This window comes from Plecotus auritus (assembly GCF_963455305.1).
Source record: "Plecotus auritus genome assembly, chromosome: 3".
NCBI lineage: Eukaryota > Metazoa > Chordata > Mammalia > Chiroptera > Vespertilionidae > Plecotus > Plecotus auritus.
The window spans coordinates 162,307,860-162,564,926 of record NC_137772.1 but is presented as its reverse complement, the minus strand read 5'-3'; the positions used below and the strand labels follow the sequence as shown (position 1 = coordinate 162,564,926).

The 257,067-nt window shown below is 40.1% G+C and overlaps 1 protein-coding gene across 3 annotated transcripts; it reads left to right on the top strand.

Annotated features, from left to right (window-relative positions):
- Positions 1–32,021: 32,021 nt before the first annotated feature.
- Positions 32,022–238,188, top strand: MSRB3 (methionine sulfoxide reductase B3). 3 transcript variants are annotated; one of them, XM_080662719.1, is made up of 8 exons: positions 32,061–32,180; positions 64,370–64,437; positions 79,024–79,150; positions 104,437–104,545; positions 106,169–106,246; positions 141,714–141,742; positions 224,554–224,651; positions 235,040–238,174. In XM_080662719.1, exons 1-8 carry the CDS (start codon positions 32,090–32,092, stop codon positions 235,196–235,198), a joined length of 759 nt encoding a protein of 252 aa, XP_080518845.1. In that variant the 5' UTR covers positions 32,061–32,089; the 3' UTR covers positions 235,199–238,174. The 3 variants fall into 3 exon arrangements, with proteins under 3 accessions (XP_080518844.1, XP_080518843.1, XP_080518845.1); XM_080662718.1 differs by lacking the exon at positions 64,370–64,437 and having other exon boundaries at positions 32,022–32,180; positions 235,040–238,188; XM_080662717.1 differs by lacking the exons at positions 64,370–64,437; positions 79,024–79,150 and having other exon boundaries at positions 32,047–32,180.
- The last annotated feature ends 18,879 nt before the right edge of the window (positions 238,189–257,067 follow it).

Sequence of the window (257,067 nt, the reverse complement as noted above, 5' to 3'; positions counted from 1 at the left end):
AACCATCTATTCCTCAGCATTTTACTTTTCTTTATGAAAAATGTCTTTTTCTAAGAAGTGTTTGGATCAAAGTGGGGCAAGAATGTAAATCAGCTGCATTACTAAAGCACAGTTTAGTTTAGCTAGACATTTTTTAAAAAGCAAGACTTACTCAAAAAAAGAAGCCGTTCTTTTACACATTCTGGTTCATACTTCCCATCTCATCATAAACAAATGGTTAATGGGCTTTGAGTAGCAATGGTTTAGATTTTTTGATGGTTTAATCAAGTAAAAAGAAGACTTGGTCATTCAGTAAGTTGATAGATATTGCACTTTATATATCTTAGGGATGCAAATATGAAAAGACAAAATCACTCCTCAAAATGGTTACAGTCTAGAGCAGTGGTCGCCAACCTTTCGGACCTCACCGGACTGACCACCAGTGGTCCGTGGACTACTGGTTGGCGACTGCTGAGCTAAAGGCAGAACATTGGGCAGATAAGTTAAAATATAGTGTGGAAAATATAGTGAGAGATAAAAGAGCAGAAGAAATTCTGGGAGAACAGAGAGGTGTATATATATATATATATATATATATATATATATATATATATATATATATATATATATATATATATAATGTTGAAGCAACCAGCCAATTGGCTGGTAAGTATGACGCACACTGACCACCAGGGGGCAGACGCTCAACACAGGAGCTGCCCAACAACAACAACTCTCGCACTCTGGGACCCCTCCGGGGATGTTGGAGAGCCGGTTTTGGCCCAATCCCCGCAGGCCCTACAGGCCAGGCCAAGGGACCCCACCTGCCAGAGGGACCCAGGTCACTCTGCAGACACCCTTCGAGCCATGGCGCCGCCCCAGGTGTGGCTGGCTGAGGAGGTTGGTTCCAGGGTGTGTCCGGCCCATCTCGCCCAGTCCCACCCTGCCGGCCACCTTCTAATGAATTTCCTTTCAAAGTGCACCAATTCGTGCACTGGGCCACTAGTGATCTTAATAAATGGAGAAGACATCAGGGCAGATGAGGTAATAGCCATATTTTGATTTAGTTGAACTTTAAACTCTTCTTAATTAGTATAATACACTGATACGTCTTCTTTCCCTTGAGCTCTCAGGAGAGCTTTGATTCTTGTGATGAGCTCATAAAAGTTAATATATGAAACCTGAGTTACTACACAATCCCTCTTCATACTCATTGGTCTATGGGTCCCTGAATATCTTGTGAACTGAAGCCTGATATTGGACTTGGTTATACTTTCCTTGAATTCACTGTATGGATGACAGTTGTGATTTCCAAGTGAACAATGTTTTGATGTATTATGTGTCCAGAACATTTCCCTTAATCAGATTGACCTTGTGGTCTCCCTGCCTGCTCCTAGTAACAGCACTTCACTGTAGGTCACCTACATGGCTTCTTCGCCCTTTCTTCCTAGACTTATCTCAGCAAGTCACTTCTTCCAGATGACTCATAGGAGGATGCTAAATCAAGCAGAATTTTGGCAGCCATTCTTTTGGAAATGATGCTCAAGAACAGGTACTTAAGAACTGAAAATAGTTAGAAACCAGAAGTTGTGGTTTAAAGAAACTGAATATCTAGGATGCTTGTTTTCTTAGTCCAGCATGCATGACTACTGCCTTTAAGCTCCACTGGAGAATGTTTGACTAGAAATGCATCCTACACCTAAGAGCCTCTATGAGATAGACTCATTGTGTTGATTCTTAGATTTTAAAACCAGTAGAATCAGTGTACTTAGATTTACTTTTTCTTTCATGGGTGGAGACCTGCATATGCCCCTGAGATTGGAAAGGCAGCCATCTAGGCATAGAGAGTACATGAAAAAAAAAAAAAAGATTGATGAAAAGCAACCTAGTGCATTAAAAAACTACAAGCAGTTTTTATGATTGAAGGACCGAGAACAAGGCAATAAGACAGGAAAGGTAAGCAATGATCAGATCATCAAAGGCTTCATGGATCACATTATGAAGTTTGGATATTGGTTGTTAAAGTGAGTTTAGGTGAGGATTTGTTAGAATGAAAAATAGAGAAAGGATTTGAGTAGTTGGATATTGAGAGAGAGAGATTGATGTTCAATTTTCTACCAGAGAATAGATGATAAGTAACAAATTGGATGGGAAAGATGATAAATTGAATTTTTGGATATTTTGAGATTGGGATGCCTATGGAATATTCAGGGGGATGTTTCTAGCAGGTGATTTGATTTCTAATTTTGAGATATTTGAGAAAGATCTGAGCTAGAGACACAATTTGGGTGTTAAAAACCATGAAAGTGCATTATGCGAGCCAGAGAGAGTCCCTATAGAGGCAAAAATTTAAAAATCCCAATTCTGCCATATTTAGCTGTGTGGCCCTTAGGTGGGGGGTTAGGAATGGCGTGAAGTATTAAGGAAAATTTGAAACAAATTAGGAAGATGGAATTTGAAAAGGCCTTTTAATGAGGTGAAATTAAAGTGGAAATTTAATATACTTATCACATTTCTGGTTTGGGCAACTGGTTAAATGGTGGTGACATTTCCTAAATTATAGATTACTGGATTGGGGAGCCCGAGTCTGTCAGAGGACTTAGATAACATTTCCTAGAATTGCAGAAGTTAAACTAATCCTTCTAACTTTTCTTTTTTATTATAGGACATTGTTAGAGGAAAGGCAAGAGGGTACAGTCTTTGAGAATCTGTCCTTAACAAAAAAAAAAACAGAATTTTTACCTTAAATAATGTTTTAGCCTTGCTTATGATTCTGTGATACTGATTAGAAATTTTACTGGTTTGTGGAAAAATGAGATGTTGAGTAGATCTAGAAACCTGTGGCTGTCAAAAGAAGGAATAAATACAGAAGTTGGTCATTAAATAGGACTGTTTGTAAATTTTTTGCCATACACCCTAAAACCAGAAACTTGTTTGAAGCTGTGTGTTACATAGCTATTGAAACTAGTCAAGTGTTATAGGCCTGGAGACCTTTTTTTTTTTTCCCCCTCGGTGCAGGGCAACTTCATTTCTGCTTTGATTTGTTGTTAATTTAAAATTTCAACCTTTAAAGATTAGTCTTTTATATTTCTAAATGCTGCAGTACTTCATTTTACTATAAAAAAAAAAACTACAAATGTGTACATTTTCAGATTTTAGTGGCTCTTCCTACTGAATAAAAGCCAAACTTATGATTATATATTTATTTTTAGAGAGAGTAAGGGAAAGAGAGAAATATTGATCACTGTCTCCTGCATGCACCTAGACTGGGGATTGAACCCGCAACCTGGGTATGTGCCCTGACCAGGAATCGAATCTGCCACCTTTTGGTGTACTAGAAAACACTCGGAGCAAGTGAGCCACACCGGCCAGGGCAATCTGTGAAATTTTAGGGTTAACTTCAGTTACTGCAAAGAAGCCAGCTGGAATTTTACGGGGGTTGTTCTTAACTGTATATCAATATGCAACATGAGAAGCATTGCCATTTTAACAATATTAAGTGTTCTGATACATGAAAATACGATATATTTCCATTTATTTAACATCGTCTTTAATTTCAACAATGTTGGGTAGTTTTCAGAATGTAAATTCTCTATTTCATTTGTTAAATTTATTCCTAGGTATGTTCTTTTATATACTATCATAAGTGGACTTTTCAAATTGTATAGAATTGAGTTCTGCCTCCTTATCAGCTTATTAGTTCTAATAGGTTTTAGTGATTTTCTTGGAATTTTCTATATATAAGATCACATCATCTGCATACAGAAATAGTTTTTTTTTTAATAAATCTTTATTCAGATTATTACAATTATTTCTCCTTTTTCCCCCCATAGCTCCCCTCCACCCATTTCCCACCCCACCTTCTGCCCTTACCCCCCCCCCCACTGTCCTCATCCATAGGTGTATGATTTTTGTCCAGTCTCTTCATGAACCCCCCATACCCCTTTCCCCCTGAGAATTATCAGTCCACTCCCTTTCTATGCCCCTGATTCTATTATATTCACCAGATTATTCTGTTCCTCAGGTTTTTAATTCACTTGATTTTTAGGTTCACTTGTTGATAGATACGTATTTGTTTTTCATAATTTTTCTCTTTACTTTTTTCTTCTTCCTCTTCTTTAAGAATACCTTTCAGCATTTCATATAATACTGGTTTGGTGGTGATGAACTCCTTTAGCTTTTTCTTATCTGTGAAGCTCTTTATCTGCCCTTCAATTCTGAATGATAGCTTTGCTGGGTAAGTAATCTTGGTTGTAGGTTCTTGCTATTCATCACTTTGAAAATTTCTTGCCACTCCCGTCTGGCCTGCATAGTTTCTGTTGAGAAGTCAGTTGACAATCGTATGGGTGCTCCCTTGTAGGTAACTGTTTTTCTCTTGCTGCTTTTAATATTCTCTCTTTGTCTTTTGCTCTTGGCATTTTAATTATGATGTGTCTTGGTGTGGTCCTCTTTGGATTCCTTTTGTTTGGGGTTCTGTGGGCTTCCTGGACTTGTAAGTCTATTTCTTTCACCAGGTGGGGGAAGTTTTCGGTCATTATTTCTTCAAATAGGTTTTCAGTATCTTGCTCTCTCTCTTCTTCTGGCAACCCCATAATTTGGATGTTGGTACGCTTGAAGTTGTCCCAGAGTCTTCTTACATTATCTTCGACTTTTTGGATTTTTTTTTTTTTGCTTTTTGCTTTTTCGGTTGAGTGTTTTTTGCTTCTTTGTATTTCAATTCTTTGACTTGACTTTTGTGTTCCTCTTGTCTGTTTTTGGGTCTCTGTATAATATTTTTTATTTCAGTCAGTGTATGTTTAATTTCTAGTTGGTCCTTTTTCATATCTTCGAGGGTCTCGTTATATTTATCGGCCTTTTCTAGGATATTCTTAAAAAGCCTTATAACCATGGTTTTGAATTCTATATCCAGTCGTTTGTTTTCCTCCATTTCTTTCGTTTGTGATCTGTTTCTTTGACGCCGCATTTTCATTGCTTCCCTGAGTTGGTAAGGTAGATTTGTGTGCTAGGTTTCCAATATGGCCCAGTGGGTCTGCCTCCCCAGTTAACCTGAGGTGGACACTCTTGGTGCACCCCTTTGTGGACTGTGTGTACAGACTTGTTGTAATTAAGTCTTTATTGTTGTTGGTATCACTGGGAAGAATTGACCTCTGGGCCAGTTGGCTGTAAGGATCAGCTGTATCTATGCTGGGAGAAGTTCGGTGCTGGAGACAGCCTTATAGGATTAGACTTGCCAAATTGCAATAGCCTCTGTGCTCAGCTTGGATGGGGTGGAGTCTCAGTCTTGGCTTCCCGTCAGCCTTGCCCTTGCGCGCACGTGCGTGCCTTCAGACCTCTGCCTTCCCGGCTCCCGAGTCTCCGCCCGAGAGTCCAGACTCCCCCCACAAGAGCGTGGTTCCCCAGGGGCTCGCCTGGAACCGGGGTTCAGTGCAGTCAGAACTGGGGCCCAGTGCAGTCAGGAGCCTCTGACTCCCAATAGGGAAAGCCTGTGGGAACCTCCGCAGCCTTTGTGCGCACTGGTACGCGTGCGCCTTCAGTCCTCCGCCTTCCCCGGCTCCCGAGTCTCTGCCTGAGATTCCAGACTCCCCCCACAAGAGCGTGGGTCCCCAGGGGCTCGCCCGGAACTGGGGTTCAGTGCAGTCAGAACTGGGGTTCAGTGCGGTCGGGGGCTTCCTTCCCCCTTCCGCCAGAGAAAGTCAGCCAGGCTCTCAGCCGCCCTTCCTCTCTGCATGCACAAAGACCCTTTGCCGTACCTCCAATTCTCTGTGAGCTTTTCTCTTTCCTTCTAGTTGTAGAATTTTCACTCAGCCAGCCTTCCTGTGGTTCTGGATGGTGTCCGTTCTGTCTTTTAGTTGTAATTTTGAAATTGTTGTGCGAGGCAGCAGTTTAGGTGTTTACCTATGCCGCCATCTTGGTTTCCCAGAAATAGTTTTTCTTATTCCTATATTTCCCCCCCCTCCAAATTGCCCTCCAGTACAATATTGAATGGAAGTAGTGAGAGAGATCTTTGTCATGTTCTTGATCTTAGAGGAAAAGCATTGAGTCTTTCACTATTAAGTATGATGTTAACTATGGGTATGTTATACTGTAATTTTTATTTTCATTAATCTCAAAGTATTCTCTTATTTTTCTTTATCAAGTTGAAGTTCCCTTCTATATCTCATTTGTTGTTTTTATCATGAAGGAGTGTTGGAATTTGTCAAATGCATTTTCTATGTGTATTTAAATGATCATGTGATTTCCCCCTTCTTTATTCTGTTGGTAATGAGAATTGACTCTCAAATGCTAAAGCAATCTTGCATTCCTAGGATAAATCCCAGGTCATGATTATCCTATATAATAAAAAGCTAATGTGCAAGTCAACCGAACGGTGGAATGACCGGTCACTATGATGAGCACTGACCACCAGGGGGCAGATGCTCAATGCAGGAGCTGCCCCCTGGTGGTCAGTGCGCTCCCACAGGAGGAGCGCTGCTTAACCAGAAGCTGGGCTCAAGGCTGGCGAGCGCAGTGGCGGTGGCAGGAGCCTCTGCTGTCAGTTGGACATCCCCTGAGGGCTCTGGGACTGCGAGAAGGCGTAGGCCGGGCTTGAGGGCCCCCGCCCCTCCGAGTGCATGAGTTTTGTGCACCGGGCCCCTAGTAGTGTATAATTATTTTTATATGTCGCTCAATTTGATTCACTAGTATTTTGTTGAGGATTTTTGCATCTATATTCACAAGATATTTGAGCTGTAGTTTTCTTTTTTGTGTGAGATCTTTGTCTGGTTTTGGCATTACAGTAATACTGTTCTCAGAGTGATTTTGAAAGTGGTGTCCCCTTATTTTTTGGAAGAGTTAGTGAAGAACTGACAGTATTTTTAAAAAATACATTTTATTTTTACAGAGAGGAAGGGAAAGGGATAGAGAGCTAGAAACATCGATGAGAGAGAAACATCAATCAGCCGCCTCCTACACACCCCCCACTGGGAATGTCCCCTCAACCAAGGTACATGCCCTTGACCAGAATCGAACCCGGGACCCTTCAGTCCACAGGTCGATGCTCTATCCACTGAGCAAAACTGGTTATGACCTGATAGTATTTTTTAAATATTTGATAGAATTCACCATTGAAATCATCAGGTCTGGCCCTTGTAGGTAGTTTTTTGATTGCTAAACCAGTCTTTTCACTTGCTATAGGTCTAGTCAGATTTTCTATTTCTTCTTGGGTCGGTTTCAGTAGTTGGTGTTCTAGAAATTTTTACATTTCATCTGTTACCTAATTTGTTGGTATGTAATTAGTTATTCATAGTATTCCCTTATAATCTTTATTTCTGTAATGTTAATAATAATGTCCCCTCTTTCATTACCGATTTTAATTATTTGAATCTTCTTTTTTTTCTTGGTCAGTCTAGCTACAAATTTAGCCAATTTTGTTCATAAAGAATCAACTTTTGTCTTTGTTGATGTTATCTATTGTTTTTATATTCTCCCACATCATTAATTTACACATTAATCTATTATTTCCTTCTAAATACTTGTTTTGGTTCATTTTGTCCTTATTTTTCCAGTGTCTTCAGGTAAAAGCTTAGGTTATTGATTTGAGATATTTTTTTAAATATGGGCATTTATAGCTATAAATTCCTTAAGTACTATGTTAGCTGTATCTCATAAGTTTGGTATATTGTGTCTTCATTTTTATTCATCTCAAAGTATTCTAATACCTTTTGTGGGTTTGGGGTTTGTTTGATCCATTGCTTATTTAGAAGTTTGTTGTTTTATTTCCACATATTTGTGAATTCCCAACATTTCTTTTTGTAACTAATTTCAAATTTCATTCCATGTAGTTGGATAATATACTTTGTTTGATTTTAATTCTTTAACTTTTTGAAGCTTATTTTTTGGCCTAGCACATGGTCCTTCCTGAAGAATGTTCCATGTGAACTTGAGAAGAATATATACTCTGTTGTTAAACACTCTAGGTAACTAGGGATCCACAGTGTTCTTTGGACCACCACTGGATTTCACACTTGATTATATCTTTAATTTTCTGCTTTTGTTTTGTTTTTGGGCTCTAAGGATCTCCCTTAATTTATTACCAGATCAATAATTCACTTAAAAATGTTTTTCATGTTTAGTCCAGTATAAAATATATTTTATGTTGGGAAATTTATTCAGAATGTCTGGTTCCATCATATTGCTGGAAATAAGTTCTCTTACACTACTCTTATTGTCCCCATCTTCAAAAAGTACTCGTGCTCTTTAAAGAAAAGCATCCCTCTCTTAGGATTGGTGCTTGAGTGTTCAATAGGGATATTCTGTTTTAGATGGTGATTTAACAGGTACACTGACATTACCTTTGAATAAAACAAGAAATATATAAGACCACATGAAGTAATTTTCCTAAAAGAGATCAAACAAAGTAAATGGGATATATATAATTTTTCTTTAATAGACTGAATATAGCAGCCTAAATTAGTACGGAGGTTTAATGCCACTTCAGTAATGGTTCCAATAGATTTAAATTAATTTCCAGGAATTTTAAATGGATTTTTAGCTATCAATTGGAAGGATAAACAGGAAAGATAGTAAAATTTCTAAATTAAAACGATTAATAAGGAGTGTGATCCATCAGATATTAAAGCAAATAAATGTGTTAATACTATTTATAATTTAGGCAGACAATAAGTGTCTTAAACTGATAACTGATACCAGGACATCACTTAAGTATGATTAAATCAGGGACCAATTTTTTTTCCCCATGGTATTTTTATTGATTTCAGAGAAGAAGGGAGAGGGAAAGATAGACACATCAATGATGAGAGAGAACCATTGATTAGCTGCCTCCTGCATGCCCCCCACTGGGGATCCAGCTCACAGCCCAGGCATGTGCCCTTGACTGGAATTGAACCCAGGACCCTTCAGTCTGCAGGCCAACGCTCTACCCACTGAGCAAAACCAGCCAGGGCTAGCTTGAAATTTTTTGCTAAAATTAAAAAATGAAATAATTTTCTATATAACAAAGTTAACTTAGAAATATTTTAACTCAAATTTTTTTTTATTGATTTGAGAGAGAGACATTGATTTGCTGTTCCACTTATTTATGCATTCATTGGTTGATTCTTATATGTGCCCTGACTGGGGATCAAACCTGCAACCTTGGTGTATCTGGACAACACTAACTGAGTTCTCCAGCCAGGACCAGAGATAATTTTTTGACATTTTTTTCTTGGCCATCATTTGAAACATGAAATGATAATTTTCACTTGTTTGATCTTTGCTGCATAATCTAAACGTTTTATAAAAATATCCCAGATTCATCCATTTGTGATAGGGTCTCTAGTCAAATCACTCCTTTATCTACTTCTTATGTCATGGTCCTTTTGTCGTTGGCAACTTTCCTTTAATTGCTGACACATTCTATGGCTATACTTGTGATTTGAATAGTTCTCCATCTTTGTCAACTTTATAAAATCTTATTTCGCAAGATTTGCTAGTTCACTTTGTACTGGATTGTCATTGTGCTTGCAGTGTGTTTTTGAATGACAATCTGCAAGACACTAGCAAACACAGACATTAGCATAGATGGCACTGTGAAGCAGGGAAGGATTTTTGAGGAGGCACTGACTTTGTTATACTAGAGGCCTGGTGCATGAATTTGTGCATGGGTGGGCCAGCGATTGGGGTTGATCAGGACCATCTCACCCAGTCCCGATTGGCCAGACCCCAGCAGCAAGCTAACCTACCGGTCAGAGCATCATACCCCTGGTGGTCAGTGCACGTCATAGCGACCGGTCAGTCAACTGCTCGGTCGGACACTTAGTATATTAGGCTTTTATATATATAGATTGTAACTCATGTGGAATGCTTGGCATGCACTTTCCCTTCAGCCCCTGGTCTTGGAGACCTCATGTCCTTCCAAGGCTCTGCTCACCCTCTTCAGCTGCCACACAAGTAAACTGCATCCTGTGTGTGGAAACCCTTTGCAGGCTCCATGGGTGTGTCTTTACTTCGCTGCAGTTCCGATTACCCCAAAATAAGGAGAGACGCCCTCATTATCAGGTAACACCATCGTGGTAACACCCCTGCTCAGCCTACTACAGTCGTTTTAAATAGGCCATTGGTTGCCCTAGATCAGTGGTGGGCAAACTGCGGCTCGCGAGCCACGGTTTGCCGCTCTGTTGACTAAGGAGTTTGCCGACCACTGCCTTAGGGAAAAACACTTAAAAAACATTTTAGTAATGTACTAATGTCTTTAACCTGAAGTCAAAACTTCTGGGTAAGGGTAATGCCTTAGCAGTGGTCAGCAAACTCATTAATCAACAGAGCGGCAAACCGCGGCTCACGAGCCGCATGTGGCTCGTGAGCCGCAGTTTGCCGACCACTGCCCTAGATGGTTTATTGGCTCAGTGGATAGAGCCACGGCCTGTGCACTGAAGGGTCCTGGGTTCAATTCCGGTCAAGGCACATTCCTGGGTTGCGGGCTCCACACCCAGTAGGGGGCGTTCGGGAGGCAGCAGTCGATTCTCTCTCATTGATGTTTCTATCTCTCCCTCTGCCTTCCTCTCTGAAATCAATAAAAGTAAATTAACAAAAAATAAACAGGCCATGAATCAAATTTCACTGCTTTCCATCCATCCAGTCCCCTCACACCCTCTTTTGTCTTTGCGGCTCCCCCAAACTACCCCCGCCCACACACACACACACACACACACACACACACACACACACACACACACTGCTGGGGTCTGTAAAATGGGGTCAGGATTTCTGCTTCCGCATAGCCCTCCTTCCCTGCCCATCTCTGTTCCCAGTCCTGTGGGGTCTCTCCCTCCCTCCCCTCCATCTAACTTGGTGGGCCCTGCTCTGCCCCCTCCTCCTGCGACCTCCTGTCTGCAACCTCCACCTTTCTCCTCCAGGGGCAGAGCTCTCCAAAAGGCTGTGCAGGGCGGGACAGAGTGGGGCTGTGCAGGGTGAGCCCAGGTGGGGCCTCAGAGGAGAGCTGGGGTGACGGGTCACGGGGAGGAGGAGGGAGGGACGTGGAGCCTGTCCCTTGGGAGAGGCACCGGGCTTCTCGGCTGCCCCCACCCAGCAGCTTTTCTAGGCCCCTGAGCAGCTGTCGCCTTCCACCCCTCACTGCCTCCTGCTTCCTTTCAAGTTTTGGACTTGGTTTCTCTGACTCAGGCCCGCTCCCCTCTCTACTGAGTCCCTGGGAGCTCAAGGCCGCCCCTTGGCCTTGGGCAGGTGCACCTGGTCTGTCCCCCCATAATGGTGCTACCCACTCTCCTGGAGTAGTTAGTGAAACTTAAAAAATAAAAAGAAGCAGCTCTGAAGATTATAAATTGCGCACTGAGAATGCCACAGGCTGCTGAGGGCTGCGCAGTCCACAGCTCTCAGATCACACGTAGCAACCTCCTGTGCCACCCCGTCCCGCCTGGCTCCCGCCTCCGCCCGCCTCCCCCTGGGGCTCAGGCCAAACCCTGGGAGCTTCCTGATGGCTCTCACCTCACACTTCACTTTCCAGTCCAGCCCACCAGCCTCCGCAGCAAGCTAACCTATCGATGTAGAATCTGCCCCCTGGTGGTCAGTGTGCGTCATAGCAACTGGTCGAATGGCCGAACTCCCAGCGAGGGGACAATGTGCATATTAGGCTTTTATTATATAGGATACGTGTTTTATGCTCTGATTGATGATCCTAACAAGTGTCTAAAAATTTGCAGGGAAAGTTGGTCATTCACTAAAAGTTTTAAAAAGGAGAAAAAGTTAAAGACTTAATGTAACTGATACCAGGGCCTAAGAATCATACAACGCTGTCTCATTAGAAAAGGCACAGACCACCCTGGCTTGTAGTAACTTAGACTTTAACAACTGGATACCTCCATGCTGTGGGAGTCACTCAATTGCTTCCTACTTACTGGACTTGGAGATGATATCCTTCACAAAGATTTCATATGTCCGTCCCAATAGTACAGCAACTATTCAGTTGTTCTCTTGAAGTTCAATCCTGCCATGGCAAGCTCCAGGACAAAGGAGGCAGGAGAAGTTTCCTGATGCTTATTTTGTTCAGGGTTCTCTTTTTAGTTGATAATTAGAGTTGGGCTTCTCTGTCACTACCAGCATCTGAATTGCAGCACCCTAGTAACATCCAAGGAGAAGAGTTCCTATCAGAAGAACATAAGTAGTACAGCTATTCTGGAACAAAACTTCCCAACTGATGTGCCACAAATGGGTTTCAGATTTTTCAAGATATTTGCCTTTAGAGTGGCAGCAGGACTTGGAGTTACCTCTGGAAGGCTGCTTAAATAGCCTCCTCCATTTAACCAGTGCACTGTGCAATAATTATCCTTTTCTTTCAGTGCAATGAAGTAGAAAAAGAAAAATAAACGTTGAAGAGCACTTTTCTAAGCAATTAGCTAGAAACAATGAGAACAGGAATAATACTATGTGAACCTGGAGTCATTTGGTTTAGGGAAGAGAATAGCAGATTGTAGTGGAGAATGGGTGAGGGTGCAACTTAGACTTCTTTCCTGACTGAAATCACTCCAGTTCTGTTTTCATATTGAACTTGATATCATCAATATAATATCTGCATTAGTATCAGCCTCTGAAATTTTTACTTGTTAATAGTTCTCTACACATACCTAGATAAGTGCCAGGAGAAATAAAGAGTTGAGAAATAGTCATAAAATAATCAAAAGCAAAATCAGAGGAAAACATTTGATGTAGGGTTAAGCACAGAAACAAATCTTTTTTTAAGCTACATAGTTGGTTTACTAAAATAAAAACATCAGTACATCCAAAATTCTAAGAACAAAAGGCAAGGAAATGGTTAGCATATATGATTTGCAATAGTATTCTATGAATAAAAATTATTTTAACATATAAAGACTAACATCCCAACAGAAAAATAGTCACACAAGATGATCCAGAAAGAGCTACAAATGCCCAACAAATATATGAAACACCCAGCCACAGGAATAAATGCAAATTAATTAACAATTGAGAAAGTATTTTTCACATGAAATGTGATAGATTTTACTTAAGGGAAAATAGGCTTCCTACATAAAAGGTGGTAGTCTTGTAAAATGAGCATCTCTATAGTCAATGTGGCAATACATGGAAGTCTTAATCTTCCATACTCTGACCTTACGCTTTAATTTTTAGTTTATTCTGAAGAAATCAGATGACATGAAGCTATATGGAAATGATGTTTATTACAGCTTTATACTATGATAAAAAATTAGAAGCAATTAAAGTTTATAAAAATAATGATTATGGATTGTCTTATGATGAAATCACGGGCAATTGTTAAAATAATGTCTTTGAAGAATATTTAAGGTGTGGAAAATATTGTCTTTGTGCCGCTTAAATTTGCATATACATTATTTAAAATCTGTATTTCATCTAAGATGCTATTAGTTGGAAGAGGCACCATTTTCCGTGGCATGAAGAAAGAAAACAACAAAAATAATGCACAATGTGGATTCTGCTGAAAGACCTTAAAGCTACAATAGTCTTAGAGCCAGGGTAGGTGAGAACTAGGCTTGTCTCTGGAAGGGACAAGAAGAAACCAGTGGGTCCTCGTTCAGATCGTGGTTTCAATTCCTTCCACCAGCATGGTCCAAAAAGCTTCAAGCAGGGAATTTTAAGTATTCACAGTTGATAGTTCTCCCAGGTAGAAGCAAACATCAGTCCCCTAGCAGAAATGAACTTAATGCAGGTAGACAGAATTATTTTCCTTTGTAAGTTCAACAGTGATTTTTTAAGACACCATTGATTCTAAAATTAATTTCCATGTCAGAGTTTTTACTTTTAAGTAAAAAGCTGTGTGTTAAGAGTGAAACGAGCCCTGCTGGTGTGGCTCAGTGGTTGAGCATCAAACTATGAACCAAGAGGTCAGGGTTCTATTTCTAGTCAACATGCCTGGGTTGTGGGCTCAATCTCCAGTAAGGGATGTTTAGGAGCCAATCAGTGATTCTCATCATTGATGTTTCTTTTTTTTTAATCCTCACCCGAGGATATTTTTCCATTGATTTTTAGAGAGAGTGGAAGAGAGAGGGAAAGACAGAAAGAAATATCAGTGTGAGAGAAACACATTGATTGATTGCCTCCTGCATGAGCCCTGACCAGGCCCCAGGCCCAAGGAGGAGCCTACAACCAAGGTATGTGCCCTTGACCGGAATGGAACCCGGAACGCTTCAGTCCACAGGCCAACACTCTATCCACTGAACCAAACCAGCTAGGGTGTCATTGATGTTTCTATCTCTCTCCCTTTCTGAAATAAATAAATGAATGAATGAATGAATGAATAAATAACAAATAAAATAACATTTTTTAAAAAGAGTGAAATGAGTATAACATATACATCTGATTAGAGGGGACTATCCAAAATTTAGTAGTGTACTCCAATCTGTTGGGTTGCTATGTATTTTACAAAGTTTCTCCATGAGCATTTATTACATGTATTTAAGTGTTTAACTTAATTATGATTCCCATAATTGTCTTTACTCCATTTTCTTAATTTGATTACTATACTCTGCTAGTATATTTTGAGTCATTCCAACCCTTGGTAATAAAGCTCAGATATTTTAGAATTTTAGTAATTTCAGCACTTTGGGAAAGAGCCGTGATTATTTTGGTTTCAGATCTGTGGGTTACTGTTAGCAGGTGTATGAAGGTCTTCTTAAATACTGAGTCCCTGCATTGAGGGAGGAGGGGGAAAAAAGAAGAGTGGTTAAGATCACAGTCTCAGGAGCAAGAACCATACTTAAATTTTAACTCTGATACATGCTGGTGTGACCTTAGTTAACTTTGTTTAATAGTCTAAGACTCAGTTTCCTCATTTTTAAAACAATAATAATTGTGGAGTTGAAAATACAAAATAAAATAATGTGAAATGCATGTCACAAAATATTCCTATTACCATTTCTAAGTCTGGGTCTGTGTGACCAATTACTTGATAATGTGATTTGTTTACATTTCTTTGCTGTTCTTCATTGCATCTCCCTTAACAGCTCTCACATAGGAGAGACCTTTTAGAAGCTATGGTCTCTTCAGTGCTTCCTTTTTAAATGGCTCATTCCCCATTCTGCCAAACGGAAAAAGGGGTGCACTCCTGATTAGTAAAACCTTGATGCAGAAACCAAACAGGGAAATTTTATAGGCCAGTGTCACTGAACAAAGATGCAAAAATCCCACACAAACCAATATAAGAAGCAAACCAGATCCTGCAACACATAGGTAGGAATTACACATCATGACCAAGTTGGACTTATTCCAGGAATGCAGGATTACTTTGACATTAGAAAAACAACATAATTTGTCCCATTAATAAAATAAATATGATTCATCTCAAAAAGATGCAGTTAAACCATCTGATAAAATTCAACATCCATAAATCCTTTTATAAAAAAAGTAACACTTAGCAAACTAAGATTTGAAGGGAACTTTCTAAATTTGACAAAAGATATTTACCAAGGATCTAAAGTGAACATCATATTAATGGTGAATTCTCTGGTGTATTCCTATTGGGTATAGTTTTTAACACCCAGAAGTTTTGACATCTTTATTTCTAAAACTGATTATTGTTTTTCACTAGTAAGTCTTTGTTCTTTTGAACTAATATATTCTCCCTTTTTATTTGATTTTGAAACTCTATACCTTGTCTTTCGTCTCTCCTAAAGTATTCCTTTTATTGTTAGTTTTTCTCAACAATTGTGTCTAAAAATTCATCCTTTTTATGCTCATTGCTTCTACTTCAAAAAGGTGGAAATTTAAATGTAAATTTCTCTTTCTCAATGTGAACAACTGAGATTCAGATCCCAACTATGACTGTGTCTGTGAGAATGGTGTCAGCTGGCTGAAGTGAACTAGTTATGCTTCACCAATGGAAGACATTAAATCTTGAAAATGGTTGTCTGCAATCAGTCCTGTGTTATTAAAATGTTCCTTAATGTTTCCCTAAACATATAGGCTGGTCTAATCTTTTAACTGTAGGAGTCTTAGAAATTAATTTTATGTGATACATACCAGGTAACAATGAGGCTCTGTTGTGAGGTGTATTCCCCTGGAAAGTAACAGGAGACATAGAGATGAGTTGAGAAGCAGACAGTGAGCAAGAGAGACTTTATGTGAGCAGTCATGTGGGTTGTTGAATACTATTCTCACATTCAAAGAACTAGCCAATGAGCCTGCTGATTGGCCTCTCATTCTGTTATTCACCATTATGAATTATACATAATTTATTTAATTGTTTCACATTTAAAGAAATCATTTCCATATGTCACATTTAAGTAAAACCACATTTTCAAAAATTACAATGTATCATATTAAATGAAACAGCCTAATTATATAGAGTTACCATTTTTATTTTCCACAATGCTTTAGTAACATGGGAAAACCAAAATTGCTTTCCTTGGTTCTCCCCAAGGGCACCTGAATAATACTTAAAACACTACCTAGTTATAAAACAGAACCTTATTGTATATGGAGATTGTTGGAATAAATATTGCCTCATTTAATTGAAATGCTTAGCGAAGTATGCTATTTTCATTGTGTTCAGAAAAACGTACTATCAAAGTATATAATATTTTTAGTATTAGATCAGTACAGAAAATTTCTATTTACCTGGAATAATTTTTAAATGTCTTAATACATTTAATATTCCAGTTACCTATGAGTTCTAACCTGATTAAAAAATAACCAGATTTCAAAGAATTTAATAAAATATTCACAGTGCTAAAACTGTGGGGGAACTTAATTTAATCATTGATGACTCAGGAAGCAACTCAAAATCTTGGAGTGCTTCATTTTATAATGAATCTCACTTACTGTAGGGTAAAACTGAAAAATTCTAGTTATTTGAGTTCACTGGTTATTTGGATTATGAGTAAGCTTTTTATTTTGTAAAGGTCATGAAAACTGTGTCATAAATACTCTCATGTGTTTTTCCATAATCCTTTTCAACCCTGTTATGGGCATTCTAGAAAAGAAAGGTCAAAACTTACCTTTTTCAACTGGAAAGTAGACATAAAAATTACTCTGGTTACTCCAAACCAGTTACTCAAAGAATGATCACCTGCCTGAGAATCAATCATCTGAGGAACTTAGAGATGCAGGTTCCCCAGGCCTTCACCAGACCTGCTGAGTCACTGTTCCAAGCTCTCCAGGTAATTCTGATACTTACCCATTGCCAGGTGTCTTCTGGATCTGAGATATCAAGCTGGGGAGAATTATCAGAGTAGCACCAAAATAATTCCTCCCATGAATGTTGCTAACAGGAAAAAAGTGACAAAGATTGAAATGGGTGAGCTACTTCCCACAAAGTACAAACAGGAAATAATATGTTCTGCTGTCAGACCAAAGGAATTTTAGAGGCAAAGTTGGAAATAGTACAAAGCTATTTCATGCATGTTTCTAACATCCTTGCTTACTTAATGTGTAGACTTTCCAATGTATTTTTCTTTTTTTTTTTTTTTTTTTTTTTTTTTTTTTATATTGTAGCCTTTTTTTTATTTTTTTTTATTTTTTTTTTAAATAAATCTTTATTCAGATTATTACAATTATTTCTCCTTTTTTCCCCCATATTTCCCCTCCAGCCATTTCCCACCCCACCTTATGCCCTTACCTCCCCCCCACTGTCCTCATCCATAGGTGTATGATTTTTGTCCAATCTCTTCCTGAACCCCCCACACCCCTTTCCCCCTGAGAATTATCAGTCCACTCCCTTTCTATGCCCCTGATTCTATTGTATTCACCAGATTATTCTGTTCCTCAGGTTTTTAATTCACTTGATTTTTAGGTTCACTTGTTGATAGATATGTATTTGTTGTTCATAATTTTTATCTTTCCTTTTTTCTTCTTCCTCTTCTTTAAGAATACCTTTCAGCATTTCATATAATACTGGTTTGGTGGTGATGAACTCCTTTAGCTTTTTCTTGTCTGTGAAACTCTTTATCTGCCCTTCAATTCTGAATGATAGCTTTGCTGGGTAGAGTAATCTTGGTTGTAGGTTCTTGCTATTCATCACATTGAAAATTTCTTGCCACTCCCGTCTGGCCTGCATAGTTTCCGTTGAAAAGTCAGCTGACAGTCGTATGGGTGCTCCCCTGTAGGTAACTAACTGTTTTTCTCTTGCTGCTTTTAATATTCTCTCTTTGTCTTTTGCTCTTGGCATTTTAATTATGATGTGTCTTGGTGTAGTCCTCTTTGGATTCCTTTTGTTTGGGGTTCTGTGGGCTTCCTGGACTTGTAAGTCTATTTCTTTCACCAGGTGGGGGAAGTTTTCGGTCATTATTTCTTCAAATAGGTTTTCAGTATTTTGCTCTCTCTCTTCTTCTGGCACCCCCATAATTCTGATGTTGGTACGCTTGAAGTTGTCCCAGAGTCTTCTTACATTATCTTCAACTTTTTGGATTTTTTTTTTTGCTTTTTGCTTTTTCGGTTGAGTGTTTTTTGCTTCTTTGTATTTCAATTCTTTGACTTGATTTTTGTGTTCCTCTTGTCTGTTTTTGGGTCTCTGTATAATATTTTTTATTTCAGTCAGTGTATGTTTAATTTCTAGTTGGTCCTTTTTCATCTCTTCGAGGGTCTCGTTATATTTATCGGCCTTTTCTAGGATATTCTTAAAAAGCCTTATAACCGTGGTTTTGAATTCTATATCCAGTCGTTTGTTTTCCTCCATTTCTTTCGTTTGTGATCTGATTCTTAGACGCCGCATTTTCACTGCTTCCCTGAGTTGGTAGATTTGTGTGCTAGATTTCCAATTTGGCCCAGTGGGTCTGCCTCCCCAGTTAACCTGGGGTGGACACTCTTGGTGTACCCCTTTGTGGACTGTGTGTACAGCCTTGTTGTAATTAAGTCTTTATTGTTGTTGGTATCACTGGGAAGAATTGACCTCCAGGCCAGTTGGCTGTAAGGATCAGCTGTGTCTATGCTGGGAGAAGTCCGGTGCTGGAGACAGCCTTATAGGATTAGACTTGCCAAATTGCAATAGCCTCTGTGCTCTGCTTGGATGGGGTGGAGTCTCAGTCTTGGCTTCCCATCAGCCTTGCCCTTGCTAGCACGTGTGTGCCTTCAGTCCTCTGCCTTCCCGGCTCCCGATTCTCTGCCCGAGAGTCCAGACTCCCCCCACAAGAGCGTGGGTCTCCGGGGGCTCGCCTGGAACTGGGGTTCACTGCAGTCAGAACTGGGGCTCACTTCAGTCAGAACTGGTGTTCGGTGCCGTCAGGAGCCTCTCACTCCCTTCCGCTAGGGAAAGCCTGTGGCAGCCTCCCGCAGCCTTTGTGCGCACTGGCGCGAGCGGACTTTCAGTCTTCCGCCTTCCCCGGCTCCCGAGTCTCCGCCCGAGAGTCCAGACTCCCCCCACAAGAGCGTGGGTCCCCGGGGGCTCGCCTGGAACTGGGGTTCGCTGCAGTCAGAACTGGGGCTCACTTCAGTCAGAACTGGGGTTTTGTGCCGTCAGGAGCCTCTCACTCCCTTCCGCTAGGGAAAGCCTGTGGCAGCCTCCCGCAGCCTTTGTGCGCACTGGCGCGAGCGGACTTTCAGTCTTCCGCCTTCCCCGGCTCCCGAGTCTCCGCCCGAGAGTCCAGACTCCCCCCACAAGAGCGTGGGTCCCCGGGGGTTCGCCTGGAACCGGGGTTCACTGCAGTCAGAACTGGGGCTCACTTCAGTCAGAACTGGGGTTTTGTGCCGTCAGGAGCCTCTCACTCCCTTCCGCTAGGGAAAGCCTGTGGCAGCCTCCCGCAGCCTTTGTGCGCACTGGCGCGAGCGGACTTTCAGTCTTCCGCCTTCCCCGGCTCCCGAGTCTCCGCCCGAGAGTCCAGACTCCCCCCACAAGAGCGTGGGTCCCCGGGGGCTCGCCTGGAACTGGGGTTCGCTGCAGTCAGAACTGGGGCTCACTTCAGTCAGAACTGGGGTTTTGTGCCGTCAGGAGCCTCTCACTCCCTTCCGCTAGGGAAAGCCTGTGGCAGCCTCCCGCAGCCTTTGTGCGCACTGGCGCGAGCGGACTTTCAGTCTTCCGCCTTCCCCGGCTCCCGAGTCTCCGCCCGAGAGTCCAGACTCCCCCCACAAGAGCGTGGGTCCCCGGGGGTTCGCCTGGAACTGGGGTTCGCTGCAGTCAGAACTGGGGCTCACTTCAGTCAGAACTGGGGTTTTGTGCCGTCAGGAGCCTCTCACTCCCTTCCGCTAGGGAAAGCCTGTGGCAGCCTCCCGCAGCCTTTGTGCGCACTGGCGCGAGCGGACTTTCAGTCTTCCGCCTTCCCCGGCTCCCGAGTCTCCGCCCGAGAGTCCAGACTCCCCCCACAAGAGCGTGGGTCCCCGGGGGTTCGCCTGGAACCGGGGTTCACTGCAGTCAGAACTGGGGCTCACTTCAGTCAGAACTGGGGTTTTGTGCCGTCAGGAGCCTCTCACTCCCTTCCGCTAGGGAAAGCCTGTGGCAGCCTCCCGCAGCCTTTGTGCGCACTGGCGCGAGCGGACTTTCAGTCTTCCGCCTTCCCCGGCTCCCGAGTCTCCGCCCGAGAGTCCAGACTCCCCCCACAAGAGCGTGGGTCCCCGGGGGCTCGCCTGGAACTGGGGTTCGCTGCAGTCAGAACTGGGGCTCACTTCAGTCAGAACTGGGGTTTTGTGCCGTCAGGAGCCTCTCACTCCCTTCCGCTAGGGAAAGCCTGTGGCAGCCTCCCGCAGCCTTTGTGCGCACTGGCGCGAGCGGACTTTCAGTCTTCCGCCTTCCCCGGCTCCCGAGTCTCCGCCCGAGAGTCCAGACTCCCCCCACAAGAGCGTGGGTCCCCAGGGGCTCGCCCGGAATAGGTGTTCAGTGCAGTCAGAACTGGGGTTCAATGCGGTCGGGGGCTCCCTTCCCCCTTCCGCCAGAGAAAGCCAGCCAGGCACTCCGCCGCCCTTCCTCTCTGCGCGCACAAAGACCCTTTGCCGTACCTCCAATTCTCTGTGAGCTTTTCTCCTTCCTTCTAGTTGTAGAATTTTCACTCAGTCAGCTTTCCTGCGGTTCTGGATGGTGTCCGTTCTGTCTTTTAGTTGTAGTTTTGAAATTGTTGTGCGAGGCAGCAGTTTAGGTGTTTACCTATGCCGCCATCTTGGTTTCTCCCAATGTATTTTTCTTTATTGATGTGACATGAAGTTAGCTGAGCATTATCTGATTCATTTAGAAAATGTTTTTATTGTTTTAATGCTTTGCTTTTACTTCAAACACTATTGTAAATATCTCTTTAGATTTTATTTCCACTAAATAGCTTTGAGTTTTCAGAGCTTTGGTTGTGATATAGTGAACATACTTTCATTAATACGAGCCAATTTTATTTGTAGTTCTATTTATTTGTTACTGTTTTTACCCTTGGAGCAGAATAGAATGGTTTTTAGAAGGAACAATTTGATTTTTACTTCATTTATTTATGCCATATAGTTTTATTTGGCCTATTTGCTTTCTGTATGAGAGTTGAAACATATATAAATTTTTCTTAACCATCTCTGTCCTTCCCCTTCAGTCCCACCCTCTCTCTCTTTCCTTCCCCAGTTTAATGCCTCAGCCAACAGCATTGATTAAGCACTCATTTCACTATGGGGAGTCTCGCAAGGAGAATCTAGCTTCCTTTTCAAAGTTCTCTCTTACTGTTGAGTATTCAGTTAGTATCCAAGTCTTGCCAATTATTGCTCCTTATCTCTGCTACTTAAAAATCCACAATGCTCACTTTTGCCCAGGGGAAGCCTTCACTAAGCCACAGGCCAGTCATGAAAGTTGGCCTTACTTTCTCCCCCACCTGTCTTCTGCAACATGCGCCCCAGAGGCGTGGGCTGAGGGCCTTTTGTGGCACTGGCTTCACTGTGTGCTGTTCGTGGGTACTGTTGATCATCTGTGGTGAATCCTAGTCTGTCCCTGTTCCTACAAGAGGAGGAGGTTGAAACCAGGCTCCTTTCTCCTTGCTAGCTTGACTTTTCAACCTCCACAAAATGAGACATCAGGGCCTGGTGAAGGCATTAGCAGAACAGAGTTACAAAGTAGGAAAGAGGATTAAAGTTCTGCAGCTCTATTTTGGGTTTTCACTTGTATCACACAAGGGGTGATAAGACCTTAAAGGGTCCTAAGCTTTTAGATGGAGAGTCACCTTGTTGAATGCTCCTGCCTATCCTGCCTTCAGGTTTGTGTTACCACCTCAAATGGATTTCCTTCTTTGAATCTTTCTCCTGTCCCTACTCCTCCGCTGAAAGGGACCTCATTGTCCAAGGCTTTCCTCCTTCCCACCCGTACCATACACTATCCAATCAGGTAAGGCCACAGGCTTGGGCTGCACAGGGAAAAGTCTTCCCTACCCTGTCTCTCACAAATGCATGCACGTGTGTGTGCGTAAGTGGGGATGATGGATGAACTGACTGTGGGTCCTCCAATTCATATTTTTTATGGAATACTAGAGGCCTGATGCATGAAATTCGTGCAAGGGGCTTGGCCCTTGCGGCCACAGTGGCTTGCCTTGGCCCTCGCAGCCATGGCAGCTTGCCTTGGCCCTCGCAGCCCAGGCTTCGTCTGGAAGGTCGTTCGGCTGTCTGGTCCTAATTAGCATATTACACTTTCATTATTATAGACAAGAGGCCCGATGCATGAAATTCATGAAAGAGTAGGCCTTCTTTCCCCCGGCTGCCAGCACCAGCTTCCCTCTGGCACCCGGGACCCAGGCTTGCTTCCCTCCAGCCTCTGGTAGGCACCCAGGACCCGGGCTTCCCTCGCAGCCCCGGCTTCGTCCAGAAGGATGTCCAGAAGGATGTCCAGTCTAATTAGCATATTACGCTTTTATTATTATAGATTTTCTTCAGGGCAACCATAAGCTGGTGGTTCCTTTGCTGATTAAAAAATACATTAAGAGCACACATGCATGCACATGCATTCAAGTAGATTGTACTGGGTAATTCAAAATCCATATATTGAGAATAGAATACAGCCACAACCTCAGTAAGGCTCATTCTCTATCTGGAAAAGAAATGGGTCTGTAAAGAACTATTTGACATCTCTTTTGATCTTCTCTGGATCCACAAAAGAGCTGGACTAGCTCTGAGCGACTTCCTCTCTGTTTCACAGTGTTCACGCTGCACACACTTTTTGGGTTGTTTCAGAATCTGTCTCAGAGAAATATGGGACTGAGGGTAGAATAGTTTCTCTAGGGTTGCCAGATTTAGCAAACACAAATATAGGATGCCCAGTTAAACAGGAATCTTAGATAAACCATGAATAATGTTTTAGTGTAAGTATGCCCCATGCAATATTTAGAGTATGCTAAAAAATTATTTGGTGTTTATCTAGATTTCAAATTTATCTGGGAACCCTGCATTTTATCTCGCAACTCTATTCCTATCATACCTTCTTGTTCATCTCCAGTCTCACAGCCAGCACCTGAGACTAGGGGCTCTTATTACCTCAAGCCTTGGTAACTGCACCTGCTGGGTAGCCTTCCCAACACTCCTCTCCGTTTCTGATCTACCCTATAGCCTACTACACACTGAATTTGTCTAAAATGCTATTTTCATTAAGTTTCTCTTCCACACAAGTAATTATGGTAGCTCCTATTGCTCTCCAAAGTGATTTTCAATCAGTGTGCAATTGTATGTATGCCAGATTTTTACGTGTTTGTGTGTATATACATGCTCCTTGGAGGGCTTTTTTAAAAATCAAAATCTCAAAGAGATATCATCAAGATATGTTAACAACTGTGGCTCATATGAAGAAACAAAAGTGACCTTAGCTTGTTTGGCTCAGTGGATAGAGTGCAGGCTGAAGGGTCCCAGGTTTGATTCTGGTCAGGGGCACATGCCTGGGTTGTGTGCTTGATTCCCAGGAGGTGGCATGTAGGAGGCAGCCAATCAATGATTCTTTGCCATCATTGATGTTCCTACCTCTCTCCCTCTCCCTTCCTCTCTGAAATCAATAATAAAATATATATATTTTAAACAAAGAAACAAAAGTGGGTGAATTTAGAAAAATGCACCTCACCTCAATCATGATATTTGCTTTAGACACCAGCAGCTGGAAGGCCCTTTTATTATATCATTCGACTCCACCAACATTTTGCAGAATAGACAAGGCAGGTATTATTACTTTCATTTCAAAGATAAGGCAAGTAAATCCCAGAGATGTTAATTGTAAAGTCATAAACAAATGTCACATGGCATAGTTGGAGTTTGAATAGAAGAAACCTGCCAGTTACAAACTTCTTCACTTTATGACAGCCAGCTTTGAAAAATAGAAAATCAACATTTGTACAGCACTTCAAACAATAGTTCTTATACCACTTGGTCTCCATTTGAGCCTCACAAAGGTTCCTCTCCATCTCTAAGGAGATGTCCTCATTCCCATCTGTTTGGTGGACCTTGTCACTCGGCTGGCCTTTATACACCACCACTATTGGGTGTTTGACCATTTGATCCCTGGGGATGGCTTTTCAGTGTGGTCACAGTGGTAGAATATAACTGAATCCCAGTGCTGCTATTCCTCAGATATTTGGAGACTATCTTTTAAGGTAAGTTTCAGAGGCAATTTATAAGTCATAAAATAAAATTTTTATATTTTGTTTACTTCTTTAAAACCATAAAAGGGGGCCAGCTGGCATGGTTCAGTCATTGAGCATGAACTAGGAGGTCACGGTTTGATTCCCTGGTCAGGACACATGCCTGGGTTGCAGACTTGATCCCCAGTGCAGGAGGGGTATGCAGGAGGCAGCTGATCAATGATTCTCTCTCATCATTAATGTTTCTATCTCTCCCTCTCAGCTTCCTCTCTGAAATCAATAAACATATATATATTTTAAAAATCATAAAAAGGGTATAACTTCATGTGGTTATTCAACTATTCTGTTTTGGTTCTAAAATTGTTTGGTGTTTATTCATAAATCAAATGTATTCTCAAAACAAAACAAAAGCTTCATTTGCCTTTCAGGCTCCATACTTGCCAGATTTTCCTCCTACCTCTGGAGCCTCACCTTCTTAATGGCCTTTGCTGGCTTTTTTCATCAATCCATGGACTTATGATTTAAATCTCTCTCTTTTCTCTGCTGTCCAGACATCCCCCTATAAATGCACCTTCATATTGTCCAGATGAACAATATCTTGTGTGTCTAAAAGCCATTTCAAACTTAATGTTCAAAACTGAGCTGCTAGTACTACTATCCCACCACCAACTGCTGTCATCCCTGTCTCAGAAATGGCAATTCTGTAATGCTCAGATGAAAGAAAAACAAAACAAAAACAGAATAAAAAGCAGAGAGATATCCTTAACTTTTCTTTCATATCCTACAAATTTGATGTGTCAGCAAATACTGTGTCCCCTCCTTCCAATTTGATTACTTTTGTCCACCTTCACCTTTTCATCCCTACTCCAAATCACCATTATCTCTCACCTGGATTACTTCAGGAACCTCCTAAGTGGTCTCCCTTCTGTCTCTGCACTCCTTAGCAGAACAGCCAAAACTATTCTGTTAAAATTTAAGGCAGATCATGTCACTCTTCTACTTAAATCCCTATTATAGCTTCCCATGTCACAATAAAAGCCACAGTCTTTATAATGACCCATTACCAGGGGTGGGCAAACTTTTTGACTCGAGGGCCACAATGGGTTCTTAAACTGGACCGGAGGGCCGGAACAAAAGCATGGATGGAGTGTTTGTGTGAACTAATATAAATTCAAAGTAAAGGAGCGGAGGGGAGAGCAAGAGAACCGGATAGAATAGCCGGATCCGGCCCGCGGGCCGTAGTTTGCTCACGGCTGCATTAGACCCTACATGATGGTCTCTTGGGCCACATCTTCTCATGCTCCTCCCATCCCCCATCCCTGTACCCTTTTCTCCCCATCCCAGCCTCCGGTATGGTCCTACCCAGCAGACCTGCTTCTGCCATGGCTGTGGCCCTTTCTGTGGCTGTTCTTCCTCTCCCAGATACCAGCATGGCTTCCTTCTTTCTTTCGTGTCTTTAATGTTACTTCCCCAACACTTTAGCAACCTTCTCTGCCTTATTTCTTTTATTAGCAATTATTACTCTAACATACTAAATATTTTACTGATTTATTTATCATCTATTCAGCACATGGTAAGCATTCAGAAAATATTTGTAAGTGAATGAATGCAAAGATAATTTTCCTGTATTGAAGATTTTTTTAATTGCATTATATATTTTGATAGCAATTTTAAATTGGTTTTTACAAATGATTTGAATAATCATTCGTATATTGTATATCCTCCTAACATGGTTATTTTGAGGAAGTTAAAACTTAAATACATATTTGAAAACATAGTTACAATGAGTAACCTTGGATATAAATATAAAAAGTAGATTTGAAGAAAATATGTGTGGAAAGGATTACTAAATCTGAACACTTCCGTAAGAGGTGATTATGAATACAAATGTAGGGCTCTGAGCTGTGAAGAGAAACTATGAGTCATTTCAGACAAAGGAAATCATATCAGATAAGGCTTAAAGGCAAAGAGTGACTTTGTGGTGATTGAAAGTTGGTAAACAATGATAAAGTTAATATTAGCATGATATAGTTATTTAGTAAGGATTTACCCTTTGCTGGCATAGTGTTAAGTCTCCTGAGTGGCAGGCACTCTTATTTTTCCATTTTGCAGAGAAGAGCCGTTCAGTAATTTGACCATTGTTCTGCAAGCTTTCATGGTAGAGGCCGTGCTTGAACCTAGATCTGTCTGACGCAGAAGCAGAAGGCACTGACCACGTGAGCTGTATCTTACTTTGAGAGTTGGCTCTTCGGGTAGTTTATGGCAGAGGTGAAGTACTGAAGGGAATCCTGTAAGAAGGCACCATTTTGACAGCAGCACACTTTCCCAGCAGGCCCAGCACAGTCAGGGCTCCTCTGCTGGGTCAGATTGTAACTACTTGGGATGAACAACACATGAAGGAGCTGGTTTGCGGACAAGTTGTGTGTAGTAAAGTACACACCTTTAAACACTGGTCACATGCACACCATGGGGTGAGATACTCTCAATGTATAAGAAGCATGGAGGGATGCTGAGTGAAAGAGTAGAATCAAGTCTCCCATTACGCTTCCCATATGACTTAAAAAGTTCATTCTCACCCATCCCCCTCTGCTTTCTTCTTCTGTGTATGTAGTTGATTTTGCATATACCACTTTATGTGATGCAATCTTCCAAAAGCCAAACAGCTTTGCTAGTATAGAGAGGTTTATTTGATTCTCTATAATATTGAAAATCTTGTTAACTATGTATTACTTGTTGTAGTATATCCACAGCCGAAACTGGTAGAATCAGGCAGCCCATCCATCATTGGAATACATACTTCAAATCTCTCCAGAATTAATCAGCAAGAGTAATGGCTTCCACTGTGTAAAATAAAGTAAAATATATGCCATTTGAGATGCAGACAAACCATTTTACCTTGAACAGAAGGGCAAGGCTCACTTTAATTCAGTCTTCCATCTTTTTTAGGGGTCCTACTTAATGAAATGGTAGAGTCCTTGTGGTTTTTAATATATACTAGAGGCCCAGTGCACAAAATTCGTGCATGGGGGGCAGGGTCCCCTCAGCCCAGCCTCCACCCTCTCCAATCCGGACATCCCTCTCACAATCCTGGACCACTGGCTCCTAACTGCTCACCTGCCTGCCTGCCTAATCGCCCCTAACTGCCCCCCCTGCCAGCCTGATCACCCCTAACTGCCTCTGCCTGCTGGCCAGATCACCCCTAACTGCCTCTGCCTGCCGGCCTGATCACCCCCAACTGTCCTCCCTGCCAGCCTGGTCGCCCCACTCAGCCTGCTGCTCGGTCATTTGGTCGCCCCTCACTAATCCCCCTGCCGGCCTGGTCGCCCCACGCAGCCTGTTCGGTCGTCCGTTCGGTTGCGATGGTCACTTAGGCTTTTATATAGATATATATTTCTATTGATTTCAGAGAGGAAGGGAGTGGGAGAGATAGAAACATCAATGATGAGAGAATCATTGATTGCCTGCCTCTTGCATGCCTCGGATTGGGGATCGAGGCTGTAATCCCCGGCATGTGCCCTGACCAGGAATCAAAACATGACCTCCTGGTTCATAGGTCAACCACTGAGCCATGCCAGCTGGGCAAGTCTTTGTCATTTTAGTGCATTTGGTGATGGGGGGCTTAAAGGGTGTCATGGATCAGAATCTGAGAAAGGGAAAAAAAGATCTGAGAGAAAATGTCAGGCACCTCTCTTAGCCAGTCCCTCCTGTTCCTGAGAAAATAGTTCTCAGCACACTGAGGCACGGGACACACTCCCATCGGTATGAGACAGGCAGGGTGAGAGAGACAATATTCTGCTTCCCAGGATAGCAAAAGAGAATTTTGGGAGTTTGGATTGAGCATAGTTTCAAAAAATTTCTTCTGGAGAGCATGTGACATCCTCCTAGGAGGTAACTTCAATATTCTCCATTGATCATTACTGGTTTAGAAAATGGCACTTGATCCCTGGCCGGTGTGGCTCAGTTGGTTGGGCATCATCCCGTGCACCAAAAGACTGCTGGTTTGAATCCTGGTCAGGGCACATGCCCAGGTCGTAGGCTCCATCCCTAGTAGGCGACATACAGAAGGCAGCTGATCGATGTTCCGCTCTCACATCGATGTTTCTCTTTCTTTCTCCCTCTCCCTTCCTCTCTCTCTAAAAAATCAATAAAAATATTTAAAAAAAGAAAATGGCACTTGATAAGCAGTCATTGAATTTAAGTACTAACTTAGGGGTTTCTCACCATGACTGGGGCTTTTGAATAGTATCTAGTTCTAATAGGTCCATGCTCCTGCTTGCAGTTTTTGGCATCCAATCAAGATATTCCTTGGGGGCTGTGCATGGGGACTGTCCCAAAGCTTTGTGTAGTGGCTGAGGGATGTCGTTAAAGAATGGAGAACAGTGTGTTAGAGAGGTTACAGCTTGCATGCCTGTCAGGCTCACAGATGCCCTTTGAAAGAGGCTGCCCCTAGAAAGGTAGAACCACAGTCTGGGTTTCGTTTTTTTGTTTGTTTTGTTTTTGCATAGGCGACCACATTGTGTAACGTGTAAGTCTGTCATCCTAGCCACAGTTGAAGCAGGAGAGGTCACCTGGCTCAGAGGAGCCGATCGAGGATGCCCAGTGGCTTACGTCACTGTCTCATGTAAGAACTTTCCGAGGGACAAGGGTGATAGAATCAAGTGTTCACCTCTAGGGCTACAGAGAGAGAAATGGCAGCTGGCCGTGGGAGCAGAGGTGGGAGAAGCCATGGTTGTGGAACCGGAATTACTGCTGTGTTCTGATACATTTCACGAGCAGCTGGGCAGGAGTGTGCTGGGGCCGGTCCTACAGGCCTGAGAGCTGGTGGTGGGCACCTCTTCAGAGACTCAGGTTGGTGGGAGTATTGACACCACAGTAATTGTTTTTTTGTGTGACAATTCAGGTCTCCCTCCTCCAGATCTAGTTGTTAAGCAATTACTAGCACACCACTAGGTTGGGGAAGGGATGGTATATAGAAAGCAGGGAAAGATGTTACCTCCTCTGGGCCCTTTGTCTTAAAAACAGTGTTGAAGGTAATATGTTAGCATGATTGCTATTAAGATAATAAAAAAAGACACAATAGAAAACATTGTGAAATATATGATTTGAATATCAGTGGTTAAATTTACAAAACTCCCAGTAATGTGGTCAGAGGGTAGAGCCTTTCTAGTTCCTGGTATCTATCAAAGGCACGGGTCCCAACCCTCAGGACCACAAAAGATGACTTGACAAGCCGGTTAAGTCTCTGGTCTTATTTCCACATGTATTCTTTACCGCTATTGCTTGAGGTAACCTGAGTGCACACCACTTACTTAAAACCAAGGAATACAGTTTTTGAATGCTGCTTTCTTTTAAAGTTGTAGAGAAAATGGGACAGATTCGGATGGTAAGAGAGTCAAATTAATATGGACTTTGGAATGAGATGGGAAAACCAACAGCATTTCACCCCTTCCTGGTAGCACAATTTACTTATCTATGCCTCTGTCTCTGTACCTGTAAAATAGGTATAAAAAATAAGTCAGGGATATCTGTACGGCTTCAATAAAATACCAAGTGTAAAAGATTTAGCATAGTGCCTGGCACTTATTATTCGCCCAGTAACTTCAGTTCTTTTATCCTCTCTTTAATATACTTATTCAGGCCTTTAGAATAGCTGCTGGTATTGCTCCCTGTGAGGTCAGCAGAGTTGATCCAATTCATTAACTCTCCAATTGTATTAACATGAAGTAGGTTGCCATGAGATTGCATGCTTTATAATTTTACATTTTTGTACTTAAGGTCAACCAAATTATTTAAAATATAGCCATAATTATTACAATCATTTGAAGCGAGCTTTTCTTCACACGTAGGGAGCTCCTACTAGTCTATGTCAATCTACAAATGACCGTGCTCATTTTACTGTTGTTTTTAAATAAATAGTTACACTATGGACAAAGAACTATGCCAGGTGTTGTGGGGAAACTAAGAAAAACAGATGCTTATATAAAAAATAGTTAAATATACAAAAAAGAGGAAAGGGAGGTAATACTCAAGAGTTTCCTAAGTATCCCCTTCCAACTACCCAGCTTCTAGATACCTGAGTTAAATAATGATGGTCTGTGTCTTTTAAATCCCATATTTACCAGATTAGTTTATTGACTGTTAGTTGACTTGGGTCATCGGCCTTTAGTCCCATTGTTACTGCTAGTACATTAAGGGGAACTCTGTCCCCTTGCCAGGGCTGTGGTGTTTCTCAGTACCAGATGATTTAAGGGGAGCCACTTGCAAATGGACTGGTTTTTGGCATATGGGCCTTAATACTTTGCCAAAACTGAATTTGTTTTGAAATAAAATTTATAATTTTCAAATATATATAGCATTTTCAAACAGTGTGATGTACAAATTACCACTTTAGTTCATGTTAGAATAACCCACACTCTAAATCTGTTTGACATTTACCCCTTAAGTATTTTGCATCAATAAATCATTTCTGTAGCATCTTAAAATGTTCTTAAGTAATTACATAACATCCTACATCCCCAGGGCCTGTCCCATTAGTGTGAGTGAAATAAATAAATTACAGTAATTAAGACATAATTATGTTGTCTTGAAAAGCTAAGGGTCATTTGGACTTGATTCCTGGAGGAGTTATCAGTGCCAAAGAAAAGTCAGGGTACTACTGGCTTAGGCCTGTAATTACACATCTGGGACTGACATTTTGATCATGAGAGGTAGCACCTTTTGAATAAATTTCAACATTGTCCTTAAGACAAACTACAATAAGTACAGAACTAGTGTAAGGGAGATGAAGAGAGGTTGGAGGCAGAAAGAACAGCAGGTCTAAACATCAGCATTTAGGTAGTGTGAACAACTATTGTCCCTCAGCCTGCCTCAACTCCATATATGGTGTTCAAATATAAGTTTGGGAAGAGCCCCTTCGTAATTCTGGCTAAGAAAACACACACATACACCACACACATACACATACACACACACCCCACACCTGGTGCAGAAGGCCCCTCACCTGGAATGCAGGAGTGTGGTTTTAAGTATTATAATGCCTGCTTGTTGTCCCCTGGATGGCTCACCTGAGTGTGTGCGTAACTGGAAGTGTGGCTCCAGTCTCACCCTCCCACACTTTAAGGGAAGTATTTGCCAAATCTTTTACCCCTCACTACCATAGCTCACAACTGATTAGGGGCAGCGCAAGAGTCTCCTCAAACCCTTAAACATCTTCCCACTGGTCCCTGGCTCGCTGTCCGGCCTCCTGGTGGGGGCGCTTCTCTTTCCTAACCCTTCAGGGGTCTCAAGTGGGATCCGTGGGTGAGATGCTCGGCTCTGCACTTGGGCCCCCACGTTGTAAAGGGATGCCCCTGGCAGCGGGCTTCCCTCCCCAGGTCAGCCTTGGGCGGCTATGAAGGAGGAACGGGAGGAGGAGGTGGGAGCTGGCGGCCGCCAAGGCCGGGCAGCCGGCCCCGTCTGCGGCGGGCGCGCTCGCCGTCCTCCCTCGCTCGTCTCCTTTGCTCATATTTGGACTCGGCTGCCCGTGCCCAGGAATTTCCCGTCATGCCTCCCGCCGCCCCGTCCGTCGCCCGAAGCCGGGGAGGGAGGAAGGGAGGCTCGGACAGCGGCGGCGGCAGCGGCTCCCTACTCCTTCCATGAGCCCGCGGCGGACCCTCCCGCGCCCCCTCTCGCTCTGCCTCTGCGTCTGTCTGGCCGCGGCTTTGGCGCGAGGAGCCGTGCAGCCCGGTAAGTTGGGCTCCTCACCGCCACCCGCACCCCTTCCTCCCCGACCCTGCCAAGTTGAAGCGGGACCGCGACCCCAGCCCCTGCGAGCGCCGGCTGCGCCCCCTCAGCCTCCTGCGGGACGCCCTCTCCCTAGCCGCGGAGGGTCGCGGAGGGTAGCGCCCCCGCGGGCGGTGGGGGCGGCGGGAACGAGGTCAGGGCTGGCTTCGTCCCGCCGACGGGCGGCGCCTGGCCGCCGCGCTGACACCTTATCCCGTCCCGGAGCGAACCTGAGCCCGCAGGGGCTCTCGCCAGGCGCGGGGCCCGGGAGAGGGGCCGGCGGGGCAGCGGCCAAAGGCAGGGAGGGGACGCCGCCCGGCTCGCGGGGCGCGGGGCTCCCGGCGGGGCTCCCGGCGCCCCCTGCTCCGCGCAGGTCGGCCCCGCTGAGGTGGCGGCTCAGATAACGGGCCGGGCGCGTGCGAAGGTGCCAGCCAGGCCCGCGCTCCCGCCACGCATCGGGGAGGGGCGCGGGGCGCCGGGGGCGCGGGGGCAGCACCGGGACCCGCGGGCGGCAGGCGAGGAGGGGGCACCCACTGGCTGCCAGCCGCCCCTTCCGCGCCGGCGGCTCGGGCTCCGGCGGGCCCGGCTGGCACTTAATAGGCCAGGACCACACTGAATCCCGAGTTTGCCAGGTACTAGTTTTGTTTTGTTTTTGAGCGGAAAAAAAGCATTTAAGTCTGTGTTTTAAATTTTACCCTGCATTAACTATTTCAAGTGAAACTATAGGAACGAAAGGTGCCATTCCATTATTTGGTTTAGGACTATCGGCTACCAAGTTGGGCACTTTTGAATTCTTAGAACAATCTTTAAGAATAGTTTTCTTTAAATCATGTGGCAGATATCAGTGAGGAATTTTTTAATATACGATTATTATAAAAGTTAATTATTTGAAAGCACCAATACAGAGTTTAAGGTAAATGTGAAAGTGCATGAACTTTTCTATTTGTGATCAGTATCTAGTTATCAGAGCTCAGTTCTTAATTTTATCTGTCTTGAAGGAACAGAAATTGTAAATCCTCAGAGTTGAGATTCCTTAAGAAATTTTAGTTTTGTTTTGTTTTTGCCACCCGTAGACTAAACTGTTGAAAATAAGATATGGTTAACAAATAGGACTCATAAATTAGTTGAAAGATGATTCTTAAGCTTAGGTTCTATTCAGCACTCTTTGGCTATCTCTTCATATTTTTCCATTTGCAGCATTGTTGGCAAAATAGATTTTAAAAGTTAGTTTTTCCTATAAAAAGTCTTCAGAATTTATGTAATTTATAAATTGTCAATTTAGATTAATGGGAGATTTAAAAAATATGTAACTTTTATTAAATGTGCAATTTAAAAATATTAATTTAAGTAATATCAATTTCATATTTGTTTCTGGTTAATATTGTTTTTCAAAAAGACCTACTTTTTATGAATTCATATTTTAGGAGTAACTTCAATAGCACTTCTTGGGAAACACAACAAGTTCTAACCACATTTTATCAATGGTCTTCTAAAAACAATACTGTGCTGCACCATAAATAGTGGATTGTGCAGGGAATAGATGTATGTTTTTTTTTTCCCCTCAGTAATATGTTGACTTACCTAATACTGTTTACTGTAGTAAACAGCCCTTGAAGATAAAATCCATCATACTGTGGCCCCTTGCCATCAATTGTGAACATCAAGTTTATATTTAAATGATTTAAACATTTATTCTTTTAATTTTGGTCCCAGCTGACATATAAGTCTAATTTCTGGTGACTTTCATTAGGGCCTTATGTGCATGTCTCAAATTTTTTGTATTAAAACCAGAAATATTTCCCTGCCATTTAGAATTTTGTCACAGTGCCTAAACTGCCTGTCTGCCAAGGTTGCAAGCATATATCATTTAGGTTTAGAATCCACACTCATTATTTGGCTTTTAAAGGTGCTTGCTCTGATATCTTAACTAAAACGTTAACTCATTAGGTTAGAAGTCTTTACTCTTTTGCTAAAATCAAGTAACAAAATACCAAAAAATTATCCCAACAGTAGTTTTTATAGTTTTTTTTAAAACTCATTTATCCTTTTTTTTTAAATTGAAAATAAATTTTCAACTATTAAAGAGCAACTTTAGTAAATAAAGTTGAAATAATGAACCACATGCTTTTAGGTTCTATCATAATCTGGTCACAGTACCTTTGATGTTATCTCACCTTTGTTACTCATTATAGTTAGGGATTTAGTTGATGAATTTGGTTCTGATGTTTAACTTTCTTCTTGGTAAAATGATGAAGTTGGACATAGTTCCCAAGTTCCTTCTAACCTCAGGATCCTATAATATTGTTTTTGTTTATAGAATCCTGCAGAGCCACCCACTACATTGATTCAGACTTCTGATTGTCAGCTCTGACTTGCTATACATGTTAAACTGGTCTGCTTGTAGTCTGATGCGTGTTGGTCCAGTTTTAGGGGGCCCAGATCTGCCTCAGGAATGTCTTAATACCTGGCACATGCACACACACCTGGACAGAGTTCCATAATATTAAGCTTCTGTGAATGTCTTCCTGATACCAGAAAGTGCTAGTTACATCACAGGGTAAATGCCTAACAGCTCTTTGGGGATAGTTAAGCCCAGGCCCTAAGATGGTTTGGTATTCAATTTTGGAATTTGCATCTGGGTTAAGGATACCACTGGAGAGAACCCAAACCTTTCTATGATTGGGAGGACTGTGGCTTTTTTTTGTGTGAGCATTCCAGATGAAATACCCTATATGGAATTTAACCTTTTGATCATACCTCAGAGGAGACTGAATTGGACTTACCCATCTGTTTATTCAGAATTAAACTGGCTTTCAAGAGGAGGGTAATCAGATAGCTATTTATTTAATTTGCCAGCTGTTAGTTAGCATCTCTGTTTGCTGTAAAGATATCTCAAGGCTTTTACTTGAATATTCCTGTTTTCTCTTCCCTGGGCATAATGGGTTTTACTTTTAAAATGCTCAGCACAATCCTGGGTCTCTGTCCACATATTTGTCTCTGTAGCATACCGAAGTCATATTTATGACTCTTAAGGAAATACAAATAAAGAGAAAGAAAAGTATAGGAAAGGTAGACCACTAAGGAATCAATCACTTGACTTTATGGAGGGTTTTGGTTATTTCATTATTTAAGCTTCTGCTGCAAGTAACAGAAATGAACTTGAACTAGTTTTAGGAAAAAGAAAGAAAGGAATTTGATGGGAGCCAAATGCAGACAGACCTTATTAGGTACCAGGGACTGGAAAACTTGCAACTTTTCCAGTCTCTAGCCTTTGCCTTTCTTTGCTTTATTGTTCTCTATTTGCTGATCATTTTATGTCTGCTTTCTTGTATTCATGGTTGAATGTGACTTCTCAGAGGCTCCTGAGAATTTACAGAGAGGCTTAATCATTTAGCCTTGATGCTAAACGGAGAGAAAGAACCTAGCAGGCACAATTTGGGTCAAATGGTTAATCTAGATTTTTTCCTAAAGTCTCTTCTAATTCTAGAGTTCTTTATAGAATGCAGTATAAACATTTACATGGTTTATTTTACATTACTACCTTTTTTATTATGGGGTTATTAGTCCTTAAAATATATTTTTTCTTGATTGCAATGTGTGTGCACTGTAAAAGAGTGTGACCCTTTTGTGGGATCCTAGGATGTTAGATTGGTTCATTCATACTGTTAGACCAGCACTGAAGAGAAAGCCTGTGGGGAATAAAGTGAGTGTAGCACCACATCAAGAATTATGACAGAGCTTGGGATCCATCTGAGTTGTGAAAATACTGTTTAACAACTAATCCATCCTGCAGATAATCATCTGCATATTTTAAGAAATTCACTAGATTAAAATGCTAAGCTCAAAAGCTCTTAAAAGTAAGTTTATTAGATTTAGTCATGATGGTGGCATACTCACATTCTCCCACAAGCACATCAAAATTACAACTAAACTTCAGAACAACCATCATTCAGAACCACCTGACACCTCGCTAAATGGAAGTCCTACAACTAGGGACGAATAGCAGAAGCACATTGAGACTGGTAGGAGGGACAGAGATACAGAACAGGCTGGTCCCACACCCACGTATGGTGGATAAAAATCAGGAGGGATATCTTGGCTGAGGAGATCTCCACTGAGGAGTAAGGGGTCCCAACCTCACACCAGGCCCCCAGCCCAGGGTTCCAGGAAGAAAGTCTCCACAATTTCTGGCTGTAAATACCAGTAGGGATTGTGGCTGAGTGAGACAGAGTGCTTCTGGAGTCCCAGCTGTTCCTCTTAAAGGGTCCACAGTGGATTTACTTGGACTCACTTCCTCTGTGCTTTAGTGCTGAGGCAGAAACTTGAAAGGTACCAGGGACATCCAAGGAGGAACTGAATTGTATGGCATTGGGGCCAGGGCTGGAAGAGCAGCTTTCTCCTAGACAGAAGTGCTGGCAGAGACCATTGTTCCTTTGCTAAACCCTACGTCCATGGAGCCACAAGGCACCACATCTGAGTCTCCATCAACCTGGCTGTCACTGCTAGCCCTGCCCTGGTAATTCGCTGAGACCCCACCCCACCCAACTTGTGGGCACACCCAACCTATTTCCAGTGGCATTTTCATACAAATGGCCTGTGTTGGCTTATGCTTCCTTCACACTTTCCTAAAATCTCTCAAAACAAACAGCATCTAGCTTTGGCATGCCCCTTACCTCTTGCTACGTGGCCACAGGCCTGGCACTAGCAGCAACTGGGCTTGGTTCACAGCTTGGCCTCTCCTGGGCACCTCAAAGACTGGTGCAAGTAGCAGCCATCTGCAGATTGCTTTGTAGTTCATGCCCATAGGCTCCAGACAGAACAAAGTCTGCATTTGACCTTGGCCTGCTCCTCCCAGGAGGCTGAGCCATTGCACCCGGTGGACAGCTTCAGACCATGTTGAAGCACCACCCATCCACCTCCACAAGTGACACACTCAAGAGGCAGACTTAGGAGGCACCAAAGTAAGTCCTGCTCCATAGAGTGGTCCCCTGAATAGTTGATCCTCCATGGTGGTCAAAGCCAGTCTTTACAGATGATATGCCTGGGTGTAAAACCCTCCCATTGACATGCCAGCAGTAATCAAAGCTCAACTACAACAGGAGGGTGTACATAGCCCATATGGGGGATGGTGTGGGGGTTGACCAGGAGTGCCCAGCTCTGGTGAACAGGATGGCTATGCCACTGGACTCAACAGGACACCTACTACATTAGGCCACTCTACCAAGCCTGAGAGATGTAGCAGCTCTACTGATACATAGAGACAAACACAAGGAGGCAAAGAAAAATGCCCCAGATGCAGAGTTTAAAACAGTGGTTATTAGGATGCTCAATGAACTTAGTGAGAACTTCAACAGCAAAAAAGGATATGAAAACCATGAAAAAGAACCAGTCAGAAATGAAGGATACACTGAAACGAAGACTAATTTACAGGGAATCAACAGTAGAGTAGATGAAGCTGAGAATCAAACCAATAATTTAGAATATAAGGAAGCAAAAAACACCCAATCAGAATAGAGAGAGAAAAAAAAAATCCAAAAAAAAAAAAAAATGAGGATAGTGTAAGGAGCCTCTGGGATAACTTCAAATTTTACATCATGGGGGTATCAGAAGGAGAAGAGAGACAGCAAGAAATTGAAAACCTATTTGAAAAACTAATGTCAGAAAACTTCCCTAACCTGGTGAAGGAAATAGACATACAAATTTGGGAGGCACAGAGAGTTCCCAAAAAGATGAACCCAAAGAGGCCCACACCAAGACACATCATAATTAAAATGCAAAAAGGTTAAAAACAAAGAATCTTAAAAGCAGTAAGGGAAAAACTGTTACCTACAAGGGTACTCCCATAAGACTTCATTAGCTGATTTCTAAACAGAAACTTTGCAGAACAGAAGGGATTGGCAAGAAATATTCAACATGATGAAAAACAAGGACCTACAACCAAAATTACTCAACAAAGCTATCATTTAAAATTGAAGGACAGATAAAGAGTTTCCCAGAGAAGAAAAAGCTAAAGGAGTTCACCACCACCAAACCAGTATTACTTGAAATGTTAAAGAGTCTTCTTGAAGAAGAAGAATATGAACAATGAAATGGCAATAAATACATATTTATCAACAATTGAATCTAAAAAACAAAATAAATGAACAAGCAGAACAGAAACAGACTTATAGATACAGAGAACATTTTGATTGTTGCCAGATGGGAGGGATATTGGAGGGATGGGTGAAAAAGGTGAAGGGATTAAAAAGTACAAATTGGTAGTTACAGAATAGTCATAGGGATGTACAGCATAGTGAATATAGTAGATGATATTCTAATAACTATGATGGTGTCAAATGGGCAAGGGGTTTATTGGGATGATCACTTAGTAAGTTACATAATGTCTAATCATTGGGGTGTACACCTGAAACTAATATAATATTGTATGTCAACTGTAATTGAAAAATAAAAAATGAAAGGGGGTGGGGGAGGTAAAAGAGGGTATGGTGGGATAAATGGTGATGGAAGGAGAGTTGACTTGGGGTGGTGAACACACAAAACAATATAGAAATGTACTATAGAAATGTATTATGGAAATGTACACCTGAAACCTATATAATTTTATTAACCAATTTCACCCCAATAAATTCAATAAAAAATAAAAAATAAAATGTGATTTAAAAATCAGTAAATTCATTAAAACAAATTATGATAATCAGAGACATTCAAAATAGTTTAGAAATCAAGAGTTAATCATTTATTTTCATATTTCTCTCACATGTCTAGAATTTTCCATCTTTACCTTTCCTTTACAGTATTTCTGCTGCTTGGAATAATTTTCTGTCATAATCTGTTGAAGTCCTTAAGGCCTGGTCTCATGGTATTTTGTGAAACTTTATCGTTTAGAATCTGTCATTTCCTTGTGCTTCCAAGACATTTTGTGCCTTGATTGGAGCACTCTTTTACCATCTTGCATTGTAAAGTTTGTACTAGTACGTAGTCATCTTCTTCACTGTACTGTAAGTTCTATTAGATTGTTTCATCTAGAAGAATTCTGATAAGTTCTTAGTATCCATTGTCCCAGGTGTAATGATTCCAGTTTTTTCAAATGTTCTGAAGCTTTTATGATATCCTGCAATGTCACCACCTTCCTTTGACATTGGAGCTCAGTCACACTGCTCTCCTTTCTCAGTCCTTATCTATTTTCTAGATTTTACAGGCTTTCCATGAATATTCTAATATACTGTGTAAGGATTGAATAAATAGAATAATAGCATGTTTTCCTATAATCTGAGATGGCATGGGGAAGGAGAATATAGCAAATGCATGTGGAAGAAAATCTACTTTTGTTGAGCATTCAGTATTTACCAGATCATATAGAAAGGTAGGTATAGAAGAAAAAAATAGAGCATATATGAAGGGGAATACAAATGCCATAGATATCTATCTGGCTGTTAATTTTGTAGCCTGCTACGTTGCTGAATTCATTTATTAAATCTAATAGTTTTTTAATGAATTTTCTATGTGTAACCTGTTATCTGTGAAAAATGACAGTTTTACTTCCTTCTTTCCAATTTGGATGCCTTTTATTTTTTCTTCTTGTCTGATCACTATGGCTAGAACTTCCAGTACTATGTTGAATAAGAGTGGTGAAAGCAGACATCCCTGTCTTGTTCCTGTTCTTAGGAGAAATGTTTTTAGTTTTTGCCATTGCATATGCTGTTGGCTGTAGGTTTGTCATATATGGCCATTTTTATGTTGAGGTATGATCCCTCTATTTCCACTTTGCTGAGAGTTTTTATAAAAACAAGGATGTTGGATTTTGTCAAATGCTTTTTCTGCATCAATTGATATAATCATGTGATTTTGTCTTGCAATCGGTTTATGAGATGTATTACATTTATTGACTTGCGAATATTGTACTAACCTTGTATCCCTGAAATAAATCCCACTTGGTCATGGTGTATGATCTTTTTAATGTATTACTGGATCCTATTTGCTAATATTTTGTTGAGGATTTCAGCATCTATGTTTGTCAGGAGTATTGGCCTGTAATTCTCTTTCTTTGTAGTATCTCTCTGGTTTTGGATTTAGGGTAATGCTGGCCTCATAAAAAGAGGTTGGAAGTATTCATTCCTTTTGAATTTTTTGGAATAGTTTGAGGAGGATATGTGTTGGTTCTTCTTTTAATGTTTGGTAAGCTCTCCTGTGAAGCCATCTGGATCAGGGCTTTTGTATTTTTATACACCAATAATGAACTCTCAGAAAGAGAAACTAAAAAAACAATCCCATTTACCATAGCAACAAAAAAACTGAGATACATAGGAATAAACTTAACCAAGGAGGCAAAAGACTTGTACTTGGAAAACTACAGTACATTGAAAACGGAGCTAGAGGAAGATATAAACAAGTGGAAGAATATACAATATTCATGGATTGGTAGAAACAACATCATTAAAATATTCATACTATCTAAAGCAATCTACAGATTCACTGCAATCCATATTAAAATACCAACAGCATATTTCACAGATCTAGAAAAAAACACTACATACATTTATTTTTATTTTAAAAAATAATTTTATTGATTTAAAAGAGGAAGGGGGGGAGAGAGAGAGAGAAAGAGAGAGATAGAGAGATTGGTGATCAGAGAGAATCATTGGCTGCTTCCTGCATGCTCTACACTGGGGATCTAGTCTGCAACTGCAACCCAGGCACGTGCCCTGACTGGGAATCGAACCATGACCTCCTGGTTCATAGGTTGACACTCAACCACTGAGCCATGCCAGCTGGGCAAACACTACAAAAATGTATATGGAACCAAAAAAAGACCCCAAATAGCATTAGTAATCTTGAGAAAGAACAAAGTTGGAAGAATCACAATACCAGATATCAAGTTATACTACAAAGCCACTGTACTCAAAACAACCTGGCATTGGCACAAAAACAGGCATATTGATCAATGGAACAGAACAGAGACCCCGGAAATTGACCTAAGTCATAATGCTCAATTAATATTTGACAATGGATTAGTAAAGATGGTTTCTTTAGTAAACGGTGTTGGGAAAATTGGACAGGTACCTGCAAAAAAATGAAACTAGACCACCAACTTACACCATACATGAGAATAAACTCAAAATGGATAAAATGTAAGTCATGAAACCACAAAAATCTTAGAAGAAATCATAGGCAGCAAAATCTCAGACATCTCTCTTAGCAATATGTTTACTGATATATGTCCAAGGGCAATGGAAACTAAGGAGAAAATAAACAAATGTGATTACATCAAAATAAAAAGCATCTGCACAGCAAAAGAAACCATCAACAGAATGAAAAGAGAGCCCACTGCATGGGAGAACATATTTGCCAATGATACATCCAATAAGAGGTTAATTTCCAAAACATATAGGGAACTCATACAATTTAACAAAAGGAAGACAATCCAATTAAAAAATGGGCAAAGGACCTAAATAGACACTATTTAGGTGGGCATATAGAAGACCAAGAAATATATGCAAAATGCTCAAAGGTACTAATCATCTGAGAGATGCAAATTAAAACGACAATGAGATATCACTGCAAACCTGTCAGAATGGCTTTCATCAACAAATCAACACACAAGTGTTGAGGATGTGCAGAAAAGGGAACCTTAGTACACTGCTGGTAGGAATGCAGACTTGTGCAGCCACTGTGGGAAACAGAATGAAGTTTCCTAAAAAAAATTAAATATGGAACTCCTATTTGACCTAGTAATCTCACTTCCAGGAATATATCCTAAGAATCCCAAAACACCAATCAGAAAGAATATATTCTCCCCTATATTCATAGCAGCACAGTTTATAATAGCTAAGATTTGGAAACAACTGAAGTGTCCATCAATAGAAGAGTGGATACAAAAACTGTGGTACATTTACACAATGGAATACTAAGCAGATATCCTATATAATAAAAGGCTAATATGCAAATTGTCCCCTTGGGAGTTCAAGCATCCAGGAGTTTGACTGCTCGCTGTGATGTGCGCTGACCACCAGGGGGAGGCCCGGAACAAAGGAAGGCCCTGGCAGCTGGCAGCTGGCAAAAGGAAGGCCCTGATCAGCCCTGATCGCCGGCCAGGCCTAGGGACCCTACCCTTGCATGAATTTCGTGCACCGGGCCTCTAGTAAGAAAGAAAGAACTCTTACCATTTGCAACAGCATGATGTACCTGGAGAGTATTATGCTAAGCAAAATAAGTCAGTTAGAGAAAGATAAGTATCACATGATCTCACTCATTTGTGGAATCTAATGAACAAAATAAACTGATGAATAAAATAGAACCAGAGACATAGAAGCATGGAACAGACTGATGAATTTCAGAGGAAAGGCAAGGGTAGGAGTTAGGAGGGGAGTGATAAACCTCAGAACTTATATACATAATCCATGGACACAGACAACAGAGTGGTGAAGGCCTAGGAGGAGCAGGTATGCAGTGAAGGGTCAATGGGAAAAAACTCCACAAACAAACAAAAGGGACATCTGTAATACTTTCAACAATAAAGATAAATTTTATAAAAAGGAATAGCTATGCCTAATTCCACCTAACCATCTTAATACGTTATGATAATGAAACAATTGTATACACAAAACCTCTGATAATTAAAAAAAAAAAAGGAAGGGGAAATAGTGTGAAGACAAAGTATAAAGATGGAAAATTGGGTTTGGCCTAGAGACCAGTGGTTGGCAAACTCATTAGTCAACAGAACTGCAGTTTGTCGACCACTGGCCTAGACCATGAAAGACTTTTAATGTTTGGCTAGGAAATTTGGACTGGACCACCAAGTGAGTAAGCTATGAGGTTGGAATTTTTTTGGGTCCTTGAAATGTCATGATCAGAGTTGAATTATAGGCTATATTATCTAATTCATAGGATAAATTGAACTGGGAAAGAAACCAGTTCAATTCAACTCCCCCTGGTGGTCAGCGCACATCATAGCGAGCAAACTCCTGGATGCTCGAACTCCCAAGGGGACAATTTGCATATTAGCCTTTTATTATATAGGATATCTGCTTAGTATTCCATTGTGTAAATGTACCACAGTTTTTGTATCCACTCTTCTATTGATGGACACTTCAGTTGTTTCCAAATCTTAGCTATTATAAACTGTGCTGCTATGAATATAGGGGAGAATATATTCTTTCTGATTGGTGTTTTGGGATTCTTAGGATATATTCCTGGAAGTGAGATTACTAGGTCAAATAGGAGTTCCATATTTAATTTTTTTTAGGAAACTTCATTCTGTTTCCCACAGTGGCTGCACAAGTCTGCATTCCTACTAGCAGTGGACTAAGGTTCCCTTTTTTGCACATCCTCAACACTTGTTGTGTGTTGATTTGTTCCTAATTTCTTGGTCTGTGAATATGCTTTCTAGTCAGACCACCTTTGGGGGCCAGGAAGTGGATAGGTTGAAGGCAGAGGATGTTTACCTATGTGCAGAGCCTTTTTCAAAATTGCATACTCATGAGCATATTTGCATCCTTGTGTATATGTTCATGTTGCCAGGGAGTCAGTCTAGTTTGATGAAAAGAACATTGAAAGACTGGGTTTTCCTAGTCTTGTTCTTGCCTAAGGCCACATAAGCTCCTTGTTGCGTTTGCTTTAAGATTCTGTAATCTACAGGTTGTCTAAAAGATTTCAAATAGCTTTCATAATTTTTAATGGATACAAAATTATGTCTTGTTATGTTGGGTTGAGTTGTCTGTTTTGTGGAACTAAATATAAATGTTCTTGACTAAGATCTTATGTTTGAACTTTGTAGGCTAGTGTGCCCAGTAATTTGATCCATAAGCAAAGTTACATAACCCGTTTAAAGATTTAGTATTTATTTAGAAGATAGATTACAGTGTATTAGAAACATCATATTAAATATCCCATCAGAAGTAATGGATTACTAGGTATTATGTCAGTTGTTCTAAACGTACAGCTAAGAATTGCTTATTTAGGCTTGATGATATATCATTTGGGGAAAGTCCTTTTTTAACAGGGCACACTGCCACAGAATTTGCCTTTGACCATCTTAGAAATATATCTGACTCTTAAAATTAGTTAATTTGGTTTTATCATTAAAGAAGATTTTCTCCATTGAATTTTAAAGAAAAAAACTTGACTTAATTGATAGCTTAAAAACAGTATCTTCTCTCTTTTTTTAAAAGCATCTTCTCTTGTCTTTAAAATGTCTCAGTAAGTTTTTGCCCCTTTATTATAAAACTAGAGGCCTGTTGCAGGAAGATTCCTGCAAGAATAGGGCTTCCTCGGGCCTATTCCTGCAAGAATAGGGCTTCCTGCGGCCGTCTCCGCTGCCCTGCCTGCTTCCCTCCCTTCTCCGAGGCCCCGCCTGCTTCCCTCCCTTCTCTTCCGCCCCACTTGCTTTTCCGCAGCTTCACTCCCTTCTGCAGTGCTTGGCTTCCTTCTACACTGTCTTCAGTCTTTGCTCTGCGCCTGGATATGCAAATTAACCACCATCTTGGTTGGGCTAATTTGCATACTTGCTCCTGATTGGCTGATGGGCATGGCTTGTGGATGTAGTGGAGGTATGGTCAATTTGCATGTTTCTCTTTTATTAGATAGGATATTTTACACAAACAAAAAGAATATGTAGTATCTACATAAATAATAATTTTTTTAAAATATATTTTATTGATATTTTACAGAGAGGAAGGGAGAGGGATAGAGAGCTAGAAACATCGATGAGAGAGAAACATCGATTAGCTGCCTCCTGCACACCTTCCACTGGGGATGTGCCCGCAACCAAGGTACATGCCCTTGACCGGAATCGAACCCGGGACCCTTCAGTCGTCAGGCCGATGCTCTATCCACTGAGCCAAACCAGTTTCGGCCATAAATAATAATTTTTACAATCTGGGAACGCCCACCCAGCAGAAATGGAATATTGAAGCTGCCTGTGCGACCTTGACTGGCCACATATTTCCTCTGCTCTGAGGTACTCACTGTCACACATTTGTGATTATCACTTAAAATAAATGACAACTGATAAACTCTTGCTTTCCTTACAGTTTTATCATTGATATGTCTCTTCATACTTCATTGTTTAGTTTTGCATGTTATGGGACTCTATATAAATGGTATCATCTGCTTAAGTTTCATGACTTCTCCCTTCTCCTCCCTCCCTCTCCCCCTCCCCATGACATTATGTTCGTGTTATCCATACTGGTATATGTAACTTATTTTTAAAAGATTAGCATTTTAAAATTACATGTTTTTCTACTTTTAATGTGTTTCTGCTCTTTGCACATTTATCCATTAGGGTTCTTGTGTTTTCCTAAGGAGTCAAATATTTGTGTTTTCTCCCATTGCTTTTAAGTGTCATCATCCATATATCAAATAACAACAGTAATGATAGTGGTAATAATAATAGCAAATATTCCCAAACAGATCTTACTATGAGCCAGGCACTAGTCTAAGTTTTTGTTATTTACATATATTATATAATGCTCATGGCAACTTTATGAAGAAGGTACAGTAGAATCCTGATAACTCATATATTAAGTTTAGGGCCTGAGGTACAGTCATTCAATAATTTGTGTGACTATTATTTGAATGTAAGCAGTCTGGCTCCAGATTCCATGCTCTTAATCATTACACTATTCTAACTCATATGCAGCCTTTTCAATTATATTTTCTCCCTTTAACTTTTGAAGATATTAAATGTTTCTGTCACATTCAAAAGGAATGACCCTAGTGTGATGTTCAAATTAATTCTCCTGTATAACACCAATTGCTTCATGTCATGCCTCAGTTTAATTTGCTTCATGGTTAGACCGTGACTTTCTTATACAAGTCTCCCCGCCCCCCCAATTCTCCGGGATTTACTATTGCTTTTTATTTATAGCTAGAGACCCGGTGCACCATGGATTTGTGCACTGGTGGGGTCCCTCGGCGTAGCCAGTGGGGATCAGGCTGAAACCAGCAGTCCAACACTGCCTGCTGCTCTGCCTGCCTCTCCTGCTCATCCCTGCCCTGTGGCGCCTGCTGCTGCCACTTAGTAGGCTTGCTGCTGCTCTGCTGTGTCTCTGGGATGCAGTGGCCAGCTGTGAGCCCTGCGTCTGGCGCCGGTTGGTCAGCTGAGCAGTGCTCCCTCTGTGGGAGCGCACTGACCACCAGGGGGCAGCTCCTGTATTGAGCATCTGCCCCCAGGTGGTCAGTGCATGTCATAGTGACCTGTTGAATGGTCGAACGGTCGAATGGTCAAACCGTCACTTATGCTTTTATATATATAGACTAGAGGCCCGATGCACGAAATTCGTGCAAGGGCCTTGGCCCCAGCCCCCACCTGCCGCTGCTGTGGCCGGGGCCTCTGCCTTGGCTCCCGCCCACTGCGGCTTTGTCTGGAAGGAAGGACGTCTGGAAGGATGTCTGGTCTAATTAGCATATTACACTTTTATTATTATAGACTAGAGGCCCAATGCATGAAATTTTTGCAAGGGCCTTGGCACAGGCCCCTGCCTGCCGCCGCTGCGGCTGGGGGCCTCTGCCTTGGCCCCCACCCAGTGTGGCTTTGTCCGGAAGGAAGGACGTCTGGAAGGATGTCTGATCTAATTAGCATATTACACTTCTATTATTATAGATTAGAAGGGGAAACTATGCCTCTTCATTATCTTTTAAAAACTTTTTAGTTTTTTACTTTTGGTCCATGGTTTGGAATTGTTTCCATCAATTTCCTGTGATAATTTGGACCAGTTTCTTCATATTAAGAAAATGACATCCTCTTTTAAAAATATATTTGTGTGAACTTAAAAGAATCACTTAATCTTTTTGAGCCTTGGATTTCCCAACTAAGATGTATTTGCTTAGTATAATTATTTTATTAAGCAGACATATGTAATTGCTAATTAGAACTCCCTTTCAGTGTGAAATAACCAAAGGAGATCATGAGGGACAAAAATAAAAAGTTCTTGATAGTGGTTGGAAATACTGATTTTCCCCAACCCCTCAAAATTATAGAACAAAAAACTTTGGTATACAGAGATAAAATCTTTTTGTACCATAACTTCCTTATATGGCCTTGATTTTTTCCTAAATGGATTAATTTCCTAAAAGATGAATTTTGTATACATTCTGTGACTTTATGATGTCTTCAAGTTTTCCCACGCTCTTGGATAATCTCCCAATATCTCTTATTTAAACATACTCAAATTTCTCTCAACTTAAAAAAACACAAAAAGCCTATTCAACTTGCCATCCTCTGTAACCAAGTTATTTTACAACCTGCTGTCTCTCTTTATCTGTCATCCATCCAAAAATATGTATTTAGCTTGTGTTACATGTCAGGCACTAATTTATCTAATCCCTGGGGATGCAGTATGAACCAGAGAGATAAGAGACTTTCATTCAGTTTGGAAAGAGTGAGAAAAACATTTTGTGGTAGGAGCAAGAGGGAAAATGGTTAGGGAGGGTCAGATCATATAGGGTTTTAGACCAGTATGAGGAGTGGGATATTACTCTGTGTGATGGAAGCCCTTAGAGGATTTAGGCATGCAGTGTCAAGATTTAATTTGCATTTTAAAATAATCTGATCAACCAATGGACTTGTATGCATGCATATAAGCATAACCAATGGGCACAGACATTAGTGGGGTGAGGGCATGTGTTGGGGGGTGGGAGTGGCCGGGAGAAGTCAATGGAGGAAAAAGGAGACATATGTAATACTTTAAACAATAAAGAATTAAAAAATAAAATAAAATAAAACAATGCTTTCAAGATTTAAAAAAATAATCACTCTGGCCGCTGTTTGGAGATAATGGATTATAGGGTGTCAAATACCCTCTACAATCCATTTAGGGCTAGTTCAGTGGTTCTGGTAAGAGTTGATAATGGTTTGGATCACAGTGCTGGTAGCAAAATTGATAGATTGCTGATGGATAAGGTCTACAAACAAGAACCATCCACACTATTCTATTGAAACTGCTCTGATTGGAGCCACTAATGGTGTCAATATCATTAAACGCAAAGGACTCAATTTGGTCCCTATCTTTCTGACTTCAGGGCATTTAGTACATTGACCACTCACTCCTAGAAATAATTTTTTCTCTTGGTTTCTAACAGTTTTGTTAGATTTGTGATCTTAGGCAAATTAATTAAATTATCAGTGCTCCAATTTCTTCACTTGTAGATAGTATTGTTCCTACTGCATAGGTTGTTGTAATTATACATGAGATAATATGTAATTACATTAGCCTGTAACATCATCATCATCATCCCAGTCATCATTATCATCATTGTCATTCTGGGGCAAGATTTTCCTGGACCTCTCCCTTCTCTGGCCATTGCTCCTTCTTGCTAGTTCTTATATGCTAGTTCTTTCTTCTCCAGGTCAACTCTAAATGCTGATGTTCCTTAGGACTCTGACATTTTCTTGATTCATTTTACACATTTTATTAGTCTTATTTATTCCATAGCTTCAGTTATATCTGTATAAAATTACCCTAAATCTACCCAGAAACCCAGTTTTGTTTACTAAGGCACAATCCTCTATACCCACTTGCCCCTATATCATCTCCATTTGGATGGCTGAATCTTAGGTACCTTCAACATATCAAACATTGAACTTTTTTTTCAGCCCACGCTAAAGTCTCCCATCTTGTTCCCTAGTGTAGTAAATGATGTTACCATTTGTGCAGTTGTTTGAGCCATTTCCTACCTTTCAGTTACGGTAATCTTTTTAATTTGCATACCTGATCATGTTACTCTGCTTAGGTTATTTCCCTTTCTCTTTAGGATGAAGTTTCAAATTCATATACAAGATGAGGCAAAAGTATGATTACAGTTATTTGTATGGAAAAATAATACAATAATTTATGAATAATAATACAAGAATAAATTGTGTTTTGCATACTCACAACTGTAAACCTACTTTTGCCCCACCCTGTATATGTTCCAAGATTTGCTTCTGCCTACCTTGTTAGCCTACCCCCTCTACTCCTCACGCTGTCCAGCCACACTGCTCTTCTTTCATAACCTCCAATGGGCTATACTCACTCTAATCTCAGGGCCACTGCTGGTCTTTTTCTTTGTCTGGAATACTTCTCTAATTCTTAATCTGGGCAACACAGACATTTACTTAATTCTTAGTTTAAATGTTAAATACAACCTCCAGTCACATGTTCTTATGCTTCCCAAACTAGACTACTCGTGTTATATAAGATGTTTATTCCTTCTTTGTCTCTCTGTGATCTTTATTGCCCTTGTTAATAATAACTTTCTCTCTAATATGTATGATTCATGGTGGCAGGGACCATGGCATCTTGTTTCTCACTTCATTCCCAGCATCTATTTGTTAAATAGAGTAGGAGATGAATGCAGCAGAGGTTTGTCCGGTTTGGGGAATGAGAAGCCTTCTATGTGGTATGTGTTCTTCTTAATTTTTCAGAGTGATAAAGGGCAGAAGAGAAAAGTTTAGGTTTACTGTGGTTTTATTATTGGAGAAATTGGGATGTCATTTTCCCCACTGGATGCTGGGGGAGGTGGGATCCTTATGATATCTTGAGAAAAAGAATTTTCTGAGGCTCACACGAGAGGATGAGTGATTTTTATTTGTGTAGAATTACATCCCTGTGTTTCCAAAGTCCCATTCCAGTCATAGAAGAAGTGTAGCTGGGGTTTCAGTAGAGTTAAAAGCAAAGCCAGTGTCCAGAGTTTTCTTTCCATGTTGCAGCTGGGTCTAGTTCAGCATCAGGCTAGTTAACAGCCCATTAGTCCATTGTGTGTGGGGGTCTACCTGGCCATGGGCCACATGGGAGAATGCCCAGAAGCCAGGCGTGAGTCATGAGCCAAGTGTGCCGAGAGGACCAAGAGAGCAAGTTTCTTTGTTTACGGGATTTTTCTCACCCTTGCATTGGCCAGGTCCATTCTGGCCAATGACCTGTTCCCAGGTGTGACTGACAAAGTACCCTCCCTCCATCACCCAGACTTACTGCACATGCATCCATCCTCCTCCCTGTCCAGACCCTTCCCACAGTGATCTGCAGTTAAGGGACTGGTGGCTCTCTGGGGAGTGTAATGCTGCAGCTTTCTGGCAAAGCTGCCCAAATGACATGCCTAAATTGTTGGCCTCCCGCTTTGCTCTTTTCCTGTTGTTAGCTAGGTTAATAACAACAGTATGAGTTTAACTTTCAGATTCCAGTGGCCTCAGGGTAGAGAGGAGGGAAGCAGCATCAGAACTACTAGTACAGGTGGCTATTTCATGAGTGTTTTTTTAAATTTATTTATTGATTAAGGTATTACATATGTGTCCTTATTCCCCCATTACTCCCCAACCCCCATTCATGCCCTCACCCCACTGTTGTCTGTGTCCATTGATTAGGCTTATATGCATGCATATAAGTCCTTTGGCTGATCTCCCCCCCTTACCCCCACCGTCCCCTATCTTCCCTGAGGTTTGACGTTCTGACTGATGTTTCTCTGTCACTGGATCTGTTTTTGTTCATCAGTTTATGTTGTTCATTATATTCCACAAATGAGTGAGATCATGTGATATTTATCTTTCTCTGCCTGGCTTATTTCACTTAGCATAATGCTCTCCATCTCCATCCATGTTGTTGCAAATGGTAATAACTCCTTCTTTTTTACCGCAGTGTAGTATTCCATTGTGTAGATGTACCACAGTTTTTTAATCCCCTCATCTGCTGATGGGCACTTAGGCTGTTTCCAAATCTTAGCTATGGTGAATTGTGCCACTATGAATATAGGGGTGCATATATCCTTTCTGATTGGTGTTTCTAGTTTGTTGGGATATATTCCTAGAAGTAGGATCACTGGGTCAAATGGGAGTTCCATTTTTAGTTTTTTGAGGAAACTCCATACTCTTCTCCACAGTGGCTGCACCAGTCTGCATTCCCACCAGCAATGCACGAGGGTTCCTTTTTCTCCGCATCCTCGCCAACACTTGTCGTTTGTTGATTTGTTGATGATAGCCATTCTGACAGGTATGAGATGGTACCGCATTGTCGTTTTGAGTTGCATCTCTCTGATGATTAGTGACTTTGAGCAGGTTTTCATATGTCTCTCGGCCTTCCTTCTGTCTTCTTTCGGAAAGTATCTATTTAGGTCAGTTGCCCATTTTTTGATTGGGTTGTTTATCTTCTTTTTGTTAAGTTGTATGAGTTCCCTGTAAATGTTGGAGATTAAACCATTATTGTTGATATCATTGGAAAATATGTTCTCCCATGCAGTGGGCTTTCTTGTTGTTTTATTGATGGTTTCCTTTGCTGGGCAGAAGCTTTTCATTTTGATGTAGTCCCATTTGTTTATTTTCTCTTTAGTTTCCATTGCCCTAGGAGCAGTATCAGTGAAGAAATTGCTTTGGCATGTGTCAGAGATTTTTCTGCCTGTGGATTCCTCTAGTATTTTTATGGTTTACTGTCATATGTTTAAGTCCTTGATCCATTTTGAGTTAATTTTTGTGTATGGTGTAAGTTGGTGGTCTAGTTTCATTTTTTTGCATGTATCTGTCCAATTTTCCCAACACCATTTATTGAAGAGACTGTCTTGACTCCATTGTATATTCATGCCTCCTTTGTCAAATAGTAATTGAGCATAGTGATTTGGGTCAATTTCTGGGTTCTCTATTCTATTCCATTGATCTACATGTCTGTACTTGTGCCAGTACCAGGCAGGTTTGAGAACAGTGGCTTTGTAATACAGCTTGATATCTGGTATTGAGATCCCACCTACTTCGTTCTTCTTTCTCAGGATTGCTGTAGCTATTCGGGGTCTTTTATTATTCCAGATGAATTTTTGGAAAGTTCGTTCTAGGTCTGTGAAATATGCCGTTGGTATTTTAATGGGAAGTGCATTGAATTTATAGATTGCTTTGGGTAGTATGGACATTTTGATGATGTTGATTCTACCAATCCATGAACATGGTATGTTCTTCCATCTGTTTATGTCTTCCTCTATCTCTTTTTTCAGTGTCCTATAGTTTTCCGCGTATAGGTCTTTTACCTCCTTAGTTAAGTTTATTCCTAGGTATCTTAATTTTTTTGGTGCAATGGTAAATGGGATTGCCTTTTTAGTCTCTCTTTCTGTAAGTTCACTATTGGTGTATAGAAATGCCATAGATTTCTTGGCGTTAATTTTGTATCCTGCTACATTGCCAAATTCATTTATTAAGTCTAATAATTTTTTGATGGAGTCTTTAGGGTTTTCTATGTACAGTATCATGTCATCTGCAAATAAGGGCAGTTTTACTTCTTCTTTTCCAATTTGGATGCCTTTTATTTCTTCTTGTCTGATCGCAATGGCTAGTACTTCCAGCACTATGTCGAACAGGAGTGGTGAGAGTGGTCATCCCTGTCTTGTTCCTGTTCTTAGGGGAAATGGTTTTAGTTTTTGCCCATTGAGTATGATGTTGGCTGTAGGTTTGTCATATATGGCTTTTATTATGTTGAGGTATGATCCTTCTATTCCCACCTTGATGAGAGTTTTTGTCAAGAAATGGTGTAGGATTTTGTCAAATGCTTTTTCTGCATCAATTGATATGACTATGTGATTTTTATCTCTCAATTTGTTTATATGATGTATCACGTATGTTGATTTGCGAATATTGTACCATCCTTGCATCCCTGGGATAAATCCTACTTGGTCATGGTGTATGATCTTTCTGATATACTGCTGGATCCGATTTGCTGGAATTTTGTTGAGGATTTTGGCATCTATGTTCATGAGGGATATTGGCCTATAATTCTCTTTCATTGTGTTGTCTTTATCTGGTTTTGGTATTAGGGTGATGCTGGCTTCATGAAATGAGCTTGGAAGTGTTCCTTCCTCTTGAATTTTTTGGAATAGTCTGAGGAGGATAGGTTTTAGTTCTTCCTTGAATGTTTGGTGAAACTCTCCTGTGAAGCCATCTGGCCCCGGGCTTTTGTTTGCTGGAAGCTTTTTGATGACTACTTCACTTTCTTCCATAGTTATTGGCCTATTGAGATGTTTAGATTCTTCCTGATTGAGTTTTGGAAGGTTATATTTTTCTAGGAATATGTCCATTTCCTCCAGGTTGTCCTGTTTGTTGGAATAGAGTTGTTCATAGTATTTTTTAACAATCCTTTGTATTTCTGTGGGGTCTGTTGTTATTTCTCCTCTTTCATTTCTGATTTTGTTTATTTGGGTCCTCTCTCTTTGCTTCTTGCTGAGCCTGGCTAGAGGTTCATCAATCTTGTTTATCTTTTCAAAGAACCAGCTCTTGGTTTCATTGATCTTTTGTTTTGTTTTTTTGTCTCTATGTCATTCATTTCTGCTCTGATCTTTATTATTTCCTTCCTTCTTTCTGCTCACTGGGTTTTTCTTGTTGCTCTCTTACTAATTCTTTGAGTTGTTGAGTTAGATGATTTATTACCATTTTTTCTTGTTTTTTGAGGTAGGCCTGTAGAGCTATAAACTTCCCTCTCAGGACTGCTTTCATTGTGTCCCACAGATTTTGGATTGTTGTGTTTTTATTGTCATTAGTCTCCAGGATGTTTTTAATTTCTTTTTTGATCTCATTGATAACCCAATCATTGTTTAATAGCATGCTATTCAGCTTCCAAGTGTTTGAATTTTTTGAAATGTTTTTATTGTAGTTTATTTCTAATATTATGCCATTGTGGTCTGAGAATATGCTTGATATGATTTCAATCTTTTTGTATCTGGGGAGATTTTGCTTGTGACCCAATATGTGGTCTATTTTTGAAAATGTCCCATGTGCACTTGAGGAGAATGTATATTCCCTGGCTTTGGGGTGAAATTCTCTGAAGATGTCAATTTGGTCCATCTGATCCAGTGAGTCATTTAGAATTGCTGTTTCTTTTCTGATTTTTTTGTCTAGAGGATTTATCCAGTGATGTCAGTGGTGTATTAAAGTCTCCTACTATGATTGTATTGTTGTTGATCTCTCCCTTGATATCTTCCAGGAGTTTTTTTTATGTATTTGGGTGCTCCTGCATTGGGTGCATATATGTTTATTAGGGTTATATCCTCTTGTTGTATCGATCCCTTTATTATTATGAAGTGGCCTTCCCTATCTCTTGTTATGGCTTTTACTTTGAGGTCTATTTTGTCAGATATAAGTACAGCTACCCCAGATTATTTTTCATTTCCATTTGCCTGAAAGATGTTTTTCCATTCCTTCACTTTCAGTCTGTATGAGTCCCTTTTTCTGAGGTGGGTCTCTTGTAGACAGCATATATATGGGTTGTATTTTTTTTTTCCATTCAGCCACTCGATGTCTTTTGATTGGAGCATTTAGTCTGTTTACGTTTAAAGTTATTATTGAAAGGTACTTGTTTGTAGCCATTTTTATTTTTTGTGTATGTGTTCCTTCTTACCTTTTTATTTATTCTTTTTACACCAGTCCCTTTAGCATTTATTGCATTGCTGGCTTGGTAGTGATAAACTTCCTTAGAGTTTTTTTTTTTCTGTCTGTGAAGCTCCTTACTTCCTCTTCAATTTTGAATGATAGCCTTATTGGATAGAGTATTCTTGGATTCAGTCCCTTGGTTTGCATCACTTTGTAAATTCCCTTCCATTCTTTTCTGGCCTGATGTGTTTCTGTTGAGAAATCATTTGATAATCTAATAATCTAATGGGAGCTCCCTTGTATGTAACTTTCTGTCTCTCTCTTGCAGCCTTTAAGATTCTCTCTTTGTCCTGAATATTTGCCATCATAATTATGATGTGTCTTGGTGTGGGTCTTTTTGGGTTCATCCTGTTTGGGACTCTCTATGCTTATGTGAGTTTTTTTCTTCACCACATCAGGGAAGTTTTCTGACATTATTTCTTCAAATAGGTCTTCTAACCCTTGTGCCTCTTCCTGTTGTTCTGGCACCCCTATTATTTGTATGTTGCTTCTTTTCATGTTGTCCCATAGCTCCCTTAGGCTCTCCTCCTGTCTTTTAATTTTTTTCTCCAATTGCAATTCAGTTTGGCTGTGTTTTGCTTCCCTGTCTTCTAATTTGCTAATTCGGTCCTCTGCTTCTCCTAGTCTACTGTTGAAACTTTCCATGGTGTTTTTTGTTGCAACTATATCACTCTTCATTTCTTCTTGATTCTTACATAAGTTGTTGATTTTTTCACCCATTTCTTCTTGATTCTTACATAAGGTGTTGATTTTTTTCTCTATGAACCTGATTCTGAATTCTTTTTCTGACATATTGTATTCCTCTGTTTCACTTAGCTGCTTTTCTGGCGATTCCTCTTTTTCTTTCTTTTGGGCTTATCTTTGTCTACCCATTTTTGGTCTCACCGACTGATCTAGATGTCAAGCCATGCAGGGGCTGCTCCTTGGGTGGCGGTGGCTTCTCGGGCTGTGGTTGCTCCTCGGGCGGTCATGGTTGCAGCTGCTTCTCAGTTGGCAGCGGCTTCTCTGGTGAGTGCTGTTCACAGCAGTGGTGTCTCCTCTGGTTGGTGGGGAAGGCTGCTCGTATTGCTGCTGTTCCTTGGACTGGGGTGGCTTGAATATGAGGTTGCTCCTCCTCGGATGGGGACAGGTTGCTCATGTCCACTGCTCCTTGGACGGGGCCTGGCTGCTCCCGTGGCTGCTGCTCTTTGGACAGGGGCCAACTGCTTGCCTGCCTGCTATTTTTTAAAAAAATTTCATAAATCTTTACTGTTCAAACTATTACAATTGTTTCTCCCTCCCCCCCCCCCATAGCTCCCCTCCACCGGGTTCCCACCCCACTCTCTGCCCTTACCTCCCCACCACTGTCCTTATCCATAGGTGTACGATTTTTGTCCAGTCTCTTCCTGCACCCCCCATACCCATTTCCCCCTGAGAATTATCAGTCCACTCCCTTTCTATGCCCCTGATTCTATTATATTCACCAGTTTATTCTGTTCCTCAGGTTTTTAATTCACTTGATCTTTAGGTTCACTTGTTGATAGATATGTATTTGTCATTCATAATTTTTATCTTTACTTTTTTCTTCTTCCTCTTCTTAAAGCATACCTTTCAACATTTCATATAATACTGGTTTGGTGGTGATGAACTCCTTTAGCTTTTTCTTATCTGTGAAGCTCTTTATCTGACGTTCCATTCTGAATGATAGCTTTGCTGGGTAGAGTAATCTTGGTTGTAGGTTCTTGCTATTCACTTTGAATATTTCTTGCCACTCCCGTCTGGCCTGCATAGTTTCTGTTGAGAAATCAGCTGACAATCGTATGGGTGTTCCCTTGTAGGTAATTAACTGTTTTTCTCTTGCTGCTTTTAATATTCTCTCTTTGTGTTTTGCCCTTGGCATTTTAATTATGATGTGTCTTGGTGTGGTCCTCTTTGGATTCCTTTTGTTTGGGGTTCTGTGCGCTTCCTGGACTTGTAAGTCTATTTCTTTCACCAGGTGGGGGAAGTTTTCAGTCATTATTTCTTCAAATAGGTTTTCAGTATCTTGCTCTCTCTCTTCCTCTGGCACCCCCATAATTCTGATGTTGGTAAGCTTGAAGTTGTCCCAGAGGCTTCTTACACTATCTTCAATTTTTTGGATTCTTTTTTCTTTTTTTCCCGGTTGAGTGTTTTTTGCTTCTTTGTATTTCAGATCTTTGACTTGATTCTTGCATTTCTCTAGTCTGCTGTTGGGTCTCTGTATAGTATTTTTTTATTTCAGTCAGTCTATGTTTAATTCTTAGTTGGTCCTTTTTCATATCCTCGAGGGTCTTGTTGAATTTATCGGCCTTTTCTAGGATATTCTTGAAAAACCTTATAACCGTGGTTTTGAACTCTATATCCAGTCGTTTGTTTTCCTCCATTTCTTTCGTTTGTGATCTGTTTCTTTGTTCCGCATTTTTGCTGCTTCCCTGAGTTGGTGGGGTGGCTTTGTGTGCTAGATGTCCTATATGGGCCAGTGGGTTGGCCTCCCAGTTACCTGAGGTGGCCACTCTTGTTGCACCCCTTTGTAGACTGTGTGTACAGCCTTGTTGTAGTTAAGTCTTGATTGTTGTTGGTGTCACTGGGAGGAATTGACCTCCAGGCCAATTGGCTGTGAGGACCCGCTGTGTTTATAATGGAAGGACTGCTGCACTGGAGACACACTTAGGGGGCAGAACTTGCTTCAGTGGGGCTTTGGTGTTCACTGAGTCTGCCTCTTGAATGTGTCACTTATGGATGTGAGTAGTTGAAATCTGGTGTCGTCTCACACTGACTGCTAGATACACTAGCTTCTGGATCTCCAATGGGGTGGTGGTCAGCTACTGTCTGAGGCCACCCAGCAGGAGGTATAGCAAGAAATACAGTTTTCTCCTCTTTGCTTGGGGTTTGGAGGTTTTGGAGCTGTCTGACCAGAGCTGCAGTTTGTTTGGTTAAGCTGCAATAGGGCAGGCCATATATATGCAAAAGCTGCTGCATGGAGCTTGGGTGGGTTTGTAGATTGTGCAGGGCAGGATCTCAGGGAGTCACTAGGCTAGGGTGTGGCAAACAGTGATGGCTGCCAGTCAGCCATCTCTGGTTTCCGTGTTTTCAAGTCCCCACGTCTCACGCCCCAGCGCAGTAAACAATGAATGCTGGGCGCACCTCTGCAAGAAAGTCACCCTCACTTTCCACTCTGATGGCAGACAGTCCAGATTCTCCCCGTAGGAGTATGGGTCTCCAGCGTCTCCCCAGAAACTGGAGTTCAGAGTAATCTGGAGTTTGTCTCCCTTCGGGCTGAAAGAAGCAGCACACCGAGACACCCGCCGCCAGCCCGATTCGCGCGCCTCCATACTTCAGCTTTTCAGCACTTGTGCATGTCTCAATGCTCTTTTCTCTTTCCTTCTAGTTGTAGAACTTCCACTCAGCTAGCTTTCCCGTGGTTCTGGGTGGTAGACGTTTAGTCTTTTAGTTGTAGTTTTGAAATTGTTGTGCGAGCCAATAGTTTAGGTGTTTACCTATGCCGCCTTTTTTGTTTCTCCCTCTCTCTTGCTGCTTTTAATATTCTCTCTTTGTCTTTTGCTCTTGGCATTTTAATTATGATGTATCTTGGTGTGGTCCTCTTTGGATTCCTTTTGTTTGGGGTTCTGTACGCTTCCTGGACTTGTAAGTTTATTTCTTTCACCAGGTGGGGGAAGTTTTCAGTCATTATTTCTTCAAATAGGTTTTCAGTATCTTGCTCTCTCTCTTCTTCTGATGTTGGTACGCTTGAAGTTGTCCCAGAGGCTTCTAACACTATCTTCAACTTTTTGGATTCTTTTTTTTGCTTTTCCAGTTGAGTGTTTTTTTCTTCTTTGTATTTCAAATCTTTGACTTGATTCTTGCATTCCCCTAGTCTACTGTTGGGTCTCTGTATAATATTTTTTATTTCAGTCAGTGTATATTTAATTTCTAGTTGGTCCTTTTTCATATCCTTGAGGGTCTCACTAAATTTATCGGACTTTTCTAGGATATTCTTGAAAAACCTTGTAACCGTGGTTTTGAATTCTATATCCAGTCGTTTGTTTTCCTCCATTTCATTCGTGATCTGTTTCTTTGTCTCCGCATTTTTGTTGCTTCCCTGAGTTGGTAGGGTAGCTTTGTGTACTAGGTTTCCTATATGGCCCAGTGGGTCGGCCTCTCCAGTTAACCTGAGGTGGACACTCTTGGTGCACCCCTTTGTGGACTGTGTGTACAGAATTGTTGTAGTTAAGTCTTGATTGTTGTTGGTGTCACTGGGAGGAATTGACCTCCAAGCCAGTTGGCTGTGAGGATCAGTTCGGTGCTGGAGACAGCCTTATAGGATCAGACTTGCAAAATTGCTCCTTCTCATTGCACAGGTGCAAGCTGGGTGTGGGTGCTGCTCCTCGGACCAGTGCGGACTGCACAGAGCTTCTGCTCCTTGGACGTGGGCCGTCTGCTTATGTGGCTGCTGCTCCTCAGAAGGGGGTGGGCTACTCACACAGCTGCTGCTCCTCGGGTGTGGGCAGGCGGCTCGTGCATCTGTTGCTCCTCGGAAGGGGGTGGACTGTTCACACAGGTGCTGCTCCTCGGATGGGGGCAGGCAGTTTGTGCGGCTGCTGCTCTTCGGAAGGGGGTGGTCTATTCACACAGCTGCTGCTCCTCGGATGGGGGTGGGCTGCTTGCACAGCTACTGCTCCTTGGAAGGGGGCTGGATGCTCGTACAGCACAGCTGCTGCTCTTTGGACAGGTGCAGGGTGCAGGCTATGCTCAGCTGCTGCTCCTCAGAGGGGGGCCGGCTGCGTGGGGCTGCTGCTCCTCAGTCGTGGGTGGGCTGCTCAAGCAGCTGCTGCTCCTCGGATGGGGCTAGCTGCTCACATGGTTGCTGCTCCTCAGATGGGGGACCTGGCTGCTCACACAGCTGCAGCTCCTTGGACAGGGGCAGGCCACGTGAAGCTGCTGCTCTTAGGCCTGGGGTCGGTTGCTCACGGGGCTGCTGCTCCTTGGACAGGAGCGGGCTGCCTCTGTGTCTGCAGTTCATGTGGTTGCAGTGCCCCAGCTGCGTCTCTTTCGCCAATTCGGGCTGAATTCCACTCGTTTCAGCCGCTCACTCTGTTTGTTCCGGGACAAGGCTCAGGACATGTCCGTCTATTCTGCTGCCATTTTGTCTCTCCTCCTCATAAGTGTTTGTTGCCTTAGGGCAGTGGTTGGCAAACTCATTAGTCAACAGAGTGACAAACGGCAGCTCGTGAGCCGCATGTGGCTCGCCAGCCACAGTTTGCCGACCACTGCCTTAGGGCTGAAGTTTCTTTTCTTGGATCCCAGTGACAGCTAGTATTTCTAGGGGAGGGCCCCTAGTATTTTCCAGGTTTGCCTATTTTTTGAAAAGTCAGCCATGGCAGTGCTTCCCAAATCTTTGGTACACTAGGCATGAATATTGCCACACAACCCCTGGAGGTGTGGCTTCCGATATCAGAAATGCTTGCCACAGTTACCTGTTGGGTCCCATTATACCCTGTGCTAGTTACTAAGCTTCCCTTACCTGCTGTCTGGCCTTGGCTGCTTCTAATTAGAATCCTAGTGGGAATCTGCTAGATTCTCTTTCACTAACTTGCAGGAACAATGTTCACACATGAGATGAGTTGGGATTTGGCTCTTTTTTCAATACATCCTCTCTGCACTATATCTATGGAAGTTTTTCAGAGTGGGTCTCTTCATTTTTAGTTTCACCTGCTGCATATGTGATTATACCTACCTTTAATCCTTCACCAGTTTTAGGGACTGAGCTGCAACCCAGGCATATGCCCTGACCAGAAATCCAACCATGATGTTCTGGTTCATAGGTCAGTGCTCAACCACAGAGCCACACTGGCCAAGCAGTCTTAGGGATATTTTTTAAAAATATATATTTTTTATTGATTTAAGAGAGAAAGGGAGAGGGAGAGAAAAATAGAAACATCAATGATGAGAGAGAATCATTGATCAGCTGCCTCCTGCATGCCCCCTTCTGGGGATTGAGCCTGCAATCCTGGTGGGAATTGAATCCTGATCTCCTGATTCATAGGTCAGTGCTCAACCAGTGAGCCACACTGGCTGGGCAGTCTTAGGGATATTTTGATTCAAATGTTATTTGGCTAGAGCCTGTCCTAGAGTGTCTTTTTTTTTTTTTTTTTTTTTTGTGGGAGGGGAAGAATGTACCCATGCACATTTCCTGAGCTCTCCTGGTATCTGAGGGAATTACAGGCTGTTATATCACATGTTAACACTCCCTTGCAAAACAACATTTAATTGATAAGAGGAATGAATTTTTAAAAGCATAATTAGGAGGCTAGAAAATGCTTTTAGAATAACCTGAATGTAAATACTAGTGTAATTATGGAATGAAAAAAGTTGCTATCATTCTATATGGAAGAAGAACCAAGAAGCAATTTACTGACATTCAGATGACAAATTAGTGTCAGTCACAAGGTTACTACTGGGAATTCAATACCTACAATGCTGTAGATAATTCTAAAGGTCATGATGCAAAATTAGTTTTAAGTTCTAGAACAATTTTACTTTTGAGTGAGTGATATGGGCAGTTTAGTTCAATTGCAACAATATTTTATAACTCCTTTTGAGATGTTTAAATTAGAGTTGACCAAAAGTTTACTTTGTCACATTTCTGTTTTATTAGTACAGTTGCTTCATTCATACATAAGGTTCACTAACTCTCTATGATTAACTGAAATAGTTAGTTGCAAAACTTGAAATTTTTTTTATTTTGTTCAAAGATGATTTTTTTACAGTCACTAAAATATCATTGCTGATATAGAAAAGTTAATCTTAAATTGATCTTAGTTTTATCTGTTAGAATGTAGATTTTCAACTTTTTTTATTTCATGGCACACATAAACTACTTACTAAAATTCTGCAATCAAAAAAAAAAAGACATTTTTTTCTGATCTGACAAAAATTCATTCACACTGATGGCTATTGTTGTGTTGGCTCTTGTCCTGTTTTTATTTGACAATCTAAGGGAAAAGAGGTCAGTGCCCTTGACTAAATTGCATGTCAAGTACTGAATGTTTTAAAAATTCTTGTTGCACATCAGTGTGCCTGCCACGACACACTGGTTGAAAATCGCTGTGTTCGACAGTCACCTCATTATTACCCTTTTCAAAACGAAACTAAACGAAACCCTCCAACACATCCACACACACATGCAGTCCCTCTCTCTCTCTCATTCTTTACTTCTACCTCTACATGATATCTCAGACTTCCTCTTGCTTTTCCTTCTCAGTAAGGGAAGTAAAATTCACTGAACAGTCTACTAGTTACTTTCAAAAATATTATCTCAATTAATCGTTCCAAAACTTAATGAAGTGTAATGAACTATATTATGCAGATAAGGAAACTGATAATCAGAGAAAATAACTAATTAGCTCAAGATTTATCAACTGGAGTCAGAATTTGAACCCAGGTCTGACTCACATGCCTAGATACACTACAGGACTCTAGTCCTAGGGTGTGGACTTTAAGCACAGCGATGGGGCATACAGAGGGAGTGATATTTGAGTTCAGTCCTGTGAAAACATTTGTTGATTCACCTCTGTAAGAGGTGAATGTCACTGACTACTCTCAAGGAGTTTATAAGAGGCATGTATAACCCTAAAACCCCAGCATGTAATAATGGACATTGAAAGAGAAGTACCGAAGCAGGAAGTAGTATAGAGGAAGAACTGACTCATTTTCTAATGGAAGGGACATGGAGAAAGGTGAGGGGAATAGCTGTAAAGAAGTTTTCCACAGAGGATGATATTTAAACTGGGTCTTGAAGGTTAAGATGGAAGAGTTTATAAATATGGAATATATGGTGAGGTATGGTGAAGGTAAAAAAGGTGTGTTGGAAATGATAGGTAGTTGGCTGTTATCAGAAGAGAATATTTATTTAGTCAACAAGTACTTATTGAGTGCCTGCTAAGGGTCAGGCACTGTGTGAAGTACTAGAGATAAAGAATAAGAGAGTTCATGGAGCATACCAGGGAGTGTTGGGGACTGATGTTATACAAGTAGGAAAAGAAGCAAACCTGATGGGTCTTGCTGCCAAAATAGACAGGCTGCATTTTCTCTCGTAGCTGCTGGTGCACAGTGGAAGCACCGGAAGCAGGGCTCTGAGGTGGTAGAGCTGGTCCACAGCGCTCCTGCAGCAGTGTGGAGGGTGGCAAGAGGGGAGTCAGGGCAGGCAGGAAAACCAGTAAGAGCCCAGCACTGTATTCTAGATGAGAGAGGAAAAGGATATGTTAGAACAATATCTTGGAAATAAAATGGACAGCACTTAGTGTTGATTGGGTATGAGTGGTTAAAATAGAAAATGATTAAAGGGGACTCCCAGGTTTGAGGTTTAGTGGCTGGGTGGATGGGAGTATTTGGATATGATAAAGAGTTTGAGGTACACGTAAAATACTTCAAACTCTTTATCATATCCAAATACTCCCATCATTTCTTTTTAAGTCACTATTTAATCACCTAAAATTAGCAGAGAACACCACTGTAAGACAAAGTCAAAAGAATATTTTGCAAATAGTTTATTTCTTTCACATTATGATCTTATTCAGGGCTTCTCTTCCCTCCTAAGTTCAACATGGTATCAAAGGTTAGCTGAGAGAGGCCGTTAAGATTTACCTTTCAGTAGATTAGAAGGCGTCCGTTTTCATAAAACATCTCCTTTATCTGTTATATCAGGTACAAGACACAGTGCATACCATCATGAGAATTTTATTTCATAACTTTCTTGTGTAACAAAATACTGAACTTGGAGGGGAAAGATGCTAAAATTATGATACAAGAGCAAATATTTATTTGCTATTTCAGTGCTAAAATTTTTCTATTCCTAGAATGGTGGCAAAGTTCTTTTTTAAAAAATTTATTATTATTATCATTTATTTATTTATTTTTATTTTTCTTAATCCTCACCCGAGGATATCTTTCCATTGATTTTTAGAGAGAGTGGGAGGGAGAGGGAGATACAGAGAGAAACATTGATGACACATCTATTGGTTGCCTCCTGCATGCACCCCAAGGCCTGGGAACCAGCAACTGAAGTACGTGCCCTTGAATGGAATTGAACCCGAGACCTTCAGTCTGCAGGCCAATGCTCTGTCCACTGAGCCAAAGTGGTTAGGGCTAAAAATTTTATTATTTATTTTAGGTAGAGAGAGAGAGAGAGAGAGAGAAACATCGATTTGTTGTTCCACTTATTTATACATTCATTGGTTGATTCTTGTATGTACCATGACCAGAGATCGAACAAGCAACCTTGGCGTATTGGACAGTGCTCTAACCAACTGAGCTTCCCTGCCAGGGATCCACAAAGTTCTAATTTAAAATATTTATAACATTATATAAGGATACATATTTTTAGGGCTTATATTAAACTCATTAAAAGTAGTATTTTAGTGCTATAGATACTGTAGTTTATAGTTCAAAGCATAGAATTTAGTCAGCCTGCATTAGTGTTTATTTAGATGAAACAGTCTGTTGCGGCACTGCATCTTTTTTGCGTGTATAAGCTCTATTTTTTAAAAAAATATTGAGTGCTAGAGAGAGAGGAGGGAGAAGGAAAGAGAAAGAGAAAGAACGATTTGAAAGCAGAACATCAATCAGCTGCCTCCTGCACACCAGGGATCAAGCCCGCAACACAGGCATGTGCCTTGACCAGGGATTGAACCAGCAACCTTTTGGTGCACCGGACGATGCCCAACCAATGGAGTCACACCATCCAGGGCCATAAGCTTCATTTTAATAATAAACCTGCACAAGGTTCTTGATACAGGGGAACCTAAGAAGAAAAGCAGCAGTGTCCAATTTCACTCTTCCCCATCTCTGTCTCACTCCTCTGAAATGTTTTAAAAATCATTCTTCTGGTAGTTCCCTAATTTTAGTCCATATAGGTATAGCACTACTTTTTAGCTCATCAATTTCAGGTAACATCCAGTTATGAAAAATAAAGATTTGTCTGCTCTCTCTTCTCTGTTCTGTTTAGTGTTCTGTTGTTTTTTAATTGCCATGTTTATTTTTCTAACATTAAATAATAGAGTATTTGTTCATCAACTTTTGATAGGCTACATGCCAAGCTGTTGTGACAAAAAAAGATTTTAAGTAGAGTGACTTACATAAGTGGAAGTTCATTTGTCTCCCCCATAATAGCCAAAGATAGTTAATAGCCCAAGGTTGGATAGCTTTGCCTCATGACCTGTTAAATCTGCCTTCCTCATCAAGTAGCTTTCATCTCATGGTCCAGGTGTACTGCCATTTCCCAGGGGAAGAAGTCTAAAGCAAGTGACTCTCTTTAAAGGAGGTGACCTGAAAGATCACACATTGTATTGACTTACATTCCACTGGCCAAAACTGAGTATAATTTTCACAACACAACAAGGGAGGCTGAGAAATGTAGCTGTATTTTCAGCTAAAATTTCAGAAGTTTTTATTACTAAGACAAAGAAGGAAGAATGTATTCTAAAGGTTGACTAGAATTTTCTAATCTAGTTAGTATCTCTTTATATGATGAGGGTTCTCATACTTTTACCATTTCTTCTGCCTTTCTTTTTGGCCTTATTTATATTTTATTAGCTATATACATTTTTGTTTTAAATTATGAAATTACTAATGTTTACATTCTGTTCTGAGACCACAGCCACGTTTTTGTTTCTAAAAGTTTACACACACACACACACACACACACACACACACACACACTGTTTACTTATAGGTCAAAAAAGTGAACTATTACTACGGTTCCATCTACTTAGGTCCAGGGTCATGATATCTGGGCCACTGGAAAGGATACACATTTTTCTAGCATCATGACAAATGAATAGTTTTTAAAATAATATTTATAGATTGATTAAAAGCAAGGTATTTATTTCTAAGGTCTGCATCTGCATACTGACTTATTAGATCAATAAGAGAAGATGCAGTGAATGTGGTTAGTTTCCAGGGAGCTTTCAGTCACTTCAGGAAATGAGATCTTTGTATTCAGTCATTTTATTGTGATCAGGAGCTACTCAGTCAGTTTTACAGATGAGTGAAATCTTAGTTCTTGAACAGCTTGGACCAGTTTGTAAGCGCCAGTTGATGCAAGGCGAAGTAATTCTCTCCTAGCCCTTGATGTCTCAATATGAGAGGAGAACAATATCTTTGGGCCAAGGTTAGAATCTCTTTGAAATATTTAGGAATAGAAGGGATGACTAATGAGAGACTCTGGGCTCTTCAAGGTGGTCTCATTGTCTTGGGCAAAGGAGTTCTCATCATTTCAGACCCTGTTGTTTTCCCAAACAAGGACAGCAATGTGGGACACGAATTCCTGCCCTTGAGGAATTTATAATGAAGTAGAAGAGATTAAAATAGACATTAGTTCAAATCCAGCTCTGTCATCTACTATCCTCACATGACCTCAAACAAGCTATTTTATGAACCTTAGTTTTTGCTGGAACACACAATCCCCAAATCCCAATGGCTTAAAACACTGAAAATTTATTTCTTGCTTGCAATGCATGTTCATCATCTGTTAGATGGGAACTCCGCTCGATGTCTCCTTGCTCCAGGATCATGGTTAATGGAGCAGCCACCATCTAATTATAGAACATTGCTGGTCACTGTTGGAGCGGGAAAGGAAGACCTGGAGAGTCTCACATCAACAACTGAAGTACTCTGGCTCAGAAGTGACCCCCATTATCATTTCTGTTCACAACTTATTGCTCAGGACTAGTGACGTGGTCTCACTCAACCACAGGGGGCTGGCCAGGAAATACATTCTTGCCATGTGCCTGGAAAATGGAGAGCCAGAAATATTGGGAAAATAGTACTAAGAATACTATATATAGGAATGCCTAGCTCAGGGTTGATGTGAGGATTAAATAATATTATATACACACATACACAGTCACCTAGTGCAGGTGCTCAAAATTGACTATCATTAGCAATATCATAGTAAGATGTACATTTGGAAAATATTTGAATAACGATATTAATTGCCTTGTACATTAGAACATAAGTGTGCAAATGCAAGTCGATATATATTTGTTTAATAAATCTTTATTGTTCAGATTATTACAGTTGTTCCTCTTTTTCCCCCTATAGCTCCCCTCCACCTGGTTCCCACCACACTCCATGCCCTTACCCCCCCCCCACTGTCCTCATCCATAGGTTTAAGATTTTTGTCCAATCTCTTCCCATACCCCCAAACCCCTACCCCCCGAGAATTTTCAGTCTACTCCCTTTCTATGCCCATGATTCTATTATATTCACCAGTTTATTTTGTTCATCAGATTTTTTTTATTCACTTGATTTTTAGATTCACTTGTTGATAGATATGTGTTTGTTGTCACTTTGTTGATCATAATTTTTATCTTTACCTTTTTCTTCTTCTTCCTCTTCTTAAAGAATACCTTTCAGCATTTCATATAATACTGGTTTGGTGGTGATGAACTCCTTTAGCTTTTTCTTATCTGTGAAGCTCTTTATCTGCCCTTCAATTCTGAATGATAGCTTTGCTGGGTAGAGTAATCTTGATTGTAGGTTCTTGCTATTCATCACTTTGAATATTTGTTGCCACTCCCTTCTGGCCTGCATAGTTTCTGTTGAGAAATCAGCTGACAATCATATGGGTGCTCCCTTGTAGGTAATTAACTGTTTTTCTCTTGCTGCTTTTAATATTCTCTCTTTGTCTTTTGCCCTTGACATTTTAATTATGATGTGTCTTGGTGTGGTCCTCTTTGGATTCCTTTTGTTTGGGGTTCTCTGCACTTCCTGGACTTGTAAGTCTATTTCTTTCACCAGGTAGGGGAAGTTTTCTGTCATTATTTCTTCAAATATGTTTTCAGTATCTTGTTCTCTCTCTTCTTCTGGATGTTGGTAAGCTTGAAGTTGTCCCAGAGGCTCCTTGCACTATTTTCATATTTTTGGATTCTTTTTTCTTTTTGCTTTTCCGGTTGAGTATTTTTTGCTTCTTCGTATTTCAAATCTTTGACCTGATTCTTGGGATCCTCTAGTCTGCTGTTGGATCTCTGTATGTTATTCTTTATTTCAGTTAGTGTATGCTTAATTTCTGATTGGTCCTTTTTCCTATCCTTGAGGGTCTCACTAAATTTCTTGGAGGTTTCTAGGAGATTCTTGAGTAACCTTATAACCGTGGTTTTGAACTCTATATCCAGTAGTTTGCTTTCCTCCATTTCTGTCATTTGTGACCTGTTTCTTTGTCTCCGCATTTTGGCTACTTCCCTGTGTCGATAGAGTGGCCTTCTGTGCTGGGTGTCCTATAGGGCCCAGTGGCTCAGCCTCCCTAGTTACCTGAGGTGGACACTCTTGGTGCACCTCTTTGTGGGCTGTGTGCACAGTCTTGCTGTAGGTAAGCCTTGATTGCTGTTGGTATCACGGGGAGGAATTGACCTCCAGGCCAGTTGGCTGTGAGGACCAGTTGTGTCTACAATGGGAGAACTGCTGTGCTGGAGACACCCTTATGGGGCAGGACTTGCTTCAGTGGTGCTTTGGTGCTCACTGAGTCTGCCCCTTGAGTGTGTCACTTATGGATGTGAAGAGTTGTAATCTGGTATGGTCCCACTCTGACCACTGGGTACACTGGCTCTTGGATCTCCAAGGAGGTGCAAAGTTAGCCATAGCCTGAGGCCACCCAGCAGGAGCTACAGAGAGATGTGCAGATTCCTCCTCTTTGTTTGGGGTTTGGAAGTGCCCAGATGAGGCCCACTTGTGAAGCAATGCAGGCTGTTGCTGCAGGGCCTTATGCCTTCTTATGGAAGCTCTGGGGCTCTCTGACATAGGTGCAGTTTGACAGGTTTTAGGAGACAGGACAGGCCACTCATATGCAAAAGCCTCTGCGCACAGCTTGGGTGGGGTTGTAAATTGGATGGGGCAGAGTCTCAGGGAATCACCAGGGCAGAGCAAATAGCAATGGCTGCCAGTCAGCCCTGCCCCAAAGAGGTCCCCGGGTCTCTCTGTCCTGTGGTCCTGTGCAGGAACAATGATAGCTGCGAGCACCTCTGAGAGAAAGCCGTCCTCGTGTTCCATCCCGATGCCAGACAGTCCAGTTTCTCCCCATATGAGTCTGGGTCCCCAGAGTCTTGCCCGGAACTGGAGTTCAGAGAAATTGGAAGCTTGTATCTCCCTCCTGATTGAAAAAAACAACAGCACACCCAGTTGCCAGCCCGTTTCACACGCGCCTCTGTACCTCTGCACTTCTGCACCTCCGCACCTCCTACCAGTCTCAGAGCTCTTTTTTCTTTCCTTCTAGTTGTAGAACTTCCACTCAACCAGCTTTTCCGTGGTTCTGGATGATATTTGTTTTGTCTTGTAGTTGGAGTTTTGATGTGGTTGTGAGAGGCAGCAAGTACAGGTGTTTACCTATGCTGCCATCTTGGTTGTTCCCATAAGTCGATATTGTTATTACCCAGTAGAGATTAGAAGATACAGCATTAGAGCTTATTTCAATGTTAGAGTTAGATCTTTTATTTTTTAATATATATTTTTATTTATTTTTTTCTAAATATATTTTATTGATTTCAGAGAGGAAGGGAAAGAGAGAGAAAGATAGAAACATAAATGATGAGAGAGAATCACTGATCGACTGCCTCCTGCACACCCACACTGGGGATTGAGCCCACAACCCAGGCATGTGCCCCAACCTGGGATTGAACCATGACCTCCTGGTTCATAGGTTGACACTCAACCACTGAGCTATGCCAGCTAGCCAATATATATTTTTATTGATTTGAGAGAGAGAGGAAGGGAAAGGGAGAAAGAGATAGCAACATTGACTGGCTGTCTCTTGCATGCCCTCTACTGGGGATGTGCCCTGACCTGGAATTGAACTGGCAACTGCTTGGTGCCTAGGTCAATACTCAACCACTGAGCCACAACTGCCCGGCATAGAGCTAGATCTTTATAGTTATCTGTCAAGAAATGGTAGTTGAAGTTGTAAGAATAGGTGAGATCTGCAAGAAAGAGATTAAGTAGTGAGAAGTTCAGAGGATACCTAGGGGTAGCTCTGGAGCATAATCACAATTTGAAAATCAGAAGGAAGTATCACAAGAGATAGAGAAGCAATTTTTGGAAAAGGAGGAAGAAAGTGATAGCTTTTAGTATCATGGAAAAGTCAGGAAAAGGAAAAAACCAAGATGGCGGCATAGGTAAACACCTAAACTGCTGCCTCGCACAACAATTTCAAAACTACAACTAAAAGACAAAACAGACACCATCCAGAACCACAGGAAAGCTGGCTGAGTGGAAATTCTACAACTAGAAGGAAAGAGAAAAGCTCACGGAGACTCAGAGGAGCTGCAAAATGCTGAGGTACAGAGACGCGAGCGCATGGAGAGGATGGGTGGCTGAATGCCTGGCTGGCTTTCTCAAGCGGGAGGAAGACAGAAGCTCCTGACTGCACTGAACCCCAGTTCCGGGCGAGACCCTGGGGACCCAGACTCATACGGGGGAATCTGGGCTGTCAGGAAAAGAGAAAAGCACACGGAGACTCAGAGGAGCTGCGAAAGGTAGAGGTCTGGAGGCGTGTGCGCGAGCACGAGTGAAGAGGACTGGCTGCTGAGTGCGCCGCTGGCTTTCTCAAGTGGGAGGGAGACGGAAGCTCCCGACTGCGCTGAACTCCAGTTCCGGGCGAGAATCTGGGAACCAAGACCCATTTGGGGAGAAACTGGACTGTCTGGCAGCGGGCGAAACTCGAGGGCAGCTTTCTCTCAGAGGTGCTTGCAGCGATTACCGAGGGGCACTGAGACCCAGGGGCCTCATAGGCCAGGGCAGACGGGAAGCCAAGGCTGTCTGCTCTGCCCTGAGACTCCGCCCCATCCAAGCTGAGCACAGAGGCTTTTGCAATTTTGCAAGTCTTATCCCATAAGGGTGTCTCCAGCACAGAAGTTCTCCCATCGTAGACACAGCTGATCCTCACAGCCAATTGGCCTGGAGGTCAATTCCTCCCAGTGATACCAACAACAATCAAGGCTTAACTACAACAAGACTGTGCACACAGCCCACAAAGGGGTGCACCAAGAGTGTCCACCTCAGGTAACTGGAGAGGCTGAGTCACTGGGCCCTATAGGACACCTAGCACACAAAGCTACTCTACCAACTCAGAGAAGCAGCGAAAATGCAGAGACAAACAGATCACAAATGAAAGAAATGGAGGAAAACAAGCTACTGGATATAGAGTTCAAAACCACGGTTATAAGGTTTTTTAAGAATTTCCTAGAAAAGGCCGATAAATTTAGAGGATATGAAAAAGGACCAACTAGAAATTAAACATACACTGACTGAAATAAAAAATATTATACAGAGACCTAACAGCAGACTAGAGGACCACAAGAATCAAGTCAAAAATTTGAAATACAAAGAAGGAAAAAAACACTCAACCGGAAAAGCAAAAAGCAAAAAGAATCCCAAAATTTGAAGATAGTGTAAGGAGCCTCTGGGACAACTTCAAGCGTACCAACATCCGAATTATGGGGGTGCCAGAAGAAGAGAGAGAACAAGATACTGAAAACCTATTTGAAGAAATAATGACAGAAACTTCCCCTATCTGGTGAAAGAAATAGACTTACAAGTCCAGGAAGCGTACAGAACCCCAAACAAAAGGAATCCAAAGAGGACCACACCAAGACACATCATAATTAAAATGCCAAGAGCAAGACAAAGAGAAAATATTAAAAGCAGCAAGGGAAAAACAGTTAGTTACCTACAAGGGAGCACCCATACGATTGTCAGCTGATTGCTCAACAGAAACTATGCAGGCCAGAAGGGAGTGGCAACAAATATTCAAAGTGATGAATAGCAAGAACCTACAACCAAGATTACTCTACCCAGCAAAGCTATCATTCAGAATTGAAGGGCAGATAAAGAGCTTCACAAATAAGAAAAAGCTAATGGAGTTCATCATCATCAAACCAGTATTATATGAAATGCCGAAAGGTATTCTTTAAGAAGAGGAGGAAGAAGAAAAAGGTAAAGATAAAAATTATGAACAACAAATACATATCTATCAACAAGTGAATCTAAAAATCAAGTGAATTAAAAATCTGATGAACAGAATAAACTGGTGAATATAATAGAATCATGGGCATAGAAAGGGAGTGGACTGACAATTCTCAGGGGGAAAGGAGTGTGGGGGGTGTGGGAAGAGATTGGACAAAAATCTTAAACCTATGGATGAGGACAATGGGGGCGAGGTAAGGGCATGGAGTGTGGTGGGAACCGGGTGGAGGGGAGCTATGGGGGGAAAAAGGAGGAACAATTGTAATAATCTGAACAATAAAGATTTATTAAATTTAACAAAAAAATGTTAAAAGAAAGAAGTCAGGTGAAAAATGTTTTCAATAAGGAAAATCAACCATCCCATATAATAAAAGCATAATATGCAAATGACTGAACGGCGGAACGACTGCTCACTATGACGTGCACTGACCACCAGGGGGCAGATGCTCAGTATAGAAGCTGCCCCTTGGTGGTCAGTGTGCTCCCATAGGGGGAGCGCCACTCAGCCAGAAGCCGGGCACAGGGCTGGCAAGTGCAGAGACGGTGGCAGGAGCCTCTCCTGACTCCACTGCAGGCGGGCAGTAAGGAGCGAGGGATCCCTGACTGCAAGAGCCCTGGACTGGGAGAGGGATGTCTGACTGCTGGCTTAGGCCTGATCCCCCTAAGCCAGCAGGTGGACATCTCCCGAGGGGTCCCGGACTGCAAGAGGGCACAGGCTGGGCTGAGTACCCCTCCCACCCCAGTGCACGAATCTCATATACCGGGCCTCTAGTATAAACTATCTTCTGAGAGACATAGAGTTTCAGTTCTATCAAGTTTTGTGGGGACTATTAACAAATAATCAATAGGGGATGTTACTTAAGGAAGAAATAGTATTTTTTCACTAGTTATAGTGAAAAAGCAGCTATTTCTGCAAAATACATGTAAAGCGACATTACTTACCTACACACTATTCTAAAAATATGGAGCTGTTATCTCAAAATGGTTTGGGGAATTGGCTGAGGATTCTGAATAGCCAGGGTCCTGGTATTTCTTATAACAAATACAAAAAGATCTCTGCCTAACAAACAGGATGCCCAGTTCTACCTTATGGCCTATTGATTTCAACAAGTAAATGAGTGATCAGTTCATTCAACAAACATTAGTTGAGCATAACTGGTACCAGGCACTGTGCTGATAAGAACAAAAATGTTTTTATGGAACTTTACAGGAGACAATTAGAATAGTGGTTCCCAAATGCTGGCCCATCACGATGAAGTTTCTTCTTTAATAATGAAATGAGAAAAATAGCAACAATGAAAAATTTCCCCCATAAAACTAAATATATTCTATTCAAAAGAATGCTCTTTATCTATCATGGTGAAATTAACGTTTGGTGCTTTTTGTATTTATTTTGTCTTTACTTGACAAAATTCAAATTTATCAACTCTTTTTAAAAAAATTCATTTGTATTGTTGAAAATATCACGGATGTCACCCTTTTACCCCTGTTGACCCCCTCCTTCCCACTCCTCTCTCCCCTTTCCCAGGCCTTCACTGCTTTATTATCTGTGTTCATGGTTTTTGCATATAACCAAAGAACTTATATGTCAACTCTCTTTTGACCCCTGTAGTTTTGGGGGGGACATTTTATTAGCTGTGAAAAACCACTGATGTAGACATTCCTTTGTCATTTATTGGAAAGGGATTTGACCTTTAGGTTTGACCCTTTAAATCTACTAGTACAGTCAGCTCATTTATTCTGGAGCTAATTATCAACTTTGTGAGTTCTTTGGATTCCTTGTTTATACCATCCTTCTTTGGCATTTTATCATTCAATTGCAAGGAAAAAAGTAAAAGCGAATAAAAATAAACCCAAACCAAAAACTAACAAATTTTAAGCAAATTTTTGGATGTGAGATTTCTGGGAAGTGGGGGTGGGGGTGAGGTGGGGGGAGAAGAGATGGAGAAGAAGTAAAAAATTTTGATCAAAATAGGACATTTAAATTACCTTTGGGTCTCAAGTCAGAATGCATTTTCAACCTACCACCTTTATAGGAACTGCTGATTCCTATGAAGGAACCAGCTGGTTTTAATTCTAATTATTGCTTTTAAGAACCATTAACAGTTGAGATGACAGAGAGAACAGGGTGGGAAATGATAATCCTAAACCAGTGGTCGGCAAACTGCGGCTCGTGAGCCACATGCGGCTCGCTAGCTGCCGTTTGCCTCTCTGTTGACTGAGTTTGCTGACCCCTGTCCTAAACCATCAATTCCATAGAATCAGTCATTTACATAGTCATCTTTTTTCACTCAGTGAATGGTGCCAGGCACTGAGATGAAAAAGACACCGTCCCTGCACTTAAGACATTTATAATCTAGAAAAGAGAGGCAGAGATAGAAGCAAATCAGTGCTCTGAAAGGTGTTATAGGAGATATAACAGCATGCCTGGTGCCTCAGTGCGGACCATATTGGAGAGGTGGGAGGTGGGAGTGGTGACAGGAAGAGTGAGGATGTGGGATGAAGAAAGCCATGGAGGTGGAAGTAGGAAACAGTGGACCTATTTGGGTGAAATTCTGAGTACTAGTATATTGGTATGGGACTAGCATTGTGTGGAGTGGGGTGCGGTTATGGCAAGAGAAAGGCTGAATATTTAGAACTTTAGATACTTTGTTTTGGAATTTGGACTTTATCCAAAGAATTTACCAAAATGTGTTCTGTGGGATGGTGATAGGAAAAAAAGGGGTTTTCTATGGTCAAAACTATGTGAGAGGCACCAACTGAGACAAAGCAGGTGTATTCACTGCAAAGCCTCTCAGACCCTTTATAATGGGTAGCATTTCCACAGTTGTTTGACTACTTAACTTGCTTGAAAGGATATTTCCTGTTTCTCATAATATGGTTTGGGAGACCCTGCAATATGCAGTGGGGAATCATGAAAAACTTTTCAGCAGAGAATTGTAGACAGTTGTGTAATCTGATTCTATTCTTAACACATAGTGTGATATTGCTCATTAAAATTGTTCAACCAGTATTTTTTAACACCAGATATTTTCAGAATGATGTGCTAGATATTCTGGGAAATGAGAAAGATGCATAAGTTATGTGTCTGACAAAAACATGTTGATTATCTATAAATGTTTTTCATCTATTCAAGTATTTGAGTCAAAGGCAATACAAAAGTGAGGAAGTTGAGGATAAACTTGAGAATTAGAGATGTTCTTGGTGGCCCTTGCTTAGTGCTGATTTCTAGAGGGTGTTTAATGCTCATTCTTTCGCCAAATATTGTCACCACTCAGAAGCATGAGCTTCTTTTGCTTCTTTTAGGACGAGAATTGTGTCTGGCTAGGGACCTCACCCAGGCAGCTCAGGGAGTGCAGTGGGAAGAAAGCTAACAAATTGAAACTTTAATTTTATTTTTTTGGGGGTGACTGTTAACTTGGCCCTCAAAAGTACCATATCATCAACATATTGGAGCTTTGGTATATTCAAGTGAAGTCTTTAGAATATATCATAGGTGTATCCAAGGAGTTTGGAGAAAAAATTTAAAGGTGAAAGAGAAAGAGAAGTTGCATCTCGTGGAAACAGAAAGATCAAATCTAGAAATCTGAGTATGTCTCAAACTTTTTAATTAATTCCCTACTTTTTTCTCACTCAGTGCCAAGAGAAAGATTCTTCAAATAATCTTCTTTTTTTTTTCTTGAGTCTTACATTTTATTTTTTATTTTTATTTTTTTAAAAATAAATCTTTATTCAGATTATTACAATTGTTTCTCCTTTTCCCCCCATAGCTCCCCTCCACCCGGTTCCCACCCCACCTTCTGCCCTTACCTCCCCCCACACTGTCCTCATCCATAGATGTATGATTGTCCAGTCTCTTCCTGAACCCCCCATACCCCTTTCCCCCTGAGAATTATCAGTCCACTCCCTTTCTATGCCCCTGATTCTATTATATTCACCAGATTATTCTGTTCCTCAGGTTTTTAATTCCCTTGATTTTTAGGTTCACTTGTTGATAGATATGTATTTGTTGTTCATAATTTTTATCTTTACCTTTTTCTTCTTCCTATTCTTAAAGAATACCTTTCAGCATTTCATATAATACTGGTTTGGTGGTGATGAACTCCTTTAGCTTTTTCTTATCTGTGAAGCTCTTTATCTGCCCTTCAATTCTGAATGATAGCTTTGCTGGGTAGAGTAATCTTGGTTGTAGGTTCTTGCTATTCATCACATTGAACAAATAATCTTCTTGAATTAATTGAATCCTTAAAGTTTATTATCAGCCACATAATCTAATAGGTACACATAGAATCAGATTGTCTAGAGTGGGTTGGTACTATTTCAGGCTTTTAATCAGCAGTTGTGTAGTGATCAAGAGCACTAGCCCTCGAGCTAGCTGGTCTGGGTTCAAATCTATTAAAACATTCAGTCCAATTATCTAAGGGACCTGCTCTTTATTAGCTTAGCTGTAATATTTTAGGCAAATTACTTAACCTCCCTGTATCTCTGTTTCTTTATCTAAAAATGGGAAAAATGATAATAGGTATCTCATAAGGCCATGAGGATTAAAAGAGATAAACCTGTGAAGTGCTTAGAATAGTACCTGCCACATGCTATGGGTTTCATCAACTGTTATTTTTAGGATATCTCTATCCTAACTTTTTTTATTAGGATAATTCATTGTGGAAATCTATCAAAGAGTAGTTAGCTTTTTGGCCTAAATAGGATTCTGTCTTTGGAGAATGGCCTCCTAATTCTAAATAGGATTGGGTATAAATGGACTATTAGAAAATTTTAATTCTGTAATTTAAAAATATAGCCAATACTTATACACTTAATAATAATAGCTAACATTTGCTGAGCTTATACTATGTACCAAGAGTTGTTACAAGTCCTTTTTACCAATTAACTAATTTTAGAGTTGAGGCAACTGTCACATTTGAATCATTGAGATGGTAAGTGACTTGCCCAAGGTAATACAACTAGTTAGGGGCAGGACCAGGATTCAAATCGAGGCCATCTGACCCCATAACTCACACACATCCATTATGATAACCCATCTTTCATGTAAATGCATTCTGTATTTTAGATAGGTTTGCCAAAGTGTTTTATTTACTGTAAACATAAATTAAGTGCAAAACATTAGTGAAAAATGAATTTTGCTAAATCATTACAGCATAAGAAGATTTCTTTTTCTGTTGTAGAGATAAGTTACTCTTGGTGTCACATGTTAGAGCCATTTTAATTATGATTCTTTTGTTCTTTGTAAGATTATGAGTTTGATTTCACCAAGGCATACAGACACAAGCATCCATTCTTTAGAACAGTTTTTCACTTTACATCTCAGCTACATATTTTTGGAATAGTGTTTAAGTAATGTCACTTTGCATGCATTTTGCAAAATTAGCTGTTTTTTCGCTATAATTAGGGTTAAAACGTTAAAATAATTAGGGTTATATCAAATTCTATCCTATGAAATACATACTTTGTACGATTTGAAAATGCAGAACATTGAGAAAAATCACTCTTTTTTGTAGTCTTCAGTGTAGAAAGACTACACTTCGTAAAAGTTACCCATCATTTCTGTTGCTCTACTTTATTGGCGCTAATGTAGCACTTTCTGGGTTTGCTTTTAAAGAAAACTGGGCAAAACTAATTTGCCACTAGATGGAGCCCTGGCTATTTGGGTAAAAATAAATGCAACAGAGTGGGAACATTAAATCACGCAGTCATATCATGCTCGAGGGCCCCGGGTATAGGAGGCCCTCAGCTTTTAATTGTAGAATGCATCTTTGTTCTTTGCCTGACCTGCAGAGTGACATCACTCCCTTTCTTCCTGTGCGCTGGCTTTGACACAAGCCAGATGGCCGCAGTCATCGGTAGGCGCACAGGCTGCCTGGTACAGCAGTTGATGAAGCAGAATAGGAAGACGTTTTATGATCAGCTGCGGGAGCACAATGAGGCCGTGGCTTTGCTAAGTAATTACATTTACCGTGCACACTTTATTCCTCACAGAGAAGGTCACAAGGAAAAAATACATTTTTATTTATAGTGTTGTGAGGTATAGACCTTTGATCTTTTATTAGTCAGTAGTCTGCTCCAAAGGAATGCTCTCTTTTCCCTGCTCTGCAATCACTCGTGGAAATGGCATGTTTATTTACGTTTAATGGTTCTTTCAGGCTGTGCATTATGATACTTACCTTCCCGCTTCCTCCCTTTTGTCTCCAGTTAGTCACACAAAAAATGTTTTAGTTTTGTAGTGAGTTTAGTTTGGAGAAGTCAGAGTTCAGGCATGTTAATACAAGCAGATTTCTGTCAGATATACTCCAGAGTGATTTGGTTAAATATATTACTGTTTATTATGTGTTTGTTCTTCAAGGAGGTCAGAAGAGACCAGGAACAGACTTTTGTTTTTGGGGGCTGAGGGTCAGGAAATGAACTAGACATTAATTTTATATCCATTTTTGAACATGTAGTGGTTAAGGTCACTTATAATGCCAATTTTAAAGAAAATATTAGAAGTTAATATTAATATATTATTTTCCATCTGCACTTGAAGTTAATCTTTACCAACAGAAAGATTGTACAAAACTTTAAAGAAAATACTGACTGCACTTTTCTCTAAAGTTCATTACTCACACATTTTTGAGATTCTTCCACAAGACTCATTTCTAAAAACTTTAAAAAATATCTTTGCCATTTTTAAGACTAGTTTGTGAATATTATTCACAGAATTAACATAGAAATTATAAACTATAAAATCAAATGAAAAATTCATCTTCGCTATGTTTTGTTCAAGCTTAACACTGTTTCTAAAGTGAAGTTCTGAGTGGTCCCTAGGTTATTTGGCTCTCTATTAATAAAAAATGAAACTCTAATAAAAGAAATCTCTTAATCTTACAATATTTTATAGTCTTCTCCAGGGAGGGCGATTTGCAAATATTGCTGGAAGAAAGTAGTGTGGTGTAAGGAAAGAACATGGCTTTGCAGTACATGTTACAGGGTTTTCTAATCCTTTTCACTGGTTATTTGCTTTGTGCCCTTGGACCTCTGAGCCTCGGTTTCCTCACATATTTATTGGGGGATAAAACCTACCTCCTAGGTTTACTGCAAGAATGAAATGGTACAATGTGTTTATTAGGCCCCAGACAGTTCCTGTCACATGGTACAAATTTAGTAAATGCTAATTCCTTTAAACTGTTTTAAAGTTCGTCTCTTTTCTGAACGGCTTGCAAAATGTGTTCACAGATTACACTGTTATTCTTGTATATATTTTATTCATAAAATATAAATAATCCTGGGTTGAAAGTAAGCTCACCATTTGAAAAATAGGCGTTTGAAATTTATTAGCTCTGTGTATGTGTGTTCAGTTCCAGATAAAACCGTAACCATCAATTGTACAATGGATGCGTTTACCATTTGTGATGTTTTAATTTTTTTCTTTTTTCTCCTACTCAGCTCTTGCCTCTGTTCTTTGGCTCTCGTTTTGTTGGTGAAGATATCACAGTGATGTCTGCATTCAACCTGCTGCATTTGGTGACAAAGAGCCAGCCAGTGGCCCTCCGAGCCTGTGGGCTTCCCTCAGGTCATTGCTTCTTGTACTCTACCTAGTGAGGGCACTGGGCGGGCCAGTGGGTGTTTCTGCTGCAGGAAATGATACACCATAATGATTTGCTAAATTTCGTTTTCTTTTACCTAGGCCCTAATTTGAAGACGGAAATTGGTTATAAATCACCACTCTACTTTAAGTAACATTCATTTCCACAATCCTTACAACCCTTGGAAACATTGTGCAGTTTTCTAGCTCATTATATAATTGTCACTAATATTTCATGATATCTTCTTGTTCTTTAATGCACACTACACATCTGAAAATCATAATGCTGTTCATAAGAGGCTGGCAGTCTTGATAAGAAACTGCCCCAAATCACACAAAATAAGACATTCATCTTGTGAAAGGATAATGAAATACTTTTTATTCCACATGTGGCCATTCCTTTAGGAAGTAAAAAAAAATTAAAATGAACAACTTTAGTATAATAAAGTTAGTTAGTTAAAAAGAAAAAATGTTCTACTGAACAAATGACCAAATCAACAGAACTAATGTAGCATGTTTCAACTGGTTTTTAAATTAGAACCACCACACTTAAAAAAAATGTGATTTTATGCACTTAAACAAATGCAGCATGAAAGTCCAAAATTTCATTATATGCCTGTATAAAATAAGTTTAATACTTTAATTTATTTAAAAAATCACAATGGTCAGATATGTCTGTGAATATTGTCATTATTATTTATATTTTCTATTAACATACATATCTCGATTACTATTTGTATAGAGAATGCCAATTCATTAATAGTCACAGTTGAATATTAACTGTGAGTGCCAGGCATTGTGTGAAGCAGTGAGGGTATCATGATAAACAAGATCAAGCCGGTTGCTTTAATCAGTACAAAATGGAGCTGGAGCTGTGTTAGGACCATTGAACCACATGGTGCTAAGAACAGACCAAAGGTATTTATACCTGGGAAGTTAGGGGAGTCCAGACAAGGCTGGTCCTAGCTCTTTGCTTTGGAAAGGAGAGAAGTTCTCTGAAGTTTAAGGAGGACTTCATGGAGGATATAATGTTTGAGCTGAATCTCAATCTATGAGCAACAATCAGCCATGTGTCCAAAGAGGAGGAAGGACATTTCTAATATATGGAGTAGCATGGGCAAAACATCCGAAAAAGCCAGGTATGTTCGGAGAAATGTAGGTTATTTATTATGGCTAGCTTGGGTGGGTGAGGCAAGTAGAAGAGATGAGGAAAAAAGATAGCCAACCAGGAAGTGCCTTATATGAAGTTTTAAGGAATTTAAATCTCAGGGAAGGGGTGAAGGGGAAATGACATGACTTCATTTGCATTTTATGATTACTGATTTAGCAGGGTGGAAGGTCAGTGCAGATTCCAGATGTTTCTATAAGAAGGCAGGAATGGCAACTTGATTAGAAAGGAAGATAGAGCATTTGTCTTAAAGCTATATTAGAATAGTAAACATCTGTTTAAAAAAATAGATTTTATGTCTATTTGTGGTGACATGAGAGGCTAATGAAGCTCAGTGCACAGGGCCCCCAGTCACTCTTCTCATCTCTTTGCCTCCCCGACCCAGCTGTGGCCCTGCACTGCCACCATGGATTATATTGGGGGAGTCTGAGGCTGGAGGGACTCAGGAAGTGCTGAGAGCCTTCACAGTGGTCATTACAGTAGGTTGGGAAAGAAGAAGGATGGATTAGGGAGAGATTCAGGTTGTAGAACTGACAAGGTTTACCTGTTGAATTGTATGTGTTTGAGGGAGAACACTAATCAATGTAGTCCCTGTGCCATGTGGAACTTTTCATAACTATATATTACCCATAACAGTTGGAGTCTGAAAGTTATTTAATTTATACATGTTTCCCACTGGGAAAAAAACCCCAACATGTGAGAGCACCAGCGTAACTCTAGTAACATGAGTTTGCTATACACAGTGGAGGCTAAGTATTTACAGAAACAGTTTATTAATTAACGGGGTATTCCTGGGGATATGACAATCATGACATTAAAGTACTTCATAATGAAATTCTTTGAGATATAAGTGTCCTTTTAAATGTTGATATCAAAATGATTCAAAGATAAAGTCAACAAAGCCGATAATTCTTAAGAAGTAACCATAATAATACAGTGCTTAAGCACACACAGTCTGTATTTGAAATCTGGCTTTGCCACTTAACTAGCTGTTTGCCTTGGCTTCCTCATTGTATTATTATCGGAATAGTAATAATAGTACTCACCTGGCCGGTTAGGCTTAGTAGATAGAGTGTCGGTCCTGGGTTTGATTCCGATCAAGGGCACATGCCTGGGATGCATGCTCAATTCCAGTAGGGGGCATGCAGGAGGCAGCCAATCAATGATTCTCATAATTGATGTTTCTATCTCTGTCTCCCTTTCACTTCCTCTCCGAAATCAATAAAAACGTATTAAAAAAGGATAAATAGTACTCACCTGAAAGGCTGCTGCAAGAATGAATAGATTATAATGAGAAAACTGCTTAGAACAGTGGCTGGCATAGAGCAAGCACCATATAGAAATGTTCACTAAGTTTACTATACATATCTATAGATATATGCATGTATCTATATATCTACCTACATATATTGTAATTTTCTAGTACAATAGACTTTTAAAAACATTTAAGTTTGCCCCATATTTCACTTAACTATTTTTATTTTAATATAAAATAAAATGTACTTTATGTTTGAGAAACAACCATCTCAATATATCTTGATTTCTTTATTTTTCTTATATATCCTGCTGAGCCAGAATTCAAGTCCTATCAGTATAGAACGTATTTCTTTGGAAGCCCAGAAAAAGTCTCTGTCTTTCTGGCTTGGAAACCCATTTTAATTTGATAAATGAATTGGCTAGAATAGTATTCAATAATTCCTTAGACATTCACACTTTTTAAAGTGTTATGAAAGCCAGTCTTTCATTATTTGCATAATAATGAATATTAACAAATTCTTTATCACCCATTTCTCAAACAGAATTTTACTTGTAGAAATATAGAAATGTTGAAGAAATTAACTTCAATAGTAATAAACTATTTAAATTTTGAAAAATAAAAATGTAATCCAAGTGGGAATTCTAGTCTTTATTACTTTGTACAAGTAAGGAGGGAAGAGGTCAAAATTGGAGATATAGGAAATTAAGGTGAAAGTTTGAAGTCTTGCTTTAATTTATTGTTCCCTGGTCAAAACCCATTACAACAAAAGTCTCTGTAAATCAAAAAGATTTCTGCTCCCTAGCCAGTACCCTACTAATTTCAGGTATTATTCAATATGAAATAATTCCAGAACTAAAAAATAATTGGAACATGCTCTTAAAGTTGATTATAACCGGATTGACCTGTATGAAGGCCATATCCCAGAAGAGTGATCTATCATTTTTCAGCTTTGACTTCCTTTACTTCTTATTTTTAAGTAAAGCATAATTTTAATTTAGAGCTTATTAAGTGCATCTGAGTTATGGTTTGCTCATGTTTGTAATTAAAGGTAATTTTTCTCTTTCGGAATTTCTTCTTAATTTACTAACAGTTTCTTTTATATATTAAAAAGAGCACTGGAATAGGAGTCAGAAAACTCTAACCACAGCTCTGTAATTAACTTCCCATGACCTTGAATATATCAGTAAACCTTTCCAGATCTTAGTCTCTTTATCTTTAAAATGAGAAATTCGAATTACATCATCTCTGAAATTTTGTGATTTTTCCCCCATTTGTTTTTACTTTAGCTTTTAAACAAATCTTAAAACAGCCCTGATCAATGGCTGGGAATTTACAGAACTGTCTGATAGATAGTGGTGGGAGGACAGGAATATCTTCCATGTTTGAGCATTGGAATTCTTTCCTCCAGATCAAGAGTGAGGCAGTTATTTGAGGAGGGATTAAGAGGCACAATTTTATACATAGTTTCAATGCTTGATAAAAATTAAATCTAATTGTAGCTTAGACTGGATAGCATGTTAGTTTTAAGCCAAGTGAGAGTATTTGTCTAAATAGTACTCATTACAGTGATAAATTATATTCTTCTCTAACATTGTACACATAATATGTCGTTGTTACTCTTACTAGATTTTAGTGGCAGTTTGTTCTAATGTAGAAATTAGAAGTCTTAAAGAGAAATATTTCCAAATGGTGTTTGTAAGTAATCTATATATCTCTATATATAAAAGCCTAAGAGACCGTTATGACTGAACGACCAATCGCTATGATGCACACTGACCACCAGGGGGCAGATACTCAATGCAGGAGCTGCCCCCTGGTGGTCAGTGCACTCCCACAGCGGGAGCACTGCTCAGCCAGAAGGCCAGGCTTGTGAGGATCTGAAACCCGTAGTCCAACATCCCCTGAGGGGTCCCGGATTGCGAGAGGGCACAGGCCAGGCTGAGGGACCCCACCAGTGCACGAATCTGTGCCCTGGGCCTCTAGTAGAATATAATCCATATAACTAGAAGTCTCTATGAGTCAGGGACTTGTGGCTCCAGAGCTTAGCACAGTGCCTGGCACTTACTAAATATTTGTTAAATGAATGAATAAATGTTTGGAAAGTCTGCATGGAGGTGAAGTGACAGCTATAACGCCAATACAAATTTATTTGAGATGCTTTCATATGGGAAAATTAAAAGTAAAGCTGATAGTTTGTCTTTTGAGTGAAAAACAATTTCTCTTTTCTCACTTATGGTGGATATCTTAGATATGAATCACATTGTAGCTAAGCAGATAACAACACAAATTCAGTGTATATTATCCAGACTTGCTTTTACTTTTTCTCTCAAACAGTTTGAGTTTTGGTGGTAAATAAACTGAGGAAGGGAATAAGTGCATATTATACTTATAATAAGAATTAAGAATTCTGGCTTTTATGAGCACTTCTATCTGGAATAAACTAATATTGTTTGTTGTGCTCTAAATTCTCCATTTGTAAAGAGGAAATGCATTTAAAGACATAGATACCAAAACAACATCCATAAATAAGTCCTTACTTATTATTGTAGTTTGAGCTGGCAATAGTTCATTGATGGTATCTGATGTTACATTTACCTTTTTTAAAAAAAAAAAAAAAATTGAAGTCACCAGTGTGCTGTTTACCTATTGAATAATTGGCTTTCTGTTTTAGTTTTTTAAAACCCTTTTTGGGTCATGAAAAGATAAACCATCTCCATGTTTACTTGATAAAGTTATGACTCTCCTCATCCAAAAAATACATATGTGTATTTGCACACAATTTTTCATATAATTTCAAGGTTTTTTGTTAGATATTCTGAACTCTTAAGAGAGGGCTATTTGACCAAGGGTTCAAAACCTGTGTTCTAAAAGATACACACGAAACCAATATAAAAATTGATCAGAACACAGTATTTCTGATTTCTTTATTGATATCCCCAATGGAATTCTCTCCCACCTGTTTAGGTTAATGCCCTCTGTTCTGCAGTTTCACCATTCCCACATGTTCATCTTACCTAACTCATTTGATTACATTTAAGAAACTTTAGAGTAAAAAAAAATTTTTTAAAAAAAGACAAATAGTTGGTTAAAAATAAGACATACAAATTTCAACTCACATAATTCACAAAATAATTTGCAATTAATTGATTATTGAATAGTATCCACTTTTTCCAGTAGATGGCACTAGTTTTACATTCTTTCACAGCATATAATGCTACACAGCACATAGGTGCATTGTGACAACCTAAACAAAAGTATGTAAAGAATAAACAGTTAAGAACATATGGATTTATAAACCACAGATTTTTCTGCTTATCTTATGTTCAAACTATTTGTGGAATATAAAACCTTTTTCCATTTTCAATAGGATTCCAACTTCCTTATGCTTGGACATCTCATTGAAATTGTCTATCATGTGTAGACTTTCTATAAACTAAAACAAGTTTTTATAAATTAACTTATCTTGTATCCAAATAGCTGATTTAACAATAATTTATAGTTTTATATGCAGCTACATTTTCTTCAGCAGACCACCCAAGAATTAAAGAAAATTTCACATTTTGTTTTGCTATGTTTTGAATTTTTATAGAATCTTGAAAATATTAGTTTAACATGTTGACTGTTAGCATGAACCGTTTTTTGCATGAATTAAAATATTTTTGGAAACTAAGAAAGTTTATATTTAAAATAGTGATCAATTAGTACTCTGGTGTAGCTATATTTTTTCTAAAATAAAATGTTTTAGTACCTCTATGATATAACGTTTAAGTTAATGTGGAAAAGTTGCTAAACAGCATCTAATCACTACATGTGTTTTAAAAATTATTTGTGCACAAGGCTAAATATTATAGAACACTGCATCTGTATGAATAAGGTGTTGGGCATATGGTTGTTAAATGTAGATTTTGTCAATATTTTGTTAAATATGAAATAAATTTTTAATATTATATAGTAATTATAAAAAATATAGCAAAACCTAGTAGCAACAGAGATAAAATGGGCATGTACAAAAACTAAAACAAATTTTAGTTTTGTTTGAGAAATTCACTAATTAATAATGATTGGAAAGAATATAAAAAATATGAGTTCTAAAAACATGGTAATTTTACAGGCTTAAATTATGTAGACAGTATGGGTTGTGGGGAATTATACAGGTAGAGTTATTAGATGTATATTTATCTAAACACATGTTCACAATATTATTACCTAACAGATTATAGAAGGATTTATTAAAACGAGACTGAGCCACCTTTGACTCTCAACAAACACGTGTTTAATGAAAGAATGAGGCATGAACGACAATTCACAAAGACTCACTAGTAGAAAAGCTAGTTACTTGATAAATTTTCATTATCAGTCTTTTCTAGTTTATAGCTTCATTCTAAACATTTTATTTAGAGATTATATTTTCCATGGCTGCTTTTGCTAGATACATTTTAATTTAAAATGTTTTAAATAAATTTTACTGAGATGCAATTGCAAATTGTCTCTACTTTTTGTGCCTTTGCATTTAAAAGCAACCATTTATTTGAAAATTTAAAATACCCATCTCATTTATTTCAAATCCCTATTTTTTCCCCTTTTCTAAAATATTTAGGATATTTGCACTAGTATTAGTCACATAAAATGCATGTTATAAGAAGTATACCATGAAATGACAAAGGTGTCAGTTATTTAGGTGGTTTGTAAGAGTTATACCTTTATAGAATTTAAATTTACTCAATGACTACTATGATAAGCATTTCCTTCAACACTATACTATTTATTATGTTCAGTCACATAATTGCAAAGAAGGGAATGCTAATTTAAATCATTAGATTATTTGAATTTTAAGCAAACAAAGAAAATTCAAAATTCTGTAGCTGTAGGTTTTAAGATTTTATTTTGTTGCAGAAATGCATGTTAGCTCATAGAATGATAAAGCTCGTTATGTTATATTCCATTTTGATTAATATTTTAATATATCTTGTGCAAATTTTAGATAACATAAGTTTCAGAGCTTGCCATTATATTATTAGTATTGGTGAAGAAACTGATTGGAAAGCTTAATTTGCATTTAGTGGTTTGTTTTTATCACCAGCCTGTTTAATTTTTTATTCCTATTCTTCATCTTATTAAACACTAGAGGCCCAGAGCATGAAATTTGTGCACGGGGAGGGGGATGTCCCTCAGCCCAACCTGCACCCTCTCTAATCTGGGACCCATTGAGGGATCAGGCCTAAACGGGCAGTCGGACATCCCTCTCACAATCCAGGACTGCTGGCTCCCAACTGCTTGCCTGCCTGCCTTCCTGATTGCTTCTAACTGCTTCTTCCTGCCAGCCTGATCACCCGCTAACCACTCCCCTGCCAGCCTGATTGATGCCTAACTGCTCCCCTGCCAGCTCGATTGCCCCTAACTGCCCTCCCCAGCAGGCCTGGTCACCCCTAACTGCCCTCCCCTGCAGGCCTGGTCACCTCCAACTGCCCTCCCCTGTAGGCCTGGTCCTCCCTAATTGCTCTCCCCTGCAGGCCTACCCCTGGTCCTCCCGCCAACTGTCCTTCCCTGCAGGCCCGGTTGCCCCCAACTTCCCTCCTCTGCAGGCCTGGTCACCCCTAACTGCCCTCCCCTGCAGGCCTGGTCACCCCTAACTGCCCTCCCCTGCAGGCCTGGTCATCTCCAACTGCCCTCCCCTGCAGCCCTGGTCCCCCCTAATTGCTCTCCCCTGCAGGCCTGGGTCCCCGCCAACTGCCCTTCCCTGCAGGCCTGGTAGCCCCCAACTTCCCTCCTCTGCTGGCCTGATCGCCCACAACTGCCCTCCCTTGCAGGCCTGGTCCCTCCCAACTGCCCTTCCCTGCTGGCCATCTTGTGGCAGCCATCTTGTGTCCACATGGGGTCAATCATCTTTGACCACATGGGGGCAGCAATCTTGTGTGTTGGAGTGATGGCCAATTTGCATATTACTCTTTTATTAGATAGGATTCTTGTTAAAATTTTCACAATTAGATATTAACATCAGGTGTCAACATTATCTGATGTTTCCTAGAAATCTATTTTGTGCAACTCTTATCTCTGGCTTTAAGGAAGAATAACTAGAAAAAAAAATTTTAAAATATGGGGTGCATATTAAATAAGTCTGGGAAAGGTTATGGGTTTGATCAGCCAAAGTCTTTTCCTAAGATAGGGAAACCCTTGCTTGTTGCAAAGGGAGCTCTAGAAAGGCAGACTGTTTATTTGGGTCTATTTAGCTTACTGTTCAATCTCAGCAGCTAGAATTGTGTTTGTTACATAATAGGTGTTCAAGAAATATTTGTTGAATGAATCAATGGGTTTGAATAAATAGCATCATCATATGTATCAAAATAATGCCATATTGTAAATAATGTGGTCTCTGTTTTTAAGGAATCTATATTTTGGTGAGAAAGGTGGCCACTTTGGGTCCAAGTTTTGTTATATATAAGATGAAGTAAGTTATATCCTTGATGGTGTTATGAATCTATATAAACACTTCCTCTTTTGCTGTACTGTGGAGGGAGGAGTAGAAGAAGTGAGAAGCATTGTGCTGCTTTCTGCCCAGAGTGGCAAAATGGCTTGTTGGATAGGATTTGAAACAACAGTTCTTCTGAAGGATATTGAAGGAATGTGTAGATGTAATTAGCAGGAGGTGGTAGGGGTGGGGGATGGCAGCATGGGGGTGGGAATGGAATGTGGGCACATTGGTCAGTAAAAGATTGGCATGTTAAAGCACAACAAAGCATGGGTTCAAGAGAGAAATGTAATGAATGAATAACTTAAAAGAGGAAAGCTGCAGACAAGAGAACCTGGCTCTCATTAACCAGGTGTGTGACCATGGCAAGTAACTTCTTTGGGCCTTGATTTCCTCATATGGGATTTGGAGCATTTGAGATCTTGCACCCCAGTATATATTGTCAGTTTGGCTCAAATAAACTCTTATTGTTTTAAAAAAAGACTTAGTTCTACAAATACCCTGTAAATCAGACTCCATTATCAACCTGAGATACTCTGCATGTTGCCAGATTTTATAAATTCTAAGATGCATCTCTTTTATATTTTATCATCTTGGTAATCAGGATGTAGCTTTAAAAATTATTGTGATAAGAAAGCATTGTGTTATAGTTTGATTGGCATCTCTTTTTTTTTTAAACTTTTCTAATGGAGCATAAAATAATGGTGCATCAAAATACCACATTTTTCATACTGCACATCAGCATAAGAAGTCTTCATTAAGAAGCCCATGTAAGCAATGCGATTTCCCTAATTTGGTTTGACTATGGAAACTTTCTCTTCCTCCCCTCCCCCCAGGAGGAACAACCTGAGCATTTATTTTCAGAGCCAGTATACATTTTGGGGAATGCTAGAGTAGGTAATCTCATAGTCTTAAATCCAGAGAGTTAATGGAATGTTAGACATAAAAGATTTGAATGTGGAACTCTAGAGAGATAATAAAAGATTCAGAGTAGTAAAAGAGGAAAAAAATTTAATCCATCATTCTTTTTATAATTTCACTGATTTATTAAACAAATACTGTTGTTGTAGTTTTTAAACTAACTTCTAAGAAACAAAAGGCAAACACATTATTTAGAAAATATCTTTCAGGAAGAAAATTTAAATAGCTATAATTAAAATGGAGAGTTGAATAAATATTTAAATACAACTTATAGTTGTTTAGTGCTTCCTCTAGCCCAGGCACATTATGAGGTGCAAGGCATGCAAAGATGACAAAAATATATATGTGCACTGTCCTGCAAGGAGATATTGAATAATTCAAGAAAATCTGAATTCATTTTCTTTAATTATCTGGATGATAAAATTCTTGACTTTTTTTTCTCTTTAGAATCTACCAGATTTTTCTGGAATGTAGAGACTCAGATTTAGCTGCTTTATTGAATAGCAATTGCAGACTTGTTTTTTACTCATTGTGCTTAATTAATTCAGATTTTAAATTTGTTTTTGACAACAGTGTAATTTTAGAAATTTACAAAGCTGAGCTCTTAGACAATATAAATTTTACTTTTTCCTAATGAATACTTACGTTATCTATATTAGTAATAGAGGGATATGCAAATTGTCCGGGACGCCATCACAGAAACAGTAATGGCCAAACAGCAGGCTGCTTGGGGCGACAAGGCTGGCAGGGGAGGTTAGTGAGGAACAACCAAACGATTGAACAGCAGGCTGCGTGGGGCGACCAGGTCAGCAGGGGGGACTGTTGGGGGCAACCAGGCTGGCAGGGGGACAGTTGGGGGTGAACAGGCCAGCAGGGGAGGGCAGTTGGGTGTGACCAGGCCTGTAGGGGAGGGCAATTGGGTGTGACCAGGCCTGTGGGGGAGGGCAGTTAGGGGCAACCAGGCATGCAGGGGAGGGCAGCTGGGGGTGACTAGGCCTGTGGGGGAGGACAGTTGGAGGGGACCATGCCTGCAGGGGAGGGCAGTTAGGGGTGACCAGGCCAGCAGGGGAGGGCAGTTAGAGGCAACCAGGCCAGCAGGGGAGGGCAGTTGGGGGCAAGCAGGCCGGCAGGGGAGGGCAGTTGGGGGTGATCGGGCAGGCAGGGGAACAGTTAGGCGTCATTTAGGCCGGCAGGGGAGCAGTTAGGGGCAATCAGGCAGGCAGGCAGGCAAGAGGTTAGGAGCCAGCAGTCCCGGATTGTGAGAGGGATGTCTGACTTCCTGTTTAGGCCCAATCCCTGTGGGCCTAAACAGGCAGCCGAACATCCCCCAAGGGGTCCCAGATTGGAGAGGGTGCAGGCCAGGCTGAGGGACACCTCCTCCCATGCACGAATTTCATGCACCAGGCCTCTAGTATTTAAATAAAATTCTGCATAATAATCTAAGAGAGGGCTTCTTTCCTTCCTTTCTAGGGGTGGTTACCTCTCATCTCCCTTGCAGTCTGTGTTCCCAAGGGGGCAGGGGAGAATGGGAAAGAAAGCTATTTTTTGCAAGTCTTTTTGATTACATGTGAAATGTAGAATGGAAATGAGCCTGTCTGTTTTTAATTTTTTTTTCTGTATGGGCTATGATGTTCTAGTGAAGACCCATACTGGAAAAAAAAATTAAAAACAGGGAACTCCAACTTTGTCAGACGTTTCACATGCAATCAGATAGACTTAGAGTTAAATGACTTTCTCTTTCACTACTGTCATTTGATGATGGAAGTGCCTTTAAAAATTCTCTTTTTACTCAAATGCCTTGCAAGACAGAAAATGTTTTTTTGGATCAAGACGTGTTTTAAATATTTTCCTAAACTCTAGGTTTTATGGTCTACAGTAATATAAAAACCTTTGCTCTTGATATTGGCATTATGTTTTAAATAGTTGATATGTACTCTTTAGTTATTTTTGATACTTAAAGAATGCTGATAGAATGACTACTGCATATAAATTAAAACTTTGTTGCACACAAGTCCTAGTAAAAGACAGAAATGTAAAATGTGGTTTCTATCTTAAAGAGTCATTCAGGTGAATATTTCATCAGGATGAACATAGTGATGGGGAAAATAAGACATTTTTGGGGGGCTAGCAATCTGAATCTGTGCCAGTAACCTAATGTACATTCTTGATAGCCTATAATTAAGTCACTGCCCCTTTCTCCACAATTTGGTCTTGCAAGACCAGTTTACCTAAATACATTTTACAGAGGCCATAAACTATGAACAATACACAAACCCCGGAGGGGGTTATCATTGCTGGCGCCAGGCCAGGCTTTTAGGTGTGGTCTCACGGCCCCCATCCGAACACATGGGGCTTTTTTCAAAGCCCGCAAAAGGTCCGGAAGTCCCATCCATATTTGGGGGACAAAGAAACCAAAGGATATAAAGGGAGAGCTTCCTCCATATTGGTTTGCTCTGGATTTGGAGAGAAACAGTCTCCCCTGGGTCACTGTACTAGTACATATGAAACATCTGAAAATATATGGGTTTTTCCTTTATCTCCAAATACTCCTGTGTATTTTTCGGTCGCCTGGTAAATTCTGTAACATAAAAATGGTTTCCCTGACCGAGAACACACAGCCGAAGTTGCTCCCTTGAGGCACTGCTGTGCGAGAGCAGTCAGGTGGACCCACTCAACTGAGCCCCTTATGACGGGAAGGCGCGCTCCAGTGATTTACTGGGTTCCAGTCCTCATCGGACTTGGGTGACCGGGGCCCCTGCTAACACTCCAGTGGACTCCAAGGAGGACAGCAAAGCCCCTTCTGGAACCAGACATCTGACTGGTGAGTTTTCCTTCTGGGGACCAGTCTGAGTTCAGGCCTGCCTTTAGGGGCAGAAGAAGTAGATGATCACTACTTAGACAATTTATTTGCCTCAGTTCAGGACTTTCCGTGGGTGGAAGTCAAAACTCGGACTGACTGGTGTGTGAATATGAGTGTTAGAGCCTGCGTGAAGCGAAAACTACCTTGTGTTGTCCTGTGTCTCTATTAACTGGGAGGGATTACACGGTTTAACTGCAAACATGGTAAGTAGTTCCTCTAAACCTGCTGCCTTAGAATGTATGCTAAAGAATTTTAAGAAGGGCTCGAACCGCTGCCTGCAATGCAGATGTCTCTCAGAGAAATCAGGGGCCCCCAGCTTACGGCGGAGGATGGGAAACATGAGAGTGTTTGTTGATGTTTTGTGTCTCTTTGTTGTTTAATTTGTTTAAAGATGGGGCAAGTCCCGCCTTGGGGGAAGCCCAGTTGTGTGTGGTGAGGCTGAACACGTGGCAGAGATTGCAGGATGTCCAAGCAGCTGCCAAGAATCCTTATTCTTGGGGATCATCTTGCTCTTTCTGTCACAGTAAGGACTTCAATATTCAGCAAAGCAAAGAAGAAGGGCCTTCTGAATTTACCAAGACTAAAATATCAAATGAGAAAGTACTCTGGGCCAGACCCTGAGGACCTGTTGGGCCAAAAAATATTATAAATTACATTTTGTCACCAATAGTTGGCCTGACATCTCAAGAAAATGCTAACATAATGTTCATAATTTTAGATCAAGTGGCCTAGGGAAGGGCTGGCCTAGAGGGCCAACAACAGAAGCCACAGCAGTAACCTTAGATGTTATCTCTAAGGAAGAATGTAGCAGTTTAAATCCAAGAGGCAGCAGGGGTGGGCAAACTTTTTGACTCTAGGGCCACAATGGGTTCTTAAATTGGACCGGAGGGCCGGAACAAAAGCATGGATGGAGTGTTTGTGTGAACTAATATAAATTCAAAGTAAAGGAGTGGAGGGGAGAGCAAGAGAACCGGATAGAACAGTCAGATCCGGCCCGCGGGCCGTAGTTTGCCCACGGCTGGGCTAGGGCCTGCTCCCTCTTTGTCTAGCCTCATATGCCTATACATAATTTTCCAAGGTCTTTGTTAACTTAATGACTTTGGAGCATTGCTGGGTTAAATGATAAATATCTAAATATTTTTAAAAAACCGAAACATTAATTGCTAGACACATTTTAATTTGCCTGCTCTTAGTTTTTATTATAGAAGATCTCTTGTACTTTGTTGAAGGTATATTTTCTTGCAAGTAAGAGTGTGTTTAAAGTGTGTTCATAAATGTTAATCTAAGAAATGCTGGCTGTTTACTTTTTGGTATTCACTGAAAAATTAAGGTTTCTGACAGTGAAGAATTCTAATACATTTTAGGGAAAAGGTCTGTACAAGTTGCTGATGGTATGACAGAAAATAAGAGTAGAAATACTTAATGGAAGGTCTAACGCATGGTTATGCATTTTTGAAGGACATAGAAAGAAGGTTTGAAGGCTAATTTGAAAGTGTGAAATTTGTGAAGGTTGTGTATGTGATGAGAAGGAAAAGAGAAAGGTTGAAAGAAAGAAATGAGTTCTAAAGTTAACTATGTGCAAGAATTGTAAAAAGGTCATAAAATCTCAGGGAAGTTTAAACAAAGGCTAGACTACTACCCTTATCTCCCCTGCCAAGGACAGAGTAAATGGTTAATACAGAAAGGGAGGGCAGGACAAGGTTGCTGAATACTTAAGCAAAACCAGAATATTCAGCTGCGGAATTTTAAGACAGGAGCATTCATAATGCCTCAGACAGCCACCAGCCTGCTCTTCAGATTGGCTGGGGGTGGGGTGGCATCTGTACTTCAAGGGTCAAATGTATGAGTATGCTTACTTTACTTTTTCAATAAAGGTGCATACTTTAATTACTTAACAAGTTAACTTTTCACAATATAATCAAGGTCTCATATAAACTCATTCATATGAGAAGCCAATATTTTATGAGGAGTTGGTTCTAACAAAGTCCAAAGTAAAATTTGCATTCATATGCAAATAAGCACTAGCCAAAAAGAAGGCTGTTTAAAAGTAAATTTAAGATTACTAAAAAGGAGAAATATTAAAATCTCTTCTGCTACTATGTACAAAGTAAACTAAAAATTATTATGCAAGCATTAAATCTCACCATTAATGAGACACCATAATTAAAAAGAAAGTTACTTTTACTTGAAATGTATGCATTGCAGTATTGGCCAGCATGTCTCTCTCCTATCTGTTTTTCTGAAAGGCAACCAAGTTGGTTCTGTTTAAAAGAAAGTAAAAATCTTTAATATAGTGATTTATGGTAAGCCCACAGGAAAAGCAGACTTTAGCAATGCTTACCCAATTAGAAAAGAAAATCCCTAAATGGGGCTTAAAGATTGCTCTGAAAAAAAACACAGAGGGAAATACCCTTCAAATATCTAGGAACTGTAATTAAAAAATCAATGTATTAGTCCTCAGAAGGTAGAAATACAAAAAGATTGCCTTAAGACCTTAAATGACTTTTAGAAATTATTAGAGAACATTAATTAAGACCTTATCTAAAAATCTCTATGGGAAAAATGACGTTTATTCAGTATACTCAGGGAATCCTAAGGAATCTTTTATTAAGTGTATGCAAAGACCTACCGAATAATTTTCTAATTTTGTGGCTCACCTCATTCAAGCAGTGAGCCTGCAAATATAGCATAAAACAGCAGTTTGCAACCATCTAGAAAACTCTGTCTTCCCTAAACCAAGGACACTTAAGAGTCAATGATTTGTATTTTGCCTCCCTAAACAGAGGGTAAATAGCTTATGCTAAAGTACTCAGGGAGACTGATGGGAGAAATCCAGTTAGTGTCATTTGTTGTCCACACCCAAGGACAAATGAAGCCTTATTTCAGTCAGTTCTTTTCTAGTAAAATAATTATGTTATATTAATCAGGTATTTAATAAAAAAGACCATCTTTTAATCATAGGAACTGAAGTTTGCTGGTCTATGTTCCTGTCTAATACACTTTAATATTTAATCTTTTGGTAAATCAACTTTGACAATCCTTCAAGGGTTTGGATTAAAAAAAAACACACGCAAAAAACACACAACATTTTCTCTTGATCTAGAATTGGCTTGAGATCATCCCAATAGGCTCTGAAATGCCTCAAATGTTTGTTTTCTCTCTCCTGAAGGAAAATTTTATACTGAAGGTACATAGGAACCTTTGTCAAATACAGTTATAACTAATGGTTATTGGTTATAATATTATAGAATGTTAGGTTTTACAGAAAGGACAACATTCCATGTCATCTGCATTATAATGAAATCCATAACCATGTCATTTTAAATTTCTTCTTGTCATTTGGAGACAGTAACTGTTTTGTTATAATGCATTTGGAAAAATATTACTCTGAAGAGTCCATGGAAAGGACTGGCAAGGAAAACCAGAAGATATTAAAGCAAGTTAGTGTATTTTTCTCCTTCTGAAATTCGGCAATTCTTAATGAATGAATCATGGCAATGCATTCCTGTGCATAAATTCAATAAGACCCATTTTCAGTGGTGGTTTTATTGACCAAAAACTTTGACTGTCAGGTTTTAAAGAGTCCTGTCTGGACTTTGAAGACTTGAAGCCAATAAGAGTGCCTTGGAGAAAGCCTGGTAAATTCTGTAACAGTAGCAGCAAAGCTTTCCATTGTCTCCTCTCAAGAAAATCACGCAGCCTCACAAAGGAGAACTTACTATTAAGTGGTAGAATTTTGAGTCATTAATAGGCTTTAGATGTCATGGGAAATATAATTACTCCCATTGATTTATAGTGAGAAAATGTTTGCACATTTACCTCTTAATTTTAAAACTGCCTTATTTACCACCTCCCCAATTTCTCCTCTAAAACAAATCCGAATATACATTTTATCCTGGCTCATTTTTTGCTTTGTTCAGTTAACGGATAGATACCACTTACATGAAAGACGCTGCATTCCTTTCATTAGGATAAGGTACTTCCCACCTTGACACTACACATCTGATCACACTGCATCTCTCAGCTAGTCTAGATGGAATTTTGTTCCCTGTTTGAATTTCCTCTGGCCCTCTGACCCTGTAGATGCTGTTTCTGCAAATTGAGTTTTCCATATCCCAATTATTACTAGACAGAGTCAGGCTAGGTGGGCAGAGTTTAAGAGTGTTAATGTCTTCTTTGCTAACTCTCTCTACACTAAATTTTGCAAGTACTTTTGCTATAAGACTGCACATTGTATCGGTTGTTTCTTTTCTTCCTGCTAGAGTATGTACTCTTTTAGGGCAAGGACCTTGGCTTGTTTTTTCAACTTTTCAGTGCTCATCACAGATCTTGATTGATTGTCAATGTCCAATAAATAGTTGTAGAAAGTATTAGTTAATATTAGGCTCAACCGTTTATATCTTCAAAGAATTAATAACCTGGGAAAATAAAACAGAAATAACCAAAGACGTTTGAGGATAATTTCAAAATGCTACATTAGCCTGTGTAAATGGTACCTTGCAGAGTAAATACTTTAATAGCGAGGGTCTACAGAGGAAAGGTGTGAACAGTATAGGGGTGAATTTATCAGGTTATTTAGTTAGAAGGAAAACTTGCTTGAAAATATTTCTCAGTTTATCTATTCAAACCTTCAGTATGGAAACCAGAAGACCAATGCTGTCATTCATCTATGCACCACAAAAACATAGGATCTTGTTTAATTCAAGAAGTTTAATATGGTGGGTTGCCTTGATCTATAATAATAAAAGTGTAATATGCTAATTATACAACACGTCCTTCTGGACGACCTTCCGATGACCTTCTGGGTGAAGCTGGGGCAAGTAGGAAAGCCCGGGTCCTGGGTGCCTGCTGGTGGCCAGAGGGAGGCCCTGGTCCCAAATGCCAGAGGGAAGCCAGTGCCAGCAGCCGGGGGAAGGAAGGCCTACTCTTGCACGAATTTTGTGCATCAGGCCTCTAGTTTGCTTATAATATCCAATGATGTTAATTAGAACTCTATACATGCATCAGTGGAATATTACTGAAACTGATCTGTAGAACTGTTTTAGGTGAAATAATAGAAAAATGGCAAAAAGACATTAAATGTGATTATTACTATGACAAAGATTTGATTTTTCTCACATATAGAAAAGAAAAATACTGTAAAAAGAAAATTGTTTTCTGACGACTAAGACTTGGAGTTTTATTTTCTTTGTGTTATCTTTTGAACTTGGAGGACAGATGAAACTAAACTGAATCTGTAGGTGAAAATTAAGAAGGTTTTTAAAAAGTGGAAGCTAAGTTTAGGTACTAATTTTATGCTCTCTTCAGTTATACATGTTCCCTGCCATCACCTACAAGATTACTCTGAAGGGGAGAGTTATTGAAGTAATTCAGAAGGGTGAATGCATTGTTTGGCCAAAGGATTTTGCTCTTTAGGCCCATCAAAAATTCAACACAGCCCAGCAGGTGTGGCTCAGTAGTTGAGCATCGACCCAGGAACCAAGAGGAGGTTACCGGTTTGGTTTGATTCCCGGTCAGGGCACATACCAGGGTTGTGGGCTCAATCCCCAGTAGGGGATGTGCAGGAGACAGCCGATCGATGATGTTTCTCATTGATGCTTCTATCTCTCTATTCCTCTCCCTTCCTCTCTGAAAATCAATAAAAACATATTAAAAAAAATTCAACACGTGAAAAACATCTATTGAGTATCTTCTTACACATGACTTCAGATTGGGAACGATGATCTAGAATGAAAGAGAGTAGACTAGCAGAGCCTGCACTCTGGCTTCGAAGTTCAGCCGGACAGATACTCTCTGAGGGCTATTTTGAGTATAGCGCTTTGCTGAAAGAATATTCACTGAGATTTCTCTTGGAAGTAAAAATGGTAATACGAGACACTGTTTGTAGTAAGATATGTAATTGTAAATTTCCTGGTTTAAACACATATTCTTTGCATATTTAAATTGTCTATTATTCATTCAGATTCAGGTTTTAGCACTTGTATTGCAGTTACCTGTCTCTACCACTGGAGTATGAACTTCTTGGCATATTGATCTCTTGCATTGGCCATTTCTGACGTGTGTTCAGAAAGCACTTCCTTCAGATATCAGCACAGCCAACTTCCTCTCTTGCTTCAGGCTTTGCTCAAATGCCACCTGCTCAGTGAGACCCACCTTGACCACTCTACTTAAGACCACAGCTCTTACTTTTAGCACTTAGTCCTCTGTGCTCTACTTAGTTTTGCTTTTCCCCTTCATATACTTATCACCCACCTTCTAACAGGCTATATAATTTACTTATTTTTCATTATGTTTTGCTGTCTACCTTTACTCCTGCTGCCTCTATGGGAGCTTTATGAAAGTAGGATCTTAATTTTGTTCACGGATATATTCTAAGTACTTAGAATAATGCCAGCATATAGTACAGCCGTGGGCAAACTACGGCCCGCGGGCCGGATCTGGTCCGTTCGGCTGTTCTATCGGGCCCGCGGAGCCGAAAGAGCGGAGGGTTCTCTTGCTCTCCCCTCCGCTCCTTCACCAGCAGCAGTGTTAACATGGCAACGTCGGGAAACAAGGCCGCAGCTCCTTCTTCTGAGTGGGCGGATTTATATCCGCCCATTCAGTAGAAGGAACAACCTCTCAATCTTCCAGAGGCTCCTTGTAATGCCCGAGGACGCGTCCCCTGACATCACCCTGGGAATGCGTAGACACGTTATCGTGGTGATGTAGGGAGACACGCCCCTGGAGAGCACAGTATCAGAGCCTTTCTGAGGTAAGATTAAGAGCTCTACTCAAACACAATTTTTTCCTGTTCCCACATTCTGTACATCACAATGACTTGTTAATAAAACAACAAAGACTTTCAGCTTTTAGGGCTTGTATCCACTGCAGTTTTTTTTTCCCACTGCGGATGCGCGCAGCAGGGAAAAAGACACACAGAGGACATGTCACACTAGCCATGCTGCGGCTGCATTTTTTTTGCTGATATGGATGCGGTATCAGTAACGCTACTGTGGCCACTAACCGCATGTGTTAGTGGCAAAACAAATGCATTTTGCGCTGCGTTTGCTTCTCCCCCTTGCGCCTGTAAAAATGCGTGCTACAGGGCATTTGTGTTAACATGCACCACTGCACATTAGCATCAACGCTGGTGTTAAAATGTTTGAAATGAATAAAACTATTGAAATAAAAAAAAAAAGACCGTACCCTTTTATGTAATGATGTTTACTTTGAATTTATATTAGTTCACACAAACACTCCATCCATGCTTTTGTTCCGGCCCTCCGGTCCAGTTTAAGAACCCATTGTGGCCCTCGAGTCAAAAAGTTTGCCCACCCCTGATATAGTAGGTGCTCAATAAATAATTATTGAATGAATGAATGAGTATATTTTACTTAGTACAGTGCCTGACATTCTGTAAACACTCAATGTTTTTATAACTAAAATAAAAAAGTAAGAAAAAATGTTGGATCAGTGGTCTTCAAGGTAAACCCTGCAACCCTAGTTTCATGGAAACCTAAGCACAGTAAGCAAGTATCATGACATTTTAGATTATATGCTAATCTTAGGAGTGTTTTCCCTACATAGGTCTACACTGAGAAAAGAATCAGAACTGGTTATGCTTCTACAAGCATAGAGCTTTTCTCTCCTGTGCTTTGCATTTTTAAAAAGCCTTTATTGAATCACTGGCATGTAAAACAAACAAACAAACAAACTCAAAAAATGGTTTATGGAATATTATTTTACATGATACCTCAAAAATGGACTAGATATGGCTTTATAAGTGCCCACTTATTTAGAAATTCCTAACATTGCATATATGGAATAAAATTTTGTTCAGATTCCCAATCTGACAAATTAATAACTGGCTGAAATTTATTTGTTAAAATGAAAGTGCATTATTTTAAAATATAGTAGTAGTAAGATTTTTCAACATGAATTTTACCGTTTTAATCTAGTAAACTTAAAACAAGATAATCTTATTATCTACTATTCACTTATTTTGGGAAAATATTTAATAGTTTCATTTTTTTTCTGATCCTAAAGCAAAATTAAAGTTATGGAATCTTTAGGTTTTGTTTTGATTTTTCACACTGAAATATAAGATTTATGACTTTAAAGTGCTTTAAGATTGAGGTAACAGTTCTGATTTACTTCTTAACAAGAAGTTAAAAAGCCTTTCAACATTTTATAGACTTTGTGAGAATCCCGTTTGAACCTTGTCACTGACCCTGTGCTGAAGGAATGAACACGGAAAACAGACGTTAGCTAATAGACAAATGTATCTATTTTTTTCTGGATGTACTGTACTGTGGTGATTATAACTTTTCTTCCTTATTATCTTAAGTTGTCAGTAATAGTTTTTAAGCTGAAAGTTATTGCATAATTAAAGAAGTAAATTGCAACAGAAAATACAATGACCATGGGCTTTGCAGTCAGACAGCCCTGGGCTTGAGCAGATATACCTACTATTTGCTTTTTGTCTTTAGAAACCTCAGTTTCTGTGTCTGTAAAATAGGCATGACATCTGCCTCCTAGAATTATTGAGAGGATTAAATGTGTTCACGTAAAAGTGCCTAGAAATGTGCCTGACACATAGTAGGTACTGTTTCAGTTATCTTCTTTCAATTCCTATTTTAAACATTTTCAATGATAACTTGAGCAAAATACTGTTCTGAGGGAATTAGTATAGAAAACTAATTACTAGTAAACTATTGCAGCACACTGAAATACCTGACCTGGCTCCCTTTTAAAATACAGTTTTCACTGCGGGATTTACTATAATCAGAATGATAACTCAGTGTTGCGTTTGTTCAGTGTTTACTAAGCAGACCTGTGAGGGTGGGAATACAAAGTCAGAGACTGCCTTGCTACAGTCACGTGACTGGGAAGTAGGCCTAGCCAGAACATGGACTCTTGCTGTAAGTTAATTACTCCTTAGAGCAAATGCTTCCATTTGGATCTTCAAGACAATATTGCCTTTGAGGCAACAACATGGAATAAGCCTTAATATAAAAAGAGGCTTTGGGCACATTTCAGTAAATAAATGCCCTTAGTTTGGGTCCACGATGGATCTTATCTATTCCACAGTTACTCTGTAGAGAATGGTATTGTGATTAGATATCAAAGTGGCAGTATTGCCCCCTCAAATATACTTTGTGTTACATGTATACACACACACTTCTATCTTCAAAGTACTCTATTAAACATTTAAATAAAGGGAAAAATCTTTTCATAACATATTTCTAAGCCAATTTAGAGGTCATTGAGCAGATGTCACATAATACTAATGTTAAATTACCCTGTGTAATAAGAAAATTATAGTACCTAAGTGAAGATAATAAAGGGAAACCATCAAATGAATTATTCTAGAATTTCAAAATGAAACGATTTCTTTAAAATTATCAGTGGCACCACATGACTTTAGGAAAGTGAGTCTGATAGGAAGAAGGAAATCAGAGATAAAAGCGAAGGCTTTCTTTGTTTATACAGAGTGGGACAAAAGTAGGTTTACAGTTATTTGTATGGGAAATAACACAATAATGAATAAATAATCCAAGAATAAACTCTGTTTCATGTACCCACAACTGTAAACCTACTTTTGCTCTGACCTGTATATGCCAATTTTTGGTTGTGATGCTAAAGAACTAATGTAATAGTATAGCTTTCAGTTGTCCTGGAAGTATTTTATTGTTAAGCCATGTGACAAGAAATTTATTAAAATCTGACTAACTTCTCACTGAGTTGTTTCATATAAAATCACAATAGTTGTTTCTAGTTTACATATACTTCCTTTTGCTATTAGGTACATTTTCACAGCCTAATTATTTTGAGAACATAGTATGACCAAAGAATAAAAATGTACAAAGTTGACAACTTTAAATAAGCACTAGCCTTTCTTAAAGAACAAACCTCACTTACAGTTAGGAAACAATATTTATATTTAAGGTTGAAAAGCCAGGATGTAGGAAAATTTTGCTAATTTGGAAGATGACCTTTAAGGGCACCAAAACCAAATAATTTGTAGGCTATGACATAGGGCACATTCCTACAAAATTTGTGTGAATTCTGCTTTAGTGGTTCTTGAAAGACAAACAAAGAAAGCTGGAATGAAATCTCTATCCCCCTCCCAAATAAGACGAAGACTAACAAAAGGTACAGCAGTACTCTTTCAAAGCTCGCTGTTAAAACGAGGTCTCTGCAGCACAGTTAATGAGATGGTTCATAGTGGAAAATAATCTGTTTTTAACAATGTTTAGATCAAAAGTAATTTCTAATCTATGAGCTAAAGTCTCTTCAATACCCTTCATTCACTAGTAAAGCTTTTATGTTTGCATTATTTACTTCAATCAGATGTTTTCAATTTCACCTTTTCTCCTTCTACAAACACTTGACATGGTTCATCAATACTGACCAACAGTTTTATTCTTCAGAAAAGAGAGATTTTTTAGAGAGGGGAATGAAAAAGAGAGAAACATTTTTGCCTAAACGATTTGCAAGCATCTGTGCTTTAAGCTACTTTTTATGAACACTCCTTCGTAAATGACTCAAGGTAAAAAAGCAGAAAAGCATCCAATGTTAGGAAATTGCAATCCAATACCATGTAATTTAAACCTGCAGTTGCTTCTCTTGTACTAAATGACATACAGATGGGTAGCTTAGTTCTCTCAACTTTGGGAACACAATTGGTCTTTTTGTATGAATGAACATATATTAGCAAAAATACTTTGGACAGAATTGTTTAATTCTAATTGTACAGATTTTAACTATCCATGCCATTGGGAATAATAATTTCAACCAAGATATTTTGTTGTGTTAAATTTGCAATTAATTATTTTTTGGAACAAAATCAACAAAGATACAACCCTTACCAAAAACAAAGAAATAAAAACAAAAAGATAATGTCTAAGAAGTCTATAGTGAATTGAACAGAAAGGGGCCTATCACAGTCAATTGCTTATTTAATTTAAGAAAGAGCAGGTCTGTATTCAAGCTGTGGAGAGGTCTGTTCTGACAGGACAAACATTTCTCAGGGAAACATTTCTATCTACGCCTTGGAACGTATTAACAGTGTAAGTAGTAGGTGTTTGGATGAAGCCTAGTTAATATGGGGGGTGGGCCCAGTGAGAGGAGAGACCATCTCGCCATTAATGATAGGCCAGCTCTTCCTAAGGATCTTTCCAGGCCAGGGCAGGGCCAATGCGCTGTGTGTAAGGTCAGGAAAGGCGCTGTTTGACACCCCCCCGGCCTGCTCCAAGGTGCACCTTTTCCTTTGCCTCTGGTTTGCTCTTTTCCTGCCTCCATATTTTCTCCTAGAGAACCAATCCCTCTGCCTTGGTGGCTCTGAGTCTGGAAGCTGATATCTTCCTTCCATCCCACCATCAGGGTAACTGGTTAGTTTTTTCCTAATTTCAGGGAACTCACATACTGTGAACATTAGGCGCCTTAAAAGTAAAAGAAGTATAAAGCATTTCTACACCCAAATCATATGTCTTTATATTTCAAAAGACGTTGAGTTTAATATTCAGGAAACTAAGCAAGCCTTCTTTTAGTAATTTCAAAACATGACAAGAAATGTTGGCAGGTAAGGCCATCTGTGAGCCTCCTTCCCCCTGTGATGGATGGCAAAGAAAAGCACTTTTACTGCAGCCAGGAAGGTTGCCTTGTCCTGGAGTTATATTTCTTTTCACTCGTTTGTGCAGGTAAAATAAAATACTACATACAAACAGGTGTTGTCTGAACATTTTACTGCAGTCTATATAGATTGAAATAAAAGCTGCCATTGTTATTAGAATCACATTAAAATTATTTCACCCTTCAAATACACTTAATCAGTGAAGTGTTCCTAGATATACTTTGCAAAAAGAAAATGTAGGTCTCTAAATAAAATTGCATTCACGATTCCTCTTCTCTTTGGCCTTCCTCCTCCCTATTTTTTATCACCCTCTCTTTGGAACTTCGTGCGTCTGCATTAGTGTAAATGTCTTCTCCTGGGGTCTATGAAAAGTTTCTTGCTGCCTGTTTAACGTGGTAAGATACAGTCTTTAAAAAGACATTTGTTTTTGAGAACTCTAGAGAACCTAGTGAAGTATCTAACAGAATCATAGAGAACAACAATTCCTAGTCATGAAAAATGTATTTTTTTTAAAAATAAGATGGTATTTAAATCACCCAGAATGTAAATTGAATGATGAAGCTGCTCTCTACTAAAACCTAACATTATTGAATGGAGAATTATTGTGTAATAATATGCCCATCATCTTATATATACAGTGTAAATAGAATTATACTTTTCAAATTTTCTATTTGAAAAAAAGAATTTCAAGGTATTGGGAGGCAGAATGGATGTACTCCCATCTTGTGAGTGTTCAGTGAGTTTTTACTGTCATGTTGCAGTTGATACAGCACCTTGTCAGTGCTCCAGTGCAACCACCTGAATATTGAGAAACTTTTTTTGTTGTTTTAGAGAAATAATCAGCTGCAGTTCAGGTAAATTGGTGCGTTAGGGACTGATCTGGTCATTGACAAGTGACTGCAGAAGCTGTGCTGTGGCGACCAGCCAAAGCAATTATTTAGGATTCAAGCTAAAAAGCCTCCTCCTCCATATCCTTTCTTTTTCCAGGGTCATGTAGGGATAAAAAGAACTGTAAGGTGGTCTTTTCCCAGCAGGAACTGAGGAAGCGGCTGACACCCCTGCAGTATTATGTCACCCAGGAGAAAGGGACCGAAAGGTAAGGTGAAATGTAAGAAAAAGCCATTAAGCGAAAGCTAGTTTTCTTCGCTCCTCTCTACCCCCCTCTCTGCCTTTGAATCCTCTTTCTTGACATTTAAAGGATTCTACACTTATTTGCTAAAGACTACAAATTAGGATCCTTGAAAAGGTTTGAAAATGGTATTGTTTAGGTTAAGACTAAGTTTTATTTATTCTTTCCCCCATTTAATGAACACTCTATCTTATGTAAAGTCACAAGGCTTTTATTAAGGGCCTGTTTTTAGTTTACTACAAAATGTGTGGAAGTAATAGCGATTTAGGTACATTTTTTGGGAAGACATCACAGTAAGCAAAACCATGAGGGACATGGCGCTATGCCAGAATGCTGAAATTTTGAAGGTGGCCATTGTAAGTATAGACGTTTTGGCTGCAAAAAGAAGGTAGCATAATTTAGTTCCTTTCTACCCCACTCCAATTTCTTTTTGAAGCACATGTGGAGAAAGTATTTATTGGCTCATTTGTGGTTGGAATGTCAAAAATTTTCAATAACTGCCCTCACATGGCTTTGGTCCTTGGAAGTTCGCCCTAAATCCTGAAAAAAGAGTTTGTTCACTTCCAAGACTCTGTTTAGTGAATAAAGTCTCTCTCAGCTGATTCCAGCTCAAAGGTAACTTGCCAAGATCCAACCATTTTGTTGTCTAATTTATACCATGGAGCTTGGCATAAGGCCGTAACTTACCTCTGATCCGAATTTATTAATTATGTAACTTCTTGTTTTCATTCATGAGCTGAAAGAGCTCTTTACCACACATGGGGTTCTTGTTAATAGGCAACACTCTCTTCCTGTCACAGTGGATACTGTTGACCGAATTTACCAAGTGTTGAATCCCTGACGAAGTCCACCCTCACTACACAATGAGTTAGCGGGGGACTTCAGTCCCAGCCCAGGAGGACTTCTACCCGTCCTGTTGTGTACATGACTAGCAAAATGATTTAATGCACACAAACAACTAGAGATTAGGTCATTCTTAAAAATTCTGTTTATAAAAAAAATTGGACCTCATAAAGAGGGTGAAAGGATAATAAAAACAAGCTGCAGAGCACATAGACTTTTTGTTGGGCTAGCACAGCTGATTTGTATTAGCTGAATGACCTCCTAGCCTTTAAGATTGTTAACTTAGAAAAATATTCCCTTAAAGCTGCAATATTCCTTTTCAAACCAAAAATCAAGACTCCTTCCACTTGAAGTCTTTGGATCTTTCTGCATTTTCTGGTGTATACTCTTGGACACTGCAGAGTAGCAGAAATCTTATGTAATAATGTTGTCTTTTTTTCTGCAAATCTGAACTAGGCTTTTTTTTTTTTTTTAAATAGGATTTTTTTCCCTAAGCATTACGTAACTACACGGCTTAATTTTTTTATTTAACCTAGACTAGTTTGGAGTAGTTATATGCACATTTTATTACATAGATTTGAAATATATTAGTAATGTTCAGATTTCCATATGTTTGGTCTGTTCTCATTATAGGACAAAAAGCCCTTGAAAGATTTATTAGAGAAATATATTTTAAGTAAATACATTCTGTAAGAAATAATGCTAACTTTACTTAATTTTTAAAATGCTCTGTTTGTTGTTTATCAGTGCCTTTGAAGGAGAATATAATCATCACAAAGATCCTGGAATATATAAATGTGTTGTCTGTGGAACTCCATTGTTCAAGTAAGTATGGTACAAACCTTTGGCTATGGGCACATCACAGATGGCAACAAACTAGTTAGTGCTTTTTCATATTAGAGTATTTATATTACTAGATTTTCATATTTCTGTTTCCCTCCCACAAAATAAAAGTAATTGTTGATTTTGCACTATTTGTATTTTTCAAATACCCAACATTAGCTTGTTCGTTGTAGTAAACATGGTGCTTAGCAGAGCTATAAAAGATTTTGGCAAGCATAAGAATATTTCTGTATTTATTGAATTTTTCTATCAAGTAATGGCCCTACATTTATTTATTGGACCATAATGAAAGTTCTTCATGTGTATCCTTCAGCTGGAATAATATCCACAAAGTTGATTATTCATATTTCTTCAATGAAGGGCAATACCTGTATTGAAAGTAACATGGGAATTATAGGATACTTGTACATATATAAACAAATTGCATAATATGAGTTTAACAGTTTTTTGCATTGATCCAAAATCTTTATTTTAAAGATCTCAATAGTTTACTATAAAATAGGCAGTGCATAGACTTTTCCACAACATAGTTAATTCAGACAGTGTATTCTGGAGATTATGAATTTTATTCAAGAAAGGAAAATTCTTACCAAAAATGTATTTATCTAGGAGGAGAAAATCCTAGAAGCCCTGTGCTTCCTGTGGGATGCTGATTTGGGGTAATAAAAAGGCAGAAACCTTAATTGAGAGTAAATGTCATGTATTTAAGACAGAATAAACAAATTTTTTAGGGGAAATGAACAAACAAGAATCTAATATGTGTAGCATGTAAAACATAATATTTCTCCATAAATGTTTACCTTTTAAAGCACTAATATTTACAGATTTTTTTTTAGAAATAACAGGAAACAGTAGTTTCTTTGAAAAAAATTTTTTCAAAGTTTCAAACCCTTCTTAGCTTGCATAAACATTTTGCACATTAGTATTGGTTGAGAATCTGTTCTGATTTCTTAAGTATTTATTCTTCATATTGAAAACCCAGCCCTTCAAATTGTCACCCATTTTCTATCAGAAAACATACATCCTTGTATTTCAACACCTCTAGTGTGTGTCATAATAGTTGTTATAACACTTAAGATAGTTGCTGAGCCATGTTAAACTTGTTAATATCCCAAAAGGTAAAAATTGGCCACATCCCCTTTGCTTTTTGTTTACGATTCTCCACCTCTTTAAATCATGTGATTCAATAAAGTAACGAATCTGAGGAAAACTTGCTGTTTTAAATAAAAAGCAGAAGCACTGTGAATGAAGGATTTAACCCATGTGAAATTTTGAATCACAAAAAACGAAAAGGAAGACCCTTATCCAAACATAGGTACTGGCGGGGGTTAGGAAGTTTCACATTTGATGGGCTAGTGCCTCTGTTTCCTTTAGCATTCTTGGAAGGAAAGCTTTGATTTTTCTAAGTTTTTATGGAATATGGTTTCATCTTGTTATTCTACTTTAAAAACATTGTCCTTATTTGGTTTCCTGTCCATTTTAGGGGGGAAATATACCTGTGTTAGCTTCTACTGTAGAATGGTAGTTTATTGATTTAGTATTAATATCTTCCTACCAGAGAACTTTCCAGGGACCACAGGGCATGGACAGTTTTGAGGGAACCAATTTTCTGGTCCTCAGGCTCTGTATGTACACTCTTCTGAAACTGGTGTGTCTGAGAGAGTCTGTGGTTGGCCACTTCTTCCTTCCTATCTCCTTGATCATAATCAGCCTTCTCCCACTTCACAAAAGGTCTTTTACTGTGATTTATTGTCCCAGGGTAAAATATCTAAGGCATAAAGCATTAATTCTGAACAGCATTAATTCTGAAGGAGAGACCCATGAAAGCAAGGCAAAAAAATATTGAAAAATACTGAACTGGTAAAAAATTATTGAAATATTATTTCGTCTTGGCAAGGCTCAATCTTCCCGCCTGCTTGTCTGCTCATTTATCTCTCCATCTGTTGTCTGTCTGTCCATTTCCTATTAGTTTACTTAAGTGAGATGGTTGTTGTGAGAATATGTATCAGCATATTTATATACTTATTCAGATAGAAAAAAATGAAAGTCTTTTCTTGGGATAGATCATAAGTCTGATTTGGTTGATAGCTATGACAGATAGGACTGCCTTAGCAAATTAGGTTATATGGTGGCCTTCTCTATTCATTATATATAGCTTTAAGATTTTGTTTTTTAAATATGTTTTTATTGATTTCAGAGAGGAAGGGAGGAGAGAGAGATAGAAACATCAATGATGAGAGAGAATCATTGATTGTCTGACTCCTGCATTCTCCCTACTGGGGATCGAGCCCGCAATCTGGGTATGTACCCTGACCGGGAATTGAACTGTGACCTCCTCGTTCATAGATTGATGCCTAACCACTGAGTGACACTGGCTTGGCAGCTCTAAATTTTTGAAAAAAATATTTTAAGCATGTAATTTATATATAGAACACCAGAAAATTCATCTTTTTCAATTATTTAAAGTTTTGATAAGATATTTTAGTTGTTACTTTAAAATATAAGAGGAAGTGTGTATCAATCAGTACCAGTCTGGATACAGAAACCACACAGTAATCTGAACAGGAAGATTTACTATAAGGAATTATTACCTATAACAGAGGATTGTGATAATGAGGGATTGTCTAGTAAGAAGTAAATAGGAATTTTAAAGAATACAGAAATAGCAATTAGAAGAAGAACTGCCCTAGGACTGATATACAGCCCAAGAAAATGTTTCCCCTGCAACCTCCACCTCCCATCTTCCTCTCCCTGAGGCTGAGATCATTGGAGAGGGCGTGGCTGTAGCTCACTAAATAGCAGAGAACTCACTGTAGTGTCATAATAATGCAACTTTCCAGAAATCTGCCTTTTGGAATTTGCTGGAAATCAACCCTCTAAGGCAGCAATTTTCAACCCTTATCATTAGTTTTTGGCACACATAAACTAATTACTAAAATTCTGCAGCATACCAAAAAATAATATATTTTTTAATTATCTGTTTATGGGCCTGTTTGCCCACTAATATATTTTTTGGTAACCTGACAAAAATAGGTATAACTTTGATTCATTCACATTGGATGGCTGTTATTGTTAGCTATTGTCATTTTCTTATTTGACACTAGAGGCCCAATGCATGAAATTTGTGTAAGAGTGGGCCTTCCTTCCCCTGGCTGCTGGCACCAGCTTCCCTCTGGTACCCTGAACCCGGGCTTCACCTGCAGCCCCGGCTTTGTCTGGAAGGTTGTCTGGAAGGACATCCAGTTTAATTAGCATATTACACTTTTATTATTATAGATTCTAAGGGAAAAGAGGTCAGTGCCCCTGACTAAATAGTCAGGTATTACATGTTTTAAAAATTCTTGTAGCACATTGGTTGAAAATCACTGGTCCAGTGAATCAATGGCATCGCTATTGGATACCCTCGTCAGATAATTGATTTTGTACTTTGAACACAGATTGTAGGAAACAATTGAGTGATGTGTGTGTGAAAACATGTAGAGTTTTGTTAGCAGGGAGTGAAGGAAGAAAATTAGGCAGAAAAGACTAAATAGCAGAACAATATGAGAAATAACAGTGGGAGGGAAACAGGAAATAAGAAGAAAGAAAAGTGCTGAATTTGAAAATGCCTAATCATTAGCAATATGAAAAGGTTATTTTCCCAACTGCCGTTTCCATTATTCACACAGTGTGTGTGTGTGCATTCACATATTTGTATAATCCTCTTCATTTACTTGACTGATATATATATATATATAATACTTCCTTATAAAAAAGGCCGTTCAATTATTCTTATTTCATTTTCATACTTTGCCCTAAGTACATTCCCACTTAACAATATACTGCTTTCTTACTGTTTTCCAAGTACAAGAACCTTATTCACAGACTGCTTCTAAACCTAATGTGTAATTTATTCCATGGTTCACATTTTCTTCACATTCACAAATTCTGCCAGGCTAGTTTGTTTCTCATAAAGTACTACTGACTTTCAGTTAGTAAATTAACTGACAGAAGTAAGAATGTTCTCTCTTCTGGTTATTTGAACTTCTAAAATGTCATAAAATGAATTTATTGCACATCAGATAAACCAGAGAAGGCACTGGTGAAATAATTTAATTCAAAAAGTATATATGACCACTTATATTTTTCTTTGGCTGACACTTTGCCAGGTGTTATAAAACAACCTATGAACTCTTTTCCCCTTAATGTACTTATAGTTTTGTTGGAGTGATAAGAAAACACATAAACAGTTATGAATGTGGAAAGATAATGTTAGTGTCTACCCAAATGTGCCTGTTTGAAGAAATGCTTTCATGTATCATAGGAGGGCATGTGATTGCATCAAAGCAGGGCCAGGTGTCATGAAGGACCTGAGACCAGAGTTCATCAGGCAGAGAGAAGGGTTTCGTTTTTCCCAGGTAGGGGATGCCTGATAGAGCATGCCATATGAGAAGAGGAATTGGAGATAGGATCAGAAGTGGATTTTTAAAGTAAATAGTTAGGAGACTGGTCCAGTAGGAGTAGGGAGGTGAGCTATGTTGGGAGTATGGGAGATATGGCTGGATTGCTAAAGGGAACCTATTAAGGAATCCCTTGGATACCAGAGGAGACATTTCAGTTCTTACTTGAAATATTTTAAGCCTTGGCATCTTTCCCCCCAGGAAGCCCTACCTGAGCTTTCCAGGGTGAACTTTGTTGTCCCTCATTCTGCTCCCATAGTTCCTTGTACGCACTTCTGTCTTTGTGCATACAAGGAACTCCCTCCCTTCCACTCTCTGACTTTGTGTTATAATTCCACGACTGGTGTTGTAATTATCTGTTTATGGGCCTGTTTGCCCACTAATAAGTGAACTCCATAATGCAAGGACGTATCTTAGCCATGCTTGTCTCCACTCCCTGGCATGTCATAATCACTAAATATTTGTTTGAGCAGATGCATGTCTGAATATTGTCAGACAGATTGTGGAGATATTTTTGAATAAGACAATAGCATGATGAAAATGGAAAGTAAGCCATAACAGTGTACAAGACTATTTCTGTGGGTGAAAAGAGAAGCAAATAGGGGTGTAACAGCCTCAATAGGAACTTTTTTCTTTGTTAGCTGATAAACCGTAATATTATTCAATATTGTCCATGTGTAATTAGCTCCTGATAACTTTAAGACTTTGAAGAACCACATAGGATAGTTTTATTCTGTATACATTTACTTGCCAAACCTTGCACTGAATTAATGGCTCATTTTATATAGGTTCACTAATAATGATGATAATAATAATAATCCTATATAATAAAAGGCTAATATGTAATTCGACCGAACGGCGGAATGACTGGTCACTGTGATGAATACTGACCACCAGGGGTCAGACGCTCAATGCAGGAGCTGCCCCCTGGTGGTTAATGCGCTCCCACAGGGAGAGTGCTGCTCAGGTAGAAGCTGGGCTCGTGGCTGACGAGTGCAGTGGGGTGGCAGGAGCCTCTCCCGCCTTCGTGGCAGCGCTAAGGATGTCCGACTGCCGGCTGGAGACGGCCTAAGCCAGCCGTGGGCAAACTACGGCCCGCGGGCTGTTCTATCCGGCCCGCGGAGCCGAAAGAGCGGAGGGTTCTCTTGCTCTCCCCTCCGCTCCTTTACTTTGAATTTATATTAGTTCACACAAACACTCCATCCATGCTTTTGTTCCGGCCCTCCGGTCCAGTTTAAGAACGCATTGTGGCCCTCGAGTCAAAAAGTTTGCCCACCCCTGGAAGCCATCAGTCAGACAACCCCTGAAGGCTCCTGGACTGTGAGAGGGCGCAGGCGGGGTTGAGGGACCCCCTTAAGTGCACACATTTCGTACACTGGGCCTCTAGTAACAATAATAATAATAATGCAAGCGCTAACACTTACATAGCACTTACCAGATGCTAGGCATGGTTCTAAGTGCTTTATATATATTAAGTCTTTTAATCTTCACAACGACACATTTTATAGATGAAGAAATTGAGAGAGGATAAGTACCATGTGAAGATCACATGCCAGTATACAAATGGATATAGAATACTGTAGTAACACTCAGCCTTTAGAAAAGATGAAAGCTAAAGAATCTTAGGAAAATAAAGTTTTAATATTTTGCTTTGGTCATTCTAGTCTGGTTATTTTGCTCAGCACAAAGGGGACAAATGGAACACCCACACTCAATTCCTTAAAAAAATCTGAGTTTGTCATAGTACTTAAGTGGAAAATTGAAGACCATTCTAATATAGGAAGGGCTGAACCAGAAGTAAACAGATCCCTCATGGCAGATGATCCAGAAGGACTCAGCTTCTGGCTGGTTGTTATCCTTAGGGAAGCTCCTTGGAATCCTGACGGGAAGGAAGGAGCCAATGTAAGAAAGCTGTTAGGCCTTTTAACATCTGTGAGGTAGGGCAGCAGCTGGATTCATGGGCAGGATTCTAGTTTTTGAAACTAATGATTATTTTATTTTCACTTACTATCTTCTCATTACATTTTCTCAAGTACCTGTATTCCAAATTTTTACCACTTATTTTGTTGTTATTAATCCTCACTTAAAAAATATTTTTCCACTGATTTTTAGAAAGACTGGAAGGGAGGGAGAAAGACAGTGAGAAATATCAATGTGAGAGAGACACATTGATTGGTTGCCTCCTGCATGCGCTCTGACCAGGGCTGGGAATTAAGCCTGCAACATGCTCTTGACTGGAATCGAACCCAAGACCCTTCAGTCCATGGGCTGATGCTCTATCCACTGAGCCAAACCAGCCAGGGCCCAAATTTTTACCACTGAAAAAATTATATTTTTCTGAGAAGATTGAGGCCAACTGACATTAGCTATCTTAAATGTCTTTCCTCCTGTCTTAATTTTTTTTTTTTTGTATCTTAATTTTCATCAAACTATCAGCACACCCATGTACGGGCTGAAAGCAACTGGTGGAAACAGTTTAATATTAGCCCAGATGTGTGACCTCAGATTCATCACCTATAAGATGGGGAAAATAAAACCAATCAGGTGTAAGAACTAAATGCAGAAAAATTCCTAGTATATGGTAGGTATTCTACAAATGTTAAATTCAAGTGGCCTGACTAAGTTTTAGGAACATGTCATACTATCACAACAGCCTAAGAAATTCCTTATAATGTGAGAAAGTGCAGGCTTTATTAGAGAGAGACTGTCTGTTAATAGTATATATTAGTGTGATGAGTCACTACCCCAGCTGTGTTGCTACATTTCAGATGGAACTCTGCTGCAAAACTATTCACACATGCTACATTTCACATGAGCCTCCTGTGCAATTTTATTCTAGGCTACTAGAAAATTTAAGCCATTTTTCAACTCTTTAAGAACATAAGCCCTTTCACTGAAGAAATTCCAGTTCAATGCCACACACAATTTACTCAACTGTGCTATTCAGTGTATGTTACTCCATTTACCACAAAAGGAGACTTTCAACATAATCTTTTCCCCTTCTGATATAATGGTGTGTGTGTGTGTGTGTGTGTGTGTGTGTGTGTGTGTGTGTGTGTATGCACGTGTGTGTTGGGGAGGGCAAAGGGAGAAATGTAAAAGCACGGAAGGGATAGTGGAGTGGGGCAAGAGAGAGAGTTTTCTATTTTTACTCCATTCAAATCCCATTTTTCAACCCTTTTAAACACTATCCCTATGATATTTACTATAAACCATCCCAGTCACTATGGAATTCTACTAGGGAGAGTAATATGAACTTAATTCCAAGCTTTCTTTTTATGGAACTCTAGTTGGAAATTACTCATAATTCCAGCAAATGTTTCTTAATCTTTAACAAAATGCATTTAACTTGAATGTAAAAGATTTGAATTGCCATTCACCTCATTCTAAATTCTTTAACAAAGTAAGCTTTCCAGTACAATGAAAACATTCTGTAATGAACTATATTTCTGAGTAGTGGCTTAAACTTTTGTTATATCTAAATATCTCATATATTATTTTGAAGAGAATATAAAATGGACTTCTCTCATCCCTTGACCCTTCCTGTCTTGTCCCTGCATATAGTGATTTACAGGAAAAGTATCTGTAACAGAGGGAGTTACTTTTCTGTATTCATTTCATCTGTAAGGTCAGGGCAAGACCACAGCTAGATTGAAAGAAAAGCACTTCCTGGAGTCACTGGCAAAGATAAGGAGCAAAAAATATTGCGAATGCCTGATTCGTCAAACTACCAGGAATATAAAGCTTAAATAGCATAAAAACATAGCATAAAATAAAGGGAAGAACAACTCCATTTTAAGAAGTCAGAAAACTATGGCAAGGCATGATTCAAAGTTTAACAATATGAAAAAATTATTATAACTTCATTATTCTATTAAAAAGTTATATATACATAGAAAAATCAAAGCAATACTTATACATAAAATTTCTGGATAGCTGAAAGTGTGGGCATGAGTGTGTGTGTGTATGAGTGTATATTTTGGGGGAAGAAAAATGAGGGAAAGATAATCTTGCCTTATATTATCTAAATCACAATTCTATTTCTTCAGTTAATTTTCCAAAAGTACACAGAAATAGCTTATATTCTTCTTAGTGAATTAGGATGGATAGTTGGAATAAGCTGGGAAACATCATAGGCAAAAGTTTTATTTAAAATTCATGTAAATTTATCTTGTTCGTGTAATCAGAAAATTCACAAATCAGAAAATTCATGAATATTTATTTCACTTCACAGACTTTGAAACAACTTAAAGCTAGTTTATAAAAAAAAACAATGTAACTTTTAGCAATTACTTCTGAAGCAATCCACAAAGCTGTTATTCTTGTAAGTAAATAATTATTTTTTTAAAATGTGATCTCTTATTCAATAAGAATTGCATAAATTTTCATTCAGTGTATCTTATACATGGGTAAGTGATCCATCACATACCATTACAGAGGAAAGTGGGGAAGCCATCCAGAGGACCAAGTGGAAGCACAGTGCTGGGAAGTGCCAGCATGCACTTGCTGCTTAACCAGAGCAAGTTACTTACACCTCCCATCTCATTGTTCTCATCTGTGAAATGGTGAGAATAATGACAGCTCCTTCTAACTCATAGAACTACAGCTGTATCACGTGAAATAATGACATAAACATGCTCTAAAAGATACAAAGGGGCAGCTGATCAATGATTCTCTCTCATCACTGATGTTTCTATCTCTCTCTCTTCCTCTCTGAAATCAATAAATATATGTTTATTTTTTTAAAAAGATATGAAGGTATAATATGATGTGAGATTTGTAAAAACTGCAGCTTTAAATACATTTATATGGTAAAGCATAAATAACATGAAAATCTAAAGTTCTCAAAATTAATGTTGACTCCAACATTACCATGTGTTTTATAATATATTGTGTGACTCAGTGATCTCTCATCCAAAATACTTTCAGTTTCTGATGAATAATTTTAAAAAATTGAATCTGGATTCTAAATTTCCCAAATAATGTAACTTAGATTAGTAACTGAGAGTTTTAATACATTAGTTATTTGCAAGTCTATAAACCTCTTGAGAGAACAGTCATGTCTTAAGATTTTTGTAAGCTCCATCTGCAGTGGCACAGGACTTTCCATATTCTTGGTACTTAACTATCCTATATAATAAAGAGGTAGTATGCAAATTGACCATCACATCCTCACAAGATGGCTGCCTATGATCAGGCTGGCAGGGGGGTTAGTGAGGGACGACCAAACAACTGAACAAGCAGGCTGCGTGGGGCGACCAGGCTGAGGGGAGAGGATCATGAGGGGCGACCAGGCTGGCAAGGGGGACAGTTAGGGGCGACCAGGGAGGCAGGCAGGTTAGGAGCCAGCAGTCCAGGATTGTGAGAGGGATGTCCTGGTTTGGAGAGGGTGCAGGCTGGGCTGAGGGGACCCCCCCATGCACGAATTTCATGCACCAGACCTCTAGTCTGTTAAATAAATGCTTTAATTATAGTATGTCAAAAATAACAAACAGCAGTTTACATGATTCAAGTTGATATTAGAATGGTGGAAGTATAAATAGATATTCTCAACTGGAGGTGATTTTGCCTACCAGGGGGAATTTGAAAATATTTGAGGAGTTATTACCCTCAATTATTATCCTCTACCACACTTCCCAAAGTTTTCTGTAGACTACTCATGGAACTTACTTTCATTGGATGCTTACTTCAACAACAGCATAGCTTGCACTAAAGGTGTACCTATCCCAATTAAGGGAGAGATGAAAATATCTATGGCTGGGACCTTTTACATGGAAATATTGAAAAGAGCAAAAAGTGACAAAAATAAGGTCAGCTACCCAAAGCTGTATCAGAAGCAAAGTTCATAGTCACATATTTTTATTATTATATATAAGAGTGATTTAAAATACCTGAACTAAGTATGCAACTCAAAATGCTAGAAACATAACAATAAAATAAACTGGGATAAAATGCCCACCTTTTCTCTGCAGGCATTTGCCAATTCTAGGCATGGGAAGAGAGGGAAAGATTCCAGACATTCTGAAGCAGAGCTACCAGCAGACCAGAATTTCTCAATCTCAACACAGTTGACATTTGGGCTGGATAATTCTTTGTTGTAGAGGGATCCTATACATTGTAGGATATTTAGTAGCATCTCTAACTTCTACCCACTAGAAGTCAGTGGTTCCTGCCCTCCCCACCACAATTTGTGCAAAAGTTTATTCATATATTTTCAAATACCCCCTGGGGGGCAAAATCACCTCCAGTTCAGAACAACTGATCTAGATAATCAACATAACAATTAATCAAGGTCTGATTTGTAGTGTTTTTTATTTCTGTGGTGCAAATACTTCCATCATGGACCATATCAAGCTACAAATGTGTCATCACTGAATGTGAAGCTTGGAAAAGACGTGTAGTAATACCATTGTATAGTATTGCCATCTATAATAATAAAAGCATACTATGCTAATTAGGCCGGACGTCTTTCCGGACGACCTTCTGGACGAAGCCGGGGCTGTGAGGGCCAAAGCAAGCCGCCGTGGCTGTGAGGGCCAAGCCCCTTGCATGAATTTCATGCATCAGGCCTCTAGTAATACCATACAACAGATGTGAATAGCATAGACAACAGTTAAATTTAAGTTTAAAAATCTACTAGTGGTGAGCTTTGAGTATTACCTTTTAAAATATACCATTTAATTGTAAGTTTGTGTAATTCATCTTTAATAATGTCTATGTTTAGCAGCTGGCTCTCAAAAATCCTAATCTTTTAATAATAATCTCTCTTGAGCATCAGCACACCAACGTAATGGGGCAAACCAAGGGTAGACCAAGTTTATAAAAAACTGCAACTCAACCTCAAGTTAGTTCAGTCCCTGATTAAAGTAATCTTCCCCTTCTCCTCCCCACTCTAGTTGACTGTCAGAAGATAGCATGAACCCTCTGTTCATCCAGAGTTAATTTTTCATGCAAAATACCTGGCATTTATAAAAAATTACCAGGCACACCAAAGTAAAGGGCCAAGGAAAATAATTGACAAAAGAAACAGATCTATAGATGGCCCACATATCCAGGTATTTAAGTCATCAGACATGGATTTAAAAATAATTGTGATTAATATATTCAAGAAAATAGATGACAGGTTGGAGAATTTCACCAGAGAACCAGAATCTATTGTAAAGAATAAAATAGTTCTGGGGCTGAAAAAAGCAATAACTGAAATACAAACATAAGAGATTAATTCAACAGCATGTTGGGCATAGAAGACAGGATTAGCAAATAGAAAAACAGGTCAGTAGAGAATATCTAGACTAAAGCTAAGAAAGCTGAAAAGAGAAAAGTTGTTGAAAAGATAATACACAAGATGCACAGTTTCAAGTATAACATATTACAGCCACAGAAAAGAAAGAAAAAGATAATTAGAAAAAAGCAATATTTGAAGAGATAATAGCAAGAATTTTCTCAAACTGAGAAAAAAACTGAAGTCACAGATTCAAAATGTGCTACAAATCTAAAACAGGATGAGTACAAAGAAAACCACATCTAGACACAGCTAATCTGATGGAAATCAAAGGCAAGAAGAAAATCTTAAAAGCACTCAAAATAACTAGAAAAGTAAAAAACTAGAACTGTTAAATAAATCCAAAAGGATGATCTTCAAAAAGACCAACAAAGTTGAACATTTCTGTCAAGTCCAATCAAGAAAGAAAGGGAGGAAGAAAAGAATATAGGTTTAAAATACTAGGAATGAGAATGGGATAAAACCAAAGATAGGAGGAAATTTTGATGTAAGAGAATACTGTTTATAAATCCAATTCTAATAAATTAAAAATCTCATATAATTTCCTGAAAATAAAATGCCAAATTTGACTATTGAAAGGTTATACTTGAATTGACAGTAATCTGGAAAGAAATTGAGAGTTATCACAAACCAATTTGGGCTTTTATAGAAGAAAAGAAAAAAATTATTTCTATGCTGTTATAAACTATGTCTATCACAGAAAATGGATGAAAGCTTATTATTTCCTTTGACAAATGTAAAATACCCCTAACACCAAGACCTGACAAAGACATTACAATCAAAGAAAGATTATAGACCAATCTGATTTAAGAAAATATATGTAAGGATCTTAAAACATTAGTAAAAGGAATGTAGCTATGTGTGGAAAGAGTAATATGCCATTACAAGCTAGGGTTTATTTCAGGAATGTACAAGTAGTTCAATACTGGGACATCTCAGGAAAATATATGCCCAGAGAGAATTTATAAAAATTCAATGCGAATTTTTTTTAAAATCTATTTTTTATTGATTTCAGAGAGGAAGGGAGGGGGAGAGAGTGATAGAAACATCAATGATGATGGAGCGTCATTGATTAGCTGCCTCCTGCATGCCTCCTACTGGGGATCGAGCTTGCAACCTGGGCATGTGCCCTTGACCGGAATCAAACCCGGGACCCTACAGTCCGCAGCCCGACGCTCTATCCACTGAGCAAAACCATCTAGGGCAAAGCGAATTTTTTAATGAAAAAAACTTAGCCCAACTGGCATGGCTCAGTGTTTGAGCATCGACCTATGAACCAGAACATGGTTTGATTCCTGGTCAGGGCATATGCCCAGATTGTGGGCTCAATCCCCATCGTGGTATGTGCAGGAGGCAACCGGTCAGTGATTCTCTCTCATCATTGATGTTTCTATCTCTTTCTCCCTCTCCCTTCCGCTCTGAAATAAAAATATACATATTTTAAAAATCTTAGTGAAATAGGAATAAAAGTAAAATACTGTGTTTTGTCAAATCTAAGAAGCCATTGATTAAAGTATTTATTACTACTTCAAGTAACATTAAGAAAAAAACTGCCACCTTGGCCAGTGAGCTCAGTGGTTAGAGCATCGGTCTGCCCACTGAAGGGTCACAAGTTCAGTTCCCTGTCAAAGGCATGTACATGGGTTGCAAGTTCTATCTCCCTCCTTTCTTGCTCCCCTTCCTCCCTTCCTCTCTTCCACACTCTCTAAAATCAATGGAGCCCAGCTAGTGTGGCTCAGTGGTTGAGCATCAATCTATGCACTGAGAGGTTTCCAGTTTGATTCCCTGTCAGGGCACATGCACAGGTTTCAGGCTTGATCCCCAGTGAGGGGCAGGCAGGTGGCAGCCAATCTATGTTCTCACTCATTGATGTTTTTATCTCCTGCTCCCTTCCTCTCTCTCTCTCTAAAAAAATAAAAAAATGAAAAAAACATATTTGCCCTGGCTGGTTTGGCTCGGTGGTTAGAGTTTCAGCCCATTGACTGAAGGGTCATTCCTTCGATTCCCCATCAAGGGCACATGCCTCAGGTGCAAGCTGGATCCCACCCTGGTCAGGGTGTGTGCAGGGGGCAGTCAATCGATGTGTCTCTCTGTCTGTCTCTCCCCCTCCCTTTCACTCTCTAAGAAGTCAATGGAAAAGATATCCTCAGGTAAGGATTAACAAACAAACAAACAAACAAAAAACTGCCAAATAAATTGTGAAATGCTGTTTATTGGTTATAGACACATTCAGGTTTCAGAGATGTTAACATGTTAAAAATAAAAAGTGCCCAGTAGAATCAATGAAATAATGTACATAGTGTTGGAGCAACCAACTAACTATTAAAAATATAAATTTATATCCTATCCTTAGTATCTGACAACCCAATATATACCCCAATAAAGTCTAGGCTAAATAAAAATTTAAAATATTAATAGTAAGATTATGCAAGTCCTAAGTGGGAAATTTGCCTTTCTAAACAAGATTCTAAAACAGAAAACAAAAGGGAAAAAATTAGCTTGGAATACCTAAATACTTTACATTTCTGTAGATCAGAAACACTGTTTTGAAAAAATGGCAAACTGGGAAGAAACCCACATGAGATTAATATTTAAATCAATGGAGAAAGATAAACATTGAGAAAAAAAGCTGAAGATATAAACAGATACTTTTCAAAATAAGTATAAGTAAGCATAGGGGGCAATCTTCTACCTCTTAGTAATAAAAAAATGAAGTAACTACCAAATTAGTGAGCATTTTCTTTACTATTAATTTTTATTTAAAATTAAATTTATTGGGGTAACATTGGTTAATATTATATAAATTTCAGGTGTACAACTTTATAATATGACATCTGTATACGCTATTATGTTCTTCTGTCACCATATATTTGATCCCCTTTGTCCTTCCCCCACCCCCTCTCCTCTTTGGTAACCACCATTCCATTGTCTTTATCTGTGAGTTTGTCTTTTTTTTTTTTTTTTTTGCTGTTTATTTCACGAATATATTCCACATATGAGTGAAATAATACCATTCTTCTCCTTTTTTGTCTGACTTATTTCATTTAGCATAATACTCTCAAGATCCATCCATGTTGATGCAAATGGCAATATTTTCTGAATAGTATTCATTCCATTGGATATATGTACACCACACATCTTCTTTATCCAATCATCTGTTTTTGTGAACTTGACCCCAAAGGCAAGGGAAGTGAAAGAAAAAATAAAAAAATGGGACGACATCAAACTGTAAAGCTTTTGCACTGTAAAAGAAACCATCAACAAAACAAAAAGGCAACCAATTGAATGGGAGAAGATATTTGCAAATGATACTTCCAATAAGGGGCTAATACAAAAATATATAAAGAACTCATATAACTCAAGAACAACAACAAAACCCCAAACAATTTAATTTCAAAAATGGGCAGAGGACCTGAAGAGACACTTTTCCAAGGAAGACTTACAGATGGCCAACAAATATATGAAAATATGCTCACTCACCCCCACTAATTATAAGGGAAGTGCAAATCATAACCACAATGAGATAGCACCTAACACCTGTTAGAATGGCTATTATCAATAAGATAAGAAATACCAAGTGTTGGAGAGGGTGTGGAGAAAAAGGGAACCCAACTATACTAGTGGGAATATAAATTGGTGGAGTCACTATGGAAACCAGTATGGAGATTGCTCAAAAATTTAAGAATAAAACTACCATATGACCCAATAATCCCTTTTCTGGGTGTCTACCTAAAAAATATGAAAACACTTATTCATAAAGATATATGTATCCCTATGTTCATTGAAGCATTATTCACAGTAGCCAAGACATGGAAACAACCTAAGTACCCTTTGATGGATGATTGAACATTTTTAGTATCATCAAATTCAGTGTTGGTCAAGATCTGGGAAATTAGCATTCTAAAATAATGCTATGTAGAGTGTGACTTAGTAGTAACTTTCTGGATGACAATTTAATATAAGTATGTCGGAAGTCTTAGAATTCTAGGAATTTATGATCTAGCAAATAGACTTTTAGGAATTTGTGCTAAAAATTGTTTATGCATAAAGATAAAGCTACAAAAATATTTCAATTATTTTTATGATGGTAAAAAATAATTTAAATACCAAAAAAGGTGTATAGCTAAAAAAAACTAGTGAAAATATATATAGGTATGGCATTTCAATATTGCAAAAGAATATGTATTGACCTGGAAAGAATTTAAAACATTTAAAAGCCTACTAAATAATAATTACATATAACTCCATATTTGTAAAATACATATGCCTATAAATATAAACACAGAAAACAAATTAGAAGGTTTTATACCAAATTTTAACAGTAATTATCTCTAGGTTGTTGGATTGTAAATTTTTTTTTTTTTTTTTTACTTTTTTGTTTTGATAATCTGTTTTATATTTTTAAAAAAGATGAGCATGTATTTTTTGGGTAATAAGAAAAACATTTTACATTATTTTAATACTAGAGGCCCAGTGCATGAAATTCGTGCATGGGGGGGAGTTGTGTGTCCCTCAGCCCAGCCTGCACCCTCTCCAATCTGGGACATCCCTCTCACAATCCAGGACTGCTGGCTCCCAACTGCTCACCTGCCTGCCTTCCTGATTGCCCCTAACCGCTTCTGCCTGCCAGCCTGATCACCCCCTAACCCAGCCTTGGGCAAACTACTGCCCGCGGGCCGGATCTGACTGTTCTATCCGGTTCTCTTGCTCTCCCCTCCGCTCCTTTACTTTGAATTTATATTAGTTCACACAAACACTCCATCCATGCTTTTGTTCCGGCCCTCCGGTCCAGTTTAAGAACCCATTGTGGCCCTCGAGTCAAAAAGTTTGCCCACCCCTGCCCTAACCACTCCCCTGCCAGCCTGATTGATGCCTAACTGCCCTCCCCTGCCAGCCTGTTTGCCCCTAACTGCCCTCCCCTGCAGGCCTGGTCACCCCTAACTGCCCACCCCTGCAGGCCTGGTCCCCCCAACTGCCCTCCCCTGCAGGCCTGGTCCCCCTCAACTGCTCTCCCCTGCAGGCATGGGTCCCCCGCAACTGCCCTCCCCTGTAGGCTTGATTGCCCCCAACTGCCCTCCCTTGCAGTCCTGGTCTCTCCCAACTGCCCTCCCCTGCTGGCCATCTTGTGGCAGCCATCTTGTGTCCACATGGGGCAGCCATCTTTGACCACATGGGGGCAGCCATCTTGTGTGATGGAGTGATGGTCAATTTGCATATTACTCTTTTATTAGATAAGATTACTTTTGCTCACTGTGTTGCTAACACTGAACAATTTACTATTTTAAAATTTTATTTAAAACATCATTTATTATCCTCTAATATATTTTTCCCCAGTGATAATTTAAAAGAATTAAATGAAATGTAATTCTAAATATATTTTTGAGAGCCCAAATTCATCCTATCTACTTATTAATCTACTCAACTCCCAGTACATATTTTACCCACTGCCCTCTCTTCTAAGTTGTTGCTTCTTCCTAAGTGACTGGTAATGGTGATAACTCAGAAAACATAGCCCCTGGGATGTTAGACTTAGCTCAAACCTTCTATTTGGCTACCTTCTCTTGGCCTCTACTTCAACATCACTTCAAATTTTCTCCTCCCTCATGGCTTCCTTCCATCTTTCTATAATTCTCACATGGTTCTATTCCCAGACACCTAGAGGTAATTGATGAAGAATGGGACACCAAAGTCAGAAGATTTGTATTTATTTCCAAGCAGACATAGTTTAGGAAACTGTCTATCATGTTTAAATCAGGGAATTTTTTTTTTAATCATTGCTTAAGGACTTACCATGTACCAGGTATTATGTTAAACACTTTCATTTATTTAGTTTTTAATCCTTACCTGAGGATGTTTATTGATTTTTAAAAATCTGTTTTTGATTTCAGAGAAAGGAAGGGAGAAAAAGAGAGAGATAGAGACATCAATGATAAGATTCATTGATTGGCTGCCTCCTGAACATCCCTCACTGGGGATGGAGTTCACAACCCAGGAATGTGCCCCGACCAGGAATTGGATGGTGACCTCCTGGTTCATAGGTCGACACTCAACTACTGAGCCACATCAGCCAGGCTGTTTATTAATTTTGAGAGAGAAACATCAATGTGAGAGGGATTTTTCTCACATCAATTGGTACCTGCAACCTAGGTATATGCCTTGATCTGGAATTAAACCCCCAACATTTTGGTGCAGGGGAAGAGGCTCCAACCAACTGAGCCAACTGGCAGGGCTATGTTAAACTCTTTCAAGAAAATTATCTCCTTTATTCTTCATAACAAATAGAAAATCAAAGCTCACAAAGGGTATGCAATTTATAAAAGTTAACACTGGCAGTAAGAGATGAAGCTAGGACACAAATTCAGGTCTGTTTGTCCCCAAAGGCACTGCTCCTCATCTCCTCTATTATATTATAACTTGTGTCCTGGTGCACAGATTCATGCACATTGAAAAGAAATTAATTAGAAGGTGGCCTGTGGGGCAGGACTGGGTGAGATGGGTTGGACACATCCTGAAGCCAACTTCTTGTGGTCCCTCCCCAGCCAGCCACACCTGGGGTGGTGCCGAAGCTTGAAGGGCATCTGTGGAGTGAGCAGGGTCCCTCTGGCAGGTGGGGTCTCTTGGCCTGAGCTGTGAGGATTGGGCCAAAACCGGCTCTCCAGCATCCCCCAAGGGGTCCCAGATTGTGAGAGGTGGTTCTCAGGTAACGCACCCTGGAATTGGGCTCCCTCCTCTCTGGTTCCAGGGTGTGTCCTCCCAGAACCACCGCTGCCAAGTCACCACAGCTCGGCAGCTCCTGCATTGAGCATCTTCCCCCGGTGTGTCATACCTACTGGACGGTCAGACAGTCGCTTAAGCCTTTTATATATATAGATGCCTTCCTGTATTCTGGCTGATTATTCTTTTTGCTGAGTAATTCGCCATCTGGTAGCTATCACACTTTGGTGTTAATTGGTACTAATTTTCTCATGATGGCCAAGTGACTATACTTGGATTTTAAAGTGGAGAAAGCTATGATTAAGGTATAAGACCTGTGAGGTTAAAGTCACAACTTTCCCCACTTACTGTGTGTGACTTTGAATAAGCTACTTAACCTCTAATTTCCTCATTTGTAAGGATAATACCCATGTCACGGGAACTTCAGAGAGGATTAAGTAAATAATGTTGAAATGTTTGGTTAATGGAAATGTTTGGTAAATGGGAAGCATTGGCACTAAAACATTGTAAGGATTGGCATAAGTTGAAGCTTTCAGAACCAAAGTTCATTAGAGAAAGGGAGTCATGCTCTTTATTTAGAACAGAGACCAAAAGGTCAATTAGGTAAGTAATGCTTTAAAATTCTGGGAAGTTTTGTCTGTTTGCTGTTGGATCCACATTTTAGTGGCTACTGCAGGTTGGTGTTGAGGAATAATAAGTGGTAATTTGCTGCAGGTGGGTAGAACAGGGAAGAGAGTGATTTCACTTGTCCAACATAAAGGCAGCTGTGGAGAAACCCTGGCGACAATAGCTAATTGATAGTCCTACTGTGTTAGAATTGGCCAGCCTATATCTAGAGTGTTCTGTGGTTCAGTACAAGACCCTCACTTTAAAAGGCTGATAGACAAAGTGCACCACAGAGAAGAGCAGCTGACGGTCAGGAGACTCAAAACCATGCCATTTCATGAAGAGATGATGGAAGAGACTGAAAATGCTTAGCTCAGGGGGAGCAGATGAGTCCTGGAGGCTTCATGTTCTACTTCAGCAGTTTGCCAATCTGGCTGTCCAGTAGGCTCATTGATTCTAAGCCTCTTCCCCACAAAGTTCTGATTGAGCAAGATTGGGGTGGAGCCAGAATGCTTTCCTTTTTTTCATTTAAGGCTGTCCCCTAATTCTTTGTTTGGTTACTATAAGTCGGATGAACTTAAGGAAGATTGGCCTTAGGGTGATGTCCATAGCCTGTAAGGGAGGGAACAAACAACAGACAATAGACAGAGCCAGGTAGATTTATCAACTCTCTGAATGTGAGACTGGTGAAAAAGCTGTTACCTCCTGAAGCCCCTCTCCCTGGTCGGCCCCACCCCTGATCAGGGCCAATAGGGGGCGTGGCTGGCTGGCCCACCTCCTGTAGCCCCTCCTCCCACACAGCCCTACCCCAGATAGGCCTCCCCACATCAATCGGGGGTGGGGCTGGCCAGCCAACCTCCCACAGCCCCTCCCCTGGCTGCTGACCCCCAATTGTTCCCCCCACCCCATTCAGGGGCAGGGCAGGCCAGCCCACTGCCCACAGCTCTTTCCCACAGCCGCCCCTGCCCCCAATTGGCCCCCCTACCCCTATTGGGGTCGAGGCCCACCTGCCAATCACCCTCAGCCCCTCCCCCCAGCCAGCCCAGCCCTGATTGGCCCTGATAGGGCTGGCCAGCCAACCTCCTGCTGTCTCCTCCTCCTGACAGGTCTGGCCCCGATCCGCCGATTGGGGCCGGGCCGGCTGGCCCCCACCCGTGCACGAATTTGTGCACTGGGCCTCTAGTCTATAATAATAGAAGCATAATGTCCTAGTTAGGCTGCAAAATCTTCTGGATGACCTTCCGGATGAAGCCGGGGCTGCGAGGGCCGAGGCAAGCTGCTGCAGCTGTGAGGGGCTAAGAAATGTCATACCCTGCCCTAGCCAATTTGCCTCAGTGGATAGAGCCTTGGCCTGCCGACCACAGGGTCTGGGTTCGTACCTAGGTTTGTACATGCAGGCATGTACCTAGGTTGCAGGCTTCTCCCTGGCTGGGGCCCAGGTCAGGGCTCATGCAGGAGGCAACCAATCAAAATGTCCCTCTCACATTGATGTTTCTCTCTGTCTTTCCTTTTCTCTTCTATACTCTCTGAAAATCAATGGAAAAATATCCTCAGGTGAGGATAAAAAAGAAAGAAAGAAAGAAATGTCATGTCCTTTGAAAGAGACATCTTGAAAATGCCTAAAGAAAGTTGTCATTTTTTGTGGTGAAGGGACTGGAGTCCGTGTTGATGAAAACACCTTGGCAGCTGTGGTAGTCGGCAGTGGCAGCAGCAGTGGGGTGATGGGGCTGGCGCCTTCCCCTGATCAGCCCAGTTGCCTCCTGCAGAGGGAGGCCAGAGTGCAGCTTAGGCCCACTCCCCATGGGAGCGGGGAGCAGGCCTAAGCCATCAGTAGGATATTCCCTGAGGGCTCCTGGATTGAAGAGGGTGCAGGTCAGGCTGAGGGACCGTCCCCCCCCCCCCCGCCCCCGCCGTGCACGAATTTCATGCACTGGGCCTCTAGGATTAGTATAAAAGCTGAAGTTAGAAGCTCTGGCCAGGTAATTCAGTTGGTTAGAGCATCATCTTGAATCAACCAATGAATACATAAGTGGAACAAGTCTCTCTCTCTCTCTCTCTCTCTCTCTCTTTTCCCCTCCTTCTCTTTCTAAAAGCATTTAAAAAAAAGATTTAAAAAAAGGCTGAAGTTAGATGTATAGATATCACAGAAGGGATGAACTAGACTATGTAATGCTGCAGAGACTCAAAAGAATAGGAACCAGCGGTTGGGTTTGGCAATGTTGGAGAACAACTTTAGTAGAAGCAGTAGTGAAAGTCAAACTCTTATGATTTTAGAATATAGTCTCATGTTTTCAGACCACAAGCTGAAATGGAGATAATGTGATAAGATATCATAAATGAAAATAATCCCAGAAAACACAGTCATCATAGTTATGTCTCTATGACTAGGTGCCGATGAGGCTAACTCCTTAGAACTGGTGGGAAAGTAAACTCAAGGGAAAAGTTTATTTTACTTTTTTGATAAATTGAAGAAAGGTGTAAACTGGGATATACTTAAGGTATTAGAAACGAGGGGGAAGGGATTTAACTAGCAGGTAGGATAAACTCTAGAAAAGAAGACAAACTTGCCATTGAATAGGAGTTTAACAAATGGTGGCTCTTAGTAGTGTTGCTGCCAGTTCCACTATTTGAGCCTTTTTCACTGCATGGCACCATCACAAGTAGGTACACAGAGGAGAGTCAATTAAAGGCAAACCAGATAACTATGTTCAATTTATTATTCCTTTACTAGAGGCCCCGTGCATGAATTCGTGCATGGGTAGGGTCCCTCTGGGTGGCCTGCAGGGATTGGACCAAAACCCACAGTCCAACGCTGCCTGCAGCTCCTACCTGTCGCTCCCACTCATTCTGGCCCCGCTGTGCCTGCTGCAGGCTCGCACCCAATCAGTCCCAACAGGGAGAGGCTCATGCTGCCACAGCAGCACTCACCAGCCATGAGCCCTGCATCTGGCGCCCTCCTAAGAAGAGTGACCTGCGGGATCGGGCTGAAACTGGCTCTCTGATATCCCCCGAGGGGTCCAGGATTGCGAGAGAGCTCAGGCCAGGCTGAAGCACCCCACGGGTGCATGATTGAGCTGGCGAGGGACCACGGGAGGGCTCCAGGGCATGTCTGGCCCATTTCACTCAGTCCTGATTGGCCGGACCCCAGCAGCAAGCTAATCTACCGGTTGGAACATCTACCCCCTGGTGGTCAGTGCACGTCATAGCGAGCAGTTGAGCAGGCTTAGCATATCATTAGCATATTACACTTTGATTGGTTGGTTGTTCTGCCATTTGGTCTATTTGCATATTACCCTTTTATTATATAGGATTATTATGTAGGATTTTATGATCATGGATTAGCTGGCTGTAACTCATGATTCCTTCTGCTGTTCATAACTCATCTCTGTTATCTTGCATTATACTTGGAACAAACTACACTTTAGTTCACTTGTGTCTTGATTTGTTTTCCAGTGGTTGTTCTAGTTGCAGTTTTTCTGCTCTAAGGAAAGTTGGCTTTATGCTGCCGGAGATTTTCACATTTTATGTCTATGGACTCACTTCAGCATATAATGTTAATGGCAGCTGCATGACTCATAGTCTACATAAGCATAAATTAACTTCAGTACCTCTGTGGTGTGCCCTCTTTGAGATGGCTCTGGAAGACCACCCAGACGGTGAAATTGACACAGACTGCAGAGGCCCATTCAATTTTAGACACTGAGGGGTAATGACCAAATTACACCTGCATCCTTCAGGATGAGCCAGCCACCCATTTGCTCCTGATGGGGGTTCAAACTGTTGATCTTAAAGTAGAAGGGGCTTTATGGGCTGGATTATGGCAAGTTTAAAAAGGCCTCTTCCTTCAAACAGAGTGCTTTGCACGTAGTGAGCACTCCATAAATGCTTTTGACTATGACTTAATGACTGTGACTTAGATCTTCCAGTGACCTTCTTTTCATGGTTTCCAGATTTGAGGGACAGCGTCTTGCCATTGAATCTTTGTTCTTCATATTATTTTCGCTTGGGGGTTTAATGGAGTGTAAGTTCTCTGACCACACAAAACATCTTTTTAGTGATAAATCTTTTCATGTGATTTGCTGGTCCACTGAGTAATTCATGGAACCCAAGGTTTTATCACTTGATTAATGGCCAGAAACAACTGTAAAATCAAGTGTTTTTAGTAAGTTCACTAAGAAAGTGTAAACCTATTATTATTTTTGCCTGGGGACTGGGTCTTTTCTGACAGATTTGTTGTTCCGTGTTTAGTTCAGTGCTCCCCACAAAGGTAACATTATAATGGTGATGTATAACAACTTGTGAATGTGGAAGTTTCCACATTGTGATGGGACATATTTTACTTCCTCATTGGGCAAAAAGTTCCTTTGGGAATTACTAATGTAAACAAATTGAAATGATTAGAAAGGCAGGATGCTTTCATATTTTAAACAGGAGAAGTTTTCTTTGCTTTAAAGGAATGCCATCTAGGTCATGGTTCTCAATATCATCTGGAGAACTTAAAAGTATACATTTCCAAACTCTTTAATCTGTTCTTTGTAAAAGCTTGATGTAATTTGGATAATCATGCATTTTCCAGAATCATTGAGTTGGACCTAGGGAACCAGTGATTTAGTACTAATTTTTGTCCCTAAATTAGGTCAAGAAACATTTTATACCATCTCTTTTTAAGACAGTTATATGCTTTTCTGTTGTAAAGTAGGATTTTAGTATCACTGTGATTAAAAAAAAAAGAATTATACTAATCTGAGATCCTGTGTGGGATCATACAGCTTGAAATTTTCTTATTGATCCTATAGCTCACAAGAATAAAACAGGAATTAGAAATAGAGAGAGGTGGCAAACAAAACCTACTCTTCCCCCCTCCCATTTACTAAATAAAGGTAGTATTCATTGTCTACCCAATTACTTGAGCAAAACACTCAAGTCAACCTTGATTATTATCTTTTCCTCACCCTCCATATCTAATCTGCCACCATATTTTGTGCTGTGCACTTTAAAAATATAATTTGAATTTGACTTCCACATATCTACTGCTTCATCATCATCTTTATCATCTTTCACCCATATTACTGTGATAGTCCTTCTGCTTTGGCTTTTTTCCCCCCCTTAATAGACTTTATTTTTTGAACAGTTTTAGATTTGCAAAAAAATTAATAAGATGGTACATAGCTCCAAATTCTCCTTTACCCAGTTTCCCCTATTATTAATATATTACATTTGTATAGTGTATTTGTTATAATTTATGAACTAATGTTGATATATTTTTATTAGCTAAAGTTCATACTTTATTCAGAGTTCCTTGGCCTTTACTTAATGTCCTTTGTCTGCTCAGGTCATACCCTGGATACCACATCACACTTAGTTACCCTTTGTTCTTAGGCTTCTCTTGACTACGACAGTTTCTCAGATTTCCCTTACTTTTGATGACCTTTATAGTTTTGAGGAGTATTGGTCAGGTATTTTGTAGGATGCCTCTCTGTTGGTATTTTTTTATGTTTTTCTCATGATTCAATTAAGGTTATAGATTTTGGGGAGGAAGATCAAAGAAATAAAATGCCATTTTCATCACCTATCAGGGGTACATACTATCAACATGACATCACTTTTGATAATGACCTGGATCACGTGGCTGAGGTAGTGTTTGTTAAGTTTCCTCACTGTCAGGCTACTCTTCTCACCCCTTTCTTTACTGTGCTCTTTAGAAGGAAGTCACTATGCACGGCCCACACTTAAGGAGCAGGGAGCTATGCTCCCCAATCTACATAAATTATTTGAAATTCTTCTGGAAGGGAGATTTGTGTCTTTTTTCTCATTTAATTAATTAATCATTTGTTTATATCAATATGGACTCATGGATATTTATCTTATACTTTGGGTTATAATGCAGTACTACTTTATTTATCTTGTTGCTCAGATTGTTCCAGCTTTGGCTATTGGGAGCTCTTTCAGTTGGCATCTGTGTCCCTTTCACAGATTCCTATCAATGTAGGGGTTTGTTTGTGTGTTGGTTTTTTTTGAGCCCAATCCTTACTTTCTAGCACTACTTGATGCTCTAGGCTTATCTTGTATATTTTCTGCCCCAGTCTTAGAATCAACAATTTCTCCAAAGGGCCATGGTTCCACTTACTAGAAAATAGTATTAAAAACCAAGATCTGGGTGCTAGGTGGGCTATCTACTTTGACTGTTATTTCATTGTAATTAATTCTTCACAAAACAAGATCTGGCCCTTGTCTACTTCTCTGACTTCATCTCTTACTATTCTGTTTTTCCTTCACTTCTTACTACATACATTGACCTTTATTTGCCCCTTCTTCTCCTCTCTCCCCTTTCTTCTCCTTCTTCTTCTTCATGCCAAACTTGGGTTTTTGCCTTTGTCTTTTCTCTAGGATCTCTACCGAAGATTCCATTTTGCACCCACATTGCATGTGGGCTACTTCTCATTCTTTAGGTGTTGGCGAAGTGTCACTTCCTCCTAAAATGTACTCCTGACCATTTTATTTAACATAGTTCTTCTTCCACATTAGGTTTCATTACAGAAGGCACTCTGTGTAAGCCTCTATCTGAAATAATCTAATTTATGTAGTTGTTTGCTACTGACTCTCTTTCCTAGTATGTGCACTCTGTCTTAGTATCCCAGTGCCAAGAACAATACCTGTACACGGTTGATGCTCAATGCATAAGTCTAATGGATGAATGGAAAAAAGAATCAATGACTTTCTCATCCATTTACCTTTGATAGTTTGCCTCAGGCTGGGTTTTAATTGTGCTAACTAGAAATGATACATTTTTAAGTAAAATAATGAATGAGTTTAAGATACTTATTAAATTAATTCCTATACTCAATTAAATTATTGAATTGTGTAATTCTAAAATTCTCAAGGAAAATTCATTTTTACAACATTTTCCTTGTGCTTCAATCATTTTTAAAAAATATATTTTTATTGATTTCAGAGAGTAAGGGAGAGGGAGAGAGAGATAGAAACATCAATGATGAGAGAATCACCGATCGCTGCCTCCTGTACACCCCCTACTGCGGATTGAGCCCGAAACCTGGGCATATGCCCTAAGACTGGAATCAAACCTGAGACCCTTCAGTCTGCAAGCTGATGCTCTATCCACTGAGCAAAACCAGCTTCAACCATTATTTATTTTGTTCTTAAAAATCTGTATGCAGTAGCAGATATTATTATCCTTACTTTGCAAAAACAAACAAAACAAAACAAAAAAACCCCCACACCTGACTTTAAGATCCAAATGGCTTTTCTTCAGGGTTTTGTAGAAACAGAGGGTAGACTTAAGACTGGAAATTATATTGTTTTCTCCACGGCATCTTTATTCTTAATTTATGTTTTTCTCTTTCTAATTTTGTGTTGATTCCTCTGTTTGTGTACAGTGAAATGAAAGGCTCTGGATAAACATATTATCTGGACAATCAGAACATCAATTTTAACCCTAAAATTATTAACCAATGATTTTTAAAATTTAATGCTGTCAAATAACATTCTTCCATGTCTTAGTATATGACATAATTAAATGATTGCTTTCATGATCATAGCTATCATTGTTAATATTATTAAACTGAGTTATAAATATTGGATGCAGTTAGGCCTTAATGAGCTACATAGGGCTCTGCTTGTCCCTTTAGGAATTCCTGTAGAGCAGTGGTTCTCAACCGTTCTAGTGCTGCAACCCGTTAATACAGTTCCTCATGTTGTGGTGACCCAACCATAAAACTGTTTTCGTTGCTACTTCATAACTGTAATTTTGCTACTGTTATGAATCGTAATGTAAATATCTGTGTTTTCCGATGGTCTTAGGCGACCCTACTAGCAGTTCTCAACCTGTGGGTCGTGACCCACAGGTTGAGAACCGCTAGCAACTGCTGCTGTAGAGCCTAAGACCATCGGAAAACACAGATATTTACATTACGATTCATTAACAGTAGCAAAATTACAGTTATGAAGTAGCAACGAAAATAATTTTATGGTTGGGATCACCACAACATGAGGAACTGTATTAAAGTGTCACGGCATTAGAAAGGTTGAGAACCACTGGCTTAGATAAACCCTACTTTTTATTCAACTTCCAATCTAAGCCAGGTCCTGACATAGGCACTTTATAGCAACATCCCATTTAATCTACACAAAACTTTAAAAGGTAAATAAATTACTTTCATTCTATAGATAGTGAAACTGAGACTTAGAGAGGCACTTAACCTCTCTAAAGTCACATGGGGTAGAAAGTGGAAGACCTGTGCCTGGACTCTGCTGTGTCTGTCTTCACTGGCTGCATAAAGTCTCCGACATATCAGGGTGATCCCAGTGAACGTGCCAGGGGCTGGTTATAAAGAAAACAAAACAGAAAACAGTATCAGTGGGAGCACAAGTGTGCCCACGGGCAGCAGGAATTTACACAGGCGTGCTCTGTGTAGCACAGTGCCCAATGGAAGAGTGTCGGTGAAGGAGAAAAAATTATAATGAAAGCCTGAAGATTCTCATTAATAGGCTCATGTGAGGCATCTTCAAGCAGCATAGGAGGGACTCAGCTGCTCCTTTGCTCATGATTGTCTTGATTTTGACATTTTTGATTTTTTAATTTTTATTTCTCAGTTTAAAAAAAATTAAGCATGCAGTTAATGGGCACCTTTTATTTGTATCTTTTTCTCAGTTTTTGGTTGAGGTAACGAACATGTTTTTAAATATTCAAATTGAGTTTTTATTTTTTCTTCCTGTGTATTTTTCTGTCTTTTGTATTTATTCCATCATTATCATCCTATGTAATAAAAGGCTAATATGCAAATCAACCAAACAGCAGAATGACTGGTCACTATGACACGCACTGACCACCAGGGGGCATACAATCAATGCAGGAGCTGTCCCCTGGTGGTTAGTGTGCTCCCCCAGCCAGAAGCCGAGCTCACGGCTGGTGAGTGCAGCGGCCGCAGCACTAAGGATGTCCGACTGACGGCTTATGCCCGCTGCCCAGGGTATCCATTTTTTATATTAAAAAGTATTTTCAGAAATCTTTTTTTTTAAAATATTTTTTTTGTTAGTCCTCACCGGAGTGCACGAATTTCATGCACCAGGCTTCTAGTAAATATATAACATAGAAACCTAAATTTTAGACACAGTAAATATGATACTTCATAGCCTAATGCTGCTATGGTAACAATATCATTTAAAATATATTGGGTTAAAAGTAACAGAAATAGCCAAGTAAAAGTGGCTAATAATGCCAGATTTGACTGCCCCAGCAAAACTCTAGAGAAAGGCTGTTCTGGAATGATGGTGTCAGAGTTCTGGGTTGGCATTTCTGTGATTTTCTTGGCCTTTCCCTCATGGTTACAAGATTGCTACAGCAGTTCTAAGTGTCACATCCCTACATATAATAACTTCAAAGGCACGAAGCAGGGAGAGAGTAGAAAAGGGGCCTTATTTCTAAATCACCTCTGTCCTTTCCACAGAGAAATATTTTTCCGAAAAGTATCCCCAGCAGATTCCCCTGTACCTTTTACTGCTCAAAGGTGGCTTACATGCCTGTCCTTGAACCAGTCACAGGCAGAGGAGAAAAGGAGAATAGGATTGCCACAATGAGTTTAACCTACTGATGATTTGTTCCTGAGGTGGCCACATTTTAGCACCCTTCAAAAATTGGTATTCTGTTATTAGGGAAAACCATTAAATAGGCAACAAATAATGTCTGCCACAATTATTGACTCTTTTAAAATGAGTCACGAGCAAATGAGGAATGACAATTCTGATGAGAGTAAAGGAGTGATTGGTGATCTAAAAGGGATTTAATCTAGGCTGGCCACTCTTCTTCAAAGAAACCATAATTAAGCTAATATGTGGAGAAAGTCTGAGGAGTTAAATAGGCAAAGGGGTCAGGGGATTCTAGAGTTGGGGGGGGGGGGGGCAGGGAGGAACTTTCCAGGCAGAGGAAGCATATTATGTTTACATAGTGAAGGGGGCACATAGATATTCATGGCTCTTATCCTAGCCTGTGGTCTGATGAAGGTTTTTGAATTATTTGTAGGGGTAAAAAGAAATACTTAGACTTATAAGTAGGATGCTGAAATTGGGAATTTCTGAAAAATTTTCATGCTTTAAGGTGACAACAGGTTAGGTCATTTGACCTGGTTTGTCCTAGAAATTCCTTGGTGTGGAGTTGCCATATATAATTCACTTGCACGCAAAAATCAGTCTTCCTTCTGTGCCTTCCCTCTAATAATTTTCTGTAGCTAGAATCTTTAGTTAACATCAATTAAGAACAGTAAGAACAGCCAGCACCCACACTCTTCTACATGTTGATTGAGACCTTTTGGAACACTGATTCCATCAACCTGTAGTTTATACTTACATGGTTCCCATTTAAAAATTTAATTCAATGGGACATTAAGCAAAAATAAAAAAACAAAAAACTGTGTTCTCTGAGATTTTGTGGGATCCTCATGAGACAGTAACATTTAAAAAATAAAAACTTTGTTTTTTGGCCCAAAGGCTGTTAATCTATTAGCTCCTCTCTCATGGTCTATGGGGTCTGCTTCAGCTGCTTCAGTTCCTGGAAACGCATATACTTTCCAGCCATGGGGAGAAGAGAGGAAGACGGGAGGAGTGCAATCATTCCCTTTAAGGGTATGATTCAGATGTTCTACATTTCACTTCTGCTTGTATTCTTTTGACAAAGAACTTAGTCATGTGGTTACAACTAGCTACAGGAGAGCTGGAAAAAATTGTCTTACATAAGCATCTATGTGCCCATCGAAAATTCAAAAATTCTATTTCTAAAATAAAAAAGGGGAGAATAGAAATTGGATGACATTAATAGTCTATGCTGTATTCACCATCTTTTGGCAGTTGTCAGAGGAATTGGGTGAATAGGTTTAAGCTTAAATGTAAGTATGTAATCAAGGGTTAAAATTGATGTCTGTGGAGACAATTATATTTATGCATATCGTATCCCACATAACCTTACTTTATGCATTTTTAATCTCTCTACCATCTAGCATAATATATTACTGAAAATAAGCACATAAGAAATGTGTTTGGAATGAATGAACTCTTTGACTCTCTTATATAATCTGTATTGTGTGAGTTCTTTTGTCATACTTATTTGTTTGTTCCTATCTATATTTACTTATTTTTTAAAAAGGATTTATGAGTAGAGATTAGTCCATAATATGTACAGGAGTACTTTGTGTCCCTGTGTATATAAGTGTGTGTATGTGAAATCTGATATAAACCTGAATTAACTTATACCATAGAACCAATTTTCCCTACTTCTCAAACTGACAGTATTAATTTCTGTTGTGATGTTTTAATTATTATAGAGTAGTTGTATTTTTGAAGTTTCAGTACTGTGTTTAAGAACTCAGAAAGTAGCCTGACCGGTTTGGCTCAGTGGATAAGAACTGGCTTGCGGACTGAAGAGTCCCAGGTTCAGTTCTGGTCAAGGGCATGTATCTCAGTTGCAGGTCGATCTCAAGCAATCAATTATTGTGTCTCTCTCACATTAATGTTTCTCTCTCTCTGTCTCTCCTCTTCCCTTCCACTCTCTCAAAAAATTCAATGTTAGTCCTCCGGTGAGGACTAACAAAAAAATTATTAAAAAAAAAAAGAATTCTGAAAATACTTTTTAATATAAAAAATGGATACCCAAGGTTATTAATTAGTTTGTGAAGATATTTTCTCTGCACTTTATGTATCTACTAGAGGCCCAGTGCATGAAATTCGTGCATGGGGGGAAGGTCCCCTCAGCCCATCCTGCACCCTCTCCAATCCGGGACCCCTTGGGGGTTGTCCGACTGCTGGTTTAGTGGGCCTAAACCGGCAGTCAGACATTCCTCTCACAATCCTGGACCTCTGGCTTCTAATCGCTCACCTGCCTGCCTGACTGGTCACCCCCAACTGCCCCCCTCTGCCAGCCTGGTCGCCCCCAACTGCACCCCTGCTGGCCTAGTTGCCCCTCACTGCCCCCCCTGTCAGCCTAATCGCTCCCAACTGCCCCCCCTGCTGGCCTGGTCTCTCCCAACTGCACCCCCTCGCCAGCCTGGTCGCCCCTAACTGCCCACCCCCTTGCTGGCCTGGTCACCCCTCATGGCCCCCCCACCAGCCTGGTTGTCCCACACATCCTGCTTGTTCAGTTGTTTGGTCGTCCCTCACTAATGCCCCTGCTGGCCTGGTGATAGGCAGCCATCTTGTGAGGGCATGAGGGTTAATTTGCATATTACATCTTTATTATATAGGATTTTACACACTGACCAGCTATACCTAGAGAAGATGAGATGGTCTGAAGAATAAAAACTTCCTGATACGATTTTTTATATCTTAAGAGGCATTTATAGAGTTTTTGGTCACTGTATCTTGTATTTGTCTTTCTATTAATTTACAGATTTATTTGTTCATTTGTTCCCACTACAAGTTTTTAAGAACTCTTAAATGCCGGGTGCTGTGCTAAGTGTTGAGAATATGAAGATAGATGAGACCCAGTCCATAGCTCGCTGAGCTTTGAGTTGGGGCTACACATTGTGTGAGATGGCACACCAGGCCCCCAACTGTGGAGTAAACCAGGGGTGAGCCAGGAGCCCTGGGAGGCAAGGGGGGCAGGCAGGATGCTGAGGATTGAGGTGAGTCCTGATGGTTGAATCAAAGTTGGTCAGTGATGATCTGGGGAAGACTGAGGATGCTGGATGCAGGCTGTGAACTAAGATGGCAATAGTTTGGTTTGGTGAGAGTAAAGGCCACAGTGTGGATTAGAGATGGAAAAGCAAGCCAGTCATGGTGCACCATGCACCAGAATGTGAACTTGATGTCCCTATGTTAGTAGCTTTCAAACATTTTGTCTGTGGCCCATAGTAAAAAAAAACATACCTTTTTACATGGTGCCTTATTACCAGGCCTTGTGGCCCTTGAATTTGCAGTGGCTGGGCAAGAGGACACGTTGGGACACAATATAGCTAATTATTCTGAAAGTTATAAATTAAGGCAATAAACTAACTGTTAGCAAAGGATATACCAACCTACCTTGACAAACATATCTCACAACAAAAACAATAAAGTCTGTGTGTGAAACCAAATAACTGAGAATAGTGCAAATTTAAAATTACTTTTGTTTTCCACCAAAATGCTGTTATTAACTCTGGGGAAATGGAGGGATAATAGCAACAAGGCCAAGTGGGAGGTGAGGAGAAGGCTCCCTCTGCCTTCTCTTCCAATGGTTATGCAATCTATAAGAGAAACATCTTATTTCTTTTCTTCTCTATTGGGGGAGGAGCTCTTTCAGTGCTCCTTCCCTGTCCTCACCAGCCAGTCACCTGGATTTCAAGGCTGTCCAGACCATGCCCATCTTGTCCACAGGGGAACTCTGGTCCCTGGGTGCTGTCAGCGCTCCACTCTCACAGGCGGGTTTGCATTAAGAATTCTCTGAGCAGGAACACAGAAGAGTAGGGAAAGCATTTGCCCTGCTCTACCCTCTTTGTTCCCTCTTCCTTTTGCCCTAAGGTCCAAGCTTCCTCCTTCAAGTCATACATAGCCTTTGGCTACCCCTTGGGCTGGAGGTACATACACACACTGGTAGCATACCTGAACTGAATTGAGGCTGAGGAAGCTGGCTCAGAGCCATTTGGGTAGGGTATACTGGGGACCCCAGTACTTGGTTGCCTGGGGAGAAGAGGATGCAGCCAGAGGAACGCCAGAACAGAGGCTTTTTGCTCACTTGTAAGGGTAATACTGCTCCGTACACACACACACACACACACACACACACACACACACACACACCCACATACATATACCTAAAAGTTGTACAAAATTACATATATCCTCAAAATGTGAAGTGCATTTTGTCTTCTTTATTATTCCATTTCAGTTAAAAAAAATACTAGTTGTAATACACTAAATTGATTTTGTAATCCACTAATGGGTTCACTTGTGACCAAATTTTGAAAACTCTGCTCTAGTTGTTGGGGTGATAGTAATGTGATAGATTGATGTTTTGAAAACATCTGGCAGCTGATTAGATGATGGATTGAAAAGGAGTGGGGATCTGGTTATGAGGTTATTGAGTCAAAGATAGGCCTAACGATGCTTAGTGTGAGGACAGAGAGGAGGGGAAGGCAGTAGAAGCAACAGGTCTTGGTGGCTAATTAGATAATGAGATGCAGAAGAAAACTAGAATACCATCATGATTTCCAACTTAACTGATAGGGAAATTAGCAGGATAATTATATTTGAGGGGAAAGAAAGTGAGTTTAGCTTAGTACCTGTGGCATTTGAGGTTGCAGTTATGACATTCAGGCAGTGTTGTGTGCTAGTTTGGAGAGAGGTTTGGAAAAGCAGGGACTATAACAGGGCCTTTGGATTTAGCACTAGGAAGACACTGATAAACCTTAGCAAGGGCAGATCACTGTGTTGGGAGGTCAGGAAAGGAAGACATACAATATAGGATATAGTCCATCCTGTCAATAAACTTGATAGTAAAATCAGTAAGAAAGAGGGAGGAGCCCTAGCTGGCCTGGCTCAATGGATAGAGCGTCGACCTGCGGACTGAAGGGTCCCAGGTTCGATTCCGGCCAGGGGCACATGCCTGGGTTGCGGGCTCGATCCCCAGTGGGGGGCGTGCAGGAGACAGACGATCAGTGATTCTCTCTCATCGTTGGTGTTTCTCTCTCTCTCTCCCTCTCCCTTACTCTCTGAAATCAATAAAGAAAATGTTTTTTAAAAAAAAAAGAAAGAGGGAGGATGAGAAAAGGGAACAGATTTAAAGGAAGGCTTTTATTCAATTTTGGAGCACTTCTAAGAAGAAGAGAGGAGAAACCTGTGGAAACCAAGATACTGAAGATATGACAGAGAGAGGAGGAATTGGTATGGTCTAGTTTCAGGGGAGATGTGAGAATGCGTTTTTAGGATATAAGTAGAAGGGAACCTTAGACAGAAGGAAGAACATACAGGTAAGGAGATAAGGATGTTTTTCTCAACAGCTATTTGTTGAGTACAAGCAGCAGCCACTATATAGGTGCTGTGGCTACAAAGGTTCATAGACATAATCTAGTGGGAAAGATAAGATAGGCAAGGAAACCAGCATGACGACAGTGGTCAGTGTCAGCTAGAGTTATGCTCAGAATGTGGAAACAAAGAGGCCTGAGCGAGGCTTTCCAGAACAGGAGAAAAAAATGAAAATGAGCTTGCTCTTGAACAGGTGTCAGGGACATCTAAGAGAAGGACTGAGATGCCGACTAGTGGGCCCAGGACTGGGGAAAAATGTGGACCTGGATTACAGTGGTGATTGATAACCATGGTGATGATAATAATGTGTTTGTTCTCAGTTATTGACTTTAAGCATCAGGTGAAACTTTATTTGTGAGTACTTGAGAAAATAAGTTTTTGTGACAAAAGAAGCCACTTCTTGTTTATCTTCTGCCTCTCTGCCCTTTGTCGTGCTAATTTAGGTAAAAAAAACAAAAACAAAAAACACAAAAAAACACTGCTTCCAAAAGGGCTGTGGTACCCTGGCATAATTTCAAAGAAATCTCTTTCCCCATTTGGTTAACTACATTTCCCCAGGAAAAAATCTTCTGTCAGCATAACATCCTTTAACAGGACTCCTGCTGGCCGGTCCTTGTATCTTGGGGTGGCAGCTGTGAACATATATACTACTGATTGTTAATGTGTGATATAGACCTGACTGGAGCATGCCCACTAATTGGTTTGAGAGCTAGATATAGACAATGCTGTCTTAGAGGGGCTTGTGTAGATAGGCCTAGTCTCGGGGTTAATTCTGCTTGACAGCACATCAGCAGCATCTCGAGAGTAATTACCTCACAGAAGTTTTCCCACAGCCGAACCGAGAGCTTCAAAGGCTTCTGAATTTACAACCAGTATTAACCTATATCTGAAACATAATGTTCCCACAACGGCTTGGATTCTTTCCCTCCTACTTATTAAACATATGGGGTTACTAGGTTCATTTACTCTGTGAAGAACTTAGTGAAAAATTATTTGGTGTTAAATAATTAAAAATCTTTAATAATGGGTCAAGAGGATAGTTTCAAATTTGTGGGTTTTTAAAAATTGCTTTATTATATTACTGAAAAAGTTAATCTGTAGAGACTGGGTGCTTTTAAAAAATATATAATTTACCTTCTTTCTCTCAAAAACAAGTGAAAAGTTAATATCTTTTCCATACTGTGCTATCTCTCTGGATATCTGCATGTTTAGGGGACCTAGGGTAATGCATGCATTTAAAATGGTTAAAATAAATATCTATTTATGTTTTTTAAAGATATTTTACTTGTTGACCATTGTACTGAAATCTGTAACTGTTGCATCTACCACTTGCCCTCCTCATAAAATAATAGTTATTCTTTAATAATCTATTTTTATATTGTAAAAAATGTCTTTTCCTTTGCAGGTCAGAAACCAAATTTGACTCTGCTTCAGGTATGTTTACATTAATAATGTTATTCTGAGTATATTTTATTTACATTATTCTCTGAGGAGTAATTCATCAGATCAAGAACCATTTTGATTTTAAACAGACGAGGCAGTCTCTTTTCAAAACATGAACCCCACCTCAAAGCAGGGCTCTGAGCTGCTTGGAATCCTCACTTGAGATGTTCACTATGGGATTCTTGATAGTTCTGCAAGAAGCATTAATGCTCTCTATCTGCAGTTTTATTTTAAAAGCAGAAGTGGGGTTGTACAAAATCATTGCTCAAAATAGAGTTAGTCTCTCAGTGGACAAAGCATCCTGAATAATTTGAAGATTCTCTGGAAGTGTCTTGTTATCAAAAGTGGGTAATATTTACATCTAACCCAGTAAACTATAAAGAGTTTAGTCAATAGAAATAGATATTTGTCTATGACTTATTAGTTATTCTTTAGTTGTTTTGTTGGAGGGTGGTTAGTGGAAAACTAAGGTCACCTTAAGCCATGATTTTGTATCTATCAAAACAAAATTTGTATTCTCACAAACAGTGGCATACTTCTGCTGTCTTTTTCTTATTAAGCACGAATGTAGCCATATAATCCTTATGTTTGACCGTGTCTCCATGTAACTTGCTGAGGTCTGTGAGCCTTGGAGTTTTTGATGATGTTTACAATTAAAGCACAAAAATGGCCTCATGTATGATGCAAGGAAATTATGTTTTTTAGTGAACTGTTAATAGATAAATAAACATAAACTTTCTATTCCAGGAGAAATAATTTGCAGAAGAATATATAACTTACTAAATAAAAGTAACATTCCTACTTTTTGAATAAAAGTTTTTGTTTATTATATCCACAAAGAAACCAAGACTATGTATATGATAGTGGTGACAAGGAGCCAACATGCTCATTTTTTTCAAAAGCTCATTCTTCCTTTTATTGTATAGATGTAAAATCCCCAATTTGGTGAGACTCTTTAAATATGAACTCTGGACATTTGAGTTAACAATTTCACCTAATTTGGTAACTGTGATTCCAGAAATCTTTCCATCTGTGTGTTCTTGGGCTTTTGAGTCACATGTGACATTGATAGTATAAGAGAAGCATTTCTGGTTTACAGTATTGACTTATAAGGAAATTAAAGACACAGTGAGTTATATCAACTATTTGACTTTTTTATGGATTATAAAAGGTGATTCAAAATAGGGTGAAAAAATCTTTGTCATTTTTACTAATTAAAATCTTTAAGCCTGGGTAGTGTGTCTCCATGGTTGAGCATTGACCTATGAACCAGGAGGTCACAATTTCATTCCCAGTCAGGGCACATGCCCCAGTTGTGGGCTCAATCCCCAGTAGGGGCCGCCATGCAGTAGGCAGCCAATCACTGATTCTCTGTCATCATTGATGTTTCTATTCCTCTCTCCCTTTCCCTTCCTCTCCAAAACCAATAAAAATATATTTAAAAAATAAAATCTTTAAGTATAATAAAAATAAATGAATAAAATTGATGAAGAATGAATTTTTACATAAAATTGCATATCTTTTTATTTTTGCCAGTCAGTCACCAAAAATATTTATTAAGAACCCACTGGGTGTTATAATCTGATTTAATTCCCTAAATATCAAGTCAGAAACTGGTTTTAAGCTCGAGGATCTGGAATATAGCTTTTAAAAATGAAAAAGTCCACCAGGTTCATTTTGAAGGTAAAACCTGGAAATGGCATACAAAACTGAAATATTAGGCAGCTATTGTCAAAGACAGAAAATTTATGTTAAATTTTCAAATCCAAATTTAAGTGTGCTGCTAAATTCCTGTAGTGAAGGTTGGTATTTATTCTGAAAATAGTTATAACATCTGTACAGACACACATCTTCCACTCTTGTGACCCAAGATTTTGTTCATGAGTCTTATTTTTTCAAGTCCTACTTTTTTAACTGTCTATCATGGACAACATCTGCATGTCTTTGAAAACTTATAAAGTCCTGTACTATGAAAAATCTTATGGGAAATACTGATTAAAAGTTTATTTGTGTGTGTGTGTGTGTGTGTGTGTTTTAATTTTGATTTTAAATACATTTTGGAAAGAATTTAGGTGGTTTCAAATAAACAGATAATTTTTTTCTTATAAACTCTTTTAGCTAACTATCAAATGAGGGAATCATGACAAAGAAAATTAGAAATGCAGTCTTTGGCATTCTATATCATGCAAATTTTGGTTAGGAATAAGGTAGCATATTGGAACAATTAAATGTATGACTTTAATAGGTTCAGATTCTCTATTGTTCATCAAATACAGAAAGTAAACTAACTCTGTTTAATGTTATATACAGCTGTAACAATGTTCCTGACGATTTTTAAATGAAGGAATATGCCATCTTACTAAGGGAAAAATCCCTTAAAAACAAATACTATGGTCAATAACTAGCCATAAAGTATTTCAAAGTAAAATTATACACACATATATAACCTTTTTTTCTTTTCAAGAATCCAACTTATGCAGAGCTTACTCCACATTTGCAGTTTGTGTAAATGAGTTTCAGGCAGTGGAGTCAGATTCAGGAGGAAGGAAGGAAAGTTTTCATTGTCAGCACCTCGTGAAAAATGTCAGTTGTTGACTATACTAGTATACCAAAATGGTCAACCTAGACTAGAGGATGATTTAAAATTTTCTTATTAAAATTGTGTCTTTTTTTTTTTCTTCAAAAGCAACCCATGGATAATTTTTTTTTAATTTTCAAAAAAATTTTATAATGAAAAATATGAACTATATATAAAAGTAGCCATGGTGTAGTATAATAAGCACATATATATCCCTCATCGAGATTTTACTATTTTTAATGATTTGCCATATTTGTTTCACTTTTCTTTTTTCTTGAAATATTTAAAAGTAAAATACATACATTTCATGTTATTTTTAAAACCTGGAAATTATAGATTGTCTTGACATACTGAAAGAGACCTATTCATTTTTTGAGATTTTTATCTATCTCCGAAATTTGGGTCACGTACAAATTCTTATGGAAGGATTGTGGTATTACATGTCCACATTCAGTTAAAGAGATGAAAGTTTGCTCTGGCTGGTGAGTCTCACTTGGTTGGGTGGCATTCCATGCATCAGAAGGTTGCTGGTTCAATTTCTGGGCAGGGCACCTTTTGGTGTAATGGATGCTGATCAATGTTTTGCTCTCACATCAATGTTTCTTCCTTTCTCTCTAAAAAATCAATAAAAAATATTTAATAAACAAACAAACAAGTAAATAGAGGAAAGTTCTATTTGTGGTGAAGTTTAAGAAAGCCTCAACCTGCCCTAACCGGTTTGGCTCAGTGGATAGAGCGTCGGCCTGCGGATTGAAGTGTCCCAGGTTCGATTCCGGTCAAGCACATGTACCTTAGTTGCGGGCATATCCCCAGTAGGGGGTGTGCAGGAGGCAGCTGATTGATGTTTCTCTTTCATTGATGTTTCTAACTCTCTATCCCTCTCCCTTCCTCTCTGTAAAAAAAAAAAAATCAATAAAATATATTAGAGAGAGAGAGAGAGAGAGAGAGAGAGAGAGAGAGAGAGCGCCTCAACCAAAAGGCAGAGGTGTTATGACCCCAAAGAATGTTCTATTCTTGATTAATTTGATTTAAACCTTAGCTGCCATCTAGCTGCGTCTTCTACATCCTGAGTTGTATATTGATTGAATTCCATTTCTGTTGGTTTATAACTGATTCATGTCTAAAGATTTCGGCTTCCTCAGTTGAGAGCAATCTCTCTAAAGGAGTTTTGAAAAGGTTCCCAGTTGATGTATTAGTGTTGCTTGCCTACGAGTGTGTGTAGTTGGTGATTTTACTAATAGAGTAAAACAGACCTCCTTTTATGTTCAGAAGTAGCAAGAAGCTGTCCTCTTCTCTCCACCTCCCAAGAAGGGAAGTTATTTGATGCTGGAGGAAGCAGAACATTGAGTTTAATGTAGTGATTAAACATATCAAATCTCAGGAGAAACATGATTTTGAGAGAAGCAGAGAACTGTGGCGCATATTGCATGATAGGCTATGTAAACAGAACTCTGGAGGTCAGTGTGTGGATGCAAACCAATTAAATAAAGAACTTACTGGCTTTGCTTTCTGTCATTTGGTTGGGGAGGATCACAAGTTAACTTGCTCAGGGTTGAAGTGTAAACTTTGCTTGAATAAGCTAGGCACCTTTGGAAATTTCATTAACTCTTTCAATTCACTAACAAGATTTAAAAAAAAAATAATTTAACTGAAGTCCCTAGGAAGTTAAAAACAAAAAACATACCCATCAGCAAAGGTGCTAGTGATGAGTAGAATGGAAGAGAAAGCAGAGGATGAACTGCTGAAAAGACCAGAGTCAGCTGTGTAGTCAGATTTCAAGAACATGCATATGTCTTTGAAAAACAACCCATTTGGAAAAGCAGAGCTCTTGCAGAATAACTGAAAAAAGATGTTTTTCTCTTCTGAATTCTGAGTGTGAGACAAAGATATAGTTGGAATTTACTAGTCACTACATAACATCAGGATATTGTTATTTCTGTTCTGTTAAAATAGAATAGCTTTCTGACCAAGAAAAACCTGGAGTCTATAACTGTATATTCAAGTTAACCCAGTGTCTAATTCTGTGGTCCCAACCTTCTCAGGCAATGTTTGGATGAGAAAATGAAATACCAAGTTAAATGGTATAGTTTCATGGTCCATAAACATTCAAAACAAAGACTCCACCCCACCCCCAACCCCACCTCGAGCCAACATGACTCTACAGAGTATGTTGTAGACATACGTAGTACAGAATAGGGTCATGTTGGCTGGGAAAGTGAATAAGCTTGTTTAGTACTGTTGATTCTGGGCTGCTTGCAATAGGTATGCTAGGGAAATGGACTCATAGAACATACCAACGGGAAGGTATAAAATTTAATGAAAGCAAATTATAGAGGATTAAGAAACCTAATGAGCATGGTTTAGTGTGGAAAGTAGAGGAGGGAGTTCACTATTAAATAGAGCCCAAGAGTGTACAAGTTTAGAAGATCCTAAAAGACACCATAATAAAAGGCACAACAGAATGTAATTATCCTGAAGGGGAAAAAAACCTCCAAGGAACAAAAAGCTGCTAATGTCGCTTTAAAGATCTGCAGTTAAAAAGGAATCTACACTAGAGTAAGGAAATCAAAGAATATAATCAGTTAAAGCTTGAGGCAAAAACATAAGGGTAGTGACAAATAAAGTGGGCTGATAATGCTGGTCACTAACTTGAAGGGAAATGAGGAATTTGAATGTAGTACAACTAGAGTTTTGAAAGTTTATAAGTAAATGAGACAATCTAACATAGTGAACCTTTCTCAAGAAATGTTTATAAGGAAAACATTTTCAGATCTTATAAATGTGAGAATATGTTGACAACACTTTTTAATTGCTGCAAATCAATTTTGTCATTTTAAATTTAATGTGGAGGCCTCATAATATGGAAGAACAAGTAAATATAAATCTTCATAAGAATATTGAAATCTGTCTTTGGGCATCATTCACTAATTGAAATGACTATTTATTCATTAATTCAACATGTATTTATTAAGGAATACTATATGCCAGATGCAGTGATTATAGCTGTGAACAGGGTAGATAAATTTCTTCTCTCGTAGAATTTTAAAGCTAGTTGGTACATTATATAAATTCACTGGGTTTCTTAGCATATTTAGCTGAGAAGGGCTAACAAGGTTAAATTTAGATCCAGATGGTGAATTAAATCTTGATATTTGAACATAAGCTAATATATTTTAGATTTTGACAAATTCACCTTTCTTTACTTTATTGAAACCATATCACTTGTTTTCCTTCAACTTTTAAGAGAATGGCCTAATAATGCTAATGATTAGTGTGTAGTTTTTCTATTCCTTTTAATAAGGAGTGACAGTTCACATTTGATTATCATTAAAAGAGATTAACTTCGAAGAATAGCAAATGTTTTCGAATACTGTTCTCTTCTTCACATTCATTCATTCATTCATTCACTTATTATTTTACTGGATCCTATTCAAGGTTGGCCTGAAAAATCAGGCAACCTTTTCTATAACAGTCTTACTGGATTGTGTAGAAACAAGTAGAGGGGACAAAGCCCTTCATCTCCTTTCACAAACTAATTTAAAGACCAGGAAGCAGCAAGGCATGGTGGCTAAGTGCAGAGGTTTTGGATCAGATAGATCTAATAATTTTCAATTGGTTTTCTTGAATTTCATATACACCATTATGTCACATACTTACATTTTGTATTTTTCCTTTTTAATTTAGAATTAGAGCATTTAAAGCTATGACTTTTTTCATTAAATCTTTAGCTGAATCCTAGTATTGTATTTTAAATAGTTGCAGTTTTGATTTTCTTTTGGACATATGATTATTTAGAAAAGTATCCAAATTTTTCTACTTTTGTTAGTAATTTTCAGTTTCATTGTTTGGTGGTCAAAGAGTGTGGCCTTACTGCTTTTTATGGCATTTATCATCCACCAAAATTATTTGTGTGGATTTTTTATTTCTTTCCAGTCTGTGAGTTTCTTAAAGGGAAGAACTATGTCTTACTCATCTTTATAATTTTGGTATCTGATTATAAATAGTCAATGAATAATAATTCTATGAGTTTGGGCATCTTGGTCTGTTCTACTCCCCAATTGTGATAGAAATGATTAACTAATGACCACAGATTTATTCTCCCTTTTCATAGTGTAGAGCTGTTGGGAAGTGGCTAGTGGCCAGGGATTATAATTTCCAACCTGTTTGCATCTCAGAGAGGACATATGACTAAATCTCCCAGTGGAGTTTATGTCATTTCTGGGTGAATGGGATTAAGTATCCAATGCACATTTCTCTTCATCTTCTGAGGTTACATTAGAGGTACACGTTGTACATGATGGCATAAAAATATGGAAGAAGTCTGGATCCTGAGTCATCCTTTGAAGAGATCCACTCCAGAGAGCCCTTCATCCAAGAATACCTTATTTGGGTTTTATAGAGAGAGAAATAAACATTTATTGTAATAAGCCACTGAGATTGTGCTATGTTTATTATGGCAGCTAATGTTACATTACCTGACTAACTCAGGGCCTGGAATACTCCCTGGAATATATTGATACTCATTGATTATTGTTGGATAAATGACAAAATTAGTGGCTAGGGTTTATGTTATCTAACCTGAAGATGGTTCTTTAAACTAAGGATCATAAAAATATAGTATACTAGAGTCTCAGTGCACAACGGGTCACCCCCAACTGCCCTCCCCTCGGCCTGGTGGGTGATCGGGGTCGGCTGGGGGAAGGGACCATAGGAGGTTGGCTGTCGGAGTTCACTGACCACCGGGGGAAGCTCCTGCATTGAGCGTCTGCCCCCTGGTGGTCAGTGCATGTCATAGCTACTGGCCGGTCATCCGGTTGTCTGGTCATAAAGGTCGCTTAGGCTTTTATATATATCCTATATAATAAAGAGGTAATATGCAAATTGAGCATCACTCCAATACACAAGATGGCCGCCCCATGTAGTCAAAGATGGCTACATGATGGCCGCCACAAGATGGCCAGCAGGGAAGGGCAGTTGGGAAGGACCAGGCCTGCAGTGGAAGGAAGTTAAGGGTGACTGAGCCTGCAGGGGAGGGCAGTTGGGGGTGACCAGGCCTGCAAGGGAGGGCAGTTGGGAGGGACAAGGCCTGAAGGGGAGGCCAGTTGGGGGGGACCAGGCCTGCAGGGGAGGCCAGTTAGGGGTGACCAGGCTAGCATGGGAGGGCAGTTGGGGGTGACCAGGCCTGCGGGGGAGGGCAGTTGGGGGGGACCAGGCCTGCAGGGGAGGCCAGTTGGGCATGACCAGGCTGGCAAGGGAGGGCAGTTAGGGGTGATCAGTCCAGCAGAGGAGGGCAGTTAGGGGCAATCGGGCTGGCAGGGGAGCAGTTAGGCATCGATCAGGCTGGCAGGGGAGTGGTGAGGGGGTGATCAGGATGGCAGGCAGAAGTGGTTAGGGGCAATCAGGCAGGCAGGCAAGCGAGCGGTTGGGAGCCAGCAGTCCTGGATTGTGAGAGAGATGTACCAGATTGGAGAGGATGCAAGCTGGGCTGAGGGACACACACACACACACACACACACACACACTCATGCACGAATTTCATGCACCGGGCCTCTAGTTCATTATATTCTATGTAATCACCAAGCCTATCAGCGATTATTACAAAAAATGATGACTTAGCTTTTGCCAGGTAGCTCAGTTGGTAAGAGCATCGTCCTGATATGCCAAGGTTGTCAGTTTGACCCCCCATCAGGCACATATAAGAATCAACCAATGAATGCATAAATAAGTGGAACAACAAATCCATATCTCTCTCTCTCTCTCTCTCTCTCTCTCTCTCTCTCTCTCTCTCTCTCTCCCTCCCCTTCTGTCTCCCCCTCCCTCCCCCCCTCTCTCTCTTCCTCCCTCTCTCCCTCCCTCCCTCCCTCTCAAATAAAAAAAAAGTGGTAACTTAAAACAACAATAATTTATTCATGTGTACATGTCTATGGGTTGGTTGGGAGTTGGCTGACATAGGCTGGTCCCAGGTTGCGTCCAGGTCTGCTCTATGAGTCTTGTCATTGATGATAAAAGAGAAGAGTGTAAGTCCAACTGCAAGTCTGTCTTTGCATCAGATCTTGTCTGCTAGCATCCCATTGGCCAAGCAAGTCACAGGGCCAAGTTCAAAGTAAAGGAGTGGGGAAAGAACTGCTGAATCTCGTGGTAAAGGTTATAAAGATAGGAAGGGGATGCCCTAACTGGTTTGGCTCAGTGGATAAAGCATCGGCCTGCAGACTCAAGAGTCCCAGGTTCGATTTCAGTCAAGGGCATGTACCTTGGTTGCGGGCACATCCCCAGTAGGGGGTGTGCAGGAGGCAGCTGATTGATGTTTCTCTCTCATTGATGTTTCTAACTCTCCCTCTCCTTTCCTCTCTGTAAAAAATCAATAAAATATATTTAAAAAAAAGATAGGAAAGGGGAAAAGAATAGGAGTCAATAATTGATTCTACAACATTAGAATACCATGTACTTAGATCAATTATTTAGTAAAAATATTTACAAAATTAGAGTGATTATATTTTTAAAGTGGGACCAGTTCCTTTATAATTGCATTTTTGGTACCCTAACTTCAGAGATGATATTAATGGATTTATAGTGATGAAAATATTTGTATAATGCTTTATCATTTAAAAAGTGCTTTAATGAATCCTACTAAGTTTGAGACTCACAAAAAACTTAGTAAGGTACACAGGGATATTTTTACCAGGGAAGGAACTGAGATAGAAAAAGGCTAAGAAACTTGCTTAAGGCCACATAGTTTACAAATGGCCAATCTGGTATTGGACTTCATATTCTAAGTTGCAAACATTATGCCCTTTTTATTAGATCATAAGACAGTTCTTTCAATGAGCAACTTTTTTAATTTTAATTTTTCTATTAGCCTTTTATTTTTCTTTAATTACTATCTATCTATCTATCTATCAAAGGCTAATATGCAAAGTGTCCCCTCGGGAGTTTGACCAGGAGTTCGATTGCTCGCTAAGACGTGCGCTGACCATCAGGGGATGGCACGGAACGAAGGAAGGCCCTGGCCAGCAGCTGGAAGTCCCCGATCAGCCCTGATTTCCGGCCAGGTCTAGGGACCCTACCCATGCACGAATTTCATGCACCAGGCCTCTAGTATTTAATAACTGTTATATAGTAAAAGTTACAAAATTTTCCACTCACACTTAACATAATAATATGATTATAAACATGCCTTGAAAATAAAAAGTATAATACAGATTTATATATGACTATAATGTGGCCATTAGTAAGCTATTGATAAGGTTTCTGGCAGTTTTCCAAGAGGCCTCAAAAGATAGCATTAATTGCTTTGGTGACTGTTCTGTGTTCCACTATCTGGTCTTAAACTTTCAGACTCAGAAACCTAGATGTTTCAGTATCTCTCAGGGCGGGACCCATATTGACAAACCAAAAGACGAATGAATGTTGAATGCCAGTGCATTTGCTTATGATGAAAAATGTAATTTTCAATGGCTCAGGACACTTGCCAGTGTCTTCTTTATAAGTAGGGAAGCTATATTTCAAAATTACTAGTACAATAAGAACTCACTTTATCAATTTTGCAAAAATAAATCATTCATATTGGGACCAAATTTTCCTTACTATAGTATATTATCATCCTAAAGGCCAATCTACATGGGGAATCAGATCATAACCAGAAAGTTGCTCTGTTGAGCACTGAATAAGAATGAAGTAAATAGACAAATTGAGTGTTTAGCTTCATAAGTTTAAGTTAACATGAGTTTTCCATATCAAAATAGCGATGTCCTGGCCAGTGAGACGTTACATAACATAACATTTATTGGCTTCAACTTCATCCACTCATCCATGCATATAAAAGGGAACTTTGCCATTGGGCCTGGAAAACAAACTACAGATACAATGCCCAAGACTTTGTTTCCAAGTTCTTGGAGTAGGAGACCATGTGCAGCAACTTCAGGACTTAAAAATTATAATTTACCAATGATACATCTGGTAAAGGGTTAATATCTAAAATATATAAGGAACTCATACAATTTAACAAAAGGAAAACAATCCAATAAAAAAATGGGCAAAGGACCTAAATAGACACATCTCCAAAGTGGACATACACATGGCCAAGAGACATATGAAAAAATGCTCCAAGTCACTAATCATCCGAGAGATGCAAATTAAAATGACAATGAGGTATCAGCTCACACTTGTCAGAATGGCTATGATCAACAAATGACAAGTGCTGGTGAGGATGTTTGAAAAGGGAACCCTAGTACACTGCTGGTGGGAATGCAGACTGGTGCAGCCACTATGGAAAACAGTATAGATTTTCCTCAAAAAATTAAATATGGAACTGCCATTTGATCCAGTGGTCCTACTTCTATGAATATATCCTAAGAAAACCCGAAGCACCAATCAGAAAGAATATATGCTCCAATGTTCATAGCAGCACAATTTACAATAGTTAAGATCTGGAAACAGCCCAAGTTCCCATCAGTGGATGAGTGGATAAAAAAAGCTGTGGAACATTTATAGCACGAATATGCAGCAGTAAAAAAGAAGAATCTCTTAAAAAAAAAAAAGAAAAAGAACAGAAAGGATCTCTTACCCTTTGAGACAGCATGGAGGGATCTGAAGAATATTATGCTAAACAAAGATAAGTATTACATGCACTCATATGTGGAATCTAATGAACAAAATAAACTGATGAATAAAATAGATCCAGAGACATGGAAGCATGGAACAGACTGTGGAATCTCAGAGGGAAGGTGGGGGAGGGAAGAGATCAACCAAAGAATTTGTATGCATATATGCATAACCCATGGACACAGACATAGGGTGGTGAAGGCTAAGGGCAGGGGGCGAGGGTGGGCTAGGAGGGGTTAATGGGAGGAACAAGGTGAAATATGTAATACTTTCAACAATAAAGATTAAAAAAAATAAATAAATACAAATGAAAATTTATTCATATCACACCCCTGCTGAAATTTCTTCAATTGTTCCCCATTTCCCTCAGGATAAATTGACTCCTACACAGGGTTTTTAAACTCCCATGTTCTCTGGTCCCTGCCTGCCTCAAAAAGAAGAAAAAAATAGTTCTTTTAAAATAGTTTCAAATGACAATGACTTTTTAGTTCTTTTTATGTCTCAATAAATATTGGTCCTGTCTTTTGTATTATAGAACTGTATTACAGGAAATAATATTTTACAAGAGATTCTTCTGATTTTTCATGAATTTCCCTGAATAGGAAATTTAAAGAAAATATTTGCTGATGACCACTAGTCTTTTAGTGAAAAAAAAAAATTATATATATATATATAATTTTTTTTTCAGAGATTCAAATAGTTTTTTAATTAAGAACGTAAGTGGCTAGATGGCCTATGTAGTATTCAAATGTTGCAAATTAGTAATCTATTATAGTTGTACTTTTTTGGTTTTGTTGAAATTAAAGATATATTTAATTGACATATATTAAGGACATATTTAGTCAACATTATATTTTCTCACAATAGCATACGGTGATGCTTGTTGAATGTCATAAGTGAAATGATGCTGAGTTTTGCAAAGAGATGTATTTTGCCATTTCCAAAATAATATAGAATATTTCCACTTATAAAAATAATATTTTTCTTAAAAAATGAGTCTATAAATTATCTTTCATCCAAATAATTTACAATGGATGAAAGGCCATTATGTAGCTGTACAGCCAATCAAAAAATAGAGTTTTGGGGTATTATTCTAAAATTTTGGATTTAAATTTGTTTCTATGCTGTAATATTCTGTTAAAATCAGTTTTTTTCCTGTGTTTTTGTGTTCTAATAGTAAAATATGCTTTTACTGTATGAATGAAAGTGGCATTGAAACGCATTCAAATGTAATACATTAGAGTTATCTAGGAATTTCTTCAAATTTACTGTATTTTGTGGCTGGCTTTATATTAAACTAGAGGCCCAGTGCACGAAATTTGTGCACGGGTGTGTGTGTCCCTCAGCCCAGCCTGCACCCTCTCCAATCTGGGACCCCTCGAGGGATGTCCGACTGCCCGTTTAGGGCCGATCCCTCTCACAATCCAGGACTACTGACTCCCAACTGCTCACCTGCCTGCCTTCCTGATTGCCCCTAACTGCTTCTGCCTGCCAGCCTGATCACCCCCTAACCACTCCCATGCCAGCCTGATTGATGCCTAACTGCCCTCCCCTGCCAGCCTGTTTGCCCTTAACTGCCCTCCCCTGGAGGCCTGGTCACCCTTAACTGCCCTCCCCTGCAGGCCTGGTCCCCCCCAACTGCTCTCCCCTGAAGGCCCGGTCACCCCCAACTTCCCTCCTCTGCTGGCCTGGTCCCCCCCAACTGCTCTCCCCTGCAGGCCTGGTCCCCCCCAACTGCTCTCCCCTGCAGGCCTGGTCCCTCCCCACTGCCCTCCCCTACTGGCCTAATCACCCACAACTGCCCTCCCTTGCAGTCCTGGTCCCTCCCAACTGCCCTCCCCTGCTGGCCATCTTGTGGCGGCCATCTTGTGTCCACATGGGGGCAGCCATCTTTGACCACATAGGGGCAGCCATCTTGTATGTTGGAGTGACAGTCAATTTGCATATCACCCTTTTATTAGATAGGATAGAGGCCTGGTGCTTGGGTTGGGGCCGGCTGGTTTGCCCTGAAGGGTGTCCCGGATCAGGGTGGGGGTTCCCTTGGGGCATGGGGTGGCTTGGGCGAGGGGCCTGTGGTGGTTTGCAGGCCGGCCATGCCCCCTGGTGACCCAAGCAGAGGCCCTGGTATCTGGGATTTATTTATCTTCTATAATTGAAACTTTGTAGCCTTGAACGGAGGCCATGGCAGGCCAGGGCTGCAGGAAGCTTGCCTTTCTCCATTGCCGGGGAAACCCAAGCCTCCTGCTCACTCCGTGGCCGCAGCCATCTTGGTTGGGTTAATTTGTATACTCGCTCCTGATTGGCTGGTGGGCATGGCTTGTGGGTGTAGCAGAGGTACGGTCAATTTGCATGTTTCTCTTTTATTAGTGTAGTTTTTATCTACGTATTTACCTTTTAAGTATACTATATGGAAATTTATTCAGTTTTTTAAACATGGTCTTTTTAGTTAGCAGTATTTTTAAAAACATTGTCTAGATATGTGACTTTTGATTATTTATTTAATGGGAAACTTGTTGGTTTTTTAAATTTGAAGCAATGTACTAATGTATTTATTTTTCTAGCATAAGATTTTATATTTTTTCACAATTGCAGAAAAATATTGCATAGCTAGAACTTAAAATTGACAAGGTTCCAGTATATATGCAAATACATAAAAGAATACAAATTTTCCCCTAATCCAATTTTAAAATCATGTTAAATTTATTCATGATGAAATATAATTTCCCCCCTGAAAGTATTCTGTGTAACACTAATATGCATTTTATGTAACCTAAAAACTTTACAAATTGGCAAATATAGTCATGTCAGGTATGGAAACAAATAGAACTACATATTATGATGTTTGGTTGAAAATACAAATTTTTATGAATGAATGAATAAAAGGGAAATTTTAATGTCAAAATGAATATTATTTTAACAATTAGGAAGTTAAATATAACCATGTTCAATTCCACAAATGTTTATTGATTGCACAGTCAGGTAAAACTTTGCATATTGCAGTTGATCAATCTATTTGTAAATTATTTTAGAACTAGAGGCCCAGCCTTAACCAGTTTGGCTCAGTGGATAGACCATCGGCCTGCAGACTGAAAGGTCCCAGTTTCGATTCCGGTCAAGGGCATGTACCTTGGTTGCGGGCACATCCCCAGTAGGAGGTGTGCAGGAGGCAGCTGATCGATGTTTCTCTCTCATCGATGTTTTTTAACTCTCTATCCCTCTCCCTTCCTCTCTGTAAGAAATCAATAAAATATATTTAAAAAAAAAAGAACTAGAGGCCCAGTGCACGAAATTCATGCATGGGAGGGGTGTCTCTCAGCCTGGCCTGCACCCTCTCCAATCTGGGACCCCTCGGGGGATGTCCGACTGCATAAAAATGTATCACTTTTAGGATATTCTTACATGATTATGATAAACATGAAAGATAGTCACCTTTCTTTGCTGCCTATCTGTTTATTTTGCAGTTAGTAAGGCCAAAGGAGACTTTAGATTATCTTGTGCTTGTGTGCCTAGACATACAAAGGAAGAAATAATTACAGATCCTAGTGTCAGTTTAATTAATCAGTTGGTCGAACTGTTGATTTGACAGGTAGTTACTGTTAACAATATTTTAGTACCTATAAACTTCTTGGTGGTATGGGTGACAATAAAGTGATAATAAGTGAATATTTTTTTCCTAAAGTAGAAAATTGTGTAAATGAACAAAGTTGCATTATTAGTAGAATTATTTTAAATTTAAAGATATGCAGCTCAGAAGGAGGAAAAAATGGCGGCGGAATATACAGACATGTTGCGAGCCTTGTCCCGGAGCAGATAGAAATAACAGCTGAGGGTCGCACAGGGAGTGTTTGTTGGTGAGTTGAGGGACAGCTATACTCCAGGAGATGGTGGGGGACTGCTGGATGGGGCTCCCCTGACCTGGCAGCTCCCACTGCTGCTGGGTTCCCTCCCGGAGCGAACGGCTCGGATGCGGGGACCACACCATCTTGAAGGGGAAAGTGGATGTTATCGGGAGCCTGAAAATCTACAACTGCGGCACCTACCGAACAGCTGCGAACCGCAGAACACCGGTCCCCAATTGGTGCAAACATGCGGATTCAGAGGAGCTCTACACTCCACCACGGAAAGATCAGATTTTGCCTGGGATAAGGTGAGGTCTCTGCTCTCGGCAGGAGAGAGAAACGTGCGCATGGCAGGAGAAACTCGTGCACAGCGGGAGCTGGAGGACCTGGGCAAGTCTGTGCCTAGAAAAATCCGTGACTGTTGGGGCTGGCATGATCCGTGAATGTGGAAGGGGGTCCTCAGAGCTGCTAACAGAAAGGAACTCTTAAAAGCAACCCATTTTGATCTGAAGCAAAGGACAGCATAAAAATTTTAAAAGTGTGCCAGCTGCTTAGACCCAAGGGGGAAAAAAGACTGCACAGACTTGTACGCAACCCCGGAGTTTGCACACTTAGGCTGGCTCTTTTTTTTTTATTTTTTGTTTTGTTATTTTCTTTTTCCTTTAAATCCTTGCTTCTGATTACTAAGTCCAATACATAGGATCACCCAACTGGGGACACCCTACGAGACTGTAGGGGAAAGTTGTTTTTCTGGAACCTGGGGATCAGAGCAGGGAATAACCATCAGAGAACCAGCTCTGGGGCAACCCACTCCCACAAACTGGTACTGAATGCCACAGGGAAAGCAGGATCTAAGCACTGGCTAGAGAGGACCTATAGACCCAGAGGTCAATCCAGAAACACTGCCACCCAGGGGTTGAATCACAAATTGACTCTTGTGTAAACACAAATAAAGGAATACAAGAAATTAAGACACACTGCCTGCTTAAAAATCAGGACTGGCTTACAACACTAAGCAGCAGTGGAACGCAGGTAACTGCAATACTGTCCTGACTAGGAAACAGGCGTGCCAAACAGAACAGTATAGGAAGTGAATGACCTTCACTACTGCACATTTTATTTTTATTTTTTTTCATCTTTTACTTAAGAAACTAATTTTTTTCTTTTTTCCTCACTTGATTTTACCTTTTTAATTATTTTCAATCAGTACTATTACTACTACTATTTTACCTTTTTTTAGAAAGTATCATTTTATTTCCTCTTCATTTTACTTTGGGATTAGTGTTCTACATTCTATTTTCATCTTCCCTTTAGCATCATTTTACTCTCAATCAGTATTATTTTTAATTTTTATTTTCATTCAGTATTATTACTACTACTATTTTACCTTTTTTAAAAAAGTATCATTTTCTTTCCTCTTTATTTTACTTTGGGATTAGTGTTCTACATTCTATTTTCATCTTCCCTTTAGCATCATTTTACTCTATCTCAACTTTACCTTTATGCCATCACTCTCTTCCTAACTTTTCCCCTTTTGTTGTCCTGTTTCTCTTACCCTTTTCCTGCTTTAGATTTTCCCTATTCTTTCTTTTTACCCCCTGTTAAAATTTCACCCTACTTATTTATTTATTTTTTAATAAATCTTTATTGTTCAGATTATTACAGGTGTTCCTCTATTTTTTCCCCCATAGCTCCCCTCCACCTGATTCCCCACCCCACCCCACCCCATACCCTTACCCCCCACCACTGTCTTCATCTGTAGGTGTAAGATTTTTGTCCAATCTCTTCCCGCGCCCCTCACACCTCCTTCCCCCTGAGAATTGTCAGTCCACTCCCTTTCTATGTCCCTGAATCTATTATATTCACCAGTCCATTCTGTTCTTCAGATTTTTTATTCACTTGATTTTTAGATTCACTTGTTGGTAGGTATGTATTTGATGTCATTTTGTTGTTCTTAATTTTTATCTTTACCTTTTTCTTCTTCTTCCTCTTCTTAAAGAATACCCTTCAGCATTTCATGTAATCCTGGTTTGGTGGTGATGTACTCCTTTAGCTTTTTCTTGTCTGTGAAGCTCTTTATCTGACCTTCAATTCTAAATGATAGCTTTGCTGGGTAGAGTAATCTTGGTTGTAGGTTATTGCTGTTCATCACTTTGAATATTTCTTGCCACTCCCTTCTGGCCTGCATAGTTTCTGTTGAGAAATCAGCTGACAGTTGTAGGGGTACTCCCTTGTAGGTAACAAACCGTTTTTCTCTTGCTGCTTTCAAGATTCTCTCTTTGTCTTTTGCCCTTGGCATTTTAATTATGATGTGTCTTGGTGTGGTCCTCTTTGGATTCCTCTTGTATGGGGTTCTGTGCGCTTCCTGGACTTGTAAGTCTATTTCTTTCACCAGGTAGGGAAAGTTTTCTGTCATTATTTCTTCTAATAGGTTTTCAATATTTTGCTCTCTCTTTTCTTCTGGCACCCCAAAAATTCGGATGTTGGTACGCTTAAAGTTGTCCCAGAGGCTCCTTACACTATCTTCATATTTTTGGATTCTTTTTTCTTTTTGTTTTTCTGGTTGGGTGTTTTTTGTTTCCTCATATTTCAGATCTTTGGTTTTATTCTTGGGGTCCTTTGATCTACAGTTGAATTTCTGTATAATCTTTATTTCAGACAGTGTATGCTTAATTTCTGACTGGTCCTTTTCCATTTTTTTGGCATTCTCATTAAGGTCCTTGATGGTCTCACTAAGTTCCTTGGAGGTCTCATCAAGTTTCTAGGCGGTTTTAAGGTTCTTGCATAACCTTATAAATGTGGTTCTGAACTCTATGTCACCCAGTAGTTTGCTTTCCTCCATTTCTTTCATTCATGACATGTTTCTTTGTCTCTGCATTTTGCTGCTTCCCTGTGTTGATGGAGTGGCTTTCTGTGGTAGGTGACCTATAGGGGCCAGTAGCTCAGCCTCCCCAATCACCTGAGGTGGACGCTCTTGGTACACCCCTTTGTGGGATGAGTGCAAAGTCTTGGTGTAGTTAAGCCTTGATTGCTATTGGTACACTGGGAGGAATTGACCTTCAGGCCAATTGGCTGTGAGGACCCGCTGTGTCTATAATGGAAGAACCACTGCGCTGGAGACACACTTATGGTGCAGGACTTGTTTCTGTGGGGCTTTGGTGCTCACTGAGTCTACCTCTTGAATGTGTCACTTATGGATGTGAGGAGTTAAAATCTGGTGTCTCACACTGACCACTAGGTACACTGGCATCTGGATCTCCAATGGGGTGCAGGTCAGCTACTGTCTGAGGCCACCCATCAGGCGCTACAGCAAGAACTACAGTTTTCTGCTCTTTGCTTGGGGTTTGGAGGTTTTGGAGCTGTCTGACCCGGGCTGCAAGTTTGCTATGTTAAGCTGCGATAGGGCAGGCCATTCATATGCTAAAGTCGCTGCTTGGAGCTTGGGTGGGTTTGTAGGTTGTGCAGGGCGGGGTACCAGGATGTCACTAGGCTAGGGCGTGGCAAACAGCGATGGCTGCCAGTAAGCCGGCTCTGCATCTCCACATTTCCAAGTCCCCGCGTCCTGCGCCCCAGTGCAGTAAACCATTATTCCTGCATGCAGCCCTGCAAGCAAGCCACCCTCACTTTCCGACCCAATGGCAGACAGTCCAGCTTATCCCCATAGGAGTTTGGGTCCCCTGCGTCTCCCCAGAAACTGGAGTTCAGAGTAAGCGGGAGCTTGTCTCCCTTCGGGTTGAAAAAAGCAGTGCCCCCAGTCGCCCGCCACCAGCCCTATTCCCGCGCCTCCGTACCTCAGCTTTTCAGCACTTGTGCATGTCTCAATGCTCTTTTCTCTCTCCTTCTAGTTGTAGAACTTCCACTCAGCCAGCTTTCCCGTGGTTCTGGGTGATAGACCTTTTGTCTTTTAGTTGTAGTTTTGAAATTGTTGTGCGAAGCAGCAGTTTAGGTGTTTAACTACGCCCCCATCTTGGATCCTCCCTCACCCTACTTATATATCTAATTTCCAATCCCCTGCTCCAAGTCCATACACACCTCTCTCTTCTCTGTCTTCACTATCCAAAAAATTGTTTTTCTCTCTGTCCTTTTGTTGTTTGCTTGAATGTTGATTATATCGATGTTTATGCTTATTTGTGAGATTGTTTTGCTTATTTTTGTTTGTTTGTTTTGTTTTTGTTTGTTTTTTGCTTCTGTTTTTCCTCTCCTCGCTTGATATTAGTTGTTGCTTGTAGTTTGTATTCATCTCCAGGTACTTGTTGCTGGCACTTGTTGGGATTAGTGGCTGTTCTATTGGAGTTTTCTCTCCATATATATAATTTGTTCCCCTTTTCTTTCTTATTCTCTTTCTTTTCTCTCTTACTTTTTTTTTCCTTTTCCCAATTTCATTTTGGCATTCCTTTCTTTTTTTTTCTCTTCTTCTTTCTCTCCTATCCTCTAATTTGCCTTTTTCTGGGGGTCACCTTTATTTGGGGTTATTAATATCATGAATACATTTCTGTTCAATGCCTTGTGCGTTGTACCTGGTTGTGTTGTCTTTTGTGGCTTTAAATCAACGCAGGAGAGAGAGAACTACATAACCAGACACCCGGAGAAGAGAGACCATGGGGAGACCAAGAAACAGCCCACATATGAAAGAAAAGCAGGCATCACCAGAAAAGGAAGTAAACGAAATGGAGGCAAGCAACCTGCCAGAGAAAGAATTCAGAGAAATAGTCATAACGTGGCTGAAAGGAATGGAAGACAAATTCGACAATATGAGGAAGAACCAAGAGGAAATGAAGAAGAACCAAGAAGAAATAAAAAATGACATCGCTGCCGTAAAGAACTCAATAGACAGCATCAAGAGTAGACTAGAAGAAGTAGAGGACTACATCAGTGAGCTAGAAGACAAGGTAGGAAAAAATACACAAGTAGAGCAGCTTCTAGAAAAAAAAAATTAAAAAGCAGGAGGAGAGCCTAAGAGAACTTTGGGACAACACGAAACAAAACAACATCTGCATAATAGGGGTTCCATAAGGAGAGGAAACTGCGCAAGGAATAGAAAACCTGTTTGAAGAAATAATGACAGAAAATGTCCCTGATATAGGGAAGAAAAAACCCACACAAATCCAAGAAGCTCACAGAGTCCCAAGCAAAATGAACCCCAAAAGACCGATGCCAAGGCACATTATAATTAAATTGGTAAACACCAGCGACAAAGTAAGAATCTTAAAAGCGGCCAGAGAGAGACAGAAAGTTACTTACAAAGGAACTCCATCAGACTAGCTACTGATTTCTCAACAGAAACTCATCAGGCCAGAAGGGAATGGAATGAAACATACAAAGTCATGCAAAGGAAAGGTCTGAATCCAAGAATACTGTACCCAGCAAGGCTATCAATCAAAATTGAAGGTTAAATCAGGAGCTTCACAGACAAAAAAGGACTAAGGGAATTTATTACCACCAAACCAGCAATGCAAGAAATGCTAAAGGGAATGCTGTAAAAAAAAAAAAAAGAAAAAGCGAAGAAGGAACACAGGGGTAAAGAATAAAAATGGTGACAAATAAGTACCTATAAATAATAACTTTAAAGGTAAATGGATTAAATGCCCCAATCAAAAGACACAGGGTAACGGATTGGATAAGAAAACACGACCCATATATCTGCTGTCCACAAGAAACCCACCTCAGAAAAAAAGAAGCACACTGACTGAGGGTGAAGGGAAGGAAAACGGGTTTTCAGGCAATGGAAATGAAAAAAAAAGCTGAGGTAACAATACTTATATCTGACAAATTAGATCTCAAAGTGAAGGACATAACAAGAGATAAGGAAGGCCACTTCATAATACTAAAGGGAGCAATTCAACAAGAAGAAATAACTCTGGTAAACATATACACACCCAATACAGGAGCACCCACATACATAAAAAAACTCCTGGAGGATATCAAGGGAGAGATTGACAGCAATACAATCATAGTAGGAGACTTTAATACCTCACTATCACCATTGGACAAACCCTCTAAACAAAAAATCAGCAAAGAAACATCAATCCTAAATGACTCACTAGACCAGATGGAATTATTTGACATCTTCAGAACATTTCAGCCCAAAGCCACAGAATACACATTCTTCTCAAGTGCGCATGAGTCATTTTCAAAGACAGACCATATGTTCGGTCATAGGCAAAGTCTCTTCAAATTCAAGAAGATAGAAATCATATCAAGCATTATCTCAGATCACAGTGGCATAAAGCTGGAAATCAACTACAAGAAAAAGAATCCAGAAAAATCCAACACATGGAGACTAAACAGTATGCTATTAAACAATGACAAAGAGATCAAAGAAGAAATAAAAAACATCATGGCAACAAATGACAGTGAAAACACAACAATCCAAAATATATGGGACACAGCAAAAGCAGTCTTGAGAGGGAAGTTCATAGCTCTACAAGCCTACTGCATAAAACAAGAAACAATGGTAATAAATTACCTAACCCTACAACTCAAAGAGTTAGAAAGAGAGCAACAAGAAAAACACAGTGTAAGCAGAAGGAAGGAAATAATAAAGATCAGAGTGGAGATAAACAACATTGAGACCAAAAAAACAATACAAAAGATCAACAAAACCAAGAGCTGGTTCTTTGAAAGGATAAACAAGATTGATGAACCTCTAGCCAGGCTCACCAAGAAGCAAAGAGAGAAGACCCAATTAAACAAAATCAGAGATGAAAGAGGTGAAATAACAACAGACCCCACCGAAATACACAGGATTGTTAAAAAAATGCTATGAACAACTCTATTCCAACAAACTGGACCACCTGCAGGAAATGGACATATTCCTAGAAAAATATAACTTTCTAAAACTCAATCAGGAAGAATCTAAACATCTCAATAGGCCAAGAACTATGGAAGAAATTGAAGCAGTCATCAAAAAGCTTCCAGCAAACAAAAGCCCGGGGCCAGATGGCAAACATTCAAGGAAGAACTAAAACCTATCCTCCTCAGACTATTCCAAAAAATTCAAGAGGAAGGAACACTTCCAAGCTCCTTCTATGAAGCCAGCATCACCCTAATATCAAAACCAGATAAAGACAACACAGTGAAAGAGAATTATAGGCCAATATCCCTCATGAACATAGATGCCAAAATCCTCAACAAAATTCTAGCAAATCGGATCCAGCAGTATATCAGAAAGGTCATACACCATGACCAAGTAGGATTTATCCCGGGGATGCAAGGATGGTACATTATCCGCAAATCAATAAACGTGACATATCACATAAACAAATTGAGAGATAAAAGTCACAGTCATATCAATTGATGCAGAAAAAGCATTTTCAAAATTTAATACCCTTTCTTCATAAAAACTCTCAACACGGTGGGAATAGAAGGATCATACCTCAACACAATAAAAGCCATATACGATAAACCCACAGCTAACATCATACTCAATGGGCAAATCTATAACCATTTCCCCTAAGAACAGGAACAAGACATTGATGCCCACTCTCAACACTCCTGTTCGACATATTACTGGAATTATTAGCCATTGCAATTATACAAGAATAAGAAATAAAAGGCATCCAAATTGGAAAAGAAGAAATAAGGCTGTTTTTATTTGCAGATGACATGATATTGTACATAAAAAAACTGAAAGGCTCCATCAAAAAACTAATAGACTTAATAAATGAATTCAGCAATGTAGCAGGATACAAAATTAACGCCAAGAAATCTATGGCATTTCTGTACACCAATAGTGAATTTATAGAAAGAGAGACTAAAAAAGCTATCCCATTTACCATTGCATCAAAAAATTAAGATACCTAGGAGTAAACTTAACTAAGGAGGTAAAAGACCTATATGCGGAAAACTACAGGACACTGAAAAAAGAGATAGAGGAAGACGTAAACAGATGGAAGAACATACCATGTTCATGGATTGGTAGAATCAACATCATTAAAATGCCCATCCTACCCAAAGCAATGTATAAATTCAATGCACTCCCCATTAAAATACCAATGGCATATTTCACAGACCTAGGAAGAACTCTCCAAAAATTCATTTGGAATAAAAAAAAAGACCCTGAATAGCCACAGCAATCCTGAGAAAGAAGAACAAAGTAGGTGGGATCTCAATACCAGATATCAAGCTGTATTACAAAGCCACTGTTCTTAAAACAGCCTGGTACTGGCACAAGAACAGACATATAGACCAATGGAATAGAATAGAGAATCCAGATATCGACCCAAACCACTATGCTCAATTAATATTTGACAAAGGAGGTATGAATATACAGTGGAGTCAAGGCAGTCTCTTCAATAAATGGTGTTGGGAAAATTGGACAGATACATGCAAAAAATGAAACTAGACCACCAATTTACACTATACACAAAAATTAACTCAAAATGGATACAATACTTAAACATGAGACGGGAAACCTTATAAATACTAGAGGAATCCACAGGCAGAGAAATCTCAGACATATGCCGAAGCAATTTCTTCACCGATACTACTCCTAGGGCAATGGAAGCTAAAGAGAAAATAAATAAATGGGACTACATCAAAATAAAAAGCTTTTTCACAGCAAAAGAAACCATCAACAAAACAACAAGAAAGCCCACTGTATGGGAGAACATATTTGCAAATGTTATCACTGATAAAAGTTTAATCTCTAACATCTACAGGGAACTTATACAACTTAATAAAAGGAAGATAAATGATCCAATAAAAAAATGGTCAACGGGCCTAAATAGAATCTTTTCAAAAGAAGACAGAAGGAAGGCCAAGAGCCATATGAAAACATGCTCAAAGTCACTAATTATCCAAGAGATGCAAATCAAAATGACAGTGCGGTACCATCTCACACCTGTCAGAATGGCAACCATCAACAAATCAACAAACGACAAGTGCTGGCGAGGATGTGGAGAAAAAGGAACCCTCGTGCACTGCTGGTGAGAATGCAGACTGGTGCAGCCACTGTGGAGAACAGTATGGAGTTTCCTCAAAAAACTAAAAATGGAGCTCCCATTTGACCCAGTGATCCCACTTCTAGGAATATATCCCAAGAAACTAGAATCACCAATCAGAAAGGATATATGCACCCCTATGTTCATAGCAGCACAATTCACCATAGCTTAAGATTTGGAAACAGCCTAAGTGCCCATCAGCAGATGAGTGGATTAGAAAACTATGGTACATCTACACAATGGAATACTACACTGCTGTAAAAAAGAAGGAATTCTTAACCATTTGCAGCAGCATGGATGGACCTGGAGAGCATTATGTTATGTGAAATAAACCAGGCAATGAAAAAAAAACACCACATGATCTCACTCATTTATGGAAAATAAAGAACATTATAACCTGATGAATAAAAAGATAGATACAGTGGTAGTAAAGCACCGAACAGACTGTCAAATTACAGTGGGAAGCCTGGGGAGTGTTGGGGAGGGAGGGAAATAGGTCAACCAAAGGACTTGTATGCATGCATATAAGCACACCAATGGACACAAGACACTGGGGAGGTGGGATGAGGGCATGCAACAGAGGGTAGGGGAGGCTGGGGGAAGATTAATGGGGGGGGGAAAGATGTATGTACTAATATATGTAATATTTTAAACAATTAAAAAAATTGAGTATTAAAAAAAAAAGATATGCAGTGCAATAATAACCAAATTTATTACTTAACTAGAGCCTGATCCACAAAATTCGTCCAAGGGGCTCGGCCCTCGTAGCCCTGGCTTTGTCTGGAAGGTCGTCATTCGGCTGTCCAGTCTAATTAGCATATTACGCTTTTATTATTATAGAGTAGAAGCCCGATGCACGAAGATTCGTGCCAGAATTGGCCTTCCTTTCCCTGGCTACTGGAATCACCTTCGCTCTGGCCGGAGCTGCCTTTCCACCTTCCTACGCTGCTCAGAGGCCCAGAGCAGCCAGGGGCCCACATATGCAAATTAACCCACCATATTTGTTGGGTTAATTTGCATACTCACTACTGATTGGCTGATGGGCGTCGCAAAGATATGGTCAATTAGCATGTTACTCTTTTATTAGGTAGATAGACTAGAGGCCCAGTGCACTGATTCATGCACTGGTGGGGTCCCTCGGCCTGGCCTGCGCCCTCTCGCAATCCTGGACCCCTCAGGGAATGTTGGATAGCTGATTTCAGCCTGATCCCCACAGGCCTGATCCAGACAGAAGGGAGCCTGATCCCCGCAGGCCTGATACAGATAGGAGGGAACCTAATCTTGTGTGTTGAGCATCTGTCCCCTGGTGGTCAGTACACATCATAACGACTGGTCAACCAGTTGTTTGGTTGATTGGTCGCTTAGCCTTTTGTATATATATAGATATGCTTCTATAGATTTTTGGAAAATAAAGACAGTTTAATTATATTCTCACATATGGTTAATTCTAATCTCCATTTTGTAACCAGTTTTTAAGAAAATAATCTTTTATGATTTTTTAAAATAATTTGTCTGGTAGAAATCCAAAGTATATCATGTTTTAGCAGTGTGTTTTTTTTTAAATTGCCTTTTAGCCTTGGCCGTGTAGCTCAGTTGGGTTGAACATCATCCTGATAGGCCAAGGTTGTGGGTTTAAGCCTTGGTCAGAGCACATACAATAATCAACCAATGAATGCATAAATAAGTGGAACAACAAATCTACGCTCTCTCTCTCTAATCAATAACTAAAATGGAAAAGAAAATTACCTTTTAGAAATCCCCCAGTTTGAATGTAATTAGATTAATTCTCATTTTGTACTTTTATATTCTCTCAAAATACTTCAAATTTGTACATTAGAAATTTAAAAGACACCATGTTTTACGTTTATAAAATTATTGGAAGGAACTTACTTTCATACTTTATTCTTACTGCTAGATTTAATCATATTTCTCTTTGAGCATAATTTTTCAAAAAAGATTTTTTCATTTCATATGACTCATGATATATATGATGCCACCACACAAGCCATGGGACTAGGTAACAGAAAGATCAAGGCTTTTGTATTTTATATGTTATCTGCCTTTCTCACTAAGAGTCAATGGAATGGTTTTATATAGCATTATCAGAAACAGGAAAGCGATGGGTTAGAAGTGTTTTAATTTGTTTAGAATAATTTAGCAGGGCAATCTGGTAAAAGTGACATGATTAATGACTGAATAAGATTAAAATATTTTTACATTCTGTTTTTAATGACTGCTACTTTAAAATTTATAACTAGTAAAATATTACAGAAAAATATATATCATTCATATTTCACTTGAAGTTGTGTTTTACCTTATCAAATTGTGCCTTCTTTTTAGCCCAAACAGCATAAATTAAAAACAAATTTTAACTGAAATATAGCTTTTGTGCTATTCTTACGTACATTCATCAAAGTGTTAATATATATTAGGTCCAGCAGAAAAGAGCTGAGATTATTGGTACTTTTTTCCAATTAGACAGAGTAGTACTTCAGTCAGTACGTAATTTTTAAATTTATCTTTACAACTACACCAGTCTTTATCATTTGGAAATAGGTCATTTTAGAAGTTTAACTTTAAATGCTTTATATTTGTATATGTAGGTGGCAAGTGTAACTATTAATGTTGGAGTTTTGCCCATTGATTCCAGTTGTTCTGTCTTTTTTTATCCGGAGATAATGATGTGTATTCAGTCTCTGTCATATTTACCTAGAGGAAGTCTTTTTAATCCCTCATTTTTTTCCTTTACTGAGGTTATATGTAAATACTACATAAAATGGCAAATGGAAGAAAGTCTGTTTTGTCTAAAGATAACATTCATCTTAAACAAACATATCAGTCTGTCTTTAAAAGCATAATGATTTGAGTTTTGTTTGGTGGGAGAGAAGGAGGATGGATAAGACCAAAGTAAAATACGTTGCAAATTATATGAACTGGTATTAAAGCCCTTTAAAATTGGCTACATTTTTCTGATTGTCTCTATTTAAGGGAATCACTCTACTGCCACCTCCACATGGTTTCATTGCTTCTTAACTTCCATCAGCACTGGCATGTCATTTTATGAAAACTGGGATTCATCTGTGACAGAAATTTGAAGCTAGTCTTTAGTCAGATACCTTATGGCACAATTTTCTGGAAAGCCAGGTATGTAAATGTATAGTTTCATGCAGGAAAAAAGAGTATGTTAGCTTATTTATATATAATCTAAAAAATGGAATAAAATAAACTTTATTTAACTTCCTATACTGTGAACTCTTAAGAGACAGAGGCCATTTAATTCCTTTATTATGTTTATCCTCAGCACTAAGCCCAATTAGGTCACAAGTGATGACTGAATAAATGTTTACTAAGCTAATACCAAATAAATTCATCTTTTTTTCCCCTTAATTTTTTTTTAAATTCTCACCCAAGGATATGTTTATTGATTTTAGAGAGAGGAAAGGAGGGAGGGAGAGAGAGAGAGAAACACACACACACACACACACACACACACAGAGAGAGAGAGAGAGAGAAACATCAATGTGAGACAATGTGAAAGAGAAACATCAATGGTTTGCCTTTTGTAGGCACCCTGACCTGGGATCAAACCCAAATCTAGGTATGTGCCTGACCAGGAATCGAACCTGCAACCTTTTGGTGTAGGGGTTGATGCTCCAACCAACTGAGCCAACCCATCTGAGGCCAAATAAATTAATCTTTAATTGCTCAAATTTGCTTACTTACATTTATTGTGAAAAACAATATATTTGGTATTGTTCCTGCCATCTTGTTTTCCCTTTGTGATCTTGTTTTTTTAATTTCATTTGGTGGGATTGATTAAAATTTTACCCTTTAAAAAAAAACTTCTAGCCCTAGCTGGTTTGGCTCAGTGGATAGAGCGTTGGCCTGCAGACTGAAGGGTCCCAGGTTCAATGCCGGCCAAGGGCACATGCCCAGGTTGCGGGCTCAATCCCCAGTAGGGGGCGTGCAGGAGGCAGCCAATCAATGATTCTCTCTTACCATTGATGTTTCTATCTCTCTCTCTCCCTCTCCCTTCCTCTCTGAAATCAATAAAGAAATATATTTAAACAACAACAACAAAAAAAAAAACTTCTAGCTGTACGTTAAACATACTATTTCTTACCTGTTTGCCATTTAACTTAAGGAACATATTTGACCGTGTATTTTTTTCTTAATGTTGGGAATTAATTAAAATCCGTAACTTCTTTCCACTTCTCCCAATATAAGTACTTTAGTACTTTTAATTTGTCTCTGAGCCCTATGCCCTTAAACTGCCTCCAATATAAAATTTTTGTAAGACTTCTCATTTTGTCTCTACTCTAAAACAGTTCATTTCCTGAGAATTCCATTAAGTGTTTCAGCCAATGTTAACTATTTAGACTTAACTATTTAATTTTACCTCATTATTTATTCATTGCTGTTTCTTACGTCCTGATCATTCTTAGAACTATTTTTCATTTTGTTATGTTACTTCTTTAGACATTCTGTTAGAAACTGTTTTAGATAGCAAATTGTGAGTTACTTTATACATAGACTAGAGACCCAGTGCATGAAATCTTGCACGGGTGGGGTCCCTTGGCCTGGTCAGCAGTCGGGACCAATCGGGGCCTATAGGGGCTGGCCAGGGGTAGGGACTGCGGGAGGTTAGCCGGCCATGGGAAGTTGGCTGTGGGAGTGCACTGAACACCAGGAGGCAGCTCCTGCGTTGTGTGTCTTCCCTCTGGTGGTCAGTGCACATCATAGCTACTGGCCTGTCTTCAGTTGTCCAGCCATAATGGTCGCTTAGGCTTTTATATATATAGATTATTTATTCACACTTCTCTTGATATCAAAAGGATTTAAGGCAAAAGACACACACCATTGTGCATTTATTTTCCAAGTGCAAGAATTTGTGAAGAGAATTTCATGGTTCTAAGATCTTCATGTGTGCTTCCATTAGGGTGGACTTTATATTTTTCTTTCAAATGCTAAACTTTTTTACAACTATGACTTGAATTTAGTTTATAATTCATATACTAAAAATATGCTCTTGGAGGGAAAAAAAAGGGAATTCATTAGTTATCATATAAATATGTTAAAAATTTGTACTTCAAAATACTTAACAAGCACCTTTCTGTGCAACAAGTATACAGTATTGAGTAGGCACATATTAAATACACTACTTGGTTAAATGTATTAAAATAAAGGTATTTTTGCCCAGCCAGTGTGGCTCAGTGTTTGAGTGTAGACCCAGGCACCAAGAAATTGAGGCTGGATTCCTGGTCAGGGGACATGCCGAGGTTATGGGCTAGATCCCCAGAAGAAGGGGGCAATTGTGCAGGAGGCAGCCCATCGGGATGATAGTTTTTTATAATTTTGAGTTTTGCTTTTACTAGTAAGTATATATTTAAATTAAATTATCATCTTTGATCAAATTAGAGTACAAATAGTACCACTTTTTAAATGTCATTATCAATTTTTTGATAATTAGCTAAATTAACAACATGTTAGAGCAATTCAACAGATGAGAAGATTTCACTTTGTTTTTCTAGTTTACAAAGATTAATGTGGCAAAGACCTTTCATGTCAGTTTTGTTGTAAGGGAAGGAATATAATTATCTGTTATGCAGATATATGTACCTTTAATATAGACTATATTTCCTGATATTTCTCAGTCTTATCTCATTATTTCAACTTATGGATTTATTTATGTAAGGCTATTGCAGAGTTAATGGATGACAGGATTATCTTACTTTAAAAGCATTCAGAGAGTGAGTTTGACACGAAAAAGAATGTAGTTTGAGAATAAAGGGCAATGAACAAAGGGAAATAAGGGGGAAATTTGGCAATGTGAATAAATAAAGGTTTGCACATTTTTAAGACTTCTGAGTTTTTTGATTAAATAATCTTTTAGAAAAAAGTGCACCAATTTATACTCTCACCAGCTGTATATAGGTTTTTCTTTTTTTTTCTGGATACACTGACCTACTCTGAGTATTATTTTCTTTACCAGTCTGATAGGTGGGAAGTAGAATCTTAATATTTTCTTGCTAAGTATTATTTATCAGTTATAATTCTTCTTTGTGAACTGGTTACTAACTTTTTGGTTTGTTTTTTTTTCCTGAGGCTAGAAGTAAGAACAGGTTGAGTCAGACACTGTCATTTGGATCCTGGCCCTATCTTTTTTTAATTTTTTAAATAAATCTTTATTGTTCAGATTATTACAGTTGTTCCTCTTTTTACTCCCCATAGCTCCCCTCCACCCAGTTCCCACCCCCCCCCCTCTGCCCTTACCCCCCCCTCACTGTCCTCATCCATAGGTATACCATTTTTGATAAGTCTCTTCCCGCACCCCCCATTCTCCTTTCCCCCTCTCCTCCTGAGAATTGTCAGTCTACTCCCTTTCTATGTCCTGATTCTATTACGTTCACCAGTTTATTCTGTTCATCAGATTTTTTATTCATTTGATTTTTAGATTCACTTGTTGATAGATATGTGTTTGTTGTCACTTTGTTGTTCATAATTTTTATCTTTACCTTTTTCTTCTTCTTCCTCTTCTTAAAGAATACCTTTCAGCATTTCATATAATACTGGTTTGGTGGTGATGAACTCCTTTAGCTTGTTCTTATCTATGAAGCTCTTTATCTGACCTTCAATTCTAAATGATAGCTTTGCTGGGTAGAGTAATCTTGGTTGCAGGTTCTTGCTATTCATCACTTTGAATATTTGTTGCCACTCCCTTCTGGCCTGCATAGTTTCTGTTGAGAAATCAGCTGACAATCGTATGGGTACTCCCTTGTAGGTAACTAACTTTTTCTCTTGCTGCTTTTAATATTCTCTCTTTGTCTTTTGCCCTTGGCATTTTAATTATGATGTGTCTTGGTGTGGTCCTCTTTGGATTCCTTTTGTTTGGGGTTCTGTGCGCTTCCTGGACTTGTAAGTCTATTTCTTTCACCAGGTAGGGGAAGTTTTCTGTCATTATTTCTTCAAATAGGTTTTCAATATCTTGTTCTCTCTCTTCTTCTAGCACCCCCATAATTTAGATGTTGGTACACTTGAAGTTGTCCCAGAGGCTCCTTACACTATCTTCATATTTTTGGATTCTTTTTGCTTTGTGCTTTACCGGTTGGGTGTTTTTTGCTTCTATGTATTTCAAATCTTTGACCTGATTCTTGGGATCCTCTAGTCTGCTGTTGGATCTCTGTATGTTATTCTTTATTTCAGTCAGTGTATGCTTAATTTCTGATTGGTCCTTTTTCATATCCTTGAGGCTCTCACTAAATTTCTCAGAGGTTTCTAGAAGATTCTTGAGTAACCTCATAACCGTGGTTTTGAACTCTATATCCAGTAGTTTGCTTTCTTCCATTTCTGTCATTTGTGACGTGTTTCTTTGTCTCTGCATTTTGGCTGCTTCCCTGTGTTGATAGTGTGGCTTTGTGTGCTAGGTGTCCTATAGGGCCCAGTGGCTCAGCCTCCCCAGTCACCTGAGGTGGATGCTCTTGGTGCACCCCTTTGTGGGCTGGGTGCACAGTCTTGTTGTAGTTAAGCCTTGATTGCTGTTGGTATCACTGGGCAGAATTGACCTCCAGAACAATTGGCTGTGAGGACCAGTTGTGTCTACAATGGGAGAACTGCTGTGCTGGAAACACCCTTATGGGGCAGGACTTGCTTCAGTGGGGTTTTGGTGCTCACTGAGTCTACCCCCCTGATTGTGTCTCTTACGGATCTGAAGAGTTGGAAGCTCTGGGGTTCTTTGACCCAGCTGCAGTTTGTTAGGTTAGGTTGCAAAAGGCCAGGCCATTCATATGCAAACGCATCTGTGCACAGCTTGGGTGGGGTTGTAAATTGGGTGGGGCGTGGTCTCAGGGAATCACGGGATGATGCAAACAGCAATGGTTGTCTGTTGGCCCTGCCTCAGATAGGTCCCTGGGTCTCTGTGTCCCATGGCCCCATGCAGGAATAATGAACGCTGCAAGCACCTCTGAGAGAAAGCTGCCCTCGTGTTCCGGCCGGATGCCAGACAGTCCAGTTTCTCCCTGTATGAGTCTGTGTCCCCAGAGTCTCTCCTGGTATTGGAATTCAGAGCAGTCGGGAGTTTGTATCTCCCTCCCAGTTGAAAAAGACCACAGCATACCCAGTTGCCACCTGTTTCCGCATGCGCCTCAGTACCTTTGCTCTTCCGCACCTCTGCACCTCCTACCAGTCTAGATGTGCCTTTCTCTTTCCTTCTTGTTGTAGAACTTCCACTCAGCCAGCATTCCCGTGGTTCTTGATGATATCCGTTTTTTCTTTTAGTTGTAGTTTTGATGTGGTTGTGTGAGACGTCAAGTTCAGGTGTTTACCTATGCCGCCATCTTGGTTCCTCTCCTGTGTGCACAGTCTTTATTTAAAATATTTTTTTATTGTTTAAAGTATTACATATATTAGTACATATATCTCCTTTTTTTCCCCCATTGACCTTCCCCCAGCCTCCTTTACCCCCTATCGCATGCCCTCATCCCACCCCACCAGTGTATTGTGGGAATTAGAGAATAGGAGAGAAAGAAGAGGAAAAAAAAAGAAAGGAATGCCAAAATGAAATTAGGAAAAGGGAAAAAAAAGTAAGCAAGAAAAGAAAGAGAATACAAAAGAAGAGGGGAACAAACTATATATATGGGGAGAAAACTCCAGTAGAACAGCCACTAATCCCAACAAGTGCCAGCAACAAGTACCTGGAGATGAATACAGACTACAAACAACAACTAATATCAAGCGAGGTGTGAAAAACAGAAGTAACAAACAAACAAAAACAAAACAAACAAAAACAATAAACAAAACAATCTCACAAATAAGCATAAACATCGATATAATCAATATTCAAGCAAACAACAACAAAAGGACAGAGAGAAAAACAATTTTTTGGATAGTGAGGACAGAGAAGAGAGAGGTGTGTATGGACTTAGAGCAGGGGATTGCAAATTAGATATATAAGTAGGGTGAAATTTTAACGGGGGGTAAAAAGAAAGAATAGGGAAAATCTAAAGCAGGAAAAGGGTAAGAGAAACAGGACAACAAAAGGGGAAAAGTTAGGAAGAGAGTGACGGCATAAACGTAAAGTTGAGATAGAGTAAAATGATGCTAAAGGGAAGATGAAAATAGAATTTAGAACACTAATCCCAAAGTAAAATAAAGAGAAAATAAAATGACACTTTTTTAAAAAAGTAAAATAGTATAAGTAATAATACTGATTGAAAATAAAAATGTAATAATTAAAAAGGTAAAATCAAGTGAGGAAAAAAGAAAAAAATTAGTTTCTTAAGTAAAAGATGTAAAAAATAAAAAAATAAAAAAAAAAGTGCAGCAATGAAGGTCATTCTCTTCCTCTACTGTTCTATTTGGCACGCCTGTTTCCTAGTCAGGACAGTATTGCAGTTCTCTGTGTTCCACTGCTCCTCAGTGTTGTAAGCCAGTCCTGATTTTTAAGCAGGCAGTGTGTCTTAATTTTTGGTATTCCTTTATTTGTGTTTACACAAGAGTCAATTTGTGATTCAACCCCTGGGTGGCAGTGTTTCTGGATTGACCTCTGGGTCTATAGGTCCTCTCCAGCCAGTGCTTAGATCCTGCTTTCCCTGTGGCACTCAATACCCGTTTGTGGGAGTGGGTTGTCCCAGAGCTGGTTCTCTGATGGTTATTCCCTGCTCTGATCCCCAGGTTCCAGAAAAACAACTTTCCCCTACAGTCTCGTAGGGTGTCCCCAATTGGGTGATCCTATGTATTGGACTTAGTAATCAGAAGCAAGGATTTAAAGAGGAAAAAGAGCCAACCTAAGTGTGCAAACTCCGGGGTTGCGTGCAAGTCTGTGAAGTCTTTTTATTCCCCTTGGGTCTAATCAGCTGGCACACTTTTAACATTTTAAAAAATTTTTTAGGCTGTCCTTTTGCGTCAGATCAATATGGGTTGCTTTTTAGAGTTCCCTTCTGTTAGCAGCTCTGAGGACCCCCTTCCACATTCATGGATCATGCCAGCCCCAACAGCCATGGATTTTTCTAGGCGCTGACTTCCCCCGTTCTCCAGCTCCCGCCGTGCATGAGTTTCTCTCTCCTGCTGGGACCAGAGACTTCACCTTATCCCAGGCAAAATCTGACCTTTCCCTGGTGGAGTGTAGAGCTCCTCTGAATCCGCATGTTTGCGCCAAATGGGGACCGGTGTTCTGGGGTTCGCAGCTGTTTGGTGGGTGCCGTAGTTGTAGATTTTCAGGCTTCCCATAACATCCACTTTCCCCTCCAAGATGGTGCGGTCTCCGCGTCCGAGCCGGTCGCTCTGGGAGGGAACCCAACGGCAGTGGGGGCTGCCCAGTCAGCGAGCCCTGTCCATCAGTCCCCCACCATCTCCTGGAATATAGCTGCCCCTCAACTCACCAACAAACACTCCTCGTGCGACCCTTAGCTGTTCTTTCTATCTGCTCTGGGACAAGGCTTGGGACACATCTGTCTATTCCGCTGCCATTTTTTCGATCTGTGTGCACAGTCTTATTGTAGTTAAGCCTTGATTGCTGTTGGTATCACTGGGAGGAATTGACCTCCAAGCCAATTGGCTGTGAGGATCAGTTGGTCTACAATGGGAGAACTTCTGTGCTGGATACACTCTTATGGGGCAATACTTACTTCATTGGGGCTTTGGCACTCACTGAATCTGACCCCTGAATGTGTCTCTTATGGATGTAAAGAGTTGTAATCTGGATGGTCTCACTCTGACCACTGGGTACACTGGCTCTTGGATCTCCAAGGAGGTGCAAAGTCAGCCACTGCCTGAGGCCACCCAGCAGGAGCTACAGAGAGATCTGCAGATTCCTCCGCTTAGTTTGTGTTTTGGAGGTGCCCCGATGAGGCCCAGCTGTGAAGCAATGCAAGCTGCTGTCTAGTCTTGGGCCTTCTTTTGGAGGCTCTGGGGCTCTCTGACCTAGCTACAGTTTGCAAGGTTTTAGATTGCAAAAGGCCAGGCCATTCATATGCAATAGCCTCTGTGCCCAGCTTGTGTGGGGTTGTAAATTGGGTGGGGTGGGGTCTGAGGGAGTCATCACGGCGGAGCAAACAGCAATGGCTGACAATCAACCCTGCCCCGAAGAGGTCCCGTGTCTCTGTGTCCTGTGGCACCATGCAGGAACAATGATCGCTGCAAGCACCTCTGAGAGAAAGCCACCCTCGTGTTCTGGCCTGAAGCCAGACAGTCCAGTTTCTCCCTGTATGAGTCTGGGTCCCCAGAGTCTCACCTGGAACTGGAGGTCAGAGCAGTCAGGAGCTTGTATCTCCCTCCCAGTTGAAATAGACAACAGTGTACCCAGTTGCCAGCCCACTTCCGCATGCGCCTTCATACCTCCGCACTTCACTTCCGCACCTTCTCCCAGTCACAGTGTGCTTTTCTCTTTCCTTCTAGTTGTATAAATTCCACTCAGCCAGCCTTCTCGTGGTTCTGGATGATATCCGCTTTGTCTTTTAGTTGTAGTTTTGATGTGGTTGTGCGAGACAGCAAGTTCAGGTGTTTACCTATGCTGCCATCCTGGTTCGTTTTTCCTGGCCCTATCTTTTAAGCACTGCATATTTTGGGTCAAGTAATGTAATCTCTCTCTGAGCCTACTTCCTCATTTGTAAAACAAGAATATTTATAATTATAATACCTACCTTAATGTTGTGAGGACTAAATAAAAAATATATAAAGCACTTAAAGTGCTTGGTACATATTAGTGTGATGCTGCTGATGATTAAAAAAAATAGTGCTAACATGTTTTTTTCCCAATTGATTGGTTGATGTTTAAGATTTTTTTTTTGCAGAAATGAAAAATAAATTTATTCATAGGGTGTTAGTCTTTTATGATGTCTAGTTTGGGATTATGTTAAGAAAATAGTTCACATATTTAACAAGTTATTTTTAAGTAATAAAAAAAAAAACCGTTGCCAATACATTCCTCTGCATTATTGGTGTGTTTAGGAAGTTTCTCTGCTATTTTATACAATTTCTCTGTGTCCATTAGAAAATGGTTCTGTCTTTGGTTCAATGCATTAGGTACACCCCATCCAACCTCCCCACTGCAGCTGAATAACTTCTCTGGGTCAAGGCCAGGTACACAGGACACACCCTGGAGTGAGGGGAGCAGGAGCTTGAGTTAAGCTCCCACTTATCTCTTCCACCAGGTTTTATGCCCAGATTACACCATCTTATAAGATAACCCCATATTTCAGTATTACCACATAGCTTTGAAATAAGATTAATTTTGAGAAATGAATCATTAATTTATCTAAGTCCATCTGCATAATTCAACTGAAATGAGCAATCTTTTTTTTAAAAAATATATTTTATTGATTTTTACAGAGAGGAAGGAAGAAGGATAGATAGTCAGAAACATTGATGAGAGAGAAACATCGATCAGCTGCCTCTTACACACCTCCTACTGGGGATGTGCCCGCAACCAAGTTACATGCCCTTGACCGGAATCGAACCCAGGACCTTTCAGTCCACAGGCCGACACTCTATCCACTGAGCCAAACCGGTTTTGACAAAATGAGCAATCTTTTATATGGGTATTTTTACAAAAGAAAAGAAAGGCCTTTTTATTTTAATATCAAGAGCAAAAAAATAAGAGCACTAGCACCAATCATACAGCCTCTATTCTCCCACCCTGGGCATGAAGTCCTGAGTGCTTAGAGGTGACTTTTTCCTCCTAGTAAATATTTATGTTAGTGACCCATCTGAGGCCATGTATTCTTGAATGTTTTTCTTCTTATGGGAAATTTTATAAGGCATTATGTTTAGTTTCCAGCAAAATGTGCTTTGCAGAAGTCTCACCCTCTAACTGTACTTAACTATCCTATGGTACTCCTCTCTCTTACCCCTATATTCCTGTATAGTTTATTATTCATTATTATTTCTTACCAGCTTTGCAGCTATTTTTGCTCTCATTTTATTGTAAATACATTTTTTAATCCTCAAGTATCTTCAAAACCATTTCCTTCATTTCCCTGCTTGGAGATTTGTTTCTCTCTCAGGGTCCATTCTGTAACTGCAGTTCTCCCCACACATAGAGGCAGTGTCCGTAGTAACTCTTCATACCTCCTTCAGAGCCTCCGTTTTCCTTCCTTATGTAAGAACTCCTCTTTTGAGGGTTGCCATCTTATTCAACTACTTTTTGCCTTTCATCATTGCTGTGATTTATTAACTCCCTGGTAATGCCCTTCATTTGTTGAGAATTTTAGTCTTCCTCTCTAATTCTTGTCACCCTCATGGGTAATTTCAGTGACCCTCTGGACACTTCAACTAACACCCAGGTTGCTTCAACCTTCATTTCTTGGCCCTTTTTTCCCCCTTCTCAGTCTATTATGCCCCTCATTGTTTTACTTTCTTTTACATCCATCCTAGACTCTGGTGACCATTTTGTTATTTTTTGCCAGTATCTTTTGGGTTCTGGATTTGTTTTCCTTATGTGGAATTCCCTGGAAAATTCCCAACCATCTGCTTGCAGTTGTAGCTCCTTCACCCAGGCTGCATGGCCCTCTAAAGGAAAGACCATAATTATGGAATAGTTGCCATCAGAGATTTATGGTTTTCAATTTCAGATCACCTCTTGGCATTATTCTGCAGTCCTTATATGTCTTTATCACTTTTCTCAAATCCCCTTTTCTTCTACCATTCTTTTCTGTCTCAGACATAATCTTGCCTTCTATTTCATAGAGAAATTTGAGGCTACAAAACTTGAGTTCATCTAGCTTTTCCCTCCTGTAACTGCAAACATCTCTACCAACACTTCCCTTCTTCCCTCCTTGATTGAAGGAAGAGATGCTCTTTCTTCTAGTAACCTCATCAACTTTGCTCCAATAGAATGTTATTGCATCACTTATTATGCTAATTCCGGAGTTCTGAAGCTCTTTGATTCTGCTTACTTCTTCCCCACAGTCTGAGGATGAGCTCAAGTCATTTCATCTTAAAAATAATCAAACAATAAAACATAACTCCTTCAACAGTGTTCTCTTCTAATACTCGTTCTCTCTCCTTCCCATTAGAATCAAGGTTTTCAGTACACTCTTTCTACTTTTTCTTATTCATAAGAATAACCTAATAAAAAAGTACAAAGGAGAAGAGAAAAATCATTAAAGACCAAAAAGAATTTGCAAAAATTCAACCTTACTATTTATTAATCATAGAAATGCAAATTACATAAACTATAAGATGTTTATTAAATAATATGGAGAGATCTTGAATATTACTAGGGAGGCTATAAATTGATGCAATCTTCCTGAAAAGCAGTTTGGTAATTGCTTAATCCAATAATTCCACTTTGGAAGACTTTATAAAGAAAATATTTAGAGATTAATGGGAAAGAATGTTCAGGAAGCATTATTTACAGTAGCAAAAAAAAAAAAAAAAAAAGAAAATAGCCTAAATGTCCAATAATAGGAACAGGTTATCACTCTCTTTCTACATAGAAAAAGTCCAAAAGTAAAAACACCACAATGTTAATGGTAGTTACTTCAGAGTGATAAAATTACAGGTGGTTTTATTATCTCCCTTATACATTCCTATAAAATTCTAGTTTGATTTACAAGAGCATGTATTGCACATATACTCAGAGAAAACAAAAGGTATATATACCTTTAACATTCTCCCCTCCCCCATCTCTGTCTCTGGCCAAAGAATAGAGATTTTTGTAAAATGGTGTTTATATGTCCATACTCTTTCAGTGTGTTCCAGTTATTCCTTGGTTTACTTTCATGAAACATTGGAGTACATTATGAGAAGGATGGGAAACATGATTTTCCGATTAAGTGTTTGACAATGATGGGAATATGTTGACCTGTACACAATGTTAGAGGAGGGAGGAGAGGAATTCACCAATGAAAGATGTGTGGGAGCATTAAAGGAGAAGAAAAACCAACTGGAAACAAAGGAACCAAATAATCTCAAGCTAATAGGCAGTAGGTGCACATCAATTGTCCCAAAATAATTTGTCCCATAATAGTTGTCCCATAATAATTTCACCTCCTATTAAGACTAGAAACCAAAAACATCATTTAGTTAAAAATAAGCATGGGTTGGCTCCTTCCCCTAAAAAAGAGAACAAGTGATTAGTGAAAGTAGGGTGTTCCTGTTCAGAGGCCAGAAGCAGATGCTGGTTAAATAGAAATGTTCATGATATATACTTCTAGCTGAAAACCTTTAATTTGTGACTTTACATATGTAGACTACAAATTACTGTGTGGATTCTCTGGCTCTGTCCTTTGCTCATAACTTATATTCATACAAGTGATACTGTCATATTAAACACTGGCCAGAATATTATACATAGAACATTCTCAAAGAAATGAATAGATTTTTTGTTAAAAGATAATTTGTATCTTGATTGTTTTTGAATGTAGAACACATTTTACAATAGAAAAATTAGATTTAAAGGCCAATTCACCAAACATGTTTAACCTATAATGAACTTGAGAGGACATAATAATTTCAGTGAAATATTTTATTCAGAATTTCCGGTTGGGATGCCAAGAATCAACTTCCCATTCCACTATTTCACGTTACATTTTGTTTTGTTTTGTTTTGTTTTTAAAATGATTCCGCCAGCTTTAAGCTCCTCCTGGACTTTTGAGCAGATTTTATAGATAATTAGGTACATGGTTTGCCCAAGCCAGTCAGTAACAACAGAGGATTGAAAATGAATGTTTTTAGAGTTGTGAAGATTGAGGAAGCATGAAGACAGGGTGCTGGAAGTTACCAACATGATTGTGAAAGTTATATCGGATCATGAAAAGTTGGATTAGAGAGAGAAAATTTGAGCCAGGTGCTAAAAGAAAATGGGAGACTATTTTAGGAATCTACAGATGGAGGGAGAGGGGGATAATTGAAGACTTCAAAAGCAGTGTTTCTTGAATGATGAAGCTCTACAAAGCCTGTCTAATGTTCCAGCTGCAGCAGTCCTATTACCTATTCCTGGAGTTATTTACACTCACTGAGTCCAACCTCAGCTCTGGTTACCAATTTCACTTAGAGCAGTTTTCCTCAATGCTAGGCTCACATATGAGTTACTTGAGGGACTTTTTAAAACTGTGGTGGTGCCTGGGCCTGCCCCAGACTAACTCAAAATCTTTGCAGTTGGGGCCTAGGGATTGGCATTATTGTAAAAGCTTTTCCGCTGATTCTAATGTGGACCTAGAGTGGAGAGTTGCTGGTTTGAATCAGAAACAAATTACCTAGGGTAAAAACAGTGGGTGTCTATTTTATTCACCACAATACCTCTGCATCCAGCATAGTGCTTGACTAATAGGAACTCAATGAATATTTGCTGGAATGAAAGAATGAATCAATGAATAAAGAATGAATGGATTTAATTAGCTCTAATTCCACATAATATTATAGTTCAGCTTTAGGTTGAATTTATGGCGAGTCTCTTTCTGACCTCGTCTCAATTTAGACAACCCAGATTCCTAAAAAACATTTACCCCAATTCATGTATTCTCCCTTGGTCCTTGTTTCTCACTCTTGGTCGTCAGGAACCTGTCAAGAACTGAGACTTTCTAGCCCTAACCGGTTTGGCTCAGTGGATAGAGCATCGGCCTGCAGACTGAAAGGTCCCAGGTTCGATTCCGGTCAAGGGTATGTACCTTGGTTGAGGGCACATCCCAGTAGGAGGTGTGCAGGAGGCAGCTGATCGATGTTCCTCTCTCATCGATGCTTCTGACTCTCTACCCCTCTCCCTTCCTCTCTGTAAAAAATCAATAAAATATATTTTTTTTTAAAAAAGAATTGAGACTTTCTCAAGTAAGCCTCATTTTTAAAGACAGACTATAAATCTCAGCCTTACACCTGAGGGCCTGTAAGGTTGGCTGACATTTTGAACTATCTATATCACTTCCCCAGAATCTGCCTCGTGTGCTCCTTTCCTTCTGTTGCGAACTCCCTCTTATTGTAACTAATTGTAATTTGTTTTTTTAAAAAAATTCTATATTGATTAAGGTATTGCATATGTGTCCTTATTCCCCCATTACCCCCCACCTCCCATTCATGCCCCCACCCCCCTGTTGTCTGTGTCCATTGATTAGGCTTATATGCATGCATATAAGTCCTTTGGTTGATCTCACCCCCTTATCCCCACCCTCCCCTATATTCCCTGTGAGGTTTGACATTCTGATTGGTGTTTCGCTGTCTCTGGATCTATTTTTGTTCATCAGTTTATGTTGTTCATTATATTCCACAAATGAGTGAGATCATGTGATATTTATCTTTCTCTGCCTGGCTTATTTCACTTAGCATAATGCTCTCCATTTCCATCCATGTTGTTGCAAATGGTAAGAACTCCTTTTTTACCGCAGCGTAGTATTACATTGTGTAGATGTACAACAGTTTTTTTAATCCACTCATCTGCTGATGGGCACTTAGGCTATTTCCAAATCTTAGCTATGGTGAATTGTGCTGCTATGAACATAGGAGTGCATATATCCTTTCTGATTCCTGTTTCTAGTTTCTTGGGATATATTCCTAGAAGTGGGATTACTGGGTCAAATGGAAGTTCCATTTTTAGTGTTTTGAGGAAACTCCATACTGTTCTCCACAGTGGCTGCACCAGTCTCCATTCCCACCAGCAGTGCACAAAGATTCCTTTTTCTCCACATCCTTGCCAGCACTTGTCATTTGTTGATTTGTTGATGGTTGCCATTCTGACAGGTGTGAGATGGTACTGCATTGTTGTTTTGATTTGCATCTCTCTGATGATTAGTGACTTTGAGCAGGTTTTCATATGTCTCTTGGCCTTCCTTCTGTCTTCTTTCGAAAAGTGTCTATTTAGATCAGTTGCCCATTTTTTGATTGGGTTGTTTATCTTCTCTTTGTTAAGCTGCATGAGTTCCCTGTAAATGTTGGAGATTAAACCATTATTGTTGATATCATTGGCAAATATGTTCTCCCATGCAGTGGGCTTTCTTGTTTTATTGATGGTCTCCTTTGCTGTGCAAAAGCTTTTTATTTTGATGTAGTCCCATTTGTTTATTTTCTCTTTAGTTTCCATTGCCCTAGGAGCAGTATCAGTGAAGAAATTGCTTCGGCATATGTCAGAGATTTTGCTGCCTGTGGATTTTGCTGCCTATGGTTTCTCGTCGTATGTTTAAGTCCTTGATCCATTTTGAGTTTATTTTTGTGTATGGTGTAAGTTGGTGGTCTAGTTTCATTTTTTTGCATGTATCTGTCCAATTTTCCCAACACCATTTATTGAAGAGACTGTCTTGACTCCATTGTATATTCATGCATCCTTTGTCAAATATTAATTGAGCGTAGTGATTTAGATCGATTTCTGGGTTCTCTATTCTATTCCATTGATCTATATGTCTGTTCTTATGCCAGTACCAGGCAGTTTTGAGAAAAGTGGCTTTGTAATACAGCTTGAAATCTGGTGTTGAGATCCCACCTACTTTGTTCTTCTTTCTCAGGATTGCTGTGGCTATTCGGGGTCTTTTTTTATTCCAGATGAATTTTTGGAGAGTTCTTCCTAGGTCTGTGAAATATGCCGTTGGTATTTTAATGGGGAGTGCATTGAATCTATACATTGCTTTGGGTATGATGGGCATTTTAATGATGTTGATTCTACCAATCCATGAACATAGTATTTTCTTCCATCTGTTTACGTCTTCCTCTATTTTTTTAGTGTCCTGTAGTTTTTCGCATATAGGTCTTTTACCTCCTTAGTTAAGTTTATTCCTAGGTATCTTAATTTTTTTGGTGTGATGGTAAATGGGATAGCTTTTTTAGTCTCTCTTTCTGTAAGTTCACTATTGGTGTATAGAAATGCCATAGTTTTCTTGGTGTTAATTTTGTATCCTGCTACATTGCCGAATTCATTTATTAAGTCTATTAGTTTTTTGATGGAGTCTTTCGGTTTTATTTATGTACAATATCATGTCATCTGCAAATAAGGACAGCTTTACTTCTTCTTTTCCAATTTGGATGCCTTTTATTTCTTCTTCTTGTCTAATTGCAATGGCTAATACTTTCAGTATTATGTCGAACAGGAATGGTGAGAGTGGGCATCCCTGTCTTGTTCCTGTTCTTAGGGGAAATGGTTATAGATTTGCCCATTGAGTATGATGTTAGCTGTGGGTTTGTCATATATGGCTTTTATTATGTTGAGGTATGATCCTTCTATTCCCACCTTGTTGAGAGTTTTTATCAAGAAAGGGTGTTGGATTTTGTCAAATGCTTTTTCTGCATCAATTGATATGACTGTGATTTTTATCTCCCAATTTGTTTATGTGATGTATCACGTTTATTGATTTGCGGATATTGTACCATCTTTGCATCCCCAAATATAAATCCTACTTGGTCATGGTGTATGACCTTTCTGATGTACTGCTGGATCCGATTTGCTAGAATTTTGTTGAGGATTTTGGCATCTATGTTCATGAGGGATATTGGCCTATAATTCTCTTTCATTGTGTTATCTTTATCTGGTTTTGGTATTAGGGTGATGCTGGCTTCATAGAAGGAGCTTGGAATTGTTCCTTCCTCTTGAATTTTTTGGAATAGTCTGAGGAGGATAGGTTTTAGTTCTTCCTTGAGTGTTTGGTAAAACTCCCCTGTGAAGCCATCTGGCCCCGGGCTTTTGTTTGCTGGAAGCTTTTTGATGACTGCTTCAATTTCTTCCATAGTTATTGGCCTATTGAGATGTTTAGATTCTTCCTGATTGAGTTTTGGAAGGTTGTATTTTTCTAGGAATATGTCCATTTCCTCCAGGTTTTCCAGTTTGTTGGAATAGAGTTGTTCATAGCATTTTTTAACAATCCTTTGTATTTTGGTGGGGTCTATTGTTATTTCACCTCTTTCATTTCTGATTTTGTTTAATTGGGTCTTCTCTCTTTGCTTCTTGGTGAGCCTGGCTAGAGGTTCATCAATCTTGTTTATCCTTTCAAAGAACCAGCTTTTGGTTTTGTTGATCTTTTGTATTGTGTTTTGGTCTCAATGTTGTTTATCTCCGCTCTGATATTTATTATTTCCTTCCTTCTGCTTACACTGTGTTTTTATTGTTGCTCTCTTCCTAACTCTTTGTGTTGTAGGGTTAGGAAATTTATTATCATTGTTTCTTGTTTGATTGCAGTAGGCTTGTAGAGCTATGAACTTCCCTCTCAAGACTGCTTTTGCTGTGTCCCATAGATTTTGGATTGTTGTGTTTTCATTGTCATTTGTTGCCATGATGTTTTTTATTTCTTCTTTGATCTCTCTGGTAACCCAGTCATTGTTTAATAGCATGCTGTTTAGTCTCCATGTGTTGGATTTTTTTGGATTCTTTTTATTGTAATTGATTTCTAGTTTTATGCCACTGTGATCTGAGATAATGCTTGATATGATTTCTATCTTCTTGAATTTGAAGAGACTTTGCCTATGACGCAACATATGGTCTATCTTTGAAAATGTCCCATGTGCACTTGAGAAGAATGTTTATTCTGTGGCTTTGGTCTGAAATGTTCTGAAGATGTCAATTAATTTCATCTGGTCTAGTGAGTCATTTAGGATTGATGTTTCTTTGCTGATTTTTTGTTTAGAGTATTTGTCCAATGGTGATAGTGGGGTATTAAAGTCTCCTACTGTGATTGTATTGCTGTCAATCTCTCCCTTGATATTCTTCAGGAGTTTTTTTATGTATGTGGGTTCTCCTGTATTGGGTGTGTATATGTTTACCAGAGTTATTTCTTCTTGTTGAATTGCTCCCTTTAGTATTATGAAGTGGCCTTCCTTATCTCTTGTTATGTCCTTCAGTTTGAGATCTAATTTGTCAGATATAAGTATTGCTACCCCAGCTTTTTTTTTCTTTTCCATTCGCCTGAAAAACCTTTTTTTATCCCTTTACCCTCAGTCTGTGTGCGTCTTTTTTTCTGAGGTGGGTTTCTTGTAGAGAGCAGATATATGGGTCGTGTTTTCTTATCCAATCCGTTACCCTGTGTCTTTTGATTGGAGCATTTAATCCATTTACATTTAAAGTTATTATTGATAGGTACTTATTTGTTGCCATTTTTATTCTTTATCCCTTTGTTCCTTCTTCACTTCCTATTTCTTTTTTTTTTTTTTTTTTACATCAGACCCTTTAGCATTTCTAGCATTGCTGGTTTGGTGGTAATAAATTCCCTTAGTCCTTTTTTGTCTGTGAAGCTGCTGATTTAACCTTCAGTTTTGATTGATAGCCTTGCTGGGTACAGTAATCTTGGATTCAGAACTTTCCTTTGCATGACTTTGTATATTTCATTCCATTCCCTTCTGGCCTGATGAGTTTCTGTTGAGAAAACTGTCACTAGTCTGATGGGGGTTACTTTGTAGGTAACTTTCTGTCTCTCTCTGGCCGCTTTTAAGAATCTTACTTAGTTGTTGGTGTTTACCAATTTAATTATAATGTGCCTTGGCATTGGTCTTTTGGGGTTCATTTTGCTTGGGACTCTGTGAGCTTCTTGGATTTGTGTGGGTTTTTTCTTCCCTATATCAGGGACGTTTTCTGTCATTATTTCTTCAAACAGGTTTTCTATTCCTTGCGCAGTTTCCTCTCCTTATGGAACCCCTATTATGCGGATGTTGTTTTGTTTCGTGTTGTCCCAAAGTTCCCTTAGGCCAGGGGTGGGCAAACTTTTTGACTCGAGGGCCACAATGCGTTCTTAAACTGGACCGGAGGGCCGGACCAAAAGCATGGATGGAGTGTTTGTGTGAACTAATATAAATTCAAAGTAAAGGAGCGGAGGGGAGAGCAAGAGAACCCTCCGCTCTTTCGGCTCCGCGGGCCGGATAGAACAGCCGAATGGGCCGGATCCAGCCCGCGTGCCGTAGTTTGCCCACGGCTGCCTTAGGCTCTCCTCCTGCTTTTTAATTTTTTTTTCTAGAAGCTGCTCTACTTGTGTATTTTTTCCTACCTTGTCTTCTAGCTCACTGATGCCGTCCTCTGCTTCTTTTAGTCTACTCTTGATGCTTTTTATTGAGTTCTTTACAGCAGCGATGTCATTTTTCATTTCTTCTTGGTTCTTCTTCATTTCCTCTTGGTTCTTACTCATATTGTCGAATTTGTCTTCCATTCTTTCAGCCACGTTATGACCATTTCTCTGAATTCTTTCTCTGACAGGTTGCTTGCCTCCATTTTGTTTACTTCCTTTTCTGGTGATGCCTGCTTTTCTTTCATATGTGGGCTGTTCTTTGTCTCCGGGTGTCTGGTTATGTAGTTCTCTCTCTCCTTTCATTGATTTAAAGGCACAAAATACAACACAACCAGGTACAACACACAAGGCACTGAACAGAAATGTATTCACGATATTAATAAACCCAAGTAAAGGTGACCACCAGACAACAGCAAATTAGGGGATAGGAGAGAAAGAAGAGGGGGGGAAAAAAAGAAAGAAAGGAATGCCAAAATGAAATTGGGAAAGGGAAAAAAAAACTAAGAGAGAAAGAAAGAGAATATGAAAGAAGAGGGGAACAAATTATATATATGGGGAGAAAACTCCAATAGAACAGCCACTAATCCCAGGAAATGCCAGCAACAGGTACCTGGAGATGAATACAAACTACAAACAACAACTAATATCAAGCGAGGTGACGGAAAATGGAAGCAAAAATAAATAAAAACAAAGCAAACAAAAAACAACAACAACAAAAAAAAGAATAAGGAAAACAATCTCACAAACAAGCATAAAAAATCGATATAATCAACATTCAAGCAAACAACAACAAAAGGACAGAGAGAAAAACAATTTTTTGGAATGTGAAGACAGAGAAGAGAGAGGTGTGTATGAACTTGGAGCAGGGGATTGGAAATTACATATATATGTAGGGTGAAATTTTAATGGGGTAAAAAGAAAGAATAGGGAAGATCTAAAGCAGGAAAAGGGTAAGAGAAACAGGACAACAAAAGGGGAAAAGTTAGGAAAAGAGTGATGCATAAAGGTAGAGTTGAGATAGAGTAGAATGATGCTAAAGGAAAGATGAAAATAGAATATAGAATACTAATCTCAAAGTCAAATAAAGAGAAAATAAAATGACACTTTTTTAAAAAAAAAGGTAAAAATATTAGTAGGTAATAATACTGATTGAAAATAAAAATATAATATTTAAAAAGGTAAAATCAAGTGAGGAAAAAAGAAAAAAAATAGTTTCTTAAGTAAAAGATGAAAAATAAAATAAATAAATAAATAAATAAATAAATAAATAAATATAAAAATAAAATGTGCAGTAGTGAAGGTCATTCACTTCCTCTATTGTGTTTGGCTCGCCTGTTTCCCAGTCAGGACAGTATTGCTGTTCCCTTCATTCCACTGCTCCTCAGTGTTGTAAGCCAGTCCTGATTTTTAAGCAGGCAGTGTGTCTTACTTTCTTGTATCCCTTTATTTGTTATTACACAAGAGTCAATTTGTGATTCAGCCCCTGGATGGCAGTGTGTTTTGATTGACCTCCAGGTCTATAGGTCCTCTCTAGCCTGTGCTTAGATCCTGCTTTCCCTGTGGCACTCAATACCGGTTTGTGGGAGTGGGCTGCCTCAGAGTTGGTTTTCCGAGGGTCACTCCCCGCTCTGATCCCCAGGTTCCAGAAAACAACTTTCCCCTGCAGTCTCGTAGGGTGCCCCCAACTGGGTGACCCTATGTATTGGGCTCAGTAATCAGAAGCAAGGATTCAAAGAGGAAAAAACGCAAGTGTGCGAACTCTGGGGCTGCGTGTAAGCCTGCCAAAATTTTTAGGCTGTCCTTTTGTGTCAGATCAAAATGGGTTGCTTTTTAGAGATCTCCTCTGTTAGCAGCTCTAACGACCCCCTTCCACATTCATGGATCACGCCAGCCCCAACAGCCACGGATTTTTCTAGGTGCTGACTTCCCCAGGTCCTCCATCTCTCGCAGTGCGCACGTTTCTCTCTCCTGCCAGGACCAGAGACCTCACCTTATCCCAGGAGAAATCTGACCTTTCCGTGGTGGAGTGTAGAGCTCCTCTGAATCCACGTGTTTGCGCCAATTGGGGACCAGTGCTCTAAGGTTCGCAGCTGTTCTGTGGGTGCTGCAGTTGTAGATTTTCAGGCTTCCGATAACATCCACTTTCCCCTTCAAGATGGCGCAGTCTCCGTGTCTGAGCCGGTAGCTCCAGGAGGGAACCCAGCAGCAGTGGGGGCTGCCTGGTTAGGGGAGCCCCGTCCAGCAGTCCCCCACCTTCTCCTGGAGTATAGCTGTCCCTTAACTTACCAACAGACACTCCCCGTGTGACCCTCAGCTGTTCTTTCTATCTGCTCTGGGACAAGGCTCGGGACACGTCTGTCTATTCCGCCGCCATTGTTTTCTCTCCTCACTAATTGTAATTTGTAAATGCACAGAAGCAGTTCTTTTATTCAGTGAGGTTCGTCTGTTACATTATTCATATCTTTTTATCTTTCCTCATTTTTGTTCACCTTTATTTTTCTCTTGAAAGATGTGCATTAATAGCACCCACAATAGTTGAAGATTACCAAATTTCTTTGTATTTCTAATAATTTATTGCTTTATAGTGCATAAAAATTCATGAGTGGTATGTTTTTGAGTTACTACTTTAAAAAAATACTCATAAATTGGTTGTATTAAAAAATACTGATTTCAGAGAGAAAGGGAGAAGGAGAGAGAGATAGAAACATCAATGATGAGAGAGAATCATTGATTGGCCACCTCCTGCACGCCCCTTACTGATGATTGAGCCCGCAACCAGGCATGTGCCCTTGACTGGAATCAAACCCGGGACTCTTTAGTTCACAGGCTGACACTCTATCCACTGAGCCAAACCAGCTAGGGCGAGTTATTACTTTTTCATTAAAAATATCCCTTTTTATACCAGTTAATCATTTTAGAATTGAATTTTTTGGGTCTGATAGTAACAGTATCATCCTGCTTTCCTTATGTTGTATTTACCTTGCATATATTTGCTATTTCTTTATATTTTTGGTCATTTTATTTTGTGTGCCTCTTATAAACATAATATAACTAAATTTTGCTTTTTATTCTATTAATGTCCACGTGATCAGTAGTAATGGACTCTCTTTCGTTTCCAAAATTTTCTCGGTTTTTCTTTAGTTACCCTGGTGAGAGTTTTACAAATTCTATTAATCTTTTCAAAGAATCAACTTTTGTGTTTTTTATTTTTTAATTTTCTATATTGATTATTTATCTTCAGTTTCATTGGTTTCTGTGCTATTTTTTATTATTATTTTTTGTTCATCTGATTATACTAGATTTAATTTGCTCTTTTTTTCTTCTAATCTAATCTTAATTCCCTAAAATGGACACTCAGATGATTAATTTTAATTTTTCCTTCTTTTCTAGTATGTGCTTTATAAATTTCCCTCTAAGCACTGCTTTGCTACATCCCACAAAGTCTGATAAGTTGTTTCACTTTTATTTATAGTAATCAAAACAGTATGGTACTGACATAAAAACAGGCATATAGAGTAATGGAATAAAATGGAGAGCCCAGCTATAAACCCACATGTATATGGCCAACTAATACCTGACAAGGGGTCCAAGAACACACAATGAGGAAATAATAGTCTCTTCAATGAATGGTGTTGGGAAAATGTAAAATATCTTACACTCACAAAAATGAATTTGAAATGCATTAAAGTCTTAAATGTAAGACCTGGAACTATAAAACTACTAGATTATCCATAGTGAAAAAGCTCCTTGACATGGAACTTGACAATGATTTTTTTTGTTTATGAGACTAAAAGCACAAGAAACAAAAGCAAAAATTAACAAATGGGACTATATCAAACTAAAAAGCTTATGCACAGCAAACGAAACATATTAAAAGGCAACCTATGGAATGGGAGAAAATATTTGCAAACCATATGTCTGATAATGGGTTAATATCTAAAATATGAGAAGCTCATACAACTCAGCCAAAAAACAAACAGTCCAATTAAAAAAATAGATATTTTTTTTCTAAAGAAGACATACAAATGGCCAAAAGGTCCATGGAAAGATGCTTAGCATCACTAATTATCAGGTAAATGCAAATTAAAACCAATGAGTTAGTGATTCAAATCTGTAAGAATAGCTATTAACAAAAAGACAAGAGACAACAAGTGTTGATGAAGATGTGGAGAAAGGGGATGCTGGTGTACTCTTGGTGGGAATGTAAATGAGAACTGCCATATGATCCAGCAATCCCACTCCTGGGCATGTTTCTGAAGGAAATGAGATGTTTGCACTCCCATGTCCGTGTCAGCATTATTTACAATAGCCAGGATATGGAAACAACCTAAGTGTCTGTTGACAGATGAATGGATAAAGATGTGGTATATACTAGTATATATACAATGCAATATTATTCATCCATGAGAAAGTAGGAAATCCTGCCATTTACGACAACATGGATGAACCTAAAGGACATTATTCTGAATGAAATAAGCCAGATAGAGAAAAACAAATATTGTATGATCTCACTTACATATGGAATCCAAAAAGAAAAGGCCAAAATCATAGAAACAGAAATTAGAGTGGCGGTGACTAGTAGCTAGGAAATGGGGAGATGCTGGTAAAAGGGTACAAGCCTTCAGTTATAAGATGAATAAGCTCTGGGTATCTAATATAAAGTATCTAGTTAATACTGTGTTTACTAGTATACTTGAAATTTGCTGAGAGTAGATCTTAAGTGTTCTCACCACACACACACACACACACACACACACACACACACACACACAAGAATATTGTGTGAGGTGATGAATGTGTTAATTAATCTGATTGTGGTAATCATTTCACAAAGAATATGCATGTCAAAACATCACACTGTATAGTTTAAATAAATACAATTTTGTTTGTCAAAAAATAGATTTGTGTCTACTGCTGTAAATAGTGATAGCTCAGGATTTGCGTGTTAGTATTCATTTAAGGTGTTACTGAACTTAGTGGTTTTTTAAATCATCATCATTATTTTTTAAAAAAGGATAATACAGAAAATGTACTTAAAAAGTAATTTCCATTATCTTTTCACTTGCATATAATCCTTCTTTTAAAAGTAATTTAGTTTTAAACAAAACTTTAAGAATTGTATAAATTTAGCTTGATTTTCATGAGTTTAGAAAAATAAACCTCTATTGACCAGAAGAAAAAATGTGGGCAAACGACCTATATAGATATTTCTCTAAGAAAGATATACAAATGACCAATATGCACTTTTGAAAAAAAATGTAAAACATTAGCCATTTGGAAATCAAAGTGAAAACCAGAATGAGATACCACTTCTCACCCAACAGGATGGTTATAATAAAAAAACAGACAATAACAAATGTTGGCAAGGAAATAGAAAAATTGAAAACCTCTTGCAATGCTGGAGGGTATGTAAAATGGAACAACCTCTTTGGAAAACAGTTTGGCAGTGTTTCAAACATTAAACATAGAGTTATCATATGACCCTGCTGGCGTATACTACTAGGATATAACCAAGAGAATTGAAAACATATGTCCACATGAAAATTTGTACACAAATATTCAGAGCAGTATTGTTCATAATAGCCAAAAGATGGAAACAATCCAAATGTCCATCAACTAAGGAGTGGATAAATAAAATGTGGTATATTTATTTAATGGAATATTACTCAGCCATAAAAATAAATGAAGTACTGATACATGCTACAACATGAAGAACCTTAGAAGCATTATTTTATGTTAAAAAAAGGCAGTAATAAAAGAGGACATATTACATGATTCCATTGATGTGAAGTATCCAGAGTAGATAAATCTATAGAGACAGAAAGCAGATTAGTGGTTGCCTAGGGCCGGGGGATTTTGGGGTAAGCTCATGGGTAGAGGTATATATATATAATTTTTCCTTTTCCCTCTCTTCTACCTTCATTTGTTCATTGAAATAATTGGGAATTATGGTTTCAGATTATTCATAATTATTTTCCTATAAAATGCTTCATTCATTTATAAAATTCATTTTATATGTTACATTATACTTTAAACCATATTACCAACAGTTATGTAGATTCAGCATTGAAATAACTTTTATAAGTTTTATTTACCACAGCTATATTTTAGACAGTAAGTCCCTATCTTGAGCTTTATTTTCTTATTTTTAAATAACAGAATATTTAGGGCCAGAATATGTGTGGTATACTTTCTGAGTGTTTCCATGTCTTATGAGTACTTTATTTTTTAAATATATATTTTTATTGATTTCAGAGAGTAAGGGAGAGGGAGAGAGATATAGAAACATCAATGATGAGACAGAATCATTGAGTGGCTGCCTCCTGAACGCCCCCTACTGGGGATCTAGCCCGCAACCCAGGCACGTGCCCTTGACTGGAGTCGAACCTGGGACCCTTCAGTCTGCAGGCTGATGCTCTATCCATTGAGCCAAACCAGCTAGGGCTTATGAGCACTTTAAAAGCTTGTGGTAGGTATTGCCAAGTTACTTTCCAGAAAATTTGTGCTAATTTAACTTCATGTGGATTTTGTGGGTGTTTTCATTTCTCCATGCTCTCTTTCTTCAATACTGAATGTTTTCATTGTATTTAGTATCTGATTATGTATGTCATAGTTTATTTCTATTATTATTTTTAAAATATGTTTTTATTGATTTCAGAGAGAGGAAGGGAGAGGGAGAGAGGGACAGAAACATCAATGATGAGAAAGAATCATTGACTGGCTGCCTCCTGCATGCCCCCTACTAGGGATCAAGCCCACAACCCAGCCAAGTGCCTTGACTGGGAATCAAACCATGACGTCCTGGTTCATGGGTCGATGCTCAACCACTGAGCCACACCGGCTGGGCATGTATGTCATACTTTAAGCCTAGTATCTCATTAATGTTTTAATTTGCATTATTTATTGAGTTCAAATTTTTAAATATAATTATTAAATCCTAGAGGCCCGGTGCACAAAATTCAAGCACAGGTAGTCCCTAGGCCTGGTTGGCGATCAGGTTCCCCGCCTCCCTGCCTTCCCGCCTCCTCCTTCCCTTGCTCCCTCAGTGCCCTGCTGCTGGTCATCTGCTGTGTTCTGCGCCGCCCCTGGTGGTCAGCACATGTCATAGCAAGCAATCGAACTTCAGGTCTCCCGGTCGAATACCTGAGGGGACACTTTGCATATTAGCCTTTTATTATATAGGATTTTTTTCTTTTCTGTATTGCTGGTTTGTCTATTTTTTTCTATTAGAATATTTAAAAATTATATTGCTTTCTAAATTATTATTTTTCTTTTTTTAAAATTTCTTTATTGATTAAGGTATTACATATGTGTCCTCATCCCTCCATTAACCCCCCAAACTTCCTCCCCCACTCATGCCCTCATCCCCCTGGTGTTTTGTCCATTGGTTAGGCTTATATGCATGCATAGAAGTCCTTTGGTTGATCTCTCCTCCTTACCCCCACCCTCCCCTACCTTCCCTCTGAGGTTTGACAGTCTGATCGATGCTCCTCTGTCTCTGGATCTCTCCCTGTTCATCAGTTTATGTTGTTCATTATATTCCATAAATGAGTGAGATCATGTGGTATTTATCTTTCTCTGACTGGCTTATTTCACTTAGTATAAAGCTCTCCAGTTCCATCCATGTTGTTGCAAATGGTAAGAATTCCTTCTTTTTTACTGCAGCATAGTATTCCATTGTGTAGATGTACCACAGTTTTTTAATCCACTCATCTGCTGATGGGCACTTAGGCTGTTTCCAAATCTTAGCTATGGTGAATTGTGCTGCTATGAACATAGGGGTGCATATATCCTTTCTAATTGGTGTTTCTAGCTTCTTGGGGTATATTCCTAGAAGTGGGATCGCAGGGTCAAATGGGAGATCCATTTTTAGTTTTTTGAGGAAACTCCATACTGTTCTCCACAGTGGCTGCACCAGTCTGCATTCCCACCAGCAGTGCAAAAGAGTTCCTTTTTCTCCGCATCCTCTCCAGCACTTGTTTATTGATTTGTTGATGATAGCCATTCTGACAGGTGTGAGATGATACAGCATTGTCGTTTTGATTTGCATCTCTCAGATAATTAGTGACTTTGAGCATGTTTTCATATGGCTCTTGGCCTTCCTTCTGTCCTCCTTTGAAAAGATTCTATTTAGGTCCGTTGCCCATTTTTTGATTGGATTGTTTATCTTCCTTTTGTTAAGTTGTATGAGTTCCCTGTAAATGGTGGAGATTAAACCCTTATTGGTGATGACATTGGCAAATATGTTCTCCCATGCAGTGTTGATGGTTTCTTTTGCTGTGCAAAAGCTTTTTATTTTGATGTAGTCCCATTTGTTTATTTTCTCTTTAGTTTCTATTGCCCTAGGAGCAGTATCGGTGAAGAAATTGCTTCAGCATATGTCTGAGATTTCTCTGCCTGTTGATTCCTCTAGTATTTTTATGGTTTCCCGTCTTATGTTTAAGTCCTTTATCCATTTTGAGTTAATTTTTGTGTATGGTGTAAGTTGGTGGTCTAGTTTCATTTTTTTTTGGCATATATCTGTCCAATTTTCCCAACACCATTTGTTGAAGAGACTATCTTGACTCCATTTTATGTTCATGCCTCCTTTGTCAAATATTAATTGGGCATAGTGGTTTGGGTTGATTTCTGGGTTCTCTATTCTATTCCATTGATCTATATGTCTGTTCTTGTGTCAGTACCAGGCAGTTTTGAGAAAAGTGGCTTTGTAATACAGCTTGAAATCTGGTATTGAGATCCCACCTACTTTGTTCTTCTTTCTCAGGATTGCTGTGGCTATTTGGGGTGTTTTTATATTCCAGATGAATTTTTGAAAAGTTCGTTGTAGGTCTGTGAAATATGCCATTGGTATTTTAATGGGGATTACATTTAATTTATAGATTGATTTGGGTAGTATGGACATTTTGATGATGTTGATTCTACCAATCCATGAACACGGTATGTTCTTCCATCTGTTTTTGTCTTCCTCTATCTCTTTTTTCAGTGTCCTGTAGTTTTTCGCGTATAGGTCTTTTACCTCCTTAGTTAAGTTTATTCCTAGGTATCTTAATTTTCTTGGTGCGAAGGTAAATGGGATTGCTTTTTTAGTCTCTCTTTCTGTAAGTTCACTGTTGGTGTAAAGAAATGCCATAGATTTCTTGGCATTAATTTTGTATCCTGCTACATTGCCAAATTCATTTATTAAGTCTAATAATTTTTTGATGGAGTCTTTAGGGTTTTCTATGTACAATATCATGCCATCTGCAAATAAGGACAGTTTTACTTCTTCTTTTCCAATTTGGATGCCTTTTATTTCTTCTTCTTGTCTGATCACAATTGCTAGTACTTCCAGTACTATGTTGAACAGGATTGGTGAGAGTGGGCATCCCTGTCTTGTTCCTGTTCTTAGGGGAAATGGTTATAGATTTGCCCATTGAGTATGATGTTAGCTGTGGGTTTGTCATATATGGCTTTTATTATGTTGAGGTATGATCCTTCTATTCCCACCTTGATGAGAGCTTTTATCAAGAAGGGGTGTTGGATTTTGTCAAATGCTTTTTCTGCATCAATTGATATGACTGTGATTTTTATCTCTCAATTTGTTTATGTGATGTATCACGTTTATTGATTTGCAGATATTATACCATCCTTGCATCCCTGAAATAAATCCTACTTGGTCATGGTGTATGATCTTTCTGATGTACTGCTGGATCCGATTTGCTAGAATTTTGTTGAGGATTTTGGCATCTACGTTCATGAGGGATATTGGCCTGTAATTCTCTTTCATTGTGTTGTCTTTACCTGGTTTTGGTATTAGGGTGATACTGGCTTCATAGAAGGAGCTTGGAAAGTGTTCCTTCCTCTTGAATTTTTTGGAATAGTCTGAGGAGGATAGGTTTTAGTTCTTCCTTGAATGTTTAGTAAAACTCCCCTGTGAAGCCGTCTGGCCCCGGGCTTTTGTGTGCTGGAAGCTTTTTGATGACTGCTTCAATTTCTTCCATAGTTATCAGCCTATTGAGATGTTTAGATTCTTCCTGATCGAGTTTTGGAAGGTTGTCTAGTTTGTTGGAGTAGAGTTGTTCATAGTATTTTTTAACAATCCTTTGTATTTCTGTGGGGTCTGTTGTTATTTTGCCTCTCTCATTTCTGATCTTGTTTATTTGAGTCCTCTCTCTTTGCTTCTTGGTGAGCCTGGCTAGAGGTTCATCAATCTTGTTTATCCTTTCAAAGAACCAACTCTTGGTTTCATAGATTGTTTGTATTGTTTTTTTGGTCACTATGTCATTTATTTCTGCTCTGATCTTTATTATCTCCTTCCTTCTGCTTACTCTGGTCTTTTCTTGTTGCTCTCTTTCTAATTCTTGAGTTGTAGAGTTAGATGATTTACTACCCTTTTTTTCTTTTTTTTTTTTTTGAGGTAGGCCTGTAGAGTTATAAACTTCCCTCTCAGGACTGCTTTCATTGTGTCCCATAGATTTTGGATTGTTGTGTTTTTGTTGTCATTAGTTTCCAGGATTTTTTAAATTTCTTCTTTGATATCATTAGTAACCCAGTCATTATTTAATAGCATGCTATTCAGCTTCCAAGTGTTTGAGATTTTTGGATTGTTTTTATTGTAGTTTATTTCTAATTTTATGGCATTGTGGTCTGAGAAAATGCTTTGTATGATTTCAATCTTCTTAAATTTGGGGAGACTTTGCTTGTGACCCAGTATGTGGTCTGTTTTTGAAAATGTACCATGTGCACTTGAGAAGAATATATATTCTGTGGCTTTGGGATGAAATGTTCTGAAGATGTCAGTTAAGTCCATCTGATCTAGTGAGTCATTTAGGATTGCTGTATCTTTGCTGATATTTTGTCTAGAGGATTTATCCAGTGATATCAGTGGTATATTAAAGTTCCCTACTATGATTGTATTGTTGTTGATGTCTCCCTTGATATCTTCCAGGAGTTTTGTTATGTATTTGGGTGCTCCTGCATTGTGTGCATATATGTTTATCAGGGTTATATCCTGTTGTTGCATTGATCCCGTTAGTATTATAAAGTGGCCTTCCTTATCTCTTGTTATGGCCTTCACTTTGAGGTCTATTTTGTCAGATATAAATATTGTTACCCCAGCTTTTTTTTCATTTCCATTTGCCTGAAAGATATTTTTCCATCCCTTCACTTTCAGTCTGTGTGAGTCCCTTGTTCTGAGGTGGGTCTCTTATAGACAGCATATATATGGGTCGTGTTTTTTTTAATCCATTCAGCCACTCAATGTCTTTTGATTGGAGCATTTAGTCCATTTACATGTAAAGTTATTACTGAAAGGTACTTGTTTGTAGTCATATCTATTTTTGTGCCTGTGTTCCTTCTTACCTTTTTATTTCTTCTTTTTACAGTATTCCCTTTAGCATTTCTTGCATTGCTGGTTTGGTGGTGATAAACTCCCTTTGCCTTTTTTTTTGTCTGCGAAGCTCCTGATTTCCCTTTCAATTCTGATTGATAGTCTTGCTGGATAGAGTATTCTTGAATTTAGTCCTTTGCTTTGCAACACTTTGTATACCTCCTTCCATTCCCTTCTAGCTTGATGTGTTTCTGTTGAGAAATCATTTGATAATCTGATGGGGGATCCTTTGTAGGTAACTCTCTGTCTCTCTCTTGCCACCTTTAAGATTCTCTCTTTGTCATTAATATTTGCCATTGAAATTATGACATGTCTTGGTATGGGTCTTTTTGGATTGATATTGCTTGGAACTCTCTGTACTTGTGTAACTTTTTTCTTCCCCATATCCGGGAAGTTTTCTGTCATTATTTCTTCAAATAGATTTTCTAATCCTTGCTGCTCTTCTGGCAGCCCTATTATACGTATGTTACTTCGTTTCATGTTGTCCCAAAGCTCCCTTAGGCTCTCCTCCTGCTTTTTAATTTTTTTCTCCAGTTGCTGTTCAGATTGAGCTTGTTTCTCTACCTTATCTTCTAACTCACTAATTCGGTCCTCTGCTTCTTCTAGTCTACTGTTGAAACTCCATGGTGTTTTTGATTGTAGCTATATCACTTTTTATTTCTTCCTGATTCTTGCATAGGTTGTTGATTTCTCATCCATCTGATGTATGAATTGCACAACCATTACTCTGAATTCTTTTTCAGTCATGTTGCATGCTTCAATTTCACTAATGTCCTTTCTTGGCGACTCCTCATTTTCTTTCCTCTGGGGATTGTGTCGCCTCCCCATTCTGACTATCACCAGAAGGTTCAAATTTCGAGTTGTGTGGATCTGGGCCGTGTGCGGTGGAAACTTCACACCACTGAGTGTCACTGAAGTGCTCCGACACTAGGACATGTGGCTGCCATGAGTTGGTGGGAACCAGGCTCGCCCAGGGTCAGTGTTACCAGCGTTCAGTGTGGTTTCGTATGTGCACCTAGAATCAGGGACCCCGCCTGCACCGCGCTGTTGCTGTGTGCTGAAAATCAGAGTCCCCTAGCGTGTGCCAGGAGTCAGAGTTTCCCTGTGTCTGCACCAAGAATCAAGTATCAGAGTCTCTGTTGCCTCGTGCGGCTTCTCGTGGAGAATCAGGGTCCCTGTGTGCGCATGCACCAAGAATTGGAGTCACTGGCTCTTAGTGTGAATGTGCTGTGAGTCAGGGATCCCAGGCACACGCGATAAGAAACAGAGTCAAGTCAGTGGTGCTCAGTGCTGCCTCCCGCCGGGAGAATCTGGGTCCCTGTCACCATGGGGGACTGGGTTGCACAGTAGCACTGTGGCGTGCCTGCGCCGCGGAAACCAGACTTCTGTGTGAGCTGCAGAAAACAGACTTCCGTGTGTGCTTGCCCAGAATCGAAGTCAGGTGGCACTGCTGCCCTGCGTGGGCTTCGGTTTGGTTGCCCGATTGCGTTGCGGGAAGCAGATTCCCAGTCTCTGCGCAGGCTCAAATTCCTGTAGGGGCGCTGTGGCCCATGCAAGGGGCGGGTCTGTCAGTTACTATGGCACTATCCACGAGCCTGCTGGGAGGGGGATAGGCTCCTTGACTCACAGAAATCTGCAGCCAGGATGTCTGGATTCTTGTTGTCTGTTGGTCTGAAGCTGTGGTCGCAGATCTCTGTCCCCAGTGGCTGCAGGGTCCTGGTTTGCGTCTGAGACGCGACTGGGTGGTGCTGAGGCCAGGATCCTAGTCTCAAGCAGCTCTGTTTCTCAAGATGGCGTGGTCTCTGTGTCCGCACTGGCTGACCAGAAGTGTCCGCGTTGTGCGCGGGGCTCCGCAGTCTAAGACTGCCCGGTTTGGCAGCCCCTTGGAAGACCTGCAGAATCTAACTGTCTCTAGCTCATACACACACACACCACACACGTCTACACACACCTCTGTCGCTCCCTCACTCTCTCACACTGTCTCCCTACCTACCTTCCTGCCGGTCGCCATCTTCCCTCTTCTAAATTCTCTTTATATATTAAGGATACCTTCCTATATATTACAAATAATTTAAAAGTTGATATTTTATTAGGTTTATTTATGCTGTTTTCAGGTTAGCACTAGATCAGTGGTTGGCAAACTGCGGCTCGTGAGCCACATGCGGCTCGTGAGCCGCGGTTTGCTGCTCTGTTGACTAATGAGTTTGCTGACCACTGACCTAGACTCTCGATTCCAATAATTACAGTCTGTTGTTGTTCCTTGTGATTAAGCCTCTACCCCAGTGGTCGGCAAACTCATTAGTCAATAGAGTGGCAAACCACGGCTCGTGAGCCTCATGTGGCTCGCGAGCCGCAGTTTGCCGACCACTGCACTAGATGAATAGTTGCTGGGATTTCATCAGAGATGATTAAGGGCATGAAGTCTGGGTTCAAATCCCAGTTTAGCCATTTATTTGTGTACAATCTTGGGAAAGTACACAATCTCTCCTAACTCGGTGAAACTGATATAAAACTACAGTGCCAACTTCATGAGATTGTTGAGAGGATTAAATGACTTAAAGGGCTTAGCATAATTCCTGTCATAATTTAGTAAGCACTCATTCATTTCTGGTTGTTACTATTTGTGTTCTTAGCAGATAAGTTTAGCTCATCTTTTTAACAGATAAACTAAGTAGAGATAAAAATGATATAGAATGAATGAGTGATTTATATTTGCTACCCTGTTAGGCTTCTTCCCATTAACCCTTCCCAGGTGAAACTTGCTGAAAAGCTTTTTACATTGTGGTACTTGGGTCTTATTTATCAGAACTACTGCCAGTGGGCCTCCCCTCCCTTTTATGATGTAACATATTTGATATACAAGATTGTTCTTATTTTGTTTCAGTAATTTGAGAATCTGTTGGGCAATCATTGTGAGATTTTTCAGTGAAGTGTACTTTTAAAATAAATAATGCTTAGCAAAATAGAGTACTGTTTTCAGATACAGAGTATACTTTTAAGTTTGCTTTTCCTACTTACATGATAATGACAGTTGTGGAAGTAAAAGATGTATCGAGTAAACAATAAGGTGTCCCTATCTCTGACAATGCCATGAAGACTTTATAATTCTTTTTTGATTAGTGACAGTTTTCTTTCTGAAAAACTTGAAGGAATGGAGGCATGAGCTTTTCATTGGGAAGTCTTACTTGTGTTGCTCCTTTTAATTTAAGTTTCATGTATCTGTATTCTTGATTGAATAAAATATGTCCGCTCTATGGTCACTGGTGCAGCCTTTGTACATATGCTACCCATTATACTCAGATCTCCTTCTTAAAACCCCACAAGCACAAATGAATGAAAACTGTACTCTTTTACCCTTGAAAGATTTGTAATGATCACCATATCTTTTTGATCACTAGGTTGGTAAATGCTTAAATTCTCTAAAAATTCCCTTTATAAGCTGTTTTCAGTTTTCAGATATTCAATCATAGGTGCCTTTTAGAAAGACAAAGATACAGGGTGAAGCAAAAGTAGGTTCACAGTTGTTCATATGAAAAATAATCCAATCATTAATAAATAATGTACAGATAAATTATTTTGCATACTCACAACTATAGACCTACTTTTGCCCCACCTATGTATATATGATTGTTGATGAAATGGAAGAAAGTATTATTATATTGCTACTCAATAATTTATTGATGAAGTCATTGTGAACTAGATTATTTATAATATATTTATATTTTATATGTATAGATTTATAATTAGTATACATTAAGTAGGTAACACATGTTATATATAACAAATCTAAACGCATATATATAAAATACGATGTGATTTGTCATGGTTTGATTTTATAGGAACAGAATGTTAGTATTTGAAAAAGAAACATTAAAGATTATGTAGTCCAGGAATCCAATTTCACAAATGATATGAGTTTAGCAAGGCAGCACATGGATAACCTAAGGTCTCATGTGGGAGAACCTAGTCATGAATTCAGGGCTGTGTTCATGATACCATTATTATAGTCATATTTCCACTCAATTCCAAACCCTTTTTATTTTGTTTAATTTTATTTTTACTGTCACAGTTGTTATCATCATCATCATCAGTAGTAGTTGTATTTTGCATGGCTTAGCCCATTGTAGTTTTCCTAGCCAGTAATTTGGCAGATTCTTTTAAACAAGAGCCATCATATTAGGCAGCTGTCTTATAAGAAACTACAAAAGTTACTGAAAAAAAAATTGGCAAGGTTCATTGAAAAAGTTCAAGAACAGCCACCCCAGTACCTGCAACATGTTATGTACTAATATATTCCTCTCTTGATGCCCCAGTAGAAGAACAAGTGGTTGCTTTCTTTTGCCTTCACCTGTGCCCTTCATTTTGCCTATTGTGGGCTTTGAAATTGTATGCCGTGTTCAAAGGTTTCTAAGTAGTTCAGGATCATCATAATTAACTGGATCGGCTTAAGACTAAAAATGATGTTTCAATGGCTGTGCCTTTTCATGAAACAATATATTAAAGGTACAGCTAGCTCTGTCTAATTGCATTTGTCATGGTACCCCTGGGTAATACTAATTTTCTTTTCCACTCCTTGTGAGGTAGTCAGTACTCTGTTTTTGGTAAGGAGCCCTGAGAGTTTTCTGTATATGTGTTAACATTGTCTCTTAAAATTGAAAATGCTCTCTTTCCTACCTTCCAATCAAAGCACATTTGTTCACATATCAGGTTTTTCCTTCTCTCTCTCTCTCTTTCTTCATTCATTATTTTAAACACCAGTTCAACACATGTCCTAATGGGTTGGGCACTGAGTATATATGGTACAGCAGAGACTCAGGCCCTGCCCAAATGAATGGATTTTAAAAATTAGACTACAAACACAAGGTATGAGGTTTTTGGAGCTAGCAAATCTGATCACATCACCCTGACCAGAGTTTTGCAATGACTTCCCATTAGTATAGGATGAAATCTCTCTCCCTCTGCATAACATGGTAGGACTTTTATGACCTGGAACCCTCTCTGTCCAAATTTAAGGCATACTCATATAGTAGAATAGGTCAAGGAAGGCCTTTGGCTTTTAGTTGAAACCTGGAGGATGAATATGAGAGAGCTAGGCAAGGGAGTAGGTGGGTTGGGTGGGAGTAATCCCAAGCAATGGAATGAGACTAAATGAAGGTCTTGAGGCAAGAGAGAACACAACAAACCCCCCTGTTGCCTTTCTTACCCTGGGTTCCTCACTTGCATCACAGGCCACGGAAAACGATTTGAGTAATATTTTCTCTGTTTCCCTAAGGATGATACACAACAAGTAGCTCTCTAGATGCTTCTAAAGAATTAATTACAATGGATGCCTTAGGTTAGGCCTTACATCAGGGCTTTCAAGCTTAATTCTCTCTGGGAACTCTGGTTGATAAAGGCAGTGAGTGTGGAAGATCCTCACTAACAGGTCATGAATCTGAATTCATAGGGCTCTCCTCCTAAATTGGAGATCACATCATTATCTCATTTTATCCCCAGTCTTTCAGTGACAGGTGCCTAGTGCTTTTTGCCTTTTGCAAACTTGAGTGCCTGAAGCTATTTGCACACCTTACACTTTACTAGTTTTCCTGTGCTTGGCCTGGCAGGACTTCCAATCCTCTTGCCTCTACTTTTTGGCCCTCTATACCTGATGTCTTGCAGTCTACATTGTGTAGATCGTACTCCTCCTGCTAGCCCTGAAGCTAGAGAATTGGGGCCCAAAGGATGAGAAATGTCTATACACTCATGAAACAGAATTTCTTGCTTAGTGGCAGCACTCTACCTCTAACCCCTGCCTGTATTCAAGAGGGAGAATGTCTGGAACTGTTAAATACCCAAAGGGGAAAGAAAGCTTCCTGTCCAGTGAACAGCTTAGTCCCTGTAGCAAACACCTCTTAAACTAGACACTAGTATCTAGAACCTCATGTCAGGGCTGCTCCATGGGTGAATGCCATTGTGTATGGCCTAATAAAACTATCCAGAGATAAGATAGATTATTCAGAAAAATTTGTCTAAGCTTTTGTTGCCACGGAGTCCCTCTTTCTCTCTATAGTACCTATTTATTGTGAAACTGTTGGCTGCCCTTCTGCTACCTGCCCATGATTTGATTTTCTAAATCAGTTTTCAGTGTTACTTTTCTAAAATGCAAATATGACCATATCATCCCTTTGCCCAGAGATTTTCCTATTGGCCTTCCATTGGCCTTAGGATAAAACCTCTCTCCCTCTGTGTGACAAGGACTTTCATGACCTGGATCCCTCTCTGTTAAGTTTAATTCCTCTCTTTCTCCTCCCCCTAGCAATTTATATTTTATAAAACCTTAATGAAGTGTCTCTCCAGAATAGAATTGTGCTGTTTCTGTGCCTTTGCACTTAGTCTTCTCCCTTGAAATAGGTGGTGGTGTTGTTTTTTACTGTTAAGATACATATATGGAAGCTGTTTCTACTCGACTTATGTGCCCTCTGTAAACAGTTATCCTACTATATTATGACTACTTGAGTCTCCATAGTCTTTATGAAGTTTTTAAGGATGAGTTTGTACCTTTTCATGTTGTTTTACCTTCACCCTCTAGTAGAGTGTTAAACACATGGATTCACTAAGTATTTGTTGCTTTAGGAACAGTAGTAATAGCATTGCTACTGCAACAGGTAAACGAACAGGCAAGGCTCCTGCTCTTAGGGAGTTTACATTCTAGTGCTTATATGTGTCTGGCACTAAAGAAGAAACAGATAAATGTGATGACATCTGAGAAGAGGTGTAGAGGATAGAAAGGATCAGATGATAGGGAATGATGGTGGTGCAGTGGGGTCAGGGCAGACACTATTTAGATAAGGATTTCTGGGAATGCCTCAATGAGGAGTTAAGGTCTGAGGTATGAGAATCCAAACAAAGAGTTTGGGGGACTGTTCTAAGTAGAGGAGAAAGCAAATGAACTTGATTATGTCAGAGGAGCTAAGACCAGTGTGCTCGAGCACAATTGGGAGACTGTTTGGAGATGTGTTTGGAGATGTAGGTAGGAGTTCGATCATGTAGGCTTTTGTCCATCTTCAAATATTTCCTGAATGTGTCAAACCTGAAGTCTAATTATGCATGAACTGGTTGTCTTCATCCTCCAACAGTCTTATGCTCCACTTCTTCCTAGCTGTGTTTCTTTTTTAAAAAAATATATTTTTATTGATTTCAGAGAGAAAGGTAGAGGGAGAGAGAGATAGAAACATCAATGATGAGAGAGAATCATTGATCGGCTGCTTCCGGCACAATCCGGAATCGAGCCTGCAACCCGGGCATATGCCCTGACTGGAATCAAACCGTGTCCTCCTGATTTATAGGGCGATAATCAACCACTGAGCCACGTGGCTGGACCAGGCTGTGTTTCTAATGGGCCTGAAATCACATTCCTCTTTAGCTTTATTGTTGGAATTGCACCAGATCTGGAAACATTAAGGGAATCTACTTATTTTCAGTGTTTGGTCTTCTGAGCAGGCCTTTGATAGGAGTGGTATCATCATGAATTCAGGGTGATGTGAAGGATGATTGCAGTTCATAGAGACCTCTCAGCAACACCCAGGATGGAACTCCTTTCATTTGCTGCTGGCCTTTATCTTCATCTGAACCAGCGGTCCAGAAAATGAAAGAAAAGCTCCATGTCCAGTGACCAATCCACTAACCATGTACCAGCAGAAAGTTAGTGTCAAACCCAGTAAAAAGACCACAAGTGAATTATAGAAATTTTACGATATTTTTCCGAGATGGCAGTTGAAATTTTTTATTAATTTTTAATTTTTTATTTTCTTTAGTATGAGTGATGAAAGATGTAACTGCTGATGGGAAAAATCTAAAAGGTTTCAGGATAACAGTGAAGCAGACGACACATTCTTCTTCCAGCTGCTGTTGTTCACAACACTTTTGACAGTTAAAATACATCACACATTCTCTTGTCCTTTTAATGTAAACATTTACCATTTTAAGTGGACCAGAGAATCAAACCAAAATAGAAGGATACAGACTGATATTTCAGTGGTGAAGCTAAGCACTAGACTAAATTAAATAGAAGTAATTTGCAATCTAACTCAAGGTTACATATTGCTCATTACACTGTTTGTCCCTGGGAAAGATTAAACCAGAGGGCTTTCATTGCTTGCTGTATTTTTACAACCTGTTACAGGGAATTTCATATAGAACAAGCAACAGTTTGAATTAGAATTAAGTTCGAAAGAATAGAAAATGTTTTAAGGTAAGGAAAAAATGGATAAAGTTTTAAGGTAAGGATAGCCTCCTGGTATTGAGTTTCTTCTATGCTTAAGTCAAGAAAATAGTGACATCTCTGGCTTTTGTTGTTGTTGATCTCCCCAGAAAAAAACTGAACCTCTTTCTTTCTACATTGGCATCTCGCTCAAGCCTTTACCTCCAACTCTTATAACTTCTTTCAAACTGTATTACATTTGAAGACTAAGAACCTTCACCAGGACCCGTATTAGAATCTTGGGCTTACTCCTTAGCAGACTTGATTTATTTTTTAAATATAGATATGGAATTTTGCTTAAATTCCCAGCAGTTAAAAATGTGTCATTCTACAAAATGTCACACCGTATATGAAATTCTGGTGCCCTTGAAGTTAGTTTTATCCTGAAAGGAAAAATTACAAATGAATTTGTAATTTCAAGTTTGTTCAATTTCCTGTTTTGCTTAAGATTTTTCTGCACAACACACAAATTTATCAAACTCCTTTCCTGCTGACAATACTTCATTAGATTACTTTAGTTGAGTATTCAGGAGATTGTAATCTTATGAGTCATAAAATTCTTTTATTCCCCAAAGAATTTCCTGTGTCTGCCTGGAATTTCACGTCTTTGTAGTTTTAGCTGGATTCCATGAAGCAGTTACTTTCTAAACGACTGAGTTCTTGGGTTTATATGTAATACCTGTGGAGCGAGGGCACAGATTGACTCCTGTTTTTCAAGAAAATTAAAAAATTAATTCCTTTCATGAGCTTAGTCCTAGTAATTTTATTCAAAAAATTTCTTAAGCTTTTAAACCTCTTCCTCTCATGATAGAGATGTTTTCACTTGCTGTTTATGCAGTTCCCAGCATTCATCTTTCTGTGCCCACTTATGCCTGTTTTTGTCTGTTTCTGTGAATACACCCCAGTGACTTGATGTTGGTATGTTGCTTGCTTGTCCCATCAGGTTTTCATCACTCACTGGTGTAAAGGAAAAGGAGGTAGAATTACAAATATATTGGACCATTTAGCAATTGATGAGAAATGCCTTTGGATATCCTTTTTCCGAATCTTTTTAAAGCTCTTTTTGAAGGTGAAAGTCAGGTTATAGCGGAAAGCCAGAGCCCTTGTGCGTTTCCGTTTGAAAGGCCCAGGGAAGTGAAGATGATACTTTTGACAAATGAGTTTCAGAAATTCTTGGTGGTTATTGTTAATACACACTTTGCCTCTGTGAAGAGCTTCATGCATGTGCATGTCTTTGTGTGTTGTAAAAGATAATGCCTAACCATGTTCTGATCATAACTGGCAGGTGAACATGCCCAAAGGAAAATGAAGTCTGAATCTGGATATGCCATTTGGCAAGATCCTCTAGCATGGGACAAATGAAAAATGTAAGGCTAACAGAACATCAGCACTGACAAATACATTACTCAGAGTTGATTACCAGGAAATCTTTTACTAGACTTAGTATTTTTGGTGTCTTTAAGGACAAATCTAGAATTTTATCCAAAAAGCTACGTACTTATATAGTATTTGTTTCATGGCTACTTCTCTATTTTTTCAGCACATGAATTTCAAAAATTTTAAATCAATAAAATAAGAGATCCTGTTTATAAATCATAAAAGAATATATGTAACAGACTAGTGTTTTACTTGGTTGATTAGTATATTATTTACTTTTAGACTAGAGAAAAATCAATGCAATAATTACTTGCTATTCACATATATACAGAAAGTATAATTCATTGGAATGTAGCACACATTATCATTGCATAATCTATAAGTATATGCTTTTATAACAAGCTGAAATGTTAGACCTATGAAAAAAGTACCAGATAATGGCACAGGACAATTTTGTGGTAAGGAAAGATGAATGGATTCCAAATTTTTTTAAAAAAATTTTAAGCTTGATGGTTCCACAGTGACATAAGAGAGCTGAAATGAGGGTTTATATATATGTTAGCACAAACTGACATTTAAAACAGCTAAGTCCCTTCTTCATCTTATTCTCCTCTACCTCTTCCGATCCTGATGTAGATCAGTGAACTGACTCACCTTCTTAGCAGGTGAAGACAGGAACAAAGATGTCTATCATTGTAACCTCTCCCCAGCCTCTTACCCCATCCTCTTATATGGTCCTTCTTTAGCAGTTGTTTTTCCTAACAGTTAGAGGCAGGTCTGTATCAGTCAGTAGTGATGTATTGGCTGGAGCCTGTTGGCTTAATTGCCGTGAACATGTGGTCACATGTTTGATTGCCAGTGTATTTTCATACAATGGAAAAGGTCTTTGTCTAGACATATATTGCTCACCTCACTCTTATATAAGTTTATATAAATTTGAGATAAGGGGATTTGTGAATAAGAGAGTGACTCATTAAAAATATATTCTGAACTCATTAGGATGGTGATTATTAAACAAACAAACAGAAAATAGTAAGTGCTAGAGAGGATGTGGAGAAAATTAGGACCCGTGTATATTACTGGTCATTATGTAATATGGTGCAGCCAGTATAGAAAACTGTATGATGGTTCCAAAATAATTAAACAAAGCTATTACAAATCTAGACCATATTCTCAAAAGAACTGAAAGCAGGGAGTCAAACAGATATTTGTAAACCAGTGTTCATAGCATCATTATTCACAGTAACCAAAGGTGGAAACAACTCAAATTTCCATATAAGGATGGATAAACAAAAGTGGCATCCTATATAATAAAAGCCCAATTTGCTAAGTGTCTGGTCGTCCAGTCATCCGTTTAACCAATCAAAGCTTCTGTGGGAAGTTGATGCAGAGCTTCCGTGCCCTCTGTGGGGGCACCACTAAATCTAATGTTATTTACCTTCACTTTTATTTGATAGTAGTTTTTTAAGTCCTGTATAAGAATTTCTTCAAATGATCATAAGTAGGGATTAAAGAGGGGGAAAGTTAGGCTGTGAGGTATCTTTTTTTTTTTTTTTCAAATTTTTATTAAGGTATTATATGTGTACATATCTTACCATTGCCCCCCCCCACCCCACTCCCATACATGCCCTCACCCCCCAATGTTTTGCATCCGTTGGTTACTCTTATATGCATGCATACAAGTCCTTCAGTTGATCTCTTATTTCCCCCACCTCTCCCTAACCTTACCGCTGTAATTAGACAGTCTGTTTGATGCTTTACTGCCTCTGTAACTATCTTTTTGTTCATCAGTTTATAATGTTTTCCAGGCTGTGAGGTATCTTGACAAATTTCCCGTAAGGAAGTTTTCTAATATGGGAAATAAAATTAAAAAATAATTTTTACCTAGCCTTCTAGACCATGATTTTGGCTGTTATTTGATAATACATGCTTGAGACTTAAAAAAGTTTTACACTAAAAGGAGGCCAAATATCCAAATAAAAGAAGGCTATATATTGCTGCAACCATGCTAGAATGACCATGCCTTCCAAAATTTTATGCTATTCAAACTAGAAAAGATACAAGAAATTTCATGGGTGCCCATGACATACCACCAAGAGAAGGTTATCCATGGAGTGCTATACTCTGGTCTAGTGGCATAAGGAAAATAAATACTTAAGAGGTGATCATTGTCAAAAATGTCTGAAATGCATACATTGATTTAATGTGATATCATTTTTACAATTTTTGGTAATACTTTATTCAGCCCCAATTTGGTTCACTTATTCAACAAATATTTATTTATTGACTACTAAGTACTCAAGAGCCAAGTCTTGCACCTGTACCACATAATTTACAATTGTGTTAGTGGGTATGGCTTAATTATTACTGCACAATTGACATAATGATATGTCAACCTATAGGCCATGGAATATATTATGGATGCGCTTGGGCCTTTATGGAATTTTACTTTTTTGTTGTTATGTTGGTCCAGTGCCAAATTAAAATCTGTGTGCAGTATATCATACCACTTTAGCCTAATTCATGTATCTGAAGTTCAGCTTTCTTCATGTGATGACATCTAATTTTTATATGTTATTTTTTTGTTAATCCTCACCTGCGGATATTTTTCCCATTGATTTTTAGAGGGAATGGAAGGGAGGAAGGGAGGGAGAAACATGGATGTGGGAGAGAAACATCGATTAGTTGCCTCCTGCATATTTCCTAGGTGCCCAACCAGGGTGGGGGATGGAACCTGCAACCCAGGTATGTGCCTTTGACTGGGAATTGAACTTCTGACCCTTTGGTGCATGGACTGGTGCTCTAACCATTAAGCAACCCTGGCCAGGGCAACATCTAATTTTTTAATGCGTTAAGCTTTTCATTGGTCAAAATCAAAGCCATTGCAAAGACCACTTATACCCATGGTCTTTGCTTGATACAGGACTTTGGCTCCATGGATTAGTTTAGTTTCAGCTTTCTTAGGTACTCAAAGAGCTGTTGATTTGAGAGATAGTAAGTGGGTTTCCTTCATTATGGTCCCTAGAATATTTGTAGGAGTTTGGAGTGCCAAAATCTTCAATAAATAATAGTAAGTGACCTAGAGATTCTATAACTAATTCTCTAACAGACTTTTGTGACTATGTGTTTTAAAACCAAAGCACGGCCCTCCAGTGGTCGGCAAATTGCAGCTCGCGAGCCGCAGTTTGTCGCTCTGTTGACTAATGAGTTTGCCGACCACTGGGATAGGAGCTTAATCACAAGGAACAACAACAGCCTGTAATTATTGGAATCGAGAGTCTATCAGTGGTTGGCAAACTCATTAGTCAACAGAGCGGCAAACCGCAGCTCGCGAGCTGCATGTGGCTCGCGAGCCGCAGTTTGCCGACCACTGCCCTAGAGCCTAGACGGTTTTCTCAGTGGTGAGAGCGTCAGCCCACAGACTGTATGGTCACGGGTTCAATTCCAGTCAAGGGCATGTATCTCAGTTGCAGATGGCGGCAGGTCTCTCTGTCTCTCCCCCTCTTCCCCTCTCTCTAAACATCAATGGAGCCCTAGCTGGTTTGGCTCAGTGGATAGAGCGTCAGGTTCGATTCTGATCAAGGACACCTACCAAGGTTGCAGGCTACTCCCCAGCCCAGACCCTGGTTAGGATGTGTGCAGGAGGCAACCAATAGATGTGTTTCTCTCACATCGATGTTTTCCTCTTTCTTCTACTCTCCCTAAAAATCAATGGAAAAATACCCTCCAGTGAGGATTAAAAATAAATAAATAAAAAATAAACATCAATGAAAAAAATGTCCTCGGGTGAGGATTAACCAAAAAACCAAACAAAAAAATAAAACACACACACCAAAAACCCCCAAAGCATGGATTATTATTATTTTTTTATATTTTTATTTCAGAGAGGAAAGGAGAGGCAGAGAGAGAGAAATACCAATGATGAGAGGGAATCATTGCTAGGCTGCCTCCTGCACGCCCCCTATGAGGGATCGAGCCTGCAATCCAGGCGTATGCCCTGACTGGGAATCAAACCCTGACCTCCTGGTTCATAATTGACACTCAACTCCTGAGCCTCACTGGCTGGGAAAGCATGGATTAATTTTAAACCTCAGATTTCCAGAGTAACAAGAATGCATATAGAAAATGCATTCAACCAAAATTTATTAAATGTCAGGCATCCTTCTAGGAACTTTGAATGTATCAGGAACTAAACAGTTACCTCTGACATGGAGCTTTCATTCTAGTTTGAGCAATACAGTCAAGAAACAAACAAAAAACTATAAATAGTAAGTTATAGTATATTAATGTGATTAAATATATAAAAAGGAAGAGCAGAGTAATGGGAATTGTGTGTTAGCAAAAAATTTTTCATACAGAGTTTTAAAGAGAATGAATAGTTGTCAGAGTATACCTTGGTTGGATATAGTTTGCTTCATGCCTTTTTGATGTAATTTATTTATAAATTTTAATATATTAGGAAATGTATAGTGCTTGACAAATTGCTTCAACTTTGCTGTGTGTGCTACAAAGTCAAAACACCTTTTGTCCTATAAACAACTCTAAGCAATTACCTTGTTCTAAAATATTTGTGTTTAATAGCTTTTCTGAGCAATCTACTCTTTTTCAGGAAATGGGTTGTCAGAAATTTAAGTCATAATAGGTATAACTCAAGATGAAAATTTATGTAGACCAGTGAAGGATCATAGATTTATGAAAACAAGAAAATATCTTATTTCAGATTGCAGTACTTAAAAGTACATCCTATATAATAAAAGCCTAATATGCTAAGTGTCCGGTTCACCAGTCAGCCGTTCAACCAATCAAAGCGTAATATGCTAATGATATGCTAAGGCCGCTCAACTGCTTGCTATGATGTGCACAGATCACCAGGGGGCAGACGCTCTCACTGGTAGGTTAGCTTGCTGCTGGGGTCTGGCCAATGAAGACTGAGTGAGAAGGGCCGGACATGCCCTGGAGCCCTCCCGCAGTCCCTCCATGGCTGGCCAACCTCCCGTGTCCCACCCCGGCCCCGATCATGCACCAGTGGGGTCCCTTGGCCTGGCCTGCACCCACTCACAATCCAGGACCCCTTGGGGATGTTGGAGAGCTGGTTTCGGCCCTATCCTGCAGGCCAGGCCAAGGGACCCTACTGGTGCACGAATTTGTGCACCAGGCCTCTAGTAATACAATAAAGATCTAAAGCCTACTCAGGAATTTAGAAAGATTTCAGTTAGAGAAAAATATCCAGAGAAAATTTAGATAAGTAAAAGAATCTCAAGACTTAACTCTCTCTTAGAAGAAGTAATCTTATACTTTTATAGACACGTTATTCTGAAATTTTTGATAGGTACCCAACTGAAGAATATAAGTTATAGTGTGACAGTCTCTAATGATGCTATGTAGTGAATAGACCTACTTCAGGACTGCAGTTGAATGGAACACTATTTCACTTTTAGTCTATATTTCTTTGAATTTCCCTGTCCTATATCCCTCCTGGTATTCTTAAGGTCAGTTAAGCACAGTAAATAATCTTCACTCAGCAAGCAATCCAAATTACCATCTTCCCATCCGATGGAGCTAATAAATTCTAAGCAAACTCTAAACTCTTTGTGAAGCATCCCTAATGGCTACCTCACTGGACTGAAGAGCTTTTGGAAGCAAAATAAAATAATCATCTAAAGCTGAATGTTTTTGGATAAAGGTGACTAGGTCAACACTAAATTTAAAGACAGTTTGAGAGACATTTTTTAATGGCACTTAAAAATTATGGCTAAAGGTCAGGCTGTTACATGTGATGTTGCTCAGATCCTTTGATGCTAAAGGTTTACAACTGACTTATGTGTAAGATATATTTTTTAAAACATTAACTGTGATTTAAAGTAGCAAGAGACAGTGTTCAGGCCAGGGAAAATAAAGTCCCCTTCCCCAGTTTTTCAGTTGAAATGGTTTGAGTTCAGGAATTTTATTGAACCTGAAAAAAAATTATTAATAGCTGTCTCAACAAAGGGAAATAGGGAAGCTTGCCCCTGTCAATTCCTGCTTAGGAGTTTCTGAGATATTTTGAGATCGCAAGAAAACTGTGGGTGAAACCCATACCAATTAGAGATCTTGTGTGTTTGGAACCACTTAAAAATGCTGCTCAGGGCTCAAAGGAATTAGCAAAGCCTGCCACAGTATAGCTGCGTTATTAATCTCCACAGAGAATAGACACCAGATGTTCACACTGCCCAAAGGACCCCTCAGTGCTCTTGACAGTCTTTAGTCATTATGTCCTTTATATAGATTCAAATGTCTGAAATGCTTATGGACAATAAGGCTATGTGGTTTCTCCATATGAAATTATTAATATCAGTTTGAAGAAGTGCACTATTTTAGAGAGGCAAGAAAATAACCGTATTGACTTTGATACTTGTAAAAAATTGGCTGCAGCGAACTAGCAGAAATTCTTTTGCCTATTTTTTAAAAATTTCTTTGATTGGCCTAGTGATGGCATATCCAAATTAAGTGATAATCTTTTAAACAAGTCTAATTTTGTTGTTAAATAATAAAATACGATATTTTATTAATTTATTTATTCAACAAATACTTCTATGAGCTACGGGTTGAGGATATAGTGGTAAACAAAGCAATCATGGTCCCCTGGAGCTTAGTGAGAGAAGCAGACATTAGTTTAAAATTGCCCGTATAAGTGAGTAATTGCAAATTGTGATGCGTGCTTTGATGCAAAAGGACTGGGTGCTGTGAACATGTTTGACAAGGGAACCTGACCTAAAATTAAAGGTCTGGATTCATTTATCAACCATATTTGTTGAGTACCTACTTTGTGCCCCAAAGCAAAACAGATTTCCATGGTCATTTAAAACATTACACTCATGACTCACAGTTTGGTAGGCCAAAGGATATTACAGACAACAACAATAAACAACTTAAAAATAAACTAAAGATAAAAAAGATTCCAGGGATGGAATTTTATTTTAATTATCTAGTCTTTCGTCAACTATAGCTTCTGTTCAATATCCTAAGGAACATTTGAGTAATGCTTAAAATGTTAGCATGTCTAAATATTTTCACATCACTCATTTTATTGCAAAATTTCCATTAGAAAAGTAATATACAGACTTTCACATCTGTATATTCAGCCAGGGCCTCACTTCTGAGACCAAATATTCCTGTGCCTCTTAGAAAGTTCCACACTAACCTGATTTAATTATTTTCTCTGAAAAAGAAATGTATGACTAGTGTGTTCCAGCTGGAAACCTAGTAGGAATTGGACGCTGTCCTTCTCCTTCACTCCCCACAGGTACCTCAGTCAGCAGCATCAAAGAATTCTGCTCTTAAGCTCTCTATAATCTCTTCCCTCCTTTCCAGTCTCATTGCAAATGTCTTCATTTATAGCTTCACCAATTCTGTTCCCATATATGGTCTTCCCTCTGATATACCTGTTTTTATCCTCCCTCTTTTCCCCTATCCCCTAGCTGCTCCAAAAGCCATCTTCCTAAAACAGAAGTCTGATCATGTTACTAGTCTGCTTAAAAGCCTTTGGGTGGCCCCAATCATCATGACATCTAAATGGCCACTGTCATTTAGAACTACTGGGTTGCTTTGACACAAGATGAAAAAGCAAGGTAACTAGTAACCAAAATAAAACCAAAATGCTTGAATAGTACATTGCACATAAATGTTATTAGCATTTCTTATCTTCATGAATTTTTAGAGTCTGTAGATCTATGCTAATTCTTATATATATATTTTTAACTCCCTGCTTTTTAAGATAAGTATTTAAGTACTGTTTTTATTTGAGGTACTGGCTAATAAAGCCGAAGGAAGCATGGGAGAATGTTTGCCAAAACCAATGATTTTTTTTTTTTGTCGTTATTACTGTTACACTATTTTTTTGACTGGAATAGCTTGCCTCTTGAGACTGTTGCTTGTTTGCAGTAATGAAATGATGTCATCAGCATTTAGGGGGATACTTGTCCTTACATTTGCAATGGCAGCAGTACAGAAATACAATAAATTCTCAAACTGTATCCAACAATCAAATATAGTGCTGAAAAGTAGTCCAAGACATTTTTTTCCCACTGCACCAGTCAGGGAATAGACTATCTGGACCTGCCTTGATTCTGACTCAGAGGCCATTGCGGATGTCGTATAATGTAAGTGTTAATCTCATACACTTAGCCCATAATCACTTTGTAAGCAGCGTAGAGTCTGCGCCAGTTAAAGTTGCTAAGCCTTACATTGATTTTGGTATTTTTATCAGTAAGGTAAAAAATAATATAATTGTGGTTAGCAGAAAAATTATGAAGCCTGAAATCTGTTGCCTCCTCCCATAAAATATTAGATCAAGAGAGTAAAATCTGCACTTTATTAAAAAGAAATCTCAGCTTGCTGTCCAAAGTGATAGACTGAACATACATGTTTGTTTCCTTTTCTCTCAAGAGACCCCTTTCAAGTGAGACCAAGAAAAACAAGAAAAGAGGAGGAGGATGAGGATGAAGAAGGGGTGGAGAAGAAGAAACACATTGCAAAGGGAACTGGATGAGGGCAGGGGGGACTTAAGCAGTCAAGAAATTTTAACCAATTTTTCCAAGGGGAAAAAAAGGGTGGAAATGCATTAATGGGTACAACTGATGAAAGAAATCTGTAGCCCAAAATACATACAAACATTGTTGCAGAGACTCCCAGCAGGATTCTAACAAGGCTCAGAGAACAGATCCCTCGAGAGCAAAATGGGGACGGGCAGCAAGGTGTTTCAATGAAAGTCTAGCTCTAGCCGGTCTGGCTCAGTGGATAGAGCGTTGGCCTGCAGACCAAAGGGTCCTGGATTTGATTCTGGTCAAGGGCATGTACCTTGGTTGCAGGCTCCTCCCTGGCCTGGGCCCTGGTCCGGGCTTGTGCAGGAGGCAACTAATCCATATGTTTCTCTCACATCGGTATGTCTCTCTGCCTTTCCCTCTCTCTTCTACTCTCCCTAAAAACCAATGGAAAAAATATACTCAGGTGAGGATTAACAACAACAAAATAAATAAATAAATAAATAATAAATGAAAGTCTAAAGAACAGCTAGACTAGTTTTACGTCTTTCTCACTTTATTTTTTTTAATTTATGTTTTCAATTTTCCAGATTTAAAAAATATCTGTTCAATCATGAATGCTTATTATACAGGGTGGGGCAAAAGTAGGTTTACGGTTGTATGTGAAACAGTTTAATCTTGTGTTATTATTTATTAATTCTTGCATTATTTTCCATATGAACAATCAGAAACCTACTTTTGCCCCACCCTATATTCTGCATACTTTTACATATGCTTGAAATATTTGTAATTAAAAATTAAAATGTTGAATTACAGAAAAATTTTGGACAATTATATAATAAAGTCATGGTTCAAACAAAAGATAAAAAATATGATGTGCTTTTTAATATGCGATGCAGTGTGACAAAGGGAAATCTGTTTGACTTTAGGCAGCCTAGGATTATGACAATTGGAAATATAATCCCAGGACTCTTTAGCTTTGCATATAGCCATAATGATATGAATGCTGTTCACTAGATTTTTTTATTCTTATATTATTGATTACCAATGTCTCCCATTTTCCCCTCTTTTGCTCCCCTCCACCCAGCCCTTGCCCATCCCCAGGCCTTCCTCCCCACACCCCACCCGTTTACTAGTTTTCAGCTCCTTAGAATCAATCTGCATAAAGGCATAGAAGACTTCATTATAGTTGGGCACTGGGATGAGGATGGGAGGAGGAATACATGGAGGGAAGATCAGAGTGGAGTGGACAGTCAAATGATATGAAGATATAAGATAGCCATGCATTTATTTGTTCGTCTGATAGCTTTTTGCAACAACACCTCTTACGCCGCAGGCACTATTTTATGTCATTGGCAATACAGCGGAGGATAAAATAGACAAGACTCCCTGCTCTTATATTTTAGTTCAACAAGGTTTGAAAATAATTAAAAATAATATAACTATAAAAAATTGGAAGGTAATGGGAGATTAGTCTACTGGTAAGTACAGAGTGTCCCTAAAAATGTATACACACTTTGACTGATTATAAAGTCAATGTTTATTAACATACAGTTCATTTCCAAAATTGAAAAGAATCTACAGAAATGAATATTATTTTTGTCAATGTCTTTTTTCAAACTGATGACCGTTCTGGTCCAGGCACTGCTGATAGCGCAAAGCAATGGAATCACAAACATCAAGATTCATTTCATCTGGTATTTGTGCCCTTAATTTGTTGAAAACTGTAAGCTTTGTCTTTTATGTGTCCCCATAAAATAAAGTCTAGTGGCACTTTAGGATAAATTTCTTTGTTCAAAGCTTAGTCTGGCTTTACCCATTATTTCAAATCAGTTAAACCAGAAAAAGAGTGAAAATTAAGTGAGTTATCAGCTGTTAAAGTGTGTATACATTTTTTGGGGACACACTATATGAATTCTAAATCTTCATCATTCAAAAGAGGGAATCAATTTATAATGTTAAAACAGTGTTGTCCAATAATGGCAGTTTCTGTGTCTGTGGAAATGATAATGGAGACATTCTGTATCTGCATCTGTGTTGTGCAAGAGAGGAGCCACCACCTACATGTAACCATTGAGAACTGGAAATGTGGAGCAACTGAGGAACTGAAAATGTAATTTTATTTAATTTTAATTAATTTAAATTTAAATTGGGACATGTGGCTGGTAACAACTGTAGTGGACAGTACAGGTTTAAAATGAAGGAATGAAGAGAGAGCAGCATAAACATATTGTTAAAGAATTCAATAAAAAACCTGTTAACATCATTTTCTGCAGGGGTAGGGAGAATTGGAAGGGAAGAATTCACTGAGTCATTTGCAGTATATGATTTTCTATTGCATGTATTTGGTTGATTACTACTTAGACTTTTGTGTCTTTGAGGAGGAATAGAGAAACATCCTTTAAAAAAATGAGATAAAACTTATATTTAAAGTGTCAATTGAAGTGAATAATTAGTCAAGAATTGGGCTCTAAGCTTCAAAAAAAATTTTAGCAGGGGTTCTTCATAGAGAGTTTATTATTTGGCTTGAGGTAGTTAATAAGGTGAATTGTGTGAGATAAACACATTCTGGCTTCAGAGAAACTAAAAGCTACACATTTTGAAATATGGTCATGGAATTAGAGTGCTGTGAGAATTGGTATACACATAAAAATATAGATCTTCAAATCTCCAGCTACTCTAATCAAAAGCATACTGAAATGTATGCCCTCCTTATTAAACCATCACCCAGGCCCCAGTAGGCTTTACTGTGCTCAAGCTTATTTTGCATTTGAAGATAACAAAATATTTGTAATCACATTTCAATTCAATGAATTCTTTGGTCTTGGGTCCTTTCTGCTGTGTTCTATTGATGGTTCATGTAACCAACTTCCTGAGTTTTCTAGTTCTTATTTGGGGGTTTGGGGAGGATGTAGGGGCAATTAAGGTGTATGGATAGCAATCCTTGTTAAATCAAGGTAGGAGAACCAGGGCCACATTTTCTAGACATGGTACAGATGGAATTGGCTTCAACTTGTTTATAATCTGTTGCTGGTTTTAACAACTTCAAAGATTTTTGAAAGGAAATAGGAAAAGTTGGGCTAGAGAGTTGATGAAGTTTTTCTTAGGAGGCAATTGGAGTGAAACATTTAAAAATTGTCTGCCCTAACCAGTTTGGCTCAGTGGATAGAGCGTCGGCCTGCAGACTGAAGGGTCCTGGGTTCAATTCCAGTCAAGGGCACATACCCCGGTTGTGGGCTCGGTCCCCAGTGGGGGGCATGCAAAAGACAGCCAATCAGTGATTCTCTCTCCCTCTCACTTCCTTTCTGACATCAATAAGAATATATTTTTAAAAATTGTCAATAGAACGCTACTTGTGGAGAGCTGTGTCATTATTCAACTCTGGGTTCAAATAGACTCAAAACAGCTTTAATTATGCCACATTATGAGTGAGAGGGGATACTGATTTCTACTGCAATTAAAAAAAAATCATTCTAGTGTAGATATTAGCAAGCACCTGGAATCTAGTGTTATAACTAACTGGATCACTTGCTCATACATTTGAGATGCAAATGCATATAGTCTGGATTTGTTTCACATTATACCAGCAGTATTGTTATGTCTGCATATTTATTTGACCTGATGGTTGGATAAAATTTCAGCAGAAGTGCCATTTTCCAGCATGTCTGCTTTAGTTGGAGTACTTGTATTTATTTGTATCCACAGATGAGAATTCTTCGAGGGGAGAAGTTATTTGTTGAATATAAGATATTCTTGATAATAATAGGTTGATATCTTTAAAAGTACAGTTTATATTGTAATATTCCCAAATCCAATCTCATCTAGTAGAAACAAAGGGATGTGTTGGGGGTGGGATGAGCCAACTGTTTATACAGGTTTTAAATCGGCTTTTCTTTTAAAAAAGTGCATGGAATGCATCCAAAACTAATAATGTTTTGTTAGATGAGAAGACCAAAAGGGAAATCCTAAAGAAAGGAGGATGGATGATCTTTCTTTAATGTCAGAACTGACATAAACACTGCCCCCCTTTGCTCAAGATAGTTTTCTCAACAAGACCCAGATTGCTTCAGTCTTTGCCTATCACCCTTTGAAGCGCTTTCCTTATTAGTAGGAGTGGGGGCAGGGTTTCCTTTGAGGATTTTTACAGCAGTGAAGAGTTCCTCCTTTAAATATTTTCACATGATGAGGGAATTCCGCTTTCAAAGTGCTGTCATCACGTGGCTTCTCCTCCATGAGACACTTTATTCCTGCATGAAGGGCCTTCTTAGTTTGATTGTCAGTAAGGACTTACCTTTCTGATGGATTCCCTTTCTAGAGAGCTGCGCTTTTTGAGAGCTAGCAGAAGAGCTCAGCATTCTCTTGCATTAACCTCATTGGTGAAGTTGACCAGGATTCTCTTTTGAAATGTGTTCATTTCATCACGTGGGGTTATAGTTCTCAGTATGATTTCCCTTGTCAGTCTCCACTAATTAAGATTGGGGTGACAGGTTCAATATTCCATCTTGAAAACTACATTTCTAATATGGTGAAAAGGGACACTCTGAATTTGAAGGAGTTTCGAAATGTCCTATATTTTTAAGAGACTCTTCTGATGTTTAAGTAACACAATGGTAAACAACAAATCAAGTGTCAACAGTTTCCCTGGAAACAATGAATTCTTTTGAGAACCTCTATTCTGTTCTTGAATATAGTCTTCTGGAAAATTCTATAAATTTTTAAATCATGGTTACAAAATGTACTAGTATAGCTGTATGGTTTAATAGTTCATTGGAAAGCAGTTTACTTCCCTTCCCAAAATCTTTAGTCAGCAATGATTCACAATTGTTAGGAAAGAATTAGTATTAAGAAACCCCAAATAGAATGGGCAGTTTTCTCAACAGTATTGCCTAAGGGTGAACTTTTAAGTCTTTGTGGTGGTTCTAGATAAATGAATTGAAGCTTATCTATGTCTCAAGCTCCATTGCATCATTTACATCATTACTCTTGGACTTGCCCTTTGAACAGTTGGTCATTAGAAGGTGAGAAAATCAGTATTGTTTTGGGTGCATTCATTATCTGCATCTACCTTGAAGCTCCTAAGTGTAACAGTGTAATTTACTAACTAATCCAGACACAGCCTTAAACATATTTCTTAAAAACTGCCACCTCCTTCCTGCTAGAGTGTTCAAATTAATGAGCTCAGCCTTGAGCTGAGGAAGAAAGTGGAACCTAAGGGAGAAAGCCCTACACTGAAATCAGAATACCGATATTCTCCTTTTGGCTCTGGCACTACTGCTGTGTAACATTGACAAGTAACTTACCCTTCTGTTCTCCTCCCCCACCCCCCCACCCCCAAATGCTGTAGGTGAGTGACCTAAATGATCTTCCTGTTTTTAGCATTCTAAGTAAATAATAAGCATATTTCACCTACATAGAGAGGCTTCATTATAATGATTGAGCCAAGTTGCTTACTCCAGTGAGAAACTGGCACTGGTATTTCTTAATCTAGTTGGTCAATAAAGGAGTATGATTATATTTTCTCTCTCCTGTGAATCTCTGTGAGGTAGCATAATTATTCATCCCATTTTATTGTCTCAGGCTCATTGGAAATCAAGTTAATAAACATTTCAGCTGTTGGTGAGCCAGACTCTGCCTTCAGAGTGCTCACCACCCGGTCAGGGAGGAGGGCAGGCAAACACATCACAAATCCAGTGAGATGAGCAGAACAAGACGAGTTATATAAGATGCAGGGTAGCATGAGAGGGATCTATATATATATTTCTTTGTACCTATTTTAGTTCTAGAAATAGGAAAATGTATGTGGGGGCGGGGGCGGTGTAGAGGCAGCTTTATGGTAAACTAAAAACAAAACAAGCACTCCTAATTCTTTACCTCTTTTCTATTGAATCAGTTATGTCCCCTCATAATATTAGTTGTCATAGACTGCAATCAAATGAATTATGACATGGGAGGTTACAAAATACAGAATGTTCTCTTTCTTTTCATAAATAATTTTTTTTCAATGTCCTCAGACATCACCATTAAACTCCTCTTTACTAGCTATTGGCACTTCTGTCATTGAACAGAAAACACCTAAATGTGTCAAGTAATCATTATAAACCAAATACTGTCACCTAGAATATGTGCAGATTCTCCTTAGAATTTAGACAATAGGGAAAATTGAGTTTTCTAGAGGATGCTGGTGTGTCTTAGCATAATTAATTTTGGGGGAAAGTTATAACTAGAAGGGTAGGGTTTTCCTGGTGATCTGCAGCAATCTTGAACTCAAATCAAGGAACTGGAAAGTGTTCACAGTCTCGGGGTTGAATCTAGCGCTGACTATGAAAGCTATATTGTTGTGTTGTGGGGGATGGGGAGCTTGGGAGGGAGTTTCTTATAACATTTTGGCCTGAGCTAATTTGTTTTGTTTGAAACTGGAAATAGTATTGTTGAAGTTTGCATTCTGTTTTCTTTCAATAGGTATTTAAAAGGTTTCCTCCTTTCTGCAGGAATAAATTTGGCTTCTGAAAAAGAAAAAAAAAATTGCACCAGCAATTCAGCAATATTGCACCTCTTTCATCATTTTGGGGATGCAGGCTTCAGCTCAGTAACTCCCGACATATTTTCTGGAAACATGTAAAAACATGCCCATAAGTACTGAACATAAAACCTGACTTTACACTCATAAACATTTGTATATTCTTATGGTCCATAAGTACTGACCGTAAAACCTGACTTTACACTCATAAACATTTGTGCAATCTTATGGTCCATTTACCACTGAGTTTCTTAATGCTGTGTGCATATTTTAAAAGTCATTAGAATAAATGAAAATTGGAACAAGATGCTATTTGAGAGAAGGTGCTACACAGAAATGCTGAAGAACACTGTTCTATGACTTTCTCCTATGAAATGAGCAATGAGCAAGCCTCCTGCCCCCAAAATAGATAGAAGCAGAGCTTTTCAGGTATCCCTGCCCCAGAAAATTAAGTATTTCTTTTTTTGTATTTTAACCATCCAAACTAAGTAATGAAAAAGCATATTTCCTAAGGAAGTGTGGATAGTTGAAAAGTCAACATCCAGACCCATTGGATTGTATGTTGGAAAATGGCACATTGTTAGGGTCATAGTGCTTCAGGGCCGTGCCCAGTGATCCTGAAAGTAAAAGAGAGAAGAGAAAGTGGTGAGAGAGAGCTTTATAAATCCAGGGATGCTCTAGAAAACTACTAGATGGTCTAAGAATGTCTCATGAAACAGAAAATCCCAATGCACCTGTAATCTGAGTGTGAGGAAAAGGTTATTCTTAAAAAAGAGTTGCACTCTTGCAAAATATATTAGCCATTAGCCATTAACTATTAACTTTTTTTTTTCAAGTTGAAAAACGTAAGCATGATCTTGCATTCTAACCCAAGGCTTTGTTTCTCTCCTCTCTCCGGTTTGGGTCTTGTGCCGGCTCTGCCCCAGGTTGGCCTTCATTCCACGACGTGATCAGTTCTGACGCAGTCACACTCACTGACGACTTTTCCTGCGGGGTGCACAGGGTGGAGACAAGCTGCTCTCAGGTCAGTTCCCTCCCTCCCCTTAAACCCAGTGCTCATTCTGCATTGCACACACTTCCAAGATTCCTGGTTTTGCTAAATACAGCAACAAAGCCAAGTGACTTATTGATCCCAAAAGGAGCAGGTGACCACAATGAAGTTTCTATGAATCCTAAGGGTACCTGTCTTCATGTGTTTAGCAAGTCTAATTACATGCCAGTCATTGGCTTCAACATGATTAGACAAAATCATTGGTAGGAAAAATCATTGTCAGTTGACTCAACAGAGTAGAGAATAGGCTATTCTTAGGACATATGAAGACTTCATTCCATGGCCTTATGTCATCTGATGTTTAGGTCCTCCTCTCCCTGGGGTTGGTTCTGTGCACTCATTGTTCAGTCATCTTACCTCTAATGGTAATGATCCAAACACAGTGAACAGAGACCCCATAAACAGCTTTCATTGGTGGGTGTGAGGAGGGAGGGTGGAGACTGGCTATAGGAAGAGGAAATTCAATGGTAGGCTGTATGAGTGCAGAGTGGGAACACGGGATATGGTAATTTCTTCCTTATTTCTCCAGGAATATAGACTGATCCTCATATCCAGGATGTTCTAATTCATTCCTTTTACTCTGCTCTTACCACATTTACTCTGCTGGCTCTACGAGAGAAAATGAGGAGGCAAAAATAGTTAACCTGTTATCCCAGTCAAAAGACTTGAATATGTGGGTATCTGATCCTTAAACCTAGAAATGTAGCTAGAACCTTCTTGCACATAAAATGAGAGCAACCACACATTCCATTCTGTAGTAGGGAGTCCTGATCTTATCTGCTTGAAGTAAAATGGAAAATCTGAGTATTGTGGCACTGAAATTCATTGATACTACCAAGTATCTTGTTGGGGGATGTCTGTTGCATATATTAAAGGTAAAGGGGGCACAATCAGGCAGCTGTAATAGCAAAGTGATTGCCACATGGGCCTCCCTCAAAATTCTTCTACTTGCCCTTTAACCCCCTCCACCAGGCACAAGAGTTTTAGGGAGTAGGTGGCATATTTACTACCAAGTGGGGAGGGAGTTTGGTTTGACCCTAACCATCTGATGAATTTCTGTTTTCATTTTTTTTTTAAATAAGGTTGGCAAGTTTACTGTCTTCAAGTATGAGAGCTACTCCCTCCTTTGAAAAGCAGATTTCTTATTTTCCCGTCACATTTTCAGTTCACTCTTTTTTCTCAAGTATGAGTCTCTAAGCAAGAGAGTGGGACTTTGTGAAGCTGGTCTCACCTCCTGAGATTCTAATTTAATTGGTTGGGGGGAGGCCTGAACATCAGCATTTCTAAAGCCCCTCTGGTTAATACTCACAATAACCTTATTAGGTACATATTTTCATTCTCCTCATTTTACAGATGAGGAGATAGAGGCATAGGAGAACAATTATACTTGTGTAAATTATATAGATTTAAGAGGCAGAACTGAGATTGAATTTGGCCATTTAGCTACAGAGCTCTTTACGGTGCTTAAATTGATAGAGATAGCTAGCTAGATAGGTGATAGATAGATAGATGCACCATAAACAGTCACATTGAAATAAGAAAAAGAAATCCTATGATCCCCCAGCAGTTAGTTTAATTCAGTTCAGTTTTGATTTTAATCGATATTTTTATAACTGCCACAAAAACAAATTATGACTACCCAGGAATCTAAAATATTTGACAAAAATAGTAACTTGATAGGATGGTACATAGTAATTTATAACTTAGGCACATACATAATACTTAGTAAGCCTCTTAGTAAGGCTAATAGTTTTTCTTTTTAAAAAATCTTTATTGTTGAAAGTAGGTTAATAGTTCCTTCCCTCCCTCCCTCCCTCCCTCCCTCCCTCTCTTCCTTCCTTCCTTCCTTCCTTCCACCTTAAAGGCTGTTAAATGATTGTTACCCTCCTTTTTCACTTAGAGCCCACTTTCAAACATTGAGTCACATGAAAACTGAATAAAAAAGGTACAGAAAAAAGTGAGGCATAAGATAACTTTCCTGAAGGCCCTACTCTATGATGGCTTTGTGACTAATTCTTAAAATTCACAGTTGGAATAAACTTCTTCTTTATCTGTGCCAGCCACAGAGGTAACACCATCTATATTATAAAAGGCCAGTGGCCATAACGCTGTAATGCCCAAACGACCGGTCACCAGGAGGTGCATCGATGGGTCCCACGGTGGCAGTGGGAGGGACTCTGAGTCCCACAGTGGCAATGGGCAGGACTCTGAGTCTCGCGTGATTTCGTGCACTGGGCCTCTAGTTAGTAATAAAGAAAAGACCATGAAGGTGACCAAAGAGAAATGAAACTCACAAACTGCCAAAATTAGACAAACTTCATAGAAGGATGTCAAGCTAACCCAGGTGTAGCTTTCAGCCCCTGGTTAAAGGCCTGGGTGATGGTTACTGTAATGGTTGGGTGAAGAACTAACACTGGCCTGTTTTGTTTCAGCTTCTTTTCCCACCACCTTTATTTCTCATATTTAAAAAGTGGCCCTAGCTCAGTGGATAGAGCATGGGCCTTCGGACTAAAGGGTCCCCAGGTTCGATTCAGGTCAGATGCCTGGGTTGCAGGCTCAATCCCAGTAGGGGGCGTGCAGGAGGCAGCCAATCAATGATTCTCTCTCATCATTGATGTTTCTCTCTCTCTCCCTCCCCCTTTCTCTCTGAAATCAATGAAAATGCTTAAAAAAATAAATAAAAGTGTTTGACCCTTTCTTAAACGAAAGCTTAAGTTTAAAGTGAAATAAGCCAGTCAGAGAAAGACAAGTATTACATTCTACACTCATATGTAGAATCTAATGAACAAAATAAACTGATGAAAAAAATAGATCTAGAGACATAGAAGCATGGAACAGACTGCAGAATCTCAGAGGGAAGGCAGGAAAGGGTAGGCGCTGGAAAGAGATCAACCAAAGAACTTGTATGCGTATAAACATAACCCATGGACACAGACAATAGGGTGATGAAGGCCTGTGGGAGAAGGATGGAGGGGGGCACCTAAAAGGGTTTAATGGGGGGGTGATAGGGGGAGAAAGTTTTAAGTTTAAAGAGAAGAGGGAAGGAAATTTGTTCCTCTAAGCCTTAGAGTCTAAGGCATGTGTAAAAACACATGGTTTGTAAAGTAAGTTCCGTGTACAAAATAATCGGGTTCCAACCCCATAAATGTTTGCTGGATCCTTCCCCATGTGAACAGAGCAGGGGCGCCTGTCACACAGGTGGAGTGCGAGCTCCCTGAATTAAAGGGTGCCGGTGCCTTTCACATCCGGTTCTTTGTCTTTTAATTTGTGTTTCACACACAAGTTTATTTTCCTTTCTTACATTTCCCTTTAGTTTTCTTTTTTCCATTTTTTTCATTCGTCCTTTTTATCTTGACTTGAAAAAAACACACCAAAACTGCTTTAATGGTTTCCATACCAGAGTAACCATTTGTATTTTACTTCCCAGTTTCTCATGCTCAACATGAGTGTTCATTATCAGTTTATCTTCTTTTGCCTTCAGTTCTTTCAGTTTATGTAGTCTCTCCCCCTACTCCCAACCTCTCCCATTCCTTTGTTTTGTTTTGTTTCCTTTTTGATATGACAGTGTGTGGGAAATTCCTCTTTCTAAATATCTTGTTGCATTTTTGAATTCACATGTGTTGTTCTTTCTCTGGACTGAATTGCATCGATGTGGTGTGTTATAAAGACTCTGTTAGAGGCTTGTAGCATCTCATAGACAGTCTCAGTTGGACCTATTACAAGAACTACTTCTTTCCTTGTAGTAAATGCGCAGTATCTAAACATGAAGACCCTTTTACTGCCAACTTATACAAATGAACTGAACTTCCATGATGAAACTGGTAGACTCAACATGATTGCCTGGCAATATGGTGATTTTTATTTATTTTTTTTGTCTGTTGGTCCCTGATTCTTTTCTTTTTAAATCTCATAGAGGACATGCTTTAGAGAGAGAGAGAGAGAGAGAGAGAGAGAGAGAGAGAGAGAGAGAGAGAGAACATTGATGTGAGAAACACCAGTTGGTTGCCTCCCATACCTACCCCAATTGGGGATTGAACCCACAACCTTTTAGTGTACGGGACGACTCTCCAACTAACTGTGACAGGCGTCCCCTGCTCTGTTCACATGGGGAAGGATCCAGCAAACACTTTTGGGGTTGGAACCCGATTATTTTGTACACGGAACTTACTTTGCAAACCTTGTCTGACCGCTTCTTTCTAATCTTCCAACCCTAGCCAGGGCTGGTTCCTAATTCTTCCTGTAATACTTAGGATTTTTTTTTTAATTGTGATATGGATCACACCATGTAGTGAATTAGGCCTCATACTTGGGTAGGAGCCATAACCTAGCACCTCTTTATACTACATTGTAGTTTTCCCATGCATCCAGTGACTTCTTAGATAACAATATTTTAGTACAATTTTATTGAGAAAGTTAAGCTTAATTCAGCACTATCCCCATTTTTCAGAGGAACATTGCAGCCAGGCCCTTCCCTAAGGATTGCTGTGTGAGAAGCCTGGGTCACTGCCGGACCTTAGGTTGATAGCCCGGAAAACAAGCAGGGCCTCACGACTTCACCAGGGTTCCCGTTGCGGGGAATAGGAGACACTGTTACCTTCTGATTTCTGTGGCAACCACACTTGTTTTCTTTTACTATTCTACCTATTGAATTGAGGAATTATATTCCAGTTACCTCTTCCAAAGAGGATCTTTGTCTTAAATTTGCCCACTTTTGGTGGGCATATGTACTTAATTGCTGGCTGTAGCAATTTCCTAACAATTTTCAGTTATAAAAATTTTTCCTTAATTTTATTTAATTTACAGCTTCCAGTTAATGATAAAGCACATTGCTTCTATTCCAGTTGCACTGACTACTAGGAGTAATTGTCTGACTGCTTCTCTCTAATCCTCCACCCCCAGCCTGTTAATCAGTGTTTTGCCAGGAGTTTAAATTCAGTGCAGAGGTAAGAGTTGCATGGTTTATGCTGCAGTTCAGAGAAGTCAGGCCCTCCTGGAAATGCTTCCTTCTTTAGATCAAAATTCTACATCTGAAGCAAATGGGAGACCAATAAATCACAGAATTTTTTGTAATGATCTTTAAGGAAACCATCAGGACCCTGAGTTTACCCGAGTTGGAGTTTGTTTGTGACTGTTGTTGTTACTGCTTGAATCTATGGTAGAACCCCTCAAGTTTGTTTCAGATCATTATTAATTTCTCCTAACTCAGCCAAATCAACAGAAAGGTAAATATCCACCAGTGCAAAGTATTTTTCAAAAGTTAAGCAGTTTTTGGTAAAACCCCAAACCTTATTAATCTTTTGCAGATGCAATCCATATATTGCTGATGATTAAAGATACCCATGTGTTACAATAGGGTTGCAGACGCACAGCCCGTCTCTCTTTTTCTTGATCTTTCAGTAAAATCATAATGCTAAACTGGTGACTTTACAATCATTTCCTTGGCAAAAGATTACTCTCGTAAGCACAGAGGAAAGGAGCCCTACTCACACACAAGTGTCTTCAATAACGGTGGGAGAACACAGGATACTACTGGCAAAGTAAATTGCCTTTCTTCTGAAAACTCTCCTTCCCATCCTGCTCCATGTGCCCAAGTGTAAAAGCACCGCTTTGAAACTACTTCATCTTGTAGATCAAACACGTGAGAGAAAATGACAATAATAAAGCCCCAAACATCCTAGGAATAGCTGGGAGAAAACCCTCTAGGACAGTTGGAAATACATCAGTGCGGAAGTATGCAGCTATGTTGAGTGCACTACTTGTGTTTCTTATGCACACGAGTGGGAACTGCAGTCGGATTTTAAGGAATTATGTTAAAATTGATGCTCAGTCACTTTTCTTTGGGGGAAGGGAGTCCTTTCCCTTGGTTCTCTCTTCAGGTTCCCTAGTTGCCAACTTTTCTGAGTGGGAGGCTTAGGCGATAAAGGATTCTTGTGGGGATTTTTAAGTTTCCTCTTGAACAATTATCTCCTGTTTCTTCAGAATGGGAGCTAGAAGAGTGATGGTTCGTATTTTACCTATAAAATACAGCAATACATAATCATTTTAAAACAACTTTCAAAAAGCACACCAAATATTCTACCCTGAAATAAATAATTAACAGCAGGTTTCTGAGATTTCTTCATCGGGCAACTAGTTTATTTCAGTTACAACCAGGTGTGCTGAGAGATCCCAACACATTGCCAGTTGGCTGGGGCCAGGGAGGCAGACCTTGCAGGCGGCTAAAGAAACAACGCATCACTGACAACTTCCATTCATCATCCCGGCTTCGGCCAGGGGTAGAAGCTGGAAAGAATGGTCTCCATGTGCGCTCTCGGGGAGGAGTCTTCAGGGCTTGCGCGCTTTTGAAAGAAACCTGGCAATAGCCTTTTATGTGAGACTACATGTGCCTGGGAGGACACAGACAGGGCACTGTGTGGTTCGGCTTCCCTCTTACAAATGGCCTCCCTGCTTTGCAGGCAATGGGGGTGGACAGGTGTGTGGTGGCACAGATACAAATGGACACTTTGCTATGCTGTGACATGTTGCTCCTTTCTCAGTTATCGGAGCTAGGTGTGAACCTTGCAGAATACCTTGTGGCAGGCACAGGGATGCCATCGGTCCCTTTTTACACCTTTGCTGAGGATTTCTTATCCCCTCCCCACCCATTAGAGGTGTTTGCAAATGATGTAATTTCTCTTCCTAGCCCCCTTCCTATGTCTTTTGCCTGGGATACCTAGGGACATCTAGAATCTGTGTTTTCCTTTCTGTTTAACCAAAAGACTAGTTCCAAATTTAGCAAATGAAACTGCAGACCAATAACCAACTCAGTTCAACAGATTAAATTATTCTAATCTGGAATTTTGACAAATGATTTGGGAAATGGGGACCATACAAATACTCCTAAAGGCTTCAAGTCAATCCTGACTGTGCTTTATTTTTGGAGGAAGGTAAATAGAACTGTTTTCTAAATATGTCCAAGAGATGATTAATAAAGCAGTATCGTTTATTTTACCCCGATAGCTGTACTCACTCATTAAAAAAAAAAAACAACAAACCTATCTGAGGCTTTTATGTGAAAAGTCCACCTCTCAGATGCCAAGTGATCAAAGTGCCGAGCTGCATGTGAGATCCGTAATTGTGCTCGCACAGCCACTGAGGGCACTGGCTCCTGCTGCCTGCTCACTGACTGTTCTGGCAGCAGGAATAGGTGTTTTCCTGTGTCCACTGGGAAGCACATGTATTTTTTTTTACTGGTGCATCTTAGCTGCTGATGCCTGAAAATTTGGCCTCAATTGTTTATAGAAAGGAAAAGCAATCTGAGCTGTCAGCCTTGATATTACCTAAACCTGCATAGAATGTGGTAAAATAATGCAAGATTTGTTTTGTAGGCCTGTTTCATATTTTCCAGGCAATAGATCAAATCAGTTCAGGGTTCATTTTCAGTTCTTTAACAAGCTGACGCAGTGTGCTGGCAGTAAAATAAGAATGCACTTTCACATGGAAGTGCCACAGAGACCAACTTGCTCTTTGTGCTATTTATTAATAACTAGAGAACCCTCAAGAATTCAGTTCAGCACTTTTGATGGGAAAACAGATTCTAGTTCTTTCTAGTGTAATGAGCACCATCTCCAGTTGGTATCTTAGCCTTATTCCCTGGTCAATTCCTACTTTCTTTTTCTGCAGTTTACAAGTGTTTTACACAATAAACAAGCCATGAGAAGAGTGAATAAATCATCTATATGCCTTTTCTCTCACATTCTTCCCTAAATCTTGACTCTTCCATATGTTGGCAATGCCCTCCCCTACATACCCACTCCTTGACTTCTTACACCAAAGTCACCCCAGGAAAGCCACCCCTGACCAACATACCTAAAATGCCAGCCTCAAACCTGACACTTTATGTCACTGTTTTTTCTCCTTAGCCTTTATTTCCATGGTCACACTTGACTGTTTCTTTGTGTCCTTGGGTCTGGATTATCTGTCTCTCCGGCTGGAATATAAGCTCCATGAGGACAAGGATCATCCTGTATCTGAGATTTCTGTGTCGGGCAACTATTTCAGCCGGCACTCCATATCCTATCTAATAAAAGAGTAATATGCAAATTGACCATCACTCCAAGACACAAGATGGCTGCCCCCATGTGGACACAAGATGGCCGCCACACGATGGCCTGCAGGGGAGGGCAGTTGTGGGCAGTTAGGGGTGACCAGGCTGGCAGAAGAGGGCAGTTGGGGGACACCAGGCCAGCAAGGGAGGGCAGTTGGGGGGGACCCAGGCCTGCAGGGGAGGGCAGTTGTGGGCAGTTAGGGGTGACCAGGCTGGCAGAAGAGGGCAGTTGGGGGACACCAGGCCAGCAAGGGAGGGCAGTTGGGGGGGACCCAGGCCTGCAGGGGAAGGCAGTTGTGGGCGATCAGGCCAGCAGGGAGGGCAGTTGGGGGAGACCAGGTGTGCAGGGGAGGGCAGTTGTGGGCAATCAGGCCAGCAGGGAGGGCAGTTGTGGGCAATCAGGCCAGCAGGGAGGATAGTTGGAGGAGACCAGGCCTGCAGGGGAGGACAGTTGGGGGGACCCAGACCTGCAGGGGAGGGCAGTTGTGGGTGATCAGGCCAGCAGGGCAGGGCAGTTGGGGGGAATCAGGCCAGCAGGGCAGGGCAGTTGGGGGGAATCAGGCCAGCAGGGCAGGGCAGTTGCGGGGGATCAGGCCTGCAGGGGAGGGCAGTTAGGGGGGACCAGGTCTGCAGGGGAGGGCAGTTGTGGGCGATCAGGCCAGTAGGGAGGGCAGTTGGGGGAGACCAGGTCTGCAGGGGAGGGCAATTGGGGGGGACCAGGCCTGCAGGGGAGGACAGTTGGGGGGGACCCAGGCTTGCAGGGGAGGGCAGTTAGGGGTGACCAGGCCAGCAGGGGAGGGCAGTTGTGGATGATCAGGCCAGCAGGGGAGGACAGTTGTGGGTGATCAGGCCTGCAGGGGAAGACAGTTAGGGGCGACCAGATTGGCAGGGGAGGGCAGTTAGGGGTGACCAGGCCAGCAGGGGAGGGCAGTTAGGGGTGACCAGGCCAGCAGGGGAGGGCAGTTAGGGGCAATCAGGCCAACTGGGGAGCAGTTAGGCATTGATCAGGCTTGCAGGGGAGTGGTTAGGGCTGATCAGGCTGGCAGGCAGAAGTGGTTAGGGGCAATCAGGCAGAAGCAGGCGAGCAGTTGGGAGCCAGCAGTCCTGGATTGTGAGAGGGATTTCCAACTGCCCGTTTAGGCCTGATCCCTCAAGGGGTCCCAGATTAGAGAGGGTGCAGGCTGGGCTGAGGGACACCCCCCCTCCTGTGCACGAATTTCGTGCACTGGGCCTCTAGTATATTTATCAAATGAATGAATGGAAGTCATTTGTCCCAGGCTTTGGTTTCTTTGTTACATGATGAATGATGTGCTTTCACAGTCTGTTTGAATGTGGTGCACTAAGGTCTCTGTAGACTTCACCCCTGTCCCTGCCGACAAAGGTCTGAGTGTGGCCTATGGTCTCCTGGAGTCAGGATCAGCATCAGGGCCGGCATTGCAAGGCTTCATTTAGTGAGCCAGCCTTTTTTGAGACATTTTCTCTGGGCTGAGTTTCCCTTAAACACCATCAAAACCAACCTTCCTCCCATCTCTGTCTGGATTCTGTGCCTCTTCTCCTTCCCCAGCATTTTGAATAGTAGCATAGATTTGAGCTAAACAGCTTATTCCTTTTTCACATAATAATGCAGTTCATGCGAGCAAAGAAGCCAGCATGGCACTCCACCTATGGGAAGCCAGGAAACAAGATTTTGTGGACTAGCGACGTTTGCATTCGCCACACTTGCAGTCCTGGCGCCCTGGACAAATGCATTGAGCCTCGCCATTGCTTTGCTGGTTCTGAGAACATCCCGTGCTTCTCTGATGTTAAGTTTTACTGCCCATGAAGGCAAACATCACCTCCGTCACGGCCAGTTAAATAGTATCTTTTACAGTGGACTTCTGCATATCTGAAACCCACCCATCCAAAGCCAAAAGTAATGCCAGGGGGAGAGATTTTATTCTGCCATGTTTCTTACAAGAGGAGATCAAGGGTCAACTCAATTCATAAAATTACTGCAGTCATTTTTCAGCTGGCTGAGAGACTTCACAGATCAAAAAATACAGTGGCTCCTAAATGATTTCTGATATGCACAATTCTAGTGTTTTTTCTTCTCAGCATGTGGTGCAGAGCCTGCCAGAAACCATCTTTGCAGCTATTGACAGGCGGATTAGAAATCATCCGCGATGGTTTCCATCGTTTCTCTACAGGATGGTCATCCATTTAAACTGCTTAATGCGCTCCTCTCAAAGCCAGCTTTGTACATGCTCTTCCCTTACACGTTGCTCTTTTCTTTCAGTGTGGTGCTCACCTTGGGCATATTTTTGATGACGGGCCTCGTCCAACCGGCAAAAGATACTGCATCAACTCGGCCTCCTTGTCTTTCACACCTGCAGAGAGCGCCGCCGGGGGTCGTGAGGCCAGCAGCCCAGCCCAGGCGGACAAGGCGGAGCTGTAGAGTACGGGGCTCGAGGGAAACAAGTGTACTTAATGCACAGCTTATTAACAGAATTCAGAATTGTCTATCTTAGATATATTTTTTCAAAAAAAAATACAGGGTCAGTTTTGTGCTATTGATATATTTCTTCTTTTGCTTAAACAAAGGCCCTGGCCACCAATGTATTTTGCTATTGACTAGATCCAGAACTGTTTATAACTTAAGCGAGCCGCGACAGTTTTGTGAAACTTCTTCACAAGCCACTTCAGTACCATTTGGCATAATTCTCCTCATCACATAGCTTCTTTTCAGATTTGTTTCCCCCGGCAGCAGTGCTTGGTCTTCAAACGTGAAAGTGGAGATCTCCAGGCGCTGTAGGGCCGGAGCTCAGAGCGCGGGAGCAGGGAGGAGACCTGTGAGACACATGGCCCCGGCATTTCACAGATAAGGATGGAGTGATGTCTCCTGAGACTTCTTAGCTTTGTGGACTGTTTGAGCTAAGGTCGTTTATTCTCACTAAAAGGGTGTGAAGGTCTAAAGTCTTTCCTTATGTTAAATTGTTGCCAGATCTGAGGGGGCGCAAGGAGCGTTTTGGCAGAGAAGTAAACATTACCTCACGGTGAGGCCTTTATTTTCCATTGAAAACTTTGGAATGTAAGACAACTGTAAAATGTGGAGCCCCATTTTGCCCAGAGTTGACAAAGAAGAACACCTGCCCTTGCCTGGTAGAAGTTTGTCCCTGCACACCTAATACCAGCTGAGTCTGGAAGGACGTGCTGGTGAATTCCGCTGTGCAAACTAAAATATCGGAACAAGCATTTCACCAGGCAGCAGAAACAAGAGAGCAGAGGAGTCCAAAGAGGATGTCCCCGGGGGCCAAGTAGCCAGTATTAGGCAGAAGAGCTGACAGGGTCCCTTTGTCTCCACTGCAAGTAGCAAACAGCACCCAAAGGGAGGGACTCTGTGCACAGGTTCAGGTGAACTCTGGAGAGAGGGTGGGAGTCAACATAGGAATAGCCAGGAGTCCCACCCTTGACACTGATCTGTTGTGTGGCAAGAGACAAGCCATTTAGCCTCTCCATGCCTCCTCTTCATGTATAAACTGAAACATACAATATTTGTAAAATAATTGACACTCTCAGGGCAAAATTATTATCTTGCTACACAGTTAAGATCAGTGTTGTGAAATTAAACTGATCTGGTTCTAATAGCCCTTGAGGCTGAAACCCAGGCATTTGAAATGGAAAGAAGTAGAGAGGAGGCTGACTTAGCTGATTGGTATGGAAACAGTTGGGCTAAGAGCCAGAAATGTTTCTTTGTAGCAGTGTGGCTGGTTTTACTCTGAGGAGCCCTGCTCAGCTGCTGTAGAACATTCAGGCTGGTGGGATGGATGTCATTGTGCACGGATATGAGCCGTGCTGATACACGTTGGTATCGCCGCCACCAGGTGTGCAGGTACAGTTTTTATGACTGATATATTTTGTCTCTGTAGCCTTGAACGCTAATCCTGAAATGTAGTTTTTTAAAAAATATTATTTTTGTAAATCGTTGAAGTCATGAAAATTGACATCTTTCCTGATATGCACCAAGACAAAAATAAAAAGAGGGACACCTGACAATTTTAGAGAAAGAATGAGAAAGTAAAATGAAAAGTTGTGACAAATCAAGATGTCAGTGTGGTCATATCTGCATTCTTCTATGTCTCCACCAGCTTCCTGGGGAGGCCCTGACGTCCTGGTGACTCCTGGTCCGCGAGGCCTCGGCTTCGCAATTCCGGATAAGTTATGCTCGTCTTCCCTCACTGCCAGGTGTTTCCCCTCAGGCCAGGGTCACTGGGGAATTTGCAGGTTTCACTCCCCTGTAGACCTGAGATATAAAATTTAAGATCATTGAAGCCTCAGCATCCAGACAGTTTTAGAAGCTGCTCCCAACCTCACAAAGGGAGCCCCAACATTATCCAGTGACCCAATGATCCCATGTAGAGTCGGCCAAAGAAGTGGGTCTCCCCGGACATTTCCCGCCACGGTGTGATCCTGTCCTTTGGGGGTCCACGCAGCACTTCTCACATCTCCCGAGTTAGGTGTGGTGGCCTGCCCTGGGGGCCCTTGGACACCAGCCACAGTGTTGGGATAGACAAGGAAGATAAACGAGGGGCTTCTTTTCTCTCCCCAGAGACTCTGGGTTCTTGTTGTTCCTTCACTTTTACTGTAGGGCTTAACATTCCCCTCAAAAAACTCCATTTCTAATCCTTAGTCTTTGTTTCACGGGAAGCCAGTTTTTATTCTTCTACGTTTCCCAGCATCAACTTTTAAGAAAAATGTAGCATCCATTGAAAAAAAAAAAGTGGTTTGATTCCAGATTGCTTTTGAGTTTAAGTGGTATCAAATTTCAGTATATTTCTGTCTTATGTTAAGGAAATATATTACTAAAATGTCAGTGAGCAATAATGTCAGCTGTCGAGCACTAGATTTATTTTTGCAGGATATGGAGTGCAATGAACTGAGTCAATATGGTGAGGTGTATGTGATCTGTGGGAGTTATGCCATTTAGCATAGGAAATGCAGGGGACTTTCCCTCTCTGCCCCAGTCCTTGCTGTACCGTTAGGAGACGCAGACTTCTGCCGTGTGTACAAAACATGTCCAGACAATCATGCAGAACAGGTCTGAAGAAAGCAGCAGTATATATCGTATTAGAGGACATTTATATGTATTTTAACCTTGTACTTCTTAGATGCATTTACATTCTTAATGCAAATAACATAGTAATTTAAAAGCCTCTCCATGTTAACTGAATTGAAAATCTCTTGCTTTAAGTACAGAATACAATGGAATACTATTTGTTCAGAAGGACAAATATTCTTTTTGCCTTAGATAGCATTGTAATAATTTTTTCTCAAACAATTCAAAACTTTTGAAAATGATGTGAAATTTTCATTAAAAAATCCCTTTTCTATGTTTATTGTATACAATAATTATGCAATAAATTTCTTTATAGAAGTGTTTTCTTGTCTGACTCCTAGACTCCTCATTTTTAGCACAGATGCGTGGACCGCCCATTGGAGTTTGCAGTAGGCTGCTCTGCTGACCTCCTCACCTGGCTGACAAACCTGTAGTTTGCGTAGAGGGCCTTTTACCTGTGTGGCCTTTGCAAGCTGGGGCTCTAAGTGTAGGGTGGAGCCCCAGAACCGAGGAAGGGCCTCCGGGATTCGGAAGATTGGAGGAAAGGGAAACACTTGCTGAATTACTCCACCTTCACCTCACCTCAGCAGAAACTTCAGCAGCTTGTCTGTGTTTTTCTGCTTCAAATATGGACTTTGGGGAGTTTCATCCTGATAGAACTCTATGGATAAAAATACAGGAATGATACCATGCTGATGCCTAGGTTTCCGTTAATTTGACAGGAAACTTACACTGTTCTCAAGAATCGGTCTCTAAGGAAATACATAAGGAGTTGCCCATTGCTCACAGATGAGTTTACCTTTAAAATCATCTCTGCAGAAGCGTTTCTGTACACAGTCATGCATCACATAATGTTTAGGTTAATGATGGACTGGATCGACATGATGATTACCCCACAAGATGGTCCCACACCAAACGTGTAGTCTCCAGACTGCAGCATCAGTATCACCTAAAAAATTGCTACTAATACAGGTGTTCAGGCTTCTCCCACTTAACTGCACCAGGAATTCTGGGTTGGGCCCTCACAATTTGTGCTTTAGCAAGCCTGCCATGCGATTCTGGTTCTTGTTCAAGTTTGAGGACCGGTGCCTTGGAACTTCTAGTGATAAAAATTCAGTTACTACTCATTTTAAAAGCATTTCTATCTGACTGCCCCCTCCCTCCAAAGGCCTGATTTGTCATCACTGGTTGTCTTGCTAAAGAGATGGTCAGTTTTCCCAAAGCTTCATGTCTTTCAGTTCTTCTCGCCCTTCGCTGCTGTCTGTCTTGATGTCTCGTCAACCAGCACCACCTTACCTCCTCGTAGTGTTTCTAGGTTTACTGCAGGCTGCCCTGTGGTGCTCAGCTGCCTCTCTAAACTGCTGGGTGTCCATGGCAGGGTTCATCTCAGCAATTCCTAGAATTAGAGAACAGACCTACATTGCAATCCTGTATATACAGAGTGAGCCAGGAACACGGAGAGCTGTTACAGCCACAGAGCTCCGTTGTAACCTTAGGGCTGTTCAGTAAGGTTTTCAGGACCCACATAGAGTGTGAGAGCTCCGTCCAGAGGCCCTCCTGATTCCTGTCTTGGTTAAGATCTCTGTCATTAATGTTGATGTTTCCCCTGTTGATAGAGCTCTCTCTCTGAAAGCATTGCTGATCAGCAGTGAAGTCCTTTCATTTCAGTGGCCTTTTGTCCCTCAATACTAGGAAAGATCTCTCCTGGGTGTTTCAGCTAACGTTGAGGGAAGGTGCGTGGACTGGAACTGCTCCTGTGTAGGCTCCACAAGCAACAGGCACATAGCTTAACAACAAGAAGAACATACTAGTAGAGCCAAATTAAAAACAACGTAACAAACTTAGTCTGTACGATTCCAAACCAGGAGCTCAAACCTGCAAGTAGTGAAATAAGGGGTCATTATTGTCTTGGACAGATTGAAGCTCTTGATGACAGATCCAGCAACTGGAGAGGTTTCCCCTTTCACAATAGATTGAGAAATGTGGACCAGGGCCTTTTTCCTTCTAAGAAAGACAAAGGGAACGAAAGTAAGAAGCAATAGTAAGACAAGGTTGTGCAGGCCTGGGCTGGTGGTTTGGGGAAAGCTGTGTCCTTCAGATGCCACACGCTTCTGTGTGCAGTTACAGTCAGGACTTGGTGAAGACACTTCTTTAGGTGCGATGCATGAATCCAAAAATCTACTCCCATTTTACTCTTCAAATATGCACCACCTTTGAACCATGAGAAATCAGCATTACCCAGGGTAGCCTCCTGCAGATTATTATCGGGGGGAGGGGGTGATTCTTCAGCGTTAAGCAGTTGTGAGGAGCTTTGTCGGTGTCATGTGAGGAGTGTCAACCTATGAACCAGGAGGTCATGGTTCGATTCCTGGTCAGTGCACATGCCCAGGTTGCAGGCTCGATCCCCAGTGTGAGGCCTGCAGGAGGCAGCTAATCAATGATTCTCTCTCAGCATTGCTGTTTCTACCTCTCTCTCCCTCCCCCTACCTCTCTGAAATCAATAAAAAAATTTTTTTTTAAAAAAAGAAAAGGACTTCATAGGAGGGAAGGTGACTCACTGAAAGATGCTTGGTGTGGTGAGAATTCAGGCGGGCTCTTATGGCATGGGGTGCAGAGATGGTTAAAGGGGATCCCAAAACAATTTCTTTTGTGGTCTTAACCAAAAGGGGTGTGGCAGTTACGGCTCCAGCAAGGGAGATATCCTGAGCCACAGGGCCCGGTTGCTGCCTATAATACCCTATGCGCCTATTGTGGTGCCCATGTTTCTGGTATGTCCAAGAGCAGACGGGTTCATTAAACTCTCCCCTGAGGCTTAAAAGGCCATGTTGTCGCCATAAAATTGGGTTGGGACTGTCATTACTTAGTAAAACATACAGAGATTTTTTTGCCATAAGACAGAGATTTGAGATTCAGTTTTGCAATAGCCCAAGAAAGCCTCACAGATGCTGTTTAGGTTTGGACCTTGAGAAGTTTAGGACCAGGAAGCCTGCTTGGGTCCCAGTGTAATCCTTGTTCTGATATGAGAGGCCCCAAACATGGAATCTGGGCTTAGACAAGCTGATTTTTCTTTGGAGATTTTCTGTCCTTTAAGGCTACACATTCTGAAAGGTGAATGCTATCTTCCTGTGAGAAGACCTGGGAGGAAGAGAAAGAAACAAGTCATCCGTGTATTGCAACAAAGGAGAACCTTCAGAGAAAGTTACATCATCCAAACCAGCCTCAAGATTTGTGAGAAATAGGAAGGGCTCTCAGCAAAATCCTGAAGGATTACCGTCCAGGTGTACTGTTTCCCTTCCCAAGTGACGGCACAAAGGTATTGGCTAGCTCCATCCCTGGAATGTTAAATAATGCACTGCATAACTCACTTACATAAAGAATTTATTTCCAGCTGGGAACGATGCTAGTAGTGTGTGAGGGTTAGGAACAACAGGGTGTGGAGGGTTAACAATGCTGTTTATTGCTCAGAGGTCCTGGTCCTGGACAAACCTCCATCCTCGGCCCTTGGGTTTTATCATCAGTAAAATTGGAGGGACTAAGGCCTTGAGCTCTGTAATCTATTATAGGCTTCATACCTTGAAGGACCCCTTGACTTATGGAAGATTGAGTGCTTCTGGGAAGGGGTTTTGAGGGATCCATTTGATCTTATGAGGTGGTGCGCTGTGAATTTTGCAAGTACCAGTTGGAGATTTTGCCCACAAAGAGGATGACAGCTGGTCCAATAGGAATCACTGATCAGTGGTCCAGAGCCAGTTATAGTGCTGTCAGAAAAAGAAGTAAGTGCCTCTTAGTTCACCTGATTGGCTATTTTGAGAGCTACTGTCAAATTTTAGGATTATTTCCCCCCTTCAGGAGAATGAAATTTTGGCATGATACTTCTCTAGGAAGTCTCAGACTAATAAATAAATAGGGGCAGAAGAACTAAGGAACTAAGAAATGATCTCTTAAAGGGCCTAAATAAAAAGGCATGGGTTCAGAGACAGAAACCTGCGGAGGTGTTTGAAGTCCCCACTATCTGGACTGTGTATTACCTGGAGCAGGGGCCACTTCATAGCAGCGGGGTTAGCACTGAGCTCAGGTGTCCAGAGGACAGAGAGATTTCTTCCCAACTTGGAGAAAAGTTTCTCCAAGCCGATGAAGAGGGAGAACTGGGGAGAGCCCCTGTAGTTCCTCAGGGCCCCGCCATTGGGATGAGGAAAGCCTTGGGAAGGCTGGCTAGGAGGCTGAGGCCTCTTGAAGTGCTTAAACTTATGACAGCCTCTTTTCCAGTATCCTGACTCTTTGCAATACCAGCAGAAGCAAGGAGACTTTGGGTTTTGTATAGCGGGCTTCATTTGCCAGGGCTGAAAATTAAAAATCTTCATGGTCTTACTTCTGGTGGCTCATCTAGAATACAAGCAAGCTTATTTACCAAATTAACCCAATCTAGAGTGGACATGGTTTCCCATTTCATCCTGGTTCTTTTAACTAAAAGGGGAAAGTCTCAGTTCAGCCCATTAATAAACGCAGAGTTAAAGGCTACTCGAGTAGAATCCACATCTGGAGGAATATCAGTATTTTTTTTTTAAATATGAAGTTGATTATAATAGTCAGATCTGTCAGACTTTTGTGAGCAGGTCTGAATTTTGTCCTGATCAACAGGCTTTGGAAAGGCTTCTGAAATTGCTCAGTAGAGATCTCTAGCGACTTTTCTAGCATTTTCCTCAAAATCAGAATTTGTTTTTAAAAAAATCTGTTTGGGATCTTCCCATTGGGCAAGCCACATTCAATGTCAAGTCAGGCTTCACCAACTAGCATATGAACTAGCTGATGTGAGTTAGAAAACCCAGGCTGGTAGGTTTGAAAAATTATGTTAATTTCTTCAGCAAATCTGTAAGGATCCTCAGTTACTTTAGGAAATTCTTTGTTGTTAATCCTCACTGGAGGATATTTTTTCCACTGATTTTTAGAGAGAATGAAGGGAGGGAAAGATGGGGAGGAGAGAGAGAGAAAATGAGAGAGAGAGAGAGAGAGAGAGAGAGAGAGAGAGATTAATTGGTTGCCTCCTGCATAAGTCCTGACTGGGGTCAGTAATGAACCTGAAACCCAGGTACATGCCCTTGACCAAGAATTGAACCCTAGACACACTTGGGTGCATGGGCCGATGCTCTAACCACCTAGAACACTGGCCATGGCAGGAAATTCTTTAACTATGGCTCATAATTCAGCTTTAGTTTAGGGAACATGTCAAACTTTGGGGTCCTCAAAGGGCTTAACTTTAAAGGGACAGGAACTTAAGTTCTTTTCAGAAGGGAAGAGAAAGATAAGGGGAGAGGCTGTTATAACCAGAGAGCTCTGTTGTAACCCTTGAATTCTTGTAGCTCTTTTGTGCCTGACATAGGGTGTGAGAGCTCCTTCCACAGGCCCTCCCGATTCTCATTTTGGTAAAGGTCTCATAAATGTTGACAACCTGAAAAAGTGTTGCATGTCATGTAAGAGTAGTCTGGTGAGAACTCTTCCCACCCACTGTCTCCCAGAGGCTGGCCTTGTCCTAGACCAACTGGAAAGGGATTGGCCAGAAGGTGAGTTTAGGTTCTAAATTAGGTAGCTCTGATTCCCAAACCTCTGGAAGTCTGTCCTGTGAGTAAGGGGTGTTTATGGAGCCATCCCAGGATAAAGCTATGGGAACCAAATCAGATCCTTAGGCCCACATGAGATTTCCCCAATTTTTAGGTTGGTTATGGAACCATTGTCAGATTATGGCTGCCTGGGAACCTTATTCTTATTTCGAGATTTCAATTCCCCTCCCTGTAGGGTCCATCACCACAACTCCCAGGAAACACATTCTCACCCATATCATCCAGGCTGGGCAGGAACCTGGCAGATTTTCAGGATTAAGAGCAAGGCAGCTCAGCTAGTAATCACTAAGTCCTTCCCTCGCACTGTCCTGACAGGGTAAGGGTAGAGAAAGAAATAACGTGGGACCAAAGTAAGAGAGCGTGTGTACCAGTCTCAGCCTATGATGACAGCAATGCTATCTGCTAGAAATGCCGGGGGGCACTCACCTGGGCCCCAGTGAGCTTCCCACTGACATCTCCCCTTTCCAGGCCAATGTTATGACTGGAACCATCCTTGTGGTTCTTATTCTGATTGCAATATGCCCTTTAGGAAGAACCACCAGGAAACTCTGAAGAAAAAATGTTTATTACTTAACAGGTTCTGGAGCATACAAGGCATGCCAGGGACACACAGAGAGGTTCCAGGTATATATAGAGTATATATATATATATATAGAGAGAGAGAGAGATAGAGAAAGTATGGGCCTGGGGTCTTCTTTTATTGGGGTCAAGGTTGGGGGTCTAGAGTTTCCCAGGCTCACTCTTTATTGGAGAATTTAAATATAAGAGTGGCTTCTCTGGTTGGTGTGGCTCAGTTGGTTGGGTGTCGTTCTGCACACTAAAAGATTGCCTGTATGGTGCAATGCCCAGGTTGCGGGCTCCATTCCCAGTGTGAGGTATGCAGGAGGCAGCCAATCGATGTTATACTCTCACGTCAATGTTTTTCTCTCTCTTCCTCTCTCTCTGAAAATCAACAAACTATTTTTTTTTTTTAAAAAAAGAGGGGATATTTAAAGTGTGGGACGAGAGGGAAGGAAAAAGCCACCCAAATGGCCAGTTGTTTAAATAAAAAAGAACCTCCAAAACAAGAGCCTCATCTTGGGGGGATCTAAGCTAGCCTTCATTGAAGTGAGTGCCTTTTTTTTTATTTTTTCAAGAGGCTATCTCAGCTTTCAAAGCTTATGTCAGGCACTTGCATTACCCAAAAGAAACTCACCTGTCCAGCTCACACTACAATCCTGTGATGTGGGGCATCAGAGTCAATAGTGAGGACATACACAGCCTGGGTGGCTGATGTGCTAAATAAAAGTCAGGGGTAGGGCCCTGGCCAGTGTGACTCAGCTGTTAGAGTGTCAGCCCAAGCACCGAAGGGTCACAGGTTCAATTCCCGGTCAAGGGCACGTACCTTGGTTGCATGTTCGATCCCCATCCCTGATTAGGCATATGCCGGAGGCAACCAATTAAGTGTCTCTCTTACTAGCAGACACGTCGATGTTTTCTCTCTCCTCTGTCTCTCTCCCCCTCCCTTCCTCCTTTCCACTTTCTCTGAAAAGCAATGGAAATAATATTATTGGATGAGGATTAACAACAACAATAAAAAAGTCAGGGGAGGGCATGTTGTATTTCAGAAACTGAACATCTAAGTAGGATTATAGCAGTTATTATTCTACTAGTGACCCAGTGCACGAAATTCGTGCACATTAAAAGGGGATTAATTAGAGGAAATAATTTAATATTACTATTTGCCCTTTCTCTATAATAGAAGTGTCAGAGATGAAAGAAAATTAGTAAACTGTATATGAAAACCTTCCTCCTGTCAGAGTCTGGGGCGAACCACGGGACCCAGAGTCAAGTCCCCACCCACCCACATGTGTCTCAAAATTGTGTGAGACCCAGACCCAGCTGGCCCCCACCCCCATTGGGCTAGATCAAGACCTGGCCAGTCCCACCCTTGTCAAGCCCTGCCAGGCAGGGGACGTAGCCTCAGGTCCCCTGGCCTGGCACCAGGATGAGGGGTGTGGCCTGAGGTTCCCCAGCCCAGACCAGGGTGGGGGGCGTGCCTTGAGGTCCCCTGTCAAACCCTGCTGGGTTGGGTGCATGGCCTGAGATCCCCCATCAAGCCCCACCAGGCGGGGGCGGGGGGGGGGCTTGCAGCCTGAGTTCCCCTGACCCAGCACTGGAGGTGCACCTTGAGGTCCCCCGTCAAGCCCCGCTGGGTGGGGAGCATGACCTGAGGTCCCCTGTCAAGCCCCACCAGGCAGGGGGGTGCAGCCTCAGGTTTCCTGGCCTGGTGCTGGGGTGGGGGGTGCGGCCTGAGGTCCTTTAGCCCAGCACCAGGGCAGGAAGCACACCTTGAGGTCCTCCGTCAAGCCCCACCGGGCGGGGGGCGTGGCCTTAGGTCCCCTGGCCTGTTGTCGGTTAGGGATTGTGGCCTGAGGTCCCCCAGCCTGGTGCCAAGGCGGGAGGCATGGCCTGAGGTACCCTGTCAAGCTCTGCCAGGTGGAGGGTGTGGTCTGAGGTCCCCTGTTAAGCCCAGCCAGGCAGAGGGGCACAGCCTCAGGTCCCCTGGCCCGGTGCTGGGGCAGGGGGCATGGCATAAGGTCCCCTGTCAAGCCCCACTCAGCAGGGGGTGCAGTCTGAGGTCCCCCAGCCTGGTGCTGGGGTGGGGGGTGCAGCCTGAGTTCCCCCGACCCAGCACTGGGGGTGCACCTTGAGGTCCCCTGTCAAGCCCTGCTGGGTGGGGGGTACGGCCTGAGGTCCCCTGTCAAGCCCTGCTGGGGCGGGGGGTGCGGCCTGAGGTCCCCCGTCAAGCCTCACTTGGCAGGGGGTGCAGTCTGAGGTCCCCTGTCAAGCCCAGCCAGGCAGAGGGGTGCAGCCTCAGGTCCCCTGGCCCGGTGCTGGGGTGGGGGGTGCAGCCTGAGGTCCCCCGTCAAGCCCCACTGGGCAGGGGGTGCGGTCTGAGGTCCCTTGGCCTGGTGCCAGGGTGGGGGTTGTGGCCTGAGGTCCCCAGCCTGGCGCTGGGGTAGGGGGAGCAGCCAGAGGTCCCCCAGCCTGGCGCTGGGGTGGGGGGGAGCAGCCTGAGGCCCCCTAGCCCAGCACCAGGACAGGAAGTGCACCTTGAGGTCCCCCGTCAAGCCCCGCCTGGCGGGGGGCATGGCCTCAGGTCCCCTGGTCTGGTGCTGGGGTGGGGGCACAGCCTGAGTTCCCCTGACCCAGCACTGGGGGTGCACCTTGAGGTCCCCTGTCAAGCCCCACTGGGCGGGGGGTGCAGTCTGAAGTCCCCTGTCAAGCCCAGCCAGGCAGAGGGGTGCAGCCTCAGGTCCCCTGTCTCGGTGCTGGGGTGGGGGGTGCAGCCTGAGGTCCCCTGTCAAGCCCCGCTGGGCGGGGGGTGTGGTCTGAGGTCCCCCGGCCTGGTGCCAGGGTGGGGGTCGTGGCCTGAGGTCCCCAGCCTGGCGCTGGGGCAATACCATCTGGAGGTAGAAAGAAATCACATACAAACATAACCACATAACACAGACACAGAGACCCGTATAGCTCCTGTCCTAAAAGTTTAGCCATCAGGCTCAACAACATATAACTTACTAGTTTATAAATCACTGTTGAATCCAAAGTGGCAGATGGCACAGTTAGGGTTACCCCCTCCAATGGCTAAAGCTTTATATTGCTATTTATGGAGAAGACTTTTAAGATTTGTATTTACCTTTGATAAGTAATCTTAAGGTGTCTGTGGAATAGACTTGGGGCAAAAGTTCTTTTAAAGCATTTTATATTTTAAAAGACCTCCATTTTTCTTTGGTCTGAGGCAGTTATGGGCAGAATTTTAGTTTACATTTCAAAGACATGACAAGATTTGCATCTTCAAGGGACAAAGAATGCTCTCCTAGGAATTCTAGTGCCTTTTGGATGGTTTGGGCCGGTCCAGTAAAATGTAGTAGCGCTGCCCTGCCATTAGGGGGAACACCTGTAAAGTTAAATCTCTGAACTCAGGGTCAAATGGGGCCTCTTCAGCGTTGGAAATGAAGAGAGGGTCATTTTTGGGTCACTAAGGTCATGGAAATGATAAACACATTGGGCCATGCCAGTTTTGCCCAGCAGGAGATGGGCTTCATCTTAATGCTTTCCATTCACTGTGAGCCTTAGCAGTGATCATTGTGATGGGAGGATAGGCACAGAACCAGACAATAAGCATCCAAGTGAGGACAGGAAGGGCCCTGGTACAGATATTGGTGGCTCCAGGGGACTTTGCCTTCACATCTCCTTCTTCCTCCTCACTAGAGACTTGAATAGCCCTCTCAGCATTTCCCTTGGTGGCAAGGACAGCTTGTGAGGCATGTTTATAGTTGTGCTCCGATCTGAGTAAAGCTGAGGGGGCTCAGGATCTGTAGTATCTCGGAGGAAACAAGCATAAAGCCCAGATGAATCTTTAAGAAAGTTACATATGTTAGGGTTTTTAGTGATATCGGCAATTGGCGCATTTTGGCAGCTGTAACAATTCAGAGCCTTCCTGCAGCATAAAATCTTTATGAAACATTTTCATTTCAGTGAAGGTATAGTTCCTGATCTTATTTTCTACTTGATTGTCTCCTGTTACCCTAATCTTAAGTGTTGTTACTGGAAACATTTGTGGGTGACATCCCTGTGAGCCCTCTTCACAGGTGGCCACTTTCCTCTCCAGGATCGGGGTCTGCCGCCACTGGCTCAGTATGCATAGGGTCTGTGAGAAAAGCCCACAGGCCTCTGGAGCATAATATTAGAACCTTGGCATATTGGTATGTTGTGCCACTGAGCAATGCCTAGGAGGCTTCCATAGGGGTTTTATATTCATCAAGGAGCTGGTCCACCCCCCACGCCCCGGATTCTTAGGAGGCACTGGCACTAGGTGTTTGGGACATTTATATCTGTCCATTAATTTTTGGCAACATTGCACCAAGGATTGGACTCACAATATCCCATTGGGTCAGGGGACAAAGAGCTACATTCGCAAGTGAAGAAGTGACCCAGAGACTATAGACTCTACTGTATTTTCCATTAGTGGTGCACTGGTTTCAAACCAGTTGCAAGGTAAGTTCCCTCTTCCTGGTTGGGACACATAGTCCAGGCATGCCTCATCAACTCAGTGATCGAAGGTAGAGGTCTCCTGTCTTCCTCACCTATGGGAATCTTTTCCTCATTCTTTTATTCCAGAGCTGGTCCTTGAGCAGTGACAATAGCCTTGCACTCAAATCCACTTCCCTGAGTCTCATTGGCCTTGAGGCATGAAGGACCCTTATGCACATTAATGGTCAATTAAGGACTTTATAATTAGTGGTCTAATCCTCTTGTTAGACCTTATGGCTTTGACCATACTGCTCTGGGGAGATCCTTGGGTTACTATGGCAGCCATAACCTTTGGGTGCGACAACACAGAACAGAGACAATTTGCAAAAGCACAAAGCAGCTCAACAGACCCCCCCAAGTGAGTTATGCTCCTCTCCCAGATAGTGTTACCCACCTGTGTTAGGTAGTTAATAAGCAAGTTGCAGGTAAAAGGCAGTCCCCTGAGTTAATTGCAAGGCCAATTATGCAATTCTGCCGACTATGCCAATTGTGTGTGCCAGTCTCAGCCTGTGATGATAGCAATGCTATCTGCAAGAGATGCCTGGGGGCACTCACCTGGACCCCAGTGAGCTTCCCACTGACATCTCTCCTTTCCAGACCAATGTTTTGACTGGAACCACTCTTGTGGTTCTTATTCTGCCTGCAATATGCCCTTCAGTAATAACCATCAGGAAACCCTAAACGGAAAAAAAAAGTTGATTACTGGCCCTGGAACTTACAAGGCATGCCAGGGGGCACACAGAGAGGTTGCGGGGAGGGAGAGAGATAGAGAGAGACAGAGAGAGATAGCACACATAGGCCTGGGGTTCTGCTTTCATTGAAGTCAAGATTGGGGGGTCTAGGGTTTCACAGGATTACTCTTTATTAGAGAATTTAAAACATACAAGTGGTAATTTAAAGTGTGGAAAAGCCTGACTGGTGTTGCTTAGTGGTTGAGCATTGACCTATGAACCAGGAGGTCATAGTTTGATTCCCGGTCAGGGCACATGACCAAGTTGCAGGCTGGATTCCCAGTAGGGGGAGTGCAGGAGGCAGCCAATCAATGATTCTCTCTCATCATTAATGTTTCTATCTCTCCCTCTCTCTTCCTCTCTGAAGTCAATAAAAATATATTTTTAAAAAATGAAGTGTAGGAAGATAGAAAAAGAAAAAAATCCCAAGTGGCCAGTTATCTAAATCAACCAGGATCTCTAAAACAAAGGACCTTCCTGATGGGGTGAGGTAAATTCTGGCTCTTTATCTAGTTGTGTTGCTGGCAATGTATTTATTTAAGATAGCCTGGGGCAATCAAAGCTTAAATCAGACACTTGCCTTACAGACAGAAAAGTCAACTGTCAGGGCCCACACTGCAGAGAGGTTGTATCTACGGTATTAGACAGCACAGGAGAGAGTAAGAGTTAAAGTGGGGATGCCTGAAGTTTTATTCCCAAGGTTTTCGATCTTCTTCCTCTTCTTCCTCTTCCTCTTCCTCTTCCCCTTCCTCTTCCTTTTCCTCTCCTTCTCATCCTTCTCCTCCTCCTCCTCCTCCTCCTCCTCCTCCTCCTCCTCCTCCTCCTCCTCCTCCTCCTCCTCCTCCTCCTTCTCCTTTTCTTTCTAAAGGTAAAGGGAACACTCCTGAGGGAAAGAGGGGCAGAAAGGCATGGGCACCCTCTCAGAGAGAGATTGCACTGGATCCTTGGTCCTAAGGACTTTTTTTTTTCTTTTAATCTTCACCCAAGGATATTTTTCTATTGATTTTCACAGAGAGAGAGAGAGAGAGAGAGAGAGAGAGAGAGAGGAGAGAGAGAGAGAGAGAGAGAGAGAGAGAGAGAGAGAGAGAGAGAGAGAGAGAGAAAGACAGAGAGAAATATTGATGTGAGGGAAACACACTGATTGGTTGCCTCTTGTACATCCCCCACCAGGGCTCGGGCTGGGAAGGAGTCTGCCCTTGACTGGAATTGAACCTGGGATTCTTTGGTCCGCAGACTGACACTCTATCCACTGAGCCAAACTGGCTATCATGCGACTTCTTTTCATCTGAATGATTCTGTGTATTAAGCAACCTCCCTAAGTCAGGCACTTGATCCATTATCTCTAATATGAAGTGGGTAGTTATATCCTCATTTTACAGATGGTGAGCTAATGCTCAGAGCCATTAAGGCAAGTGACATAGCTAATACCTGGCCAAGCTCAAATTGAAATCCAAGTTTGTCTAAAGGTTTCCAAGGCTGTGCTCCCTACTCAACATTAAATTGCCTCCAATCTAGACACTAGCTATTTGGTTAGTGTTCAGTTCACTAAGATAGGTTTTACACTGGGGATAAGGGTGGTGGTGTTTATGTAATTTCTTATTTATTTCCAATTAATTGCAATTTGCCCTTCCAAAACATTCGGCAGTGTGACTGCCTATTTCAGAGAGGGTTAATTAAGGATTGTGTACCTTACATTTTTTACATTTCAGTGATACAGAGTTTCATCCCCCCGCCCCCACCTTACCCCAAGGAACAACTTCAATCACTCCTAATAATTTCTAACTGCCACAGAAACAAATAAGCCACATTCTGGATTCACGTGTGAAAAAGGAAGAATAGAGGTGATTCTAAAGATGCATTTGGTAAAAATACATCAGCTCTGGCACAGCTGATCCAGTTGATCTCTCCTATCCAGAAAGATGCAGAGCCCAGTGGTGGGGATGGGATGGCCTTCCCAGTGGCACTAAGTCGCTGACACTCTGCCATTTGGAGACTGAAGGCAGGGGACCGATTCCTCAGGGCTCCAACCACACCCAGAGCAGGTCTGCAGGGCATATGATGGATCCGTCCTGATGAAATAAAGAGGTTTGTTTCTGTTTGATGCAATTCATGACAGATTGATAACTGCAAAGGCATTCAAACTTGGTGTTTCACCCTCTCTTCCTCCCCCCTCGCCCCACCCTTAACACTACGGATCGTGAGGCTATTCAGGCATCTGGTGTTTGTTAGATGGCTGCGTTGCATCATCCTCATGATTGCTGGGGAACATCTCCTAGCATTCGAGCGATTGGAGAGAAGACTATGGGGCACAAAATGGCCTCATCCGGTTTACATCTTCATTACTGCGCTTCTCACATACCTGCTTACATCTGGAAAAAATCTCCAGGTACCCCTCTTGGGCTCTTTTTCTAAAGAGTAACTGTAATTATTAGGGCTATCCCCAAATTCAGCTTAGAATAGGTATGTGGCTGAACTTCAGCCAAAATCCTTTGCCTGTTTAAAAGAAATTTTCCTTTTTTTTTTTATTTTTTATTTTATCCAATTACATAGGAGGGGCCTTTTACCCAAACTTAGCCAGTGAGGTACCTGGTTCTCTACACCCAAGGCTTCTATTTCTGTCCTTAGGTACTAGGCAAGGAGATTTTTCAGGAAGAGACTTAAAGATTTTCTCAAATCTCCCACTGACTTTTTTTTTCTTTCTCAGTACCGAATCCCAGAATTCTAATGTATATTGCAGGTCAAGTCAGAATTTTACATATGTCCAGTGTAGATACTATCACAAACTTTACCATACCAAGTAACAACATCAAAAAATTTTCCATTTCTACTATTGCCTGCTTATCCCCTTGTGCAGGACTCATCCATTCAACACACATTTACTGAGCACTTACTAGGGTGCCAAGCACCGTGCAAGGCACAAGAAACCGGAAACTGAGTAAGGCAATGCTTGCAGTTAGTTGGAAAAGCAGACACACAGCGGATCTCACACAATACCCCATGGTGCCTGGGGTGACCCAGAAGTGTGAACAAAACATTATGAGAACTCAGCTGGGAGAAGAATGAACTGCACAGTAGGGAAGGGATATAGCAGAGAGGATGGCGGTCAAGGAAGGCTTCATTTAGAGATGAAACATTAGCTGACTTTTGAAGAATATGCCACATTTCACGTAGAAGAGAAGAAAACAAGGTAGTCCAGAGAAACAAGAGGGAATGGAGCAGTTAGTAAGGAACTTGTGTGGCATGTAACTTTTTCAAATATACTTCTGGTTACTTTGATCAGTAGTGGTTTTCTAAGGTCACCTCATGATGCAATGCTTTTTCATTTACCTCCCCTCTCGCTTTTAAAACATTTAGTAAAAATTCAAAGAGAGAGAGAGAAAGAGAGAAGGGGGGAGGGAATCAAGAGGAGGAGGAGGAGGATCTTAGAAAGAGGTTTATGCCTTCTCTGTCCAGCACATATAAGGAGAAAGCAGCCTCTGAAAAGCCTTTCATTTCTGCTTCCACCTCCGTTCCACTCCCTCAGAGCTCATCTGGACCACTGCAACAGTTGCCAAACTGGCTTCCTGTCTCGAGGCTCCCTTCCTCTTCTCCAGATGCCAAATGTAGCCAGTGATCTTTTGAAAGTATAAATCTGGTCATCTGGCTGCATCCACTCTAAGATGTGGCACAGACACACTCTAGCAGGGCCCACAAAGCCCTTCACAATCTGGTTACAACCTGCTGGTTCCAGCCTCATCTCTCAGTTCGCCTTCCGCATCCCACCCCCAGCCACTGACGACTTGCCACGTACGTTCTGCCTGGAATGTCCTTCCTTCCTATTCTGAGTGGTGGACTTGAGTCATCCTTCAAACCCAGGCACAGCATCCCTTATGAAATCCATGCGCAATTTCCTGGCCTCCCCTAGTCCAAATGGATTCCCATTATTACTAGTCCATGCCTTGATTCTAGAGTTCATCACATTGAATTCTTGTCTCCCTCACTGATTAGGAGGACCTGTTAAGGAAAGGCACCCAGAATAAGTCATTTTAGTAGTTCCAATGCCTGGAACAAAGATAGTTAGAGTCAGCATGAAATTCATTTCCATTCCTCTTCTCTCTCATGTTTTCTTTTAAAAAATCTTTATTGTTGAGACTATTACAGATGTCCCCCTGTCTCCCTCCACCCAGTTCCCGCCCTGCCCCAGGTCTTTGCCATCCTATTATCTATGTGCATAAGTAATGCATATATGCCTATAAGTTCGTTGGTTAATCTCTTCCCACCCACCCCTTCCCTTCCTTCTGAGATTCCTTGTTTGTTTATTTTGATTTTTAGATTCAGTTGTTGATAGATATGTATTTATTGCCATTTTATTGTTCATATTTTTAAATCTTTTTCCCCCCTCCTCCTCCTCCTCCTTCTCCTCCCTCTTCTTAAATACCCTTCAACATTTCATGTAATACTGGTATGGTACTGATGAACTCCTTTAGCTTTTTCTTATCTGTGAAGCTCTTTATCTGACCTTCCATTCTGAATGATAGCTTTGCTGGGTAGAGTAATCTTGGTTGTATGTCCTTGCTAGTCATCACTTTGAATATTTCTTGCCATTCTCTTCTGGCCTGCATAGTTTCTGTTGAGAAATCAGATGATAGTCATATGGGCGCTCCCTTGTAGGTAAATGGCTGCTTTTCTCTTGCTGCTGTTAAGATTCTCTCTGCCTTTAACCTTTGACATTTTAATTACGATGTGTCTTGGTTCATCTTGTTTGGGACACTCTGGGCTTCCTAGACTTGTACAACTATTTCTTTCACCTGGTAGGGGAAGTTTTCTGTCATTATTTCTTCAAGTGGGCTTTTAATATCTTGGTCTCTCTTTTCTCCTTCCAGCACCCCCATAATGTCAATGTTGAATGTCCCAGAGGCTCCTTACACTATCTTCATATTTTTGGATTATTTTTTTCTTTTTGCTCTTCTGGTTGGGTGTTTTTGCTTCCTCATATTCCAAATTGCTGATTTGATTCTTGGCATTCTCTACTCAACTGTTGATTCCCTGTAAATTATTCTTCATTTCAGTTAGTATATTCTTCATTTCTGACTGGTCCTTTTTTATGACTTTGATGTTTTCACTATGATCCTTAAAATTCTCACTAAGTCCCTTAAAGCTCTCATTAAGTTCCTTGAGCATCCTTATAACCATTGTTTTGAACTCTGTATCTAGTAGTTTGCTTGTGTTCATTTCATTTAGTTCTTTTTCTGAAGATTTTTTCTGTTCTTTCATTTGTCATTTTTTTAAAATTGATTTCAGAGAGGAAGGGAGAGGGAGAGAGATAGAAACATCAATGATGAGAGAGAATCATTGATTGGCTGCCTCCTGTACTCAACCCGGGCATGTGCCCTTGACTGGAATCGAACCTGGGATCCTTCAGTCCGCAGGCCAATGATCTATCCACTGAGCCAAACCAGTTAGGGCTGTTCTTTCCTTTGTGACATGTTTCTTTGTCTCCACATTTTGGCTGCTTCCCTGTCTTTGTTTCTATGTATTAGGTAGAGCTGCTATGTCTCCCGGAATTGGTAGAGTGGCCTTGTGTAGTAGGTGCTTTAGGGCCCATTGGCTCAGCCTGCCCAGTGACCTGAGCTGGGCACTAGGTATGCCTCTGTGTGGGCTGTGTGCACAGACTTGTTGTAGTTGAGCCTTGATTGCTGTTGGTATCACTGGGAGGAATTGAACCCCAGGCTAATTGGCTGTGAGGATGAGCTGCAAACTACAGTGGAAGAGCTGCTGTGCAGAAGATACCCCTATGGAGCAGGACTTTGGTGCTCATTAAGTCTGCCACTTGATGAGTCACTTGGAGAGGTATGGGTCATGCTGAGTCCAGCTGCTACTTGTTTGAGAGATTGTAGGAAAGTCTGAAGCCTGAGCCATTCATAGGGAAAAGCTGCTGCAAAGAGCTTGTGTGGGGCTGCAAATTTGGTGGGGCAGGGTCTCTGTGAATCGCCAGGGTGGGGCAAACAGTGAGGTCCAGGTTGATTGAGATTCAGATATGGCACCTGACAGTTGGCTCTCTGGTAAGGGGAGGTCTTAGCATAGGAACAATTACCCCTGCAAGCACTTCTGTCTGTGAGAAAGCTACCCCCAAGTTCTTGCCCTGATGCCAGGCAATGCAGTTCCTCCCTGTATGTCCCTGGATCCTTTCAAGGTGCTGTCCAGTGCTGGATCTCAGAGAGAGTGAGTCTGAGTAAGTCCATATGCTGGCCCTTTAAGAGGAAATGTCTGGGTCTCCAGCAGCCTTAGTGTCACTCAGCCACAATTCCTGCTGGTTTTCACAGCCCAAAGTTACAGGGACTTCTCTTCCCAGCTTTGGAACCCAGGGCTGTGTCCTGGTATGGGGCTGGGACTACTTGCTCCTCACAGGAGGCCTCTGCAGCCAAGATATCCCTCCCAGTGAAAAACATGTGGGTGTCAGACCAGCCCGTTTGGTGCTTCTGCCCCTCCTACCAGTCCCAACGTGCTTTCTTCTTTACTTCTCTAGTTGTAGGACTTCCATTCAGCCAGATTTCAGGCAGTTCTGAATGATAGTTGTTCTGTATTTTAGTTGTAATTTTGATGTGGTTGTGGGAGGCGCTGAGTATTTTGTTTACTTACCCCACCATCTTGGTTCCTCTCTCTCTCTATTTTCTTTGCCTTGCCCAGTTTGTCTTCTAACACTCCCCCCAGCTTTGTCCTCTGGGCCAGCGGTCGCCAACCTTTGGGACCTCATGGACCACTGGTTGGCGACCACTGCTCTGGGCAATGCCATGTCCCTAAGCCTCTTTCTCCATTCATGATCCTTCTAGGAGCTTAATCTGATAGATAATAAGTACTGCCTACCCCCAGCATTTATTAGGGGCTCCTCAGTGTTAAAGTTCATTATCTCATTCAATCTTCTGGGTAAGATAGAAATCACAGACTGTAGGTATGTTGTCTTTCCTACACCTTTAACATACTTTCTCTAATCAATATTGAAAAATCAGGAGATCACACATAAACACCCAAATTTCAAGACTCTTTTGAACAAAGGGAAAATCTTGGCCGTTATCAGATAGTGCTGAGTAGCAGCTGGGTTTTTGAGGTGAGGGTAATATTTCCAGTTTGCCACAAGCCTGTACCACTTCCTATGGTTGGATAGGACAAGGGTCTCAAGGTCTGGGCCATTCTTACTAAATGCTGTTCTTGCTAACTGTTCAAATGTAGCACAGTATTTTGCAGACAAAGGTATAAACAGGATGAAGTTAACAGGAACTCAAACCTATAAAAGTAACCAACGGCAAAGAAGAAGTCAACATGTAATTGACCAAATAGTGTATATAAGTAATGGCCAAGCCTCCCTTCTGGGAGGCAGGGTTTTGGATATGAATCCCCTGTCTCCTTTACTTGCTGCAAGTAAATAAAACTATCTTGCAACACCCATGTCTCCTTTTTGAATAGAGCACCCCAAGCAGCAAATCCTTTGAATTCAGTCACACTATGGGCTCCCATTTATCTTCCTACTAGAGGCCCGGTGCACAAAATTCGTGTACTCGGGGTGGGGAGTCCCTCAGCCTGCCCTGTGCCCTCTTGCAGTCCAGGAGCCCTCGGGGGATGTCTGACTGCCGGCTGAGTGGGCCTAAGCCATCAATCGACATTCTTAGTGCTGCCACAGAGGTGGGAGAGGCTCCCTCCCGCCACCACCGCTGTGCTCGCCAGCCATGAGCCCAGCTTCTGGCTGAGCGGTGCTCCCCCTGTAGGAGCGCACTGATCACCAGGGGGCAGCTGCTGCATTCAGCGTCTGCCCCCT

What these genes read in the sequence shown, in the direction of transcription:
- MSRB3 (XM_080662719.1), top strand. Translation starts at nt 32,090, where the DNA reads ATGAGCCCGCGGCGGACCCTCCCGCGCCCCCTCTCGCTCTGCCTCTGC. An exon ending in CAGGAGAAAGGGACCGAAAG is followed by an intron (nt 104,546 to 106,168) that starts GTAAGGTGAAAT and finishes GTTGTTTATCAG; the next exon opens with TGCCTTTGAAGGAGAATATA. An exon ending in TGTGGAACTCCATTGTTCAA is followed by an intron (nt 106,247 to 141,713) that starts GTAAGTATGGTA and finishes TTTCCTTTGCAG; the next exon opens with GTCAGAAACCAAATTTGACT.